At 32.6% G+C, this 288,358-nt stretch overlaps 6 protein-coding genes and 2 long non-coding RNA genes across 13 annotated transcripts; 3 read left to right on the forward strand and 5 right to left on the reverse strand.

The window, feature by feature from the left end:
• The first annotated feature begins 13,023 nt into the window (after positions 1-13,023).
• On the forward strand, positions 13,024-15,685 carry LOC143075221 (uncharacterized). 2 transcript variants are annotated; one of them, XR_012978263.1, is made up of 3 exons: positions 13,024-13,550; positions 14,302-14,391; positions 15,134-15,685. It is a non-coding gene; the product is annotated as an uncharacterized LOC143075221 (long non-coding RNA). The 2 variants fall into 2 exon arrangements; XR_012978262.1 differs by having other exon boundaries at positions 14,302-14,370.
• Positions 15,686-26,250: 10,565 nt separating this feature from the next.
• Positions 26,251-30,191, forward strand: LOC143075229 (uncharacterized). The gene is made up of 2 exons (XM_076250588.1): positions 26,251-26,612; positions 28,209-30,191. The coding sequence occupies exons 1-2, from the start codon at positions 26,414-26,416 to the stop codon at positions 29,375-29,377; spliced, it is 1,368 nt and encodes a 455-aa protein (XP_076106703.1). The 5' UTR covers positions 26,251-26,413; the 3' UTR covers positions 29,378-30,191.
• A 5-nt stretch (positions 30,192-30,196) lies between these two features.
• LOC143060943 (uncharacterized) lies at positions 30,197-33,298 on the reverse strand. The gene is made up of 6 exons (XM_076233654.1): positions 33,245-33,298; positions 32,753-32,898; positions 32,318-32,537; positions 31,409-31,602; positions 31,085-31,153; positions 30,197-30,847 (listed from the first exon to the last, which is right to left on the reverse strand). Exons 1-6 carry the CDS (start codon positions 33,249-33,251, stop codon positions 30,197-30,199), a joined length of 1,287 nt encoding a protein of 428 aa, XP_076089769.1. The 5' UTR covers positions 33,252-33,298.
• A 10,916-nt stretch (positions 33,299-44,214) lies between these two features.
• Positions 44,215-62,016, forward strand: LOC143075238 (uncharacterized). 3 transcript variants are annotated; one of them, XM_076250613.1, is made up of 2 exons: positions 44,215-44,358; positions 60,145-62,016. In XM_076250613.1, exon 2 carries the CDS (start codon positions 60,203-60,205, stop codon positions 61,349-61,351), a length of 1,149 nt encoding a protein of 382 aa, XP_076106728.1. In that variant the 5' UTR covers positions 44,215-44,358; positions 60,145-60,202; the 3' UTR covers positions 61,352-62,016. The 3 variants fall into 3 exon arrangements, with proteins under 3 accessions (XP_076106728.1, XP_076106722.1, XP_076106714.1); XM_076250607.1 differs by lacking the exon at positions 44,215-44,358 and adding an exon at positions 53,705-53,871; XM_076250599.1 differs by lacking the exon at positions 44,215-44,358 and adding an exon at positions 56,888-57,043.
• Positions 62,017-63,276: 1,260 nt separating this feature from the next.
• Positions 63,277-81,733, reverse strand: LOC143075256 (coadhesin-like). 2 transcript variants are annotated; one of them, XM_076250623.1, is made up of 13 exons: positions 81,314-81,733; positions 78,892-79,082; positions 71,971-72,303; positions 71,256-71,420; positions 70,629-70,796; positions 70,002-70,172; positions 68,971-69,141; positions 68,398-68,565; positions 67,582-67,752; positions 66,604-66,771; positions 65,732-65,911; positions 64,480-64,668; positions 63,277-63,542 (listed from the first exon to the last, which is right to left on the reverse strand). In XM_076250623.1, exons 1-13 carry the CDS (start codon positions 81,385-81,387, stop codon positions 63,346-63,348), a joined length of 2,346 nt encoding a protein of 781 aa, XP_076106738.1. In that variant the 5' UTR covers positions 81,388-81,733; the 3' UTR covers positions 63,277-63,345. The 2 variants fall into 2 exon arrangements, with proteins under 2 accessions (XP_076106738.1, XP_076106743.1); XM_076250628.1 differs by lacking the exon at positions 67,582-67,752.
• Positions 81,734-82,783: 1,050 nt separating this feature from the next.
• On the reverse strand, positions 82,784-94,161 carry LOC143075271 (E3 ubiquitin-protein ligase RNF217-like). 2 transcript variants are annotated; one of them, XM_076250641.1, is made up of 4 exons: positions 94,072-94,161; positions 92,956-93,037; positions 92,323-92,625; positions 82,784-84,308 (listed from the first exon to the last, which is right to left on the reverse strand). In XM_076250641.1, exons 1-4 carry the CDS (start codon positions 94,132-94,134, stop codon positions 83,677-83,679), a joined length of 1,080 nt encoding a protein of 359 aa, XP_076106756.1. In that variant the 5' UTR covers positions 94,135-94,161; the 3' UTR covers positions 82,784-83,676. The 2 variants fall into 2 exon arrangements, with proteins under 2 accessions (XP_076106756.1, XP_076106764.1); XM_076250649.1 differs by lacking the exon at positions 92,323-92,625.
• Positions 94,162-101,240: 7,079 nt separating this feature from the next.
• Positions 101,241-134,121, reverse strand: LOC143075283 (major facilitator superfamily domain-containing protein 4A-like). The gene is made up of 11 exons (XM_076250658.1): positions 133,226-134,121; positions 116,869-117,067; positions 115,090-115,275; positions 112,796-112,919; positions 108,083-108,168; positions 106,850-106,942; positions 106,368-106,448; positions 105,549-105,696; positions 105,178-105,248; positions 104,709-104,826; positions 101,241-104,055 (listed from the first exon to the last, which is right to left on the reverse strand). The coding sequence occupies exons 1-11, from the start codon at positions 133,555-133,557 to the stop codon at positions 103,898-103,900; spliced, it is 1,596 nt and encodes a 531-aa protein (XP_076106773.1). The 5' UTR covers positions 133,558-134,121; the 3' UTR covers positions 101,241-103,897.
• A 108,470-nt stretch (positions 134,122-242,591) lies between these two features.
• LOC143078894 (uncharacterized) lies at positions 242,592-247,637 on the reverse strand. Its single transcript, XR_012979302.1, has 3 exons — positions 247,563-247,637; positions 244,374-244,459; positions 242,592-243,287 (listed from the first exon to the last, which is right to left on the reverse strand). It is a non-coding gene; the product is annotated as an uncharacterized LOC143078894 (long non-coding RNA).
• Positions 247,638-288,358: the final 40,721 nt, after the last annotated feature.

Below are 288,358 nucleotides of genomic sequence, written 5' to 3' on the forward strand. Positions count from 1 at the left end.
TCTAAAAAATATGCTTCTATGACAATTCATCAGTGCTTTTTTTTGAAAGCCTTATTAACATGCCAATGGTAGGATTTGAATCATGTATACATGACTAATGTCGGAGGGGTCCTGATCCCGAAATCCCGGGCTTAAAACCATGAAATCCTGAGATCCAGAATTTAAAGAAATTCATATCCAGTACCAGGATTATAATTTAGTACGCCAGACGCGCGTTTCGTCTACATAAGACTCATCAGTGACGCTCATATCAAAATACTTATAAAGCCAAACAATACAAAGTTGAAGAGCATAATTGATCCAAAATTCCAAAAAGTTGTGCCAAATACGGCTAAGGTAATCTATTCCTGGGACAAGAAAATCCTTAGTTTTTCGAAAAATTCAAAGTTTTGTATCAGGGAATTTATACAAATGATCATATAATTTATATTCATGTCAACACCGAAGTGATGACTACTGGGCTGGTGATACCCTCGGGGACGAAACGTCCACCAGCAGTGGCATCGACTAAGTGGTGTAAATAGTTATCAAAAGTACCAGGATTATAATTTAGTACGCCAGACGCGTGTTTCGTCTACATAAGACTAATCAGTGACGTTCATATAAAAATAGTTATAAAGCCAAACAATACAAAGTTGAAGAGCATAATTGATCCAAAATTCCAAAAAGTTGTGCCAAATACGGCTAAGGTGATCTATTCCTGGGACAAGAAAATCCTTAGTTTTTGGAAAAATTCAAAGTTTTGTATCAGGGAATTTATAAAAATGATCACATAATTGATATTCATGTCAACACCGAAGTGATGACTACTTGGCTGGTGATACCCTCGGGGACGAAACGTCCAACAGCAGTGGCATCGACCCAGTGGTGTAAATAGTTATCAAAAGTACCAGGATTACAATTTAGTACGCCAGACGCGCGTTTCGTCTACATAAGACTCATCAGTGACGCTCATATAAAAATAGTTATAAAGCCAAACAATACAAAGTTGAAGAGCATAATTGATCCAAAATTCCAAAACGTTGTGCCAAATACGGCTAAGGTAATCTATTCCTGGGACAAGAAAATCCTTAGTTTTTCGAAAAATTCAAAGTTTTGTATCAGGGAATTTATACAAATGATCATATAATTGATATTCATGTCAACACCGAAGTGATGACTACTGGGCTGGTGATACCCTCGGGGACGAAACGTCCACCAGCAGTGGCATCGACCCAGTGGTGTAAATAGTTATCAAAAGTACAAGGATTATAATTTCGTGCGCCAAACGCTTTCTACATAAGACTCATAAGTGACGCTCATATAAAAATAGTTATAAAGCCAAACAATACAAAGTTGAAGAGCATAGAAGATCCAAAATTCCAAAAAGTTGTGCCAAATACGGCTAAGGTAATCTATTCCTGGGACAAGAAAATCCTTAGTTTTTCGAAAAATTCAAAGTTTTCTATCAGGGAATTTATAAAAATGATCACATAATTGATATTCATGTCAACACCGAAGTGATGACTACTGGGCTGGTGAGTAAAACTCAAAATCAGCTTTTTTAATTTTCTATGGAAATTGACATTGGAAAGGAAGATAACTCCGCAAGAATGAGTCTTTTTTTGTCAGTTTTTTCTTAATTTTTTCCTAAAATTTATGTAAAGTATGATACTTTGATGGGGTTTTTGAGTTCGTATTTGACTATTTGATATAGTCTTCTCGTCATGAAATGTAAAAAACAGAAGTGAAATTGGTATTTTTAAATTTGTTTTGTGCATTTCAATTACCGAAATTTGCAAATTTGTGGCTTTGTGACCAATTAAGAAAAATAATGTGAAAATTTGGTATTGTTTATATCTATATATTATATTTGTTCAGCATATTTTTTGTTTGAAGAAACTTTAAACCACAAAAAGAAGAATATTTGCTTTGATAATTAATTTTATTAAATTTGAGTTTCTTTACCTTGACATGTTGAAAAAACTCGACAAATAAATTATGAAATCTAAATTGAAGTAGCTTGATAAAAGATATGAAAACACCTTTACAGTTGTTTGTTTTACTCTTAAATATCACGAATCAATACATTCCGTTGAATAGACGTGGTAAATTTATAATTTTGTATCAATTTTGATTGATATTTCTGCCATTTTGGCAGAGTTATCTCTCCTTTTCAATGCAAATCTCAATAGGAATTTAAAGTCTTCCTCAAGTTAGATTTTATGGGACTTTTTTTTTCTGTTTATATTTGGGGTATCTTCTATACTATTAGACGAGAAGACCTCATTTTGTGCGACCCCCAAGGGTGACTGGGGGATAGAAATATGGTCACTTGGTCTTCTCCCGACCGGCAGTAAAACGCTTGCTGAAGTGGGGCGTCCGTTTGGCTGTGCGGGATGTATCAAGTTCGCAGTCACGTCCGTCAGAAGGGGACGTTAAATCCGATGCCTCGTGTAAAGAGAGTGCCACGCTCTTTGCACGTTAAGAACCCTTGCAACAACTCTTTGAGGGGTCCGTAGGTGGCCTGTTGCAAGGCAAAATTTCTGTCCCTATCCAATATACCCTCATTTTTCAGTGGCAGTCCAAATTTCCCCGACCATCATCCTAGATTGCCTCTCTTACAACAACCTACCTATTGTATTTATTGTGAACTTGTTCTCGTCCTGAATATGCATGAAATATTTGCCACTGGACGTTAAGCAACCACCAATATATCAATCAATCTCATTTTGTGCGTCGCTTCTCTTCCTTCCACAATAAATTAATCACCTGCGTCCTATAGGTACCATGCATAGTTGCATTTGTCATCCATTCTTATGATTATTCAGTTTGGGTTATTTTGGGAGAAAACGAGAAAAAAGGCGTCAGGATATTGTTTCCGTCATCAGACGGACTTTATGTCAGAAAGAAGACATCCGTTTAAAACTGTTTTAAAATAGCATACAATTTTCAAAAGTACTTGTGACAGAACAATTATTTACACAGTTTTCTGTATACTATCAACATAAATATACTATAGGAAAAATGTATTCGTTATATACAATCAATTCCAAGTTTACTATTCACGGCGGTCAATGATGTGGTCAGTGATATTTCATATAAAGTCACTATATATACTATATCAGTGACTGCCGTGGATAGAAGACTAGGAATTTGATAGTAAATACACTTTATTTTTAGTATATGTATGGTCATAGTATACAGAAAACAAGCAATAACGTATTTTGAAAAAGAGAGGAACTGGGAGGACTAAAACAAAATTGTCCTGTCAACACGGCACCCCGCAGGCTACGACTTTTGATACCTTTCCTAAAATAAGTCAGTCATAATATATTTTACGAAAATTAATCCTATAACGTTTACATATTTTCAACCGCGCACTAATTGCCCGCGATTTAATGCTAAAGATTAAAACTTAAAAATCTTCTGTTGTAATTACTTCAAGGTTAGGGTCACATTAATGCTAGATTGACTGGACTATAAAGTAACATTTGAGTTCATCAAACTTTCCATCAAGCAATTTATTCTTTTTTTTCGAATGTCGGAGCCCGCTTGACAGTCTCCCAATTGACCAAAACATTACAAAACCGTACAGTTTCGTTCCCACACTATGATAAACAAATTTTGAAATGTTCGTGATGTTTTTTATTTTGCACTTGCAAACACATCTTCAATAAAAGAGGGACGAAAGATACCAGAGGGACAGTCAAACTCATAAATCGAAAATAAACTGACACCGCCAAAAATGTGAATGTAATAATCCACTTTTTTAATACGTATTAGTATTGACATAAAACCACTATTCATTCAATGTGCTGTTCAAAGCATTTTAATATTACATAAGTTCAATATTTATGTGTCCTTGGCTCAAATATTAAGATTTCTCGGCGAGAGATTTTAGTCGACGTATTTTTAATCATAATAACCCGCGAATTTTATCAAACTATAAATTTTAGGTTGCAATATTTGCTCACCTGGCTCCAAACTTTGCTGTGGAAATAAAAATATATATAAAGTATGACTATTTAGGGGCGTGGTCAACTAAGGCAGCATGATATATTATTAGAAAATATTAAAATAATGAAAGTATTATGAATTAGAGGGTAGTTATAATTTTCTCTATCCTGAAGATTGATTTTGGTCGACATTTGACAGATTTGTTTTATAGGTTTATATTACATTATGATTTTCAACTTTAAAAATTCAAACAGCGGATGTGACCTAATCATACCTTTTCATGTCATCATTTGATATACACCCAAAAGTGAACGATGCAATAGAATGCTCTCTAAACGTAAAAGAACTCATTCAGTAACTTTTTGAAGGGTTCATAGGTGGTATGTTTCTAGGCAAATATTATATGAAACATACTCCCTTTCTAAGCGACAGGCGTAACCTCCCAACCTGTTCTCGGTCAATCCACTTTCAATTCGGAAATTTGTGTATTGGTGTAGTCTAGAATTTTTATTAAATACTTGCAACTAAACGTCAAGCTAACTGCAATTAATCAAGCAATTCATCTATTAATCGGCGGAGACCATATTATAATCAGATGTCCATCAGTCTGTCGTTTACTGTTCAAGGACATTAGCTGTCTAATTCATGTTTACCATTTCGACCCAAATTTTCATATTTGATTAAGGACTTCCTAAAACGTACATCCAAATTAGAAAAAAAGTCTTATTAAAAAAAATATAAACAATGCACATACTCGGTATTAGCATTTCATACGTATTTTATACTGGACGCCATATGATTATCCTACGATATTACCTCCAAGGACTACCGACGGTCATATAACCTGATTTAAACATACTAAATATAAACAGACAGAGAAGCACGTGTGATCGTATCTATACTATTAAACGAGAAGACCTCAGTTTGTGTGTCGCTTCTCTTCCTTTCACGATAAATTAATCATCACGCCTCTGTGTTCTATAGGTAACTTGCATAGTCGCATTTGTCATTTTGGAGAAAAACGACAAAAAGGGAGTCCGGATATTGATTCCGTCATCAGACTGACTTTTAGAAATAGATACGACTTCCGGTTTGAAACATGCACAAGTACAACCAATCGTATGATAGATAACAAAAATGAAAAATAAATAGGCCAATCAGAGCGTTCTCAATATCATGGTGTTTAGATCGCAAGAACCACAACTATTATACCTCCTTAGAGAGGACAATTATTTTTCGCGTTTATCTACATGTAAACTACGATTAAATTACTTTAATATATAGAGACTCTCTGTATTCTGTTTACTGTTTTCTTTGAAATATTTACTATTTAAGGGGTCATACCAGTTGCATAAAATAAGTAAAACATGTGGAATCAAGAATGTGTCCATAGTACACGGATACCACATCGGCATTATATTTACTAAGTTTCGAGTTGTTTTGACTTCATTTTCATCAAAAACTACCTCGACCAAAAACTTTAACCTGAAGCGGGACAGACGGACAGACGAACGAACGCACAGACTAGAAAACATAATGCCCATAAATGGGGCATAAAAATTTATTGTTGAAAGTGAAAGTAGTGATTTTGCAAAAATGAAAGTAGGGTAGAGATTAGAGGGAGGCAGGACCTTTTTCGGGACGTCGTGATCGGGTGTTTTTAAGCTCGGGATTTTGGGATTGATCCTTACGGGATCCGGGAATATATTTTTCGATTTCGGGATTTCGGGATATGAATTTCTTTAAATTCTGCATCTTGGGATTTCATGTTTTTAAGCCCGGGATTTCGGGATCAGGACCCCTCCGACCACCCCTCAAATTAGCCTTAGTCGGTCTTCGTCATTTATACAAGATTCATATCCTACCAATGGCATGTTAATAAGGCTCTCAAAAGAAAAAGCACTGATGAATTGTCCTAAAATAAAATTGAGAATGGAAATGGGGAATGTGTCAAAGAGACAACAACCCGACCATCGAAAAAAACAACAGCAGAAGGTCACCAACAGGTCTTCAATGTAGCGAGAAATTCCCGCACCCGGAGGCGTCCTTCGGCTGGCCCCTAAACAAATATATACTAGTTCAGTGTTAATGAACGCCATACTAATTTCCAAATTGTACACAAGAAACTAAAATTAAAATAATACAAGACTAACAAAGGCCAGAGGCTCATGACTTGGGACAGGCGCAAAAATGCGGCGGGGTTAAACATGTTTATGAGATCTCAACCCTCCCCCTATACCTCTAGCCAATGTAGAAAAGTAAACGCATAACAATACGCACATTTAAAATTCACTTCAAGAGAAGTCCGAGTCTAGTGTCAGAAGATGTAACCAAAGGAAATAAACAAAATGACAATAATACATAAATAACAACAGACTACTAGCAGTTAACTGACATGCCAGCTCCAGACTTCAATTAAACTGATTGAAAGATTATGATTTCATCATATGAATATCAGGCACAAACCTTCCCGTTAGGGGTTTAGTATCATACCATCATAACATATATGAGAAGAACATAACCCGTGTCATGCCAACAACTGTTTTTTTTAATAAATGTGTTTAGTTCCGATGCAAAGACCCTATAAGTGAATCAATATTAACGCCAAAATATGCAATCTTTAATGACCTGACAACAGTATCGTAACTATATCCCTTCTTAATAAGTCTATTTAAAGGTTTTGTTAGTTTCTGGGGTGAATACTGACATTTTTGTGCTTTATAAAGAATATTTCCATAAAAAATTGGATGTAAAATACCTGAACGTATAAGAAGTCTGCATGTTGAGCTATATTTACGAATGATATTCTTATACCGAAGATAAAATTTAGTAAATGTTTTGACTAGTTTGTGATATCGAAAACCCTGGTGTAATAATTTTTCAGTAATACATAACTTTCTCTCGTTAAAATCTAAAACATTGTTACATACACGAACGAATCGTACAAGTTGAGATATATAAACACCGTAAAAACATATTTTATTAGACTAATAATGGTCTATATATAAGCAGTTACATTTATGTCATGTTTGAAGCGGTGCAAATTTTTAATTTTATTTGACTTTTACCAAAAGATGCATTGTAGCAAAGGAGAAGAATAATTGTAACACGAAAATATCATGATATAGGTTAAAATTAAATGTAAATCATAATTAAATATGTATAAGAAGTGTAGTTTTTTGTTGATAGATCGGTTAATGATTATTCCGGGTGTTAACAGTCTTTTCTTTTAGATGAATGAGCATGCAGACCACGTGCTGAAAGGTTGCATGAATAAAGGCAACAGTAGTATACCGCTGGTCAAAAGTCATGAATCGATAGAGAGAAAACAAATCCGGGTTACAAACTAAAACCGAGGGAAAGACATCAACTATAAGAGGGAAACAACAGAAACACTGAAGTGCAACACAAAAAAAAACGACAATGCAACATACATAGAAACGAACTATAAGATAACAACTGCCATATTCCTGACTTGGTACAGGACATTTTAAGAAAAAATGGTTGGTTGAACCTGGTTTTGTGGCTAGCAAAACCTCGCGCTTTTATGGCAATGTTAAATATATCGCTAAAATGACATCATAACATGACAGGGATACAGTACAAATAAATGCAAGAACACTCGGGACAGAGAAAAACAAATAAATAATAAAGTTATAGTACATTTCGACATGTTAACCATAGAATAACAACGAATACCTTAAATAATTTAGGAGTTTAAAAAAACAGCATAATAGAATTACGAATTGTCCGTCACACGAATGTATCAACGCTACAAAAAAGGTAAAATTAATGTCTAAAAATTGAATATAAATCGAGATTATGTTTGCAACTATGTTATTTGATGTATTTTATAACAATTACAAGAATATTAATATAGAATTGTGTAATTAATTGTATTATCTAACTACGGATTTAAATGAGTTGAATTATTAATTTGCAAGACAATAATATATTTGGAATATTTTAGCACTTTTATCTGGCGACTATCTGAAATCATGTCCTTGGAGATGATCCAGGTGAGCAACAAAACTCGTTTACTCAAACAGGAAGTTTTTGGTATTTTTTCACTTTCCCTACTTGTCTAAACTAAGAAAATGGGCGAAGGCATTGCAACGTTGTGTTGTGGGCTCGTTTGCTTTCTACCTGGTAGTCTTTTACAATTTTTTGGATTTTTTTCCACGAAATGGGTCAAAATTGAAAGTTATGATCCGACCTTAGAGTGCTATCGAGGAATAGTTTCCAAGTCTGATGCTTGTCCTTATGGTTTAAAAGGTAGGATACCAAATTATCGTATAGCAAACTAATTTTGCACGTGCATCACTATCCTTTTTTCAAAATTGTTTATTTATATTGCCTAGTTTAAAAATACGTGTACGTGGTAATAACATCTACATGTATATTATTATTCAAATCTAAAGTATAATGGCAGGTTCCGAAAACAAGCTGTACAGACTTTCTCGAAATATCTACTCCAATTTACGTATACAAATTTTTTTAAATATCAAAGATTTAAACGATGTTCTAAAGCAGATATATCTGAATATTAAAGAAATGGAAAAACAGTAGAAAATATACACAAAAAAGAAGACGACAATACATAATACAAATGTTAGACGAAATGCATTTGCCAAAATAGTGAAAAAGAACTATTTTAACCTGTAAATCATAAGATATCTTGTACTTAAATAAAGTATCTTTGTTTCGGTCTGAAGTTAAGTTTCTGAGCCATATAAAATGTTTGTATACAGAATTTGTGGATAATTGAGAAACTGATTTCATAACACAATGCATCGTATTTTTTACAATGCAATATCAAATTAGCTGGAGACTCATGTATTATGAAATTAAATGAAAATGTTGTTATATCTTATATCTAATGTTGATTTATAATAACACACATTTTTTACAGGTTTAGATTCTGTTGTAGTTGGTCTTCAAGTTGCAGCCTTGGTAATCATTACAGTCACCTCAATCGATGCTTTGTGTTCCATATGTTGCTGCTCAAGTCGGGGAGATGATGATGATGATGATGATGAAAAGAGTTGTTTAAAGAAATTGGTAGGATGCATCGTTTTGATGTATCCATTTTCTGGTAAGTATACCCATCTATTTTTTTCTTGTAAAAGAATTTCTAATAAAATAAGATGAAATTGAAAAATAAAAAACTTTTAAGTAATAAACAAACAAAAAAATCAAAAAAGATACAAAGGGAGGAATGCTAGTAATCATTCTTTTTAGAACAAAAATTTCCCAAAATAAGAAAAAAATCAATAAAAACGACACATACAATTAAGATTTATTACAAAGTCATGTACGATATCATTCAACTTTTCTGATAAGTTTCAGCCGATTATTTTATATCACCATGAAAACACTTATTATGTCTAGGTTGTCGTTAGAAAACATGTGATAGATCAAGATAACGAGCTTTACATGTAAATTCGTTGATAGAAAATTATTTCTGCGTAAGATTAGTTATTATCTTGAGATAGTTCATATACTTAAGAGGGTGTCCATGGAAAAACCAGGCAGTGGATGGCGCATGACATATTTTGTTTTCAAAATTTTTTCATCTATTTCAATCTTTCTCAGTTAAATTTTATTTTTTTTTATTAACTGCAACAAATAAAGAGAAAAAAGATACATAGAAAGCACTGAAAATTCATTGAAAAGGGGAGATAACTCTTCATTTTGTACAAAATTTTGTTGCATTGTTAGTGAACTTTAAAATCATTTTCTGAGCCATCCACTGTTGATTCAAAAATATCTTTGACATATATATCCTTTGTATGATATAAACATTGCATTGGAACCAAAAATTCAGTGGGAAAAAAATTATGTTGTGCCACCCATATCATAGGATTTGCCTGATATTTACTTGGACAGCCTCTTTTTATGTTCTACTGCCCTTTGGCATTTTTCTCTACCTTTTCATTAGTTTAGATTAAATAAGCATGTCAGCCATTAAGTAAGTCGTTCTATTAAACTCTTTTAAAAATAAGAAACTTTGATTTGCCACTTCACTTAGGCAAGGTAACAAGGGTAAGTATAAGTGATAATGATATACACTCATTTAGTATTGGATATATCTAAATACAATTACCTGTCAAATATCTTCCAATATATTATTTATCTAATATGTTCAATACATAGTTAAAAAAGAGAACGATGTTAAAATGCGTCACACGATATCAGATGCTCAGATGAATAATGCTAATAGATTGCAGGGTGCTCCAATATGTAGGTCCTGAAAAAAAATTGCCGAAAATTTATATATTCATGGTCATTATATATCAAATATATATAGGTTTTCGGTCAATTGACACACATTTATGGAAGCTGTATTTTATAGTTGTTTGAAATAAAGCATCGAGAATTTCATATGCGAAATTCGACGAAACTTTCATGAACCGGGCTGACAGACAGACACTAAAAAAGTAAAAAATTCTGGAAAAGACCCTTTTTGGTCTGAATTTGCATAAATTTTTACTAGGCATTCTTTCTTATTTTTAAAAATTCTTAACAAAGTGTAATATGTACATGTCCTCGTAAGGCTTTATCTAGGGTTCTAAAAACAGACAACTTTTACATAGAATAGATGAGTTTGTCTGTCTTAAAGAACAAAGGTTATACGGTGGAGAACGTATGTCGTAAATTTGTCTCATATTAAGATGTACATAATAAAAACAATATTGATGTGACTGAAAGGTAGGTAAAAAATATTGTTATAATTTCATGCGTTCGAAGCGCTTTCAACAGACTGAAACCAAAAACACGGACTTTGAAAAAAAGGGAGAGGGCTTAAGAAATTGTCCTGTCTCCAAGAACCTAGGACATTTGATACTTTTTCTGAAATTCTGCAGACATAAAATCTTTTACAAAAAATCATCCTACAACAGTTTACATACTTTCAACCAAGCTCAATGTGACCAAACGAATTAGACTATTTACCGGGTTTGTAATAACGTGAGCAACACGACGTGGAGCAGGATATACTTGCCTTTCCGAAGCACCTCAGATCACCCCCAGTTTTTGGTGGGGTTCGCGTTGCTTAGTCTTTAGTTTTTGTTTTTTATGTTGTGTCTTATGTACTATTATTTGTCTATTTTTTGTCTTTTTATTTTTAGCCATGGCGTTGTCAGTTTATTTTCGATCTATGAGTTTGACTGTCACTCTGGTATCTTTCACCCTTCTTCTCTAAATGCCCGCGATTTTACGGGTGTGTTCTAGTATATATAAAGCCTACAAGGATTTACATAACTCGTCTAACAAAGACTATCTATACTACTAAGATAACGTGGTCCAGTTTGTTAGCTGGCAAGACGTAAAACGAGAAATTAAAGAATTCAGTTTATACATAACTAATATAAGACAATGGTGTTGTTTTAAAATTCTACCATTAAATCTCCTTTTGTTTCCCACATTAATAACATGTTCCGGGTCGAATCCGATACCGATACCAATAGTATATTTCACATGTAGTTTCCGGTTGTAGTTACAAGTAAAATTAAAATTGAGAACGGAAATGGGGAATGTGTCAAAAAGACAACAACCCGACCATTCTTCAATGCAGCGAGAAACTCCTGCAACGAAGTCCTTCAGCTGGCCCCTAAACAAATATGTATACAAGTTCAGTGATAATGGACGTCTTACTAAACTCAGAATTATACACAAGAAACTAAAATTAAAAATCATGCAAGACTGACAAGGCCAGGGACTTCACGGGGGTAAAGCTGATGACCGTAACTGCATTCACGGTCATCCCAAGATGTCGGATGAAAAATTAGGTCAGTATCTATATTGTATGTTAAAGGCTTTCTATACCATTTCTTTACAAAGCATACATTGGTTCGATGTAAATTTATAAAAGATTCACACGGAAATCACAATTACTACTGAGAAATGTGTATGAAACAGGAAATTGGATTTGAAAAAATCGCTAAGATGACCGTAAATCATAACCGAGATGACCGTAACAGGATCAGCGATTCATAACAAGAGTGACCATAATTGGTTAAAATATGACCTTAGTTGGTAAAGGATGACCATAATTTGTAAAGGATGACCATAACTTTTAAAGGATGACCGCCAATTCTAAGAAATATACATATTTGTATTCATAGCTTTTTGTTGAGTTTGTCAATAGGGCTTTTTAACTATTTGCCGTATTTTGAGTTAGACAATGATAGTAAATTGCATATTTCTCGTAAATAATTAAATATTTATTGATAACGATAAAATTTTAATACAAATTGACAGCGATACGACAAAAGGACAGAAAGTTGTAGAAAAAAACCCATTAATTAAACATATGAATATCCGGTAATCAAGCCAATGTGGAAGCAGATTAAAATCTTAATTTGTCTTGATATATGAATAACATTTATGTTTATACAATTTGACAAAGTTCCCCCTTGTAATATGCTATTCGTTCAAGACTATTTTAAGGATCTATTTTGCACTAGTTTGGTCGTGGTATTTTAAAAACATTTTCTGTTATTTTACTTACAAGACAAAATGGAAGACCAATCAACATTGGCATTTTTAAAAAGGTGTATTTATTATATGACATTAATAGAAATCCTAGAAATAAAAAAGTCTTTTGGCTTGTAGTAGGAGGCTACATATGGTGAACTATGTATTTGTACGGAAGCCTTTTAGGGCCATGTTAATTTACTTTTTACAATTTGATATAACAAATTATCAATTTGATATAACAAATTATTAATTTGATATAACAGATTATTAACTTGATATCATGATAACAGATTATTAATTTGACATAACAAATTATTTATTTGATATAACAGATTATCAATTTGATATAACAGATTATAATTATTTGATATAACAGATATATCAATTTGATATAACAGATTATAATTATGTGATGTAACAATTTATTGAATTGATATAACAAAAAAGGAAATTTGATATGCATGGATTGGGGTTGTCCACCTTCTCTGTACGACATAAAGGATATATAAGTGAAACGCTAAAACTGTTTAGAGATATATACCTCAATGTTTTTTGCTCATGATCTTAAATCCGTAACCTATATATACAACGTTATATAGCTGGGACAATACCCCTAATGCGCCTTGAAATGAGGAACACAAAAGTCACGTGTAAACAAAAAATCTCTGTGTAGTGATATTTGACACATTTCTATGATAAACAAATGACTGAGCTGAACCATTAGTGTTAATTTAGACAATAAGGGAACACAGAATAAATGTGTAAAAACCATGGAGCTATGAAATGTGTTCAAAGTATTAAAATTTCAAAGAACTTATTGTGTTAAAATTGGGATTTTTTTCCATGAGGAGCGACATCGCAAAAGGATACTCGGGGTTTGCTAAATTACGGAAAAATGAATCACACTTCGTACCCCGAAAATTTAACCACATATGTAAAATTGTCTCAGCTTCGAAACAAGCCATCATACATATACAAGTTTACGATATGGGCTGAGCAACAGAAGAAAACGTTACCATTACGGCCTATGGAGAAACAATTGCGCATATTGCCCCATCTTGTAAGAAAGGATCCAGAGATATCTTAAGCTAATTTCACATTGTACACCACAGAAAATTGTTAAAATGATGGTTAGTAGTTTTTTATTTTTACCTAGTTATCATAAATGATTTCAGATAAATATTATTGATAAAGAACAGCAAAAATTCAATAAAATTTTCACTTTTAAATGCATTACTGGCACGGGGCTGAACACTTTTTTTAGGCACAATCATAACTTTGTTTACCCCCGAGAGATCCGAAATGAATTGTTTATTCAATTGAAAAAGGCAAGAAAAAACTTACATGTAATATAAATAAATTGTAAGTAAACATGACACAATATAGTCTTTGTTATGCAATTATCACTCTGGTCTACAGGAATACTGATAATCAAGGGAGATAACACACTTCACACGAGTAAAGTGAGATACATCATACATGTGCTTTTATCCAATGATTTGACCCTGGTCAGTAGATATCATATGCAAATAAACAGAAAAAAAAACATGTACATGTATTAAGAAAATCACGAATTACTATTGTTAATGCACACGAGCAAAACACAAGATATTGTCATTTCTCAGTGAAAAAGGGGGAGGGTCAAACCTTCTTGAACAAAATATTGCTATTCAACTACATGTATTAAGCTAGTTAGCTACTACTCATTGCTTCTAATATAAACAGTTTAAATGAAGGTGGCTAAGCCACAAGGAATAAGCATTTTTCTTTCTTTGTGATAAAACTTTCAAGAATTAGATTTTTCTCTCTCAATAATACTTATGTAACTATTTAAATTAAATGATAACACAGTTTGAGTTAATTTTTTTTGTCTTATTTCAGTTCCAGACATATCATTACTTTTAAATATGAGATGACAAACTAAAGGTTTTAAAAAGTCCTGAATAACTGGTAAGCATTTTGATTTATTAGGTAAGCTCTAAATTATTTATTTATGGTATTTATGCAAATGAAATTACAGTCGGTATGTTAGAAATATGCTTATATGAAAACTGTTGCTATGGTCTTGCTATTAAATGAAAAGGCTTGGTTACTGATCTTTTCGACTCAACATTTCGAGTTAAATCTTGCGGCAACTGATTCTCATGTAACACTGCAAACTCTATTTAGCACTATTTTGATCTGTCATTATTTAATGACGCCATAATTCGTGTGATGTCACAATGTTTCCTTTAATACCTCATGTGGATTTCTCACTGATAAAGGGTTTTCACTGAAATACATGTAAAAAGCCTATTTTTCTCAAATAGAATTATGTGAATGGACAAGTTTTGAAAATTTGCACTTCATTGCATTCTAATTACATGATAAGAATGACTTTCCCAGTAGTTTTGAGGGGTTTCCACAGTATTATATACCAGATGTCCACTAGTAAGAATAGTTATTTTGGTGTGGGTTTTTTTATGAAATCTACATTTTTGCATAATTTCTCTGTCAAAATGCACTTTAAGACACAAGAAAATGTTATAGAATGCTTTAATAGGGTCTGTGTATTGTAATTTAAGGTTATCATCAGAAGATTTGTCCTTGTTTTGACTAGTAAAGGTATACTGGAAGAAATTAATTATAGATACACGTTGTATTAAAAATAAATGAATATAGCGATAAAAGTGTCATTGCCATATAGTGCTGAAACGACTTTATTTTTTTTCAGAAATGGACAAAAATACACAGATTTATTCAGAATGACATACCGATGAAGATCACCTAAAAATATTTGGAAAAATCAGAATTATGGATTTCAATATGGGACAATATCCCTAATGCGCCTTGAAATGAGGAACACAAAAGTCACGTGTAAACAAAAAATCTCTGTGTAGTGATATTTGACACATTTCTATGATAAACAAATGACTGAGCTGAACCATTAGTGTTAATTTAGACAATAAGGGAACACAGAATAAATGTGTAAAAACCATGGAGCTATGAAATGTGTTCAAAGTATTAAAATTTCAAAGAACTTATTGTGTTAAAATTGGGATTTTTTTCCATGAGGAGCGACATCGCAAAAGGATACTCGGGGTTTGCTAAATTACGGAAAAAGAATCACACTTCGTACCCCGAAAATTTAACCACATATGTAAAAATGTCTCAGCTTCGAAACAAGCCATCATACATATACAAGTTTACGATATGGGCTGAGCAACAGAAGAAAACGTTACCATTACGGCCTATGGAGAAACAATTGCGCATATTGCCCCAGCTGCTCAAATTGTACACGTGTGGTCTTTTAAATAGAAATTGAAAGTCCACAATCATTCAAAATCTCGCGCATGTTTCTTTATTTTTAATAAAAAAATCCAAATCAAAAATATATATTGAAACAAATTTATTTAAGACAAATGCAATGATGAATTTGAAGGATGTTTAATAAACCCTTTCAATTTCCTATTGAAATTAATAAAGCATCATGTCAGGCTTTTTTAAGATAGTGAAGGTTTTTTTTTATCCTTGCATGTTCCTATGTTCCTAGAAACACCAATATCTCAATAGAACTCTTCGTTTCGCTTTGAATTGAAAATATGCATTATGAATTGATCAAATTTCTCTCTTATATTTGTTCGTTCTAAGACACCAGTTCCCTTATACGGAATTGAGAAACCATTCCTGAAAACTGTCTCAAACAAAGGAAAATGGGGAGGAAGGTGGGTTATCGAAACAAACCTTTAAATTGAGTTTTAAATATGCATTAGATATTTGTAACTGGACGTCAGATTAACAATCAATTAATACATGAAATACAATTTGTTATTTTAAATTGACATTTTATTATATCAAATTGATAATTTGTTATATCAAATTGATAATTTGTTATATCAAATTTATAATTTGTTATATCAAATTTATAATTTGTTATATCAAATTATTAATTTGTTATATCAAATTAATAATTTGTTATATCAAATTAATAATTTGTTATATCAAATTAATAATTTGTTATATCAAACTAATAATTTGTTATATCAAAATTGAAAATCTGTTATATCAAATTGATAATCTGTTATATCAAATTGATAATCTGTTATATCAAACTAATAATTTGTTATATCGAATTAATTTGTTATATCAAATTGTAAAAAGTAAATTAACATGGCCCTAAAAGGCTTCCGTATATTTGAAGCACGTCTTATATTATTTATTTTCTTCTACCTATAGGATAATGCTATCTTATAAATACGTTTTATACCAACACGATTAACTATTTGATACAAAAAAAAAGTAATACAAATACGGATATTTCTTAGAATTGATGGTTACCCTTTAAAAGTTACTGTCATCCTTTTCAAATTACGGTCATCTTTTTACCAATCACGGTCATCCTTGTTATATGTTACGGTCATCTTGAAAATATTTTAATGATGATTTACGGTCATCTTAGCGATTTTTTTCAAATCCAATTTCCTGTTTCATACACATTTCTCGGTAGTAATTTGTGATTTCCGTGTGAATCTTTTATAAATTTACATCGTACCAATGTATGCTCTAAAGAAAATGATATAGAAACCCTTTAACAGACAATACAGATACTGACCTTTTTTCATCCGACATCTTGGGATGACCGTGAATGCAGTTACGGTCATCAGCTTTACCCCAGTGGAGACTTTAAAGCTTCTGCAAATCCTTCCTTTTTCAGGACAACCTTGTACTTTCAGCAGTTGTTTTATATCTTTTATAGTACATTATTAGATACATTTTGTAAGTCTGTTTTCTTCTACATTTGTAACTTATGCCACTATTAATTTTGGTTAATTAGTTAAAAACATAAATTCAGTTTATAGTAAGCTCATTGTAGTAATTAAACCAGGTTCAAACTGAAAGATTTTGAAAGCAGAGAAAACTGTGCACCCTACAATCAGCATGACAATACGAATACTAAAGATCCAGACTCATAATAAGGCATTATTGATAGGTACTTTAATTCATTCACGGACCCGCGGGTCTGTTACAGTTTTTTTTATATGTTATATCTTCTATATATATATATATATATAGTTGTTGCAATGCGATGTTGACAAGAAAATTTAAATGTGTATAAATGTTTGGGAAAGTATTTATCTAAAAATCCAGAGATAAGGAGATGTTCAAAGATAATAAATGCAAATTAGCTACAAATATACATATTTTGAGTGGTATGTGATTTTGAATGGTATATTTTAAAGATGTTAATTGTATTATCAGGTTCTGTCCTGGCCTTTTATTGCATTTTTTATAGTATTAAACGATGTTGTTTTCTTAGATCTCCAATTTATGTCTTATCTTATGAACTTGTATGTAATGTGATGACAGCTCTTTATAGGGCCCTTTAAATTAATTTAATTGTGTTATAACCCTCGATGAAGTAGTCGAGGACAGTCATCATTATTGTCACAAAATCACTATATAATTCATGTGCTTTATTCTGATCAAAATCAATGTTGCTACAAAGGTATACAAAAGATAGAAATAGAAAAAAAAGTTATTGTATAGATCTGAGGTAACACTATAATGGTAAAAGAGTTCAAGTAAAATACGAATTATAGAGTAAGGAAATTGTTCTGCATCATGCATCAATGATATAATGTTGATACAATGAATATGGTTCCTTAGAAAGACACCTTGAACCAGTTGGTACATATACCATTTGTCATTCATGACTGCTAATTTGATCGAATAGTATTATTTTGATCCAAGAATAATTACAAGTATTTGTCAGTAAAAAGTACAATTGTAACTAGAGGCTCTAAAGAGCCTGTGTCGCTCACCTTGGTTTTTGTGAATATTAAACAAAGGACGTAGATGGATTCATGACAAAATTGTGTTTTGGTGATGGTGATGTGTTTGTTCATCTTACTTTACTGAACATTCTAACTGCTTACAATTATCTCTATCTATAATTAACTTGGCTTAGTAGTTTCAGAGAAGATTTTTGTAAAACCCAACAACAGGTTGTCCGATTCACCTGAAAAATTCAGGGCAGATAGATCTGGACCTGATGAACATTTACCCCATGTCAGATTTGCTCTAAATGCTTTGGTTTTTGAGTTATAAGCCAAAAACTGAATTTTACCCCCTATGTTCTACTTTTAGCCATGGCGGCCATCATGGTAAGTTGACCGGGTCACGCCACACATTTTTAAAACTAAATACCCAAATGATGATTGTGGCCAAGTTTGGTTTAATTTGGCCACGTATTATCAGAGGAGAAGATTTTTGTAAAAGATAACTAAGATTTACAAAAAATTGTTAAAAATTGACTATATAGGGAAATAACTCCTAAAGGGGTCAACTGACCATTTCGGTCATGTTAACTTATTTGTAAATCTTACTTTGCTGAACATTATTGCTGTTTACAGTTTATCTCTATCTATAATAATATTCAAGATAATAACCAAAAACGGGAAAATTTCCTTACAATTACCAATTTAGGGGCATCAACCCAACAACAGGTTGTCCGATTCACCTGAAAAATTCAGGGCAGATAGATCTTGACCTGATGAACATTTTTACCCCTGTCAGATTTGCTCTAAATGCTTTGGTTTTTGAGTTATAAGCCAAAAACTGCATTTTACCCCTATGTTCTATTTTTAGCCGTGGCGGCCATCTTGGTTGGTTGGCGGGGTCACGCCACACAATTTCTAAACTAGATACCCCAATGATGATTATGGCCAAGTTTGGATTAATTTGGCCCAGCAGTTTCAGAGGAGAAGATTTTTGTAAAAGATAACTAAGATCTACAAAAAATGGTTAAAAATTGACTATAAAGGGCAATAACTCTTAAAGGGGTCATTTGACCATTTCCGTCATGTTAACTTATTTGTAAATCTTACTTTGCTGAACATTATTGCTGTTTACAGTTTATCTCTATCTATAATAATATTCAAGATAATAACCAAAAACAGCAAAATTTCCTTAAAATTACCAATTTAGGGGCAGCAACCCAACAACTGGTTGTCTGATTCATCTGAAAATTTCAGGGCAGATAGATCTTGACCTGATGAACATTTTTATCCCATGTCAGATTTGCTCTAAATGCTTTGGTTTTTGAGTTATAAGCCAAAAACTGCATTTTACCCCTATGTTCTATTTTTAGCCGTGGCGGCCATCTTGGTTGGTTGGCGGGGTCACGCCACACAATTTCTAAACTAGATACCCCAATGATGATTATGGCCAAGTTTGGATTAATTTGGCCCAACAGTTTCAGAGGAGAAGATTTTTGTAAAAGTTAACGACGACGGACGCAGGACGACGGACGACGACGGACGCCGGACGCCAAGTGATGAGAAAAGCTCACTTGGCCCTTCGGGCCAGGTGAGCTAAAAAATACCAAACTCCAAGGAAAATTTAAATAGAAAAGTCCCTTCATAAAATGGATAAACCAAAGGTCAAACGAATGGAAAACAACTGGTATATTCCTGACTTGTGTACACACTGTTGGATTAAACCTGGTTCTAAAGCTAGGTAAACCTCTCACCTGTATGGCAGTCGCATAAAACTTATGGAACATCGATAAACGAAAATGTACGGATGTGAAACGCATGTAGCAAATGTAAATAATCACATTACATGTATGTTTCAATATTATACGTTATTTTCATTGGCTAACAGCAATCTCGCGTCATTCTGAAATTAACCTTCATTTCAAAATGTAACATTTATGATGACACGATAAAGTGCACAGGTTGATTTTTAAAAAAAATGATAGAAGTCATGTTTGCCAAAAAAACGTAATTATAAGTTTACAATGCTTCTTTAAGTTGGTTGTCAAGAGTTGGCCGTCGGCACATTTTTAGAATAAAGCGTTTCATACCAAATGTATTTTGGTCAACGCTTTTACACCCCAATAAATTTATAAAATGAAGCAGTCAATTCTTAAATAAGTCCGTAAGAACACATTATAATTAATACATGTCTAATTGCAGATATTTTGCTGCTGTTACTTACTTTGTCGGCTAGCCAGAGGTGGTGATGACAACGAAGGAAGTAGTGGAGGTATTGGTGCGCATGTATACGAGGAGGAGCGAGTGACTGTGACCCATACTGGTGCTGTTCTTGTCCAGAAGCTACAGATGTCACAGATTTTTCATATCAGCTAACATTGAGGTCATATGTGCGACAATTTCGATGTATTGTTTACGCTTTAGGGAGCTACCATTTGATTTTTATGGGGGGGGGGGGGGGCTAGGATGAAAAATTTTGTCCTGCTTTTTTTTTTAGTTGTAATCTCTGTCCTACCTTTTTATTTTTTACTCTATTCGGTCCTGCCTTTTTTTTTACTAGTTATCCTGACTTTTTTTACACAAATTGTCATCCTGCCTTTTTTTTTTTACCAAGTTGCTCATCTTGCCTTTTTTTTTTTACTCAAAACTCCTGTCCTGCCTATTTTTTCAAATTTCATCCTAGCCCCCATAAAAATCAAATGGTAGCTCCCTTAGTACAAATTTTATCAATTTTGATGAATTACACTTTGAGTGTTTTCAATTCGCTTAATGTTTACTCTAGACGAATTTTTCAGTTATCTTTTACATGAATGACACTGTAATCAGTATAATTCGCTTGCTTTATAATGATTGGTCGTTTCAAATGAAATGCAACGACTTATTTTATTATAATAATAATTGAAGTGAAAATTAAGTTAAGGTTTATTACTATGTAATCAAAATGACGTGAGAATTAGACATTCATTCTGTTTATATAATTAATTAATAAACGATGGTTAAAAATATAATGCATACATATCGTCAAACCCGTAACAGCTTCGTTGTGCCCATCCAATGGCTAGGTAAAATCGGATAGCGTATGCCTGTCACGCCAACTTATTGCTTTGAAAAACAATCAACATTCGAAAGCATATGATCACCAAAGCCACTCAACGCTAAACAAAATACTTCGAACAAATACAAGAGTATATATCTTATGTTTTGATTATAATTAAATACTTGTGTTTTAAAAATACATCATACTATTAGAATTAATATACAAATCACTTAAAACAGAATTTGATTCCTACATACTGAATCGTAATGGTGAGTACACACAGAAAATTATAGTATTGTTCTGCATGAAGTGAAATAATAAAAGTTCAAAAAAAATTATCGCGACATTACTGAAAAAATAACAAAAAATTATCGTACATAAATATCATAAAAACTCAACTTGCTCTCTATATCTTGCAATATATTAATCTTGTCTCAATTTTAATTTTAAGAACGCAATATCTTTCAATCATGATAAAATTGAAACAAAATCAAAAAAACAAATACCTACTTTAAAGAGATTTGACAGTAGAACATTAGTTTAACATAGCATTAGTTTATTCACTTTTCATATCCTTTATAGAATAGGTAATATTCTATAATCTATTTTACAGAATAATGATATCTTCAAATTTTAAATCACATCCACGAATAATTAATGTACAAAGCAATTAAAAGTTAAAGCCATTATTTAGTATAACATGATCTTTAAAAAATGAGGATCTAACATTGTATAAAATATTGAAAAAACCCACCCGTGGAACTTTATTAGAACAGAAATTGACCGATAGGTGATTGCAAAAAAAAGATATCGCACTGAAACATAAATCTACTTTATAATCAGGTCATGGCGTATCTTCAATTGAGACAGTGAGGAAACTACCACATAAATGTTTGACTAACATAGAAATGAGGGGAATAAACCAAATCTACAAAGACCACTGTGAATATTCTAACCATTTATTTGTCTTCCCTTTTCACCAATTAAGATACAACTATCTTGTTTTAAGAAGTCAAAACAAATTAAGATTCGTCCGAAACAATAAGTTGACAACATACATTGTATTTGTAACGTTCAATAGATTTGTTTTTCATCCGACATTTGCCTTTCCTATGGGAACAAACTGTTCTCGCCGATTTGTTATTTGTTAATATGATGCTGAATTTAAACAGAGCTACTCAAGACTCAAGAAAAATTAAACAAGCAAGCATTATCTTTCAGCTGATGTTCTTGCAATTAATCATCGGTCTATCCCATTGTAATTTGAATAGGATATCACTTATACATTTAAATCTGCTTCATATCATTACTTGCATCTAGAAATTGTGAGCTATGGTCACATATGTAATCATAAACATGATTATTTTTATCATATGCGTCATTTTCGTTCAATATCTTTTTCCGAAAGTTCATGCAGTACTTGAATACGCTTATGGTTTCTACGTGGTACATGTACCTGCAGCAACAGGTTTTTTCTATCTTTCGGACGTACTTGATATATGAAATTATGGTTTACAATTTTCAAAAGTACGCTTGAATATTTTTATGCATGGATAGTCAGCAGTAAAATCAATGTATACCTCGGTTTGTGTTTTTTCAAGTAGATATACTTGGTGACTAGAGTACGTTTTGGGGCCAATCCTTTCATATCTGCCTTGTTGCATGTATGACGGGATGTGCCGGGATTCATCAAAACATTAGACCACAATCGTTGTGTTTCTTCAGATAAAGCGTCTTTGGGTGGCTTTCTGCATACATAGGCCGAGCAAAATTTTCTGAATTTAAAATCGTTGTCCTTAATCGGTTCCCCATTTCAATCGTCTTAATGGTAGTCCTACTTTTTTGCTAAACATGGTCTATGTAACCTTTTCACCACTGATGGATGCTACTAGACCGTTCATGACGGAATCATTTGATCTCTTTTTCTACCTCAGGAATATATTACCTTACCTTAGCTGTATTTGGCAAAACTTTTAGGAATTTTTCCTCAATGCTCTTCAACTTCGTACTTAATTTTGCCATTTTTAACATTTTTTGATTCGAGCGTCACTGATGAGTTTTTCGTAGACGAAACGCGCGTCTGGCGTTAATATAAAATTTCAATCCTGGTATCTATGATGAGTTTATTTATTTTGCAACTTTCAAATGGCTGTCTTTATATCTTCTAGAGCAGTCTTTTCTATTGACATATCCATCTAGTCTTCTGGTGAAGATACAACACTTCTGCCTCTCTAAGAATTTCAACTGCTGGAGATTTTGTTTGCTGGAGGTAGGTAGGCAGCGAGGTTAGCCGATCGCCTTTTCGGTGTTCTTGGTAATGCGTGTTTCAATCTCTAAATGCCTCTGTGTTTAGTAGTCCTGTTACTGAACACATTTTTAGAGCCGTCTTATGTTTTTTTAGTAAAGTGTTTGCTTTCTCTTTCTATTTTTTTCCTTTTTTCGGCCTTTTTTGCGCTGTATGCTCGCTTTTTTTTTTGTTGTTGTTGCTTCTTTGATATTTGTATACATAAACTCGGTGGATTTTATATTTCTGTTTTTATAGTATGGGGAAAGGTTTTGTTGCCGACGTTTCAAGAGTTTCTGTTTTCTGTTGAATTCCATGCTTTTTGTGTGTGACTGTTTAAAAGGGGAAAATGTAATGTCAACTATACCTACATCAATGTACCTGTAGTATAACTATAGTAATTAAAGTTTTAAATTTTCTGAAACTATTTTTACAATGCAATGTTGCATACATACACAAAGCATAAAATTTTCAACATGATAAAAACCGACAATTCATAAGGATAAAGAAGAGTGCATGGTGCATTCTTTAGAAAGTATCGGCCTTAGCAGAGTAAACTGTAACGTTATCAATCTTTTGCTATCGCATTTAGATATGAACTTATTTTAAAAAAATGTGTATTTCGAAGGCATATTAGGTCGTATTTTAACAATTTGATTTGAAAGAAAAAGAATTGTTTGAAGAATATTTGCTGATATATTAGTTTTCTCCAGATACATGTACCATGTACAGGCGGAAACCCGGTTGAAACAACAAAAGAATCGAAGCTCTTTGTTAGAGAAGGCGATAAATGCTTACTGTAATGTTTACTATAGTAACAAACAATTTAAAAGTTAATTGAAACAAATAAAATGACAATTTTCTTCTCAATTACGAAGTGTTCTATTTTAAAAACACCATTTGCATAAGGTTTCAATTTATCTATTACATAGTTGAGCATAACAATTAGATATCAAGTCAACGACATGGGTATCTATCACGTTGGATGTAGAAAATGCATAACCTCCGATTTTTTTGAAAAAATTACCACGGACGGAGAACATATTAATCTATTAGTTCTGTAATTTTCGTTTCTGCCCTTCCATTATGTGACTCAAGAAAAATTCTAAAAAATGGGTAACAATTGTATTGAAAAGAGAAAATCTAGTGCACCTTTTTATGTTATGGTGTGTTTGAGTTGAATATTTTGTCTTGAAAACGAACAAAGCAAGAATATTTGATACATCATCTCGCTTCAGATTCTAATATTTTTATATATTAAAGCTACAGGTTGACTTTATAACATAAAAAAATCACAGTACTAAAAGATGAAATATATGGGTCAAGTGAAATACCTATCCAATGAATCATAAAAACAGAGTAGGTGTGTTCGAATGTCTATTTTTTTTTACTAAAAGTACTTGACGACAGTCTTTCAAGTTGGATGATGAAAATGCATATCTTCGAAAAAAATCATTTTTTTTGTGTGGGATAACTAAGGTTTATAGTCTTCAACCACTAAAAAAATCTAGTCTGCCCTTCCACGAAATATTTAATTAGAATTTTTTTTAAATGTTTATGAAATTTTAAAAATTCCACCTGACAACCGATTAGACAATAGTTTTAAGTTGAATCAATGCAGACAAGATCATTAACTGATGCTCATTAGCAAGTAAATATATTTGTCTTTTATAATACAACTGACATATAAGGATCGTAATGGTGCTATGCGGATAAATTTATCGGTTTCCAAGAGCAAAATTGGCAGCGCGTCATCCCTACAATGGCTTCCATTTCTACGATTGTGAAAATTAACTGGCGTAATGGGGAGATAATTTTGACGAAGTACATTCCTGACTGTGTAAACGTTATCCGAACATGATTGTGCTTCGAATTGTTGTGTGCTAGTTCGTCTGTTAGTACGTTTGTTTTGTTCAGTAAACGTGTAGGGCATGGAAACAGAAACTCAAGAGAAGATATTGGACACACAATTTCAATAGTTGATTTCAAGTTTCTGGTGGTTTTTTTGTAGTATAAATAAAAGAAAATCCTAAACCAAACAACAAGGCGACATCATTTTTCTTTTATTTTCCGAAAATATTATGAACCAACCTTACAGGTGCTCTCGCTTGCTTAAATCGTACGTTGAATAAACTGAGAAATTCTAATGCAATTCGTTTGTAACGATAATTTTCATTGGACGTTGACAAATATTTTGAAGGGGTAAATTCCACGTTCTACCAGTCCGTAACTAAGAAAACCACCATTTTGAAAACTATTTTTTTTTTTGGTATGGAATTTCTCACAAAATAAACATGAAAGTCGCATTTTGAGCCTCAAAATCTTCTTTTTGTCAATATTGAAACCTTTCTGAAGCGTACCTCAAGTGTTTATGTTTGACATCGTTAGTATTCATATGACGTCACATTGTTAAGATGCTAAACACAATGCAGCAATTTCGCGGACTTTTTCATTTCTATCATTTTAAGCCAAAATATTTATTAAATGGTATTTATTTTAATATGCTGCATTAGAATCCTAATTCTTCTTTTATTAAAATAAATTATTATGACCTAAAAACAAATGAAAAACTTTCTTTTTCGTTTACTTTTTCGTTAGATTATTTCCTTTAATACTGATAAAAGTAGTTTTGATGAATACAATATAATACAAAGTCTTTTATTGTCAATTATGACGCCCAATAATTTGAGCAGTACAATTAAGTTAAAATTACAAGTGATTACGTATTGATTACATTGATTATTATAACAATAGGAATCACCCTCCATATTTTACGCAATAGGTGGCGTTGGTGTTCCATAGGTGGTTAATCGAGCGTTTGAATCACGTCAGACGCTTGTAACCAACGTAAACAAACAGTGCCACAACGACGTGAACATATATTTTAAAATCTTTCAAGCTTTGTAGAACTATAACATGCCCCAAAGATGTTGTGTGCCTGGGTGTAAGGCTTCAGGGGGACATCGGTTTCCGAATGATCCGACATTGAGGATGAAATGGAGGGTTGCAATCAGGAGAACTGATGTTAAAACAAAGAAGTTGTGGAATCCTGGTCAACATGACGTTGTTTGCTATGACCATTTTCTTGCCACTGATTACCGAAGAACATTGTCAGGTTAGTAATATCAGAGAAATGTTTGATGTGACTGTGTTGGTTTGAAATTTATAAATGTTTTTTTTTTCTTATAGTATTGACATTGGTTTGAAATTAAAATTTGATATTTTGTGCATTTTTTTTATGCGACTTGTATCCAATTTCAGTGTTTTAGGTACTTTCTTTTAATTGATTATGTGTGTGTGTGTGTGTGTGTATGTGCTATTGTGGCCTTTGTATTGATATATCTTATGTTATTACATGTACATGTTTTGTTTATTAATATCAGTCCTTTAAAGAGCTCATGTTCTTTGTTATTATGTATACATGTATATATGCAACTCAACTTAAAATAAGGTTACTTTAAATATCATAAATTAATATAATACCGTGAAAATGTTTCGGCACTGTAAATGACTGGTTTGATGTTTTCTGTAAACTTATAGACTCTATCATCTATTGTAGAAAATTTTATTTTCTTGGTTAAACTTGAAGAAAAGGAACTATGTAGTACATGTGAAATAAACTTTGACATGTATGATTAAAAAACTCTTGTTAGAAATACTCGCAAGTGGTAGTTTAATTTTTTGTCAAGCTGATAAAAAAAAATTCAAAGGCCTATCACAAAATAATAAAGCCATTAAGATGTTTATTTCTTTTGATATAGCTTCATACATGGTTTTCTTTTACACTTCACTCTAAGTCATTGCCTAATATGTAAAACACCATGATACATGTACATTTTGCACCTGAAATTGAATAACAAAATACAAATGAATACATGCATGTAAAATGTATAGATGTTTTAATTTTTCTTTTACTTTTTTCATATTAATAGGAAGTGTTGTTTTTATAAAAAAATTTTTTTATCTAGTATAAATATTGTTTGATAGTATAAAAAACACTGAAAATGGGTACATTTAATTTTTTTTTGTTTGCATGTTGCTTTGTGTTTTTTTGTTTTCTTTCCCTAGGAAAACCAGCAGACAATGAAATCAACAGATCAAGGCTTCTAAAGAAAAATCTTATGAGCTGTTGGGAAGTTTATTTTTTATTAGATTGGTTTACTTCTATTTAAATCCTTAAATTTGAAAATAAATGATATACATGTATACAGCAACTGTACATGTAAAAATGTACTATCCATCTTTGATACAGCAACTCAACAACACAAGTTACCCAACACATCTAGTTGTCAACATGCACAGACATGTATGTACATACTGCTGTTTAAGAATATTGACAAGGGCTATACAATATCTATAAAGAACAAGTATTTAAAGCCCAAAATTACCATGCAAAAAAAATGTAACTAAATATAAGAAGGCTAAAAAAAATCCATCTTAACATAATTCATCAAATATTTATAGTTTCCATGTCATTTGGTCACTGGTGCAGAGTTTTGTCATAGGCAATTATACCACATCTTCTTATTTTTATATGAACTAACATAAGGTCAAAGTATTTTAAAATGTGTTGTTTTACAACTGGCACTGCATTTACTTAAACTTGTAGCTTTAAAATGTTGATAAAGTGGATATGAAAGTTGTCTCATTGACACTCATACCACATCTTCCTATACTTATTTGATGTTAACAAATGCATTGTTTTTTGCAGGTGATCGCTGCAGACTTACTGAAAATGCTATTCCTTCTGTGTTTAAATTTATGAAGACGTGTTCTGAAGAGTCTCCAAGAGCAAAAAGGTTTAAAAGTAGATCTGATGCTTCACTAGCAATACCACTTTTAATTAATGATGATTCTATAGATGTCCAATATGAAACTGAAATTGAAACAACAAAAGAGGCTCAAGAGTCAATCATAATCAATGATATTGAATCCTCACAGAAAAGCAAAAATATCCAATGTGACATTCCATCATTTGGTAAATTTTCAATAGAATCGTTCAAAGAAGATAACAAAATTATCAACTATTATACCGGTTTCCAAGATTTTGACCATTACATGATGTTTTTTCATTGCCTTGGACCAAGTGCATTTGAACTTGAATTTAAGTGTACATTACTCAATCCTGTTGATCAACTTTTTATGACTTTAATCAAACTAAGACAAAACAAAGAGGATATAGAGTTGTCAATGCTGTTTCAAGTCTCACAATCAACAGTTTCTAGGATCATCATCACTTGGATTAATTACATGTATTTTCAGCTTAAAGAAATTAATATTTGGCCTTCTCAAGAAATAATAAAAGAAACCATGCCTAGTGATTTCTCTAAAAAATTTCCCAAAACCAGAGTGATAATGGATGCTACCGAAATACCTATAGAAAGACCATCAAATGTAGAGTCTCAGAGTGCTACCTGGTCTAATTATAAACACAAAAACACACTAAAGGCCATGATTGGATGCAGTCCACGAGGTGCTATAACTTTTATATCAGATTCGTATGGAGGTTCTGCATCAGACAGGCAAATTATTGAGAAGTCCAATCTACTTGACCCTGCATCTCAATCTTTTGAAAAAGGGGATTCCATTATGGCAGACAGGGGTATACTTGTGCAAGATCTATTTGCAAATCAAGGGGTTCAAGTTAACATACCAAATTTCTTGAAAGGTAAATCTCAGTTAGATCCAGCTGAAGTTCTTCATGATAGAAGGGTTGCTTCAAAGCGAATACACATAGAGAGAGTTATTGGTTTAACAAAAAGTTTTAAAATATTAAAACATGGAATTTGTAAGTCAAAGCTGCAATTGGGTTCCAGAATTGTTTTTATTTGTTTTGCAATTTCAAATTTCAGAAAAAATATTGTACACAGAAATGCTTGATGTTTTGAAAATACAATGTGACTTTATACATCTATTTCACTTGATAAAAGATCACATAAAGGCCTCCATCATCAAAAAACCACTTACCATATATTATTTAAAGCCCTAATGAAAAAAGTTAAAATTATTCCAACAACTCAATACCGGTATATTTATCACTAAATAAAAATTTATATATGATTTTTTTTTCATTTATAGCATTATTTTTTTATTTTTTTTAATAAAAGAAAATTGTAAAGTTACATTTTTCAGATTCTAGCATGTACGTCAAAAATTAGTATTTACTGGTTAATACAAATATTGAATGTTATAATAATTATCTTGCATTTCAAAATTGATTAATACATACTGAATAATTGGGATTAGCAAATTAAAGAATTAGCTCTTCCATTATATAAGGTAATAAATCATTTCTTCATTCAGTTTATATAAATATTTTGCTTGCTCCAGTAAGTCATTCTTAACCTTAAAAAGTATAATGGGATAACAGTTCAATCAATGGAATTAAAAGAGTTATCTGTCCCTGTGATTTTATAGGTAGAAAATAAAGATAAAGATTTAAACCAGCATAGTACAAACAACTTAAAGAGATTTGTTTAATAAGAAAAATTACAGATATGTTAAAGGGGCAATTATTTTTTTAAATCAAATCAGTCTTTTAGAGAAATAATCTTGTAATGTTTTTTTCATTCTCAATTTCATCAAATTACCAATTAAATACTGTAACCATAGAATTTGATTAACTAGATGTTACCAGTGAATATGTATTGAAAGTATTACTTTGTTTTAATTGAATTTCATATGATTTTTACTACAAATTTACAAAGTTGAAGCAACATATGGTCTGAAAACTCTTTGGTAAAATGACTCCAGTTTTGGAACAAGACAGTTATTACAATACTCCTCATTAAGGTTGATTTTTTGTACAAACAAGTCACATAATGTATAAACAACAAAGTAACACAGAGATCTTTTGGTGACAAAAAGCTGCCCTTGAATTTGATCATAATAATTACTGCTCTCTTTCAAAACAATATTGCCATTATTATCCATCTGTAAAAATTTGAAATTTGGACCAGGCTTAACATCCTCATTTCTTCCATTGTAGGGGCATTTAATTTCAACAATTGATTGACCATCCTCTAAAATGGCATCAGGTGAAGCACCTAGAAAAGATTTATCAATACTGACATAAAAACCACATCTTTTAGCATTCTTATCAAATTTTAAATTGAAAGCTTTCAATGCTTTAGCTTCATAGTTTTTGCCATGACTAAGTGCCTTGCTCTGAATATTTGAGCCATAAAAAAGTGAGTGACAAAATTTGTCAGTGTTCCGTCTTGAAGTAACTTTACAAATCTCTCCAAAGGTAGATGCTGTCAGTCTAAATCTTCTTTCTTCTAACCACTTGGGACTGCAACTTTGTAGGCGGGTAGACCTCTCAATCAAATCCACATCTGATTGTGTTACCTATATGAAAACAGAATATTATGCTGATTGATTGATTCTCATAATAAGAACTGGTAAATTAAGAAAAGAAAAACTTTTAATAATTTAACATATGAATAATTGATGAACTTCATGCATCCTTATGTAATTTTTCCTTGGTAACTTGAATTTACATTTTTAGCATATTTCTAGGACAAAGGGGAATAACTCAATTTTTGAACAAAACTGATCCAAATCTATTAAACCAGTTTTTAATACCTTATTTGCTCTATCAATCCAATGCTCAGTTAAAGGCATGGTACAATAATCATGATCTTTAGCTGCTGCCTGAAAATAATATAAGCAATGAAGTGATTTATGATATTATTAAATGGAACAAATGAAATTTATAAATATATATTTAATGTTGTTAATATATGAGGGTCAGTGTTTATTATATACATTTGTACATACAGAATAATGAATTTACCAATATAGATATATATATATAGTATATAATATGTTATATTTATTGTTTTATTTATTCTGTTAAACTGTTAATGTTGAAATATTCATACAATTATATTAAACAATTACACTTACCTGAATATCAGCTTTTTCATACAGGTATCTTATGGACAAGTCCATAGAGGATACACTGCAGTAGTTAGTAACCGTGTTTTTGATGTGGTCATTATAACCAGGGCAGTTTCTGTATTTCAACGGTCTGGGGTCAGCCAGATAAACTGGTGCAAGCGTTCTCTTGGTTGGTAACTTTTCTGCTTTCACTGGAGACCCTTAAAGAACAGATGTAAACTGCAAAAATGCATTTTACTATGCAACAAATTACTTGGAAGTTACTTTTTAGCTAGTTAATTGGTAGCATTAATCATACAATTTTTTGTACCCAAACCATGAATACAGATTCATGTTGTGGTCCATTTTGTATTAAATGATACTTATATGTCAATGCAATTTATACATTGTAGTCAGATGGTTGTCATTTGCTGGTGTGGTTCATAGGTGTTACTTTTTTATATAGATTATTGGACTGTTGGTTGTCAGGTTTAAATAGTTTTACAATAGAATTTTTTGTGGCCATTTATAGCTTGCTTTTCCATGTGAGCTTAGGATCCATGTTGAAAACTGTCTTTTATATTGTAACTTGGATTGTAACTTGGACACATTGACCATAATGACACTCATACCACATCTTCCATTTTATACTGCAGATCTTAATTGGTAATTGAAAATGCTAGACCAGGGGAAATATGTCAATTTAACATACATTTAACAATTTAATAACTGTCTTCAAGTTAAGGTGTATTACAAATGTGAAAAAAATTATATAAAGTAGGTGATTGCAATTTATAAAATTGGTAAGCTTTATCAAATTTCTGGTGATTAATGAGATTTTTGCCTAAACTGTTTCGTCCCTGCCAAGGGTACTCGTCAGGTGGCTTTAGGCTACCACTACAGTTTTGCTCAATGGAAATCATAAAAAATACATACCACTATATGATGATTTTGGCTTGGTAAACATCATCAAAGTGTCAGTACAAGACCTTCCTGTGTTTACATTGCCAGTTGTAATGAAATCACTAATCATTATTAGTACTGCTGCTACATGCTTGCAGGATCCATGTGGTCCCCTTCCAGCAGGACATTCACAGTGTGAGTTCATTGGATCACCAGAGCTCTTTTCAAGTTTCAACCTGTAGTTGTAAGTTACCTGAAAACAAAACAAATTTTAAATTTGAACAACAGAAACAGAAGCAAGGAAATATCATGTTTGATCTTTTGGAGTGAAGCTGACATTTAAAAAATAATGAACAACTCACATGTAGAAATAAATGTATCTTTCAAAATTAATAATAAGTGAAGATGCATGATTACTAAATATTTCTCCACTAAGATAAAGATAAGTAGCAGAAAGAGTAATGATACCTTTTTCTTCATAGCTGCTCCAACCACACCACTAAGAAATATTCCATTATCATTTTTCAAAATAGAACAAGCTAAAACTCTATGGCTCTCAAACATCAGTTGCCCCTTTGTCATAGATTGTAGGTCACCACTATACACATTGTCCTCTAAAAGATAAAAACTACATAATTTGATCAATTTTAAGTATGATTTTCTAGTCCCTAGTTTTCTATGTGAAGTTTTGTTATTGAGGTTTTTCCTTTTCTTTTTTATAATTTTTTTATGGTATATATTTTTTTTACTTAAAATTTTGTTGCTTCTGTTTCTTTATAACTTCAGTGTTCCCCCTTTGGTTCTTCCTTCTCATGCTTCTCTTTTAAATACTTAAATGTGAAGGTACATTTATACAGTTGTAATAATTTGATGCAAAAAGATTGTGTAGGTACAAAAAAACAGTTATTATAAATCATTCGTGAAGATTATAAATAAACAGGGTTAACAACATGTTCCTACCTGCCATCCTATACAAGAAATAAGCCTCTATTTGCTCTCGTGATAATGTCCGCATGATAACCTTGTGCTCCTTTTTCAACTGTTTAAATCCTGAAACAGGCCATTCTACTTCCAATGGTTCTGGAGCATGGATAACAGGATTTTTAAAATTCTGATTTCTATCATATGCTCTTAGTCTACAAAAGAAAGGCAAAAATGTGTTGTTTCAAATTTGAGTAAAAAAAAATGAATAAAGGTGAAGGTGTTCTCTGACAAGTGAAAATTACAAAATAATATTTCAGTACATTCTAAAATTGCATTTATTGAATTAAAATGTACAAGACATTGGATAGTTGTCTCAGTTCGCAATTCATATGAAATCTCCTTATTTTTTTAATGAACTTTTCATAAGGGGGGCCTGCTGATTGACCCAAAGGGGGGTGGGGCTTCAGTCCTAAAATAACATTCAAAAAGAGAAATGACTTTAAAATACATATTTACAAAAACGTAGTTTTATATGAAATATATTTACATGTGGCGATATGCATAAACATACGTAACGGGATAACTATATTATATTCTAAACAAATGGAAAGTGACAGACTTTCTCGCTGAATTTAGCAGGGTATTAGCCATGATAAGCTTCATTAAAAAGAAATATTATATTAAAAAACCTTTCAATAAGGTCTGCCTTTCTTCCTGTTCCAACTGCACCACGACTTGCCAGCTCATTCTTTAACCTTTTAAGAGGCCAATACAAGTACTGATCGTTGACGTCCATTTGTTTATCTACGCGTCAAGCGTTTCCGTGAAATCAAGCGTCCAACTAACCACCTATAGAACTGCAACGCCGCCTCGCGTGAAAAGTCGTGAATGATTCCTATTAAACAAAATCAAATCTTTCAAAACAATGTCTGCAGATATAATAGAAAGCTGTTATATAATATAATAGCAGAGAAAAGGTTAAATGCTACTTATGTCTTTTACTAAAAGAAAAAAATGTGTACAGGTTTTGATCATCTGAAGGGGACATTTTTTCTCTGATTTGTTTTAATCTTTCTGGCTATCTTCTTTCAACCATCTTGAAAAACTGTGATGACGTCATATTCTTTGTTACGTTCAAAGCTCTACGAAATTTTATGACGTTACGCGCGATGATCGTACATGTAAGCGTAACACAACGTCGCGACGTTTTTATTTAAAGGTTTTTTTACGTAATAAATGTGATTGACCATAAATACGTGTTCCTTTGTTTTTTGTTTAAAGTAAAAAAAAATTGAAACAGGGAATGTGTCAAAGAGACAACAACCCGACCAAAAATGTACAAAACAATCAACGGCCAACAAAGGGCCTTCAACACAGTGAAAAATCCCGCATCTAGAGGCGAACTTGAGAAAGACCCGAAACACTATAATTGATGTATTGATCGGGGAAAATGTTTGTTTGTATGTGAACAACACACCTTTTTTTTCTTTTTTCTTTCAATATGATCAGTATGTGTCAAACAATTATTTTAATTCATTCATTGTTGATTTATATTGTATGAAAAAAAAAACGAAAGCAAGAATCGGGAGCTTGCTTGTTTGGAACGTATCGCTTATCGCACATGTATTTACAATTTCTGTTTCACTTTAACATATATTAAGGACATTCCAAGGATATGTACTACTTAATCTATATTTATTTCTTTTGTGAATAAATCAAAGATTATAATTTGTCACAGTAAACTTTATTACATTATCTAAGCTCAACTTCCCATTTCATCTAGTACAGATAGTATGTCCAGATGCACGGTTTCGGGAAGAGTAAGTGCAAATCGAGAATTCACTCTTACCTGTGGTGAAATATAAATTACAGATGCCTCTGGTACAATTGGTTTTTTTTTTCGTCTAATTAATTTATATGACAGTTCTGATCTATTTAAGTCTGATTTAAAGTACTGTGCTCGAATGATTTTTGTGTTTTTTCTAGAAGAAACACCCCAATCGTCAACTTCACTTGTTCTTAGTTTTTTCAGGACAAGAAGATGCGCGCTATAAATAAAACTCGGCATTTTCTCATCAGTATAAAGTGCGAGTACTGTTCCCTCTACAATCAAGTCGGATATTGTACAGTATATTCATTGTCGTTTTCGTCGTCGTCTATAGTACCTTTGTCATCAGGTCTAATAGGCACGACCTCTTTGCGACCAATGGCGTTGTTTGTACACATGTTATAATTTCCATTCACACATTCTTCACACGAATAACATGACATATATAGTTTTTCTGGTTCTGAATTTAAAACTTGGTGTAAACTTCTTATAACCGGGATAGGTTTATATGCTTTAACCGAATCACGAGTAATTGTATCTACAAAGCGAAATATTCTCCTCCTACAATAATGTGACTTCGTATCCTTTAGGTTTTTTTCACAGTAGTTAAAAAAAATATGCGCATTTTGAACAACGGCGCTGCCTCGCAAAACTGCTAAATCGACGTGATTTTTAAAAAAAAAAACCTCCAGCAGCGTCCTGAGGCCCCTTTCCGTGACTTTTTTTCAAAATAGTTCCTTATAAATAGATAGTAGTTATTTTCAACACAAATATTTCGCAATGTACCGAAACAATTGCGAGATTTATATTGCACGGGACAGTCGTCCGTAAATTCGTGAAAAACATTCACATTGTAACTAATCAAATTAAGATATTCTTTAACCAAAGACTGAACTTTACTAGTAAAACACTGGTCATGTTTTTCATCAGAACTGATTTCGAAGAAATGTTCGGTTACGATACAGGGATCATCGGGAAAACTTTCAACACCATCAAGCTCTAAAACAGAATATCTATAAATGATCGAAACATGAATCGTGACTTCTGTTCTCTGAAAGTATGTCGTTTGCACCTCCACCCTTTCCTTACATGCATAGTTTTCAGAATAGTCATGAATCACAATACAATTATTTTGGGGTAAATTTTCCTTTAGAGATTTGAGTTGAGCATTTTGCCAGTATGCGCGAAATTGATGACCTGCAAAATGATCTAAAACATGTTTAAAGTGTGCAAACATTTCAGACGGCTTTGAGCATTTTCGTACTAATGTGAGTTTTCTTTTATTATGCACTGTTATATACATTTTTTACTCATATTTTCCCCCAACTTACAGTTGGAGCCTCTGGGTGGTCACTAAGTTCCTGATCGGATAAATCAAGTAAGCGCACACCAAATTCGGTGCATTTTCTATCAAGACAGGCTTTATTAAAACAGTCATTTGTTGTGTCTTTGCCACACAAAGTAGCAACCGCTATGTCGGTAAGATGCTCATATACGGGGAACTTATTTTTTTTCTTCTTCCGATAATTGCGGGTGAATATGTTTCTTTCTAGTAAGCTCCATACACTTCAGAAATAAGGACTTAGCCTCGACATGATAACGACAGCAACACGTGAGTCTGTCCTTTAGAGAAGCTGCTCTAACGAAAAATGGTTTCAAACGTTCAAAAGTTCTTTGGTTCATACTGATTTCAGGATATTTAATTTTGAATTCATGAAATATTTCTGTTTGGGTTTTATCCAAAATAGGTATATATATATATAGTATGTTTTGAAAATTATTTTGGTGCGATACGAACACGTTTAATATCTGTTTTATTTGGAGACGGCCGGGAATTGTCGGGGTGCAACCAAAAGTCATATGCAATTGTTTTTATTTCAGGGGAAATTGTCGTCTTTTCTGGTTTTCCTTTGAATATATTTCCAACAGGACTCTTCTGAACTTAAAATTTTGCCTCTTACATTTTTTCCGCCGGAAATTCGTTTTACAGAAAGTCCTTTTTTTTTTTTGCTAATAAAACTTTTTTCTTTTCATTTTGAACTTTTGATCCATTTGTAGACGCCGTTATGATGCTGATTGCAGTTCTTGCACCATCTGTTCTTAATAACTTGGTTTTGTCGACAATTTCACGTAAATCGTGGATAACCGCCTTTCCTATGTGTATGTCGTTTTTATCTTCTGGCGTTACAACAACATTCCTTTTTTCCAAATTGGAAACTGTCGGTGATTTTTTACTGCTGAAGTAAGAAGCCATTACTGCTGTTCTTCTGTTCGGCGTTAATGGTAAAGATTGTTTTAATTTTTTTAAGGCGCGACTTTTTTCCGTTCTATTTGCGAAAGTTTTCCGATAAAGGGGTATTTGCTCAATTACGGCAGTTTCCTTAGGATAGGATTGTTTTCTTTTTGTTTCCTTTTCTCTTTTCTCTTTTTGCTTTTTCTTACTTTTCTCCTTTTTATTGCAGAATTTGTCATTGAAAGTGTTTGTTTTGGCTGTTTTATTTCATTACTTAGTTTCTTTTTCAAATAATAATTCTTGTTTTTTTCTTTCTTTTTCTCAATTTTCTTAGCTTTCCAGAGTTTTATTCTATCTGCGGCAGATTTCTTTACTTCTGTAAATAAAAGTTTATAGGGTCTCGGTCAAAGTTACATCTATTAATACAAATATCAACTGAAAGTATTTAAATATGACAAATATTCATATCATAACCGTTTTCAGAATTTCTGGAATTATTAAAAAAATATTTCGTAACGTTCAAACCAAAACTTCGACTGAAACGTTGTTTTAAGCAAGTGCGACATTCTTGTAAGACTCCGCAAAACCGACGGTGCTTTTTAACTACTTATTGAAAGTTGATGTATTTTAGATTTTTGAAAAATTAAGAAAAATAACATTTTAAATAATCATAAAATTCTACCATTATAAGAGCACTGATAAGCAAACAATTGACGTAAATTTGAGTTGAGTTCGTTTTTACGTCAAAAAATGGCGGTGCGACAACCTTGTAAGCCTTTGAAAAATCGCTCATAAATTACCATATATCATTTTTCAGGATATTTGTCTTTAAATTCATAAAATTAAGCAAATTAACATTGATGTAGTAAATACTAGTGTTGTCAAATCGAAAACTTTTGCCTAACCGGTTACTCGAATAATCGTTCGACCGATTAACTAGTTAACCGGTAGTTTAAGTTAATGTTTTAATGCCTTATCAATAGTACCCTACACATCGATATAAGAAGATGTAGTATGAGTGTCAATGTGACTACCTTCCATCCAAGTCATACATTTTTATTATACGCTGAATTTATGTTTGTCCTTTGGTATTATCAGGCTTGTCTGTGAAGATTCCTGTCGAAGTTTGACTTTTAATAATCAAATACACGGTATCAACTATGGCGTTTGTACTAACTTCAGATTGAAAAAAAAAACGTCTTGATCTCGTAGAATTAAATATGTCTGATACCGAATACCAAAAACGCTAACCGGTTAACCGGACTTTTTTCAATTTTAATAGATTTGATATAAATTTGCATGGAAATCATTAAATAGTTGTGTTTTCTTTAAAAATTGTCGTCGTGATAATTAATTTGAAGGATCAATAATGTTCAGTATATTGATTGCTATTGTTAATCCAAAAATATAAAATTAATTAGAACTTGTCTCTCAGCTCGGGGCAAGATCTCAAGGAAATAAAATTAGTTACTTGGTTTTAACAGTTAACAGTAATTTTTAATCAGTAATACGATTAAATTTTACGATTTACTTCATTATTTCATTTTTGATCTTATATTGTGTAGACCCACATCTGAATGTACAATCTCCGTCGGACAAACATAAATTCATCGTATAATAAAAATGTATGACTTAGATGGAAGGTAGTCACATTGACACTCATACTACATCTTCTTATATCGATGTGTAGGGTACTATTGATAAGGCATTAAAACATTAACTTAAACTACCGGTTAACTAGTTAATCGGTCGAACGATTATTCGAGTAACCGGTTAGGCAAAAGTTTTCGATTTGACAACACTAATTTTTATCCAATTTCTAAAATATTTTAGGTTGTCATTTGTGTGCCCAATAGATGCATCTTCATATTTCCGTTTCTTATAAATAAGTATAAGATAATTATCAAAATTTTAATATAAGTATCGTGTTGCAAATAAAATGTGTCCATACACCTTAACATCAAATCAATACAAAATTTAAAATACCTTATCACGTTAATTGTTTAAACATCAACTATTAAATTACATATTACTTAGTATTCGCCAATATTAATGTTATTCTTTGACGCCATAATTGATTTTGTACAAACATTACTTGGTGGTGTAGAACCTTTTATTTTACTGAGATTTTTCTTTTCCAAAATAATGTCTCTTGATCCGGATTTCTACGTGGATTCAGCAACAGCTTGCTTTCTTGCATGTTTCGGGAACACTTGTGAGAATCATGAATTTGAAAACATCTTAGAAAACAGGGAAATATGTAAATATAGAATTTTACAGATAAGAATTATTCTTGGAATAGTTTTTAATATCATCGGATTTATAGCTGTGGTTGTGGTAAACAATGAAACTTACAAAGAAAGCAACGCTGCTTTAGGATTCTTTATCCTCATTGTGACATTTATACTAATTTATTATGGGGGCTTTTTAGGTCTTACTTGCCTGTTACGAGAAGTGTTTCAACACTTTGGCGACGAAACGGAGACAGGTTTGAGGGTTATGATAATCTATAGAGTACTTGAAATAGAATTTGATATATTTGTTTTGTTCTACAGCCTTATTCTGTCAGAATGGGAGATGACAAATTTCTCAATAGCAACAACCATACTTGCAAGTATAGATATCGGTGCGTCGATTAGTGCATTATTGAAAAACTGTTATGACACAAAACACCGAACTTTTTCCATAATATTAATTATTATTTTTGTATTTTCTCTTTTACTTTGTTGGTTTGGTTGTTTTTGGATTTGTTGTAATATAAGACAGGAATTACCGACTGATGTAGAAAGAACAGCACAAGAATCAGATCAGGCACACACACCAGCTCCGGCAAATGAAGCAGAAGGTCAGACACAATTACAAGAAAACAATCAAACAATAGAAAGCCATACAGGAATAGGAAGCCAGGAAGTTGCCAATCAAAGTTTGTGTGCAAATGCATGTAATATATCTACAAGCTTCTGGTCACGAAAAGTAATGGTACAGCCTACGTACGCATCACTGACTACCATTATAATAGGCCATTTGGATAGTGAACCACAAGCAGGCCAAGGTATAACCATTTTACACAAATGTAACGATAAAAAAAGTCCCAAAGAAATTTATAAAAAAATAAAAACAGAATTGGAGACTGTTAATGAAGCGCGATTTTCAAGAGTTGTCATCTCCTTTGGTCTAGATGTTGGGGACAATGACCTTGACATTGTTAAGTTGTATATGTCCAAGACAATTGAAAAAGTGAGAAATAAATTTTTGCGAGCTGAAATCGGTATTTGCAGAAGCAAACCTCCAGCTGAAAGAGGTCAAATGTATAATGATTTAAACACTTTTATACGAAAACTATGCAAAGAAGAGAAACATTGTGACATAGACACACCTACATTTGACATTAATGATGGTGGTAATGATGAAGTTTTGGACAGGTTAACCTTACGTATTCAAAACTTTATTCACCTAAACTCTGTCAGTTCGGACAACACATAAAACCTTGAATAAAATCAACGGCATGCATGATTTCTAATGTTCAAAAGGAGTTTTAATTTTATTTTTTTAGATGTTATTTGCTATTACCTCTAGGTTATTTTGTTTGAATTGTAGTCCATGATCTAATCAGGATATTAATTTCCGGTTGAAATTGTGTATAACGCCTCGAACATTTTCTGCATGAGATATTTATTCTTTTATATTTTGTGACTTTATCATCAATAAAAAAAAAATATTTTCTGTCTTTTATTGCGCATCGAAGCGGATATTTTCCACAGCTTTTCTGAATGTAATTTTCAATTATTGACATGACCGTTTCATTTTCGTAGATCGAAACCATTCAAAAGTAGAAATATAAGGATTAAAAACATTATTTCGCTGGAGTTGCGTTATTAAGTATTTGGTTGAGATATGAGAAATCTCATCAAAACTGACCAATCGTGTAATGGCTGACAAGTAATCAGTTCAAATGTGTTTCTAAACTGTAAGTTTCGTCGTTAAGCCGTTGAAAATTATTGTTTCTGTATTGGCCATGGTAAATATTCTTGATCAGCTGTATTGGCATTCACTCTTCGAGTTTCGGGTATAAAACAGCCACTTAATAAATTAACAAAATTAACAAAATGTGATGCGTTCTTTGTTTCCCCCTATGAAACCGATCGACTGAAAGAATCTAAAAGACATCTAAATAATAAACATTGAAACATATTTTTTTTTAAAGTAGTAAAATACTACAAATACTTGATACCATCTATAGAAAAGAAGTTTGTTATTCCAAAATTACAATATAGTTTTGTCGTAAAGTATAATAATTCAATTTTTGTCAGCATTAAAATTAACAGAGTTTTGTTTTCATTTCAAAATTTCTAATTTCCCTCTTTGAAATTTTCCATGAAGGAAGATTCTTAACAGCAAATAGATTAATTTTAAATTACTGGTGCGTATGAGTACCCATACGGTTTCTTTCTAATATAAAATAATGAATTATCTATCTATAAGATACTTGATACAGTGGATTTAAGCAACAATAGGTCACCTTACAAAGGAAGTTGGAAATTAATAGCTAATTCATTGTCTTACTGTGCAAACGAGAATATGATACATAAACACAATATGTAACAGGAAGGATTATACCTGATTGTTAAAGTAAACATTTTGGGTGTCCATAGTGTAGTAGACATTCTGCATTTATTTTGCAAATCTTGCGCTTATAATTTATACTCTCACGGGTTCTAATGGCAAATGTTCTTTTCTTATGCAATGTCCCAATATGAAAGAAAGAAAAAACATTCAATTGATTATTCATTGGATTATAATTGTCATGGATAAAGTAACTGAGTTGATAGTCCAAAATTTCAATCCGTAACCTTATTTCTGTTGCCCTGTCAACATCCATTGACAAAGACATAAACAGTGTGTGTATTAGACTCTATGCTTTTCTATGCGAAACAAGGTAAAACCCTGAATGTTACATATAAATATTAACAGGGAAGATATATATGTAGGATTCTAAATAAAAGCAAAATAGTCTATTTGCAAAGTACCGGTTCGATTTGTTAATATAACAATATCGGTATTTGCTACTAAGGCCATCGCTAATACTGTGTGTGTATACTGTAGCGTTAATTTACGGATTTAAACTGATGTCTTTTTTATCCAAAAAATATGTTCTATCCACATCTTAAACTGCAAGTTAAATCCGATTCCCGATGAAAGATCGAGCTACATGTTGGATCTTTGATTTTAAGACCTCTTCCCTGCACAAACATCTCATCACGATTGGAGTTGAAATGTGTTCTACTTTAAGTTAATGTACATTTGCCAAAGTGTTGAAATATTTGTTTTTAGTTTATTGATTGATTGATTGTTGCTTGCTTAATATCTAGTTGCACTTATTTCATGCATGTGCGGGACGAAAACATATTAATAATATATGCATGCATTAAGGTTGATCTTGTAAAAAGGATCGTCTGTGATTTAGGTCAGCAAATTTTGACAGCCACTAGCAAATAATGGTATATTGGATTTTACAGTGCAATAGATCTAGACATACTTCGAAATCATCAAATACCCTTGTTGGAAGGGTTCTTACCTTGCAAAGAGAGTAGCAATATCTCTACTTAGTTCATAGGATTTAACGGCTTGTTCTCATCGTACATGGCTGTGAATTCATACAATCTGCATAGCAAAACTTATTCTTCACTTGGACAAGGGATTTTCTGTCCGAAGGAAGGTTTTGTTTCATGTGTATTATGTTTTTCCAGGTACCTTATTTCTATTGTCACGCTGAGTTATACAAAATAAATACATCATTTCTACATGTACAGTGCTCAATTTCAACTTACACCAGCTGTTCTCAGGAAATGCGCAATGTTAGGAATCAGTCTACTTTATCTTTTAGGAGGAATTTTGTGCAAGCTATATGATTATTCTTTCTTGACCGTATTTATCCCCTGAAGTTCAAAAAAAGATGTCAATTCATTTAATAGACAACAAGTTGTGCTCTACATGTACCAGACAATATATCAATGTCATTACTTCATACAATATAAAAATAATACGATGTGATATGATTGTCAATGAAACAACTCTAACCAAATAACACAGAAATTAACAACTATAGGTCAGCGTACGGCATTCAGCAATTTAGCATACACTCGTTCTTTTTTCTGTGTTTTTGCCATATTAGACAAACCCTGGCATCTTGAATATTTTGTAACCATGGTCTTCCAATCTGCCATATGGAATCAATAAAATTCGATGAACTCTATGGGTTTTTTTTCTTTTATTAAAACTTTCTTTAGATTCAGAATTCCAGATAGTTTTTCTTTTTAAGTAAACATTAATTCATTGTTTTATTCTTTGTGTGTTATTTTTTTTATTTTTGCGGTGCATGTACTGATTTTGTGACATAAACCGCTACCCCATATTATTTGTTCCACTATTATATGTTGTTTGTCTTTAGAATCGTGACTGCCTTAGACTACATATATTTAAGTCTAATTTTAAGTTTAAACAAACTCATAAAAGAGGTCATGGCCTCTAAAAAGTTGCATTTCATAGCCCCTTTAACAGTAAAGTTAACAGAGCAAGTATCCTTGTCACTTGTGTACTAAAAAGAAATTCTTCAGAGAAAATCAACGTTTAATTTTTTATGAAATTCCTAAAACATTTAAGACTGTTGTGTACATTGTACATGCATCTTCAAGTTTCCGTTCATAATAATTAAGCAACATGAGATAAATTAAAATTTTATATATAAATATCATGTGATGCAAATGATATGTGTCCAAAACATCAAATCAATACAAAATTTAAAATATCTTATCAAGTTAGTTATTTTAACATCAAATATTTAATTACATACATGTATCACTTAGTAATCGACACTATACAATTTGTTATTCTCTGACAACATAATTGATTTTGTACCAACATTACTTGGTGGTGTAGAAGCTTTTATTCTACTGGGATTTTTCTTTTCCAAAATAATGTCTCTTGATCCGGATTTCTACGTGGATTCAGCAACAGCTTGCATTCTTGCATGTTTTGGGAACACTTGTGAGAATCATGAATTTGAAGACATCTTAGAAAACAGGGAATTACGTAAATATAGAATTTTACAGATAAGAATTATTCTTGGAATAGTTTTTAACATCATCGGATTTATAGCTGTGGTTGTGGTAAACAATGAAACTTACAAAGAAAGCTACGCTGCTTTAGGATTCTTTATCCTCATTGTGACATTTATACTGATTTATTATGGGGGATTTTTAGGTGTTACTTGCCTGTTACGAGAAGTATTTAAACACTTCGGTGACGAAAAGGAGACAGGTTTGAGTGTAATGATTATCTATAAAGTACTTGAAATAGAATTTGATATATTCGTATTGTTGTACAGTCTTATTCTGTCAGATTGGGAGATGACAGATTTCGCAATAGCCACAACCATACTTGCAAGTATAGATATCGGTGCGTCGATAAGCGCATTATTGAAAAACTGTTATGACACGAAACACCGAACTTTTTCTATAAAATTGATTATTATATTTGTGTTTTCTCTATTACTTTGTTTGTTTGTTTTTTTGTTTTTTGTTTTGTTGTAATATTAGACGGGAATTGCGTACTGATGTAGAAAGAACAGTAAAAGCAGAAGATCAGGTACCAGCACTAGAAGGACAGACACAACGAGAAGAAGACCAGACACAACCACAAAAAGACAGCCAGGAAGTTGCCAATCAAAGTTTGAGTGCGAATGCGTGTAATATATCTACAAGCTTCTGGTCAAGACATGTAATGGTGCAGCCTACGTACGCCCAACTAAATATCATGATAATAGGCCATTTAGATAGTCCATCACAAGAAGACGAAAAAATAAAAATTTCATACAAATGTAAGGATACAAAAAGTCCCAAAGAAATTTATTAAAAATTAACAACAGAATTGGACATGGTTAATGAAGCAGCATATTCAAAAGTTGTGATCTCTTTTGGTCTAGATGTTAGGGACAATGACCTTGACATTGTTAAGTTGTATATGTCCAAGACAATTGAAAAAGTGAGAAATAAATTCTTGCGAGCACAAATCGGTGTTTGCAGAAGCAAACCTCCAGCTGAAAAAGTCAAATGTATAACGATTTAACTACTTTCATACGAAATAATGCAAAGAACAGAAACATTGTGACATAGACACACCTACATTTGACAGTAGCGATGGTGACAATGATGAAGTTTTGGACAAGTTAACCTTACGTATTCAAAACTTCATTCAACAAAACTCTGCCAGGTCGGACAACACCTAAATCATGATTTCTATTATTCAAAAGGAGTATTAATTTTACTTCTCATAGATGTTATGTGCTATTGTTTATGTTTGTATTGTAGCGCATGGGCTAATCAGGATAATCATTTCCGGTAAAATTGTCTATAACGCCTTGAACTTTTTCTGCATGAGATATTTTTTTCATTTTTTTTTATTTTGTGGCTTTATAACATCAATAAAACATTATTATTTTCTGTCTGTTATTGCGCGTCGAAGCGGATATTTTCCACAGCCTTTCCGAATGTAATTTTCGATAACTTATATTATCGTTTCATTTCCGTTGATCGAAACCATTAATTACAACGTAGAAAATAAGAAGGATAAAAATTTCCGATACATTATTCCGCTCGAGTTACATATGAACTGATTAAAGGGGCACTAGTTGTCAAATTCATATTCACCGATTTAACTCAAAGTCTCATATTTGATTTATAACCATGTAAAATATTCATCCAAATAAAAAAAAATCTAAAATAAACAATTTGTACAGCATGGGCTCGATAATATGTAGCTTCGTTTTGTGTGTATTTTAGTCGTGACGCCAACTTATTAACTATCGATTTGATCTCCGAAAACCGCCGATGGTCATATAAGTGATATAAAATAAATATAGATATAAATAAAAGCAAACTCGTGCATTTGGATTTTTCTATGTCTGTTAAATTTTTTAAAGATTATGAGAATGACTTTTTTTTGGGGGGGTGGGGGGTCAATTCAGTCATTCAAATGATTTACCTTTGTTACACTTTCAGTGTTGACATTCATTTCCTTTAAAAGACTGATAACGCACAGTTCATTCGTTATTCATCTCCAGGTAAGGAGTTGAATTGAAGTTCACATGGATATGGATTCAATGAGGTCGAATTATTCACTTGTAAGTTAAGAAATTAGTTCAAATTTGTTTTTTAACTGAAAGTTTTGTTGTTTAATCATTCAAAAAGACTGTTACTGTATTTGCTGCCCTTGTATAAGAATTCTGGGTCAGCTACATTTTATGTTCGCCTTTGACTCTTCGAGTTTAGAGGATACATTTGTAGTACACCAATCTAATGACGCTATATATACAAGTATCGAAAATTCATATATAATAATTATAACCAAGTTTACAAAAAAGTTACTTTGTTCTTTTTTCTTTTAATGAAACCGATCTATTGACTATAAGAATATAAAAGAAATCTAATTGTTAAAAAAATGTAACAAATTTTAAAGAATAAAATGTAGTAAATTGTTACATGTATCTATAATAAAGAAGTTTGATATTTCAAAGTTAATATCGTCCTTTTTGCCTTTCATTTAATTAAAGTTCAATTATTGTGAGCAATAAAATAAAAAAAAGTTCTGTTTTCATTTAAAACATGAATTAATTTGTCAAAACTTTTAATTTCCCTCTCTGAAATTTTCCATGAATGTAGATTCTTAACAGAAAATAGATTAATTTGCTATTACAGGTTCGCAGTAAGTTGACATATGGTTCCTTTAAATGTAAGATAATGAGAACTGGTATAATGGCAATGAATCATCTATATAGAATGAACGTGATATACTTTATTTAGGCAACTAGTATAGGACACCTTACGGCATTCAACAATAAGAAAACCCGCTAATAAAAGGAACCCTGCATGACAAAACGTTAAAACAATCGACGGCCTGATTTATGAAAATACATTCAACGTTAACCAAATGTAACAAACAGGAACCAACAACAACAACTGAGTTACAGGCTACTTACTTGGGATAGGCCAATTTAGAATGGGCGGTGTTATATGTTTTTGTGAGCTCTTAACCTGTGAGAGAGATGTAACAGCAAGACAAAAGAAATATTGTATAACCTATCTCATCAAAAGCACAAACAAAACTATAACATGGATATAAAATAACACATGGAGTAAATTTATCTAAGAGTAGTCGTCGCAACTGAAATCGAGTGAAAAGCCAAAATCAATAAATCATAAATCGTGTTTCTCAAATATTTTTAACCAGCTGTACGAATTTAGTGGGAAGATGACACAATCATACTGAGCAAATCATGTACAATGCCTAAATAAAAGTATATAATATTGACATGATGAAAGACCATAAGTTTTTGTTAATGTATATAGTTAGAAAATTGAAAGATTGGAAACGGGGAATGTGTCAAAGAGACAACAACCTGACCGCAGGGCACAAATCTACAAATATGAGTCTTTAACACAGAGAACAATTCCTGCACAAGAAGGCGGGCTTCAACTGACCCCATAACAAAAATATGTATTGGTTCAGCGAAAATAAACGTCACATATAACTCTGAAACATAAATAACCCTAGTAAATAAGAAAAAAAAATACAAGACTAACGGCAAAGGTCATACGCTCCTGACTAGGGACAGGCGGGAATATGCCGTCCAGAACTCGACTAAACCGGTTGGAAGATTAATCTTATTTACCAAAACTGATTTAGTTGTGTTTTAATTTATCTCATTTATTTCATGTATATGGTTAATCAGTAGATATCATCTCATTACCGTGTTTATATTTTAATACGCATGTGGTATTATTTGACGTTTAAAAGGGTAAATAACACAACTGATAGCTTACTTGTTTTACTTTTTCCTGTATGATTTTTTTTTTACAGTGTTTTTTTTTTTTTTATGTTATTAGCTAAAACCCGTTTGAAGAAACGATCGATGTTGCATGTTTTTCATAAAAAAAATATTATACTTTGCATACTTCTAATATCATTTGCTTTATACTTGTCGGTGTGGATTATTAGAAATAATTACAATAAGACTAATGTTGTTTCAGGATTCATTTATTATTCTTGGATTGGGGTGAATTTTTTCTTTATAGATGAATTATTTCGTGGTTTTGACAATTTTTGCATAATCTTTTTTATGATTTGTGCTTCGTTGGACACTGAAGTTCATTGTTTGCCCATACCATCGAATCCACGACAGCTGTCATTAAAATGTATTATTATGTTGGTACAACTTTCCTTTCATATGAATGTCAGCGTCAGGTTCATTACTAAAGTCTCGTAACTATAAATTTTCAAAGTTGGGATTCCAGATTTATCAAAACCAAAAACAGTGTAATATAAGTTTGTAGTAAATTGACCATGGTGAACCAAACTAGATCAGGTGAATGAAATTTAGAATATTGTCTCTATAAATATGACCGTCAAAGTCCCATAATTGTGGTTGACATATCAAACAGTTTTAATATCATATGTAATCAAACTAAAAATTTGTAAAAATTGTTAAAAGTAAAATTTGGTTTTTGTAGGAAGTGTTCATGGACATATTTACCGAATACCATAATAACGTAAACGGACAGTAAGTCACAAATTTGAAAGGACAAAAAGTCACAAACATTTTGTTAATATCTGTTTAAATATATAAGATAAAATTGAGAATGGAAATGGGGAATGTGTCAAAGAGACAACAACCCGACCAAACAGCAGACAACAGCCGAAGTTCACCAATGGGTCTTCAATGCAGCGAGAAAGTCAAGCACCCAGAGGCGTGCTTCAGCTAGCCCTTTAACAAAAATGTATACTAGTTCAGTGATGATGGACGTCATACTAAACCTTCGAAATATGCACAAGAAACTAAAATTAAAAATCATACAAGACTAACAAAGCCCAGAGGCTCCTGACTTAGAACAGGCGCAATAATGAGGAATGTTTTTGAAATAATTTCTTTTTATAAAATATATTCATTTTACAGTTTAAGAAAATGTTCAAACACTCAGCAATACGCAAAAAACTCAAATTTTAAAGAAGTCCGAGTCCGATGTAAGAATAGGTAACAAAAGAAACTAAGCAAAATGACAATTATACATAAATCAACAAAGGTCTACTAGCATGTTACTGACATGCCATCTACAGAACTCAATGAAACTGATTGCAAGAATATGTCTTCATCATAAGAAAATCAAGCACAATCCATCCTGTTAGTGGTTAAGTATCATACCATCATAAAATATATAAGAAGAACATTAATTTATCCCTATTATGCCAACAACTGGTTTCAAAATAAATGTGTTTATTTCCAATGCAGAGACCTTTTGAGTGAATCAATAGTAATGCCAAAATATGCCATCTTTAATGACCTGACAACAGTATCGTAACTTCCCCTCCCCCCCCCCCCCCTTGAATAAGTTTGTTGTTCGGTTTATTTAGCTTTTTTCGTGCTTTGTAAAGATATTTCCATAAATGATTGGATGTGAAATACCTGAACATATTAGATGCTTGCATGTTGATTTATATTTACGACCGAAGGATGTCCTTGTACAGATGATAAAAGTAAGTAAATGTTTTGACTAGTTTGATATCGATATTTTGAAGAATTCTTTTTTTTTATGCAAGGTGAAAAAAAAAGTGTAAGTAAATGTTTTGACTAGTTTGATATCGATATTTTGAAGAATTCTTTTTTTTATGCACGGTGAAAAAAAAGTGTAAGTAAACGTTTTGACTCGTTTGATATCGATATTTTGAAGAATTCTTTTTTTTTATGCACGGTGAAAAAAAAGGGTAAGTAAATGTTTTGACTAATTTGATATCGATATTTTAAAGAATTCTTTTTTTTTTATGCACGGTGAAAAAAAAAGTGTAAGTAAATGTTTTGACTAGTTTGATATCGATATTTTGAAGAATTCTTTTTTTTTTATGCACGGTGAAAAAAAAAGTGTAAGTAAATGTTTTGACTAGTTTGATATCGATATTTTGAAGAATTCTTTTTTTTTATGCACGGTGAAAAAAAAAGTGTAAGTAAATGTTTTGACTAGTTTGATATCGATATTTTGAAGAATTCCTTTTTTTTTTATGAACGGTGAAAAAAAAAGTGAAAGTAAATGTTTTGACTAGTTTGATATCGATATATTTTGAAGAATTCTTTTTTTTTTATGCACGGTGAAAAAAAAAGTGTAAGTAAATGTTTTGACTAGTTTGATATCGATATTTTGAAGAATTCTTTTTTTTTTATGCACGGTGAAAAAAAAAGTGTAAGTAAATGTTTTGACTGGTTAGATATCGATATTTTGAAGAATTCTTTTTTTTATGCACGGTGAAAAAAAAGTGTAAGTAAATGTTTTGACTAGTTTGATATCGATATTTTGAAGAATTCTTTTTTTTTATGCACGGTGAAAAAAAAAGTGTAAGTAAATGTTTTGACTAGTTTGATATCGATATTTTGAAGAATTCTTTTTTTTTTTTATGCACGGTGAAAAAAAAAGTGTAAGTAAATGTTTTGACTCGTTTGATATCGATATTTTGAAGAATTCTTTTTTTTATGCACGGTGAAAAAAAAGGGTAAGTAAATGTTTTGACTAATTTGATATCGATATTTTGAAGAATTCTTTTTTTTTTTATGCACGGTGAAAAAAAAAGTGTAAGTAAATGTTTTGACTCGTTTGATATCGATATTTTGAAGAATTCTTTTTTTTTTATGCACGGTGAAAAAAAAAGTGTAAGTAAATGTTTTGACTAGTTTGATATCGATATTTTGAAGAATTCTTTTTTTTTATGCACGGTGAAAAAAAAAGTGTAAGTAAATGTTTTGACTAGTTTGATATCGATATTTTGAAGAATTCTTTTTTTTTTATGAACGGTGAAAAAAAAAGTGAAAGTAAATGTTTTGACTTGTTTGATATCGATATATTTTGAAGAATTCTTTTTTTTTATGCACGGTGAAAAAAAAAGTGTAAGTAAATGTTTTGACTAGTTTGATATCGATATTTTGAAGAATTCTTTTTTTTTTATGCACGGTGAAAAAAAAAGTGTAAGTAAATGTTTTGACTGGTTTGATATCGATATTTTGAAGAATTCTTTTTTTTATGCACGGTGAAAAAAAAAGTGTAAGTAAATGTTTTGACTAGTTTGATATCGATATTTTGAAGAATTCTTTTTTTTTATGCACGGTGGAAAAAAAAGTGTATTGTAAATGTTAATGATCAGGTTTTTTTTTTAATTATTCAGCATATCTACAGTAGAACTTTCCGACTAGAAAATGAATTAAATATTGGCCACTGGACGTTACATAAACACAATACAATTTATTCAACGTGACTAAATATTACCTCAAATTTTAAAGTTGCTTAAGCCCAACTATTTTCTTACACATTTTTATCATTGAACGCAATTAATTCATATCTTTGATATTTTACAGACATGCAGATCGACTTTTTCAACAGTCAAAGGGCTTTAACTCAAACTTAAATCCTGGTTAAGGTTGCATTTCCTGTAAATATTGACAATGCAATTTTCCATAGGAACTCCTTTTACGGCTAAAACTGTACCACTTTTATTATGAAGTTTTGAAAAAAATCTTATCCTAGAATTGAAAGTTCATATGCACCACAATTTTTTTCAAAGGTCAAAATATAGGGCTGTGCGGCATATTTTCAACGTTTATATGCCCTGAACTTCTCAGAGTTTAAACTAACACTAATTTTCTTAACTACCCCTACCTCGAATGAAAGGTTACCACAGATTTCAATGTAAACAATATGCACATGTTTATTTACTGGTAACATTCCCAAGTTATGTCTCTGTGAGATGGAACACAGAGAGCATAACTGGGAACTAGTATGTAAACAAACTTAATTTTCTATGAATATTCAAGATCTCCCCAAAAGAGGCGTGTTTTGACAAACAGCTGTATTTACTAAGTGCAACCTTAAGAGTCATTAGAATTAGCATTCATTTTTCGAATATGGGGCGGTTATTTATTTCATTATCATTTTTTGTATCCATCCTTTTTCAACCGTTTTGGTAATTTGGTGTACATCTTAAAAACATTGAGCATTCTGGGACTCTTCTTCTGCCTGAGTGACTGATCACAGACACGTCAGGTCCAAGTATACATGTCCTATATAGCTTGAAAGCAATCCATGCAGTCATGGTTTTTTAAAAATCTAGCGTAGTAGTACCCGTTAAACTGCACCTACCCAAATGGCATAGTGCATATATACAATATTCTCACGCGAACACAGACTAGTGCAGCTGTTCTAACTTTATTTAATTTAACGTGTCAAAGGTAAACATACCCGCATCTCAAAAATAAATTTTAAAAAATAATGGCGAAATCATATCTAAAAGTATGCCTAATATTACATGTACTGTGCTACTACTCTAGATTCGATGGTTGTCGTAGTTTGCTATCTGTCACATCTTTTTTTTATAAAGTATTTCGATTTTAGCAGGCATTTGGATTGTAGCTTACTGTTTGTGTGCGGATTTCTCTCATTGTTAAAGTCCCTTCCCTTACATTGTACCTTTAGTTGCTCACATACCAGGTGAGATTTTCAGGGGGTCTCTTGTCACGGAAATAATTTAGAATGAAAAGATTATTATTGGGTTAAGTATTTTTCTTCGACTGATTCTCATTAAATCTTTTTGATACTCACTTTACCAAGTATACAGACATGCGTACAAAATATTTCCATCACTAAATCGCCAAAATTTAAATAATGATAAAAATAAGAAAAACAGAGTCTATCAAAGGCAGGGGCGGATCCAGCCATTTTAAAAAGGGGGGTTCCCAACCCAGGACAAAGGGGGGGTTCCAACTATATGTCCCCATTCAAATGCATTGATCGGCCAACAAAAAGGGGGGGTTCCAACCCCCGGAACCCCCCCCCCCCTGGATCCGCCACTGATCAAAGGTCAGTAATCAACACCAAATCCCCATAATTTACAAAAAAACATTTAAATATACCAAAAGACATGCATGGTTCCAGATTGGAACAGGGACATAAACGTATCTGGATTCATATGTTCTATTTACCTTCCGATGCAACTGGTTTGATATTATCTATCTGCTTTAAATTACGTTACTGTAACTACCTTTTGTACATTGTATATTGAAAAATTTATTTATAATTACACATATTTTTGTTGAAACGGTTTAAAAAAAAAAGAAGCAATTGTATGAACAAAATTTGAAATCTAGATTTAAATTTGTGTATTTGATCAGCTTGAATGAGGCAAATTGTGAATGTTTAAAATAAACAAAGGAAAATTGCATAAACCTCTTGAGCTAACAATTTACCTGACCAAAAGTTTACCTGTCAATTATCAGATAATTATAACCGAAATAAGACACATATTTGGGTAAACATAGGACAAAGTGTTCTTCAAAGACTTCGATTGTTTGTAAACTAAATCGTCTTCGATTTACTTAGTAAATCACCCTTTATTGTTGAAAGTAAAAGATTGTATGAATATATAAGGCCGTGAGATGAACACGATCTGGATATATAAGATTATCAAAAAATGTCATAATGTAGATATAAAATCGATTGTTTCGAGAGGTAATTAAATGTAAGTACATATTATTAGATTTTTTTTTTAGGAAAAACGGTTAAGAGGTTAATATACTAATATTGTTATCTGTTTGATTTCCGAAAATTTTGTCATTGATTCTCATATTTAATAATGGATTGCACAAATTATGTCCATTCAAATCGTTATCAATCAAACATGATATAGTACTACATTTAACTGCATTTAACCTTTCATATATCACTGTAATATCCTAATATATTTTACTACGAAAACAATGATGGGTTAAGAGGAAAGCTTACAGTTTCAGGAGCGACATAATTTTACCTTAATTAGATACAGTCATGTATAAGAAGATGTGGTACAAATGTATGAGTGCCAATTGGACAACTCTCCATCCAAGTCACAATTTGTAAATTAAAGTAAACAGTTATAGGTCAACGTACGTTTATATAATCCGTTTGAATTATTTGTGAGATGTTCCTGTCCTGTTGTTTTCATCGTTTCCGAAAGGAATAGAAACATGTGGGGTATACATCATTGACAAAGTAATATGATATTCTCTGCAAGACAAACATTAAAAGATATAACTATAAGATAACCTACTGACCCAGATTCCCACAGTAAACAGGAAAATGAACATCTACTTATCTTGAGAACTCTGTCATTCCTTTTATTATCGGTCAATAATTTATATCGGAAGAACGTAACCGCATTATAATGTATATTTTAAGAAAGATTCGCATATAGCACATACATAAAAGAAATTAAGGTATGATTGCCTATACATATATGAGACATCATCATGTTTGGGCAAAGCGCATACAGCATGTTATTGGGTTTAAATATGCGTGTAAACGCTCGCTTTGGGTAGTGCTGTAACAGTCAAACACTAAAATAAAAACTGTAAAAGTCATTTGAAAAAGGCTTGACTTTCCAGAACGGGATTGGGCACCAAACACATTAACAAAACATACGAAGTGACGATGGATGCTAAACTAGAACAAAGTTTTCCTTACGCAATACCGGTGAGCATTACAAATTCATATTCTTTATTTCACAATCAGCAGTCAGGACCTTTGACGGTGACGTGTGCAAAAAATATAAGAAGAATTTTCAAAGTTTGAGATACCAAATTACATGAATTTCAGTGATTTTGACTAACTTAAAGTGAATAACGATATCTTTTGACTTTGTGTAAAGTTGTTCATTAGCCAGAACTAGACGTAACATGTAAGGGACAAATATTAAAATATGGTACAATATACGGATTGAAGTGACCAAAGACATTTCATCCATGTGTAATGGTTTGGTTTCTCTCTTTTGAAGCACTTAAAAGGAATTTTACACCGTGGTGTGAATATGTAATCATTGTCAAAATTGATATTTTAGACTGTGAATTTTGTCTCATTATTGATATAATGAACAAACACACAAAGTTCATTTTAATATATAGATGTGTTAACATCTTATCTCGTCGTCAAGGAACCGTCATAAAGGCGTTAATATTTGGTACTTTGTTGCAGTAATTATACGAAACAATGGCTGAAAGATTTTAAATGGTTTTATTATATTGTTATCAGAACAATGTCACATAATTTAGTTAGTAGTAAACAAATACAGTAGGTTCACATAAAGATTAGACAATTGCTAGTCAGGAGTTTTAAAAATATCACAATAACCTGTAATCATTAGTTTGCGATAAAAGAATTGTTCGTGACGAAAAATGTCAATAATGTTAACATTGCTTCAGCGAAATATGTAATTTCCTTGTTGCCTAATACATTATCCTTTTATTAATTTTATTGAACTTGAGATGAACATAACTAAGTAACAAGTTTCAAAATTTCTTTTTTAGTGTTCACAACTTTTTTTCCAGCAACACCAAAGCAGGAAATGTTTGCTTTTTAATCATACATGTATATGTATATCCTATTGAAACGTTATATTGACTAGTGAAGACTACTATCTTCACAGATGACCACGACTACATGTATGCCCAATTGTCGTAGCCACAATCTCGTCTACTTTTCTTTGATTTTGACATCAACGAATGAGACGGATGCTATTGGTGAAGCAGGATTTGCTTACCCTACAGTAGCATCTGAGTTCACAAAAGTGAAAAAAACTATTAGATCGGATTCCTGACACTCAGGCTTGGTTTTCCATGCATCTAGTGTCTTGTAAACTTTTTATATCGTCGTCCTTTGTTTTTTACCATGGCGTTTTCAGTTTTTCTCAACTTCAGTATTGTTCGCCCTTGTTTTATATTTACAATCCCTTCACATGCGAAGATTTTATACTAAATATATTTTCTTAACTCAACGTACAAAGAGATAAACAAAGCATTTTGTGTACTCAAGACGAAGTTGGTTAAACAAACAATTTCGCAACTTCTTGTAATATATTGTATGAACTTCAGTAATAAATACGGTTGTTTATTGTATATTGAAAATAATGTTGACACTTTTCAAATTCCTGTGTCACATAAATATAGCAACCTCTAGTTGTTGTACAGTAAAACATATAAAAATATAAAGTTCCGATAGATAATCTTCTTTTTTGACTTTTTGGAACGTTACCTTAATGAATCATAAAAAAGAAATTTGATAGTAAAAAATCTTTAAATTGCTTTGTAAAAATATACCACTTTTCGGTATTTGAGATTTTTTAAACGAATAAGATCAATTTAGTAATATATAATTTATATCCAGCACGGAATTGTCATGTTCCATATCAAATTGCACGGTATAAAAGGAGATCGGAAGAAAGAGTACGTACTAGTACGCTTATCCAGACAAACAGCGAAGGGAGAAATGTAACAAGTACATTCTATTTAGTCAGTCTAAAAATAATTGACAAGCAAAATTTAATAAAAATGTCAGAATAATTCATGATCACGATGTCTGTTGTCAGCCAAACTATTCAATACACAGACTTAACTATGTTAAATTTTAACTATGTATCATGATTTGTCGACTATTAATGTAGTATTTTATCAGATATACCCTTTAGTTATTCTCTTATCACTTACTTTAATAATGGGATCTTTTTGTCAAATTTAAATCTTCGCGACAAATCAATGTTCGTTTACTATAATAGGTTCCTATAATGCAACTTTAAAACTTTAAAGTTGACACAATGAGCATCATGCTTAACTTAATGTTTCAAAATGGAGTTTATATCTTCTGAGATTTTCTCATGTCAACATGTAAGTAGATTCTATTTTATTACACTTTGAAATTAAATTCTGTTATACATTCAATTAAAAATGCATATATATCAGATTAATACAAAGAGTGCTACTTTTATTAATGCAATATTTTTGTTATAATGGTTATAAAATCTTCGAAATGGCTTTCACCATGGTACATACATTTTTAACTCGTACGGACAATTGATTCTGTTTTCCTATTACTTTTAACTAGATTTCTTATAAAAAAAAACTATAGCGAGAAATTAAGTAAGACAATGATAATATGAAAATGAAATTATAAATAGAAATATAGATTTCCGAAATATAATAAACTAGTGAAAAATTAAACAATGATATGAAAATGTTTTCTAATGTGGACATTCTAAATCCATTAAGTTAAATGGGCTCAGCGTTCTATATTTATAGTCACTATTATATACATAGTGTATAATTCACTGTAGGAATTCGTGATTGTGGAGCATTTGCGAAGAGGTGTTATTAGACATTAAAACGAACTTATTTTGATTTAAAACAAACTCATGTTTTATCTGCAAAGTACATCAGACCAAAGTCAAATTCATCAAGTTAGGGTAAGGCTTCATATTAACATTTGGTTAAAAATACAAATGCGGGGTAAATACATTGGCACTTAAAGTAATCATTCATCTATCTAATTAATCGTTCGATACTATGCTAGAAATCAACGCAGAGTCTCATTGCAGTGTACTCGCATCGAGTGCTGGAGGTCGTGATCCCAATGCCCGTCTTCGTCAAAGTCAAGATTTAAACATTGTTATTTGATATATTAAACTAAGAGCATTGTGGAGTAGGAGCAATGACTTGTTGGCTTACATTCAGAATAATTTGTCTGGGTTTATATAACAAATATTCCTGCAGTCGGTTGAACAAGCGCTTTCATATTCTGGTTCAATTTATATCCTTAAAGTTGTTCAAGGCAGGACTTATTTAAACATTTTGACTGTGAGCTTTATATGTTAAACTGTTATGTGTTAATTTCATGCATACATGCATTTACACTCAATGTTATAAATGCTTTAGCCGAATTTGGCAAAAGTTCGAGGAATTTTTTTATCTTTAATGCTCTTAAACATCGTACTTTATTTGGCCTTTAAACATTTTTTGATTCGATCGTCATTGATGAGTCTTTTGTAGACAAAACTCGCGTCTGGAGCAAATATAAAATTTCAATCCTGGTATCTATGATAAGTTTATTAAGAAATATTTGTAGGCCAAACGGCTGATATCATAAGTTTACAAGTAGTTCTCACATCGCCATTGTGCATTGCTTTATCGTCATGATATCACAGGTGCTCAACTCACTTGTGTTCTTTCAAATAAAGATTTAAAACAAAAAGAGACGGAAGACAGTAAGACATTCAAAACTCATACACTGAAAAGAAATTGACAACACCATAAAAAAAACAAAAAAAAAACCCCAAACAAGTCCGTAAAACTACATAGAAGACTAAAGACTAAGCAACACCAATCCCACCAAAACCGGTATTGATCTCGAATTTCGGAAGGGTAAGCATATCCTGCTGTACATTTTTCGTCCGTCATGTTAACGTTGCGTATGGTACAATGTAAGTGCCAATTCTGTGATCTAATAGTTCTCATTCGTTGATGTAAATCAGACATTTTTTAAAGTTAGTAATTTATTTTATTTTGACTTGTATTACTGGTTGTAAGGTATGTGGCAAGTGGTCCATCCAGAGAAGGGATGTTTTGTTTTCCTTCGTAGTTGGTGCTTTTTCGTTTGCTTTCAATTTCCATGTGTGTTATATCTTGACAATTGAGACTACATGAAATGAATTAACTTTGTTCCCAACTCCTTTAGAGAAGTTTGATCTAGGGGGTTTTGTTAACATGCTGGTCTTAATTTGGCTTCTCAATGTTAAAAAAAACCAAAACAATCGATCAATCAATCACATGATTTAGGCAATTTTATATGAAAGTTCCCAAAGATACCATATGCTTTATACATTTATGATGACCTATAGATATATATTTCGAAATATACCTTTAAATAATCCAATATATATGGTGTAGCTTTTTTCTTATTTCATTGGTAATTACGATCAAGTATTTCAAAGAGCATTCTATGTACCTGTAGCCTTGTTTCTATTTTTAAGTATATTGACGCTATGTGAATAAATATTGACGGTTTAATATATTAAAAATCTTGAAAAATACAATGCAAAATACACAGAAAGAACATTGTAGTTTATTTCCATAAACACTATTTACATATCAATTATTTAAAGTAATGACTCACTCAGTAAATACGTAATGTATATTGACCTGCTAGATTAAATAGACACCCAGAGTTCGTCCTCAGTTCATATAACCTGATTTGGTCCATATATAACGAATTGTCTTCGTCAACAGTTATTAATTAATATTAAGTAATACCAAGGCTGTTTGTATTTATGCTTGAACAAGAATGTGTCCCAAGGATCCGCACTATCATTTTCTATGTTCAGTGGACTGTGAAAATTGGATAAAATCTCTAATTTGGCATTAAAATTAGAAATTTCATATCATAATTTTCAAGTTGATTGGACTTCAACTTCATCAAAAACAACATCGACCAAAAACTTCAACCTGAAGCGGGACGAACGGACGGACAGACGGACGAGGGGGGGGGGGGGATAGAGATATCTTTTTGTCAGGAAACACTGTCAAACATCCAAACATAATATCCACACTGATCTGTGTCCACACTTGTTATGCTTGAGAATTGTGAGTATTAAGTTTATTAAACATAAAGAATGTATGCGTAGAGAAGGCCATCTGTATCCAAAACCAAAATAATATGAAAAGTAGAACTATGTGTTGTCCTTTGAATATAAATACTAATCTTGTAATTTTTTAGGTTTTGTTTTTAATATAAAAAAACATAATTCTATTTACAATATTGTCTGCAACAGCAATATTCAGCACCGATTTGCTTTATGTTTAATTCAAATGTGCAAAATTGAAAAAAAGTCATAAATGAAACAGTCATAAAATCTATACAAAAGAAGTGGTGTATAATATACCAATGACATGTAGCAAACAAACGACACAGGTCACCAAATATATATCTATTTCAGGTACGTGGCAACTGTGAGGAAATCCAAACCCGAAAGATGTGAACCATTAAATAGACAGATGACAGTTCGGATACTAAGACACGAATATCTTCCGTCTCTTCATCGACAGAAAACGGAAAAACTTCCACAAACACGTCTTCGAGATGAAATTAATTTGACGCTTGAGACTGTCCTTAAAGAGGACATCAAACCTTTGGACTCTACAAAGAAACAATTTCTAATATGCATGAATTCGCTTCATGGGAATTTAAAAACAAACCCGTTCAAACTTGAAATGAAAGAAAGTCCAATTTATTGTGGAGATATTCCACCATGGAAACCGTTAGATCCAACAATACCTTCGTATTTAGTGCCCTTAAAAGTCGGCAAAATGGAAGGAAGACAACTTGAAGCGGGATATGCAGTGTTCCCGATGCCAAAGGAGAAAACAGAACTAAGTGTAAAGGTTTATAATTTAGAGCTCAGATCAGAAGATCGACTTCATCTTTGTCCTAGAAAAACTGTTTTGTCGGTTTATAAGGTATTCTCGTGGGCAATACAGAAATTAAATCGACACTACACATCAATGACATTTGAGACTTCCGGTACAGGACGACACAGTGCGATGATGGACCTCGATTTGAAACTTGAATTTAGAGACGATGTGCCGCATTTACTTCTGGTTTTACCGGAAGGTCAACTTGTCGAAATCATTCCTGCAATAGCTGTGACTAAACGCGGTCCATTTTATATCACACGTCCATTTGAAAATGATATTAATCCAAACTCGGATATGAGATGGCGGATAAATTACTCTATGAACGAAGAAGCAATAATGCGCGCCATTTCAACAGGCGATAAGCTTCAGAGATTAAATGCGGCTAAGCTGCTTGCTTACATTTGTCGGAAGGAATGGCAATTAAGATACATTACATCTTATCATATTAAAACAGTTCTTCTGCACGAGTCAGACTTTGAAATTGATTCCACTCCGCGTTGGCAGAGATTTTCAATGGATGATTGTTTAAAAACTTTAATCCGGCGTCTGCAAGATTACGTAAGACGAAAGGATCTTCCACATTTTTTCGATGAAGATATTAACTTATTTGAGCATATTCCTAATCGTGCATTCACATTTATGAGAAACGCTTTAGATAGATTACTTCGAGAGGACGAGGAACTAGCCAGAGTTGTTCAAAGAACACGACTCCCAAAAATTGTATATTGATAATCATTTTAAAATTATTTATTTATTTCATTGAACGTTTTAAAACACTTAAATCGATCATTACTTTTCAAGCAGAGCAGCGCTGTAGATAAAATTACATTATTAAGATATTCACATTACAAATGTATGTAGTACATAATTATGGCGGCTGACGAAAGTTTATATTAGGGAAGAACTTATTAAGGAGACACGTCTTGAAATGGTATTTGCGATTGTTTTCTCGGCAAACTTTTCATCTTTTTCTAAATATTTATTCATACTTTTACTTTTAATCAAAAGAGTACGATTGGCTTTCAGAGATGGTACGAGACCACGAGACAAAAGAAGTAATAATTTATATACATATAAAAAGAAAGAAATTCATGCATTTTTTTTTTAAAACGAATGATATAGTACATGTATTAAGAAAATACTGCTCCAAATTTTCTATAGATATCGAAGTTTATGTACTTTCTGAAAGACTCATATTGACTTCCAATTTGTTCTGTTTTCGGAACACTTTCCAAAATAAAAGTTTCCCCGTTACGTGTGAAAGTGGATGTAAACTTATGAATGTGTTCTGGGTTTGCTATTGTGTTGTATATGATTGGTATAAAGGTGAGTGATTGAGGATACAATGTTAATCATTTGTTTTTTACAAAAATAAAATAGTTTGTTTTAGAAAATACTGTATTTCATCATAACATGACCCCAGCAAGTCAAAATGGACGTGATGAAAACCAGTGTTTATTCATGTACCCAAAGTCCTAAAATTAGTAAAACAAAGCTTGGAACTTTTTACGGATTTGTTATAATATAAGTAACATGACGGGTTACGATGCACCTGAGATCACCCCCGGTTTTTGGTGGGTTTCGTGTTGCTTTGTCTTTAGTTTTCTATGTTGTGTCTTGTGTACTATATTATTCGTCTGTTTGTCTTTTTATTATTTAGCCATGGCGTTGTCAGCTTATGTTTCGATCTATGAGTTTGACTGTCCCGCTGGTATCTTTCACCCCTCTTTTACACAGTTAAATATTTGGTCTCCTTGTTTTGAACTGTAAAACTTTTAAACGCAGGCCAGTCTAGTCATTAGCCAATAATTAAAGCAATCGTTTGCAAATTCTACAAAATATAAGCTATTTATGACAAAAAGAGTCCAAATTGATGTATTTAAAAATATCAGTAAAGTTGTAGGGTACAGAACTTGCATAATAAGTGTTTCTTATTCATATTTCTCATATCAAACATTCCAGTGGCAGACACAATTATACACCCTTCATCTCGTAAGACCAAAGTACAGTACCCTTATTGTTAAATTTGCTCTAGCTCAGGAAATGCGTGAGATACTTGCTAGCGGACGTTTAACAAAAAAGTTAAAATATTCAAACCATACAAGTATTGAACATAGCAGATGCTATCATTATAGCGCTTTGACAATTTCCACCATAAATTTCAGATGTGACAAGCGAATAGAATTATTGAGATACAAAAACAAATAAGCATCTCCGGATAAGATTTCGATGACTATATTTTAAAAACCCAAACATGGACGTGAGAACAGATTTTATTGGAAACAACTTAATTTAAATGTGAATTGATAAATTAAGATTTGATTACTTCTGTTAGAGAGTAAAAATACTTAAACAATACCATTTTGAAATAGAACACAATTCATGCTACCATCCCGGTCAATAAAGTTTCTGGTCAGATTTCAAATGAACAGAAAATACGCGTCCAAATATTGCACCACACAAGTCTCTTTCGTTTCTTTACAGCTGGTTTCTATTTTAACGTATATCTGGAGAATGCGCAGGATGATACAAGTTTGTGTATGTTTGTGTCTTTGATATTAACCCCTTTTCCTTCAAATATTGTCATGAATTATTACTAGTATCATGAAACAACAAATTTAGCAAATTAGTTTTCTTCAAACATTAACCTACACTTTTGAGTATAATAGACAATTTTTATTATCAAAAAACATATTTATAAATATTGTAACAAGTAAAAAACATTAAGTGCATCCGGGTATATTACGTTTATGATCACATGCATTTAACAGTGGATTCCATCCTGTCGTTTGTGGACACTGCATTTCAAAGTTCTGTCCATTGGAACACTGTATGAACTTGGTACAGTCTGATGGATGTACTATATAAAGAGCGGTCCCTTGTTGACATGGATTAGAGCTTGTGGTTACATGTTGATGTTCTACAAGTACATATATAAAGCATGTATTGGTCTTTAAAATATGAAATACATTCCGTTGACGATTGTACTCATTATTTTGTCTAGTTTCCCTTCCAAAATAAAGGAATGACATTGGTTTTTTTCTGTAAATTGGTAAGTTATGTTTTATTTTCAATCTAGCTGTATATTTGCAAGGTACGGATTTAATTAATTCTGTACTTTTATTTTTTCTGGGAAACACAAGACATTCAAAATATTATCTGATTGACTCAGAATTCTCAAAACCTCTAGTCCTTTCTTTAGTCCTTTCTTATTTCATATTATATTGTACCTTTCTCTTTGTATTTTTCTAATGAATGCAATGTGCAGAACCTTACAGCAAGTATTTGAGATGAAAAATATAAAAAAAAAACAAGAATGTGTCCCTAGTACACAGATGCTCTATCCGCAATATCAATGTCTATGTTTAGTGGACCGTGAAAATGGGGTAAAAACTCTAATTTGGCATTTAAATTAGAAAGATCATATCGTAAGGAACATGTATACTAAGTTTCAAGTTGATTGGACTTCAACTTCATCAAAAACTACATCGACCAAACACTTTAACCTGAAGCGGGACAGACGGACAAACGGACGAAAGGACACACAAACAGACGGCCGGACGCACACACCAGAAAACAAAATGCCATAAATGGGGCATTAAACATACGTTTTAGATTTATGACAGATTAAACTGTGAACATCTGCTAGTTAAGTTTAGTTTAAACATATTTATTTTTCATATTAAGTTTTTCAACTTAGTAACGTCTTCTCCAATATATCTGCTGATTGCCTTTTTGTATTCAAAGGGTATACAATTGGCTTTATTGAATTTTCTCTATTCTCAAGAAAAGTGTTGAAAAAATTAAACTATTGTGCTCAACTCGATATAACCTTTAATATTTTCATCGTCAATTACCTTGGTCATCCTGTATGATATCACTGCATGACATTTTCTGACACGGGACCATAATAACATTTGATATCTTGCAATCACTCTCTGGACATTGTCTTGTTCTAACTCTATGTGTTGAGCCAATGTCACATGAAGCTGAGCATTCTTCATCGTACCAGTCAGACCATGAAGTACAAATTATATCACAAGTTTCTGTACAAAGAAAGATAACTCAATTGGACAAATTAAAAAAAGTAACCAAACATATCGTTTTACCCCATCCGTAATCTAAAGTATTGAAAAAGAGAGAAAAACAGTGTCTGCCTAGCTGTTGAAAGTCTGTCCTCCTGGTTAGAGGAACTGTAATAGTATTATAATGTTATTTATTTTCACACATGCGAAACAAAGATATGTATTATATATGAACTGTTATTATCTCTGTAGCTATGTACTAGTTTATGAGAATAAAATCATTCATTCATTCATTCATTCATTCAACAAATATGAAGTCATTCGGTTCCGTAGTAGGAATGTGTGACTAAGATTGTAAGTTCTTTCAACATATTGAAGAAAAATATCTAAAGTATCGCTAATTGAAATAAGAAAGTGTCGGTCAGATCCAAAGAATAATCACAATGTCATGATATATTTTATCACTGTTACAAATATAATTGCTTACCAAATATCAAGTTATTTGGTTCAGAAGTTGCTGTACCTGAGAAAAGTTGGACGGAATATATTTGTTCGTCGAATTGACGGGCCATAGTAAAAATGATAATTGCCAAATGCTAAGCATCAATTAACTTAAGGACCATATACATGTACATCAACGAAAAAGAGTTTGCTTAAACTTTTAATTAGTAATTTTTAAACTCCAACTAAAATTAAAAATTGCCGATATATATGATGACATTCGTTATTGTGTCACCTTTTTTTATTTGAATTCCAGGACCTTTATTTACGTAACATTACTTTTTTTTGCAAGTTATATTTTGTTAATTAAAGTTACTTTAGCGATACATGAATATTAAAAGAAAAAAAAACCCACAAAAAATTATATCATTGACTGTATAAAACATACTTAATCATGAACCATTCGACCAAAGTGAAGATTTGAACAAGTGAAGAGACTTAAATTCATATTGTTCATCAATATAGACTACGGTAAACACAAATTGGTGAAAGAATTTTTACATTATTTAATTAAACTATGCCTTGTAGCTAAAATACATGCATCAACATCAAGTACCAATTTGATTAACTAAATAAACAGTACCTGGACATGTTGTGTTCCGGCATCGTTCCGACATGATTTCAACACCAGGACACGTGTCCATGTAGGCGTTGCATGCTCTTGTTCTATTTTTTATCACAATTCCGTAATCACAAGACGTTGAACACAAACTCTCCAGCCAATTACTCCAGGTATCACAGGTGACATCACAATCAATGTGTTCTTTAAATAAGTAACAGAGATTACACATTGAATTTGTAGTTTATAAATGTATGAGAGTAACGTTGCTCGGGATGATTTGACTAACATCCCAGAGTTCAACTTTATTTTGTATCAGGTTTCGTGTTGCCTTAAATTTAGTTTAATTTGTTGCTTTCCTTTAGCTTTAATTTTCAAGGTATGTATTGGTTCGTTCATTTGTAGAGAAAAACTGTCGCATTCGGTCACATACCAGTTTTAGAATTTATCAGAACGAATGTTTAAAAAATATAAGTTCTAGAATTTTTGACGGACCTAGTACAAATAGTAATGTATTCAAATGTTTAATGATATATCAGCATCCAATATAACCACCAACATGTTTAACAGGAATAACCGTTATGATAGTGGATGTCAAGTGGCACACCACTTAATTCACTTCCGGAACACTTTATTTGTTTGTGTTGTTGTTTTATTTTATTTTTCGGTCATGGGGAAGACAGTTTAGTTAACGGATGCTTGTTTATTTGCCGTTTTTAATCATTATACTGCTTGATCAACTATCGCGTTCACCATTTGTTTTTTAATCGTGCCAGAGTCGGTTTTACCTCTAAAATGGCAGTACATGTAAGTAGAATTTATTTTAATAGTTAGTATATTTAATACAGTATCTTGATCTTAGAATGTAAAGGTGTTTATTTTAAATTCTTGTTTACCTGAGCATTGCAGTTCTGTGCAATTTTCAAATTTCGTTTCTTCAGTTGTACATATAGACAGATTACATGTCCGATTTCTAGTGGAGACTTTGGTACCATTACCACAGGTAACTGAACAGATTCCATCACCCCAGTCTGACCATGTTGAGCATTCACCTGTACACTGATCTAAATGGACAAAGAATGATAAAATAGGTAATTATTTAAGAAGCAAAAACTCTAGAGTTTCAAATACATTTAACACTTATGTATTTATGAAAATTCAAGTTAAAAGAATAGGGAATAAACTAAATATAATAATATTATTGACCTTTGAGTACTCAGCATTGTCCCGATTCATATCATATTATCAGCAGGGTAATGCTTGATTAACTTCCAGTGGCAAATATATCATACAAATTCGGGACGGAAACAATTTACCAATTGATACAAAAGATACAAAAGATAGGTTCTGAGAGGTAAGTCGACCGGGATTGGAGGAGTATATGTGGGTTACACTGAAAAATAATATAGAGTGTGTTGGAAAGGCAGAAATTTGGACTTCAATAGGCAAGGTACTGTAAGGACCCTATACAAATTTTTATCATGGTACTTATACGTGTAGATATTGAACCGCCCAGTCCAACTGAACGTACATGAAGCTGTTCGATTATTCATCTGGAAAAAACTCGCACCGGACAACTTACATGTATAGTAAAACTCTGGTCAGTTTCGGTTAGTTTTCACTGCATGTATCTTATCAATTGCACTATGGATGATACGCAGAGGCACTTATCCTGTCTACGCTTTATTTTTACTTCGTTTGGACGTTATATATATATACGTGTACTTGCCAGTGTCCTAAAATCAATATTTGTTATTGTCCCTTATAAACTTATACAATTTGAAATGGATTACGAAAACTAACCAGAGTATGAACGTATTATTAGAAAAGTTATATGTATAATACATGTAGTTTTGGTCTAAATGTTTACTAACCTGGACAGGTACTAAGCATACAACTGTCCAATTGCTGATCAGCAACAACACAATCATCCTGGGAACAAAGTCTCTTCCTTGATTTAGCCTGAGTACCCACACCACAAGAAGCTGAACATTCGCCCATCAATGACCATGCAGACCATTTCGAACATATTAAATCACATTTTTCTGTAAATGATGAAAACTGTTAAAACTATGCAAGCGTGAAGGTTGCTACCTATTAAAACGTTTCAACCCGTTGCCTTTGTTTGCACCTGTCCTAAGTCAGGATTTTGATGTTCAGTATTTGTCGTTTGTTGATGTGGTGCATAAGTGTTTTACGTTTATCGTTGTTTCTTCTATATATAGATTAGATCGTTGGTTTTCCCGTTTGAATGGGTTTACACTAGTCATTTTTGGTTCCCTTTATAGCTTGCTGTTCGGTAAGAGCCAAGACATTCTGCCGCTCTTGCACTTTATTTCCGGGTTCAATATACTATGATGAAATCGGTGTCACTTTTGTCATATGGTTTTTAAAATTTCACAATAAAATAAATAAATGAATTCGATTTCAAGTTGATGTGACTACACCCTCGTGGTAAACTATTTTTTTTTTAAATTTTGCCTGATACGGAACGGACGAAAGGACGGAAGGAAGCACTGTAAAAACAATATAATGCCCCCCCCCCCCCCCACACACACACACACATATATTAATGTAAAAGGGGTTTGAAACAAAAACCAAAAAAATGAAGATTGAGCAATATGAAACACTTCGAAAATGTGATTGAAATTCAATTTATAATTTAAGGAACTACAAGATATAAATTTTACCGTCACAGTTTTGTGTATTACACAGAGATGTTGTTGTTTCTGTCGGTTGACATTCAGAATGATCACATTGTCTAACTCTCGTCCAGATTAATGTTCCACCGCCACACATGACAGAACAGTCGAAACTCTTCCATCCAGTCCACAGAGAACAATACTTGTTGCAAGTTGCTGAAAAAAATCAAGTATTCAAGTAAAGATACCAGTACCATTTTTTTAAAGTGTGAACGACAGTCGCTTTCAAGCTATTTCAATCGTTCATTTGAAACACTTTCTGGTTATGCTAGTTTAATTGAACTTTGTAAATGTAGATCTTGTTGTTAATTTCCTTCTTCGTATTAATGTTATCTATACTACAAATAATATATATCTAGTCCACATCCTCATTTTTACATGTGAATTTTACATTCTCATTTCTATAAGAATAAAATTGAGAAAGGAAATGGTGAATATGTCAAAGCGACAACCACCCGACCATAGAGCAAACAACAGCCGAAGGCAACCAATGGGTCTTCAATGTAGCGAGAATTCCCGCACCCGTAGGTGTCCTTCAGCTGCACTTTTATTTAAACATACCTGGACAAGGTTTTTGGTTTAAACATGGCAAGGATTTTTTCTCTATGTTTTGACAATCATCATGGATGCATGTCCTATTTCTATGTTGTAATAATGATCCCTCGTCACATGTTTGGCTACATCGACCCTGATACCAGTCTGACCAGGCACTGCATGTTGAGTCACATGTTTCTATATATATATAAAATTTGATAAATTTATTCAATTTATTCAATTTAATCTCACAAAAACACATTCAATTACCCTAATCACATATCATATTGAAATCTCCAAACCTATTCTCCTACATTTTACAGTTATTATAGTTGTTACTAGTCTAAAATTATTCCATAAGCAGAGGAAAAAAATGGTTGAAAGTTTAATACATAATTCAAACAGCAAGCCATTTCTTTTGAATGATTGTACTGTATTGTTAACATGTATTTACAGTGACAGTTTAATTGAAATATGGGGCTGGTATTTATTTTTATTGATGAACATATTGTTATCATTGCACCAGTCCTCAGCACCATGTAAATCACAGAGTTATGTTTGATTATAATATTTTTAAAACTCATTATTATTTTCCACTTGTATCACACGTTATGGAAATAATTCAAGAACGAGATTTGAACGAGACCGAACGAGACTGAAAAGTCAGAAAAATACATCCCGTCGCATGTTTCTGCATGTCCCATGTCAGGAACTCTGACCTTTGTTAGTCTTGTATGATTTTTAATTTTAGTTCATTTACATATTTCGGAGTATAGTATGACGTGCTTTATCAATGAACTAGAACACATTTTTGTTTAAGGGCCAGCTGAAGCACGGCTGCGGGTGTGGAATTTTATTGATGTGTAAGTGGCCTTCGGCTGTTTTCTGCTCTTTGGTCAGTTTGTTGTCTCTTTGACACACTCCCAGGATTCATTCTCCCGTTTACAGTAGAAGAAGCTATACGATGATCTTTATAGCCAATTTTATGCTGTGATCTTTTCTTGATGATTGTAGATTTGTGTCATATACAAATAGCAAAAACAGTTCGAACATAGTACCTTCACATGTTTTACGTTTGCAGATTTCCTCATATGCATCTTCCGCCTTGCATTCTGGTATGATACATGTTCGATTTCTAGTTCGGATTTGTTTGCCCACATCACATGACTCTGAACAATCCCCGTCTATCCAGTTACTCCAAACAGAACACGCAAGAGTATCGTTGCATTCTACAATACAAGTTATGACTATATTTAGATACTATAAAAGTCAAATAAGAAATGTGTAGTAATTGCTTGAAGCAAATGCGGCCAGAAAACCCAAAAGAATGTCTGAAAGAATTTTACATTACTCTATCTCTATTTATCAAATAAATGAATGTTATATTGGTAATAGGAGAGGCTTTATTCATTAATCAGATTCGAGCATAATATTTGAAAACATTGCATTTTGATAACTTTTTTGGTCAACAAAAATATGAAAACTCGTATGGAGGAAAAAAACTTGACAGTAGCGAAACAAGTTACCATTTACTTTTAGTAAACTAAAAACATATTATAGTTGAGCTATTATTTCTGCAATTATCATATTTTATTTTCAAATTTGTTCTTGCCAAACACGCATGTTAATTTTTTACATAAACTAAATACGTTTGTTTTTCATCGTCATTTTATTTTTCCACTCACCAATACATTTGAAATTATTGCATGTTGCGCTATGTATATCTTCCCCGAGACAATCTGGAAAAGTACACGTTCTAATTCTTTGTCTAATCCTGGTTCCTCCATTACAAGACTGCGTACAAGGGAACCATGTCCATGTTCCCCATTGTGTACATGTTGAATCACAAGTTTCTATCATAACAGACTAAATTTTAAACATAATACTTCCAACAAAATGGAGAGAATGGAAAGTGGGAACGTGTCAAAGAGACAAAACACCGCCCAAAAAGCAGAAAACATCCCGACTATACTAATTCATTTTTTACTTATAAAAATTAAGCTTACGTCGTCGGACATAGTCTAGTATTGAATTTGAGCATTATATGTAGATTTGGTTTGGTAAACCTAAAAACTCGTACAATTATGTGCATGCAGTATTTCTTTAAATCGTAATATTTATTCAAGCATGCTTTGTCCATTGTCAAACAATCTCTACTGGGACTAGTACATTATCTAAAATTCCGAGACTCCAATAACGAATGGACGCAACAGTTCATGAATTCCAAAATAGTCTTTCTTTTTAATATTGCAGTACATTGAGTTGACCCTAAACAGGAAAACAAAACTAACTTTAAATTAATATGTATATACCTGTACATGTACGCGTTTTGCATTCTCCTATGCTGTCTTCTGTGTCATTACAAGACGGAAGAGCACATATCCGCGTTCGTCTTAGTTTTGCGGTACCGTAGTCGCATGTGGTGGAACAAGTCAATCCTCTCCAAGGCGACCATGGTGTACACGCATCATTACAACCTAAAGAAACATATAAATCCACAAAACGTATTCAAGTTCTTTGTGAGAGATGACAAAAACATAGGACCCACTCCGCATTTATAGTTTTATTTCAAAGTTACTACTAAAGGGCAAACCGAGAGATACATGTACACGTCTTATATAGCACTAAATCTTAGTTACGGTAGTTTTACTGTTTTTATGCCCTATGTGATGTTTATTGACAGTGCTGTCTTATTTACATATACCGTACACTTCAATTAAATCTTAGTTACATGACCTCACTGTAAAGTCGCAATTACTGGAGTGACAAATAATTCAGTCATTTTCAATTGCAATAAAATTACAACACATCTTAATTTGAGATGAAACGTCATGCCTTTGATCGTTTTGGGTTTTGGTTGCTTTTTTGTCTCATTATCGTACACTGCACGTCAGTTTTAATCATACTACTGTTAATTGATGTTCTTTTGCAAGATAATGACACAATTTAATTTCTACAAATAAACAATTTTCGATACGCTCTTTCCAGACAGTTTTACAATACGGATACGGATACGTATATACTTACAAACACCAAGATTACAATGAGATGATGCATACTCTGTTGAAGCTCCTAAACACTGAAGTTTTGGCGCACATTCTCTGGTCCTATTACGTGTCTGTTCACCATGACCACACATTGAAGAACATAGACCAAAATCTGACCATTGTGACCATAAATCACACGAGCATCCAACACATGGTTGTGTATTACATGGCTTACTCGCTTGGTCTCTTTCAATACAACCAATTGACCCATGACATTGCCTCGTTCTGGTTGCTGTAAGTGTACCTCCTCCACACATGAGTGAACATTTCCCTTCACTCCAACCACTCCAAGAAGAACAAATTTTCTCACATCCTGTTAATTATATATTTGTTTCGACTTTTCAGCACATTCAATATCAATTATTCTTAACTATTTATTGAAATGTTTTCATGACGACATGTATCAAATCACATTGCAGTGATAGAAGTCACCAAAAAATAGAAGTACAATATTTATCGAATGTATGTAAGGATTTTACGTTGTTGACTCAGTTCTTTTTAAACGTGTTTGTTTGAAATAGTCTTGATACGCTATTTACGAGTTAACATATTTAAACGACGAATCCACAGGAAGTATTGAGTTCCTTTAAGTATGTTAATGAGTAAGGCGTGGTGTAGATGTTTTGTAACATCATTCAAAAGTGGCCTGGTGATTTTTTATCCAATAAAAACAAGTGGGAGTGTCGTTCTAGCCCGCTGCTTAGCGCGCGCACGAGAAAACCGATCCAGTTGGGAATACGGCACATCAGATATGACAAAAAGTTTTTTTTTTAATTAAGCGACTCAGGTTCCTCTAAGGCACATACCATTTGACTTTATGGTGGCCTGTGCATTTTTAGAACACATTATTCCGGCTCTGATTTGTCATAAAAAAAATCTTTAATAAAAACAGTTTTTCCCAACCAAAATTGTATTGCAACAAAATTGTATTGCATTTATTAAATAAAAACATTCCGGCTCAGGTTTAAATAGACCCTCCCCCCCCCCCCCCCCCCCTTGTTGTTAGTGGTGTGTCTAAAAATTAAGTTTAAATTATTAAGTCAGTGACAGAAAGAAGAAATCCTATTTGTAAAAAAAAAACAAAATCCTTGTCCTCATGCATTTACTAAACTGTCAATCATGCACATGGAGACGTAACAACATGGCGGAGTTTAAATCGATGATGGTTTAACATAACAAATATCAGATTAAACCACAGTTCATGCTCCGCCTATCTAGACTACACGAAGTTGCAAGGACAAAGTACGTCAGGATTCTTTTTAATGGAATAACATTTTATATCAATCTTTATATTAAACCATTCAAAAACCAAACTATTAAGCAGATTATCAAGTAAAAACTTCAAAGGAAAAATGCCGTATTATGTTACAATTGATATTACAAAACGTTTACACTAATGAAAATAGTAATTTGTGCATGACTTCGTTGGATGTATTACACCACTGCAATGTGTCAAAACATAAAATTTAAAGGTATTAATGAATTAAACGTAGTCATATTTTTGCATGAACCCCCTGAGGGGTTCATGCTTATATATTGGCGAGTTTTGGATGCGTCTATGGGCCACTCGATATCTCTCGGCCGGAAGTCAACATAAAATTCTCGGAACGTCTCGAAATTTTTCGGTCATTTATACAGGTCTTAACAGGTTGTTATCTACGTCTTTGATATGGTCCCTTGATGTCCCTTGACGACGCAATTATATTTGTTTTAAAACAACCGCTGTACACTGTGTGTATCTAGGTTAATTATAACGTGGTATTGCCTGTTGACTCGATAACATGTAAACTAATTATGTTTGAAGATTTAACCACGGGATACTGTGTATTTCATCATAGACTTACGGGAGAGAACATTCTGGTTAAAATACTAATATTAGATCAGAAAACAGAAAGATAATATTCTTATCAAAAGTATTTAATTCAATCGGAATCAAAGAAATATATACGAAATATATACTGTATTTATGTTTCTGGAGAAAATAATAATAATGATTGAAATCAGAATATTTTCAGAGTTGCAATTAAGAAATAAGTATTGTATATGACAATATACTCTGCTTTGGTATTTTTAAATACTCATTTGTAAAGGAAACATAAAAATTAAATCTAAATAAATTCTTGCATCCTACAAAAAAAAAATGTTTATAAAAAACAATTATTATATTTCTACGTTAATTATTTCATACCATTTTAGTATTTAACTTTTATGAGTAATTATTGTTTATTTTTTTGTATTGTAATATATCCATAAAACGGAAAGTATAAAGGTAAATTTATTCAATATCTAAATTTTAAACGGTCGTGAATAAAAATACTTGTGTGTTTCCAAGCATAAAGCATGATTTTAAATCCTGGCACCTCACAACAACCGTAAAATGATTTACAATAATCACAGCAAAATTTAATTACAATTATATTAATGCTGATTGTTCTATACTGTTTTAGTATGGTTTTAGAAGTCTTTGCTTATAATTTGTATAGTATTAATATATTCACAAAGTGGAATGTTAGAATTTAAAAATAGATTCATTCGATAAATAAAATGTCCATCCGTAAATACTTGACGTTCTTGTTTATGGATATTATATATATTCAAAAGAATTTGAAAAAAAATACTAACAGGAACGTTAGTTTATTATAAAATTTTAATTCAATTTTTGTTTGTTTGTTTTAATAGTTTAACCTTATAGCATCTACATATTTGTACTATGGTACTGTTTTGAAAATTGTATTCACTGTGTTGACCAACTATCCTTCACGTCTTGATTCATTCACATTATAGATCACATTTCAAAAGCACACTATTTTTGCGTTCTAAAAAAATCCGGATAAAATGACAATAAATCCGGAGTCAAACCTTTAATGTAGCCCTTTGACATTGGAATTCAACTATAAGTTTAAGATATGTGATGACGCAAATGCGTATTCTTTTCCTGAGTATCAGTGAGATGCTTTCTATTTACTATTTCGTGCGCTAAAATACTACTTGCATGCAATCCTATTTTAAAACTCACTCGTGAAAGCTTATTTTCGTTTTTGTTATCTATAAATTCAGGACACGGCAGAAAGAGCTTTACATATGACTTTCAAGCACGATCATTACTAAAGGTATTCTAACCTCGAGTCTTTTCTCTTTTGTTTCTTTTTTGAGTCACTGTTCTATTATAAACTTTGACCTTTTCGAAAAGCTAAAGATTGTCTACCCAAGGAATAGATTCCTTAACTTGTAATGGTTTTGGCCACCTTTTAACTTTTTTTCATTCGAGCGTCACTGATGTTTTTTTTTGTAGACTTAACTCGTGTCTGGCGTACACCATTTTAATTCTGGTATCTTTTTTATATTTGCATACCTTTTTATATAAATTGGTTATTTTAAAAGTGTGTACAGGTATTCCTAAACTTCTGAATTAATAAATTCTTCAGCAAAACTAAGTTTCCCTGTAAAATCAGGAAACCTTAAAATTTGAGATGTTTTATGAGACCAAAATAAGTCTCTTCATAACAGTTCCAAATCAATTGCATGCCACAGGTTTCACCGCATACAACATCTACCATGAGTAAAGACAGCTTCAAATACGAGTTGAGAACATATAGGCATTCGTGTAGGAAACAAAATATAAAGATATGATAGTTAAAATAAATGCATCCAGAATTCCAGATTATAAAGCAAACTTAGTGCATAAATTTAAATTGCGATAGTTAAATTGTGCAATTTGCATAAGTCATCCGGTTAGTAGAAATCAGGATTTGCCAAAGGGTTATAATCGGAAAAATTATGTACATTCCTAAGTAATAAATAGAATAGTCGAGCTTTAAAATAACCATTCAAACAGAAGCTGTAAATATAAACTTTCATCTGGCTTCTTCTATTCACAGTCAATTATTTCAATTCAAAAGCAAACACAAATTCAGCAACAATCTTTTAGTGACCCGGCAGTCAGCAGTCATAGGTTCATGTATTGCTTTTCTTTTTTTTAAAGAAAGCAACTTGTTTACTCATAATTCAGAACGAGATTTTATATTAAGTTAGTTTGGTAGGATTGCCAACAAGACAAACAAAACAATTATCTACTGAAGAACATACATGAGTATATTGTACGGCCTTCATTAATTGTCAAAATGCACTTCGTACAGTAAGTCATAAAATCCCTGGGTAAAATAAACTAAAACAGAATTAAGCTAATAACATAAGACGAAAAAAGCCAGTACACCATACATCAACCAACGACAATCACTGGAAGCATGGCTTCGGACACGCACATACAAACGGAACTTAGAAGAGTTACAAGCTACATATGTCCTATGACAGTTTTGCAAAAGCATGTAGCATTAAAACATACAGTAAAGATCTGTTGACAAAGACTGTATTCATTGTATTAAGTGGTATTTTCAACAACTTGCTAATAACATTAAAAAAATTGCTCTATAAATTAATTTCAGACTGTTATAAAAATGATAAAGTAAAATGTACCTTTTTTACAAAAGTATAAAGTGCACAATCTTTATTTAGAAAACAAAATTTAATCTATAATTATTCATTCTGTATTATATATTCAATTCAAAATCTTTATAATAGGAAGTGACCTGTAATAACTGCAAAGGTGTAAATCATGACAGGCCCGGGGAATCCATCAAAGAAAGATATCAGATAGTATCAAGATATCTACAAGGCGATTTTATTTTGTAAGATTTTAAGTAAAAATCAATTAGTCGCTGCAATTGACGTCATTTCTGGTTGAAAAGATACATATCATATATGAACATCTGTTGTTACTGTTTTGATGCTTTTTTACGTTATATTTATTTGCAAAGTTTCTCATGATAGATACATATCAATTTCATACAGTTTACATAAACAGTAATACGATTTCTTGTATTTAGTCCTTTAATGTTTGAATTGCAAGGAAGGGGGGGGGGGTGACTGCTTCTATATGAAATATGATCTATAACTCAATCTGAAAGTGATACAATTTAGTTTTTTGTATCGTACATGCATGTATTTTTAGCAGTCCATATGAGTACGATGGTTTAAAATGTGCTACATTCTAAAAACTAATGTGCCTTTATGATGTGTATGTCAATACCCTATCATGTCCGGTATGCGTTTGTGCTTTGTATCGATCTGGTGAGCTGTGCGCTTTTCAACTCATATACATTGTAGTTTGTTCTTGTGTTGTAATGTTACACCACTATCAAAGGCTAGGTGAGGGTTGACGCATTTAATTAAACATGTGTAACCCTGCCACATTCTTTTTGAGCCTGCCCTACGTTATTAGCCTGTAGTTCAGTGATTGCCATTGGTTTATGTCTGTTGTATTGGTTTTTCGTAGACAGTTAGCGTTATCAATTGAATTGTTTCATATTTTCCATATCTGGGCTTTTTCTATACGACTATACAGAATAGGATTTTCTCATTGTTCAATCCCGTACGGTTGTCTATAATTGCTTACATTTAGTGTTTATTGTTGTCAAATACATTTTTTTAATGTTGTTTATGTTGAAAGATTAAACAGACATTTGTATGTTATTTTTACATTTGAAGTGCGCAGTATACCCTTCAAGAAGTCAATTGCAACTTAAGCACTAGTAATTACTGCGACTTAATTTGACACCTTACTAATGAAGTTATCAAATATAGAGATGATATCATGAAAGCAGAAAGCCTCACAGCCTTACAACATCTGCAATGATGATCTTTATATGCTCTCACCTCGTACAGCACCGGGGGCAAACGTGTTAAGTAATGTATATTTAATTACCGCAGAATTTCATTCATCTACCTTTTCAGATGTCTTATACAATGGTTGATGTAAGGAACAAAAAGATTATGAAACAAGATGCAACATTTGGCTTGTAAGAAAAAACACTAAAGGCGACACTATACTGTACTACATGATATACTTATAACAAGTCATAAGACATTTTCTTTCTATTTTTACTTATATGGCCTAGACAAGCGTCAGTAATGTTTATGCTTTGTTTACTATGTGTGTTTGTTTGATTCTTTTTTGTTTGCTTTTATTATGTTTGGTCAGAAAACTCGAATACCTTTGGAAAGACACACAATTGGCAATCGTCCAAAAATACATATAGACACTCAAACCATTTTCCTTCATACATTTGGGAAGTTTGTCACTTATCATACCCTAGAGTAAGTGCGTGATTTGTGAGAGAACTATAATTTTGAAGCGACAAAAGCTATCAAAGTAGTCAAAAAAATATGTATATATGCACTGAGTATTTAGAAGTTTAATCTGTGAGTTAGGCTCATTTATTTGAACAATTTAATTTACACATAAGGGCATAGAAAACACCGTACAAAAGAGAGGCGAAAGATACAAGGGATCAAACTCATAGATCGAAAATAAACTGACAGCCATGGCAAAAGAAAGAATAAAAAAAACCAACAAACAATCACAAGTACACTAAACACAACATTGAAAACTAAAGACTGGGCATCAAGAACCCAATCAAAAACTAGGTATGATCTCAAGTGTTTTGGAAGGGTATGCAGATCCTGCTCCAAATGTGACACCCGTCGTTTCACTCATGTTATTACAAACACTGTTATAAGTCTTATTCTGAAGTTACATTTGGGAAATGGGGAGGGGATTGTAGCTACGATATTAGGAACATATCTGGTATCATCAAACAAATTGTTTGGAATTTTTACAGGTTTGTTTAACTGAACCATGGTAAACCAAACGTCTTATTTTCTGGCGCATTGTGATATCTTTACTATATTTCAGTCTTTATGAAAACAATCTTAAGAGTGCAAATTTATTTAAGCACTCCAAACTATTATTAAAACCAGTAAGAGAACAATGTAGGTAGCAGTAACTCATACAATCACCGCTTTTCCCAATTTACCCATGTTACGCAAGGACAATTTGACTTACCACATTCTTGAGTGTTACAGACTTGATATTGTGTAGAATTGTTAATACAAATGGTGGCTTGTGTAGTGTCTATATTGTCATCGTCACATTTTCTGAGCCGATTCCTTGATTTTATACCACTCCCACAGTGAGCAGAGCATGATGTGTAGTCTGTCCACTCTGACCACTCGGAACACATACAGTTGTCTGATCTATATTGAAGAACAAAAAAGTAAAACTTTTGTGTCCTCCAAAGTTGGCACAATATTTTTATATATTTCGTAATTTATTGATGACGGTATCCAATTATTTTAACTCTAGAGGCATCTACGAAGACGAAATGCTCGTCTGACGCACTTATCTATAAGCCTAGAAGAATTGATCATCATGATTCTTCACTAAACCAATATAAACCATTTCAGAAAAAATGGAAACGGAATGATCGTTCTAGTATTATCCTGGACGTTGAATATCTTATAAAGTTCTATCACAATAAATTGTTACATTTATTCCTCACATCGATGTCTCCGACTTAAACATTAAAACTGTATGAAATAAGGCTTCATTTAGATTTAAAAACAAACAAGAGACATTATGCATTTAATTTAGTTCGTTAAATAAAATTCCTTATAGTAACTGTATGGTTTTCACAAAATAAAAAGCAAATGAGCATCGCTTTTGTTGCTTAGTGTTGTTATTTTCCCAATTGTTGAAGGTTTATTTCTTCAAACGAAACCTTTCTTTTTTTCAGAATTATATAGTTAATGAGGTTTGTTGTCGATTTTCTTTCTTCGAGATCACTGTTCGTATAAAGCGAGATATGCTAGATGTTTTATTATGTTTTCCCAAATATTCTTCAAACCAGTTTTGTTATAGAGCAAAAGATAGCCATTTTACACGTACAATGTACATGTAGATATTGTGAAAAGCTACCAGCGGTGAAAATCATCTTCAATTACCGCAATTAAAATTTTCTGCCCTTTGTCCATCTATTCTATTTTCAACAAGAGGATGACAGAGGGATAGCAAATCGGATTTTTTAATATATATTTGTGTCCTTGCATTTTTCAATATCACAAGAATATGCGACCACTTTCCACCAGAAATCAATGAGGTAGATGTTAACAACTATAATAGGTCATCGTTCTATCTTTAATACTGAGCCTAACCCTCACCGCATAGTTACAATGTAGCTATGAAAGGCTTCGACATGACAAATTTAAAACAATTCAAACGAGAAATCTGTCTCTTTTCTGTTCTTGGTTAAATTACACCTTTGGTATATTTCTTTCTTTTCATGTGTGTACATACTTATATTTTTTTTACCTTTCTGTAGAGTTTATATCTGTAAATGACTCAATACGCAATGCCGTATTCAATACCTGTTTACTGATAGATTTATATACAAATATATATTTATTTCTGCTTGCTTAATGCCCAGTTACAAAATAGACCATTTAACAAAGCATTTTGACAATTATGAAAAGAGAGAAATGACGCCTACCACAAGTAAAATCTGGAATATATGTTGTATGCTTATTCTTGCAATACAAGGACAGACAATCACAAAGAATACATGTCAATCACAATTAGCAAGTCGAGATACATTGCAGAACGATCTACTATAGTATTTATTAATTGTTAGTTTGTTCTCGTCGACTCATGAATATGCATGTAATAGTTGTCACTTGGTATTACAAATGTAAGTATAAGCAACAATTATACATCTATACAAATATTTTAGTAAATGGGTATTGAATAAAACATGGATGATTGCGTAATTTTCAGATATACTAGAACATACCCGTGATATCGCGGGTCCGTGACTGAATTAATATAACTATGCGTAAGCCTTATTTTAGAATTAATTATTTGGAAAACAAAAGGTTCTGGAATGGAGTATTTTTTAATCAACAGCATTGTCCTATATTAGTTATAAATAAAGTTGAATTCTTTGATTAACTGTTTTACGTCATGCCCGCTAACAAATTGAAAACTGTACATATACGCCTTATTTTAAGAGTCTCACTGATTAAAATTTGACAATGATTAAATTTAGTAGTGTCAACCTTGTGATTATGACCCGTGTATATAGCAAAATCATGAATACACCGTTTGGTGGTGCGCCTGTCAGATGCGGAACGTACAGATAAGGGAATAGGTAATAGGTGAATATACTATTGGTATCGGTATCGGATTCGACCCGGAACTTGTTAATTATTGGCAATATTAATTATGTTGAAAACAAAAAGGTCTGGAGTGGTGTAATTTTTAATATACACCATTTTCCTATATTAGCTATATATAAAGTTGAATTCTTTGATTTGTCGTTTATACCCCATTGCGGCTGACAAAATGGACATCATTTTTCTAGTATTATTAGAAGGTTTACAGAAAGTTTAAAATAAGTTGAATACATCTGGAATTTATTTATTATACTTACTCCTGCAAGGAAGTACAATCACTTGGTTTGAAGAATAAAATCACAATTAGCAAATTATTTCCAAAAATTAGCATCGTTCATTGGTGCCAATACATATTTAATTACTTTTCTAACACTGATTAATAGACCATCCGTATGCATTTTTGTTAGTTTGATAAGTGCATTTCTCAAAAAGTGTATAAAATTTTCCGTTTCACTCCTAATATAGACAAATCATGTGGCGTTTTTAATAGTTGAAGTAAAGTTTGCTTCATATGGTGGATTTATCTAAACTTAGAATCTAAATGTGTCATCTCTTATTCATTCATGATGGGTTTTGTCTCCGGGGGTATTGGATGAAAGTAACATTTTATTTGAAGTTAATTACACATTTAAAACTGTTAGGAGAGACATTATGTTTATTTTATATATAGTGTTCGGTCCAAATTGTACCGGTGTCTTACTTTGCTTGCTTAAGGGAATTTATTATTTTTGATCGGAAATTTTATTTTGTATGAAATATTTATAGGTTCGTTAAATATCAATTAACTTTCCCCAAAGTTTTCCAATAGGTAAAACAAAGTTCAGTACCAGGACAAAGGTGAATGCCTGCATTGGCAGATCCAGGGGGGGGGGGGGGTTCCGGGGGTGTTGGAACCCCCCTTTTTTTGGCCGATCAATGCATTTGAATAGGAACATATAGTTAGAACCCTCCTTTGTCCTGGGTTGGGAACCCCCCTTTTTTAAATGGCTGGATCCGCCACTGGCCTGGGATAAGCATTACGAGTGTAATGATTTGTATTGATAATGAACATAATGCCTAAAAAATGAGACGAACAGGCTTCTTCAGTTGTCAGTACTTTTATTATAAGTATAATAGCTAAAATACTGAACTCTTTTAAAGGAGAATTCAAAACGGAAAATCGTATGCACTTTTCAAATAATCATCGTTTTTCATTATAATAATTTAATAAATTATCTATGAAGAGTTTATTTAAATTAGTTTATCTGCATGTAATTGACTGAAGATTCAAATTATAACCTTTTTACTAGTAGAATGCCAAATTTATGGCTTGTAATCACGGTCGAGATACTTTGAAGAACTATCTGTTTTATTAATCGTCAAGAATATGCATGTAATATTTGTCACTGGACATTAAACAAGCACGCATCAATCTATTATATTCGATCAGTGAACAGGGAGTGAAAGGTTACCAAAAGTATGATAATCATCTCTTATAACGGAAATTGATGAGACTGTCATCAAAGTGAGAGGGTTAGCGCTATAAAACCAGGTTTAATCCACCATTTTCTACATTTGAAAATGCCTGTACCAAGTCAGGAATATGACAGTTCGGGTCCATTCGTTTTTGATGCGTTTTGTTATTTGATTTTGCCATGTGATTATGGACTTTCCGAATTGATTGTCCTCTAAGTTCAGTATTTTTGTGATTTTCCTTTTTTTTTTATATTTGGCAAACATTACACAAATTCAATGCGGCATCATTTTTATTGTCAAATATATTACATTAAATGGCAATCATGTAACTGGAAAACTCTTATGTGCTAAGGAAGAAAATGTTTCTTTCAATTATTAAAAAAAAAAAAATTTATCGTCATAAAAATCAACTGAGGAGATTTCGTAACAATAGCTTCACAACAAAACAAAAAACAATTAAAACTAACAATACAGACTATTCTATCATTTTTTAATGTAAATGAGAAAGCATAACAAAAACAGACAGAAAAAAAACCCACAATTAACTGAGTTTACACTGACAGTACTCGCAGTTATTAAAAGATAGTCCAAAGCCAATTTCAGATTATAAATTAAACCATGTTTTCCGAGACTTTAAAGTTAAACATAATTATTATTACAAGGTAAAACATATCGATTGGAAGTTTTGAAGGTCTTTTAAAATATAAAACATCGATTGGTGCACATATTTTTTTTAAGTGCAAAATCTAAAATAATGGTCGACGCATTTAAAAACAAAATGCAACTTAAAAACAGAAGCTTCAACTGTAATTTATTCGGTTACATAGCGGGGCGTCTATGGTGAAAACCCATTCTATAATATGCTAATAGATTGTTGATTTCTTTGATTTTTTTTACCTGTTTTAATGTAAAATGTAATAATATATAGTGCTAAAGATGTTTACGTTTGCTTAAAGTAACTTCAAACTTAAAGTTTACTTATATTTTCTAGTAGTTTTACAATACTTTTAAAAAATATTGCTTTGTCTTCATACTTCTTTAACGACTTTTTATATATCATGTACATTTGTAAGACTTAGTTATGTTTAAAGGAGATACTTGGGATACGTTTTTTAGAGTTTTAAAATATAAATATTAAAACATAAACGTTTTTTATTTTATTGAATCATGGAATTTCTACCTGAGCTGGAGCTCTTTCGCATTTGTTATAATTTGTCCCACATACATAAGAACCTTGATTATTTGCCATTTGCAAACAAAGAAAACAAAATTTCTGTTTACATGTACATTGCATTTGTTTACAACCGTCAGTGTGTTCGATCATAAGTCCACATTTCGGACAAGCTCTAATTGATGGACACTTTACTCCACTAATATCCTTTTCATTGCATTCACGCAATATCTTTTTCTTGGGATCTTCACTGGGACAATTTAAATTACCACAGTCAGTAGTTTTTGATGTCTGCCATGTCCGACGACAAGACCAACAGAATTCGACGGCAGAATTACTCTTCATCGTACAAACTGGACAAAGAGTGCGTACAGTTTTTTCATTGACACGTGCACAATAAGACTGACAATTCGAGCACTGTTGCATTCCAATAAAGTTAGATAGATAGTTTATAGAAAGTTTCGTTTCAAATTCTCTTTGTTCTTCTGTTGTTAGTGCTGCGCATGTTTTGATGATGCTAAATTCCCACAGTTCGTCGCATGGTTTCGGATTCATATGGGGACATCTGAACTCTAATTTTCCACTCAATAAAACACTTCTGCAATATTCAGTAAGGGATTCAGCACCTGTTAAGGACATAACATAATGATAGAGTATTCTTTGTATCTTTTTATTATTATTTTTGAATACTATAATCGTTGCGCATGCTGAACCTAAAAGTAATACATTTGTACCATGATCATATAGAAAACAAACCAACCAAAGTGTGGTGTCGGTCATTCATGTGTAACCGGAGAGCACGAATTTCATTACAAAATTGCTTGTCTCCACCGGGACTCGAACCCGATACCTCTGTGTTACAAGGCAGCGCGCTAACCGACTGAGCTAAAGAAGTACTTCCTTAGCTCAACCGCTTACGGCTGACTAAGTATCTACTAAGTTTTTCTAAGGGAAGCAATCCCGTCACACATGATTATTAAGTTCGTCATCTTAGAAAATGTTCCTTATTATCGAGCCGTTTCACAATTGGTATTATAATAGATAATTGACTTTCTTCTGTCAGATTCATTTTCTCTTATTCTGAGAATAAGAGAAAATGAAATGATATTGGTTTGATCTTAAAACAAAGATACATACATTCAGCTCTCATACAATATCAAATAGATATTTAAAAAAAAAATGAAAGTATTGCAATACTGATTTAAATAGACGATACAATACAGTAACGGCATTGGAGAGTATTAAGGTAAAGTAACAGTTTAATGAACGCCGTCTACCGGATTCCGCGAAATATTGCGACGTTTTGTACGAATTACGTCCTTTTGACTAGATTTTTCATTATTGCAACCGGCGACTTTCCGACGGGACAACGGTAAATTTGTTGAAAAGTATGCAACTTCTAGGATAATGGACTTATTTGCTAAAATTGAAGATGAAGAAATACTACAGGATTTTAAAAATAAATATGAAAAAAGTCATGAAGAACTTATTCAAAAAGAAAATCGCGAACTTGACTGGTATAAAGTGGTAGAACTTTGATATCTCGCTAAGCAGTTAAAACAACGAGTAATTCTTCCTAAGTTGTGATGAGGAAAAGCAGTGTGGTCTCGTTTGGATTCTATATGTAGTATATCAAAACTATCCATACAAAAACCCTATATTCACTGGAAAAAGACATCGTTCAGCAGAAAATAAGCAGAAGGGGGTGCAAGTTTTTTTTTCATAATCTTTGTATTGTACGGTTAGACTAGATATTCCCTATTTTGAAAATTATCACACCAATCGGAACAAGTAAAAACCTTTTCAAAATTAAGAAAAGGAAATGACATAAATATATACTGGTCATACATTCTCCGCTGCGTCAGTCAAAACGATTTTACTTTTAAATTAATTAACCTTCTCCGCGGTCGCAACAATCATTTAGTATTTTTACTTCATAAGTTTTTTTTAGACTAGAACAAATAAATTATTAACAAAAGTAATATTTCACGATCATTAACTACATTTTGGATTTTGCATTCCATGTTTTTGTTTTTGTAATGGTGTTTTTTTTTCACGTCCGCAATTTTGTGGAAAGTTTCGAAGTTAAAAATAGAACACAAATCTTTTAAATAGATACATGTATCAATAGTATAGTGTTTGAAGAGTAAAACATTGAATATCTATACTATTAAACGAGAAGACCTCATCTTGTGTGTCGCTTCTCTTCCTTCCACAATAAATTAATCATCATGCCTCTGTGTTCTTTAGGTAACATGCATAGTCGCATTTGTCATCCATTCTTATGATTATTCAAACTGAGTTAGTTTGGGAGAAAAACGACAAAATAGATGTCCGGATATTGTTTCCGTTATCAGACTGACTTTTAGCATAGATAAGACTTCCTGTTTTAAACATGCACAAGAACAACCAATCGTATGATAGATTACAAAAATGAAAAATAAATAAGCCAATCAGAGCGTTCTCCATATCATGGTTTTTAGATCGCAAGAACCACAACTATTATACCTCCTTAGAAACAGTTATGTTTTCGCTTTTATCCACCTGTAAACTACGATTATACTACTATAATATACAGAGACTCTCTGTATTCTGTCTACTTTTTTCTTAAATATTTACCACCTAAGGGGTCATACCAGTTGCATATAAATTGAAATAAGTAAAACATGTGGAAACCGCAAGAATGTGCCATAGTATACGGATGCCACATCGGCACTATCATTTACTATGTTTAGTGGACCGTGAAATGGGATAATATCTCTAATTTGGCATTAAAATTAGAAAGATCATATCATAGGGAAAATATTTACTACTAAAGTCAGTGGCGTAGCCAGGGTTTAAATGATGTGGATGCGAAACTGTCGCCGAGCGGAGCGAGACGAACTATTTTTTTGACCATTTTATGCAGAAAATGATACTTTTTTGACATTTTCCCTGTATGCATGTGTACGCCCCTACAATCCGACACTGGGCAGAATACCCACCAATATATATGTTTCTGACAGAATTTTAGTGTTTTCTCGAAACTGCCATCATACAATACAGAAATAATTGATGTAAATGTTTCACGTCCAATCTTATATTTGAAATCTAAAAAACGGACCCATTACAGCGGCCCTTATGTATATAAAACTTCGGAATATAGGATCCGAAGTGACTCCCTTTTCTTGGAATTTGATCCTCCCAATGGGGTTTTTGATTACTTTTCTAAACGCGTTACAGGTCCTGGGACATGGAAATACCGGGCGTCCGTCCGTCTGGACTTGTTAGCACTGTCATGTGTACAATTCTTGACATATTTTTGTGATACTTAAATAACTTGTCTTTGACACTTGCGATAATAAGTCCTGATCGAATATTTTTTGTAACCAATTAATACCTTTGAAATATACATTATAACGAAAATCCCAATGCATTTGGCCTAAAACTTTTATTTCTCTTAAGATATTAAGAAAGAAAAAAATAAGAAAAAAGTGCTTTTTTTTAGTTATTACACTTGTATCTTGGATAAATAAAATATGAACAATGCGGGGAATGCGGGGAGATTTATCGTTCTTTTATTGAAAAAAAATTATTATTTGTACCTAGATGGAAAAGGGAATTTATAAGCCCAGGAATGATCACACTCCGTTATGAATACCAGTCGTATTTCATGTCACAGGAAACGATATCAGGATATGATTGATTTTTTGTTAACTAGTAACGCTGTTATGTCATCGCCCTGCTTTGCTAAACTCAGTCCAAACGTGTCCGCAGGTCTGCGTAACTATATATATCATCATCTTCTGCACTTGTCGTAGACGACGTAGACTTTTAACAAAAAAGTCGAGAGCACTTTTCAGTGATTTATCATAAACTAAATGAGTCTAAAGGAAAGACAACGTATATATATACAGCTTCGGAAAAAAATGAACGCTATTCTCATATCCTCACTCTTGTTACGTTCAGATACTGGTTCACCTGTGTGTTTGCGAACACATGCAATTATATATTTATCTTTTCTTTTTTTTTTATTGTCAAAATGATGTGGATGCTTGAGCATCTGAGCATACATGCAAGCTACGCCACTGAAAGTTATGAGTTGGTTGGACTTCAACTTCATCAAAAACTACCTCAACAAAAACTTTAACCTGAAGCGGGACAGACGGACGGACGAACAGACTAGAAAACATAAATCCCATAAATGGGACATACAAATTTGTTGGTGAAAGTGAAAGTAGTGATTTGGTCAAAATGAAAGTCGGGTAGAGATTAGAGGGAGGCAGGACTTATTCGGGACGTCGGGATCGGGTGTTTTTAAGCTCGGGATTACGGGATTGATCTTTACGGGATGCGGAAATATTTTTTTTTTAATTTCGGAATGTCGGGATATGAATTTCGTTAAAATACGCACCTCGGGATTTCATGTTTATAAGCCCGGGATTTCGGGATCAGGGCCCCTCAGACCACCCCTCAAATGGGCCTTAGTCATTAATACGAGATTCAAATCCTACCAATGGTATGTTAATAGGGCTCTCAAAAGGAAAAACACTGATGGATTGTCCTAGAAGCACATTTTAATAGAATAATAATGGTAAATAAGCAGTTTCATTTATCAGTTCATGTTTGAAGCGCTGCAAATTTTTAATTTAATTTGACTTTTACCAAAAAATGCATTGTAGCAAAGGGAAAGAATAATTGTGGTATAAGGCCAGAAACACGAAAAATAATTGAATTTAACAGAAAGGAAACACATAACGGACTTTTGAAAAAAGGGAGAGGGCTTTTGATACCTTATATGAAATTCTCGAGTCGTAATATCTTTTACAAAAATTCATCCTACAACAGTTTACAAGCTGTATATATGCCCGCGATTTCGCGGGTGTGTTCTAGTTCTTCTAATAAAAGAACATTCAATGGATCCTTAAGGCAGATAGGATGCCTTCCTCCATTTGGAAATACCAGAAAACAAGGTCTATTTCTTTAATAGAATGTGCAAATTTTCAGAGAAGGTAATTCATGTGTAAGATCTGAACTTCCACTTCGATATAGAAAACGACATGTTTTATCATATTTATGGTTGTATTTTACAAAAAACAGAAAACTTTTGTATGAACAATTGTTTTCCAACTTTGCGAAATAAGGGAAGGCAACTCAAATGCAAGGGCAGATAATTCAGATTAAGGTACTTTTACAATAGAATGTGTTAGGAATTTATCTATTTTGTAATGTAGCAAGAAAACAGGTCCGGTGACCCCATTGTTTCGTTTTCTTAACTGAAAGCATACTATTAAAGCCATCTTCTCGTATTCTATGGTGTAGATTACGCTTTATTGCAGAAAATTGGGTTTTCCATGCATGATCTATACAAAATTTGTCAATTTTGAACACCATGTAACGTGAAAATAAGCCTGGTGACCCATTCTTTTTATTATTATTTTTTAAAAAGCATGATTTAAACTAAATTTTGGCAAATTATAAAAAAAATCTATGGATTATAATTTAGACACCCCATCTACCTTAAAAGAACTTTCTTAGTATTGATTCGTATGGTTGTCTCCTCAAAGGAAATTGTGATATAGACTATATTGGTAAACAATTAACCGAATAAAAACTAAACATGTACCCTGAAAGTAGCATCTCAACTAGAATATAGAACAGAACAGTTTTCAATTCTATTTCACTCATAACTTGAAGGTCAAGTAACAGAAGGATGCGTTGATGTTTTAAACATTTTAAAGATATCAAAATCACCACAATCAATTTGCGCTCCGTTTTACAAATCGTCAAAAAGATTATTTGGAACCTGAAGCTTGAAATATGAAATTAAATAGCTACTTTAAAACTTGTCCGGTCAATAAACCGTTGTACAGATTCTAGAAATGATACCATTTTATGTTAAATAAGGTCAGTGACCACGAAATGACCAAAATGAATACATAAATTATTGTAGATGCAATTAAGTCATTCGGTTTAGTATTTATTTTGTATTTTTGAATACTATAATCGTTAAGCAAAATTAAAGTGCAGATAATACTTTAATTATCGCAAATGAAGCATGCTTAATGCCCGCGTCACACTGTCCCGATTTTTACGCCGATGGAAACACGATAATGGAAATTTTCAAAATCGGGACTGATCGTATCCAGATCGGGTTATTCGTAGTGCCATCTTTAACCATCGTAGAACCATCGGTCACTTTTTCTAGCCTTCGGGGACAACTTCGGGAAGGGTTCTAAATTTTTTAACATGTTAAAAAATCCCCGAAGGTGCGTCCGATGTTGAGGGTTCGTATTGAGTTCGTATCACCATCCTCACTATCGTAATGTCACCGGGAATGCATCTTTGCACATCGTATTGCATTCGTGTTTCCATCGTTTCCATCGGGCAGTTTTGACATTACGATGTCTACACGAATGAATCACGAAGATACCCGAAGGTCTTACGATGGCAACACGACTTCGTGAAGACCTCGTAATCCCGTCGTGTTGCCATCGAATAAAAGTACGAAGGCGACAAGATGGAACTACGACGGCAATAAATCCAGCTAAATGTAAGTTAATTTTCGCGTTAAAATACATTTAAAGTGCCATGCGCGATATGCACTGGTCAGTCTTATATGACAGTTAAGAAAGACGTTCACAAAACATGGAGCTCATATCATATGATTCTATGAGAACAAGAAAGGCGACAGCGTTGTTTCTATTAATTCAAATGGAACAAGAAGATCAGGTATTACAGGCTCAGGATTTACTTTTACAAATAAAATATTATTTTTTGTCAATTTTCCATATCAAGTAACATAATGAAAATCATAAACGCGCCTCGTACACCAACACTGCAGGTACACGTATATAAGGAAACCAACTTTTTCTTCATTATTCTGATTTTTTTATGTATCGTCTGAGTTGTTGCCACACGAATGTTTACTCCATAACCATTTTGTTTTCTATATGTCATATTTTGCCGCATTTGTTGCTTTCCCCACATCCTTCCTTTTGTCTATATTATTATGATATTCTACTGGAAAGAGCTCTTTTTGAATAAAAGGGATCAACGAACCCATTACCTTACCTTTAAGATAGATCAGTAAACATGGGCATAATTATGGGTGATTATTCAGACTAGTGCACACATTTTACAGTTCAAACAAGGCAATGCCGAGCGTGGCATCCCCTCGTATGTAACATATTGGGGACAAGTATGGACACTATATTTGTATATACACATGCAGAAAATGGTAAATTGAATATGCATATTTGATACATAAACTATTTTTCTAGAAATCAACCAAAACATTCAGTAACTGGAAATACCTTTAATATTGTCTTTAGAACCAGCAGGTAAAAAAATGAGCAACCAATTCCTGTGTATTATGCTATTTCAAGGAGAAAAAAACAAGTCCATCTGCGTGACCTTGACCTTTGGCCTTGAACGTAAAAAATGTCAGATCATTACAAGGAGGAATAATATACCAAATGTGGTTAAAATCTTTTGAAGCATATTGGTTTTAGAGTGTCCACAAGGGTAATATTGCCTTGTATTACAACTGCCACTGTGACCTCGACCTTTGAACTTTAAAGTCAATAGCGCTTAAGATACTCTTAACGAGTAACACCATACCAAGTTTTGAGCATTTTGGGTCTAGAATGTCAATAACAATTTTATATACACGCAACTTACATGTAGTAGGCGAGGGGATAATGAACTAAGTTTTATAAGAATTAGACAAAAAGATCGATTTCCCGCCGTACATGGCAGACTTGTACAGAAACGATATGTTGTCGAAATTCTGTTCGTATCTTTTAGACATCGTATGGCCATCGCGCCATCATCGTAATCCATCGTGTAGCCTTCGTAATCCATCGTGTAGCCTTCGTGATCCAGCGTGTAGGCTTCGGCTGAGATAAGAAGCTTAAATACCCGTCTTCGGTTAACCTTCGTATGTCCATCTTTTGCTATCGTATATAATTTCGGCACCATCGTATAGACTTCGTTATTCATCGTACTTTCTTCGGTCACTTTTTGGTATTTTAACGAGATCGGGACCAACTTCGTACGAACTTACAATTTTCGCATTCGGGTGTCCATCGTATATAAAAATCGGGACAGTGTGACGCGGGCATAAAAAAAAACAGTTGGGAGTAAAGACAGGGTCCAATCATAGCCCACCCAGATCGCCAAGTATTGATTTTCAACCGCTAACTTTAAAAATCATTAAACAATAAGAGAACAAAGAAAAAAGTTTAGAAATTAGAACTAAATTAAATGAGACTATCAAAATTCATATCTAGAGCATTTTAATGATTTAAGGTCGTGTCAAATGCAGTTAAAGATGTCTTTCGTACTTTTTTGTGTCGTTGGAGTGCTGTCTCAGTGACATTTTCATTTGATATCTGTTCCTTTTTAGAACGATATTATAACAGGCTTATATCTTATTTATATTGTCTGTAATAATCACTCAAAATTTTCTTACAACTATTATTTCTACATCTCAAATTTTGAAGCTATAATATATTGACTAAAAATAAGTTCAAATATCGATTTTATTTTTTTTATTTTAACTTTTTTTTTTGCATTTTCTTTATGTGTGATTGTTATGAATAACGGACCAAAAGAATTGCTATTTTCTGTGGCATTATACTGCCTATATAATATTACCTATTGCATGACCGCACGGCATTCTTGCTCTTTGCGCATCTGGGTCGTCTTCAAACGTAATCATATCAGGCTCTGAGGAAAGCTCAACGTCAAGGTCTAACAACTTTTTTAATGGAATGATTTCTAATTTCTCTGGAGTGACGACATCCTTATCTTTCACCGACCAGGACTCTCTCGTAAGATCAGTTTTGTATGGTCCTGGCTGAAGACGTAATACCACCACTAAATTTCCTTTATTCGGGATGTTATAGTCTGACAACCTTAGCTCTCTCTCATTGCCTTCAATATTGGTGAGTTCCTTACCTAAAACACGTTATTAACAGTTATACAATATTTTGATAAATCTAAGATAATAAAGGTTCCAGTTCCTAACGGTATAAACAAGCAATTATTAGGAAAAGCAATTGTTCGGAAAAGCAATGGGTATTCGTTACAACTTTGTACGTTTAAAAGTCAAGTAGTTTTCCCAACCTTAAAAACTTGTTTTCGTTTTTCTTTAATTCAGACATGATATATTATATGGACACTTGAAAATATGAAGGGGTTATACTAGTTTCCTTGAATTGCAATTTTTCCTGTTCATTTACACAATTCCTAATAACTGAGTTAGAGTCGAACGAAGGCAAAACTTACTGAGATAAAACACTCGCAGGTCCTCGGAACTTATGGAAGTTTTTTCGTGAATTAGAGACTTCAATTCTGTTAGACATGCATCCTGAAATGAAAACATACTTTTTTACCCATTCAAATATACAGTATATATAACATCACATTCATATTGAAACATGTATTAAATATGACATCTTAAAAGTGCTTTTTTCACAGAGACATCCTTTAAAATAATCGTTTTCCAGTTGTTGCTACACTCGAGCCATGTTTATTTGTTGCAAGTATTTTGGCTTGGTAACCTCGGAACATGGAAAGTACGGAAACATAATCAGAAGTGATTGTCTTTAAAGTTAACTTTTGTTGGAGGAATAAGTGGGGATGTTATGTTGACTTGTAACTTCTTTGGATCCATTTTACTGGTATCAAGCAGTGTTTTGCTTTAATGTTGAAGAAATCAAATTCGTTAACAAGGTTCTGTCGTTTAAACTGACAATGCAGTGAAAGGTTGACTACATCTCTGTTAATCATTCACAGAGAATGTTGTTTCGCTCACATCAAGTTGTTGTATAATATTGACGAAAGTATTTCGAAGGGAGCCCGATGTGTTTGATTGTTAAAATTCAAATATAAACAAGATTTTTTTATTAACGATGGTCTTGGTGTAGGGTGTTTAACAAAATATGTAAGAATATTGAGTGAAATAAAAAAAAAAATGATGCACCCATTTAAATCCAAAATTAAAATGAAATTTCCTTTTGTAATATCATGTTAGACAAAAAACGAGCAGGGGTTACATGTTATATATTACAGGTCTTCGGTGCGAGGCAAAACTTGAGTAAACTGTGTGCCTGTCCAAAGCCTTGAATCTGTAAATTAGGGATTGTCTGTCATATTTGTTATTCGTTTATAATTTTTATATAAATCAGGCCGTCATATTTCTCGTTTGAATTGATTGTATATTTTGTATTTAGTAATGTATGGGCCTTTCATATCTTACTTAAAGCTACATGTATCAGTTCTGTACATGGGTATAAAGGCATTTCTACTTGATTGTGTCATTTGGTCTTCAGTGGATATTTGTCGCAATGGCAATCATAACACATCTCCTTACTTATTTATTTTTTTAAATTAAATATTTACCTCCTCAATTGCTAAAGCAATGATTTTACTATCAATTCCATGTAAATACAAGTTTAACATCATGTCCTTTGCCTAAATTCTGAAAGTATTTCAAAACAACGTAGTACTACATTTATAAAGTTATAACAGTTTGATTATTTATCTGAAAATTGACTCCTACCAGAAAAAAACCACAAGGGACCTAAAGATTCAGTCGATACAATGTAGGTTTTTTTTTTTTGGCTTGTGCAAGCTTATTCTTCTCCTAAACTGTTGTGTATGGCGTCGGTCTTTACACAGGTTCAATTATGTGTATTGATTGATATTTTAGTCTAGCAGAACATAGTTAATTTTAGTTTTTTGCTTTTATCGCCAGTTTAGTTACTCTTAGATTGTTATTTTGTGTCTTTTATTTCGGTTTTGGTTTGGTTTATGGATCATATTTTGCGCTTCATGCCAATCATGTAAGTTCGACCATTTTCAAATTGATAGTTTATTCATATGTTGTGCTGTCACACCTTTTCAAGGTTATGGAATTATTGAGTCCTAACTAACATGTTAACATGTACGCCAACTCCACTCTTTATGAGACTGTTCAAAGGCAGAGGCTGCTGTTGGTTGTTGTTTGTCATTTTTTTTTCTCGTTTATTGTTTTCTTCTCATAGTTGTTCCATTGTAGTGACGACGTAGTTTTTGTGTTTTTTTTTTTTTTGTTTTTTTTAGATATGGACAAAATGAAAATCAATGTTGACCTACTTTGAAAATAAATTATCTGTAATTAACCAATTTAATATTTGTCGTCTTTTCGTGTTGTTTTTTTCAAAGGAGACACTTTATTGTTGGTTGACACAAGTCAACTTCAGAACTGTACAGAAAATCTACATCATCTCTATTAAATGAAATCGACATTTACTTGAAAAGGGAAGTGTGAATAATTCTTATTAAATTAAAATTAAACCAGCTTACCGTTTTCCAACACGAAGAAGGATTTTCTTTATACAACAGTAATCTAATTTCTCTATCACGTAAACGTATAATGATTTTCAGAAAATAAAACAATTGTGTTTCCCGCTTATCGTTATATGCTTTCATAATGCTATTTTTAGATATTAACTGGGAAGTTACGTAATTTTGTAAATTTTTGGGCGACAGCAAATTTCCAGAAACCCTTATTATAACCTCATTAAAAACAACATAAAATTAATAAAGACGTGTCGAAATCATTCGTTAAATTGATAAATGTATGGTGTCAAACAAAATTATGTATTATTTAATAAATGTAAACATGGTATCGTGTTGAATGTTGATAAATGTTGGGCAATGACACTTTACTGTATAAATTTAACATTGGCTCTGAGAGGCAATTACAGATGTGATTCCTCTGTATATTAAATAAATATCGCTGTAGATTTGTATGTGACCGATTCTAATACTACCTGATATAATTAATAAATAGTATGCTGAAATAACATGAAATTTAAATTCTCAATATAAATTAGAAGATGTGGTATGAATGCCAATGAGACAACTCTCCACAAAAAACCAAAATGACACAGAAACTCATAACTATTGGTCACCGTACGGCCTTCAACAATGAGCAAAGCCCATAACACATAGCTATAAAAGCCCCGAAATATGTAATAAAATTGAGAATGGAAAAGGGGAATGTGACAAAGAGACAACAACCCAACCTATTAATTCTTAACATACTAGATTTTTCCTACTTAGAGTGATATAGATATAAAAATAAGAAGATGTGGTCTATAAACTATCCAATATAGCATATTTACAACTTACTCCTGTAATTAGTCTATTGATATGTTTTGGCTGACTAGGTGTAGCTCATTTACGTAGTTTTGTAAATCTACTCGCTATTTATATCATTGTAAAATATGCGATTTCAAAAGGCCATTGACTCCAGAATGAAAAGATTGTAGTTGCTGGTGTAAGTATATTTATTGATATAAAGCTGTGTTTTACTATAATACATATACTTCTTTACATGTCAAGATGACAAAATAAACTGACCCAAAATATGGAATTATTAAATTGCAGTGGAAGCTTTACATTTTTAATACAAACATTTTTCAATTTTATATAAAAACTAAAACTATGATAAATTTTAAAACATATAAATAGTTTGCAGCGGTAGATCAAAAAGGGGGTGGTGGAAACGCCCTTTTTGTGATGATCAATGCGTTTGAACGAGGACATACAGTTGGACCCCCTCCCCCTTTATCTTGGGTTGGAACTCCTTTTAAAAATGGATGGATCTGCCCTTGGTATGTACCCATAGGTAGTCTAGGGGATAGTTTACATGCATAACATATCTGTCACTGGACATTAAGCAACCAATAATCAATCAATTTATGACGAAATAGATCAAATAGCTTTAATTTCAATTCACAAGGTTCCATGGTTCACTCTAATTTTGGATAAAAAGTAATTGCATGGAAGATAAATGATAACAATTTTAGATGCATGGCATTGTTCTCTAATCAAGGTATACAGAACCATATTTGTTACTCTTTATTTAAATAAAAGAAACTTTTAATCGTCAAAAACATTTTTAGATCCAAAGATTAAATAGTAGGATTTAATAGTTATCCCACGATGACGCGGTGTGTCAGTGTAAGATCATCCCGATGGCCGGATGACTGGGGTGATCTGGTAGGTACGATCCGGCTCAGATCACCCCTGTTAGAACAAAGGAGCTGGGATGTAAGTTCAAACATTAATTTGAAAACTAATTACAAACTATTTAGTTTAATTTGGAACACAACATATTTTTCCAAATAGCCAGTAGCAATTTTTATGTCAATATCTTGATTACGATACAATGAAATCTTATCCTTGTGGTTATTCATGCATAGTTACTTAGTACACAAAAAAGTATGTACTATGAAAATTAGAAGGCAAATTCAAGCAATTTGATTGGACGAGAAGTTGTAAGTATGTGCTAAACGAGGTTATCTTCTTTAAATGAAAATTAATTTGTAAACATTTTCGGTTTTTACATAATGTCTCTCTCAGTATACATATATGTGGTTTATTCATATATTAAGTGTGTCCTATGTTGATACTCTTTACTATGTTTTTAATATTTTCAATGGGATTTTGTTTCAAATGAAGATTATGTTATACTTTTAACTTGCCATGTTGAGTAAAAGCTTCCATTGAAAGATATGTGAATTCTACTTGAAGAAGACAGAATCCTCAAGACAACACACATCATTTGAACACTTGATAGCAATAAAAGGGTTGGGATGCAATTCAACAAAACAAACGATAAAAAAACATGTTTAAATCAACATATAGTGTTGAACACTTGAGGTTTGTGATTTTGAATGTCGAAGTTCTTTTTTCCTCTCATTTAATCAGGCACAAACGGCAAGTGTGATTTCCATTCATTTTGGCGTCCGTCGTCTGTCGTCGTCCGTCAACTTTTACCAAAATCTTCTCCTCTGCAACTTGTTAGTATTAGAGGAATATCCGTAAATATATTATTAATTGATTGATTTACAAACAAGAATGTGTTCATAGTACACGGATGCCCACCTCGTACTATCATTTGCCATGTTCAGTGGACCGTGAAATTGGGGTCAAAACTTTAATTTGGAATTAAAATTAGAAAGATCATATCATAGGGAACATATGTACTAAGTTTCAAGTTAATGTAACTTTAACTTCATCAAAAACTACCTTGACCAAAAACTTTAACCTGAACTTCGCACTATCATTTTCTATGTTCAAAGGACCATGAAATTGGGGTCAAAACTATAATTTGGCATTAAAATTAGAAAGATCATATCATCGGGAACATGTGTACTAAGTTTCTAGTTGATTGGACTTAAACTGATTCAAAAACTACCTTGACCAAAAACTTTAACCTGAAGCGAACGTACGCACGGACGGACAAACGGACGAACGAACGGAGGCACAGACCAGAAAACATAATGCCCCTCTACTACCGTAGGTGGGGCATTAAAAATATATTGTTTTAGATCTCCGTCATTTCTGATGTCAATTAAAGATATGAGAAAACATTGTTATACTTATACTCATTAAAGTAATTAATTTAACCAAACTTTGCTGCAATCATTGTTGGGGTGTCTAGTTAAAAAACATATTGTCCGATGACCCAGCCTGCCAACCGAAATGTTAAAAAAAGAGGGGCGAAAGATACCAGAGGAACGTTAAAACTCATAAATCGAAAATAACTTGACAACGCCATGGCTAATAAGAAAAAAATAAACTTTAGTACACAAAGTAGAATTTAGAAATAATTGTTGCCATGTGTGGAGTATGATTTGCTTACCCTTCCGATACATATGATATCACCCAAGGGTTTTTGTTCGGTTTCATTTTGTCCAGTCTTTAGGATGGGTCTCCTTGGGGTCTAAGCGTGACGCGGGATTGCCGTTTTTTTGTAAGCGTGACACGTGGAAGTCAAATTATTGTGCCGTGAAAACGGTAAATGAGGTCTTGCGGAACCCAGGAAATGACAAAAAAAAATGAGAATTGCTAACATACATAGTAAGCGGGATCCGGGATCGGGACCCCCCAATGAGACCCCCTTTAGGTATTTATGTTGTGATTTGGCTACTGTTGTCTGGGTGCAAACACTTTCAATGAAGGATAAATGCGTTAAATGTCTGATGAATGAGTCTGATGAATGGGTGACCAGGTAGAGTTCCTTCTTAAATTTTAATTGAAGATAACGTCATTGGTGGCACAGAACTCCTATCGATGCCTTTGAATGTACCATTTTAAACGTATTCTTTAAAATTACTTTTTACAAAAATCTTAAATATGGAAGGTGAGTTCCCTTAATGAAACATTCTGATTTCTTTCCGAACGAAAGAATTTGTGGTGGTCACCTGAGGTAATCTTTGATTCTGATTTTCCAACATTTAGCTTATTTGAATCTACATGATGAAATGTTAAGAAAGGCATTCGAAGCTACATTTGTTAAATGTTTTTTTTTTATTACCAAACTTTTAAATCTGACAAGAACGTTTGTCAATTTATTATAGTCATTAGACATACACAGGTCTCTTGAAGCTTTGTAATCGATTTGTGTATTGTCTTTTAATCTATTTTACATTTTCGGCATGCTTTGCTGTATGGTAAATGTCTGTTGACTCTACAATGAATTATTCCTTTTCAAGTCAGAATTTTATGTCTGATTTCCTTAAAGTTCTTTTTAATGTGCATTCAAATGTAAGTTCGGTTTATATATACCGGTATTTGTTTAGTCGTTTCAAAACAGGAAAGAGTTACATCGACTGTCTATGGCGATAAACAAAGCCTCTTGTTTTTTTATTCTATTGTATCTATTCTGCTCTTTCTATCTGGTATTTCACAGCGTTACTTTTGTCAAGACATAAATGTATAAGGTTTAAAGTTCAAAGCACCTAATGAAAGGTAGACGACAAACTTCAGGTACACAACTAATCTGAATCTCTGAAACTATCGAAATGTATTGGTTTTATATAATTACAAGCAGATAAAAAACCAGTCTTGTATTATTTTTAATTAAGTTTCTTGTGTACAATTTGGAGTTTAGTATGGCGTTCATAATCACTGATTTATTTAGGGGCCAGCTGAAGGACGCCTCCGGGTACGGGAATTTCTCGCTGCATTGAAGACCTGTTGGTGACCTTCTGCTGTTGTCTGTTTTATGGTCGGGTTGATGTCTCTTTGACACATTCCCTTATTTCCATTCTCAATTTTATTATTCAGGTATCTTAAACAACCATTTCCTTTTGGTATTGTGATAGAGGAATCGACCATAAAAAAAATATTTCATGTGTTTACTTCAAAAGTTGGGTCTAAAGCTTCATGTATTGTATAGACAAATGTCTGTTGTTGAAGAATGTATGTTGATCAAGATAATTTTACTAAAACCCCTCATAATTCCTTAATTCAAAATACATATCCTACCGTACTAGTCTAAAATCGGTCATCTTGTTAGTTCGTTCGGTATTTGTGTGTAAACTTAACACACGGGGAAACTATGCATTGACGTCACTACGTTACTTCCAGCGTAGAAAATCAGTGCAGAAAACGTTTTTTCTACTCTGTTGAATAAAAAAAACATGTCTAAAGGTACTTTTTTATTGTTATTATCAAGTATTGCTCAAACATGCTAATTTTCTAATGGCCGTTTCAATCCCGACTTCCGAATGTCTAAAACATTCTAGAACTTCACAAAATCCCACTTCCGGCCTCCATTGCTTTGTGTACATTCCATTCAGCGTCATCAATCTTGTGGCAGGCAGTACAGGTCAAGCAAATCGTATGTTTATGAATTTATATGCTTACGTCTTTCGCGATTTTCCCGCGAAAAAAGTGAAAGGAAAACTATATGAAAAAACGATGTCCATGTCCTTATTTTATTCAGGAGTAGGTTAATAAAAAAAACAATTTACATTACTTTTTCATAAAAAAAAATGATTCATTATAAAAAGATCGATATTCTGATTATCATGACTGTAGGTAAATATTCATACAAAATTCCATTGATGTCGAAAGGAATGGCAAAAAGTGAGGTTTCATGTTGAATAAAACTCCAAATTTTTGCAAACTATTTTAAAGCAATATCCAACAAACAAATAGTGTAATTGCCGTAGACTGAAAAATCACCTAATTGACAATAGAGCAATTTGATTGGGTAGAACGATTTAACATCACGTAATTTTCACGCCATTGGAATTTGAATGTAAACAAACAAGGTCACTATAGTAGGTTTAGTATGGGACAGCATCGTTCACTGAGTTACTGAGAAACAATTATGAGTTACCAAGCTTAACAATACATGGTAATAAAAAATCAAAGCTAAGTCTACAGAAAAAAATATGAAAAAAAGGTGAACGACTTATCAACATAGCTGGATAAAGAGATCGACATTTAACTTGAAGAAAACATCTGACATTTAAACAAGAGTTACAACATCAAACGTATCAGAGAACCAGCGTTCTATGTATTCTTCTCAAAAGGATAATTAAAGCAAATAAACTATTTCTTATGAGAAAAAGTAAAATCACAAAAAATACTGAACTCCGAGGAAAATTCATAACGGAAAGTACTAGAGTGTGCATTTTCAAAATAATATCAGAAACAAGTTTCATGCCCACTTCAACTGGTATGATATATTCAGAGATGATATAACAAGAAATAAACAAAACTCAAAATGTAAGACATTTTAATGAATTTTTAACAGAAATAGACAACAATAACAATACATATTAACATATTAACAAATTATAAAGAATAAAATAAAATCACGAAATAGAATTTTAATGAAGATAAACAGTATTTAAGTATCTGATATTAGTAGATTAGTATTGAACTACAGCTCTACATAACTATCTCAATTAAAATAATTTGCACTATTTACAATAATAAACATAAATTTCACTAGCTGATTTTTTTTCAGTATATAATTGTGCCAGCTCATACAAGGAAATATCAAACACTATTCCTTTATGAATTTGTAAATTCCTTTCTTTCTAAAAAAAATCCTGGTATTTTATATTTAACTTCTAATTCTACCATGTAATTTTAAAACATAAGGCGCAAACGTAGCATTGGAGAACAAAAAGTTGTGGCATTTTTGGCGCAAACGGATCTCTTCCCTTATTCCCGTCATCAGATTGACTGTCCTGTCACTGTTTAGTGTGCGCTTGTAAAAATAAGTCACAATAATTTCTACAGAAATGAAAAATACTTGAAATACATGTACCAGTAACAAATACCTTTTCTGATTTAAATGCAGGGTTAGGGTTAAAATGACAGGAACAAAAAAAATCTAAATTTTGAAAATAAATGACAATTCATAAATGAAATAAAATGAATATATCAGACAGTGTCAGTATTAGAGGGAACGTGCAATATTTAATCACTGTGCAAAATAAAGAATGATTTTAGAAAGTATTGTAATATAAAATTAACATTTTTTAACTTATTTCACTAATCAATTTCATTTGTAAAATTAGTTAACGTCTCTATCTTTGGCGTCATCAGGTTTGAATTGTCTTTTTTTGTGTTTCTTTATAATTCTATAGTTAACATTCAAGATGTATGATATGTATGCTGAAAGGGGACATTACAAAAGCAAACTACTTTCAGATAAGGTCTTGAAGAAGCCGAGTAATATATGCATGAATATTTTAAATGGAACGTAGAGACATCCAACCGCGTTTACTTTGACCTCTAAGCCCCAATATCATTTTAACATGTTTCTATAATACATTAATTTAAATTAATATACACATAAGTTTAACAGTTAATTCATTTTGCATTTACAACGTGTTTATTTTTACACCGCTGTTCCCCCGTGACAAGTATATTAGACAAATGAATTATATATATGTACAATTCAGAAACATTACCTAACCGTACTTGATCTTAATAATTACATCAACTTAAAGTTGTATGTTATTGTACACATACAGAAGATATGGAGCTTTAATAACCAATCATAGCAAAACTAGTTTTCGTTTCGCATTAAGACATTTAACAAGTTATACATGTGAGACATGTATAAACAGTTGGGTTCCTCGTGTCTGTTTTTAATAACAGATAATTTCCTGATTTAAAAAAAGTTTGAAAGATTCAAAGTTTAGTACTAAAGCATTATAGAAAAATCACAATCACGTTTCTTTTAAAGAAAATCTATTCACTATAAAACCATACATACATAAACAAATTTAAGAATCACTGAAAAATTAACGATAACTACGTAGTCCCTTCATTTTATAGATGTATAAGCGATGTTAATCTATTCAGTTCAATTTATGACAAACTTTTAAAGATAAGCCTTTATACGGAACAGAAAAGTTTACAGGCTGACAGTGTTAAAGATATTTGTTAACACGGGATCTACTTTTCAATTGCCAAGATTTAGGAGACGACTTTTTGATTTTCAGGGAGGGATATGACATATTCATATACAGCTGTTGCGAGGCAGGATTTTTATATTCACACGACCAAGACGTTTATTTCTATATTTTGTTGGACTGAATATTCAATTTCATTCCTTTTAGAGCGAGGTTTTTTATTTTTTATTTTGAGTTCTTCTAAGGTCCGTATGATTAATTCAAATTCCCAAACCCCTGATATTAAATGTTTGTCTAATACAATGTATAATTAACTTTTATCTTATTAACCTACCAAAAACACAAACTAGTAATTGTACTAACAAATCGTACACAGAAATAAATATCACAGACACGATAAAAACCACACATTTAAGTTACTACCCTTTGTTAAGTAACTGAGTCGAATTCTTGAGCAAAATTTATGGGAGATACTTGTGACATTGATCAGGAAATAAATGAACTTCACAGCAAGGAAGATCCTATTCAACAAAAAACAATATGACATTCTATAGACAACATCTTTGCGACATTAGCTTATAAGTAGTTAGTTTTTTCAATCGTCAAGTATGAACCAATTGTATTGCTACTATATAAATGTGTATGTTACAGTTAAAGCCCTTTTACATTATTAACTTTTGGTCTCTTGACGACAATGTTTTATTTCAACAAGAGTATAAAGTTCTCTCCCTTGCACCATAACAAATTTGAAACTCTTCGATACTACAAAACTTTGATAGTATTGTTAAAATGCTATCAAAATTAGACTACTAAAAATAACTATTTCTTACAATAATGTGAAAGGTTAGATTTATAAGCCAATCTTTCAAACTATTTTCAAAATAGTTTGTTCTTTGCATCAAACTTTGTATCATATCTTGACAATGGTGGGTATGAAGGATTTTAAAAGCATTTACATTATGTATAACATAAATTTATAAGCAGTCAAAACTCATATTTAAAATCTACTCAGTAGACGTTGATTTGATTGGACCTAGCTGTAAATTTTCTTCCGGTTCTTCCTGCATCTTAGAGTAATACTTTAGAGATGATGGCATGATCAAAGAACTTTCACCAGCTTTTTTCCTTTCATACAAAAAGATAAACGACGTTCTTGGTTTTTCTGAAAAAAACAAAGGAAATATGTTTAAATTTATAAAAAGAAATAAAGTATTGGTAAAATCAACAAAAAACGATTACTTAAAAATTCATCACAAATGCCAGCCGTTCAAAATTTGCTACACAAGAAGCGCGTTTGGTTTTCATCATGGATTAATCAACGGCCCTCGAATGAACACAGTTTAAGGGTAAACTTTAATACGAATCTGAAGAGCATTGAAACCCGAATACTTCCATAAGCTGTGCCAAATAGGGCTAATGTCATCTACTATGCCTCTTGGAAGAAAATCCTAAGTACGATTTTGCGTGTTAATGATACGTCATCACCAACGCACATGTATATGTGGTAAGCCGGTAATGGTTTTTCGGCGTGTTCACCTACAAAATTTTTTCTTCAAATTTACTTGCTTTTGGCCCAAGACCAAGAAACTGTAACAGCACTAAATACATACCGTGCTTTGGGAGAGTAAGTTGTTCCTCTCAGCTAAAGTGACACTATTTACTATGAAAGAATTTCAGAAAACTACCTAAATCGACCGAGAGAAAATAACTCGGGGTTAAAAACTAAAACCGAGAAAAAAACATCAACTACAAGAGTAAAACACTAAAGTGCAGCAAAAACAAACGTTGATTCTTAGATATCTGAAATAAGTTTACCTTTGTATTTAATAGTCCTCCTTCCTATAAGAACTAACAGTACATAAAAGATAACAGCTAGGATTGTAGCAGACAAACAAAATGTCAAAAAAGTTGGTGGCCCAATCAACGCAAATAACTGAAAATATAAAAAAATGTACTATTTAGATATTAGTTATTGTGAAATCATATAAGCTGAAGCACAAGAAATTAAGTCCCTTTTTGAGGATTCAAAGATGATTTTTCCAAATAATACCGGTCAATTTATTATAAAAGAAAAAAAAAGAATTATTGATATCTTCTACCTATCATCAAGAGTATGCATGACATAAAATGTAGCATACATAGTTTTAAGCATATACACCCATGCAAGTGCAAACTTGAAACGTATGTAATCTACAAGCATCAGGTAAAAGATATTCAATAAATGTAAACTGACTAATAATGGAATCTTTAACATTTAAAGAAACACAAACATTAATGTACTTACGTTTCCAACGATAATTGGACATAGTGATTCCCCCAAGGCAGCACACACTACCAGACACGACGTGATGGATGCTGAAAGAAAGAATTTTCTTAATTGTCAAGTGTTGTTTTATAACTGATATATAATGACGTTTCATGGAAACAACCAATAAATCGCTTTGAAAATATATATTTATTGATTAATGTTTACTTAACACTAAGTTTTAAAAGTGGTAGATTGGATAGAAACAAAAACAGAGTTTGGTATTTCTGTTATTTTACTTTTTGCAATGTTCAGTATATTACTTACAGTGATGTATTGTGAACTTTAACTCTTATTCTCTTTACTTTACTATTCAGACATTGGTGTACGTATTCAAATCTCATACTTACGATTAATATTTATAAACTGCTCTGCAAGTGATATAGCTGTTGGTGTCATACTACTTAAAAATAATCCTAAAGAGCAAACTCCTATATATATAACTGTCTTATCAGTGTGAAATATTAACATTAGCGTTGATGCACCTAGAACTCCTCCCTAAAATGTAAGAAATACAATCATACAACAATTTGTTCTTTGAGTTTCAAGAATGTGAAAACGCTGTGTATTGATGAAAATTTTAATTTTTAACCTCTTTGCTTTAAATTAATTACTATAAATCGCGCGAATACATGCAAGATTTGTAGCTCTCAACCCTCCCCTGACCTCGGACAGTGGAGTAAAATATGTTTCTCTATGTCTCTGGACTTGTGATACTTGTATTAGTTACTATTTGATATCCAGTTTGGTAAACTATTTTGTTTAATCCGTATTCATTGAATTCCTCTTGGTAACTTTCGTCTCCATTCTACTGAAATCAATATCCTACGCATTTGTATCTCTTTAATATTGAGTAATCTTCGTTGCTAAAATTTGTACGATTTATCAGTAAGTAACAGTAATGATACAAAATGCATGTTATATCGTAAACTGCATCCATATAAACTAGAAAATGTCCAATACTATGCATTGAAAGATATGCCGAAAGTCCTAACTTTGGAACAAATCACTGTCTTCTTGAAGTGTGTCCAGAAGATATAGCTCGATTACATTAAACATTTCTTGTCTGTTTTCCTCTGCAAATATTGAAAGAATGAAAATATGAGGCATCCATACTTATCTTTCTTTGCAATGCTGTTATTTTTTCTTCAGCATATACATGTACTTACCAAATTTATAGACAACATAAACAAAGATGTTAGTCTCGTGGCAAGTGGAATGGCTAATAAACGACCAAAGGCAAAACATCCCTGTAAAATGAATATTGTATGCATAAAAAGCAAAGGATTGTTATAACACGTACATTATCTATTTCCATCCATCTTTTTTCTCAAAATAAATTTTTTATGTTTTCCGCTTTTGTGGACTCATGCCAATCGATAAAGTGTACATTGTGTTTGGTGAATGTCGTTTGGTAAACTCGTAAATAGTACACCGCTCTTTAGAATAATGTCGTTTTACTGAAGGATTATGAGTCTAATTGGAACGACATGGGTTGATGCAGACATTTACATAATGATCATTCGAAAAAGTCATACAGTTCTAGATAGAATTGGTTAATACTGATATCGCGATCATTCATCCTGTAAAGTCCAGTGGAGGATTTTAGTTTGCCAAGAAATTATATCCCTTTCTATAAATAAGTACATACCCAGAAGCATGCATTCAAAAATGCCCCTTCTTCTTTTCGTAAATTGCTTATACTTTTTTCAGCATAAGAATAGATATAATCTCCAAATGATGACTGCAATTTAAAACAAATGATACAGACTTTTATAATACAAAATAAGTTAAGAAAATATAATTGTGAATACTGTACAGTCATTTTGTTTTTGGTCTTTCGATACATTATTTTACAAAGGAGAAAACATGTTCAATGTTTTTTTTTACGAAATGTGTTGATCGATACGATGATTGTATCTTAACTCACTAGCGAAATGTTTTCGCATTTTTTCAACATTAGATACCAAAAAAAGTCGTCTGATCTGTAAATGAACCGATTATATCCCTTTCCTGATTGCGGCATTTTGACTGATTGTGGATTCGCATAACGGTTGATGCGCATGTTTAGCAGGAAGTGCTCTTTATATACTTCATTCAAGTTCCTCATTTTACTTTTACATTGTATCTTCTTAATACAAAAAGTAAAATATCAAAATTACCCAACACCGAGGAAAATTCAAAACGGAATAACCCTAATCTAACGTCAAAATCAAAAGCTCGAATACATCAAACGTATGGACAACAAATGTCATATTTCTAACTCAGTACAGGCAATTTCTATTTAAAAGATGGTGGATTAAACCTGGGTTTATAGCTAGTAATGGACTATACTACTACTGCCTATCAGTTACGTAATAAGCTAGGTTTTTGTTTTTTTCTCTGTCTATCATTTTTCTACATAAGGGAATTAACTATTTGCTCACGTAGTGCAAAACAAGACTGGGTAGATATTCAGTTGTCTCCTTGCTAGTGCACTTTATTATAGTGCGAGTGTCTGCACATTGTTCAAATTGATTTTAACTATATCAAATTTGTATCATTTATATCTTTATTCGACACTAATGACAATGATGGACATAGTTCCAAATGGAAATCGCGATGAAAACACTCTACATGAAGTAGAAAAAATACCCAAGGAATAAGGTTTTTTTTCTATCCTTTTCGACCAAGTCTCTTGCTACAATACAAAGCTGAATACAATAAATAGTGCTGTGCACAAATTTGCTTTAATTGTTTGTTCAGCTATATCAAATAAAAAAATGTATTATTAAGGCAAATAATTTGACTCTCAAGCTAGTTTCGGATCATTAAGTTTGTTAAACTCAAACATTGTATTACATTAATATTTTAATTAAATTTCATTAATGCAAAAGATATGTACCTGTATCCCATCGTAGATAAACAGTGATATTGACGCCATAATGGTTACAATTATTATATGCTTCAAACTAACGCCTCCTCTTTCATCTAAAATGTACATATAAATAACCACTAATTAAGATTTTATTTTAAATTAGCTACATCTATAACAACTGAATCGGAGGAAAAATTGAAAAGAACCTTGACAAAGCAAACAGGTCTTGCTTTGAAGAAGTTTATGTATATTATAGACATTTTATAAAACAAATTTTCTAAGGAGTTGCGAACTGTATTGTATTGTCTAGGGCATATGTTTCTGTTGTGTCGTAGTTCTCCTCTTTGTAACCCGGATTTGTTTGGTTTTTTTTTTCTCCATGGATTTATGAATTTCGAACACCAGTATACTACTGTTGCCTTTATATGGTCTTCTTAATTACTATTTTTTTCTCTCTTTTTCCTTTCGTGATTAAAAGAAGAAAAAACACCAAGTAAACAGCTAGGAAATAAATATAATTGTTTTAATGTCGGCACTCACGAAAAATGAAAAGGAAACTTAACAAACAAGTATCAATGATTTTCAAAAATTGTAATTCACAGCTTCCGCTTAATTGGTATTTTCTTAAAAACGCATTCTATTGAAAATTCTAATCACACTCGGCATCATCTTCTACAATGTACTCAATTATCTTTTTATATATAATTTAATAAAATAACTTTATTTACAAAAATAGACATCCGTAATAATCGATAACGAACCGCCAAACATATTTAAAAAAAAAGCTTTGATCGGCAAATGGAGATTTCGATTTTCTGTAAAATTGTAAATTACATAATAATTTATAACAATATGAGAAATCTGTCCCAAAAGATATCAAATATTAAATACCAAACAGTTTGATTGCACAAAAGGGACTAATAGTCCACATTCACTCCTATTAATTAATTCTATGTGAATGTATTTCTGCGAACAGCGTTTCCCCAACTTTTCGGCTCAACAGTGAAAAAATGATAACATGGGTAAACTAATCTATTTATGATAGGCTGCATGCATACAATGAACTAAGGATGTTTGTATTTCGTGACTCCTTCGTACTTATTTCAGAAGGTCTACTATTAGGATTTGGTATTCATTCCGGTTTTGTTTTTTTGGATATTCAATGTTTTAATCAGATAACCTTTTCTATACTTGAAGCAGTTATAATTAAAAGGGGCATATTCTTAATGCCCGCGTCACACTGTCCCGATTTTTACGCCAATGGCAACACGATTATGGAAATTTTCAAAATCGGGACTGATCGTATCCAGATCGGGCTATTCGTAGTGCCATCTTTAACCATCGTAGAACCATCGGCCACCTTTTCTAGCCTTCGGGGACAACTTCGGGAAGGGTTCTAAATTTTTAACATGTTAAAAAATCCCCGAAGGTGCGTCTGATGTTTAGGGTTCGTATTGAGTTCGTATCACCATCCTCACCATCGTAATGTCACCGGGAATGCATCTTTGAACATCGTATTGCATTCGTATTTCCATCGTTTCCATCGGGCAGTTTTGACATTACGATGTCTACACGAATGAATCACGAAGCTAACCGAAGGTCTTACGATGGCAATACGACTTCGTGAAGACCTCGTAATCCCGTCGTGATGCCATCGAATAAAAGTACGAAGGTGACAAGATGGGACTACGACGGCAATAAATCCAGCTAAATGTAAGTTACTTTTCGCGCTTAAATACATTTAAAGTGCCATGCGCGATATGCACTGGTCAGTCTAATACGACAGTTAAGAAAGACGTTCACAAAACATGGACCTCATAACATATGATTCTATGAGAACAAGAAAGGCGACAGCGTTGTTTCTATTAATTCAAATGGAACACGAAGAGCAGGTATTACAGGCTCAGGATTTATTTTTACAAATAAAATATTATTTTTTGTCAATTTTTCATATCAAATAACATAATAAAAATCATAAACGCGCCTCGTATACCAACACTGCAGGTACACGTATATAGGGAAACCAACTTTTTCTTCATTATTCTGATTTTTTATGTATCGTCTGAGTTGTTGTCACATGAATGTTTACTCCATAAACATTTTGTTTTCTATATGTCATATTTTGCCGCATTAGTTGCTTTCCCCACATCCTTCCTTTAGTCTATATTATTATGATATTCTCCTGGAAAGAGCTCTTTTTGAAAAAAAGGAATCAACGAACCCATTACCTTACCTTTAAGATAGATCAGTAAACATGGGCATAATTATGGGTGATTATTCAGACTAGTGCACACATTTTACAGTTCAAACAAGGCAATGCCGAGCGTGGCATCCCCTCGTCTGTAACATATTGGGGACAAATATGGACACTATATTTGTATATGACACATGCAGAAAATGGTAAATTGAATACGCATATGTGATACATAAACTATTTTTTAGAAATCAACCAAATTATTCAGTAACTGGAAATACCGACGGTCTTCCGTCTCATGATTAAACCAAAAATTAAATGTACAATATAATATATATTCAATATTGATCAAACAATTTAAAACGCGTGATGCCTTCGGCATATAATTTAAATGCATCGTAAGCTGTACACGGACGTCTTTTAGACATCGTATGGCCATCGCGCCATCATCGTAATCCATCGTGTAGCCTTCGTGATCCATCTTGTAGGCTTTGGCTGAGATATGAAGCTTAAATACCGTCTTCGGTTAACCTTCGTATGTCCATCTTTTGCTATCGTATATACTTTCGGCACCCTCGTATAGACTTCGTTATTCATCGTACTAGCTTCGGTCACTTTTGGGTATTTTAACGAGATCGGGACCAACTTCGTACGAACTTACAATTTTCGCATTCGGGTGTCCATCGTATATAAAAATCGGGACAGTGTGACGCGGGCATAAAGCACTTTTATACCGTATATTGACCTTTTATGTTTTTGTGTGCCGCTATACTGATGTTTCAATTGGCATATATCCAACACATTGTTTATATTTATTCACATTGCATATGACCTATGTTAACAATAGCGAATGGAAATTTTACTTTCTAAATACATCTTCCCTAATTGATACCCCTGAATGTTTTGGTAATGCGTGGAAGTATTTGTCAGAAGGCCTCACAACAGTGCTGTTTGTTTAATTAAATGCCCCCCTCCCCTTTTCCCACATAAACAATCCAACTGTATAATTCTGGGATTTATACATATATATTATTATGTTGATGACAACACAAGACGATAGAATTGATCCACATATGTCAAGGCGACACAATGACGAACAAGCTCAAGTATAAATGAACTTTGTAAACAATCTATGCCGACAGGATTCAGAATAACAGTTATTCGAAATGCACGAAAATTGGTGATCTTCAAAAACATGATCGATTTGATATATTCTAAAGATAGTAAAAATCTATAATTTATTTCCGTACAAATCACTATCTTGATAATAAATATGATTTATTTATTGAATCAAAACATGCCTTTCATAACTAATACCTTGAATACCTTTTAAATAAAGTTATAAGAAAACATCAAGGATACGAAGCCATCTGTTACCGTTACATCAATACAATTACATAGTAGCACACAAACCATATGATGAGTAGTTAGATTTTAACTTGTGGTTTCTTTATATTGAAAAAAAACATCTTCAAATAAGCCTTTTTCTTAGCTAATTGCAATATTTTAAAATACGTAACAACGAGGAGGATGAATACAGTGTCCTTCGTTTGATTGTCATCTTGTTAAAAAAAAATCTTCAATGCGTCAAAAAACGTAAATTTTCATTTGATTGTGTGTTATTTTAATATTTGTGCATGTACTTTACTGAAATTGTTTTCCAATTTGAAAGAATATTTTTTTTCATTATAATATTCAGATTGATTAGTAACTTTAGAGTCTGCATTGGCAAGATTAATTGTACAAAAATAATGGTTTTCTAGTAAATTATTCAGTTTTTAGTGTTCCTTGTCTTGTTTTCCCGGTAAACACCAGTATTCATCATATCAAAATTGATTCATGGGGTATTTCAAGTTATATAATAACACAAAAAATCTCTAGAATTATTTAGTGTGTTTGAATAAGTTATAAGACGTTGCTTAATTACACCGACAAAACTTTGAAATACTAGCATAATATCAGTGCATCATGTATGTCTATCTGAAACTGTCAAAAGAACATGTAGTTGCATTGTATATCATTTTATACGAGTGTCTTTATTGAATCAAAAGTCGAATTGTGAGTATAGTAACGTCTAAACCTTTACGGGGATAAAAGTTTAGACTCTGCCTATACATATTGGGGTTACTTGGCCACATTAATAAGTGCAGGTCAATTAGGACTGATTATGAAAACCCTTCTCCTTCTGTTTTAAAAAAAAAAACACGTTTCAAAGACATACGTTACTTGTTAGTTAGATCGCCTTAATTCATAGGAGAAAGTAAAACTTGTAACAAATATTTACAAATGAACTCAATCGTAGCAGTTCACAACAAAAGAAGTCTTGGTGGCATTCAGCTACAACAAGGTTTGTTTGATTTCAGAAGATGATTTTACATTTTCTGCATTCGAAAATGCCTGTACCAAGTCAGGAATATGACAGTTGTCGTCCATTCGTTTGATGTGTTTTGTTATTTGCTTTTGCCATGTGATTAGGGACTTTCCGATTGAATTTTCCTCGGAGTTCAGTATTTTTGTGATTTTACTTTTTAATGATGTATATATACCTTTTTCTAAGGCTGCAGTTTTAAGAGAATGTTGGCTGGTAGATTGTGATACGTAAGCACCTGTCTTGATTATATTCATCTTTTCTAGTGTTACCACGGTAACGACAATAAATGTGATCAAAAGCTGAAAGAAAAGTTTGAATAATTATAATTCTTAAAAAAAGAAACTTCATCTACAAGTTTAAAGGATTTATAAATGATAAAGAAAAATTTTAAGAAAACCTTAAGTTTTAAAGGTACATAATATATTATTGTGAAAGTATCATACATTTAATAATGTTTAAATATGCTTCACATGATACCAGTCCTTATCGAAAACGATTTGAAAAAGTGTTTCTTCTTAGTGCATGTTGCTATGGGAATAGAACAGGAACCAATGTCTTGATTCGTACGTATTGTCTCCTAGTCCTTACTAAGAGCAAATCAAGACATTACTGAGTCTTGATGATCCGCGATTAAAATGGAAAGAATAAAGATTCAATATTTTTCAGTTTGAATTGGCAGTATCACAAAACAGTTATACATGTAGACTGAATTGTTGATCTACAGCTGCTGTTTGATCCGACTAAACTATTGCTCTCATCCTTTGGCTTCGAGCAACATATCAATCTTCATGTCAAACAACACAGCCGTTGACAATAAACCAAGCTCAAAACCATAGTCAAATAACTGTAAACTGTCACACAGTAAATTGTAAATAAGCTGCATTACGTTTTGAAAAAAAAACTTACTGATAAAATAAATACATCTTGTATATATGTAGTTGCAAACCCTATATTAGAAATCGTAAGTATAGTCACCTTTCAAATTCGAATATAGTGAAAATTGTCGAAAAAAATCTTAAATTCTTGTAGTCAATATTCGCTGGAGACACTTATATTTTATTTATATCATAGCGTCTCTTCGATTCCATCAGATTCAGATGTAAACAGAATTTATAATAAATTCTATAAACAATTCTCTTCATTTCAATTTACTAAAATGAATAACAAGATCTTCTGGGAATTGCAAATTGTATAGCACAACACATTTAAAACTAAAAATAACTATTGGAGTGATATGGAACGGCTAATGAGAAATAATGGTGTTATGTATTCTTCATAAAACTCACTGCAAAAAAGTTACGTTTCTATCTTGCTATGTTTGATGGGTTTTGCTCATTATTGAAAACCGTATGATGACCTATAGTTTCCAACTTCTACGTTATTTGGGTTCTAGGTGAGAGTTGTCTCATTTGGAATAATACCATACTTTTTTTTATATGCATGATATAAAAAGTGGAGTAAAAAATCAAAAAAACAAATCGATACATTTTTCCAAGAAGTAACGTTCATACGAGTGCCATCAAATCGTCTTATTCATTGTTCTTTTTTCCATTTTTCGAGCTTTTCGTTTTTTGTTCTGAACACATATATATCATTTTTTTATTTTCTTATTCTTTTAAATACATTAGAAAAATATATTTTCCAAGCCCCTGATTCCCCCTCAAGAACCGCAAGTAAAAAGTGTTAATTGCATTTACTAGTAGTTTATAGAATGTACAGACACTTAAAATAAAAAAAAAGTCACGTAAATATGTGTCCTTACATATATTATTTATGAAGTCTGAATGCGTACAGTTTTGCTAAACTCTCACGTCCTTCGCTTCTGTCAAAAAAGAATCAAGCTTCGATTTTCTATAAATTTTAATACCTCGTAGAAACATTTTTCTGTTCTTTGACAATGTGTGGTTGTTATTACATGCGATATTTTGCGTTTTCTCTATGAGCTCGTCTAAGTCAAGGCATAGTTCATTTTATTGAAGTTACGCACAATTAATATGGACATTTTTTCTTTTAACGATAAACACCTGATTTACGTGTGAACTTTTAATGTAAAGTCGACTTTCATGGATAATAAGCGTTTAATCTTGAAGAAATTTATTGCAAGATTAATGGAAACATCAAGCGTAGTTCGTTCATCTTGATTCATGACACAAGCAACCTAATTTACTGTTTAGTAACACGCTTTTTATTTTCCAGAAGAACGTGTACTTCTCCCAAAGGCCGTGATAATGTTACAAAACGCGTGATGAAATGTATTTTCATTTTATTATAACTTATTTACGCTAAACTATTGGAGATATAATCAATGCCATGAATTATGCACATAACCATAAGAGAATTGTTGAAAATCATTTACCACTTCGTATATATGATATATATTGGACATACATTAACAACCATTGATGGCCTTTATTTACTTACTCCAGAGGGAATCAATTTCTTCTACAATATCACGTGGGAGTTACTTACCTGTATACTTCCTAGAATAACAAAGGCTGTTCTGGATTTACTCAGGTGTTGTGCTCTGGTTATTCTTAAACTATTTGACGATGATGTCACGCCATCAACCAATGGAGTGCAATCAATGTTTACCAGGAATGGTGCAGCTATCATTGGGCTTATAAAAGCACCAAGACCATAGAAAAAGTGCATGGCCTGAAAAATTAAAAAAAAAGTTTTCTTCAAATGTACTCAATATCATCAAATATGGTGCTTACGCATGCTTATTTGCCTAGATATATTGTGTTTTATTTTCGCTTGTTTGTATTTTGTATATATTTTATTTGTTCCTGCTTTTGTAGGTATTTTTTGTGTTGGTGCAGCACTGATCATTGATGCACCGAAACTTCGAAATTTCAAAAAATGGTACTCTTACCTTATTATCAATTGATTTACGCCCTTTTTTTATTATTATAATAAGACCCTTTCCATAAGAAAACTATAGTTTTAGTCAAATGCCGAAACCTACTATGTGTGTGGAATTGTTCCAACAGTTGCAGACCGCCAAGATGTCGAAGCAAATTGAATGGTCACTTTCAATTAAAAATGTAGTGAAAATAAAACAATCTTTTGATTATAGTTTTTTTTATATAAAATTCATAATGGAATTTTATCTTTTTTAAACGATTAAAGCTACGCTAAAATGCTATTTCCTACTCCTATACTTCTGAAATCTGATCAAGAGTTAAGTTTTCCAGAACACCTTTCTGCAATAGGTGAATTTACAGGCAAAAAAAATCCTCACACATTTACTGACTACATTGTTATATTGTATTATTTGTGCTTGTATGAAATTAAGGAGTAGCAAACCCCATTCCCAATTTTTGTTGATGCCAGTGTTCCTTTTGTGAGTTCTTAAGTAGATGTAGACGTGTGTCTGCATCATTTTAAGACTACCACACTGTATTATTGGGAATTGATAAAGCTTTAGTCTTTTTTATACCCTGTCTGTATGTTTATCATCACAGATGAAATGGAAGTTAAGTGAGCTATCAAGGGAAATATATCATCAGAAATAGTAACTTCTTAATGTTGTGTTTACGTTTGTTATTCCTACTTATATTATAGCTATCTTTTGCTGAGTATAGCGAAAGGAAATTGAAGTGATAATTGGCCTTAACTTGAGAATCGTCCTGGGATATAAGTAGTCTACAGAATTGACACAAAGGCGATTTGCCTAGCATAGAATTCCACTTAAAGTCATAACATCTATCCATCCGCTGTCAAATCAATGCTTTTCAAAGTCGATCAGATCTAGTGTATAGCATCCCATGATTATCAAATATACATGCGCAAAGGGCATGACAATGAAAAATTTGATCTTAATATCAGCTTGTCTTAATTTGATCGATAATGAGTGTATTTTGTTTTTATGTTTGTTGCTTTTGTGCCAGTCTGCTGAGTTAAACCAATACTCGACTGATATGTACAGTTTGTTCTGATTTTGTGCTGCACCAGTTCTGTCTTAGGCCAGGGAATGTTGAGCACCACAAATATGTCTAATCTCGCCACAGACCTTATGTGCCTTAACCTAGTTAGAAGCCTGAAATTCAGTGGTGGCCGATGGTTGCGTGTCTTCATGATATTTGTTCTTCTTTAAGAATTATATAGTTGAAATTTAGTTGGCTAAAATACTTTTGTCTGATACAAAAGTCGTCTTGACTTTATTGTTATAAAAAAATATTTATCTAAAAAGTGTATGTCTCAACCAGATTTAAAAAATATCCAAAATTGAACAGTAAACTTTACCTGCAAGAATGGAGTAACATTGGTTCCAAATCTCATGATCATTCTCAAATTAGCCACACAATCAATGCAGCCCATGCACCATCCCATCAGCAACAAGTCGACCAATAACCAGGCGAACACTGTACAAGATGGAACAAGATACATAAATAACGGCAATCCAACCATACCAATAAGTAGCAATACATACACAGGGACGGCTCTGAAAAAAGAAAAGAAGTTGGTATTTAAAACTCTGAAAAATTGAATGTTCATTTTTACCATGGCGTTGTCAGTTTGTTTTAGATTTATGAGTTTGACTGTCCCTTTGGTATCATTCGTCCCTCTTTTAAACAAATCAAAATGCGTCTAAAAAGGAAGATTCAAAATGAGCATGCGCGTGAAGCATTTATACATAAATAACAACAATCCAACCATTCTATTAAGTAGCAAGTATACACAGGATGTCTCCGAAGAGAGAGCACCGATATATAAACAATGGCAATGTAACCATTCAAATCTCTAAAATTCTAAATGTACATGTATAGGGTCGGAGATAGAAAGTACAAAGACATAGATAATGATATAAAACAAACGGGAAAAAATAAATTTTAGGTTTTTTTAGTTACCTTCACAAACTTTAAGAAAAGAAAATACTAAGAACAACATATTTTTTACAAAACATTAACAATTTACTAGTCAAATATAAACTGAGAGCCGGTAAAGGAGATGTAATGCCACTAGAAAAGCTGTCGGAAATAGATAAACAGACTTGGTTTAAGAACAATACAATGTATGCTGGAATTTGTGTGAATTTTTCGAAAGACTAGTGGAGACATTTCACTTGCAAAGTTTGCAATTTCCATTTTGGCATTTTTTGCACCCAACTTGACATTTCTTACTTTCAACTAACTTTCTCGGTTCCAAATTGACAAGGATTTTGAACTGAGAAATGTTATTAATAAGTAGGATCTAAGAAGAATTGTCAACTTGGAACTGGTTAATGTCAACTTGGAATTTAAAAATGTCGAGTTTTAAATAGGGAATTTCCACAAGAATTTTTCTACTGTCTTTCGTAATACAGATTTACATAATTATAGCATCATAGTTATTTAAAAAGTTTTAAAATCAATTCAGTTTTTCTTTCTCTTTCACCTGAAAGTCATTCTAAAGACGTCGATTATGAGCCAGACACTCATACTAAAGTATAGCATCGATATGTTGGTATTTTTTTTGTTCCATTTATTTATCAAGAACTAAGTGTTTCATAATGAAAAATGCATTAGTTGGTCTAAACGATCGGGATTATTTTCTGAACAATATTTACCCAAGCCCATAGGATAAACGAAATTTAATGCAAAATTGGCATACACTCTTATACCTGCATGATAGGTATAAAAATGAAGAGATGTGATTGTCAATTAGACAACTATCCTCCAGAGTAATAGATAGCAAGCGATTTTTAAAGAACATTAAACCCCACCTTGATCGATTCTCAAGTTTAATATCCTATCAGGTTTTATAATACATTTATCGTTTTCTTTCATTTCAACTTTTTATTATCGTTCTTAAATCTTAAGATACAAAATAACATCATGCATTATCAAGATACCAGTACCATTTTGCAAAAGCTGCTAATGGAATAACACCTCTTATTCCTAAGGACTCTTGCTTTTTCTCAATGATAAACATGAGAATCACACTTGTACAAGTGCAGAAGACATGATATACATTAGCAAGCTTATGGCACACTCTATATATCACAAAAATTTCATCCTCAGAAATTCGTAACGTACAAATCGGACAAAAAGGATGCATGTAGCCATGGCCTGCTTTACGTCATGCTATTACCATTTGATAAAATCTTGTAGACATGGCCTGCTTTTCGTTTTGCTAGTACCAATTTTTATGAAATTAGGAAAAATGCACTGAAGAAACTCAAACCGAAAATAAATTTCAGGATTAATTAAAGTTTACAAAAAATACTGTATGTTATAATATAGTCATATACTGATGAATTATTTTTCAAATTGATTCGATAGATTCATACTGGCAGATATGATCTATAATAATGGATTGTTAATGATATAGGATAAACAGTTTTCTATACAAAGATAAATAATTTAATATGTCAACACATGCAACAGGAAATCCGTGAATATGTCTTGGTAATAAGACAGGGAACGACACAAGATACCAGCATATTACTTCAGTTCATCATCTGAATTAACGACGGAAATATTCCAGACATAGATTATTTTTATTGAAAATATATCATGTTCAAATGTCTAGTGTTAGTTGTTGCACTTTAACAATTACTTTGGGCAACGTGTTTATTTTTGTTCCATATCATTACTTGCACGATTGTCTATTTATGTATATATATATATATCTTTTTATCATTTCAATATTACATTTTTTAATCAAGCAAAAAGCAAGCAGATAGATTTGCAATTATTTATACCACGATGTTTTTTGTGTAATTCCCTCTGCTAATGTCAAATCAATAGCTTGCAAAATACAATATATTTTACTTATTCGTTGTATATCTTCATAATATCAAGCAATAGCACTGGCACTCTTAGATGGCATACAAGCCTCGAGTGACGGCGGTCAAGCGTTTGATCTTAACTCCGGTCCTGCCAAAGTAGTTATTGTTTAGAATGGTTAACAAGGAATCAAAATATATATAACATACAGGGAAGGGTCAAACGTCTAAGGTACGACTGTTTCCACAAGAGCGTCGTTCTAGAACATAAGGTTTAATAAGCTTATCATAATATCAATATCTTATCAGTCGAGGGTTCATTTATTCGTTGTTGTTGGCTTTGCGTCCAGTGGCAAATATTTCATATTCAGGACGATCAAACACTTGAATTTTAATATGATCTTTCCAAAGTGCAAACGTGTGAATTAGTCACTATAATGATTATTTATGATATATGCATATCGGCATTGTAAGGACCGCATAAGAACACGTCAGAATTTAATTTATGGTGTGTGTTATAACCGTATTAAATGGTGAACGTCCGATCAGTTGTTATATTAAAGAATTCTAATCCCAACTGATGCTTTTTCTCAATCAAAAGAATAATATTATTTACCTTGAAACATTATTTTTATTTTGTTAAACTGTCAAGGCACGATTTATCAATTTACAATGAAGGGTTGAACAACAGTGTATATACAGTAAGAAAAAGTACTAGTAAGGAATAGATAAAATTATCGATAATTTCAGGGTCCTTTTTATTGCAACTGTGACGAAAAATGTTAATCTTAAAAAAGCTATAAATTATTTTGTCGTGCACCTTTGCAAGTAAAATATGATCGAAGTCCTTATGCAACTGTGACAAAAAAATGTTAATCTTAATAAATTATTTTGTTGTGCACCTTTGTAAGTAAAATATAACTTTGCAATACTTTTTTTTATTTTGTCTGTGCACGATTTATCAAATTACATTGAAGTGTTGAATAACAGTGTATACAGTAAAACAAATACTATGGAAAAAATAAAATGTTTGATAATTTCAAAGTCTTTCTTATTGCAACTGTAGCTAAATTATTTTAATCTATATAAATTACATTATCGTGCATTTTTGCAAGTGAAAGATAAGCTGATTTAAACAAAATCAGTGCAAAGAAATCAATTGCTAACAGATGGTTTACATACATTAAATGAACATATATATATGTTAAAGTTTGTTTCAACGTTTTATTATTTTAAAACACCGATTGACTTGCTGATAGATTTAGATTTTTTGTGTCTTACCGCCGCTTTTGGGCTATTTCGTGGCGACCAGTTTTTATTGGTGGTGGAAGCCGGAATGCCCTGAGAAAACCATCGACCTTCGATAAGAAAACTGACAGTCCTAATCAATTAAAGTCGAGTGCACCCGAAAGAGCTGGGTTCAAACTCACAACCTCGGTGTTGACTGGCTAGTGATTTCAGTAGTAACTGCTTAAATCACTCGGCCACCAAGGCCCCAATAGCTGATAGAAAGTCCAAATAAAAGAGGCGGTCTGAAAACAATACTTGAGGCACAGGCACTTGTTTCTGTCAATGTGGGGGTTACTATCCATACCAGTACAAAAAACACAAGGTAGCTAACGGAAATTTTCAATGTGTTCGCTCAACCAATATTTTTTTAATTTCCCTTGATTTTTTCACAAATAAAAGTACACCAGTCTGTCGGTAATTGATTTATCTTTACAATGAAACAACTTTCACGTACCTTGAGAATACCCCTCAAACAGAATAACATACTTCAGATGGGAATAAGTTATTTGTTAAAATTAACTTCTGCGTCATTTGGTCTTCGTTGGACAATTGTATCATTCGCAATCATATCACCTTTTTTATATCTTCTTTGTCAAGCCTTAGATTTTTGTTGAAATAGATTTTGCTGCACAGACAGTTCTTTTATTTAGCATATTCAATCTGTATGCTGATATAATAAATGGTTGTTTATAAAACACAAACGGTATATTACCATGGAATGATTGATATACTGGTATACGATTCAGGAAAAAACAATTCTTAGTATTAATTCTATTAATTCGTTTCTTTTATTGATGTTCATTTCAGCAATAAGAGAAAGCAACAAGAAATTTGATTTGAAACCATCGTATAAAGGAAACTTGATTAGCTAAAACACTGTGACGATCGCAAGTCATGATTAGTAGCGAGAGTTCTTAAAGCTTGTTGACGTATTATTGGAGAAATAAATCTTCATCAAATCAAATTTCGAGAATTATATAACAAAGTTACAAAACGAAGGAAGCTTGAAGTAAAAACACATTAAATGCTACATTTGGTTCTTGATTTCAATTATTGATATCAGACAAATCAGTGCGTCTGCTGTCTAATTGTTTACCACTCCATTTTGTTTTATCGAGATACTGAAGCTGAAAAACGTAAACTATTGTAACATCATACGTACAGATAAGCAATATAAAAGAATTAACGATTAGTATTTTTGGCACCCAAATATCATTCGCTATTGTTATAAATTATTATAATTGAAATTATACCAAAATTTTTCACCTAATACCCTTATACATCTTGCTTTACTCGAGCTCTCCGATTCTTTTTTTCAATCGGAGAAAATGTGTGCGAAAAATAATCGTTTCATTTTGGTTGTGATACGTGTACATGTATGCTGTGCAAAAACTACGACTAATAGTCCGACCGATCGGTGAAAAATATACTCAAATAATGAGGAAAGCACCAAATTTTGCATGATGGTACATTTTGGTGTACTGAGCAATTATATTGGCTATGGACCCATCCCCAAAATTCAATATGGCGGCTAATTTTAAGATGACCGCCATACTTCTAAAATATTTTCCAGTATTGCACAAACCACAGTGGATTTGGTGCTGGAAGCACAAAATTCAACATATTTGAATTATTTGGTGTACTTAGCAAAAATTATTTTATTTTGATCTATCTCTGAAATTGAAAATGACGGCTGTTTTCAAAATGGCCGCCTAAGAAAAAATGTAAATATTCATTATTGAGAATTGACTTGAATTTTAACATTTTTTTAAAGAATAGTGTCATTCAATCTCTGTTCCAGTCCTGTCTTTTGATGTCCATGGCTTTTCATTTCATATACAAAATAGTAACTTTCATAAAAAGCTGCAGTAGTAGCTTTCATTAAAAAACTGCAATATTTTTTGTCTAAAGTCACACATTAAAGCTGTAATTTGAGATTTATCTGCCGTATGATATTACTTAGTATTCATTGCCTATCTTATTTCTTTGTTGGCAATATATTGCAATTTGAGATATTATACTGTGATTTGAGAATTGTATTACCACAAATCAGTGAAAAGGGCAAGAATTGAGGGCAAAAAGGACAAACATATTGAAATGGGAGAAACTGAATCACTTTGGGATATGGAGAAACCCAAAGCTGAAGACATTTTAAAAGTGGACATCTCAGAAATGACTATTCAACAATTGTACCATGAATTTTTAGCAGATAGGAAAACTAATGCTCAAAGAACAGCTGAGATTGACCGCAATATAAAACAAAGCGAAACGCGAATTGATAAAATATGTTTTGGTCTCATAGCGATGCAAGCTGAAAAGAAAGAGGCAAGGAATATTAATAATGAACAGATGGGAGCAATATATCAGCAACTTTAGCAGTCTGAACACAAGATAGACCACAAGGCTAGTGGTAAGCGCTCTTGGTAGAATTGACGGTCAGACCATGCGAAATTCAATGCTGTGGTAAGACGGATGGACGACCTGACAGCAACTGAGAAAGACACAGTTCAATCTAAAAGTGCATTTGAACAACATTTTCCAAAAAATGACATATGTTGTAAGTGAATTAGTGGAAAAGTGAAATAAAGAATTAAAAATTCCTGCAATGGACACATCATCTAAGCCAAAATTTGACCTTAGCCAGTACAACGTAAGTACACCAAAAGTTCATACCAAACTCTCTTCCTTGGGTCTTTCTCCAATTAGTTCGCATGAACCATCAAGCGCACCAACTCAAATGCAAATTTGGTGTCTTCACCTAAAGTCGGAAGTCCTATGTAAGGGCATTTTGTCAAGTTTCTCCAATACTGACTACCAGTATCATCCCTTTCGAGTCAATGTCAAATCTTCCTCCTCTCAAATTAATAACTCCAATTATGACAAGATCATCAGCTCCTGGAGCCCAGACAGGCTTGCCACAACAGCAAGCTGACTCCACTGACCGATCCAGGAAAGGGCAAAGGAAAACAAAAGAGAGTGGCATCAGCTCTTCTACAGACTTCTCTGTAAAGAGAGAATATACACGATGGCAGTAGGCCAACGCTCGACTCCCAAGTCTATTTGCCATGAAACATAACCTCATGACGAAACCTTACAGAGTTCCACGTTCTCGTCAGATATTGTCATCAAGTCTAACGATTAGAAACGTTTAGCAGTACGAGGTTTTATATCTAACCAGAATGTGGACACTGTTGCAACGATAACATTAGTGAATGAGAAATCATTTCCAGTAGATATTGAAGATTCGGAGACCGTAACGATACGTGGTTTGTGTGAACAGCTAAATACTGGTAATATTATAAAGAACACCTCTATCGACATTGATAGAGTAAACATACAATGGGATATATCCAAAGCGCCCTTAATAGACAATGTTATACTTGGGCTAGATATTTTGTTATAAATCTGAGTACTCCCACACTTACCATCAACAACAAAGTGATAAATGCGGCATCTGTTAACAGTGGAGGTAACCTTTCAACTTAACAAGTTTGCATTAAACAAACAATCACAGTTCCGCCAAACTCTGAAATGACTATTACCATTAAAACTAAAAAAAAGTGCTGACCAGGAGTTCATTTAAGAACCGCTAACTAGTTGGAAAAGGAAAGGATTGTCCCTTAACCCTTAACAATTTTAAACGATGACAATCGTCACATCCACCTGAAGAAAGCTACATCTATACTAGAACATAGAATAATTAGACGGTATAGTGGGTATGACAGATGAAATCCTGATGAGTGACGTAAGACGTGGCATTGACGAGACATCAGACAAGGTGCCTTCGGCACTGCCTCAAAGTTCAGATAGTTTACTAATATGCCTTAACATTTAACTGTCCTATATCAATGTTAAATCGACTCACTTCAACCTATTTCATTCCAACCATTAAAACTGAAAGGTATTACATAACAATTACAATAACATCCTACATATTGATTAACATTTTGATTTTAAGTATTTGTTTTTTTTATATTTAGCAATATTTGCAAATTCTAAAAATTGCCTTCTAGAAATAACCAAACTATTTTATTTATATTTAAAAATAATTGATTACAAATTCATGAAGACCTATTTTAAGGATCTTTTTTTTTTTACTTTAACTTCCGAACTTATTTAAAATACGTTGCGGACAATCTTGATATTTTAAACGTTTTTTCCGCCATCTTGAAAATGGCAGCCATATTGGATTTTTTTTTATTGGGTCCATAGCTAGAATCAAAGGGTATACTACCAAGAACTACTGTGCAAAGTTTTATGCTTTCCTCATCAAGTGATCAATTCTGCTCTATATCTGCACCAATCGGCCGGACTATAATGCCATATATAATTGATTAAATATTTTCATAATCCACAGAGTTACACTACCCTCAGTTATGCTCTTACTTCGATAACATGTAATGCTCTGCTGCCCGTCGACTAGTAGTCGTGCAGTCGCTTTAAACTTGAACTTTAAGAGGTAGAAGACACCAATATGGGGATACAAAATTCGCATTGTTGAACAAAAACCAGACATGCAGGACAACGACCAAAAAGATAAGTAACATTCCACAAAACATTACACAGAAAACTAAAATTTGAGCAACACGAATCCAACAGAGAACTCAGATGAACGCAGGTGCTTTAGGAGGGTAAGTATGTGTTTACTCCATTTGTGTACCTAATACACTTAAGCTACCATTGCTGTGAAAAATAAATATTATGTACATTTTTATCATCATCTTTAATTTCTTTGATACCATGTAACTAAATCACTGAATTGCTGTTTTACATGTTTGTGTACCTGATGTCGCATAATTTCAATTATAGATTACATGCGGTTTTACTTGTAAAACACATGCTTTCATTATTTCATAATCCTTTAAAATTAGTTCTTTTATTATTCCACAGTTTTGTTTTTACATTAAAAAGCTGGTGTAGCAATAATACTAATATAAATAATTGTGAACCATCTGTAAAAATGTTAAAAAAAATATGATTACACCAAATCCTTTAGACTTCAATTTTCATTTCATTTTAAGCCGATGCTGACATCTGTTGTTAAGGAAATCTTTAATTATAGTTCAACATTCATTTTTAATAACACTGTGAAAGACTTATTGTTTTATAGTATCACATGGAGCAGAAATCTTACATATATTGATTCTCCGCCCACTGTTGGTTTGTGTCTTTGAAGCTACTGCTTTTTGTTATTAGTTCACAAGTATCCATATGCCCTTTTCCAAGTTAGACGTATATGTTTGTGCAACTGTTCAACTTGCTACATGTATATTCAACAAATATTGTTGTGACATTTTACTGAGTGTAAATTCGCTTGGAAGCTGATGCATGCACATCAGGGGGAACTTATCCTATCTGTGTTGCAACTTTTAAAACAGGTTCTGTGTGTTACCTTGATTTGTCCCTATCTAATCGGTTTCCGAGATTTAAACATCATTGTCGCCTTAAGAATGCAAATGTTAGACTAGTATCAAATGTCAGAGAATGTAGAAAATAAACGATCTTTCTTCAATGGTAATAAAATAAATAATAAAAACATCACGTTTGGATGGTAATTGTTTGCTTGGAGTACAGCAGCAACTGTTCCATGTATGTCATAGAAATTACTAAGCTTAGGTGAAAGCATAATCCGAAAAGTCGGTTGTAATCGGGAATATTATAACAGTAAAATCGTATAAAACATGCAAGCATTTAAAGATATAGAAAACAAAATTAGCATTTAAGTGTAATCCTTTTTAACTCGTTTTTAGTATAATTTCCCAGTTTCTTTTACTTTCATAAAGTGTGACACGCCCGAGATACGATTCTGGATTTTAAAGATACTGTAAATCAAAAAAGAATGTGTTTTCGATATCTGGCAAAATCCAAATAAAATTGCCATGAACGGATCTTGCTGTCTTGCAATCTTATTTGACAAATATTGTCAACAAAAACAGTGTACCTGTATACTGGACCATTAGACAAATATTGGCAACAAAAACAGTGTACCTGCATACTGGACCATTAGACAAATATTGGCAACAAAAACAGTGTACCTGTATACTGGACCATTAGACAAACATTGGCAACAAAAACAGTGTACCTGCATACTGGACCATTTGACAAATATTGGCAACAAAAACAGTGTACCTGCATACTGGACCATTAGACAAATATTGGCAACAAAAACAGTGTACCTGTATACTGGACCATTAGACAAATATTGGCAACAAAAACAGTGTACCTGAATACTGGACCTTTAGACAAATATTGGCAACAAAATTAGTGTACCTGCATACTGGACCATTAGACAAATATTGGCCACAATAACAGTGTACCTGCATACTGGACCATTAGACAAATATTGGCAAAAAAAAACAGTGTACCTGCATTTTGGACCATTAGACAAATATTGGCAACAAAACAGTGTACCTGCATACTGGACCATTAGACAAATATTGGCAACAAAAACAGTGTACCTGTATACTGGACCATTAGACAAATATTGGCAACAAAAACAGTATACCTACATACTGGACCATTAGACAAATATTGGCAAAAAAAAACAGTGTACCTGTATACTGGACCATTAGACAAATATTGGCAACAAAAACAGTGTACCTGAATACTGGACCATTAAACAAATATTGGCAAGAAAAACAGTGTACCTGCATACTGGACCATTACACAAATATTGGCAAGAAAAACAGTGTACCTGCATACTGCACCATTAGACAAATATTGGCAACAAAAACAGTGTACCTGCATACTGGACCATTAGACAAATATTGGCAACAATAACAGTGTACCTGCATACTGGACCATTAGACAAATATTGGCAAGAAAAACAGTGTACCTGCATTTTGAACCATTAGACAAATATTGGCAACAAAACAGTGTACCTGCATACTGGACCATTATACAAATATTGGCAACAAAAACAGTGTACCTGTATACTGGACCATTAGACAAATATTGGCAACAAAAACAGTATACCTACATACTGGACCATTAGACAAATATTGGCAAAAAAAAACAGGGTACCTGCATACTGGACCATTAGAAAAATATTGGCAACAAAAACAGTGTACTTGCATACTGGACCATTAGACAATGCTAAATTAGCTTCAAATAATAAAATTTTTACTGCTAATATAATATGATACTTGAATGGTCCGTATGTCACACATTTCAGGATAAATATATAATTATGTCCTTACACATACATTAAGTAACATATATATATATATATGTAGGTCTTTTATTTCGTTCTGTCAACTCTGCATGGTCGCACTGGTTTTTTTTGGGGGGTTTTCGTACGGATTATACTCACGATATTTGCGTTAGACGTAAAGCAAACAACAGTCAATCAATCCAGTTAATTATGAAATCACAAGTAAAATGTATGTACATGTAGGTCAAGGACAACAAATTTGTTCAAATATAAGGGATAATGGAATTTTATTTCAAACCACACAATCTAGGTTAGAACCCTTATTTGCTTCTTTAACAGTTCACATCATAATAAGCATGTGTACGAAGTTCCAAGTTGATTTGATCACAACTTCATGGTATATGACCCTAAACCAAAAATGAACATATATTAAAGCAGCATTGTATCCTAATAAAGGACGGACGGATGCACAGACCGTTAAACTTTAAGGTTTATACTTTCGTAGGCGGGTCATTCAATAAAGTGCTGTGTACGGTAGAATTAAATTCTGAGTAGAATCGACAATACTATAGGCTATAGGTGGCACGGTAGTATTTGCATTCCAGAATTTAGGTTGCTCTTTTGTGTACCCTACTTAGGTAAATGTATCTAAACAATGTGATTGGACAAAAAATACAGTATCAACTGAACATACTTTCCCAAACTGAGGGATGAATCAGGTGTAGAAAAATATGAAATAATTTTACATACAGATGAAAATGAATTTTTGAGAATTTTTTTTAATTTTGTATTCACTGCACCATAAAAGACCTAAAAGTACTAGTGGCCTTAGGTTTTTGAAAATAGCAAAAAAAGTAAACGGTCATGATACATATTTAAATTCATTTCTGAATAGTAAAATGAAAGTACTTCAGTTAACTGTGAATGTAGAATTTTTTGCAGTGTTAGAAAGTGGTGAAAATTCTAAAAAGGCTATCATTATCCCTTATGGGCCAGGAAATACTACTGTGCCACCTATAACTATATCTACTCTTTTTAAAAAGCTGTACGCGTCACGCAGTGAGATAGTCGCATTTATATTCGTATGAAACTAAATTTGAATGGATGTAGTATCGGAAAATCTTTTTTTTTTTTTATTAAACTGGAGATGTATATATGTTTATTTACTTTTGCAATGATTATAACATATATAAGTCCGGTTTTATGTTCGATTGTATAATAAAAGTAATCGTTTTTTCAATCCCCATTTAATGGTATTTGCACAATATGTGCATAAGTACGTTACTGTCGACGGATATTCTTACCAGTTCAAAGAAGGTATTTATTATTTGACTTGTTAAGCTTAAGGTTAGTTGGAGGTCGATATAATATACTGGAGTATACATTCATGCATTTAACACATTTTAATATAAGTCAACATCGGTCTAAAGTTTGTATGGTTAATTCAGTCTGTATACTTTCCCCTGTAATCAACCATATCTAAACGAATAAAAATTCGGATTCTTTTAATTACATCGGAGCTAACAATAAGTGTTTTTGAGTTTCTCGTCTTCCGTCGTTTAACTAGACAACACAAGGGGAGGGAGGGGTTGTTAAATGTTGTTTTTTTTTAAAGTGGGTGTAATTCAATAAACGTGAAGGGGACAAAATAGCCGTTTTCATGCTAAAAGTCAGAAGAGGGCGTATAACCTCCGCCCCTGAATCCGCCAATGGACCACACGAATAAAGCATTAGACTAAGTGTAGTGTAAACCTTGAGTCAAGAATAATTTAAGCATATAAATGAGTATACACTCATAAGTTGTCAGATCAAAATCTGCGTGGATCGGAGACAGAGTGAAGTGTTAGGGCTGGTTGGCATGTCATTCTGAGGACTTTCCCCTTATATGCAAGCATATGACAATCCAGGTGGGCGTGCAGTTTTAGAAGATAGAAAATTTTATATCCAGACTGCATTTATATAGTTACGCCATGGCTATTGTCAGTACATCCATCTACTACATAAACCGCTCAACACTGCCTTACTATACCCAGTGCAACCATACCAGTTAAAAGTTTCTTTTAATAGACAATTGAAACTCCCCGCGCATCTAATACATATGAATATTTCATTGGATCGTTTGATCATTATCTATAGTTTTCAATCAATGAAGCGATTGCTGTCCTTATTAACTCTTATCACTTATCGGAAACATTACCATGCTAAAATTATTTCACGCAACATAGTGAATTATTTATCAACGTCACTAAATGCATCCTACTTTCACTAAGTTTTAACTTGCAAAATGACAAAACCGTTACGTCAATGCCATCATTTCATGTTATGAATTATAAATTATTAATTTCAACATTTTGTTGGATATCACATTAATTCAATATTTGTCATCATTGTAATAGTATCTTCTCTGTAACTATGTCTATGGTTTACGAGAACAAAGATCAATCATTCATTCATTCATTCAATTTAGATCCGATCGTCTTTGCTAAGTTGCTAAAATATTTATAAATAATATTTATAATGATGGCTGACGAATTATGAATTATTCCTCTTAAAAAATGAGTGATGGCGCCAATAAATAATTCATGTCATTTCACCATGTTTCATTAGATAACCGGAAAAGAATAATATTGACAATTTTATTAATCCGATGTAATTATTCCAACTCATATCACCAGTGTGAAATACATTGTTATTAAAATGTAGAATCGCCATTATTTCCTGTTCTTTCTAATTATAGTATGTTTACAATTTTTGAAATGAATATCGATAGAAAGATTGCTCAAAAGAGACAACCAAGCCTTACAATATCCAGTAGAGGGTTTATTTAATTAAATTAGAAGCCGCTTTGTTGTGTTTATCCTATAAATTTCATCCGATATAATTTTAACAAAAATTAATCTACTGATAATTTTTAAGACGATTTACTGGTGAATGAGGTTAATTCAAATTGATAATGACTTCTCCTCCAGTGTCTATATCCATCTTCAATGGTTAATTAAGCTCCGTTTTACAACTGCAATTTTCACTTACAATGTAGCTTTTCCGACATAATTTCCAATCACAGCTTTGTCGATCGTTTTTAAATTAATTGAACACGAGAATTAATTTATAGAGAATATTGTACTTTAGATGAGGTTCATAGTAATTTGTTAAACTAATCATTGCAAAGTTTTCATCTTTCTGTCCATCATGGCTTTTCCTTACTTGTGATTCCTATTTAAAGATTGATTGATTGAATATTTTGTGTTTAACGCCACCCTCAGCTCTTTTAATGTGTTTGGGCTATTAATTTTGTGATTTGCTTTGGGACCTTTCGTTTAGAATTTTCCTTGTAGTTCGGTATCTTCGCTATATATTACTTTCTGGTTTTTTGTAGCGGCAAGTTTTTATTGGCGGAAGAAGCCGGATTGCCACCGAGAACCACCGATTCGGTTGGAAAGCTGGCAATCCTTGTCAATTGAGATTGGAATCGAACGCACCTGACACGTGCACGGTTCGAATTCACAGCCTCTGCTTCGGAAGGAGAGTGACACAGTAGATATCCCTGTCGAAAGATACACTAAAATTTACAAATTACGAGCCCTGCCAATTAGATATGTTTATTTTCAATTTGCGCAATGAATCAAGCATAAAATGTACAGGTATCATGGGAATTTGTCTTTATTGTAACCATAATAATAAAATGTTGTATGGACATTAGCTTATTGTTACCCTAAACATGTAGGATGAAAATAATAGTTAATAATGGATGTCCAACATTCGGAAATTTAATTAAAAATGATACCGTTATTGTACAGTTATTTAATATTAATGGCAAATGACTTATAATTCTTTCCCTTTATTGAGACATTACTGTTCACATTTACCCGGGTCTGATTTAGACATTCTAGTCCTGGTCGTCTGCTTATAATGAGTATGTCAATGAAAATGAATACATGTCATGTGTTGACAACGTGAGAGTTGCATACGGCAAAGCAGCTAATTTAGTTTAAAATGAATGTAGGACACAGCTGAAATACGTTCTTTAAAACACTAGATGTGTTTGTGAAATTTCAACTGCATTCGAATTAATCTGACAATCTCAATTTCCTTTTTAACTCAAAGCAATTTGTTAACATCCTTTTAGTGTTGGCTTGTCAATTACATGATAAAAAAAAAGATGTGAACACGTTTTTCTTTCTTTATACTTGTTATGTAATAGATGCATATTGAAGTCTTAATTGGTAAAGTTAGTTTTTTTTTTTTTTTTTTTTTTTTTTATAAATTTACACACTTTGGATCTTAGTGTGCCATATGAAGGTGAATCTAGGAGCACTAATGGAACGCAGCGAAATGTTGTGCTTTGCTTAATTGTGTTCCTTCTTTTTTGTTTGGGTTTATTAAGAAATAGGGTAAATAAAGTTTTATATGAATTGTTTATAAATATTTGGATTTTCTGGCTAAGAGAAAGCAATGCATGAATTTTAAAGAGCGGCGACATCTGTATAAATGATATACACACGATATACTGTTAATTCAAGTATAACTGTTGTCTGATTAATTAATGTCCAGTGACAAATATGTCATCTATAGTCAGAATTTATTTAGATACAAGTATATTTAATTTTAGGTACAAATACACTTTGCATGCATCATTTAATTCTACTAGGTTGAAGTCATTGTTGTATAACACACATTCAAAAAGCTTGTGTGCAAGCTCAATGGCAAATGCAAATTCGAAAGGTGAAAGGTGAAAGGCAGGAGGAAATTATCCTAGAATATACATTGCGATATGTTGACCAGCAACAAGAATATTTGTCAACATGGATAATTTTTGTTCTAATAAATATTTTATATATTTTTTTCCATACATTCCATATATTAAAAAAATCCCAAAGCAAGAGACAATTTTCCTCACCTAAATGACTATTTTTTCTAAAGATTGTATCCCAAAAACAAGCACGAGCCATCTATATTTTTGTATAATGTTGTAAACTTTTGATGTTTTATGAATTATCTATTGAAAAGACCGATTTATGTAGACATCAGTTTCTATGATGTGCCAAAATCCGACATATTTATTTGTCGAAGAGAACTTTTTTAATTTAGGTACTAATATACCGAACATTCTGTAAGATTTTGTTCATAAATAAGTAACGGAGAATGGGGTATATATTCAAGGTATTTCAGTTACTAGTATTAGTTTAACTGCAACATTTTAACATATGACATTATACTATTGTAATGCATGAAGAAATTACACCATCACAGTTTTCCCGACCTTCTGGTGGGTAATACTGTAAAAAAAAAAAAAAAAAAAAAAAAAAACTCAGACATATGCTTAAAGCGGTTCAACGACTGTGGCATTACATCCGAAAAAAAATGTCTTGTTTGAAGAGCTTGTTACATCGTGGCTTCATCAAGTGCCACTGCTGTGGTGTAAAACATGCAATTTAAAAATAGGTTCCTACCTCTTTGCCAAACATCCTGCTGAAATTGATCCTACCAAAGTCATCACAAGTTGAGCAAATATAACCCAGTTCATATCTTTAAGGTCGGAGCTTGTTTGACATCCTAAATCAAACAGTGTTGGTCCTAGGAAAGCAACACCCATTCCAAAGCTTCCAAAAGTCAGACAGTCTGTAAGAATTGACAACCAGTTCTCCTTAAATAGTTTCCAAAAATTTACTCTTTCCTCTGGTAATACATCTGATGGATGAACTGGATACTCTAGTTGTTTATTCTCACTTTCCTCTTCTGTCTTTTCAGATATTGGGTCTTTGTTTACATGTGTTTCTTCCATTTTGATTATTATAGCATGTACGAATTTAATTGAAATGTTTTAGGCAAACGGTTCTTGACAGGCACAGTTTAATATTTAAAACACTTTTTATCCAACGTGTCAGTAAAACTTTCCTATATTAGGATTGCCATGCTAAAATTAGTTTTCTTGACCCCCTACCATCACACAATAGGATGTACCCCTTGTTTTAAAAACTTTTGTACATAAAAAAATATCCACTTCTTTCCGCTCAACGATCTTCTCCACTGAAACATGTGTTACGCTCAATGTGACAACGGATTAGACAGATAGCTGTTTATAACACAAACCCACTGTCGATCGATGGAACGAATTGAAACGTTAGCTTTACCAATATAAATCAGGCAGGTAAGAAGGCATAGACAGAATAATACAAGCTGAAAACAATACGACCACTGTAAGAATTAATTACAAATCCTCATGAATATCCGTTTCCCTTCGTACGAATTGATTCGTATTTTATTCATTTAAAAATCCGTGTTCTTGTGTAAAATATATGTACATAAACAAACGTAAAGTATTTATTTCTCTATATGTAACTGTTTGTTTGAAATAGAGCGTAAACTAGAAATCTAAATATATGAGTAACTTAAACATTAGGTTGAATACACATTTGAATGTTTGATTTTAAAAGTGATCCTCTATCTAAAGTATTTAAAATGTATAATACAATAAATTGTCATATATTTGATATGATAAGTAATTAAGTGAAAGTTGCTTTATAAATGTTACGGTTGAAAGAGCTGGTCTATTATAAAACTACAGGATATTGACAAATTTAAAGTCTCGTCTTTCATGGTTGACTTAATATCAAACATTTCAGACTTTTCGGTATAAAAAGAGAACATATTCCGTCGTCATTGTCTATTGTGTCGTCAATCACCATTGCAACATGCTTAAATCATAAAAAAACATATAAAAAATAAAAGTTTATGTTTTTATTGCATGGTTTTGTATACCTAATAATTTTAATTAAACTTTATATACATGTATAGTAGGGGTACGTATTATTTACATTGCAATAATTTCTGTCTTGTCCCTTTTCTTATACGTACTGGCCAAAAATGTGTTAGAATTAAATAAAAAAACTAAAATCAAATCAAATAACTAATAAATTGAAGGTGGCAAAAAGACAGCTACTTGAAATATTCAGCCCAAAAAAACAATTTTATCGTTTTGTTCTATATAGTTGCCGTCCCTTCAATAATCTGCCATTGACCAGTTCTTTATCAAATGTTTACATCGAATACAGTTTAAGCTGTCTTTGACTGAAAGGGACCTGTTTGACACTCCAGAAATGATGGAAAAAACAACACTGCAGAGAAAAGCGAAAAATAAATTCTGCATGGAGTCTTCACAACATTTGAAACTCTTTCACCGCTCTTCTGAAAACAAAAACAACACTATAAAACAGAAGTCTCGTTCATAATTGTTTGGCATTTTGGTATTTTTATTAGCTTATAAAATACACGCATTTAGCATTTGAATAATGTTGTTTTGCTAAAACATTTAAAAAAAACGTACCCTTTAAGCATTTAAAGCAGTAACTAATGAGTAATCAAATTCACCAAAAAGTTATATAATCCGAACACAACGATATATATTACACAAACTAAAACATTTTGACATGAAATCAACAAAGCTCCTTTACTTAATTTGCATCTGATCAATAATAATTAAAGTTTTACAATATATATATATAGCCGTATAAGGTAACATTTGAACTTTATTCGCTCTAAAAAGAAAACTTCTAATTAATATATATATATATTAGAGACTCATTTAATTGGAAAGTGCATACATTTTTTGTATTTAGATTTTGATACTTTACTTTTAGCATGGTGAAAAACTTCTAATTTAAACTAACAGAAGAAGTTAATATTATAACTCGAAAAGTACCGTACCGTAATAAAACTTCATGAAAGGTACATGGCTTATAATTGTGTTCACCAAACGCACATGTCCGCTCATGAAACTCGTCAGTGGTGCTCGATTCAAATCAGTTGCAGAGCCAATTTAAATATTACGAAGCTGTTATGCATTACTAACCGAATAATTCCGATAATTTGTCCCAAATACGTTAAGTTTCTCCAGCAATAGATAATAAAAACCTCTGTTTGCTGCTTTTTACAGTTTGCTCGTTTTAATGACCTTTTAGTAATTACGTGGTTGTGGTTGGTTGCTGTCTTTCAGAACGTACGGTGACTTGCATTTCCTTAAACAGTTAATCTTCTTTATATTTAGATTTTACTGATATTTGTCTCTATGTCAATCATACCGTATCTCCTTATTTTATGTTTAATTATTCATTGAATAATCATAGTCCAAATATTCAGTTATTTTGAAAAAAATTATAAAAAGAGGGGGATTTTCCAGATTTCTCATAGTTAATGAATTTCTTATTGATCATTTAGATTCATTCTTAGCATGCAGACGAGCTATTAAGGTAACGGACGTAGCATGAGCTCATGGCGCAGCTCTTTATAAAGATAAGATTTCTTAATAACATCAGAAATGTAATTTGTACACACTAACATATAAACGTATACTATTAAGAAGCTAAGGTTCTATAACCTAAGTTAATCTTGTGTAATAGGCTATTCCTTCACGGTACCTTTAGGTCATTTAGCTCTGTATTACGAAGTTCACGAACCATGAAAAGTTAAAGTGAACTTGTCATTAATGAATTATTTATCTATATGTCAACAGCAGTATCATCTGCTTACTTATAACCGTAATTAAGTACTAGGCCGTATATATAACAACTTGTTCATTGATGTTTTGCAAACATAATTATGCTGCATCAATTTCACAGTGGTGGCAGTGGGGCATTGAATTCCTAAGAGGGGTGCCCGTTCCAGTCATGGTTCAATCATTCCATATACATTAAACTAGTTCTTTGCACGAAAGGGGGGGGGGGGCACCCTTAATCCGCCTCTGTTTCTCTAACAGGTATTTTTGTTGTACTTCATTCTTCTGATATTCTTAACACGGAAGAATATAACTGACATATTGATGTGATCCTATATCCATAGTACAGTCGACTTAATTTGATTGCTCGTATTTTCTTTTATTTATATCCTTGTGCTCGGCTCTTCCTAAAATCTTCAATAACGACTTTGTTAAACCGTTTTTTTTTTTTTTTTTTTGGTAGGGTTCGTGTTGCTAAAGTCTTTATTTTTGCTGTGATGTGTTTTGTGTACTTTGGTTTGTCTTTTTTGTCTATTTTTATTGCCGTGGTGTTGTCAATTCATTTTCAACATATACATATAAGATTGAATGTCCTTTTGGTATCTTTCTTTCGCCTTTCTTTTATATCGAAAGATTTGCCAATACCATACAAAGCACGATACTAAGTTATTAATACCACACTAAACGAATATGACCAACATGGGCAAAAGAAACCATTAGCTTGAAATGCTATCAGAATGATTTTGTTAAAAACAGAATAGTGGCATTGTGGCCTTGTAAATATAATATTTTGTCTAACAAAATATTTACGTTTTAGAATAATGTTTCAAGTATTTATACTTAAGGTATCTCAAGAAAAGTCCTAGTTTTGTATTAAGGAATGTATCTACCTCGTGGAATAGCTCTAATTGTTTGGAGTTGGCTTTAGCCAATGTCTGGTTTTATCATATCTTTCAACGTTTGTATTAGGGTTTGGCTTCGAACATTACGGAAATGACATTTATGTAAAAATACGCATCTGGTGCAGTATAATTGATACCGGTAATGTTATTTGATCTGTCCGTAAAAAGTGCACTCCATTAATAATTTAAAAAGTCGAGTACTTAGTCTAGTACTAAGCTGGATTATAAATTAATATTATTACCACGTTTTTCTACTTATGGACTGCACTATCTTCTATATAGACACTTCAAATAGGGGAGTAAGACGATACAATTCCAGTTCAAATATGGCAATTGTACTACCTAATGTAAAACTGATATTGAACGAGATTGACTTTCTGTTCGCATCCTCTTTTGTTATGAAATTCTCTTAAATATTGCACTAATTATGGTTCTGTCAAGCGTACCTGCATGGTGACAGTTTAATGGTGTGTCTATTTATTGTACAGAATATAAGACCTAAGGCTTACATTTACAAAAATGGAAAAAAAAGCTAGCATTATCATGTACCCTAACGTTCAGCTATGTATTTCCTTTCATTGAGTAATTCAAAGTGCTGGCAAATATCTGATGGCTAGTGTCAGAATAAAGTGTCGGAGTAAGATGACTTGTCTTCCTGAGGACTGTTACCTTGTGAACTTAAGCACGTTACAAATGCTCAACGCGTCGATCTTGCACAACGCAAGGTTAATATTCATATTACATTTAACATGTTTTTGTTCTAAATATGCATTATATTTGCCGCGGGACGTTTAACAACCATTCATCATCACTATTAACATCAAAGTGTTGTGACTATGTTAAACATTTTGGTTTCTTTAACGTATTTGACTTTCAAATATTAGGCTTTTAGCTTTCCCGATGAAGACAAATCCAGAATAGCAACATTTCAATAAAAGATTGAAACTTGTTCACAAAGTTTGCTCCAAAATACACACCAATTCTGCCAAATTCAAGACCATGTTCAACATGAATTCCAGGGAGAATATTCTTGTCTTTTTTTAATTTTGAATTATGCTAAAAATGATTTTAAAAAGAAGAATCTTCTCATATATGTAGTAGACCCGCATATTTCCCTATTTATAAATGTTAAAGGAATAAAATATCAAATAAGTCAATAATGTGGGTCCAAAAGATTTTAGGCATATGTGCACTTCGATTGACTTATCTTTCTTCACATCAATTACCTTACTACAATTAAACAAAATAAAATAAATTTCGATATTTTTATCGGTTTATCGGTTAGATTTTATTGGCTTAAAGACATTCAAATGGTACTAAACAGCAGACCTATATTACAAAGGCTATGGATTATTTTCGATCGACTGAGACATAGTAGTTTGTAGTGTTGCTAAATATATTATAGTCGGATCTGCTTACCCTTCCGGAGCACCTAAGATCACCCTCAGTTTTAGTGGGGTTCGTGTTGCTCTGTCTTTAGTTATCTATGTTGTGTTTTATGAACGTAGAAAATATACATTCCAGATAGTGACACGTATTTTTTTTTTTTTTTTTTTTTTGTATTACTTGATATCTTAACATACATGTACAGTATAGAAAATGCATTTCCATAAGTTAAAATTTTCTCTTTTGTTAAATGAATTATAAGACTTCAAACCAAACTACGATCTTCATTAAATCAGAACATGTATAATAAGATGAAAATCTTTTTGTTTACTTCCTGAATTAACTTAATGACTTGTCACCTGACAATAAGCAATGTACTTTAACATGATTTGCAGATAGTAAAATCAGATGATGAAATTTATAGAACCATTATAACACAAGTCAAAATAGTACATTGTGTATAAACATTTCTCGGAGGCAGAATCGCAGACTAACTGCTATTTGCAATGGAAATTTAGGTCATATTTGAATATAATCAACTAAATAATCATTATACCTTGTCGTGACATGCAAGCTCAATTGCAAGAGTTGAGGCTCGTAAAAAACGTAACTTAGATAATTTTGATAAGTTTGAAAATGAGTACGACAATAACTGTTTCGTGTCTTTCAATATCAGCTGTATTAATTAATTAATATCAATTATACGTGCTGGCAAAAAAATATGTTGAAATGAAATAAAAAAAAATATATAAGAAAATGAAATAACTCTGGAAAGCGAAAAAAAAAAGACGATAACATTCCTTCAAAATATTCCGTTCCCAAGAAAACAGTTTCTGTTCGTTCTACAGTAAAAACAAATAATACAAAAGAATGACGAAAACAATTTCTACATGGAGTTTCAGAACATCTGTAACCCAATTTGGCGCTCTTCGAAAAACAAAACGTAAACTATAAAACAGAAGTCCCGTTCATAATTGATTTGCAATTGGTATTTTGATTAGCTTATAAACACATGCATTCAGCATTTTGATTAATTTTGTTAATGCTAAATCAAGTACATTAAACGTACTTTTTACCCTCAAAGCGGTATCTAACGAGTAATCAAATACACCAAAAATGTATACCAGTGTGTGATTGACGCTAATAAAATATTTCTTATTTGAACCTGAAAAAATAAAGATGCCGAGAAGACCCCAAACACAACGATATATATTACACAAACTGAAACATTTTTATATGAAATTAACCAAGCTGGTATACTTAATTTGCATCTGATAAATTGATAATTAAAGTTTTACAATATATATATCTGTATAACTGTATAATGTTACTTTTGAACTTCATTAGCTCTAATAAGTATACTAGTAAATTAATATATATTTCTATTAGAGACTCATTTAATTGGAAAGTGCATACATTTTTTGTATTTAGATTTTGAGACTTTACTTTTAACATGGTGAAAAACTTCTAATTTAAACTAACAGAAGAAGTTAATATTACAAAATGTATAACACGAAAAGTACCGTACCGTAACAAAACTTCATGAAAGGTACATGGCTTATAATTGTGTTCACCAAACGCGCATGTCCGCTCATGAAACTCGTCAGTGGTGCTCGATTCAAATCAGTTGTGGAACCGATTTAAATATTACGAAGTTTTAACGTATTAATAACGACGAAACCTCTGGGCTACCAATCGGTTACCATTTAAATGTCTATCTTATATATAATAGATAGTAAAATCAGATGATGAAATTTAAAGAACCATTATAACACAAGTCAAAATAGTACATTGTGTATAAACATTTCTCGGAGGCAGAATCGCAGACTAACTGCTATTTGCAAATCAAAGAGCAGAATGCTCTGTGGGATACGATGCCATAGTTTTCATTGACACATGTAGAGCAGTTCTGCCAACTTTTCATTAAGCAAATGTGTGAGATTTGGCCAAAATTGAAAAGATCAAAGAGGAAAAAAATAGATCCAAGGATACTGCCGCAAAAAAGCATGAACATGCGTGAATTTCACATGCAAAATGTAATAATCTGAATAGTCACTCAACTTTAAAAATAGCCAATCCCGGATACATGTGTATGAGCAATGTACTTATTGTGTTTTATTTTTGTGCTATCAATTCCAAGTTTACTTTCCACAGCAGTCACTGAGAGTGAGAGAAGGTATTTCACTTCGTATCTTATCACCGTTAATTCTAGGAGGAACCCCATTTCTAACTCTCTAAATATTAATTTCCTTTGGGTCAGTGGGCATGACTCCTTTCCGTACACACTCCTCTGTTTAAATTGAGATCGTTCTGAATATAATACGACGTTTATCGACATCTAACGAGTTAATTTTTATTGACGAGTCGTATTGTATTTCGATTTGACGGAAAATACTTCCAGAAGGGAGACAACTCGAAACGATAATATGGAAGACTCCATTTCGGCTGAAGGGGTGTTATGTAAACTGTGGACTTTATTTATTTTAATTTAAATGATGCATATGATTTACAATTATGCAATAACAATAACCCTCAATAGCAGACAGACATAGAAAGAATCCCATGAGTTTCAAATTAATCAATGGAGCGGGGAATCCAGAGCAACCACTCAATTTGATACCCCTTGAAATCAAGAAAACTATACGCATGCGCATTAATACATAAACAAACGACTTGCGATTTAGAACAAGAACGTTTATTAAATGATATGATGAATGGTTCTCCATTTCTTTATCGCAATGTACAGTATCAAATATCAGTTTCATAACAGTAAAATCTGGAAAAACTCCACTTTAGTTCTTATATGACAGAAATAGAATTATCGGAATTCAGAAAACTCTCGCATTTATCAAAACTGGGGAATTCCCTCTGACGTGTTTCTAAATTTATAAAACACTAAATATAAATACTGCTAAATTCTGATTTTCCGTGTTGCTAAAAACACGCATATAGGTCAAGGGAAATATCAAACATGAAGATTATGAGAAGAACATTACAGGAAAGTTGTTTATGTTCAATCCTTTTGCCTGTTTTTACCTTTTAAAGCAAGACAATCATAAGAATCTGAGATGTTGCTGAATGTTTAGAATAAAACGGTTGACGTGAGGGAATGCAGCCCTGAGTCAGCGGTAAAAGTCTACAGATTGCTTGAAAGCAATCGTATCCCAAAAATGAATGTATGATATACATCGGTACAACAGACACACAGGGCTTGTACCTTTATATATACATAATAGGCAAACGTACAGTATGAATTGGCAGTCACGAGGTTTCATGGTTAAGATACATGAGTTTAAGGTACGAACTTGTCTGTTCGAATGCCTGAATTATCTTTGTTGTCCTTATTCTCTAGTTTCCAAATTGGTACCGTTATTGTTATTTGTATGTTATAGTGGGTATTTTTTGTAATAAAAGCGAGTTTTGTCGTTTATTATCGGATTATTGTTGGCTATTCAACATGTTTGAAACAAAAATGATTGCATTCTTTTTGTCCATTTTTGTTTTATAAATTAATATAATATGATTTTATCTGTTATACTACATAATTTTACAACTGTTAATTCACAAATTCCTATGCTAGAAAATCGTGATGGGCATAGAATAAGGAATTTCGGAAACATACTTATTATATGCACTATATGTATGTTCTTTGCCGTGTTGTTTTCCCTTAGACACATTTTACATTTTCAATTTTAATAGAAACTAGAACACACCCGCGAAATCGCGGGGAATTAGAGCGTATGTAAACTGTAAAAAAAACTATACTGACTGGAGAATTTCAGGAGAGGTATCAAAAGTCAAAGGTACTTATAGGGACTGGGCACATTTTTTGCCCTCCCCCTATTTTCCAAATACCGATTTTTATACCTTCTGTTTTTCTGTAATCTATGAACATGCATATATACTTTAATTACTATACAGAGAATTTCAGGAGAGGTATCAAAAGTCAAAGGTACTTAGGGACAGGGCACATTTGTTTGTCCTCCCCCTATTTTCCAAATACCGATTTGTATACCTTCTGTTTATCTGTACTCTATGAACATGCATATATACTTTAATTACTATACAGAGAATATCAGGAGAGGTATCAAAAGTCAAAGGTACTTACATATATATATATATATATATATACATCAGTGAACGCCATGAATAGTAAAGAGCCCCCCCCCCCTCTCCAAGATAACCATTGGAATTTATAGTAAATTATAACAAATACAGTTATTCATAGTAAATGTATGTATACAGAAATATATCCGCAGTAACCGCCGTTGATAGTAAACCATAGGCGGATCCCGGGGGGGGGGGGGGGGGGCGTTGAAAAAATTTTGTTGATTATATGGGGAATCACTGAAGCATGAGAGGAACGCCCACCCCCCTTTTAGGTCAGTCAGTGCCCCCTCCCTTATGAAAAGTTCTGGATCCGCCACTGTAAACTTGTTGATAGTAAATAGCAAATATTATTCATTTTCGTTTTCCTCCCAAAATAACCCAAACTGAAACATGTTAAGCAAGTATGATACAGGCTAGAACTCAAAATGATAGCAGAAAGCAAATTTATATACTTTATTCATAGTCTTTGTATGTTCAAGGTACAGAAAAGGAATTTTATATAGTAAATTATAACAAATACAGTTATTCATAGTAAATGTAAGTATGTACAGAAATATATCCGCAGTGACCGCCGTTGATTATAAACCATAGGCGGATCCCATGGGGGCCTGGAGGCCCTGCCCCCGTTTTCGTTGAAAAAGAAATTGTTGATTATATGGGGAATCACTGAAGCATGAGAGGAACGCGCCCCCCTTTTTAGGTCAGTCAGTGCCCCCTCCCTTATGAAAAGTTCTGGATCCGCCACTGTAAACTAATTGATAGTAAATAGCAAATATTATTCATTTTCGTTTTCCACCCAAAATAACCCAAACTGAAACACGGTAAGCAAGGATGATACATGCTAGAACTCAAAAGGACAGCAGAAAGCAAATTTATATACTTTATTCATAGTCTTTGTATGTTCAAAGTACAGAAAAACACAAACCGGAAGTCTTATCTGACTTAAAGTTTTGTCCAATGACGGGAAAATATCCGGACGTATTCTTTTTCGTTTTTATCCCAAAATAACCCCAACTGAATGATTATAAGAATGGATGATAAATGCGACTATACATGTTACCTATAGGACACAGAGGCATGATGATTAATTTATTGTGGAAGGAGGAGAAGCGACACCCAAAATGAGGTCTTCTCGTTTAATAGTATAGATAAGTTCGGATATATCTTATTTTGTAAAAACAGACAATATTCAGATGCCTTATAGTATGAAGATCTTTAAGCGCAGACATGTTGTGTTATAATATTTTGGTACTTTTTTTAACCATTTAATTGTGATATTTAATTTATTGTAATGGATCGTTTGACACGATAACATGGTTATTTAAACTCACTTACAATACCTTCTAATTAAGAATATGCGTTAATTTTTAAAATACATTAACACAATAGTTAAGTTATAATAGATACAATGGGCTCATGGTTTCTTTTTCAAGAATCAACGCTTATCCTTTGTATCTATATCACAATCCAAATATTTTTCAGTTATTTTGAAAACTGTTATTCATCATTGGGAAGCTGAAGTCATCACTTCGTAAATTTTACGGATGATATCGAATACGTTTTTTGTGTCGTAACTGCAGTCCCATTCCCTTTTCACGAATGTGACCTACCGAATTAGACTTTTCACCTTTATTTGTGACATTTTTACCCATTGTGTCTGTTCGTTTTGTTCACGCATCATTATGAATATGATTAAATTTGATGCGACTGTCGTACAAGTGAGAGGTTTAGCGCTATAAAACTAGGTTCAATCCACCATTTTCTACATTTGAAAATGCCTGTACCAAGTCAGGAATATGACAGTTCTTGTCCATTCGTTTTTGATGTGTGTTGTCATTTGATTTTGCCATGTGAATATGGACTTAATTCCGATTGGATTTTCCTCTGAGTTCAGTATTTTTGTGATTTTACTCTTTATTCAAAGAATTATACATCTTCCACGTGCAAATGTCGTATTACTAATACGGACTTCAGGACATTTCTTCACACCTGTATTGAACGTAACTATCGTACACGGTTGTCCGTCCGTCCGTTGTCAACACGTCGAACAATAACTCAAAAACGCACCAATTGTCATGATATTTTAGTAAACTTTATATTTATTGACGAAAATTCCCTTTCGATTTTTATAAATTCTATAGATTTTACGTTTATGGGATTTTATCCAATAATAAATTGAGGATTTCCAGTTTTCTGACTTTACCTGAAAGAAAATTTGTTGAATTGTTTATATATATAATGACATAAGTTCCCTTTTGATATTAAGATATTTCTCATTATACGTTTATAAGTATTTGTACTTTATTCATAAAAAGGTTGTTTTTTTTCAGTTTTCTTATTGTATTTCTACTTGGTCATTTAGATTTATTTAAAGCATGGACACGAGCTATTAACGTGAAAAGCGTAGCATTCGCTCATAAGATTTCTTAATAACACAAGAAATGCAATTTGTACACACTATAACATATAAACATTTAAGTAGTTAATATGTTATTAAGAAGGTAAGGTTTTAACTTAATAGTTAACCTTGTGTACATTCGACTATTCCTTTAAGGTACCTTTTGGTCATATATCTCCTAGCAGTTTTTACATATTTATATACATCTCTGGTTCTCAAAGGTTCTGATGCAGGGGTTTCTATCATCTAATTGTTTTTAAATACCGACAATTAACACACCCTATGATGCTACATATTGTGTTACGAACCATGAAATGTTAAAGTGAACTTGTCATTTATGAATTATTTATCTATATGTCAACATCAGTAACATCTGCTTACTTATACAGTAATTTATCACTAGGCCATAACAGCTTGTTCACTTATGTCTAGAAAACATATGCTGTATCAATTTCACGGTGGCAAATCCAGAAATTTTCATAAGAAAAGGGGGGGCAATGCATGTCTGCCTAAGAGGGGGACCGCTCCAGTTATGCTTAAGTGATCCTATATATAAACAATTAATCTTTCCCAACAAAAAAGAGGCGGGCTTCCTGTCCCTCTAAATCCACCTCTGTTTCACTAACATGTATTACTGCTGTACTAAATTCTTTTGGCATTATTTCGACAGAAGAATTAGAGTTAAAATGACATATTAATGTGATCCTATTTCTATACTACAGTCCCTAATTTGATTGATCACATTTTCATTTGTTTATATAGTTCTGCTCGGCTGTTCCATAAAATTTTTCATATCGACTTTGTAAAACCTATTTATTGGCCGGGTACGTGTTACTCAGTCTATATGTTTTCTATGTTGTGTTTCGTGTACTGTTGTTTGTCTTTGTTTTCATTTCCGTGGCGTTGTCAATTTATTTTCGACATATTAATGAAAGATTGTACAAATGAATCTTTCTTTCGCCTCTCTATTAAATCGAAAGATGTGTCAATACAATACATAGTACGATACTAAGTTATTAATTATACTTCAATGAACGAAAAAGAAACCATTAGCTTGAAATGTTCTCGGTATGATTTTGGTAAGAAGAAAATATTCTCACCTGGCATTGTGACCTTGTTAATATAATTACTAAATTAGTTTAACAAAATACTTAAGTTTCAGGATGATTATGATAATTGAGCATTCAAATTTTAGGTATCTCACGAAAAGTCATAGTTGTATCTACCTCGTGTAATAGCCTTGTTTACTTTTAGTCAATGTTTAGTTTAATCAGCTGTCCGTAAAGAGTGCACTCTATTAATGTTTAAGAAGTCGAATACTAGTACTTATTTGGATTATTTATAATATTATTACCCCTAAGATAGTGTTGATACTCATTGACTGTATTATCTTCTATATAGATACTTTTCATCATACTCGTGCACTCGACTCCTCTCTTAATTGACTAGAATTGTCGGTTTTAATATCGAAGGTCGGTGGTTTTCTTTAGGCACTCCGACTACCTCCACCAATAAAACTGGCCGCCATGAAATAGCCTAAATGTGGTGCTTAAAAGTGACGTTAAAAAAAAATCAAAAATCAAAATCAAATTGTTGAGTTGCATATATTTCATTGATTTTAAAACTAACTTCATACGGAAAAGATGAATGGACAATGGCTAAGAGAATTGTAAGTATTAAAAAAAAATCCCTTTAAATAGTGACTTTTATTGCATTAATTCTTTCATCTTCCTTCCATCCATATAGAATAATACATGGCAAAATCCGTATCGCATGCTGTATCACCACGAGAAACCAATATCAGTCCCGAGGGCTGAAATTGGTCGAGTGATGATACAGCATGCGGTACGGATTTAGCCATGTATTATTCTGTTTATAATATATTTTAAAAGAATAAGATTTATGGGATATACATTTTCTGTTTTAAATCGTCTGAAATTATAAGGTACAAAGACCCATTGGTGGACATCAGCTGTTGTCTGCTCTATGGTAGGGCTGTTGTCTCTTTGACACATTCCCCATTACCATTTTCAATTCTATTATGATTTTCCTGTATTTTTCCAGCTGACTTGTTTTTTCTTATATACATCCTGATTTGCTTAATATCCGCATCGTAATGCCCCTTATAATCTTATTACAGACCATGTATTAAAATGCATTCACTAACGATACTGTCTTATTATTTCAACTAAAATTAACATTTATCAAATAATTATAAGATGTAGAAATGTTTAAAGTTTTATTGTTTATTTGGCAATAATTTAATTTTGGATGTAACGCGTCTTCTGATTGGCCGACGTTATTTTGAATTGTTATCAGACCATAGACATAATTTAGTCATGTGACCGTGACGTCATCAACGTTTTTTCAAGGTTTTCTACGGTTTAAAATGAAATTTAGAATTAAATTATAAGAAATGACTGTAATACTTTTTCTGTCTATTCGAAATAACATAAAAATTGTCGTGCACACTGTTAAATAACCCGCTACGCGCGTTATTCAGTGTGTACCACATTTTTAATGTTATTTCTTCATAGACAGAAAAAATATTACAGTCATTCCTTAAATGATATCATTCGTGATCATTTTTATTTGCTGAAGAGGTGAACATGGTGAATAGCAAGACAAATATTTTTTGAAAAAAATGCTATCTACATGTATTCTAACCAAACTTTAAACCGTAAAAATTTGCATTTGTGTTTAATCCATCAGGTAATGAAAAGAAACTTCACGAAAATTACGACCAAATAAACAATAAAACTTCATATATTTCTACATCTTATTGTGTTTTGTTTTTTATATTTATAAATCGCTCGTAAGATTTTTTGAAAAAATATCGATTTTAGTTGAAATGATCTGACATTTCTTTTTAGTGGAACTCATTTTTTCCCTATGCCAGGAAATACAGCAACTGAACGTCATAGGTCAAACGTTGACGTCATTCGAATTATGACGTCATGTCAGGTATGCGATACGGGGTATGCGATACAGGGTAGGAGATGCAGACTGGAAAAAAGAGCTTCATTAGATATACAAAATTGTTGTATTTTGTACTAAGTATATGATAAAATTGTATAAAACTATTTTTGTTAATATATGCGTGTTTTAATGTTCTCTTCAGGTTCACAAAAGCCTATTATTTTTGGCAGTAAAAAACATAATTGTTATGGTAATGAAGGAAAAAAAGGGATACAGTTGTGGTCAGACTTCCAGATAAAAACCGCTATTGGTTTGGAGAAGAAAAGTAGGGAATTCTTCAATATGAAGGCAGAAGAACTGTGTTCAATTACGCACATTAAGCGTAATTGGATAAAGACAGAAATAGCAGATGCTGCCGACACAGCTTGGACCAGCCAAATTGAAAGTAGAGAATAGTTATATTAGTACACTGCTAGAAGGGAAGAAGGCCTCCAAACAAAAGGAGTCCACCATCAGAAAAAACCTGGAAGAATTAATGGTGAATCATATGACGCTTGTAAGGCTTAGACCAGGAATTGAATGTATTTACAGAAGAAGGAAATTCAGATGGAGAAAAGAAAGTTGCTGAGGAGATGAAGCACATTATGAGGAAGCTGAAAATGTCAAAGAAGCACTAAGAAAAGCTCTACAGGAGAGATTGCCAGTTAGGGGAAGACAAATAAAAAATCAACAAAGACTTTGAACAGATGCCTTTATCTGTTGTAATTCAAGACTTTCTCAAAGACCTTCCAGAAAAAGACAATGATTCAGATTAAGATTTTGAGCCATTGAGTATAATAATGATGCATGGTGCTTATGACGAATTTTTTTGAACAAACTATAAATACACACTATATTGAAAAAAATAATATAAAATACGGAGGTGTGGTATAATTTTATGATTGTCAGTGAGAAAATCAACACTATATGGAAACCAACAATATAAAAAAGGAGATTTTGTATGATCAACAGTGGCAAATATTTCATAAATTTTCAGGACGATCACATGAAAACACAACTATGAATAATACTACTATGTGCAAAGAACAACCACTGAATACAGACTCCTGAGATGCAAATAAACATTGTAGTGATGTTTTAAAAACATATTTGTGAGTGCTTAAAAAAGATTAAAAAGAATCTTTGTTTCAGCTATTCCGTACAACCACATCTTTTTCTTGAATGGATTTTAAGTGAATTAAACATCCAAGAAATCAAGAAATTTCCTTCCTTTTTTATAGGGTTCAAAAAATTTTATGAATATGTTCATTTTAATCGACTTTCTTTCGTTACATCAATTAACTTGCTAACACTTAAACAAAACGAAATAACTCAAGGTTCGATATTTTTTATGGTGAGATTTGATCGATTTAAAGGGAATTAAACAACAAGCCTCCATATCAAATATTGTGAAATTTTTTCGATTGTCTGAGACAAAATAGTTTGTATTGTTGCCCCAAGCTTTTAGTGGTGTTCGCGTTGCTCTCTGTAGTTGTGTATGTTGTGTTTTGTGTACTATTGTTTGTTTGTATTGTTGCCCCAAGCTTTTAATGGTGTTCGCGTTGCTCTCTGTAGTTGTGTATGTTGTGTTTTGTGTACTATTGTTTGTCTATAATTGGTCTTTTTCATTTTAGCCATGACGTTGTATGTTTATTTTCGACATATGAGTCTGAATGTTCCTGTTGTATCTTTCGCCCCTCTCTTATGGTATTCAGTTTGTATTGTTTTTGAATATCTTTTAGTTTTCTATTTTGCAGACTTGTTGTTATTCATATAGTTAACTGTTTTCTATTTTATAGTTTGTTTTTTTTTTTTTGGTTCTTCATTGACTTTTTTCACACTAATTGTCAAGTCAAGCTGACCTAAAATTCACACAACTAGAAAATATACATTCCAGATGGCGGCGACACTCGTTTTTTTTCCGTTTTGCTTGTAAATCTTTACATATGTACTTATTATAGAATATGCTTTAGTCGTTAGTTAAAATCTTCTTTTGTTAAATGAATTATAATACTTCAAACCCAAAATACAAACTCCATTAAATCAGAAAATGTATAATAAGATGTAAATCTTTCTGTTTACTTCCTGAATTAACGTAATGACTTGTCGCCTGACAATAAGCGATGTACTTTAACATGATTTGCAGATTGTAAAATCAGATGATCAAATATAGAGCCATTATAACACAAGTCAAAATAGTACATTGTGTATAAAAATGTCTCTCAGGCAGAATCGCAGACTTACTGCTATTTGCACTGGAAAATTAGGTCATATTTGCATTAATCAACTAAATAATTATTAAACCTTGTCGTGACATGCAAGCTCAATTTCCAGAGTTGAAGTTCGTAAAAAAACTTAACTTAGATATTTTTGCAAGTTTGAAAATGAGTTATGTGATATATTTGTACAGTGAAATGCAATTAAAAATTCAGATGTTTAACGTTAAGTTTCATTTTTGTCTCGACTGAGACTTCTGTCGCAGAAAGAAAGTCCTAAAAACAGTGATCCAGCGTTGGCGTTAACCAATAATTACTGGAAATCTTAATATTCCCTAAGGTAGAAGACATGGATTCTTCATACTTTGTATATCAATAGATGCGTTATGGTTTGAAGTTTCCGTCTGTCATATGACAATTGTCCTTGACCTCATATGCATGGATCAGTGGCTACTTAAATAAAATATTGTTAATTTCTTTCTTATTATGAGTAATAAGATAACTGTATTTCGTGTGTCCTCGTGATTGTCAGACACTTTTCAGTTGATCTAGATCGCTACCTCATGCCATGGATTAATGAACAAGGTTTTCATAGTCATGACAATCAAGTTGATGACATAATAATAAGTTTTCCTTATTTAGTCATTATCAGATACTATAAGCAGAAGGTAAACTATTTTGGTGTATATGGTACGGTTGTCGTATGACATATTTTAATCTATTAAGATTAATGTTTCTGTTCAAATTTATTCAAAGTTTTATGGATGGTTGATTTTATAGCAATATATTAAATATATATAGTCGACATGCTTGTCAAATGCAATTTGTTTAAATAGACTTATCAACTTTTTGGTCTTTTGGAAAATGTTGTTTGTGCTGTATTTAGGCCTTTCTATCAAGCAATTTGTTTTGCATGCACACGTATAAAAATTGCAGTTTTTATCCAACGCAATTATAGGTTTGAACGTTGTTTCCAATTTAAACTTGTCTATTTTTGAAGATTGTGTTGTCCTCCAGATGTTCTTTGATTATTTTCTTAGCTTGTTCACGTACAGCATACACAACCATTTATAAATATATGAAAAAAAAATTCCTTATAGTTTTCCTGATAAACAATACAAACTTCATGTTTTTTTTCTTTAGATAATAGAAAAAGATAGCCGAATCAATAATGAAGGGTGAATCTTCTCTTTCAGACAATGACACATCAAAACGGTTACTATTAACAACGTTCTTTAACATTAATTAAACAGATGGTACCAGATGATACAAATGTATGTAGACACTGATATGAGATAAGACATAAATGATGGTAAACGAGATTTAAGTATGTTTTGCTGACATAACGTGAGCATGCATTATATAATATAAACAACATAAATATTACTAAACTATACTGGAAAAGGGAGAAAGAATGAAGATACCAAGGAAACAGGGATTGCGATAAATATATCCTTTTCTGAAGCGTCTGTTGATTTTAAATGTAAACAAAAATGCAGACGTACAATTATTTGAACATTTATTCAATAACAACTTAACAAATTAAATTTTTTATTTGCATTTAATGCGAATTCTTCATTTTTGTCATGATGAATTTAAATACTTATAGTAAGAAGTATACGTAAAAGAATCCTGGATCATAGACATTCGGATGAAAATTATTCTAAAATAAGACAAATCTGGATGTGTACCGAATGATGACTAAGTTTTAGATGTATGATTTTTGTTAGTGTATTTAAAGGCTTTGAACTATCTGTCAGTAACTGGGAGTAATTGCAGATCTGTACATAGTGTCTTTTTGTTGTTTGGATGTACAAGTACCCGGCCACGTCCACTCTGTGTTCGATGTATTTTCTCAATTTGTGATCATCTAATGAGTTGAGCCTCTTTCACTAATTTTTAAAGTTCGTTTTATGATTTACTGTTACATCACTGTCCCATGTTATGGTTGGGTTCCCGTTTACATGTTTAATCCTGCCACATTCTGTATGTACGAGTCTGTCGTAAGTCAGGAGCATGTAAATCAGTGGTTGTCGTTTGTTGCTGTGTAACAAACTTTTTTCGATTTTGTTTTGTACATTTATTAGGTTATTAGTTTTCTTGTTTGAATTGTTTTACATTTCTAAATTTGGGCCTTTTATAGCTCACTTTGCGGTTGAAGGGCGTACGGTGACACATAGGTGTTAACTGCTGTGTCATTTGGTCTTTTGTGAAGAGTTGTCTCACTATAGCTAGCAATCATAATCATCTTTTTATATAAATACATTGATTCAGAATACCTGTAATTATAAGGCGATAACCACAACTGACTTCTTACACAGAAAATCGTTAAAATATAATGTGTTCAGGCGTGCATAGTTTAAGAGAACGTCGAAATTCTTATAACACAGTTTTGTGAATGATTTATTCATTTAGACAGTAGAAACAAGTGAAACTGCGAGCTACTGCTCACTGATGATACCCCCGCCGCAAGTGGATAATATTAATAGTGTAAAAATATGCAAGTGTTTGGTAAACAGGAAGTTGTCGAGTGATGAATCTGAAAACGCATCACACGGTATAGCTGACTTATAAAAATCCTGAAACCAAATTTCAGAAATCCTTGTATTGTAGTTCCTGAGAAAAATGTGACGAAAATTTTTAACTTGGTTATCATGTGTAAAATTATACAAGTGTTCGGTAAACAGGAAGTTGTCGAGTGATGAATCTGAAAACGCATCACACGGTATAGCTGACTTATATAAATCCTGAAACCAAATTTCAGAAATCCTTGTATTGTAGTTCCTGAGAAAAATGTGACGAAAATTTTCAACTTGGCTATCATGTGAAAAATCATACAAGTGTTCGGTAAACAGGAAGTTGTCGAGTGATGAATCTGAAAACGCATCACACGGTATAGCTGACTTATATAAATCCTGAAACCAAATTTCAGAAATCCTTGTATTGTAGTTCCTGAGAAAAATGTGACGAAAATTTTCAACTTGGCTATCATGTGTAAAATCAGACAAGTGTTCGGTAAACAGGAAGTTGTCAAGTGATAAATCTGAAAACGCATCACACGGTATGGCTGACATATATAAATGTTGATACCAAATTACAGAAAGGGTGGATGTGTAGTTCCTGAGAAAAATGTGACGAAAGTTTCATGGGACGGACTGACTGACGGACGGACTGACGGACTGATGGACGGACTGACGGACGGACTGACGGACTGATGGACGGACTGACGGACAGACAGAGGTAAAACAGTATACCCCCCCTTTTTTAAAGCGGGGGTATAATTAGATATTTATCATCGAACATATAGTAATCGCAATTCTAGCTTTTATCCATGACACTGAAAATGACTTATTTATTATTAAAAGCAAGTCGGCAAGCAGACGAATACATATCGTACCCATAGCAAATGTCATATGTCAACACGTCCTGCAATTATAGCAAAACTTTAGTTGTAAATAAGAAATGCATAACACAAAAAAGAACCTTACATTATCAGGTCCAGATAATTTTACTAAATTCAGAGCGTTTTTGAGTGTCTTTTTTTCCACGTTATTTGTTCCTTCCTAAATTAGCATTTGTATTTTATTTGGAAACTTGTTTCTTATACAAAAATTGGACTTATTCAATACACTTGATTTTAATAGTACTTGTTTAAAGTACCTTTTTACCCTATTACTATGGATTTTAACCTTATGTTTGTTCTTTGGCACTCTTCATGGTTCTTAAATTACACAAGTTATATAGATTGCATAGTAAAATATATTCTCATTGTTATAACATTACGAAAGAAGATTCGTCTCTTTGTTAGAATATTGATTTGCTTGTAAACATTTTTATCTTTACTTCCTAATGTCAGGATGACTTAATTTTGATACAGTGTAAGCATCAATAAAACGTAACTTTTTACTTAAAAGTACATTATCTGGTCTTTCTGTCATAAAAATTTCCAAGTACTCGGCGTACATAATTTGTGCTCGAAACAGTACACTCATTATTTTGATTGGTTGATAAATAGGTCGATAATCTTACATAAAAGTTTGTATGACTGTGACACTGGTCAGTCTGATGCACCGAGAGTAGTGCCACACTATCCTTGCAATAATTCTTCAGTCTAAAGGTGACCTTTGCAAGGCAAAATAAGGGGCTCTACTAAGCATGCTCTCATAGGCCATTGTCAGTCCACGCTTCTGACTTTTTATCTAGACTGACCCACCTTAAATAGTCCGATACACGTAGGTGACAGCGCAAAACTCTGCTTTTCAGAAAAAGCAATATTTTGGTACTGAAGTGCTTTTTTTTCAGTGTGAAGAAAACTTGCATGAAAGCACTTATTTGAACATTTGAAAATATTTTGCAGATAGTGCTCTTTTTCTAACAAATGTATTTATAATTTCCAAGTTAAAAAAAAAAACAATGCTTTATTTTTTGTTATCAGTAGAGGTGTGATAAAGACCGTAAGCCTTGGGGCAATTTTTGCTGCCCCGCCTCATCATATAGTTGGACCGATTTCTGTGTATCTCATTTAAAGATATGTAGATGCACATCATTATTTGTAAAAAGTAAAATCCCCAAAATACTAAACTCCGAGGAAAATTCAAAAAGGAAGGTCCCAAATCAAATGGCAAAATCAAATGATAAAACACATCAAACGATTGGAATTCTATAAAATAAAAAAATAGTTGTAGACGAGGTATGTCGACATATTAATAATCTTTGAATTTCTATAAATTTAGGTACGCAGATTATGGTTTGAGGTGTCGCATCTGCTGACACAGGTTAATTCCTTAGGCTTTTAAAGAGAACATGTTCTGGAAGACTGACATGACTGATTTAGAGAAGAGAAATGCATCATCGATTAAATACTTTGGTCTTCTTTTGAAATATCTACTATTAACAACCTTTTGTCAATCTTGACATCTGAATACATGTTTTGATGATTCAGATAATCTCTAAGACTCCTATTGTATGTATATTCACCGTATATCGATAATTTTAAAATTTTCTATTCTATCTGGTAGTAATAGTTAAAAAAAAAAAGAAATGTGAACGTTCTATTAAAGAAACTATTGTTCTACATGTTCTATCTTAAGGAACGTATTACAAGTATTACGCCCATTTACATAAACAGAGAGATCGATATATTAAAACTAACGTTAATCGATATTTTATTTCATTTTTAACATAAAAAGAATTAAGTTTCAAGCTTCAAGTACAGTGGCCAATTTCGTATATCATAAAGACGTACAAAGTATCTATGAAATGACTTGAGATGCAAATATTGAATTATTCACGAACTATCAGCATCATCAAAGATATTCCTTAATGTCCGTCCGATAAGAAACACAGAGATAATTCATGAATAAATGAATAGAACAAATACTTACAGGTTTATCTTTCGATTAATCAGCATTCCATATTTCATTTAGATAACATTAAAAACATGAATATCTGTAATTTGTTTATTTAATTTAAACATATTTTATTTATTTAAAATAAAACGGAATAGACAAAAGTATACCACAGTAACAATGAATGCCGTGCTACCCGAATAATAAATTACAATAATGTTAATATGAGCATTTAATATTTCGAATCTAGCTATTAAAAAATAGTGACAATTCAGTACGACATCTAAATACGGGTTGACATACACGAATGTCTTAAAATGCACAGAAAAAAAGCAATAAATATAACACCTTGTCTCCTTATTTTGGCTAGATAGTGAGGCGATGCATAAAGTTCACAACTTATTTCTATAATTGCTTCTTAAGTGTTATAGACTTAGAATAAAGAACCTATTCCATAAACATTCAATGATGTGTTGCATAGCGTTCTGGTTGGTAACTCAGATAATTGATTATGGCGTCACATTGCCACCAAATACATCTAGTGATCCAGAAAATTCAAAATTAAATTTGTACTTGTAGTAGGATAAAAACATTATACATTATATATATATTATTTATGTCGAAAAATATTAATTTTACTTGTGCTCGACGCGAAACAAGCGGGAGGGAAACTGTTCGGTAAGCCTTTCATTTCTACCTGTTTCGAAGGCTTGTCAAATTTTATTATATTATGGAAATTCAATATTATTTTATAAAACATAAAATGGACTCATCAAGATATTTGGAATCACACATTACATGATACCAGTAAACAACTACAATTAAATTAATAATTAATATAAATTGCTTATGTTGTATAACTATTATTTTAAAATGTACGCATCCAAAGGGAATGACTTGCATGGCATAGTAGTTAAAGACAAATTGGACAGTAGAATTTCTGCATAGATGAGAATGGATGCAGAGAATGTTGTGGAAGAATTTACCACTCTCTCTGAGGAGGAATGGACCAATACAACTGTTGGAGTGTATCAACTTAGACTAACAAGAAGCTATACATGTGAACATTCAGATGAGGATGGGGAATCTCTCTGAGGAGGAATTGGCCAATACAACTGTTGGAGTGTATCAACTTAGACTAAAAAGAAGCTATACATGTGAACATTCAGATGAGGATGGGGACTCTCTCTGAGGAGGAATTGACCAATACAACTGTTGGAGTGCATCAACTTAGACTAACAAGAAGCTATACATGTGAACATTCAGATAAGGATGGGGACTCTCTCTGAGGAGGAATTGACCAATACAACTGTTGGAGTGCATCAACTTAGACTAACAAGAAGCTATACATGTGAACATTCAGATAAGGATGGGGACTCTTTCTGAGGAGGAATTGACCAATACAACTGTTGGAGTGTATCAACTTAGACTAACAAGAACCAATTGCCAATGGAAGGCGGATGCTGAGTGTCAGGGACTTGTGTTCATGTTTCCTCAGTATTTTAGATATGTCAGGTATGCCGATTCTGTACGTAATGTCACAAACTTGTCAATCTATTTAGAGGATGCATCCAATTTACCAGAATAGATTGACGACTCTGATAGTGAAGCAAGTTGACCTGAAGAGTAACAGCTTTAACATGTATTTTATCTCAGTCACTGAATATGCATTATCCAGTTGTGATCCATTCGCTTGATGTGTTTAAGCTTTTGACACTTGATTAGGGACTTTTCGTTTTGAATTTTCCTCGGTGTTGCAGTATTTTGTGATTGTAATTTTTATATCTTTGTTCATGAATACAATGTTTTTTGCATTTGCTTTAATGAAAGTATGATGAACCTTCGTCATTGTTTTGCAGCTGTCATCATCTATTTGTTGTTGCTGACCTTAAACATCAATTGTCTCCTTCATATCCATTGCATACTGCGATGCATCTTAAGTAGTAGGTCATTACGCAATGAAAGTGCGACACTGTCTTGTACATTTGTGTACAAGTTTAATGTCCATCTCAGTATCTATAGTTATCAAAAGTACCAGGATTATAATTTAGTACGCCAGACGCGCGTTTCGTCTACATTAGACTCATCAGTGACGCTCAGATCAAAATAGTTGTAAAGCCAAACAAGTACAAAGTTGAAGAGCATTGAGGATCCGAAATTCTAAAAATTGTGCCAAATACGGCTAAGGTAATCTATTCCTGGGATAGGAAAGTCCTTAGTTTTCGAAAAAAAAATCAAAGTTTTGTAACAGGAAACTTATAAAAATGGCCATATTGTTATGCCTAAGGGTAGGAGTTAAGATTGATAGGTTTATATGTATCATGTTTCTTTCTTTTCTTGTGTTGCTCAGAGAGTTCATTTCTACTTTCACTTTCATTTTCGTGTTCCGTTACTCTCGAGCTGCACTGTTATATTATGAACGGAAGGACTATGCCTATGAACACTTTATATTTCAGGTATCGCGGCCGTAATGTTTTGTATTGTATTGTATGTATTATATTATTGTTTATGGGAAATATTGATAGGACAGGGTTCGTTCTCACTGTTTGACCAGGGGGGTACTTTGACATGATCCCAGCTTTAGTTTGACCTGTATATCGCTTGTCCTTTTTGCTCACCTGTTTTATTCAATCACGTTAAGGGTCTATATTGTAACCAGGGTACGTTCCCACTAAGGGTTATTCTTGATAAGCCCATATCTCCCCTTTTTCCTCGACAGTTGTGTATTTCTATTTGTTTTTGCGCCATGTTCTATATTATTGCCGTGGGAACTTCCGGTTTTAAGGACCAATCGGAATGGGCAGAGATAACCTAGTTTCCAGAACCCGGTGTCATGTATATTTAGAATTACAACCAATCGCTACGTTAATTTTACGGACACACTTATCGTTATAGTAACGGACACACTTTCTGTGTCCGCGGACTTCCGGACTATATAAACGGTTGTAGCAGACGATTCTGGACAGCTCAGCTCACATTACCTTGACCATTTGAATAGATATACCATTATTACCAGAGCCTATACCACTTGTGAACCATTACCAGTTTTAAGTAGTCAAAGCTCCCAAATGACATCTCTTGAAATATTATCACCATCTGCGGTGCAAGCACCAGATTTTCATACTATTGAAACCAAATTTGATGTGTTAACTGGTATTGTTAGCCATTTACACAAGGGGTTAAGTGACCAAGCTGAAGAGAACCAAAATTTCAAAAACCAATTTGATACTTATAGTGAATATACCAATAGAAAAATTGAAAACATGTCATCACAATTTAATACCAGATTAAGTGACATGTCAAAAGATTTTGACACAAAATTAGAAAACCAGTCTGTTGAAATTAACTCAAAATTACAAAATAATTTTGTGAACCTGCATGGTGAAATGGGAAAAATCACTACAGCAATGGAAAAGCAAGCTGATTATATTTTAGAAAAGCTTTTTCCTTTAAAAGCCAGTTTTAATGATAAACCATCCTCAAATTGAAATAGTGATACCACACATCTTGTTAGTTCTGGTCCTAGTGTGCATGAAATAAATAACCAAAATAAATCAAACAACCAAAACCTACAAAACCCTGAGAACCATATGTCAGGTCATATACCTAGTGCTTTTGTACCTATTGAAAATACCAAGAACACACCTAGTTCAGATGTGTTTATAAAACCAGTACCAGTTACCTGTCCACAGATTGACAAACCAATAAATGTTGTATCTAACCCTAGTATTAGTTTTAGTAACCATAATTCAGGAAATGTTGGCTATACCAAACCCAACAGTTATGACGGAAAATCAAATTGGTCAGATTATAAAGTGCATTTTGAGATTGTTGCACAATTAAATGGATGGTCTAGTGAAATTAAAGCTTTAAAATTAATTTCTTGTATGCAAAAAGAGGAATTGCAGCAATTGGTGATATAAATACAAATTGTCCACCATCTTATAGTGAGCTTATCAATACTTTAACTAGAAGGTTTGCACCAGAAAACCAGACTGAGCTGTACAAAACTCAAATTGACACAAGAATAAGGAAAAGGGGGGAAAGTTTGCCTGAACTTGCACAGGATATTAAAAGACTTGTACGTTTGGCTTACCCAAAAGCACACCAAGAGGTTTTGGATAGTCTTGCTTACCGAAGCTTTAGAGAAGCATTGACTATGACCTTGCTTGGGCTCTTACCCAATCAAATATTGACGCTGTTGACGATGCCCTTAATGTGGCTCTGAAATATGAAGCTTTTCATTCAAGTCATAGGAAACCTAATTTAAGGAAACTTGCAGAGGTCAGCGAAGTAAACACAAATTATAATGCACCGAAAACCCATTTTAAAGGGGGAAATTCAGGAAAAGGGGCATGTTATTATTGTGGGGAACCCGGACATTTTAAGAGGGATTGTGAAAAACGCATGACTGATAATAATCAATTCATTCAGCAAATGAAAAGTGGTCAATACAATAATAACCAAGGTCTTAACAGACAAAATAACCAATCAAGAAGTGAAGTGTCCACAACAAATTCCTCAAACCAGGGAAACTGTTAGTTGCTGGAAGAGAGGGTCACCTCCCAGCTGAACCTTGTATTTTGAAACGACCCGATCTTTTGAAAGTGAAAACTCATGATCATAATGGGTTATTCATGAAAGTTGAGATTTTTAGTAGAACAATTCATTGTTTACTTGATACTGGGGCATCTATGAGTGTTATAAACCCCAAAATTTTTGATAGTTTACCTGAGCATTGTAAAACCAAGTTACAACCGTATGAAAATAACTTGAAAATGGCAGATGGGCATAATGTTAGACCATTAGGCACTGTTAAGTTACCATTATTGATTAACAATCAGTACATATACCAAATTTTTGTGATTGCTGATATAGATATACCTATTGTTCTAGGATATGATTTCATGTATAACAATCAATGTGTGATTGATGTACCAAATAAAAATATTTTATTGAATAGTCAAACTGTGGACTGTCATTTAGAGAGTCAAATACCTAGTTTGTTCAAAATATCAATTGATGAGCAAGTGACTATACCCCCCAATAGTGAAACCATTATTCATGCACTACCAAATGAGAAATTACCTTATGGTACAACCATGATTCTTGACAATACCAGTCAGTCTTTTAAGAATAAGGGTGTTCTTGTTGCAAAATCTATTTGTACGTTTAAGGGAGATAATTTACCCTTACGTGTCATGAATTTGACTGATTTGCCCCAGACCTTATATAAAAATACTTGTGCTGGTACAGCTGAAACTATATGTTCAGAAAACATTCTGGGAAATATAAATGCAGAACCTGAATTAGTATTACCTGAACATATGCAAGTTGTAATGGAAAAGTGTAAAAGTAACCTTAAAACGGATCAATGCAAAATTGTAGTTGACCTTTTAACCAAATATTCTGGAGCTTTTGCAATGTCCAAAAATGACCTAGGTAGGACAGATATAATCCAACATAAAATAAATACAGGGAATGTTCATCCTATAAAACAAAATCCACGACGAGTACCTTTGGCTCAAAGGAAGGAAGTTGACGAAGAAATACAACGCATGCTTGACGGGGGTATTATACGGCATTCCCAGTCACCATGGAGCTCTCCTATTGTAGTTGTTCGTAAGAAAGACCAGTCTATTCGCCTATGCATAGATTTTCGCTTAGTCAACGATACTTCTATCAAGGATAATTTTCCGTTGCCAAGAATAGAGGACTGCCTTGATGCTTTAAGGGGAAATCAATGGTTTAGTACTCTTGATTTGGCCAGTGGCTACCATCAAGTGGGCATGGACCCTCAAGACGGTGCTAAAACAGCTTTTGTAACTAGTAAGGGCCTTTTTGAATTCAATCGCATGCCTTTTGGTCTCTGTAATGCTGGTGCCACTTTTTCCAGACTTATGCAGTATATCTTATCTGGGTTGCAATGGGAAATTTGTGTAGTATACCTAGTTGACATTATTGTGTATTCGAAGTCATTTGAGGAGCACATTACCAGGCTCCAAGAAGTTTTTGATAGAATTCAGTTGGCTGGATTGAAAATTGCCCCTAAAAAGTGTTTTATTTTTCAAAAGAAAGTTTCATTTCTGGGACATGTTGTGAATTCAGATGGTATTTCACCAGATCCAATTAAAATTGAAGCTGTACAGTCATGGCCTATACCAGCCAATGTTAAGGATGTAAGAAGCTTTCTTGGCACCTGTTCCTATTATAGAAAATTCATTAAAGATTTTTCAAAAATAGCCCGACCCTTACATAGACTTACAGAAAAGAATGTGATTTTTAAAAGGAATGCTGAATGTGAAACTGCATTTAATATTTTGAAAGAGGCCCTTATAACTAGTCCGATTTTAACCTATCCTTGTATTGATAAGGAATTTATTTTAGACACCAATGCCAGTGGCACAGGGGTGGGGGCAGTTTTATCCCAAATCAATGATGAGGGCAAAGAGTGTGTTATCGCATATTTTAGTCGTACTTTATCTAAAACTGAACGACAATATTGTGTAACTAGAAGGGAATTATTGGCTATTGTTTTAGCGGTGAAACATTTTCACCATTATTTGTATGGGGTCAAATTAACTGTGAGAACTGACCACGGAGCTCTTAACTGGCTCAAAAATTTCAAGAACCCTGAAGGTCAACTAGCCCGCTGGCTAGAAATTTTAGGAACCTATACTTTTATTATAAAGCACCGTGCTGGTTTAAAACATGGAAATGCTAATGGTCTTTCTAGGAGACCATGTGTTAATTGTAAACACTGTGATACCAGAGATGTGACTGAAGTTAGTTTTCAAATTGAGAATCCAACAATAAGGGCCATTAATATGTTGGATGAGAATGAAATTGAAGAAACCCCTATTGTTACTAATTGGTTTAATAATAAGACCCCTGATGAATTCAAACAAGCCCAATTAGATGACTCTATTATTAGTCAAATTTTGACTTGGAAAAAGTCACCAGAAAAACCAAAGTGGCCGGAAATTTCCCATCTTAGTCAACACCATAAAACCTATTGGAGTCAATGGGAAAGACTAACTGTGGTTGAGGGAATTTTATATAGAAAGTGGGAAAATACCACCACTAATGATATAAATTTACAGTATGTATTACCATGTGCAGATAGAAACCGTGTGCTTTTATTGTTGCATAATGATCAGTTAGGGGGGCATTTAGGATTTAAACGAACTATAGCCAGAATTAGGCATAGGTTTTATTGGGCTGGGTATACCAGTTTTGTAGAAAGGTGGTGTAAGCGTTGCACTGAATGTCAGAAAAGGAACCAACCTTCCCATCATACCAGGGGACAGATGAAATCATATATTGTTGGGGAACCTATGGAAAGGGTATCGCTTGATATTTTAGGTCCAGTGACCCGAACCTATAAGGGTAATACATATGTCATTGTCGTGACGGATTATTTTACAAGATATGCTGAAGCATATGGGGTACCAGATATAGAAGCTCAAACTGTAGCAGATAAGCTTCTAGAAGAATTTATATGCCGTTATGGTCTCCCCGTACAAATACACACTGATCAGGGCTCTCAGTTTACTTCCGATTTGTTTATACAAATGTGTAAAAAGTTAAATATTGACAAGACCAGGAATAGTCCATTTCACCCCCAAAGTTCAGGATTGGTGGAAAGATTGAATCGTACAATAGAGGATATGATTAGTAAATTTGTGCCTAAACACCAAAAGGACTGGGATCAATATTTACCGTACCTTATGATGGCCTATAAATCATCAGTGCATGAAACATTGGGAGAGACACCATGTTTCATGATGATGGGCAGGGAAGTTAGGCTGCCAGTAGATTTAATTTAGGGGGGGGGGGCTTGTGGTATTAACCTTAATAAATATAGTGTGACCAACTATGTTGATAAGTTGTCATATAAATTAGAAAAGGTCCATGAAGAAGTAAGGGACCGACTTGTCAGTGCAAGTGAGAGACAAAAGAGGCGTTATGACCTCTCTTGTACTTTCCCCACATTTAAAGTAGGAGATGGAGTACTCCTACATGACCCCAGGAAATATAAAGGACGTTCACCCAAATTTCAAATGCGGTGGTCCGGCCCCTTTACTGTTATTAAAGTGCTTTCTGATGTCTTGTATAAAATTCAGGAAGGCCCAAAAGTGAAATTTAAAGTTGTTCATGTGAACAGACTTAAACCGTTTCAAGGAAATATGAAAAGATGGTATCAACCAGTGGGGGAACCAGCCCAAAATACCAGATTTCAAGTCAGGAATAAACTAGACAGAGAACAGACAGACCATGACTGATATTGTTATATTATAGATATGTTTATTGTTACCAGTGTTTTGAGTGATATTCTATGTGTTATAAATTATTATATTTATTGTTGGTAATAGTTCAATTACCTGATTATTAATGAAGTGAGAACCTTTAATTTTGATTGAAACATGTATTCATGAATACCAAAAGTTATATGTATGCTATATATATACAAAGTGTGCGTTTAGTCATGCAACCAGTGACTAGAGGAAACTTAATACCATATAAAGTTGGTGCATTTAAGTTAATTAAAAAACAAAAAGATTTATTATTCATGCATATGTATTGTACATGTGCATAGTATAAAGGATTATACCTTGTTATTATTAATTCACATTACCAGTGATTTCTTAGAACCTTTATACATGTAGTATACATGAACGTGGAATGCAACATGTTAAACAATTAATGTTGTATTTAAAAAAAAAAAAGTTACAGTAACCAGACATTGATTTTCTTGTGTGCATTTATAAAATATATGCAAAAGCCTGTGAATATATTTATACCAAAATCTGAGTGGGCCATTGTGTTTAAAATGGATTTTTTTTAATATATTGTAGTATGAGTGATTTAGTGAGATCCGGGTTTGTTTACCCTTTCCAGTGTGACGACTGTGGAAAGAGATTCCCAGTTAGGGACAGCCTCCAAAGGCACAGAAGGAGGTCACATGGTAATGAATTTATAAAGTGTCGCTGGTGCCCGTATTCACAACCCAAATGTGATGGCTACCGGGTAAGGCAGCACGAGAAATCCCATGACAAATACACCAACCTGATAACAACCAGTAACAATGTGTGTGAGACAAGGAGGGAGGATGTATACATACCAGAAGACAACTCCACTTACACTGACACAACCAGGCAACTGACTGACTTTCTTGAGGCTAGTATGCCTGATTTTTCAGACTTGCTAGGTGTGGAGCCCCGTACTCCATCACCTATGAGGCAACTCCTCAATGAAGAGCCACCATCAGAAGTAGTCATCCCTTCCGATCAGTTATTCTCAAAATATTTACAAGATCTGTCACCTGTAAACTCTCCAGACAACTTCTCTATAGATATTGATTTGGAACCACAGGAACCTTCCATCATTTTACCTCATCCTGAACCATCACCTTTATTTACTACAACCACCACTACTGATCCTAAATCATCACTTTTAGTTTCTACAGCCACCATGATAGACAAACAACCGTCACCAACAGAACAAGTTTTAGATTTGACCATGACCAGGGCAATTACCACTACACCAGAAGAACCAATTACCACTACATCAGAAGAACCAATTACCACTACACCAGAAGACCCAATTACCATTACATCAGAAGAACCAATTACCACTACACCAGAAGAACCAAATACCAACCATCAAGATGAACCTCTAGATCTCTCCATGAAATTGAAACCAGCAAATAAGTTAAATTTAAGACCAAAAGAGATTCCAACCAGCTCTTTGACACCCGAAATTGACTGTTCTGTACCCACCAACCTTTGGAATGTCAAACCTATCAACATAGAATTAGACAACCATGAACACCTCTGTCTAGATCCAAGGTTATTTTTTGCTGGTGCTCCATCTCAATACAAAACACACCTTTTGGCTACTACATTACAGGAAAAAGTAAATTTATGTAGAAAATCTCAGAAGGCAAGTTATAAGAGGCAACATGTGCCAATTGGAGTAAGAACCATAATGAAGGAGGAGCGATGTTACTTACCGGATGGCACCATATTGGAAATGAAGGAAGTTTGGACATCTGACCAGCCAACAACACCATCGACAGAAGAATAAGGGTTTATTTAAGGATTTATTAGTAAGTACTGGATAAGTAGGTCCCTTATTTATAGTTCGAGGACGAACCCTTTTTAACCCTGGGTGGGGGGTAGTGTTATGCCTAAGGGTAGGAGTTAAGATTGATAGGTTTATATGTATCATGTTTCTTTCTTTTCTTGTGTTGCTCAGAGAGTTCATTTCTACTTTCACTTTCATTTTCGTGTTCCGTTTCTCTGAGCTGCACTGTTATATTATGAACGGAAGGACTATGCCTATGAACACTTTATATTTCAGGTATCGCGGCCGTAATGTTTTGTATTGTATTGTATGTATTATATTATTGTTTATGGGAAATATTGATAGGACAGGGTTCGTTCTCACTGTTTGACCAGGGGGGTACTTTGACATGATCCCAGCTTTAGTTTGACCTGTATATCGCTTGTCCCTTTTGCTCACCTGTTTTATTCAATCACGTTAAGGGTCTATATTGTAACCAGGGTACGTTCCCACTAAGGGTTATTCTTGATAAGCCCATATCTCCCCTTTTTCCTCGACAGTTGTGTATTTCTATTTGTTTTTGCGCCATGTTCTATATTATTGCCGTGGGAACTTCCGGTTTTAAGGACCAATCGGAATGGGCAGAGATAACCTAGTTTCCAGAACCCGGTGTCATGTATATTTAGAATTACAACCAATCGCTACGTTAATTTTACGGACACACTTATCGTTATAGTAACGGACACACTTTCTGTGTCCGCGGACTTCCGGACTATATAAACGGTTGTAGCAGACGATTCTGGACAGCTCAGCTCACATTACCTTGACCATTTGAATAGATATACCATTATTACCAGAGCCTATACCACTTGTGAACCATTACCAGGTTAATGTTAACCCCGATTTTTAGGATATTTACGACCTGACAAGTGACCTATATTATTTACTATAATACTATAAATAGTAAAACCACTTTCCCATGTTTACGCACGACGATTAACATCCAAGGGGGGCTCTGAACCGTTTTTGCTTTGGGATATTTATTTATAACATATATATATTGAATTATTGACTGATTAAATAGTCATTGCTAAACTTATAACTGTTTTTGTTATATTTTGTCTTGAAATGAATAAGAAACCAGTGTCTTAGATTACTCAGTCCAGCTAACAAGGTTTGCAAGTTACCATTGCATGTTTCACGATTACCAGTGAAAGTTCATAAAAGGCCTGCTACCAAAGTTCTAGTGTTAAGCAAGTAAACACACACACACATTTAAATATTACTTCGTAATGCTATACCAGAGGCGTTACAATATAATTGATGTTCATGTCAACGTCGAAGTGCTGACTACTAGACTGGTGATACCCTCGGGGATGAAACATCTACCAGCAGTGGCATCGACCCAGTGGTGTAATTAGTTATAAAATGTACCAGGATTATAATTTAGTACGCCAGACACGCGTTTCCTCTACATAAGATATTTACTCGGTTGTTAATCAACCAAACCAAATTATGCCGGCATATATTTTATGTTTCACTTACTTAAAGTCTATTCTGATATCAAAGGATATCATTTGAAGTTTATAATGGGTAGTATAAGTCAGGAAAGATGTTATACAGAGTGAAATTAGATCATGCACTGTATGTTATCAATATTGCATTCTCCTATGTGATTTGATAAATTTTTCACAAGTTTAATGTATTATCATCTCTAGGACCATAACAAGTGTGATGAATTAATCCAAGAAATTATCATTCTTGGAAAACCTTAATAGTTTTAGTCCAAAAACGATTTTAAAATGCATTTAATGTCTTTTTATAACCTTGATATTGTTAATGTACCGATTCAAAACATATGCACCATAATTGTAATTATAACTATTTGTCTGGTGTTTGTTATTAGATAAATAAATCCCAAAAACCCTCATTTTATAAAGATTTTTAAAGTTTTTTGCCCAAAAATGACTTATAAATGCAGTGAAATGTATTTTTGTAACGGTATATTCAAATTTTAAGTTAGATTCTGTACTTTCTCATGAACAATTAGAGCAGCACAAACAATTGTCAAATGAAAGTCATTTTTGCAGGACCAGTATAGGTTTCAGTCCACTGGTCCGGCTGGCCAGCACACAAAAAAGCTTAAATTCGACCCCTGAAGTCATGTCTTTTTTTTCATTTTTATATTGGTAACTGTATCAATTGAAAACATGTGCACCATAACTGTTATTCTAACTATTTGTTCTGTGTTTGTTTTTAAATAATCTCAAAAATGCTCATTTTAAAAAGATTTTTTAGTGTTTGCCTAAAAATGACTTTACAATGCATTCTTATGCCTTTTTATAACTTAGATATTGTAAACTGTACAAATTCAAAACATATGCACCACACTTGTTGTTCTTACTATTTTTTTTTAGTGTTTGTTATTAAAAATCCCAGAAATCTCATTTTATGAAGATTTTTACAGTATTTTGCATAAAAATGACTTTAAAATGCTTTCTTATAACCTTGATTTTGTTCCCTGTATGAATTCAAAACTTATGCACCATAATTGTTATTCTAACTATAAAAGGCAATAAAAGTAATAAAGGTTAACTGAAATGATACTAGTCCGTATTAGCCTTAAATTTATATCTTGGAGAACGTACGTAAGTAGCTCTTGATATAGTCCTTGTGTAATGCTGTTCATAAAATTTGCAGTAAAGAAACTGTCCCTTCTATTTGTCTTGTCTAGATGGAAGAACACATTCATCTTTATTTCTTATTGTTATATACACTGTATGGTGTTTGTAATTTGATGATAATATTCAGGAAAACGTAAATGGCTGTATATAGCAACAATAAAATTGCTCATTATAATGAACATAGAACGACTCTGAAATATTTATTGATTTTGAATGAAATGGAACTTTTGCCCAAAGCTAAGGCGGAAACATAGAATCTCCAGTTACATATTATTCAATAGTCTTTCATTATTCTGTCTTTCTTTAAATGGTAGACATCACGTATTGTACTTGTCTTCCCTCACACGACTTCGTGAACTACATGTACTCTGGCATGAGGGTTTGTTTGCCCTATGTCGACATGTTCGAAAAATCTTTATTATGCAAGTAAGATTAAGCATTCATTTCTTTATGAATTCGATAGAGACGGGGTTTTTTTACAATATACATTCTCCTTTTATATTAAACATCTTTGTTTATTCCCGATCTGCTTACATTAACGGTTGTTTTTCTCATGTCTTCCTGATTCTTGAATTATTACCAGAAATAGCAAACTCTAAATGTCTCTGTACTTCTAGTCTAATATAGCTGTTAAAATAGACATATTGATTATCTTACGGATGATGAATGACATGTTTTATTATCTTCTTAATGTAAAGCGGAACTAACATTATATGTTTAAGCTAGTTTATTAAATCTTGCATTAATGACTTGAAAAACATAGAAATAACTACATTGAAATGTAATATTTTAATCCCAAGTATTGTCATTTGCTTTGCTCAGTCTTTCGACTAAAAATACATAAATAAAACATAAAAGTAAGTAATCATAGGATATAAGATGGCATGAATGAGGTTAACAAGAAAGAGAATAATGCACCTACAATAAGACAGAATTAAAACAATTCACTAAATGAACAGATAATAAAAAATAAGATGTTATTCACACACAAATAGAACGAACAGAAAACTTGATAATTGAAACACAAATTTAAAATACAGGAAAAATGGCTTAAACATAAAAGAACACAACAATAAAAACCTTCATATAGCAACGAAAAACATTTTGCGAAACTATATAACATGAATGTACACCATCATAGGTTTTATTCGTACATTAATTAAACTTGGTATACAATAGTTTATTTCAAAGAAAAAGTAATGCAGCTTATATATTGTACTCAAATAAAGTTTTGAAATACTTCAATTGAGATTAATGGTGGTCAAACGTGCGGGCAAATATCTATGGAGGAAATGCAAACGACGATCCGAATTTAACTAAAGAAAATATATGATTTAATTTAAAACATTTTGTGTAAAAATGTACCCCTCTCAAATTTACCTATTGTGCTAGTTTCTGTTCATGCGTGATTAATTATTCCATTAATTGTGTGTGTTTTATTTATATTTATTACTAGATCATGGTCATTACAATGTTGAAATTTTGAAATTCGATATTTATCCCTTTCTTATTTGAAATTGCCATGTGATTATGGACTTTCCAAATTGAGCTTCCTCTAAGTTCAGTATTTTTGTGATTTTACTTTTTTCCATCAAAGTTTGCAGACAGTGTAATTTAGACGATTGAAATTTGACATTCATAACAATCAACTTTTAAATGCAGAAATAATTGTAGATTAGAAACACAATCTCTAAAGATAAATCAATATTTTGTTATATTTTATATACAGTCAGAAGTTATGTCACTAATTGTTTTTTGAGAGTACATGTTTAGTAAGGTATTTGCAATAGAGCCGAATGAAATTGTACCTAATTGACATAGTGAAATATTTAGAGGATCGTTAATGAAATTTTCTATCGGTGGCAGGACATATTATGCAGACAACTGCCTGTTGTTTACATTTTAAGAAGTGTACATTTGATTACAGTTTTAAATGAAAATATAGGTGAAGTTTTTTTATCCTGGTTTCTATGACGAGTTTTTCTTACAACCAATGGGTCGATGCTAGTGCTTGTGCATGTTTTTACCACAAGGTACCACAAGCTCAGTTGCCAGCACTTCTGTGTTGAATTATTATTGATATGGTCATATTTATTAATCAACAGTTTTCACAACTTAGAATTGTTCAAAATACACAAGATGTTCTACCCTAGGAATATAATAACTGATCTGGATTGGCTCATTTGACAAACTCTTCAACTTCATACTCTAGTCAGCCGTTTATTTCTTATCCCAGCGTTTTTGATGAAGTCTTTTGTCAAGGAAACGCGAGACTGGCGTAAAAAATTCAATCCTGAAATCGTAAAGTATGAGTTAATTTACAACCACTGAGATGATGCCACACTGTCGGTTGCAGGTTACATCGATAGGTTATCACTAGCCTAGTTGTCAACACTTTTGTGAATAAAAACTGAAATGGTCGAAATCATAAAATTGTAGTTTACAAAACTTGGAATTGTTCCAAATTATAAGGATTTACTCAGCTATATTATTCATTCGAGATTTTGGTTCTTCAACTTCATACATTCTTTGGCATTTTCTTTTTTTTTCTTTTACTCTAATGTGACTGATAAGGCTTTTGTAGACCATACGCACGTCTGTGTTGACATGAATTATCATTGACATGGTCATAATTATAAATTGACTGTTTACAACTCTAAGGCGTTTGTACCTCAGGAGTAGATTACCCTAGCTGTATTAGGCAAAACTTTTAGGAATTTTTTGGTCCTCAATGCTCTTCAACTTCGTACTTTATTTGGCCTTTTTAAATTAGTTTGATGCGAGCGTCATTGATGAGTCTTTTGTAGTCGTGTGTTTCTTTGTGAATTATGTTCTCCTATTTATTTATATTGTAGTCCTGTAATGCTGTGTTGTCATTTTAATGTTATATTTCACATGGCCATAAAATAGGGAGGTTTGGCATGCCACAAAACCAGGTTCAACCCACCATTGTTTCCTTTAAAAATGTCCTGTATCAAGTCAGGGCCATGGTTATATAATAGTTCGTTTCTGTGTGTGTAACATTTTAACGTTGAGTCGTTTGTTTTCTCTTATTTTTGAGTGTGAATTCACATTACTATTAGACGTGTCACGGTACTTATCTATCCCAAATTCATGTATTTGGTTTTGATGTTATACTTGTTATTCTCATAGGATTTTATCTAATGCTTAGTCCGTTTCTGTGTGTATGTGTTTCATTTTAATGTTGTGTCGTTGTTCTCTTATATTTAATGCGCTTCTCTCAGTTTTAGTTCCTTACCCCGATTTTGTTTTTTGTCCATGGATTTATGAGTTTTGAACAGCGGTATACTCCTGTTGCCTATATTTTGTAGACGAAACGCGCGTCTGGCGTTAATATAAAATTTCAATATTGGTATCTATGAGTTTATTAAAAAGCTTAATATTCACCGTCACATATTATTACGTACAACGTACACGTGGTCGTTAGACGTTACTGGTCAACTTACTTAGTTACAATAGTGATAGACTCGGCGTATCTATATATTTATCATTATACTTTATTATCTTATTAAAAACAACAAAGTACGAAATACCATCAATATTCAACAAACTGTAACATTCTATAAACGTCTCATTCATACTGTCCTCGATCAAACATGAGGTTACAAAAATGTTCGCAATAGAACCGTAACTCTTGTATGATTTTTTTTCTTCTTCGAAGATGCCAGCAAAATATTATCACTTCATGCACTTGTGAAAACAATAAAATGTTGGTATACTTTATTACTTATTATTTCAAAACATTTTGGATTATAAATAAATGTATTAAGACTTAATAAATAATTATTGGCTAATAATAACACACAACATTTTTTCAATTAAGCGAATTGAAATATATTATTCTCCTTTACTAAATATTATCAGAAACATTTTTCTATGATAGACCAAATTAGTAAGTTTACAAAAAGTAATGACAGAGCTGTCTGGAGAGTTATTAAACGATGACATGACCATTGAGTGGAGTTGCATTCTAGGGTATTACATGTGCCTGTCTGATACGAAATTGCTAGTCAACACACTTTTAGTTAGTTTTAATAGAAATATATTACCAGGCATACTATTTATAAATTCGACTTTTGCAAACATTTTTCTGTTTGAAAAGTGTATCGTGATTCTAAACCAAACACTATCAGCTAAAATTGATATCGGTAAATATTGAAATATGATACAATGCAAACTCTTTGGTCTTCTTGGTCAAAGCCTCTGCATAGCCTCAAAGTATTGTCTATTTCGACGGAAATGAACAAAAGATTATAAAAAAATGAAATGCACTTAATAGAAAAGAATAACAGTACAGGAATTACATGTGTGCTGACAGCCCATGATGAATTAAGCTTACTTCCGATTACAGTACGCTAAAATAGATGCATTAGGGATCAATGGTTAGATTGTAGATTTTCGATATTGAACTAAATTTACAGGTATTGAGTAGTAATTACATAATGGCTAAAGGGTGGAATGCTTTTAACTTTATCTGGCTTGAATGTCTATCTATGCTAGTCTATACATAAATAGTCATCAAATGTCAACACAACTTTTAGTTCAGTTGTTGTGGTTTGTTAATGTCTGTCATATTTGTTTTTCGTAAATTGTTTTGTAATAAATTAAAGAGGTGTTTTTGTTTAATTTTTCAATTGAATTGTTCATAATTACATGTCGAGGCAATTGTTGAAGACCTTTCGGTTGCCTATAATTGCTTTCATCCATTTCATTTTGACATTGATGGCTAGTTGTCTCATTGGCATTAGTTACACTAGTTATAAGGGACATTACCTGGGATTAAGACAAAAAAATGAAAGTACGATATTGCTGTGTTTCAAACATTAATAAAAGCGGAGTTATGATTTTTTTCTAGATATAAACAATCAAATCGCTCCTTTTTTTCACAATAACATAAATAAAAAAACATCGCAATTGTAGTTTTGGCTTTCAAAACAATAATTCAACCTCATTCTTTAGATTCATGGAAACCGGCGACTTCTTGAGTTTAGTTGGAGACAGTTTAGGGAAATCGGAGTCAACAACTGGAAGGAGATGCAAAGGTGTTTGTCAGGCGATTATTACTGTTTTCCGGAAAGTAATTTTCTTCCCGGTCGATGAGAAGACCATTCAAAAAATGGAGGGTTTTAGAACACGGAGCCTTGGCTCACACCGAACAACAAGCTATAAAGGGCCCCAAAATTACTAGTGTAAAACCATTCAAACGTGAAAACCAAAACCGTATAAATTACATAAACAAACGACAACTACTGTACATCAGATTCCTGACTTAGGACAGGTGCGAACATTTGCAGCGGAATTAAACGTTTTAATGGATTCAACCTTCTCCCTTTTTCTGAAACAATAGTATAACATCACAACATAGAAAAACACACGATAACATATCAATTGGCAGACTTAACTCAATAAAAAAACGTACATTAGTACAGCATACTTTTATTTGTCTTAATGAAATATTACTTCTACTGTTTCGCCTATAAATTATGGTGAAATTTATTTTTTATGGCTCTGTACTTCTGCATTCCGTCATTGCGTTAATTTGACAGGTTAAATTTTTATATTCTTGTCTTTCATTTTTGATACTGTGGTTTGTCTTGATGACTTGTAGTACTTCTATGTTACATATTTGTTTGTTATTTAGTGATTATAAAAATTTAAACATAAAACTGCTAAACCCGTACTTTAACTTTTATACCTATTATGTCTTGTTTTTATGCATTATTGGAAATATTATGGAGTTTTATACGACTGTAATCGAAGTGAGAGCTTTAGCTTGCTATAAAAGCACTTTTAATCTCGACATAAAAAAATGTCTGCACTAAGTTAAGAATATCACAGTTGTTATCCTTTCGTTTAATGTGTTGGAGTTTTTGATTTTACTATTTGATTAAGGACTTTTCGTTTTGAACATCCGTGAGCAAATCAATGTTAATTAATTTAGGCGAACTTTAAAATTTCTGAGAGTCCAGACAAGGGAAAAAAGTAACTAAACAGAGGTAACCAAACGTTTTGTTCATATTTCTGCACTCGATCACACATTTGACTATTACGTGTCGTTGCGTGCGTGGTATGTACGGATAAAAGCATGGAAATAATTATCAGGTAATATTACGTAACATTTGGTGAAGAGAAAAATAAATTGTATTAAGGGATTAATTTCATTTTGCGAATTATTATCGTATATATATTTCTTAATAAAACTATGTACATGTTTTTCAGTTTTTAGAATAATTGTGTAGGAGCTGAAATCTTACTTTGAAGCCGTCAACTGTTGTTCAAATGACTGCTGTCGATTGAACGAAAGTGCCATTAGCTTAATGAGTCCATTTAAATGTGTTGCATGAAGCAAAATTGTGTTGCTCATTAACGAATGGACAACTAATGAAGGATGTGTCATCATTAAATATTGGTTCCCCCTAAATATATCCCATATTTCACCATTCTATAAGTTGTAAACATCCGTCGTCTGCAAGTTTACCATCAACAACTATAGTCATGGATGCTACTGCTTGTAAAACGACCAGAAATCGAACAAAAATTTTCTTCTGAAGTTACCTTGATCAAGGAACTGTTTTTGGTGAGGTTCGTGTTGCCAAGTCTTTAGTTTTCTATGTTGTGTCTTCTGTATCATTATTTGTGTTTGTCTTTTTAGTTTGAACCATGGCGTTGTCACGTTATTTTCTATCTATCTATCTTTCTCCCTCTGGTAGCTTTCGTCGCTCTTTTACAGCAAAACATTATTAAATGGCAAATTAAAGTTTAGTCACGGGACCAGTGAAAAGAAGCGTTTTGTATGGAAACACATTTCCGAAACGGTCATCTTATTATGTGTGTGCCAAAGAACAAAACAAATCAAGACAAAATCGTCAAACTTACACCAGGAGGCTTAAAATTCATTTACAGAAAAGTCCCGTGACAACTATAGAACTGGCGGTGGTCCACCACTCAAACCCTTGTCGGAGACACTGGGAAAATATGATGACATCTACAAGGATTTGCCTAGTTTTACTGGGTTGCAGTCATCACTGTAAGCCACGGATTACAGTCTTGCTACAACATATATAATATTTTTTTGTCTGCTTGCATTTCATGTACTGTATGTCATCAATAGATATTACAATACAAGACACGGTTATTTAACATAAATACAGGCAACAGTAGTATACCACTGTTCGAAAGTTATAAATAGATTGAGAGAAATCCGGGTAACAAACTTAAACCGAGGGAAACACATCACATATAAGAGGAAAACAACGAAACACTAAAGTGCAACAAGACAAACGACAATGTAACACACACATACACGAACTTTAAGATATCAACTGCCATTTTTCTGAATGAAAAATGGTGGGTTGAACATGGTTTAATGGCTAGCCAAACCTTGCGCTTTTATGGCAATGTTCGATATAAGACTAAAATTGTTTTTTTTTTCTTTATGAGATTACAATAAGTCAGCATTTTTTTGTATTGTGTACATACTTTTCGCCAGGTTCATATTTGGATTATTCTTATTGACCCCAATTTTTCAGTACACTGAACCCCAGGATTATAATTAGGCTTGGTAATAACTAACGACTTTTATCATTAAAAAGAAAACGATGTGATATACATGCAAAGGGACAACTCTTTACCATATATAAAATGACATTAACAACTGTATTTCACCGTACGGCCTTCGACAAGAGCAAACCCCAATCCACAAATTTAAGTCAATGCTCTTCCGTATATTTGTCTTGAAGATATTTTAAAGTTAAGTCTTCAATGATTAAGCTGTCGACCTGCATTTGCTGTTATTTAAATATTCATATTCTTTTGTCCTTTACAAATTCGTGTCATTGTTTCTCTCCCAATCCTGTCATGATCTCTTAAAATGCAAAACGACAACATGAATTTTAAATGTTGCCAAAGTAAAATTAAACCCAGAGATTACATTCCACACAAATTAATTTTAATTCTATTGTTCAATGTATTATGTATTCCGGATTTTTGTTTTCTGTAATTAGTTAAGACGTCAGTTTTTTCATGTAAATCTTTTATATTCATTTGATAAAATTTACTGTTTGCAATAGCATAAATTGTTCTAAATAATAAGGATGTTATTATCACAAGCAGAAAACCTTAGCCGTATTTGGCACAACCTTTATCAACTTTTGATCCTCAGAGCTGTACAATTTTGTACCCTTTTTTTGACTTTCGAACTTTTATATCTGGGCGTCACTGGTAAGTTTTGTTTGGACGAGGCGCGGTTTTGATGTATAAGATTTTAAACCTGATGCCTTCTGTTATCTATTATTCATGTTTTTCTTTGCCTAATGCGTTCTCCTATTTATTTGTAAAGAAGACCTGTATTATTATGTTGTCATTTTAATGTTATATTTAACAATGCCATTTAAGTGCGAGGTTTGGCATGCCACAAAACCAGGTTTAACCCACCATTTTTTTCTTTAAAAAATGTCCTGTACCAAGTCAGAAAAATGGCCATTGCTATATCATAGTTCGTTTCTGTGTGTGTAACATTTTTACGTTGTAGTTCCGTTGTGTCGTTTGTTTTCTCCTATAGTTGAGTGTGAATTCACATTACTATAAGACGTGCCACGGTACTTTTCTATCCCAAATTCATGTATTTGGTTTTGATGATATATTGGTTATTCTCATCGGATTTTGTCTAATGATTGGTCCGTTGCTATGTGTGTTACATTCGAATGTTGTGTCGTTGTTCTCCTCTTATATTTAATGCGTTTCCCTCAGTTTTAGTTTGTTTCCCCGATTTTGTTTTTTGTACATAGATTTAGGATTTTTGAACAGCGGTATACTACTGTTGCCTTTATTTATTTAGTGTATGTGTATCTGATTATAGCTTCATTGTTATCCCATTGACTGTACTTATATAAATCCTTTGCATTAAAGTGCATATGAAATTTGCTAATGACCTTTGCATTAAAGTGCATATGAAATTTGGTAATGAAGCATATATGATAAAGTGGAAGTATTGATTACGAGACGGATGTTGAAAATCATGTATCATTTTCACTATATTTAAGAAACTGGCATATGTTATTATTTCTTGGAGATAATGTACTGAAAAAAGCAATTAAGATATAAAATAATTACAGACGATTGGCAGATGGTCCTTATAAGTGAAACAAAACAACTGATAATGTTATGAGATAACCGATATTATATCTAACAATTTAACAAATAAATAACCTTCAATAAAAAAAAACATTATAGTTCTAAATTATTGCACATGCAGTGAATTAAAACAAGAAAGTATAAAATTACTGGACCAAAATACTGGTATAATTGATTGTCAGTGTAAGAAGTAGTCTACTTGTAGGTAATATTCATTAAGGTCAGACGGAAAAGGTTTCAGATCTGCTATTTATTTCCCATCATTCGAAAATAAAAAAAAAATAACAAATAAATATAAACCCAACGTTTCTTAAAATGTCCTGTACCAAATCAGGAATGTGTTAGTTGCTTTCTAAAAATTCCTTTCTATGTATGTTGGCGTTTGTTTTTGTTGCACTTCAGTGTTTCTGTTTTCCGGGATTTTCTTCATATAGTTGATGTTGCATTTCCGTAATATAGACAACACAATTTTCCTTTACGGCTAAAACTGAAATTTTTAATTTGAAGTATCGTACAAAAATATATTAAAGTTAATATGAACTTTTTTTTTCATTCAAGGGTCAAGACAGTGCTGTTCGGCATATTTTCAACATGTATCTGCCCCGAACTTTAAGAGTTATATCATGCATCTCCCCAAAAGAGACGTGGTTTGTGATAAAAAAAACTTGACCAAAAAAAAAAAAACATCTGTATTAGCAGAATGCAACCTTGATATGTTTCCCCCGGTTAAAATTCTCGGTAATTCGGATGTTTTCTCTCAATCCATTTATGGCTTTTAAACAGCGGTATACTTCTGTTACCTTCATTTACACTAAACAAAGGTAAAACGTGAAAATGTCAAAAGTAGGGGTTCAGCATTCAACATCTTAATAATCTTCATCACTAAAAACAAACCAATATGTCAACAATGAAAAACAATAATAAATCAAGAATGTGTCCAAAGAACACGGATGCGCAACTCGCAGTATCAATTTCCATGTTCAATAGACCGTGAAATTGAGTAAAAAATCTAATTTGGTTTTAAAATTAAAAGTTTCAAGTTGATTGAACTTCAGCTTCATCAAAAACTACCTTGACCAAAAACTTTAATCTGAAGCGGGACAGACGGACGGATGAACAAACGGACGGACGCACAGACCAGAAAACATAATGCCCCATCATATCGTAGGTGGGGCATAAAAAAGGGCGTAGTCAAATAACATTAACAAAAAACGAAAGACAAGTCTTCGAATACAATGACGGGACGTAAAAGTACTGAGCCACGTCAAATAGATATTACAAAAAAAGTAATAATACCTAAACAACGAAAAGAACACAACATCACGTTATAAAAATAATCAACAACGTCAGTGCCTACAATCTTTTCGAACGATTAAAAAGGAGGTGTATAAATATAATCGGAGATCTGCAGCGATCAACAAATAACTCCCGATATTCCACAACAACAATTTCAAATGTTCTGGTATAGTTTCTGATCTTAAACCTTTAAATATCGATACGTTGGATGAAAAATGGTACAATATATACAATACAATGAATATTATTACAGGATATGCAACTAAGATGTGAATAAAACTTATATGTTATTCATGCACCGATCTTCCTTCTTATAGTCTGGTATTAGAATATTAATGACAAAATCAAATTAAAATGGGCTATATAAAGATCTTCATTCAATGAAAAAATTCAAACCCGCAGACAAAATAACTCATATCTTACAGTCCTTTTTTCAAAGATAAAAATATGCAATTTGATATCTATGAATATTCTTAAACTTTTGGAATCAATGGAACCAAAAAGCGACACTACCATACTTTCTTAACATAGAATGATTTGGCTAATATATCAGGTCATTTTTTTATTATGTAGCTTAACTGTGTTTCAACTTTTTTCTGTTGTAAAAATCCTCGCCTACCGGCTTTGAGCGTTCATGAAGAAGGTAAATACATTGAGTTTATTACGTGATGTTTTCTTTTTTTAAGAGATCATTCGTTTAACCATAAATAAGTGTTGTTGGTTATTATTTTTTTTTTAATTCGTAATCTCATTAGTCTATATAAAAAAAGTAAAATCACAAAAATACTGAACTTAGAAGAAAATCAAATCTGAAAGTCCCTAATCCAATAGCAAAATCAAATGACAAAAGACATCAAACACGAATGGACAAGAACTGTCATATTCCTGACTTGGTACAGGCATTTTCAAATGTAGAAAATGGTGGATTAAACCTGGTTTTGTAGCGCTATACCTCTCACTTTGTTGACAGTCTCATTAAATTCCGTTATATTTACAATGATGTGTGAACCAAACAGACATAATAAATAAAAGTCAAAATATGGGTACAGCAGTCATCATCGTGTAACATTTTTTAAAAAACAATTCATCAGTACACAAAAACATCTATCTACAAACACATACAAGTACATGGTAATCTACAGTGGAAGTATATGACATGTAGCATATTAATGCAAATAAATAGCTCTTTTAGAAATTTACTCATGGAGTCAAATCTTTGGCACATACAAGATTTATAATATTTTAATAAATTTATCCATATTTAATTTAAGAAATTATTAAGAATCTTAAGATTCCAACTCCCTCTGGCAAAATTATTATAACGTGTTCGAAAACCAATGGGAACCTTTCTTCCCAACTGAATTAATCACAAGACCAGACAGACACCAACAACGAACCAAATAATTAACAGGAAATTTAACACTTGCATATTACATAAACCTTCACTTCATCAAACAGCCCAGTATAGTTTCTTGGTTTGACGCCAAAGGTCCTTTTAGTGTGTGTGTAGGACGGAATGTAGTTTTATAGGCAAATCAATTGAGTATCACATTTGAATCCACGTTTACTTAATGTTCTTAGTTTAGACACAAAACCGCATCAAGTATAACAATTTTTATTCACGACACTGGCATAATTTTCATAACAACAAACTTTCTTGCCGTCTTGATTACTCATTTTCCTAAGAGTCCTACAAAAGAGACAGCAGAGGAACTTGTACCCGTAGAGCTTATACCTGTCGCTAGACCCGTGGATAGGACGACTTGTACTTTGAAATGCAGGATCCCAGACTGTTCTTTGCGGGAGTGCGGTCATCCTACATAAACTCCTGTTCCCCGCTCCGGGATATCAGAAACCTTGCTAGGATTACCACAAATATGATTCGTCGTTTTGTACCGGTAGGGTTTGCCTGTATGCAGAAATTAGAGAGGGCGACTCTTCCGGATCGAACTGTTTATGAGCTGACGTCCACTTTGTCTCAGGTCCGACTTAAAAACAAAATTCATTCTACCGATACATAGACATCTAGGGGAAGACTAAGTATATTAAGACATTTTGTTTACTAAAGAAATAAAAAAAACCAACATATATTCGTCCAATCAAAAGAAGTTTAATCTTTTGTAGCAGCTAATCATACGTCTTTTCCTTTCTACTTGCTGTTACCCAAAATACATGTAACAGTACAGAAAAAATTTTTGGCTAAAATAGCTTTAATGCAAAATCCTGTGACAAGGCGCCATGTTTCAAAAACTGTTTTGTAATTTTTGAATAACATTCGAGTAGTATAAACCTGAAATATATCCTTTTGCATTGCTAAATATTACAGTTTTCAATGTCTTATCTGTTTAAAACTATTGTTATTATTATCAGCGGAATTAAATACCTTTCACTCTGTACGAATGTACCCTTTCTAAAAAAATAAAATTTACTTGGTAAATACGGTCACTTTGATTTGTTATTTTAAATTCAATCTGTACCATTATAATAATAAACCTGCCAAAATTGTTGTGCCCTGTTTTAGTTTCATTTTCCAATCACTTCTACAAGATGGTATAATTTTAGATCATATTGACAATGTGCTCCAGGTCAGAATAAAATTAGAATGTCAGAAATGTAATGTGAAAGAAGTCAAAAGTACTGTAATGACATTATGCATTGTGATGTCATAATTAGTATGGCATGTTTCTACTGTGAATATGATAGAGTGACCGGATCCGGAAGAAACGTATACAGGGAAAAAGGTTGGTGTGTGTGTTTGGGGGTTGGGATTTTGTACCTTATTGTTGGGAAATTTTGTGAATTTGGTTTCAAGCAAAATAAAGGCCAAATTAGACAGGTGGAACAGATATTACAAATTCCAAGGAAACCAATACTAGAACGGTTATAAGAAATCAACGACCCTCGAGCAACGACCAATGCCAGACCACGAAAAAAAAAAACAAAAAAAAAAAAACACTACAAAACGGGAAATTTATAACGTAAAGAAAATACTATGAAAATAAAGATAAATGAGTAACGAAAAAAGGCCAACCATCCCCTCATTGCCCACCGATTTTTAAAATGTCTACATTGGCCCCGTTATGTATAATTTGCTTGACATATAAACGTGCGTGACATACAAAAATCAACATACTGTATTTTCTTAACAAAATATTACAGATGTCAAACAATATAGTCATGATAGTGGTTGGTATAATATGGAGAGAAGTTAGAATTTCAAACTAGAAAGTGAAATAAAAAATCTCTATCTGTGTATATGTTATTTAGAGATCGACTTTCTCTTCGACTTAAAAGTTTTTCTTCGTCGTGTTGTAAGAAAATATACATTAATACGACCATAAGTGTGGCATTATTTAGATGAAGGAAATGATGAGGACAATCAGTTTCAAAGTTTGGTAATCCTTGCTAAAAGAATTATTTCTTCAGTGCAAGATCCAGAACAAGAATATCTTAATGACATTTTTGAAGAAATCGTACAGTGTTCTTACTGATCTTATTGAAATAAACATTTGTCTCTACTATAATCCCTTTCATCAGCTATAAAACCAGGTTTAATTCACCATTTTCTGCAGAAGAAAACGCCTGTACGAGTCGGGAATATGACAGTTATAATTATACAGTCGTTTGATGTGTTTGAGCTTTTGATTTTGTCATTTGATTAGGAACTTTCCGTTTTGAACTTTTCTCTAATTACTACATAAACACGACGGGTGCCGTAAACGGTGCAGAAAATGCTTACCCTTTCGGAACAGCTGATTTCACTTCCGGTTTTTTGTGGAGTTCGTGTTGTTTCTTATTTATTATTAATAACTGTTGATGTACATGTCCTTTGGTTTTGTGAGTCTTTTTTTACTCCTTGGTTTTGATTGTTATTGTCTGTTAACACCGACATATGGCTTTCCTTTTTGCCATTTTGATAATGCAAATGTTGAAATTAAACAACAAAACTTTAAAATGCAAGTTATGCAAATATTCGAAGTTAACCATGACTGACGGTACATGGCTTAACAATCTCCATGGAAATGAGATGTGCTAATCTTTATACAACTGCATATCAACTAACATTGTTCTACCACTAATGTTTCCCCTTATACTGACATGATCACAAACTAATACATGCAATTTAAACTAAGCAAAATATCACAGTTAATAGACCATGACTGGGCCGGAAAGAAATATTTCTATTGAAATGAGATGTTCCAGTGCTTATACAACTGCATACCATATTTCACTGAACTACCACAAGTGGTTCACAGTAAACTAGAACTTATCACAAACTTATACAATTGTTGACGCCGCCGACGCTAGAAACAGTATACTCCTATGTCTCGCTTATCATGTAGTAGGCATGTACCGCTGTAATAGGTCCCCTTTTTCACAATTCCTGATATATGAATAGCGGGTATGAAATTCAGATAAAAATATGTGATAACGTCAGGAATTTCAACCTGTCCGTGTATTTAAAGGCGACTAAACCTTTAGTGAAATAATTAGGCATCAAAACTTTCCTAGCTTGGTAGTTTATATAGTTATAGATGGAGTTTAGCATATAGCAAGACATTATTGCTATTTTAAATACATGTATATTAAATGGGTGTTTTTTTGCGATTTTTAACATATATTATATTAGGGCGTTTCTTTTTTATTTTTTTATAAATTTTTAGGGTGGTGGTGCTTGAGGGTTCAGCGGCTCACCCCTACCAGAAAAAAATATTAAGTTACAAGCTCCACTTTTTCCTCTCCGATAATACGCGGAGACAAACCCCATGATCACTATACAACTGCTGCTTTTAAAATCAAAATTTTATTAAAAAACAAAACAAATGAAACCCCTTGTATAACCAATGTACATGTATTGTCCTTAACTGAATATATAAATATGTATAGCCAATATGGTCCTGAAATGATGGTTAATGCCCTTCAAGCCGTTAGATCTGGCGACATGTCCATCAGGGAAGCCAGCGTGCAGTTTGATAAACACTTGCTGACCAAGTATCCGGGAAACACTCCGTGGACACCAAGCCTGGCAAGAAACCAGTCATTCCTGGTGGTGTAGAGACACAAATGGTAAAGAAAGTTATGGGTCTTGCTAAACAAGGCTTTGGATGCAGTCGTCGGCAGATGTTGGGCAGAGCTGCTACTGTATGTAGTCAGTTGAAATTGAAGAACAACTTCAAAGTTGGGGTTCCTAAATGGATTGGTTGCGGGTCTGCGTCGTAGACATCCTGTTCTTATTCTACGTAAACCAGAGAAACTAGCTACCGTCCGCTCGAGAATACTGAATCCCATCAAGGTACTTTGTAGATTTGTATAAATAGTCAAGATCTGTCTCGAACAGAATTTTGGAACATGCACGAAATTGGTGTTGGTTGCAAGCAAAGGTTTTGATATAGGTGAATTGTTTTATAAATTATATTTTAAAATAGATGTTTAAAATTTGAAATACTTTGCTGATATTCAAATGGTTTTTTTTTGCTGATATTCAAATGTTTTTTTTCTTTAAAGTGTTCGCAAACCGGTGAGAACCTTTCTTCCTAAACGAATTATTCACAAGACAACTTGACGACAGACACGAACAGGAACCAACAACGACCCAAAATAATTAACAGGAAATCTTAAACGCTTAAAATAATTACTGCTGCAAATTAAATAACACTTTTGAACCGATAAAGCTTGTACCTGCCGCTAGATCCTTGGATAGAACGACTTGTTATTGTTTCATTTAATGTTTTGTATACTGGTCGTTCATATTTGCAAAGGCTTCTACCTGTATTTGACAAAACTTTTAGGAACTTTGGTCCTCAATGCTCTTCAACTTCGTACTTTATTTGGCCTTTTTAACTTTTTTGGATTCGAGCGTCACTGATGAGGTTTTTTTTAGGACGAAACGCGCGTCTGGCCTATAAACAACATGTGATCCTGGTATCTATGATGAGTTTAATTGCCTATGCTCTTTTAGGTTTCTTTTAAGCATAATGACCTGGCTCTTTTATTAAAGAAATACACAATTGAACTAAAGACTAGCAGCAAAATTGAAATGTTAACTTCTACAGAGGTTATGCCTAAAGAACAATAGACTTTATTTTTAGGGTGGGGTGCTAACCCCATGATCACTATACAACTGCTGCTTTTAAAATCAAAATTTTATTAAAAAACAAAACAAATGAAACCCCTTTTTTTAACCAATGTATATGTTTTGTCCTTAACTAAATATATAGATGCCTAGGATTGGTAAACATTTTAGCCAATATGGTCCTGAAATGATGGTTAATGCCCTTCAAGCCGTTAGATCTGGTGACATGTCCATCAGGGAAACCAGCGTGCAGTTTGATACCAAAGTCAACACTTGCTGACCAAGCATCCGGGAAATACTCCGTGGACACCAAGCCTGGCAAGAAACCAGTCATTCCTGGTGATCTAGAGACACAAATGGTAAAGAACGTTATGGGTCTTGCTAAACAAGGCTTTGGAAGCAGTCGTCGGCAGATGTATGGCAAAGCTGCTACTGTATGTAGTCAGTTGAAATGGAAGAACAACTTCAAAGTTGGGGTTCCTGGAATGGATTGGCTTGCGGGTCTGCGTCGTAGACATCCTGTTCTTATTCTACGTAAACCAGAGAAACTAGCTACCGTTCGCTCGAGAATACTGAACCCCATCAAGGTTGGGAGGTACTTTGCAGATTTGTATAAATACAGTAAAGATCAGTCTCGAACAGAAATTTGGAACATGGACGAAATTGGTGTTGGTTGCAAGCAAAGGTTTTGATATAGGTGAATTGTTTTATAAATTACATTTTAAAATAGATGTTTAAAATTTGAAATACTTTGCTGATATTCAAATGTTTTTTTTTCTTTAAAGTGTTCGCAAACCGGCGAGAACCTTTCTTCCTAAACAAATTATTCACAAGACAAGACCACGTGGACAAGACAGACACGAACAGGAATCAACAACGAACCAAAAAATTAACAGGAAATCTAAACGCTTAAAATAATTACTGCTGCAAATTAAATAACCCTTTTGAACCCATAAAGCTTGTACCTGCCGCTAGATCCTTGGATAGAACGACTTGTTATTGTTTCATTAAATGTTTTGTATACTAGTCGTTCATGTTTGCAAAGGCTTACCTGTATTTGGCAAAACTTTTAGGAACTTTGGTCCTCAATGCTCTTCAACTTCGTATTTTTATTAGCGTCACTGATGAGTCTTTTTTTTAGGACGAAACGTGCGTCTGGCGTATAAACAAAATGTGATCCTGGTATCTATGATGAGTTTAATTGCCTATGCTCTTTTGAGTTTCTTTTAAGCATAATGACCTGGTTCTTTTATTGAAGAAATACACAATTGAACTAAAGACTAGCAGCAAGAATGAAATGTTTACTTCTACAGAAGTTATGCCTAAAGAACAATAGACTATAATTTTACATACTTGGAACGATAAAATTATTTTATATCTTTAACATCACGGTACCCAAATTGCACTTATTTAGCAAAAGTAGCAACGGAAATCTTATATGTTTTCTAAGAGACTAAAAAAAGGCAACAGTAGTATACCGCTCTTCGAAATTCACAAATCGCTTGAGAAAAAAACAAACCCGGGCTACAAACTAAAACTGAGGGAAACGCATCAAACATAAGAGGAGAACTACGACACAACCTTAAAATGTAATACTGAACAATTTGTATTTTTTATTATTTGACATTGAGCACGTTTTTTAACATAAGTAAATATGTCTAAATATGCTAAAAACGTCACCTGTGGGACGGTTTCATTCTGATTTTGACGTTTAAAAAAAGGTAATATCACAAAAAGACAGAACTCCTTGGAAAATTCAATTAATAAACAGTCCCTAACCAAATGGCAAAATCAAAAAACACATCAAACTAATGTAAAGCAACTGTCATATGACAACTTCATCTACAATTTCAGCGCTATTCTACGTTAGAGTCATGTTGATCTGGCCATTCGGTCCCAGTGCTTTAGTTAAAATCCTTCAATCGTATATGGGTGGATTTAACATATTTAACAAAAAAATTCAACAATAAGAAAGCAATGAATGAGGTTGTTAAATTTGATATATGTTTTTTTTTTTTTGTGCCTCTTTGTTAAATATTTGTTTGTTTTTATTGTTACTTAGATACTTGTGGAACTTGTACATCCTGCCATTACTTGTTTATGATATTCTCGTAGTCTTGTCCTTCATTGTTATTAATGTGCTTTGTCTTTAATATGCTTTTAGGTGTTACTTGTCTTTCATTTTTGCTATAAGCTTTGTCTATACGCCTTTTTATGTTATTTGTTACATATATGACGTGACTCTGTACTTATACATCCTGTCAGTGTTATAGCCAATGGTAAATTTGTGTATTTTTGTCTCGAATATTTGCTAATATGCTCGGTCTATATGCCATTTGGTGCTTCTTTGTTACCTAATTGTATGTTTTCTAGTGATTAATATTATAACTCAATGTCGAATGCTGTATTTATGACAATTTTACCTATAATGTCTACTTGTTTTGTTCACGCATCGTTGTCAATACAATGGAATTTGATACGATTTTTATACAAGTGAGAGGTTTAGCTAGATATGAAACCAGTTTCAATCAACCGTTTTCTACATAAGAAAATGCCTGTACCAAGTCATGCGTTTGAGCTTTTGATTTTGCAATTAGATTACTGAAATCCGTATTAAGTTTTCCTCAGAGTTCAGTATTTTTGTAATTTTACTTTTTTCTTCATCACATCAAATAGCCCAGTGTAGATTCTTTATTGATTCCAAAGCTCTTTTTGTGTGTGTGTGTGTAAGACGAATTGTAGTTTTAGTCCAGTAGTCAGCACTTTTTGTGCTGACATGAATTGTCATTGATATGGTTATATTTATAAATTTTCTGTTTACAAATTTTTGAATTATTTGAAATACTAAGGCTTTTTTACCTCAGGCATAGTTACCTTAGCTGTATGTTGCAAAACTTTTAGGAATTTTGGTTCTCAATGCTCTTCAATTTCGTACTTTATTTGGCCTTTTTAACTTTTTTGAATTCGTGCGTCACTGATGAGTCTTTTGTAGACGAAACGCGCGTCTGGCGTATATACTAAATTTAGTCCTGGTATCTATGATGAGTTTATTTATAGGTAATTCAATTGAGTATCACCTTAGAATTTACGTTGATGTTCTGAATTTTAAACAAACCGTATCAAGTGTGACAACTTTTACTCACGATACTGGCCTAATAGTAACATCAACTGTAACATGAGTTCACAGGCATAAATTTCTTTAAGCAGCATTCAAAAATACTACGTGTAGATCAGACGAACAGATAATTCTTTAAAACAGATACATGTGCATGCATCAAAAAGCGACATTTAAGAAACACACAGGTTCTTTCGGCAACTCTCCTGATATATCCATGTACAGTAATACAAGAATAGATAAATCACATTTTCGTAACCCTCTTTCTATGTTATTGAATAGATGAACAGACACCCAACTATTTGAAACAGACGAACACTTTTTCGTTTGTACTTATTCGTCGTGTCATTTTTGTTTGTGCTATTCTCGTATGTATGTGGCGTGGCTCTGTGCTTTAACGTCCAGTTATTGTGCTATTGTAAAACTTGTTTGTTGCTTGTCTTTCAATTTTTGCTTTGTGCTTAGTCTATATATCTATATGCCTTATGTTTCTTAGTTACATATATGACGTGGCTCTGTATTCATACATCCTGTCATTGTGTAAATGTACTATGGCAATACATTTTTTAGTGATTAAGATTATGAAACAATGTTGACTGCTGTATATTTGACATTTTTACCTATTATTTGTTTTAGTTCACACACCGTTGTCAATATAATTGAATTTGATTCGACTGTCATACAAGTGAGAGGTGTATATAGCAATTTAAAAAAATTCCCGACTTCACGCACCTTTCTCCTAATTAAAGATAAAATAGATATAAAAAGATATGAGTGCTAATGAGACAACTCTCCATCCAAGGTATGAGTGCTAATGAGACAACTCTCCATCCAAGGTATGAGTGCTAATGAGACAACTCTCCATCCAAGTTACAACTTATAAAAGTAAGATATTAAAAGATGTGGTATGAGTGCTAATGAGACACCTCTCCATCCAAGGTATGAGTGCTAACGAGACAAATCTCCATCCAAGTTACAATTTATAAAAGTAAACCATTATAGGTCAAATTACAGGCTTTAACACAGAGCCTATGCTCACACCGAACAGAAAGCGATAAAGGGCCTAAAAATGACTAGTTTAAAACACTTATGAACCACATCATCAAACTACAACTATTAAACATTAGATTCTCGACTTAGAACAAATACAAACAATTGCAGCGGGTTTAAACGTTTTAATAGGAACCAACCTTCACCCCCTTCTGAAACAATAGTGTAACATCATAACGACACACTATAAAATATCAATTGAAATGGCTTAACTCAATCAATAGACAAATTGACAAAAGTGAACATACACTGAACGAGTAAATTGGATCTATGATGCAATGTAAAAATAAAATCAATAAAATAAGAGGTGAATAATTAAAGTAACAATTTTATACCGCTGTAACAATACGTAATTACGAAATATAATACACATTACAGATGGCAGAAATATAGACAAAACAATGTAAACATATTTTATGTAAAACACAAAGTCTTCATTATACATAAATTAAGGTTAGGTAAATAATGGTTTCCACAATAATAGACAATATGAACAAAATTTTGGCACTTCTACCTTTCAAATTCACCACATTAAACATTAGACGAATTGTCTATTATTTTCATGTTCTGTTTGTGATTAGTTTATCTGTCAGACAGCTACGACGATGGAAGTTTTTAACAACATTATCTGCAAATAGGGAAAACGGTACTATTACATTTTCCCAGCATTAGGTTGGCCTTTTGTGTACCCAAGACAGGTGAAGGAAGTCAAATTATTAGCGCTGTGATTGGATGTAAGGGTACAATATATATTTTTTATTTATCTATGAATAGCTGCAGTGTGTATATTTACAATATAAATTTTGAAACCTATTGAAAATTTTTCAGAGAATTATTCAAAAAGACTTCCAAAATTTGATAAATTTGGTGCAAAATGACGGTGGGCATGAATAACAAACAAGCTCCGTCGGAAGTTGGTCATGATACTATTTGGCTCTAATTTTTAAATCAAAATAGTAAAGTACTAACACCACATATAACTGTTTTATCCAGGTTTTTTTTTATCATAAAAAGTGGTAAATTCAGAAAACGTTAATATTGTCGCTTATGGCAGAATAAATGGTACCGTTTTCCTTATACAGTCCTTGCACGGTCGGTGTTGGACAGCTTATCATGTGTCTACGTATTTCTTCATCCTGACTACGTTCCTGGTGAAGTTCAATCAAGAACAGCGCTTCAGATACACGAAAATCATAAAGTGCTTTTTTAATTGATCGCAAACCATACAAGTTAAAACTGATATGAGCAAACACTGAAATATAATAGAAAACATACTCTTCCAATGTGAATTGAGACTATATCTATTCATTGAAGAACAAATATTTAGTCTTTTACATAGATGTGAATTGTGGCGAATTTATTTTCAATCCTAACGTGTATATTGATATGAGTATAAATTATAATTTTCTATCTCGATCTATCAAAAGATTGACAAAAACAACATTTGCACTCAACTCAATCCAATACGATTAATATACAGAAATTACACGTGTTTAAATCTAACGACAAATTAGACTAAACCTTGTTTCCGATTAAATTACGCAAAAATAGTTAAATGTTATACGATGGTTTTATTTAGGATTATATTCTACTTCACTTCGTTCATTAGAATATAAAATATTTCTAATTTCTATATAATAAATAATAAACTAAAATATATAAAATTGAGATGGCACACAACCAGTTTTAATTAATTAATATATGACATAAATTTCGATAGAGTCTAAAACGACTTTCTTAATGAACAGTAACATGCATCTACAAAATAAAAGACAAAATATTAGAAAAATTGGTATCATGTTGCTTCATGCTAATTGTTTCAATAATTATATACCTGTTGAACTGGTTATTCAGTGTGTATTTTTCTCGATAAATGAAAAAGGTGGGAGAACAACCTATTATAGTCGAGTAGACCGAACTACTTACCAAAAAAAAAAAAAAGCGTAAGCAAATACATACGGTAAAGTTCTAAAATGAAAACAAATCTATATTAGAATAAAACTAGAAAATACCCCCCCCCCTAATATACTGTGGTACATAATTTGAAGATAAATAGTTTAGGTGTAAGGCGATATTATTATAGATCTTAAATCTTTTTGAAGCATGTCACAGATGAAAAAAGTAAAATCACTAAAATACTGAACTCAAGAGGAAAATCCAATAGTAAAGTCCATAATCACATACCACCACTCAATATAACACTCAAAACAATAGTCCTCCCGACAGGAACTGTTGTCGTTTGTGATATAATCATAGGATTTGTCATTGTTATAACCTGGATGCATTGCACTGATCAAAATAACATCGTGTTTATAAATACCTTTAATTGCTGACATATATTAACTGACTGGGATTTTTTACAAATTACAAAAATATATCCTGACCCTGATATGGTAAAAACGAAATAGCGAATCCCCGAAAAATATTGCAAATAAATTCTGTGTGTACTGAACACCTAGGGAAAACCAAGGATTTGTATCGATGGAAGTATTGGAATCTCGTGGTTTATCGTTTTCTCTTACGCCACGAGACTATGCTAATCGCCAGTTCTACTTGTCACTTGTGATATTGGAACAATCATTCGGTAATTTTGTTCACATGTATCGAGTTATTTTCTTATTTTTGATACGTTCTAGACATTGTTAAGATGGTAATGAACTTTAATCATTCTTAAATGTAAATATATTGATAACTACTCAAGTTTCTATTGATGACAAAGAGAATTCTTACTATACAAATCCTTGGGGAAACATTGAATGATAAAATATCCAGGTGCAAATGACAATCCTGGATCCGCACCTGATTTCTGGTGTTTCTGTGCTTCTCGTGTTTTTTTATTTTATATAGATTAGACCGTTGGTTTTCCCGTTTGAATGGTTTTACACTAGTAATTTTGGGGCCCTTTATAGCTTGTTGTTCGGTGTGAGCCAAGCCTCCGTGTTGTAGGCCGTACATTGACCTATAAAGGTTTACTTTTTTAAAATTGTTATTTGGATGGAGAGTTGTCATTGGCACTCACAACACATCTTCCTATATCTACTCATAACCACCCCCGTATATGAGTGGGCCGAAAATTTTATGTATTAATATATGATTGGGGTCGGGGCACATTTCAGCCGCACTTCGGTACCCATTTTAACCCAAACCTGAAGTAATCCCCCAACATTTTTCATGATGAATTGATGCGGTTCCCCTGGCTCTTGACGTGTAAAAATCTATTGTTCAATTTGTGAGAACGTCAAGGGAATGTGTTTCACAAACTGTTTCAGTGTAAGGTCAATATTAACCGTATCTACTTCGAAATAAAATTTAATTATACCGGACAGACATGCAATGACGGATATGATGACTGCACGTACATTTCATAGCTGAACGTCGTGAAGAACGGTCGATCCAAACTGGCTTTTTTTCCGATTTTAATACCCAAATATCCCCGAAAAGATCTTGAAATGAACACGAAAAAAAAACTACGTTGGTCATTGCGGCTGAAATGTGGTATAAATCAATATTCGTGGATTTTATGTGAAAGAAGTAAATAGTTATCAAAGGTACCAGTATTAAGATTTAATACGCCAGATTATGTGAAAGAAGTGAACGCGACACCCAATATCAACGATTCATTTAGTAATATAGATATAACGGTATTGGGTATTGAATAATTAAAAAAAAAATTAAGACATGATAATGAAAAATAGGTATAATGGATTTTTCAAAAACATACAAAAACTCGTGACGTGCACATTTATACCCCGTTCTCACTACGCCATTTTCAACAAGGTTCGATCCGAATTAATCAATTCATTCAAAGTATGGTTTTGTGACCGGACCGTCTTAAACCGGAGCAAACCCGAATTCAAATAATTCGTTATTGTAAGTGGAGTTTAAGTGAGGCGAAACCCGATTAAGTGCCTTTCATTCTATGTGTGAATACAAAAGTAGTTAATGCGGGGCTTTGGCTATCGTATTGCGTAACGTTTTTGCGCCTGTCTGATTCAGAGTAAAAAGCGTTCAACACGGATTGCGCTGCACAAGAATAAGTTACCGCCAGAAAATTTAAACGTGGATTTTAAACAGTTCTTAGGAGATTTAGGCCGTGTTAATGTGAAGAGATACAAAAATACAAGAGGAGCTTGACTTGTCTATTAGAAACAGTCAGGTCTTTTCCAACGTGTGTTTCATGCAAGACTCTGATATTGTTGAAAATATATTATTGAGATAATTCCTACGGGAAAGTTTATAAAAAGTAAATGATTACATAATTTTATAATTTGAGATGTACATCTTTAATTGGTCGTCAACGCATATTTTATTTTATATACTTTATTCAGAACAAATGTGTGCAGAAAGGCTTTTATTGAAATTTATTTAAGAAAAAGAAACTGGTACTATTATTAATCATGCTACATAAACTACTTTCATCCTACATAAAAAGTTCTATACTGGAGGGGCGTCCATTTTCGGTCATAGTTGTATAAATTATATTTCAGGTTAAAGTGAGGATGATAAATATAGATATCGCCACGCTCTCTATATGTTTTCACTCATTCAACCTTTTAAATATAGCCCTGGAGGCATGCATATTCACGACGAAAAAACACATTTACGTAATTCAAATACTGAAACACTGCAGCGAAGTGGGGCGTTTTAGGCCTACAATTGAGAAAGAACACATAGATAATATAGACTGCAAGCAGTTATGCTTTGCATAATATGACTTGTATTGACTTCTAACAGTTCTTTTAACGGTCGTTTACGTCTTGAGAGCCTGCATGATAGTCACCCGTTACAAGGCAAGCGCTTAAGGGTTCACTTTAAACAGAATGCATATCCAGACTCCTTTTCCATCAAAAATACATTCTCTCACTTTGTTTCAAATCATTTAAAATTGAAAAGAAAACAAGAACTTATATAAGTCCGTCTATGAGACTTGTGTATCCCTGTCTTTGTGTTGTGTTTCTGTTGTATCGTAGTTCTCTTATATTTGATGTGTTTCTCTTAGTTTAAGTTTGACCCGGATTAGTTTTTTTCTCAATCGGTTTATGAATTTCGAACAGCGGTATACTACTGTTGCCTTTATTTGTATATAATGTTTAGATCAGTAATATGGGGAAAAACACATGAACAACAAAAGGAGCCAATCAGGATACAAGATAAGCATTTCCTCCAATGCATAAAGCATCCGACTTGCAAATCTACACACGATTAAAATGTCACAATCGGAAAATTTACAGATCACACGACTGTTCTAATATCTATAGATCTAAGAAATGAAAACATGTTATAAAATTTAAAATTGTTTTTATCTAGTTCTTTTCAAGCCTTTTCTCTCATATAGACCTTACACTCTTCCCATCTAAGGACTCTGACTGTCAGTCTCTGTGTCTTCCTCCTCAGCGGATTTAACCTTGGTATGTTAATTTTGATGCATAAAGGAGAAAGTGAAATATTGAATATAAGAGGGAGTCAAACTCATAAATCGAAAATAAACTGCCAACGCCATGGCTAAAAATGAAAAGGACAAACAGACAAATAATAGTACACATGATATAACATAGAAAACTTAAGAATAAACAACACGAACCCCACCAAAAACTAGGGATGATCTCAGGTGCTACGGAAGGGTAAGCAGATCCTGTTCCACATGTGGCACCCGTCGTGCTGCTTATGAGATATCCAATCCGGTAAATAGTCTAATTCGGTAGCTCACATTTATGAAATGGAAGGGATTGTAGTTATGACGTAAAAAACATATCCGATATTATTTGTGAAACGGTTATTCCATAATGGTCAACCAACTCGTGATGGCGTCCGTAAAATTTACGAAGAGATGATTTCAATTTCACCCTTTGGAACTCTTGATTTAATAGTTTCCTTGTGAGCAACAACCCTCCTTTATCAAGATAATCATGTTAGGAAATGCAAGCACAGGAATATCGTTTTAATTGGGAGATATATACACCGTATGCAGGTGCTGATGGAATGTTGCTACTTAGGAATGGAAAGTTCACAATTGGAGCTCTGAAATCATCTCTTTTGTCGTAAAGTTTTGTTTTCAATCGACCCTCATTGTTAATTTCTAGATGTAAGTCAAAATATGAGGTGTCCGTGCATTTACGCATGAACTGTTCAACCAAAGCTTCCCTAATTTTAATATGTTGTTACTGATGACTAAAATGGAGGTCATGTTCAATAATGACGATTTTTACTTTTACCGTTCAGGAGTTATGGTTCTTGAAAGTTTGACAAATGACGTTTCCAGTCGTGTCCGTGCATTTACTTACGAACTGTTCAACCAAAGGTTTTCAAATTTTAATATGTTGTTACTGATGACAAAATGGAGGTCAAGTTCAATAACGTCGATTTTGACTTTTACCGTTCAGGAGTTATGGTTCTTGAAAGATAAAAAATGGCGTTTCCTGTCATGTTGTTGCATTTACTCGTGAACCATTCAACCTAAGCTTTTCAAATTTTAATATGTTGATACTGATGAAAAAATGGAGGTCAAATTTGATATTGACGATTTTCACTTTCACCGTTCATCAGTTTTTGACAAAAATAAATGTTAATAAATCCGGTTTTCTGTCGTTGTGACAGCCTCTTGTTATGTCCTGGATTAGATTGTTTTATGTTACGTATTCGTTTTTATTCTGTTGTTGGTCACCACTTCGGTTTTATCATGTATATCTATTATATAGTCATTTTATAAAATGTACTGTTTGCAAAAGTATATATTTTATATATATTGTCATTCCCCGGTCTTCATTTGGAACTTGTAGTTATGAATTGAAGTTAATTTTTTTATAATTATGAGAAAATTTTATATCAGTTATTTTACAACACCTACAGCAATTTAGTTAATTTGAAGTACCATCTGCGAATACTATATTATTATTTTATAAAATAATTATTCAACGCTTTGTCTGGAAGAAATAATAAGCAAAGAAGAACAGTTGGCAGTTTCTACAATATAGTACTTAGGGAAATGATAAAATGACATTTAACATCCGTCTCCTAAGTTATTGTGTAACTGCCTATTCTCGAAGTGGCGTGAATCAGATGTGGAAACTTAAAAATTCCAAAGATCTTTTAGAGTACATACAATCTAACTCTCTTACGTCTTGTAATAGTAATAACAAAATTTGACTTTTCTACACTGTATACAAGTATTCCACTATCCAAACTAATTGAAAGATTTGGTATTGCTTTGTTTCATAAAAAGAATGGCCAACAAAGATACAAGTATCTTGTATTGGGAAGGGATAAATCCGAAACTGTAAAGGATCACTCTAATTGAAACAAAAAAATCTCTGAAACTGACATTATCAGGAATTTTTTGATTGAAAACATATTTGTTACATTTGAAGGACGTGTTTTTCAACAGACTATCGGCATTCCAATGGGAACGAATTGTGCCCCTCTTCTTGCCGACTTTGTTTCCTTATTATTATGAGGCTGACTTCATACAGGAACTTCTTAGGAAGAAAGATAAGAAGTTAGCACTATCCTTTAACTCTACTTTCCGCTATATAGATGCTGTTCTTTCACTAAATATTTCAAAATTTGTTGACTATGTCGAATGCATCTATCCCATTGAACTAGAGATAAAGGATACAACAGATACTTTTGAAATATTTAGTGAAAGAACAGCATCTATATAGCGGAAAGTAGAGTTAAAGGATAGTGCTAACTTCTTATCTTTCTTCCTAAGAAGTTCCTGTATGAAGTCAGCCTCATAATAATAAGGAAACAAAGTCGGCAAGAAGAGGGGCACAATTCGTTCCCATTGGAATGCCGATAGTCTGTTGAAAAACACGTCCTTCAAATGTAACAAATATGTTTTCAATCAAAAAATTCCTGATAATGTCAGTTTCAGAGATTTTTTTGTTTCAATCAGAGTGATCCTTTACAGTTTCGGATTTATCCCTTCCCAATACAAGATACTTGTATCTTTGTTGGCCATTCTTTTTATGAAACAAAGCAATACCAAATCTTTCAATTAGTTTGGATTGTGGAATACTTGTATACAGTGTAGAAAAGTCAAATTTTGTTATTACTATTACAAGACGTAAGAGAGTTAGATTGTATGTACTCTAAAAGATCTTTGGAATTTTTAAGTTTCCACATCTGATTCACGCCACTTCGAGAATAGGCAGTTACACAATAACTTAGGAGACGGATGTTAAATGTCATTTTATCATTTCCCTAAGTACTATATTGTAGAAACTGCCAACTGTTCTTCTTGGCTTATTATTTCTTCCAGACAAAGCGTTGAATAATTATTTTATAAAATAATAATATAGTATTCGCAGATGGTACTTCAAATTAACTAAATTGCTGTAGGTGTTGTAAAATAACTGATATAAAATTTTCTCATAATTATAAAAAAATTAACTTCAATTCATAACTACAAGTTCCAAATGAAGACAGGGGAATGACAATATATATAAAATATATACTTTTGCAAACAGTACATTTTATAAAATGACTATATAATAGATATACATGATAAAACCGAAGTGGTGACCAACTACAGAATAAAAACGAATACGTAACACAAAACAATCTAATCCAGGACATAACAAGAGGCTGTCACAACGACAGAAAACCGGATTTATTAACATTTATTTTTGTCCTGGCAATATCACAAAAACTGATGAACGGTGAAAGTGAAAATCGTCAATATCAAATTTGACCTCCATTTTTTCATCAGTATCAACATATTAAAATTTGAAAAGCTTAGGTTGAATGGTTCACGAGTAAATGCAACAACATGACAGGAAACGCCATTTTTTTATCTTTCAAGAACCATAACTCCTGAACGGTAAAAGTCAAAATCGACGTTATTGAACTTGACCTCCATTTTGTCATCAGTAACAACATATTAAAATTTGAAAACCTTTGGTTGAACAGTTCGTAAGTAAATGCACGGACACGACTGGAAACGTCATTTGTCAATCTTTCAAGAACCATAACTCCTGAACGGTAAAAGTCAAAATCGTCATTATTGAACATGACCTCCATTTTAGTCATCAGTAACAACATATTAAAATTAGGGAAGCTTTGGTTGAACAGTTCATGCGTAAATGCACGGACACGACTGGAAACGCCATTTTTAAATCTTCCAAGAACCTGAAGGCCAAAAGTTCCAAAAAGTTGTGCACAATTCGGCTAGGGTTTTCTGCCCGGGATAAGAACATCCTTATTACATAGAATAATACATACTTTTGCAAACAGTACATTTTAAGAGGCTGTCACAACGACAGCAAACCGGATTTATTAACATTTATTTTTGTCCTGGCAATATCACAAAAACCTTAACTGATGAATGGTGAAAGTGAAAATCGTCAATATCAAATTTGACCTCCATTTTTTCATCAGTATCAACATATTAAAATTTGAAAAGCTTAGGTTGAATGGTTCACGCGTAAATGCAACAACATGACAGGAAACGCCATTTTTTTTTATCTTTTAAGAACCATAACTCCTTAACGGTAAAAGTTAAAATCTTCATTATTGAACTTGACCTTCATTTTGTTGTCAGTAACAACATATTAAAATTTTAAAAGCTTTGGTTGAACGGTTCATGAGTAATTGCACGGACAACATTTGGTTGCCGCCCGACCGCCGTACATCCCGAAATCAATAATCGACATTTTTGTCACAAAAATCCGGCTAAAAATACACAGCCGAGTTAGCCAAATCCTCAACGCACAAAATGACGTCACATTTGAAATTCTAAAATAACACACAAAGTGACGTCACATTTGAAGTTCTAAAATTATTTCCCATAAATTAAGATAGAATTAGGATAAAATTTAAGATTAAATTAGTAATACTGATATTACATTTATTAATAACAATGCAAAGTACAATACTTATTAATATATCAAATTGTGGTAGTAATTAGAATAAGATAATTAATTGTATTATCTAGCTATGTCGGTGGTTCTTCTGAATCAAACTGTAAACCAAATATATCGTATAAATTTGGTAGTTTTTTGGCATAAACACTTCTATTGACAGACCAGTCCCTTAACTTTAAACATTTGGACATAAGAAGGTGGAAAACCCATTAAAATAGCAATATTTTGAATATCTTCACGTTTGTCATCTATATTTTCATGTTTTACAAAAATGTCTCTGGACATGCATTCCTTATCTTCTATGGTACGCTTGAGATAATTTTCCAGTTCCAATAGACTGACATCAATATATGTAATGTTTGGGTAGACGAATCAACAAGCAATTTCATCATCTCTAGATCTGTGACAACTGTTATGATCTTACTAAGCTTTTGTTTTAATTTGATACATATCTTAGACCTAAAATTATGATTATATAAATCAGCAGCACCAAGTGTTTTGAGCATTTTAAAATTTCATAAAATAGAATAACTCATGGGGTTCGTGTTGTTTATTCTTTAGTTTTCTATGTTGTGTCATGTGTACTATTGTTTTTCTGTTTGTCTTTTTCATTTTTAGCCATGGCGTTGTCAGTTTGTTTTAGATTTATGAGTTTGACTGTCCCTTTGGTATCTTTCGTCCCTCTTTCATTAAGTTAGTGTATGACATTATGAAGACGAAACGGCGGTCTGGCGTACTAAATTATAATTCTGGTACCTTTGATAACTATTGAGATAAATGATGAGTGTGTCAATGTGACATGTATGCATCAGCTAGTACTTAATACCCATTCTCTGTAACCACTTAAACTTTTTTGGCACGCATGGTCACCAATCTTCCTGAAAATTGTCTGACATGTAGACCTTAATAGCCTAGTCAGGAAAATAATGCCAACCGATATATATTGATTGGTTACCATACAATATTTGATGTTGTGTTTTGAATTTATGCGGCTACATCTATTAAAAAGAAACACAAAAACAATTAATTTCAGTCTTGTTTTTACCAATGAACAAAAAAGTTATGGGTAATCTACCTAGAAATGTGTGAAATTAAATTCTAAAAAGTATGCCTGTACATTTTTTTTTTTCTAAAAAAATGAGTTATCTCCCTATACCTTATTTAGAACTCTTCAGAACAAAGGAGAAAAAAAAATTTTCAGTAAAATATGACAGAAAGCTGTCTGCTACCAAAATATTTTCCTCAATTTCATTTAAAAAACTCCTTGCAGCTTTAAATGTTTTAGTCTAAAAGAAATTCCTAGAAACAAGTTGACACTGCTATTCTCCGATTAGGATTGTTCGCTGAGTGAAATTGTTGAATCCTGCCATAGTATTTATAACATTGTAATTTGTGAAAATCATTTACTCGAACTTAACAATCGTGAATATTATAGAAGTCAAGTGTATGCTACCATCATGCTTTGCAGTGAACAGTAATTTCAGAAAACAAGAACACCGTTTGACTGAGCAACATGCCCAACAGATTTTACTAGCAACAGGCATTGTACTTCAAATTGATTCAAAAGATTATAATGAACGGTATAACAGAGAGACCCAACCACATTTCGAACTTGATCTGTTTTCTGATAAAAATCATTGTGTATAATTATATAATATCAGGTTGTTACAAAGTAAGCGAACAGGGAACAAATCCTTCAGCAATTAGTAGTTAAAATTTCAATCTATCCCCTTAAATAAAATTGATAACATGTTACAATTCAACATGGCCAAACTCTGAAATAAATATTAAACCATTCCCTTTGATAGAAGCCAAGAACACTTTGAAGAATATTTTCTTGTACATTGAGAAATTTAATTTCAGACTATCGGCAAACAAAGTGAATGCATCAAAGATATAAAAAAAAAATGCGTACAGGTTACAACTCAACATAGTCAAGCTCTGGACCACACTCGTTCCAATGATTGCAACCTTTGGGATAGGTCACGAAAATTGATTCGGTCCACTTAAGCTATTTGCATTTCAGACCCAAATAACCAGTAAAATTTTAAATCATGTGAACCTGTCCTTTAAACAAACGTCTAGCCCAGTTACTTGTTAACAAGAATGGTTTGATGGACCAAATGTCCAGTAGATTTATGTAAGACTTGGAAACACTGTGTAAGAAGTCAATCGTTGGATGTAAATAAGTGCCAGAGTAGTATACCGATGTTCAAAACTCATAAATCGATAGAAAAAAACAAATCGGGGTCACAAACCAACACCGAGGGAAACGCATTAGATATAAGAGGAGAATGACGACACAACATTAAAATGTAACATAAAATGTAACACACACAGAAACGAACTAAGCATTAGACAAAATCCGATGACAATATCAAATATAACATCAAAACTAAATACATGAATTTGGGATAGAAAAGTACCGTGACACGTCTTATAATAATTTTAATTCACACTCAAATATAAGAGGAAACAAACGACACAAAAGAAACACAACGTTGAAATGTAACACACACAGAAACGAACTATAATATAACAATGACCATATTCCTGACTTGGTACAGGAAATGTTTTTAAAAAAATATTGGTGGGTTGAACCTGGTTTTGTGGCATGCCAAACCTCCCTCATTTATGGCCATGTTAAATATAACATTAAAATGTCAACACAACATTACAGGACTACACTACAAATAAATAGAATCAATTTGACAAAGAAACAAGTAATAGCTAACAAAAGGCACCAGGTTTAAAATCTTATACGCCAGAAGTGCGTTTTGTCCATACAAGACTCACCAGCGACGTAAACCAACATTTGAGGAAATATTAAAAATTGTGTCCTAAATTTATGTGGCCCTTTATAGTTTGATGTTCGGTGTGAGCCAAGGCTCCATGTTGAAAACCGCACCTCGACCTATAATGGTTTACTTTTTATAAAATTAGATTACCTTAGCTGGATTTGGCAAAACTTTTCGGAATTTTGGTCCTCAATGCTCTTCAACTTCGTACTTTATTTGGCCTTTAAAACTTTTTTGGATTCGAGCGTTACTGATAAGTCTTTTGTAGACGAAACGCGCGTCTGGCGTACATACAAAATTTAGTCCTGGTATCTATGATGAGTTTATTTGCAATCAAAATAGTGTTTAAAATCAGCATAAAGATGGATTTATTAGCTTCAACATGATTTTTAAGCGAAAAATGTTTTTATGTGAAATACATAACAAAAATTGATCGGTGTTACCGATATGCCACAAATAATGCAACTAAAGACAAAGAAAGTTGTAATAAACAGACATGCCAGAAAATATTCATTTTAAATACATGTTATCTTACCAATACATATTTCTCGGTGGGAAGTCTTGAGGTAGTATTGCTATGGCAGAAGATGAATTTTAGAGGACATTGGGGGTTTGACTTCGGCAGTGGAGTCCATTTCTCCTCTGCCAGCTGATTCCTGTATGACCATCACTGATCCTGACATCCCTGCTATTGACATCACTTCAACAAAGCAACCCCTCAGCTTTACCAGTTTAGGCCTTCCGTAATCTACACAACCTTGCCTGACCTATTCGCCGACCCAGCAACTCCTCATCCCATCTGATTTAAGACAAGCTGCTTTTTTTCTCTTCTTTTCTTTCTTCCTTTCTTTTTTTATAGCACTCAGATTGTTGTTTACTTTATAGAAAAATAACGATCATATGTATAACAATAGCACGCAATTGAACAAAACAAAATATAAAAAGAAGCAGGTTATAAAAGACAAGCTGCTTCAAACTTCACCCCTACCCCAATGAAAAAACTAAAATTGGAACAGATACCAAAGAGCCAACAGTCCCGATTTTTTTTTCAATTCTGATGGTACCAGGTTTGAGACCTCCGCCACAATTCTACAGACATATCCGTAAACAATATTATCCGCCATGATCGAGATTGACACTTATGTTAAGCCATATATTTTTGATGGACGCCAAACGCTTTCTCTTTATACTGAGAGTTGAGACATCTGACTGGAACTCACTGTTCAAAAGAAGATCTTGTATCTGCAACAACTCAGCTTAATTTAGGAATAAACATTAGGGGAAGGACTCTATTAGGTATATCTTTGTGTATATCTCTTTCATATTCATTTGATAAAATTTACTGTTTGCAATAGCATGAATTGTTCTATATAATAAGAATGTTCTTATCCCGGGCATAAAAACAATGCCGTATTTTGCGAAACCTTTTCAACTTTTGATCTTCAGTGCTGTACAACTTTGTACTTTTTTCACTTTCGATCTTTTATATCTGGGCGTCACTGGTGAGTCTTGTGTGGGCAAGGCGCGTTTTTGGCGTATTGAATTTTAAACCTGATGCTTTTTGTTATCTATTAATCATGTTTTTCTGTGTCTTATATGTTCTCCTATTTATTTGTATTGTAGTCCTGTAATATTATGTTGTCATTTCAATGTTATATTTAACTTTGCCATTAAAGTGCGAGGTTTGGCATGCCTTAAAACCAGGTTCAACCCACCACTTTTATTCCCCTTTAAAAGTGTCCTGTACCAAGTCAGGAAGATGGTCATTGTTATATATTGTTCGTTTCTCTTTGTGTTGCATTTTAACGTTGAGTCGTTTGTGTTTTCTCTTATTTTTGAGATATTGAGATAAGACGTGGCACGGTACTTGTCTATCCCAAATTCATGTATTTGGTTTTCATGTTACATTTGTTATTCTCGTGGTGTTTTGTCTGATGATTGGTCTGTTTCTGTGTGTGTTGCGTTTCGATGTTGTGTCGTTGTTCTCCTCTTATATTTAATGCGTTTCGCTCGGTTTTGGTTTGTTACCCCGATTTTGTTTTTTGTCCATGGATTTATGAGTTTTGAACAGCGGTATACTACTGTTGCCTTTATTTAGGACCATTTGTTTTACAGGATCATGTGATGAATATTGTGTTTCATGCATAATGATGATAGTTTTTCTTAATGCGGTACAGTATTACCTTAGAAAAGCCACATGATGTCTCTATGACTGAGAAGTAGTTTATCCGGTCTTTTTCTCAGGTTTTATTGTCCAGTATTGGCTTATTTATTCACATATAGTAGGTGGTCTTGTTTATTATGGATTAATATCCGATGATAGTGTTACTTGATATGTCATTTTTTGACATAATTTGTTGTTCAATTTTCATAACCCATTTACTATAACTGTTATGAGAATAGACGAGTTTTATTTGGAATTGAAAGACATTTTATCTTATGGGGTTTGTTTTAAAATTTTCAGTCAACCAACCAATAAATTGATTAATATAATAAATGTATATATAGTTTTTGTGCATTTGAAGACAAACGCCTAGTGTTCAGGGCGCAGTGTTAATATTTAGAAATCGTATGATTAAATAAATGGATTTTATGTTGTCCATAATTCTGGATTAGTAACTTTCACGAGTCAGATGTTTTGTTTACGTTTTTTACGATGGTATTTTTACCTCGTACATAATAGTTACGGTTGATTGGCAGGTATCTTCATTATTAATGATGTGGGAATGTGTTTGACTTTTTAGCTTACTTATTTTCTTAATGTAATAACTTGTTTTCTAAATCCCAGCAGAGCCATAGTTTATTTAGTCGAGCAGCCATATTAGTTTTGTATTTGCAGTTTTTTTTACACGAGATTGCTCGTTGACATAACAAACGATTTGATTGGTTGATCTACGGAACCAAAAATTATAAATACAAGGTTGACAAAACGAATTTTAAATTTATTTCCATCGTCTGCAAGAGCAGTCATAAATAATCCTAGTCTTTCTATTTAGTCAACCTGTTATATTGTAAAAATGTCTGAGCCACAGTTAATCTCAAGTCTGGTACGCAGGTTTTAAATGTTTTAAGAAAACACTCAACCTTCTAACACATGGCTATTGTTTGTTTTGCACAAGTCAACCTTCCTGACCTTTAAATTGGATGAGTGGCCTGGCATATTGGTTTTTATGATGAATTTTAAATATCCTGATTATATCGATGCTAGATAAAGTGCATATGAAATCTACACCTGACTTAGTTTAAGAAATAATTGATGCCAGCTATACTTTATTGTAGTTTTAACATGGGTAGGCATTATATTCGTGATGATTTTTGCCAGTGCGATAGCGAGGGCTAAAATAACACTAATATAATGCCTAACCATGTTAAAACTAAAATAAAGTATAGCTGGCATCAATTATGTCGATTCTGATTAGGACAAATACGGTAATTTCTATGTTCGCTGTATATAAGTGTACAGTATTTGTGTACGCTCTTCCATCAACCTCCCTGTCGATTTTTATCCAACTAGTTCAAACCAGTTTAATTTCGCAAAGTTGTATTTCTAAAATTCAAAATTGAAACAGAAATTAACAAATTTATTAATATAAACAATATTTGTGTCACAATATAACAGAAACGTTATAATTCAACGTCTTTTTCTTTGAGGTCAATTTCTGACACACACATTTCAAGTCAGTTGTCAATGGCGGTGGACGCACAAGGAGTATCGGGTAGGTCGATCTTTATTTACTAAATTAATTGTAAATGTTCCGCAGGTTATTGTAGCATTGGTAAATATGTTCATATCCGATAAAGGATTCCTTGATAAAGTTGTGCTGACATTCGAGACTTGGCAGGCGGGGCCCTTTGACAGAGATTCATTTATACTTGCGGTAGTCCAAATAATTACGACGTCTGGCAAGGCTATTTTATTTTTTTCTGGGACGCCTATAAATAAAATAAAATAAAATAGCCTTGCCAGACGTCATAATTATTTGGACTATACTCAATCCTCAATCTTAAGGCCTGTTGGCACGAATTGTCCCAATGTGCGGTTTTCCTCGACGTATTTTCTTTATGTGCGGTAGCTACACCCTGTAAAGTTGATGAAAGGGCAAGCCTTTGTGCATCTGACGATTTCAAATGCTGTACTACATGATGATCACTGAGTGACGATCTTGTTGCATTAGTAAAATGGATTGGAAACCTTGGTGGTATATAAGTAATTACGCCTATTTTTTATAGGAGAATGTGGTTCGATTCCCTGCTAGGGTCAATCCATTTTATGATAAATATGAAACAATTTAATTTTGTCATTTCAGAACAACAGTTATAATTAACCTCTACTTTATTTTATATTTTATCGTCAGATCATATGTTTCAATGAAATTATTATATACATGCCTTTTAACAGGATAGATGAAACGTGTTTTTCAGCGGGAGGGGTTTTGAAATTAGAACAGCCAACATGAACGTTGCGGTATTTAGGTCAAATATGTCAATTTCGAATTGTAACACATTTGTTGTCATTGTGAAAGTATTAGTAACAAAATGTGTATCATTTTAGTGTTTGAAAGTGTCCTAAGTTAACGAATTACATTAAATGCATATACCAATTTGATAAAATTCATTTTTCTGCCGTAGTCAATATACGCATGTGTAAACTAATTTTATTGGATAATAAAGTATGGTTTCTTAACAAAGCTAATGAAGCACGTCATATTAGAATATCATTTTAACCTTATACCAACTCGAAGGATCCATGCGAAGTATGTTCGATCAAGCTTCTTATTCCGTGTAACCTTCCACTCGGTTTAAGAGGCGAAATCGTTACAATATCATGGCATTTATGTCAACAAAACCATTGCTTATCATGCATTACCATATTATACATATGTACATAACAGTTTCAAGTACATGCATGTTATTCGTTTTCCAGTTCATTTGGTGAAATTGTCTTTACCCCGAGTACAAGAACTTTAGAAGATAAGAGGGGAAAATACAGCACCTACAGAAAAGATTAAAAATAGAAAGATTTGAAATTGGCAGATTTTCAAAATCTGACTGTAATTCTATTTCAAACTGGATTTGTAAAATTGAGAATGGAAATGGGGAATGTGCCAAAGAGACAACAACCCGACCATAGAAAAAAAAAAAAAAAAAAACAGGTCACCAACAGGTCTTCAATGTAGCGAGAAATTCCCGCACCCGGAGGCGTCCTTCAGCTGGCCCCTAAACAAATATATACTAGTTCAGTGATAATGAACGCCATACTAATTTCCAAATTGTACACAAGAAACTAAAATTAAAATAATACAAGATTAACAAAGACCAGAGGCTCCTGACTTGGGACATGCGCAAAAATGCGGCGGGGTTAAACATGTTTGTGAGATCTCAACCCTCCCCCTATACCTCTAGCCAATGTAGAAAAGTGTATCTACTTATATGTGCACTACCTTCTATAATTTCATATAACCTGCAGACAATTCAAAAACGATTTGTTACTCCAAATCAAAAGATACTGTTAATGTTACTGTAGGACGACAAAGAAACGGGTTATTGATTGATGTACTTATTAATTTCTTATGTAGACTTTATTGTAGGTTCATAAGACAGGATTTGGCTTTAAGATTCAACTGCAATGGTTCAGTTTGTTGCACTATTATTTTTTGGGCTTATATTCCATATTTTGTTTTTAATATATGTCCAAGTATTAGAGTTGTAATTGACTGTACTGAGATTAAAACAGAGACCTCCATCCCTTTTAAGACACCATGAGAATATTGGCAAAGGATGACTTTTTGTCAGAAGTTGCAGATTTGCATGGTATTTCCATAGCGTCTGCATCTAGAGTAGTTCATTCTGTTTGCTCTGTTATTTGTGAGAGGATTCAGAAAATCGAGTTCAAAAGAGAAGAAGTCGAACACAGGAGGATAAAAGAAAATTCTACGATATCAGAAGCTTTCTAAATGTGATGGGAGCCATTGATGGGACGCTGATTCCCATCCATGGGATGTCAGGAGAAGATCAGCCAAACTATGTGTGTAGAAAACAGTACCACGCAATAAATATGTAGGCCATCTGTTTTGCAGAATTGAAGTAAACTATTTTTATATGTTCTTCATCAGTAATTAAAATAAAATGAACAACAACGTTGTATAAATTCACTAAAAAATGGTTTTTAAGCTAAAGAAAATCAATAGGTGAATATAAGAGTGTGTACTTAATTACATGTACATAGAATCTTTGACATACCCTCAGTTTCCAAAGATTCTTATTCTATACAAAAAAAAGATGTGATTCAAAAATGCCGCACATCAACAAACATGAACCACTCAATTTGTCACCCGACTTTGGCTAGTCAAGGTACGGCCTTCAACACGGAGCCTTGGCTCACACCGAGCAGAAAGCTATAAACCACGATTTAAATGTAAAAAGTGCCCAAAAACATTTGCAGTATATCAACCCTCAGAAGACACCACAAAGAAATCCACGGACCCGTCTCCAAAATTGTGTCGCGACTTTAACCAGAAAATCTAATGCTGTTACAAATATGAAACTGAGCCTTATTTTCTTAAACAGAATAACTTTGAAATAAGGAAAAAAATTACTAAATTAAGGGTAAGTCACCATATTTTGGAAATTGAAAGGGGTAGATACAAAAATATAAAAAGGGAAGAATGTTTATGTCAACATTGTTGTCTAAATAAAATAGATGACGAAAAATATTTTTTTATTTACATAAAGATTTGAGATTTGAATTTTTGCAGAAAGTTAGAAATATTTATTCCGATATAGATACAGATAATATGGATAATTTGGTTTTATGTCTTTCGTGTCCGTCAATTATGCAGTATGCTGCTCCATTTATTAAAAAGTCATGGTCACTGAGGAGGGTGGACTCAACAACTGCATGATAGATACATATATGTATATAATGTTTTGTTCTTTTTTTTTTGTAAGATATACTGTAACATTATTATGTTGATTTATGTATGCCTTCAACCCATATGGGTAAAAATTTGCATTTATTCAATAAACTATGAACTATTACACGCCTGAAATCGAAAAGAAGACCATACCAGTATTAAATGCATTCAACGGGAAATGGCTAAAGCTGTGGAAAAATGGATACCCCTTTTGAAGCCGTTCGAAAGAAAGAATGGAATTGGAATTTAGAATAGTAGCAGGTAAATCACTCTATGAGGACCAACAACCTTCCAATTCAAGACCACACAGACCATCGACTAGCACCTTTGAACAAGACCTATACCTGTCAGACTTAGATACTTCTCTTTCAAACAATATTCTGCAACACACAACCAGTTAAAGAATATGGTTACGATATGGACCTAACAAAGGAAGATTATATTGACCTCATAACAAGCAGCAACGATGTAACAATTTGTCTAGATGAACTACCAGAACAATTATGGGACAGACACGTTTTTGTACATTCAATTTATAACATTTCAGCTAAGGCATTAATAACATAGACTCAATGCATGAACAATTGTATTTTGCTTTCATTTTCATGTCGACAATCTATTTGAATATGCTTTATTACAGTTTGTAATGTTGTAATATGGATATTTTGAATGGCAGCACTAAGAATGTGTACTATATAAACTTAAGGAGAACGCTTATATCTTATTTTTTCTATTGAGAAGAATTGATTCCATCAGCAAGGTATTGAAAGTTTTTGAAGCTTATGATGTTCTAAAAACATGTTTTCTAAGAGTGTTTCAACTTCTTTGCTATGCATGATAATATAAAGTCCAAAAACAGTTTCAGCAGTTCAAAGGTCCTCCAGCTTCATGAATGACATCTGTACAAATGACTACAACATGCTAACTCAAAAACACTAAGAAAATATAAACTATTAGATACAAACATAGACAAGCTAGTGGATATGTTGAAAAATCAAACATGAAAGAAAAACTTGAATTTTAAATAGATTAAAATAAATGCATAAGAATTCACAAACGAGTTTTTATTTTAGAATTTCTGTAGATCTCGTCATTATATAGATAGAATCAGGAGGAATTGGTTGGCGTTCAGTTTACCTGAAGAATTGAGTATCCTCTTTTATTATTATTCCGTTTCCTTAATATCAAATATATTTTTGTAGGCCATTCCTCCAGTGATTATTTCTCAGAATGCAGGATTTTGCACCTCATTTAAAACAATTTCTGGGAAAAAGGGGGGTATGGCCCCTTACTCCCTAGTGAAGCGCACATGGCTGATGGCGTGTCTTCGCCGTATGGACAACTTCACAAAGCTAAAATTTGGTTTTTGGTCAATTGTATGAGCCCTTGGTCACTTCCCCTACACACTAGGACATTTACTGTGGACAACCACAAAGTAGTCAAAAATAGGATGACACTGACATGGTGAGAAGTTATAGTTTTGGAAAGCAAAAATCGCAATAAGCAGCATTTGATTTAAAACGGAGAGCAATAGAAGCATAAACCAGATGGTAGTGACTGTAAACTCGAAAATTGACAGTTTACCAGATTAACATGCCATTCTTGATAGTTATCAAAGGTACCAGGATTATAATTTAGTACGCCAGAACGTTACATTTCATTACATATCGACAATGCAATTTCACTTGTTTGGCTTTATAAATAATTTGATATGAGCGTCACTGATGAGACTTAAGTAGACGAAACGCGCGTCTGGCGTACTAAATTATACTCCTGGTACCTTTGATAACTGTTCCCAGAGAAACACCTTTTACGGTTTAAACTGTTTTTTACTATGAAGTTTTGAAAAAAAAAGATATTTTAGAATGGAAAGTTCATATGCACTACTTATTTTTTCAAAGGTAAAAAAATAGGGCTGTGCGGCAAATTTTCAACGTTTACATGACCCGAACTTCTAAGAGTTTAAACTAACACTAAATTACTCAACTACCTCTACGTACAACTTGGGATTACCACAGATTTAAGTATGACCAATATACATAAGTATAGTTACTGGTAACTTTCCCAAGTTATGTTTAAGAGATGAAACAGAGATCATAACTGCGAACCAGTGCGTAAACAGAATTAATTATCTATGAATATTATATATCTCTCCAAAAGAGATGTGGTTTCAGCAACAGCTTAAAATTACCATAGCACAATGACTGGATGTAAAAGTACAGATCCACGTCACATGGATATTACTAAAAGTAGACTCAACAGATTAAATAATAACTTTCAAAGACAAATTAAGCAATACGTAATTAAGATCTCTACTTCATGACATCATGTATTGTTATGAAATTGATAAGGAATATTTATCGAACAGGTCTTGGTGATTTTTTTTATTATTAAGGACGTCTATGGCATACCCACAACTTTCTGCTCAGACACTGGTTTAAAAGGTTCAATCCTCCATTTTCTACATTTGAAAATGCCTGTACCAAGTCAGGAATATTAACAGTTGGTGTCCATTTGTTTGATGTGTTATATCATTTGATTTTGCCATTTGATTAGGGACTTTCCGTTTAGAATTCTCTTTTGAGTTCAGTATTTTTATGATTTCACTTTTAGAGTGAAGGCTTCGACAAACTATAAAGGCTAATGTTAGTCAGATAAAATGTTATACCTTTGATAACTATTTACACCACTGGGTCGATGCCACTGCTGGTGGACGTTTGGTCTCCGAGAGTATCACCATCCCAGTTGTTGACATGAAAATCAAAAATGTGGTCGTTTTTATAAATTTCCTGTTTACAAAACTTTGAATTTTACGAAAAACGTAAAACGAAGGATTTTCTTATACCAGATAATAGATTACCTTATTCGTATTTGGCACAACTTTTTGGAATTTTGGATCCTATAAATTGCTCTTCAATTTTGTACTTGTTTGGTTTCATAAATATTTTGATATGAGCGTCACTGATGAGTCTTATGTAGACGAAACGCGCGTCTTGCGTACTAAATTATAATCTTGGTACCTATTGTAATATGAGAGATATTGTTGAAATGTGATTTTTTTTCTACCGACGATTTCTTGTTCAAACTGAAATCCTGACGAGTTAAAATGCAAACATATTACATATAACATACACAAGTGACAAGAAACATGGAATGTATGTTGGGGCACATCGAATTGTGACGTCATGAACAAAGAGGGATCTGGATTTGAATATCATTATTTTAAAATCCAAATTGAACTTTTGTTAACTTATAACATAAAAGCTTCCTTCTTTCGTGTCAAAATTAAAATTATGTATTAGAATTAAACTGTTTTTTTTTTTTTTTTTAAATTGAAAGCTTTTTGCATGTCTATGTTATCATTGTGTTATTTGAATGTGATCGTCCTAACCAAATGCATTCGAGCGTCATGAGTCGTTTATACACTAGACGCGCGCCTGACGTTAATACGTATTGGCCTGTTATTTTTTAGGATGTTTGAGGCACAATGAGTTAACCATTTCAACAGCACAACAAAATATGCCAGGCTGGCAATGTTTAGTTTATTAGGTTCCCCTTTTAATCCCTCTCCTGTTTATAGTTCTCTCTATAAAAATATTGAAAACACTAAATTGAACTGTTCTGGAAATTCAAGTATGCAAGGAATATTTCATTATATTGCTACATCGAACTAATTTTTAACAAAGGTTTCATAAATTCCTGCAGCATATACCAAGTCCAGAATATGACAATTGTTTTTCATTCATTTAATGTGTTTGATTTTTTTATTACGAACTCTCCGTTTTGAATTTTCCGAGGAGTTAGGTATATTTGTTTTTTGCTTTTTAATAGCGTTCAGTCGCTAGGTTTATCCGTTACACTTGCAAAACAAGACCAATATAAAACCACAATCACCGTGAAGACCAGCTGACAGTCGAATTTAAGCAATTAAGAATACTAGTATCAGATTGACGGATTGATTGTTGGTTTCTTAACGTCCGGAAACATGAACTGCCACTGGAAAATGAAGGTATATCGTTGGGGACAAATATTTTCTCTTGCAACATGCCACATGGACTGTTAAAAGAGGAATTGCATTGCTTCGTTAAGTACAGAGCTCTTCAAAAGAGGCATCACATTTAACGTCTTCATTTTTGACCGGACGTGGCTACATACTTGTACATCCTATATATTTGACTGTCGGAAGAAGACCTTTGTGACCATGTTTATATTCCTTCATACACCGTCTGATAGGTTAAGAATCAGAGTTGGAAAAAGATCTATATCCGGGAAACTACTGACATTAGAGATGATACTGCAATGATACAGTTGTTCGCATTCTCACTCAATGGTTTCTGTTGGGAAGTTCTTGGAAATATAATCATATGTCCTGTATTGCTTGAATTATCAAAATTAATTTTAAATGTTAAAAACTAGTAAAACACGATTTTCAATGATTCTCTTATCAACGTTCTTGATTTTGTTCCCTGTCAAAAGGCAGTTAGCTAGTCAATACCATTAGATTTCAGTTTAGAATTCTTTTCACATTACTAAGATGACTATTCATCATCAGAATATTTTGAATCAAGAACAATTCTTTTAACATCTGATGGACTTATATCTTTAGTAAAATAATTGAAAAGTAGCAATAAGAATTAATACATACTTCAAAGTTGTAAAGTTCCTATACATCCGTGGCCTTCAATTTTCGGCTTTGAGCGTTCCTGATGAAGGTAAATTTAGAGCAGCGCCTCGGATGCATTGAGATACTATCGTGTTGTTTTCATTTTGTACAACCTTACCAAAAATTATATCACACTTTTATTTAACTCTTGTACCTTCTAACCACGCTCACTGCTGTATCCTCATTTATGACATTTTTACCTATTGTGTTTGTTTGTTACGTTCACACGTCTTTGTCACTATAATGGAATTTTAGGCGACTACCATACAAATGAACGGTTTAATACGCCATTTTCTACATAAGAAAATACTTTTTTCAAAGTCGGGAATATGACAGATGGCATCCATTCATTTGAACTTCTTATGCATTTGCTTACGGATTTTCTTAAAGCCATTTTATTGTTATACTTAACATTGCCATAAAAGCGAGAGGTTTATCTAGCCACAAAACCAGGTTCAACCTACCACTTTTTTTCTTAAAATGTTCTGTACCAAGTCAGGAAAAGGACCATTGTTATATTATAGTTCGTTTTTCTGTGTGTGTTACATTTTAGTGTTGTATCGTAGTTTTCTTATATTTGATGAGTTTCCCTCAGTTTAAGTTTGTAACCCGGATTTGTTTCTTTTCTCAATCGATTTATGAATTTCGAACTGCGGTTTACTACTGTTGCCTTTATTTATATAGAACAGGAATAGTAAATATTATGAAGTCTTCGTTTAAGGTCAAGGATCAGTAAATGGGCTATTTTCATCCTCAATTTTATGTCGCAGATTTTGCAGAAATTTTGCATACAACCTTGGCTTGTTGAAATACAACTGAAAATCGATAAAATAATGCATTTATCTCTTATTATCTGAAATATTGCAGATCGATTTTTTTAAATATGAATGAACATAAAATCGGCGAAAAAACTCTTAAATTTGTCTTAAAATAAATAAAAATTTTGGCATCTTGCTGTAATTATAGGAGCAAATGCAGTGACTGATGCTATTGCAATTTACGATTTGTCAGCTCCTAGGCCCCTATCAAATTTGTTTGATTTCGAACTGACTGCTCTTTAACTAAGTCAGCTTCTATGTTGTTATCTGGTTTACCTCTTAAAATTTACAAAACTGCCCTCTAAAATCCAACCTTTCTAAAGAAACATGTAGTCATTGAATTTCAATAAAAAGTCAATCAATCCACGCATGTACTTGGATAGATAGTATAACGTGTTCGCTAACCGGTGAGAACCTTTCTAACTAGTCCAAATAATTGTAGGCCGTCACAATCATTTGGACTGCTTTCTGCTTACCCTTCCGGAGCACCTGAGATCACCCCTGGTTTTTTGGTGGGGTTCGTGTTGTTTATTCTTTAGTTTTCTATGTTGTGTCGTGTGTGCTGTTGTTTGTCTTTTTCATTTTTTAGCCATGGCGTTGTCAGTTTGTTTTAGATTTATGAGTTTGACTGTCCCTTTGGTATTTTTCGACCCTCTTTTCTAACCAACCAAACCAACCATCAGATCAGACAGACACCAACAACGAACCAAAAGAATTTAACAGGAAATATGAACGCTCAAAATAATCACTACTACTGCTACTGCATAGAAAATAAACATAGTTTGTAAAATGGATTGGTTGCATTTTTATATGTTATGCAATAAAGTTTCCAATTAGAATTTACTTTGATGATCTGAATTTTAAACACAAAATCGCTTTAAGTGTATAACAATTTTTATTCACCAGGCATAATATTAATAACAACTGGAACACGAATTAACAGATATAAATCTCTTAAAGCGGATATCAACAATTAACAATATTCCGTATAGATAAGACGAACAGATAATACTATAAAACAGGTACACCAAAAATCAACGTTTAGGAAAACACAGATTCTATCGGCAGCTCTCCATACAAATACATGTAAAATACTACACAAATTAATAGGTCACAATTTTCGTAACCTTCTTTTCTATATTATAAAAATATATTAACAGCAACCCCGGTATTTGAAACAAACAGACACGTTTTGCCGACTTTACGCATCTTTCTCCAATTCTAAGTTAGAATTCATTATTAAACTGTATTATCAAAACATAGTTATATTAAAGAAAGCAGGAAAACTATAAAATGTCTGCCTCAGTTCAAAACTAGAAACTGGAACAATTAGATGAACTGCATAGATAAATATATTGCATGTATAATGCAATATTCAGGAACTTAAAACTTCTATTTTAGAAAAACTACCTTAAAAGTTAATCAGACACGTAAATTAAGCTGCTAACAGGCGGTAGGAACAAGCTGGAACTCACGTAAAATACTATAAATCTTTCGGTAATGTTTTTGTCTCACGTGCTTGGAATTCCAAATATGGGGAAATATATGACCAAATAAGGAAAATTACGTCATTACAGCTCTATTAATGTAAAAAGGTGCGCAACCGTCGGTGCAAAAATAGTTCATAACGAGTTATTACTTTAATCTAAATAAAACTACCTTCTACATAAACTGAACATAAAACAATATACAATTTATCCTTATTTCGATAAACATACCAAAATATAACTACAACATGTTAAATACAGTATATATAAATGATTTCTATCGACATTATATTAATAACAAAACCCGTTACTTCCGGTAAAAGTAACGTACAATTGTGCTGTTGGTCACGTTTTATGTCATACTGGAACATACAATATAAAAACAATTAACAATACATAGGTAAATATGAAATAAAATACATACATATACTGCTATAATACAATAATACTTAGTACAGCTGGCAAAAATATAGACAAAACAATGTCACCCTAATTAAGTTAAAACATGAAGTCTCCATTATAAGTTTTCAGCAGGTTTGGTAAACAATAGTTCCCGCAAAAGTGAACAATATCAATAAAAAATTTAGGCACAACTATTTTCTAAAATCGTCACAGTAGGAATGAGCATAGAAAACAGGTATGCATATCTTTACATTGGTTAATACCATTGATAAATTGCCTTCCCTGGCAGTATCCTCTTATTGCAGATAGTTCAAGCCTCTGATGCAAAGATTGCAGCAATAATTAAATTTGTCATCATCTGTGTCAATCGTTCCCTCTTACAGGAAACCAAGTATAGAGTTGCCAATATTTCGCATGGCAAGATCCTTTGTTGACCAGCATGCCTTGTATATTCCTGTATGAAACATTTTTGTTGTTTCTGTAATGTCAAAAAGTTCTATAGCCTGTTCTCTTATTAGTGTGTCCCTCAATATCTTTTTAAAAAAAAGGCACTATGTGTATTAAAATGTTTTTTGACCTTGCCATTTACATCATTTTTTTTTCAATACATTTCGATTGTACGATATTGTCCCTTCCTCTGTCATGCTTTCTTTCTTGTATAAGGCTTTAAAGCATTTCTATTTTCAAAAAAAGGGAAAATAAGAAATGTATTATGTATCATAGTCTTCATTTATATTTCGATGGAAAAAATAACTACACAAAAAATTAGCATAAGTTGAAAAGCAAATACATTATTTTCCTTTCTAGCTCGCCTGGACTGAAAGGCCAAGTGAGCTTTTCTCATCACTTAGTATCAATCTTCAACCTTTCTTAACTTAAAACATCTTCTCTGAAACTACTTTTAACCAAATTTTTCCATAATCATGATTGTATACTAGTAATCTAGTAGAATTAGTTTATATTCTCTCAAAGCACCAAGGACATTTTTTAAATAAGTTTGATGCTCTGCTTGACGGACTAGTTTTTTTTTATATAAAACTGCATCATTAAATTCCTTCCAAACGAGTGCACCATGCATACCTGCTGGGTTTTTTTAATTCCCTTTATATACAGGAGTATCTAGAACTGGGGCAATATAACATCGTCACCAAGAAAAATGACAAGGAGACCTTTTCATGAATAAGAAGCATTAATAACTCTTTATACTGCACATCTACACATGAACTCCATCCAACCAAAAATTGCACATCCAATTAATGAAGGTTCGTCAACTATAAAAAAATTATACCTTCACATCTTATCGTTAGATTTCACAAGAAGAACCATCAGCTTTCAATTCTCTTGACTTGTATGCTGTAGGAATTTTCAAAAGACTATGAATGGTTACACCATTTATTACGTTAGCACTGTTATCTGCATGACAAAGAACTTGTACACATTTTCTCGATTTAATAAAAAAAAACAAAAAAAAACAACATTTCACTGCTTTCTTCAAGCACTTAATTAAATATTACACATAATATTCACAACATATACCTTGTGAAAGACGTACCAGTTTAAATCTGGTCCCCATCATCAAACTAAATTTTAAATTGTCGGTGAAATCTACATAAGGTTTTACAACTTGCGGATACATGTTTTCAAAATTACAATAATCAACGTCTAAATCGTCTTCCAAAAATCCGTTTTGTTCCTGCATGTCTTGCTCGACTTAACAAAAATATTTAATATCTGAAAATTTTCTCCCGTCATGCAAATGAAGAATATTGGTAGTTTTACAATAGTCATCTGTTATGTGAAGTTGTTGCTCTGAGTCTTACACCGGATATACCAGGGACTTTGCCACTTTTGCAAATAAAACTATACAATGAACAGGGATTACTAATTAAACAGAATTAATATTTATCTATAGGTGTCTGTTTTGTAGTATTGGGTCCATTTTTTCCCCTAATATCCATGCACCAGTTTTATTCAGAAACGCATGACTTGATCTATATAGAGGTAAAGTAGAAAGTTCACAAGATGTTTTAAACAGCTGAACTATATCTTCAACAGTTCCCATTAATAATTTTGTACATAGTGATTTGATAGTAGAACCAGAGGTTTCACCAGAAATACTTAAATACCATATCATTGAATAAATCTGCCACAGCTGCTGTATGTTGCCTTTTCATGCATAACCACTGAAATATTTCTCTTCTAGTACTGCAATTATTTCATTAAACGAGGGATTACCGGTCCACTGTTTGAGAGAATCGGATATATCTCCAATTGCTCTACATTCATCTGTACGTATTTGAGAATGCTGTACCAGATTTAAGTGGTCCTTTTCCATCTCTAAACGTAAGTATCCATATCTGTCTACCACAATTACTGAACAATCTCTTAGGTGTTTACCAGCTTGGTTGAATGATGTACATACCATGGATACCACAATCTTATCGAAATCATCCAGCTTCTTAGGAACAACATTCTTCATATCACTCTCATGAAGATACTGGATAATCTCCTGTGCTGGTGTGTCGCTGGATAATTTTCTCACTGAAACCATCCAGTACTGGTGTGACGCTGGATAGTTTTCTCACTAAAACCTGCAATTAATAAGACTGCTTTACATTGATATAAACACATGAAATTGTATAAGAAATGATTTCAAATTCATCATATTGTTGTTAAAACAATTATGCCTGTTTTGATAATATCATCAATAAATGAGTGAGAACTCTAGTTCATTTTGACAGCTATTTTTTAATCTAGTCTGAGGAGAGTGGATATATTGCTCTTTTGTAAAAACTGTTCCATTTGCCACGTTTGTCTCTTGTATCCAGATATTAATGTTACTTTGGGTGATGTTTGGTGTGATTGATATCTAACACGAGATTGCCCCTCCTTTTCCATTGACCATTGTCTGCAAATGAATATCCCAAATGATATTGTCATACAATATAATCTATTGTGGGGCATATTTTCTGGGTTTTTTATAACATAAGCAACACGACGGGTGTCTCAGATCACCTCCAGTTTCTGGTGGGGTTTGTGTTGCTTAGTCTTTAGTTTTCCATGTTGTGACAGGTGTACTATTATTTGTGTTGTCTTTTTTTTATTTTGAGCTATGGCGTTGTCACTTTATTTTCGATCTATGAGTTTGACTGTTCCTCTGGTACCTTTCGCTCCTCTTTTAAAGGAGATTGTATCTGCAAATGATTTTTTATTGCGCAGAATTTTGTGTGCCTGTTTTGTTTTGGAATTCTGTAAAATACTCTTCAGCTTCGGATTAAATAGCACTAACTAATTGAGAAGAAATGTCATAAGGTTTTCTTTTTTCGGACTTTTTTGACAGAAACTTCTTATGTTTGTTCACTTTTTTGTAGAGACCTTGAAGTATGTGTAGGGGTTGGAGTTAAATTGGAGACTGTTATAATTTCATTCTTGTTAGTGGTTTTCCTTGTGATAGACTTAACAACATCAGCAAAAGAATGAGGAACTAAATATGAAATATATATGTAACCACAGTCAAGGTATGTTGATTCTCTTGAAACATCTTCAGTTTTGCAATAATAATGATCTGAATGTATTCTATCATAAGGATATGAATGATCACTGAAACTGATGATTTTCGGCATTTTAATCCTGTTTTCCCTTAATGAAATAGAAGATGTGTATGATGTCATCTATTGAATCAATTCACACTCACAAGATGTATATTGTGTATAAGGTTTGTTTTTGTCTTGAAATTTTAAGTGGGATCAGCAATCCGACAGTCGTCTGATAATGAACATGCGGACGCTTGTTTGTGAATATGAGAAAAGATTTATGGCAATCCTTGTTGCTAAGCGATCATGTGCTAGTATAACCTGTATTATAAAACATTGTGCATTTTAATAGTAAATAAATAAATACAGATAACTCTGTTATTCTAATGCAGACCAGGAGACTTGTTGATGTGCCATCGGCAATTTTTTTTAGTTGCTAAGGAGCAGATCGGAATCATAATCGACAAGTGTTAAAAGTATTCTTGTATCCATAAATTAATATTCTTTTGGTAATGTTTTTGGTGTTATTGATATCTATCAAGAAATTGTCCCTCCTTTTCCATTAACCATTGTCTACAAATAAATATCACAAGTGATATTGTCATACAATATTATATGACATTCTGAACGTATCCTCGTATCTTCTTTTTATTTTTAGCCATGGTGTTGTTACATGTAGTTTATTTTCTATCTATGAGGTGGACTCTCCCTCTAGTATCTTTCGTCCTTCTCTCATAGATATTAAAACTATTGTAAATTTCTGAGCATGATAATGAACAATAAATCTGTTGGGGGGGGGGGGGGGGAATCCCCATTTATTTCTAAACTAAATGATGAGAAAAAACAGTTCCCATCTCCACGAACATCATAAAAAGTGATTTTCAATAGCTATCAATCCATTGTAGGGCATATTTTCCGGGATTTTAATAACATGAGCAAAACGACGGGTGTCTGAGATCACCCCAGTTTCTTGTGGGGTTTGAATTGCTTAGTCTTTATTTTTTATGTTTGTCTTTTTGATTTTTGGCCATGGCGTTGTCAGTTTATTTTCGATCTAATAATCAAACTGCCTTGAATTTGTTCAATTACAAAATACTAAGATGTCAGTTTAGATTATTTCTTTTGATATCATTACGATGAATCCATTCAGAACAATCTTTTTCATCAATATCTAACTATCATTTTAATTATAGTGACCTTCACCCACAAAATGATAGTGTACTTTCATCGGGACATTTGATCAACAATCTCATTCCGAACTGATTCAATTTCGGCCTGCAGCAACGAAATATAATATTTCTTTTGAATTAATCTCTAGGGATGTATGAAATGTTATGAAAACATGTCTTGTAAATTGAAACAAAAGAATTCATCATGAAATGAGTAATACAAGAAGGTTAATTGGTTTTTTAAGATGTAAAACTTGAGCTGACATACCGTTAATGAACTTTTAAAAAACTTTACATATAAATTCAGATTGCATTTTATATTGTGTTATAACTCGTCGTATTAATCAATGAATTTGAACAGATATCTATCATTTTAATATTTCAAGAAAGATTTTTGAACACCTGCAAGTTTGACGGATGCCACATAAGGAGCAGGATCTACTTACCTTTCCGGAGCACCTGAGATCACCCCTAGTTTTTGGTGGGGTGCAACTATCTTAATATCTCAAGATACAAGATCGCGAAAATATTGCAGAAATGCAGACTTGTAATCAGTCAAAATGTTGACTATGTTCATTTAGAATCGTTTTCAGTACGCTTGATGCATGTTACTGAAATAATCTTCATGTGAAAATGGAAAAAGCAAAAAACAATTAAATAGAGTCGTTTTGATTTAATGAGATATTAATAGTTTACTTAGTTCTGAAACAATACCATAAGTTAAAATCATATCCATCAATGATTCTAACGATTCCCGAAAATGACAGTTTGACGCCTGACGTGAATGTCATTCATACCCTCATAATAATATAGACTATATTATTAGATAGTATGCTTTATGTGTTTCATTTTGTTGAAACTTAAGAATAATTATAAATGGGATTACCAAAACCACGGTATGAAATTACCTTAAAATTTATAGCTTTGTTTAATTGAAAAGTTGATAAATCCCTTGAAAAAATAATTTTGTTAATTGAGAATAATTTAATTTTGGTTGTTGCACGTCTTCTAATTGGTTGACAGTGTTTTGTATATCAGCTCATAGACATAATGTTGTCATGTGACTGTGGTGTCATCAACGTTTTTCATGATTAACATGATTCAGGCTTAAAATGGAATTTAGAAGTATATATAGGTGTCACTCTTCAACTTCGTACTTTATTTGGCCTTTTAAACTTTTTTTGGATTCGGGCGTCACTCATGAGTCTTTTGTAGACGAATCGCGCGTCTGGCGTATATACAAAATTTAGTCCTGGTATCTATGATGAGTTTAATTATACACCACCAATTACTCCCTCCAAATTAGAACGTAGAAAGTAGGCCTTCTCGGATTAAAAATAGTGCAATTGATGTCATTGTTTACTTAACAAATTTGCAGAAACTTTTGGTGAAAGAGAAATATATTAAGACCATTTTGAGCTAAAATTTACACGTTTATGAGTTTGCATTCAAAATTGAGGATTAATGCACTCGATAGTATACTTATTTCAGATTTCAAGAAAACCAGGGGTTATTTTTAGTCGTACGTCTATTCGAAAGACCTCTTCTTTCTTATATGATTTTAAACATCTGTTGAAAAGTGGCATGTAAAAAGCTGATGCATGCAAGATTCAGGATATACCTGGTTTCTATGAAGTTCAAGTTAAGGTAAAATATTTAGAAAGCTGTGAAAATTGCAAAATTTGGTTGAACAGATAGAGACTTTTAATTGGTGGTATGACACCTATAAGGAATGACTATTGTAGAAGAGGGACGAAAGATACCAAAGGGACAGTCAAACTCATAAATCTAAAACAAACTGACAACGCCATGGCTAAAAATGAAAAATACAAACAAACACCAGCACACATGACACAACATAGAAAACTAAAGAATAAACAACACAAACCCCACCAAAAAAACTAGGGGTGATCTCAGGTGCTCCGGAAGGGTAAGCAGATTCTGCTCCACATGTGGCACCCGTCGTGTTGTAGGGTTACATTTATTCGGTATGAACCACCTTTTTTGTTATTTCTTCATAGACGGAACAAAAAATTACCGTTATTCCTCAGATATTTTTCATACCTAAAGAATTGTTGGCTGCATCTAATCCACAAATTGAGGTATTTGATGTGACACTTAAAATCTGAAGATAAACATTAGGATATACAATGAGCTTTCCATGCCAAAAAGGAAACAAACAATAATTTTAACACACAGGCATTATTAATAGCAGCAGACTTGATATCTATAAGGCACAATTTCTTTGCCAAACCTGTTTATTGTGCAAGACACACAATTTTAATTCGAAAAAAAAAATTTAAAAAATTCTTAGTAAGTCATCTAGTCAACTTTTCACTGTTGTATTAAATTCTTTATAAGTAGAAATGTGGGAAATGGTGGACATTTTTCTCTTGGATTTTGTCATAGCTATTTTTTAAGAGACGAACATTTTCTCATACAATAACAATTGAACCCTTGGTTTTTGTGTTATTTAAAGTTATAGGTGAAAAATTCAGCACAAATAAAGGCAACAGTAGTATACCGTTGTTCAAAACTCATAAATCGTTAGAAAAAAAACAAATCCGGGTTACAAACTAAAACTAAGGGAAATGCATTAAATATAAGAGAAGAAGAACGACACAAAATTAAAATGTAACACACACAGAAACGAACTAAGCTTTAGACAAAATCCAATGAGAATAGCAAATAAAACATCGAAACTAAATAAAATTATATGAATTTGGGATAGAAAAGTACCGTGACACGTCTTATAATAATGTGAATTAACATTCAAATATAAGAGGAAAGAAACACAACGTTAAAATGTAACACACACAGAAACGAACTATAATATAATAATGGTCATATTCCTGACTTGATATAGGACATTTTTAAAGACAAAATGGTGGGTTTGAACCTGGTTCACAACATTGATTATTTAAAAAATGGAATACAATTTTTTAATGGCTAAATTGTACAAAATTTGACCATTATAATTCATCAAAAATTATTTTCATGGATTGAAATATTATATATTTTGTCTTTTATACATAAAACTGATATTTGTTAGTTAAAATGCACTGTTATTTGTTATATATTGTCACTGACGGTCTGAACTTTATGACATTGATAATGGTGATTGTGTGTTTCTAAACAACTTATCATATGATGCCGTAAAGGTATCATGGTTAACAAAATTTGGGTATCAATCTCTGGAGGAGTCTTACCATCTCCAGTCTTTCAGCTTTCTCTTCTTTTTGCTTCTTTTTTCCTGACATCACCAACCATTTTTTTTCTCTCACTTAAGTCATATTTCGACATTCTATGTTGCAGACATTTAGGGACGACATCAAAATTTCAATGTAGGATAAAAAAACTTAATTCACATAGTTTTTTCACTGACCCCCCCTTAACTTAATTTGTGAAATTTACCAATAGGGATATATGTAAAAATCGATTTTAGATATACAACTTACATAATTTTAACCCCCCACTCCCAAACTATTTGATTTAAGTTTTTTATCCTACATCGATCTTTTGATGTCGTCCCTTACACTGGAACAAAAGTGTAACTTTTAAAAACATCTTCATATACTTCTGATAATACCTAATATTTCTTTTAAATTTTAATTTTAATAAACAGTGGTAAAGAAAATAAATGATACAGCTCATTATTTTGCATATAGAAAGTGTTGTGAGAATAAATTGGACAGTTAAGAAGCTTTCAAATCAGAAGTCAGCAGAATTTTCTTTTGGTAAATAAACTCATCATAGATACCATGAAAAATATATACTTATATACCTGATCTATAAAGTCATTGTCGATGTCTTTGATGCGTATTTTTCTGGAGATTACTTTCTTGTGTCAGTTCAATTTGAAATATTCCTAAAACTACATACGAAAAAATCAATAAAAAATATTCAAACAGGAACAATGAATGTTTTAAGATCTTTTTCGAGTATATAATACTTCTTGATAACAGAAGCGAAAACTACGCTTACCTATGTTGTACTAGAAGAAAGGCGTATACTCTCTATTTCTCTGAGAATTAGTCTACCGTCCTAAAGATTTAGACATTTGACTATAATTTCTGATTGGTTTTATCCTACTCGGCATAATGCTTTTATACTACACCTGGAAAATATTTAAACTTATATTTGAAGTTGCGCTTTATATATTTTGTGTGATGTTGAAATGATATACGTAAACTTTTGTCTTAGCTGTAAGAGGTTACGAGTTATAAAAGGTACCAGGATTAAAATTTAATACGCCAGACACGCGTTTCGTCTAAATAAGACTCGTCAGTGACGCTCAGATTTAAAAAGTTATAAAGCCAAACAAATACAAAGTGGAAGAGCACTGGGGACCCGAAATTTCAAAAAGTTGTGCCAAGTACTGCTAATGTAATATATTCCTGGGATAAGAAAATCCTTAGTTTTTCGAAAAATTAAAAGTTTTGTAAACAGGACATTTTTAAAAGTTATCACATAATTGATATTCATGCCAACACCGAAGTGCTGACTACTGGGCTGGTGATACCCACAAGACAGCTGCAACATGGGCAAATGTGCCTACAACTCTCGAACCAGTTTTACAATGGCAATAAAAGGCCTTGACCTCAATCTCATTATATTCAATCCATATCACATATTTTCTAGCTGAAGTGTCTTGTTGTGAAGTCCTTGTCACACAAGCAATTTTAAAATTGGATGTTTTGGTAGTATAAAAAAACTCAAATTACTTTCTTGATTATTTATTCCATCAGTAACATCGATACATATACAATAACATTATTTTTTTTGAAATAACCTCTTCTGGTTTTATATAGCAATATGAAACAATGAAAAGAGCACATTTAACAATGACAGGATCATATTAAACAAAGGAAGGAGTTTTAAACAAAGAACGGAGTCAAGTTAAGCAATTAACGGATCTTAAAATACATAACAACAAAAGGAGTAATAAACAGAGTGCAATTTTAAATACATGTTCTCGCTTCGCGACATAAGTCTGCTCTGAATTTGTACCCGTAATATATTTGTAAGATCTGAATTAATCTTTAATATTAAATCTCTGTCATCATTGACGTGTTCGTGATTGTAAGATAGCTAGTTTGATTGGTAACCAATGATATTTCTCAAGTCTTCTGACAGTATAGGAAAACAAGGCATGTGATCATCTGCATCAATCTTTATCCAAGAACATATTCTTCTATGTAACCCTTCAGTCTACCCTCTCTTATGCATCATTTTTTTTTCCTGGACAGTACATGAAATATTTAGTTAAAATAATGATTTTCAATATGCATATGTGTACAAGTAACGTGGATTTTTGTGAAATGAGACACTATTTTATCAATTCACAGTTATGTGTAAATTGGCAACCTCATTCCCAAAGGTATATATATCTAGTGGACTTTCTTGTTTAGTTTGGAAGACAATTTTTCCAGGATACAATAAAACAGATGAAAATGCTCCCCTGTTGTAACTGTTAGTTGTGAAAGTAGCCGGAAAAATAAAGTCTAACCTTTCCGTGTAATTTTGTCATCAGAATTAATACCACATTTCGTACTTCGGTGCTGACATGATTTAACAAGCTTTTCTAAAATTCTCAGTTTATAAATTTTGAAATTATTAAGAAACTAAGGGTTCAACTCCATCAGACAAAAGTGACTTTAGATGAATTTGGCTATTTATTTTAGGTATTTTCGACATATAGCTCTTCAACGGTTTCGGTGCTTATACATCCTCGTATTTCAAATGTTTGGCTTTGAGCGTTCCTGATGAAGGTAAATCTAGAAAAGCGCTTCGGACGCATGAAATTATTAAACGTGTTGTTTTCAATTTTTTATACTGTTATAATAAAATAAAAATAAAATTTATATTTTTTTTTAAGATCCTGGTACTTTTGATAACTAATTACCCTCATTTTTGCAGCCAAGATTTGATCATAATGTTGTCCTTTTCGTCAGTATATAATGACGGCTTGTATTTGTTGCATAGCTCCAATCAGTTTGATATTGACACCGATTTAGGGTATTTGTGTATTTGGAATTACATTTTGAAGGTACTTCCATTCCTTTAAGTCGCCTTTTACGGGTTCAACCAACCATCTTATTTTTGTAACCAAGCGACAAACATTGGCTTCTTAAGTTGTGAATTGTGTTTGCATTCATATTTTCCATATTGGTTTAAAAACTATGGTGTAAAAAAACGGCATCATTATTTTATGATCTGCCAAATAAGGACCAAGAATAGAAAGTATGTAGACAGTTCTTGCTACAATTATCATTGGTTTACCAGTGGTCTATTTTTAATTCTAATTTGAGTCTCCTGTTTTTTTTTGTTTTTTTTTTCTTTTTAATGTAATGTTCCTTCTGTAATGATTTTTTTCAAAAAATATTATATCCAAACATTTATCTTGCAAAATATCAAAATTTTGTTTTTACTTAAATATTTATTCAGCTCATTATGACTAGTATCCAGTCCTAAGTAAATTAATGCCGTGAAGTTTTCAAAAGTAAAGGTACGTATCTAAAAAAATAAACATCAGTTATGCAATAATTTCTTTACTTATAATAATAATTTGAAGAGTAAAAATAATCTCGTAAAATTCTTGGATTTCATTTTCTATCAAAATTCAACTATATAAATCGACAACTATTGTAACATATTTCTTTCACTTTAAATACATACAATGATTAAATGTATAATAACGAATGACCACCCCTTTAACCTTCTATATGGAACACATAGCTAAATCTGAAATTATTTTTCTAGATAAATGACCTAAAATGCTATTGATCTGATGAATCTAGAAGAAAATGGCTGAACCAAAAGGTATGTTTAATTTAAGTGAAAACAATTATGAAAAATTTCAAATACTTATTTTTTTTTTTTTTAATAAAACCACTTTTTAACTGACCAACATTTAAAAATTTCCTTATGTGATTTTGAATAAGTTTCATGATATGCCCTTTAACAACTCAAAAATTTAATAATACAATAAATAAAGTTCATCTTCTCATTGCAGGTGGTAGAGGGTGTCCAAAGGTTTGTCTACTGAGCGTAGGTGTCCGGTGCCTTTGCTGGATTCTTGATCGGCTAACGATATTGGTTCTGTTAGGTCTTTCATTCTTAAACCTCATTATCTCATCTCTCTGTTCACGTACAACTGACCGTAGTCCCTGTACTTGTGATACAAGACTAATGATTACCGTATGTAACTGGCTAATACTTTCCCTTGTCTTGGCGTGCTCAGCAGCTGTGTTTTCAAGTAAGGTGGATATTGACCGCTTCACTTCTCCCAAAGACGAACATCCGATGGGAATGTTTTTCATTCTTAAGCCTCCTTATCTCATCTCCCTGTTCACGTACAACTGACCGTAATCCCTGTACTTGTGATACAAGTCTAGTGATTACCGTATGTAACTGGCTAATACTTTCCTTTGTCTTGGCGTGCTCAGCAGCTGTATTTTCAAGTAAGGTGGATATTGACATCCCGATGAGGATGAATAATTTGGTGGAGGACCCTGACTCAATGGTAAACCATTCCACTCATTTGCAGGATGGTTAGCTGATGGTGTAGCAGGCGGGTTACTGGCACCTAATAACTGCGGTAGTAAATTTTCTTTATCAATCTCCCGGTCTCGCATCATTGTTTCTTACTGGTGATGCCAGTTCTGGAGTAAATACTATAGAAGATTCCGGAAGGTCAAAACAATCAATGGTATTAGTGAACTGTAAATCAACTCCGAGTGCAGCCTGTTTTTTCAGAATAATTTTATCCACAATGTTTCTTTCTGTTACTGGCAGTGGTGGTGGTGATGCTTGTAAAGATGGTGATGACCAATGTCCTGGTGTAAAATCAAAAGATGGTGACGGTAATGAAGATGAAGTGTCTGAAGGTGGCCACTCATACCACATCTTTTAATTTATATGTAATTGTATTAATCACGCATTTGTTAATTCCAGCACTTCAAAATGACAGCCTGAGCTATATAGTTATCAAAGGTACCAGGATTATGTCAGTTGATACTCCACCAGTGCTGCTGCCTGAAATTACTTGAACAGGATCTACCGTGGTGCCCAAACCTGGCCTCTGCCTTGGCAACAATCAGGAATCCCTTCCTGCCTCTGGGAAGTACGGTGACTCTGAAATAAGGAAGTAGTCCTTGTCAGGTAATGCTTTTTGAAGGCTAGCCCTTAAAGTTTGGTGAGGCTTATGGAAATTAACATGCTGCTGCAGGGTGTTCAGATTGATGCACCTGAACTGACAGAGGGTACAATAGTCGGGTGTTCACTAATATATGGTTAACGACTATGTTTCTGGCCCATATATACCGGTACATCTGTGCAAAGGAGCCAAATGGTGTCTCTTCTTATGGCTTTGGCGGCATCATACTGGAAACTCACCTACAAAGAGTATTGGACGTTTTAGAACTCTTGTCCAGTTTAATTGGTTTGGTCGCAGAAATAACCCGACAGTGTATCTGACGTTTGTTTCAGCTTAATGAAGGAGAGATAACTATACCCTTTAGCCAAAAGAAGGTAAGTTATTATTACCTATTTAAAAGGTATATAAATTAAATACACCAAGTTTATATAATTTAAAATTAACTACAATTATTTAAATTAAATACACCAAGTTTATCTAACTTAAAATTAACTTCTGTACTTAACAATTTTTATATTGCTAAGCAAAAAGTAAATTTAATCCCTAACTTGTCAAGTTAGATTTCTTTTTGAAGAAGTAATTAATCATGAATTCAAATCTTTCCAAATTTGATATCTGTACTGATATTTCCAAAATTTTATTTTTATATTTTCAGTTCATCACTCAAGTATGGTACAGTTAAAAGAGGGACGAAAGATACTCGAGGGACAGCCAAACTCATTAATCGAAAATAAACTGACAACGCCATCGCTAAAAATGAAAAGGACAAACAGACAAACAATAGTACACACGACACATCATAGAAAACTAAAGAATAAACAACACGAACCCCACCAAGAGTAATAAGAAATAATGGAGTTCATCCACTTGGGTATGTTTTCACCAATGTGAGGTTTCAGTTTATTATGATTAATTCTGGTTCTCTTAGCATCTAGTTGTCTTTGAAAATTAATTTCATTTATTGTTTTGGTAATAAGGTAAGGTCCCAGGTATAAGGGTTGCAGTTGGACTTATGCCTTCCTTCTTTGTCTCATTTAAGTACCAAACTTTATCAAAAGTATTGTAATTGACCAAGTTTACTTTCTGGTCATAGTAATCGTTCCGCCTTTTGGCATTTGCTGATAAATGCTTTCTGGCTAGACTATGAGCCTTTTGCAACCTCTCTCTTAATTCACAGATTAACTTGGACTTCGCCTTGAACCAAAATCTTTTGCTTGTGTCCCCTCAACTGGAAACCTGATTTCCCTTCCTAACTTCAACAACAAAAAGGAAAACAACACGTCATTAATTCCTTGCGTCCGAAGCGCTTTTCTGGATTTACCTTCATCGGGAACGCTGAAATCCGAAGATTTATAAGTACCGAAACCGTTGAAGAGCTGTATGTCAAAAATACCTAAAAAAAAATAGCCAAATTCATCTCAAGCCAACTTTGCCTGAGGGAGTTGAAACCTTAGTTTCTTTATGATTTACAAACGGACAATTTTAGTAAAGTTTGTTAAATCATGTACCGAAGTACTGATTATTGAGGTGATGAACCCTCGGGGACTGATAGTCCACTAGCAGAGGTATCGACCCAGTGATGTAAAAAAATGAAAACAACACGTTATTAATTTCTTGCATCCTAAGCGCTTTTCTGGATTTACCTTAACCAGGAACGCTCAAAGCCAAACATTTGCAATCCGAAGATGTATAAGTACCAAAACTGTTAAAGAGCTGTATGTCAAAAATACCTAAAAAATTAGGAGTAAGACTTGTGGATTCATTTGGAGTGGACTGGTAATCACTTGAAAGTCAAGCGAGATTTAAATCCCAGTCTGTGTTGACCTTGTAAATAAGATTTTATCATTGATAGTAAACTGCGATTAAATCTCTCTGTTTGACCATTACACTTTGGATTTCTTACACTTGTTCTTGTTTTACTAGTATTTATTTTTTGCTCTTGCAAAATATCGCTTTCATAATTGCGACCTTGATCAGAGTGCAAGGCGAGTGGACAACCAAAACGGCATATATAACGTCATTTAAAATCAAGTAGGCACAGGTAACAACAGTTGAGTCTAGTACAGGAAAATCTCCGACCCAATTTGTAAAATGGTCTGTTGCCGTTAAAACATTATGTATTGGTGTAACAGAAAAGAACCTACAATGTCAGTAGCCAATCTATCCCATGGTCCACCAGTAGGCATACTTCCTAAAGGGGCCATGTATTCTTTTACTGGAGGTTTATTTGCCTGGCAAAAATCACACTTTGCTAACCATATGGTGATGTCCTCTCATCTCAAACCAATAAAATCTCTGGGAAAGCTTTGACTTTGTCTTTTTCCTCCCTAAATGTCCAGACGTAATTGAATTATGCATTTGAGTAAAAATTTTCATTTTTTTCAATTTCTGTGGGGTTAAATATCGTATTTGATCAGTAGTTTCATCTCGCTGAGAGAATTCTTTAAAGAGAAAATTGTCTTTAAAAAATAATGATTTCCAATGGTGCCAATAATGTCGGGTAGCTGGACTTAAATTGACCTCTTTCCATCTGTTTTCAATTTAATAATAAGGCCAATGACTTCATGTTCCTCTTGGAATTTCTTAAGCTCTGTTTAGTGTGACCTGCTTTCCAATTGGTCCAAGTATTTGCGTCCTCCTTTCCTTGTCTTAACTACATTAAGACTTATTTTTTTTTTATTTTCTTCTATAAAATGGTAAAATTCATGGAAGTCTCCGTGTCAAGAGGTCTTCTTGTGCATTTAACACAAGGACCACATTTCAAATATGCCATATGGTCAGTTTTGGGACAATCACATTCACGGGGTTTATGCATCGTGACATAGCATCTGCATTCCATGTTTGGGGCCTGGTCTGTATTCCGAATTAAAGTCAAAAGCGGATAATATTTCAATCCATCGGGTAACCCTGTCCTTAGGCTCTTTAGGGCTAAATAACTATATCAAGGCCTGGTGGTCAGTCCTGACAATAAAAGTTCTACCCAATAAGTACTGCCTATAATATTCAATAAAATAACGGACTGCCAACAATTCTTTGTCTGTAATGCAATAATTGCACTCCGCTTCTAAAGTACGACTGCCATAGGCGATCACTCTGGGTCTACCATCTTTGATTTGACTCAAAACTGTACCAATTGCAACATTACTGACATCTATATCTAAGATAAAATCTCCCTTGTCTAAAGGATGTTCCATAATTTCTGGACTCATAAATGATTCTTTTAGTTTTTCAAATGAATTTTGGCACTCATTTGACCAAATAAATTAATTTGACTTTTTAGTAAGCTCTGAAAAATCTTTTATAAAACGGCGATAATAGCTAACCATCCCTACAAGTCGACGGACTTTTGTTACGTTTGTTGGAACTGACCATGATAACATTTTTAGCTCACCTGGCCCGAAGGACCAAGTGAGCTTTTCTCATCACTTGGCGTCCGTCGTCGTCGTTAACTTTTTACATTTTGAACTTCTGAAAACCACTGAATAGAATGAAACCAAACATGGCATGAGTGTTCCTTATGAGGTGCTGACCAAGTGTTGTTACTTTGTAGCCGATCCATCATCCAAGATGGCCGCCACCGAGGGACTTAGTTTAACATAGGACCCTATGGGAAATGCATACAAATGACTTCTTTTAGAGAACCACTTAATGGAATGAAACCAAAAATGGCATAAATGTTCCTTATTAGGTGTTGACCAAGTGTTGTTACTTTGTAGCCGATCCATCATCCAAGATGGCCGCCAGCGGGGGACTTAGTTTAACATAGAACCCATGGGAAATGCATACAAATGACTTCTTTAGAAAACCACTGAATGGAATGAAACCAAACATGGCATGAATGTTCTTATGAGGTTTTGACCAAGTGTTGTTACTTTGTAGCCGATCCATCATCCAAGATGGCCGTAAGCGGGGGACTTAGTTTAACATAGGACCCTATGGGAAATATATACAAATGTCTTCTTTTAGAGAACCACTGAATGGAATGAAACCAAACATGGCATGAATGTTCCTTATGAGGTGCTGACCAAGTGTTGTTACTTTGTAGCCGATCCATCATCCAAGATGGCCGCAAGCGGGGGACTTAGTTTAACATAGGACCCTATGGCAAGGCCGTAGCTAGGCATCTTATTTTAGTGAGGCAAAATAATTGTGCCGAGCGAAGCGAGGCGAAATTTTTTTTTGTAGAGTATGAAATGAATGGTACAAAATCCTGCATTCTAGGCATTTTTAGAGAGTTTGATAATGTTTTGAATTTGGACACTTTTTATATATATTTTTTTTATATTTTAAGACTTTTACTAACACCAAATTTTTAACAACTTTACTTAAATTTATATGTAAGATAATCATCCAAATATCACTGATTTGAGTCTGCTGCCAGAACATAGAACAAACATCGATTCAGTAGAGTTTGCCAAATTTTTCTATGGCCGGTTCAGTCAACTCGTTTCAGAATCATAATTTGGTCTGCTGATATCCTTATCGCGATGAACATGGCAAGCCCGCACAATCTCTCGCCACTCATGCATGCTCTTTTCCAAGTTTTCAGTCGTTTCAGGGCAGTCTGTGTTTCTAAAGGAAGCACATTATCATCAACACAATGATCAATGTCTTCTTCCAATTCCTTCTCCATCAGCAATTTGGTAGCAGCATCGGTAGTAACAGTTTTGTTTGCAAAAGGGAATTAAGCTTTCCATGCTTTCCTGTAAGCACCATCATACAGTTGCAGTTACAAAAGATTAAACTCGCTTTTATGCTGACAAAGAGTAGACAAACTAGGGATAGAATGAGATAAGATAAATGTATATGATTCTATCTATAGAGTATATATGATATGGATACAGGGGAATTGGAATGGACTTTTTGACGTTTACATGTAGGTCCATAATTTCAAATTATTTCTGGAAATAGTTGGTGGTATTTTAGTTCCAGAATCTATAAATTTAGGGGTTAGGGGTATGGGGTGTCCGATTCCGAAACCCCGAATATAAAGAAACGAAATTCCGTAGTCCCGAATAGAATGAGATTCAAAACAGTGTGGCTGTGGCCATTGATTGACACATTAAATTCATCCATTGACTGGGACAATTTACGTGAACGTTTGTCTGTAACGACCACTGTTCACGACTTACCTACGATAGACATTTAAACTGTGGTGTCACCAAAGGTTTCTTAACGCCTTTAATTATAAAATAATTCGAAAAATTAATCAGGAATAACCTTTATGTTTTGATTTATATAATTGATATAAATCAAAACGTCGTGTTATTTCTGATTAATTTTTCGAATTACTTTATTAAGGTGTTGAGAATCTTTGGTGACCCCATAGTTTAAGTGTCTTTAAAAAGTACACAGTGAGCAGTGGTCGTTACATACAAACGTTCACCTAAATTGTCCCGGTCAATGGATGAATTTAATGTGTCAATCAATGGCCACAGCCACACTGTTTTGAATTTCATTCTAAGTAAAGACAAAATCCTGTGTTAAAGGTTCTACCATTCCTCAATAATATCAAATTGGAATATGGGATATTCTTTCAATTTTTAATGTTAAAGAAACATGGATAGAAACTTATCTGTAAAGAGAAAGATTAAAGTTCGTGAAATGAATACGCAGACAGGACTGCCCCCTTGCGATGACTTGATTTGTCAAAAGTTGGTTAAACGGAGAAATGAATACGCAGACAGAACTGCCCCCTTCCGAATACCAGTACTTGATTTGTCAGTCTACTTATCGTTTTTGGATTGTTCTAATGAAGTTATATACAATACCCAGACTCTGTTCACAAAGAAACTAGTTTACTAGAATTATTCCTTCTTTACCTTCAGTGTCGCTTTTCCTTTTCTGCAAGAGCCTGTTTTTAACTAGAGATCCATGATGATTATCATTACTAGGTTAATGTTATCGAGAAACATCACCCGTTGAGATGCTGAGTTATATCCAGGAAGAATAGTTTAAAAGGAATGATGACAAGTTATATAGAAATTAAGGTTGAGACAGAACAACAAATGACTATTATATTGATATATATGTATAAAAAAAATAATCAGTGTCGAAATTATAGTGAGGCAATTGCCTCACTTGCCTCAAGGGTAGCTACGGCCTTGTATGGGAAATATATACAAATGTCTTCTTTTAGAGAACCACTGAATGGAATGAAACCAAACATGGCATGCATGTTCCTTATGAGGTTCTGAACAAGTGTTGTTACTTTGTAGCCGATCCAACATCCAAGATGGCCCCAGCAGGGGGACTTAGTTTAACATAGTAGCCGATCCATCATCCAAGATGGCCGCCAGCGGGGGGCTTAGTTTAACATAGGACCCTATGGGAAATGCATACAAATGACTTCTTTAGAGAACCACTGAATGGAATGAAACCAAACATGGCATGAATGTTCCTTATGAGGTTCTGACCAAGTGTTGTTACTTTGTAGCCGATCCATCATCCAAGATGGCCGCCAGCGGGGGACTTAGTTTAACATAGGACCCTATGGGAAATACATACAAATGTCTTCTTTTAGTAAACCACTGAATGGAATGAAATCAAACATGGCATGAATGTTTCTAATGATATACTGACCAAGTGTTGTTACTTTGTCGCCATTCCAACGTCCAAGATGGCCGCCAGTGGGGGACTTAGTTTAACATAGGACCCTATGGGAAATACATACAAGTTTCTTCTTATAGAGAACCCCTGAATGAAATGAAACCAAACATAGCATAAGCGTTCCTTATGAGATGCCGACCAAGTGTTGTTACTTTGGTCATTACAAAGACTAAAGGGGAGAGTTGAGTATTCAAATAGACCATACTTCGTCACGCAGTCTTGGGGATATCTTCTTTCTTCACAGGGTTCTGATTAAAACCACTGATCAAGTCGAACGTACTAAAAATGGTGGAAACACCCAAAGTATCCAAGCAATTTTGTATGCGGGGAATCGGAAAACTATCAAATACGTCTAAACAATATCAAAGGTTCCTTAAGTTTGGTCATCTTCATATCTATCTATAAAAACATCTATAAGCATTTCAGTTCTGGGCGGTATAGAAAAATTATTAGCCACTCTGATTTTCTTTACTCTTTCAGGCAAGCCAATTTTTTGACAGGGAAATGAAGTATCACCTATAAGCATAATCCCAATGCTTATTCTTAAATTAGCTGGTCCAGAATCTGCCTTCATAAGTACATCAAGACCCAGCAAGGCTTCGCCTTCAATATCTGCAACTACAACTTCAATCTCAAAAGGTAAATCTCCTAATCTGATGTCAAAAATGGCTTTCCCTAACTCATGTAGTGGTTTGTCATCGGTACTAGCCAGCATATTTGAATTCTTTAGGAAAGATATTTTAGAAAGTGGTATTTGTTGAAACGCCCTTCTCGATAACACTGTTCAAGAAGCCCCTGAATCAACTGTAAAATTCACTTCTGTGCCTTGAAAATGACCCTCAATATAAACTCCTTTGCTGCGGAGTACTTGACGCCCAATAAATTGTGGACTAATCAAGTTTTTTTCACTGCTGTCGTCACAGCTTGAGCATAAATTTTCATTCTCACCCTGTGAGAAATAAATAACCGCATTAAAACTACTATTATCTTTTCTCAAAATCTCTACCGAACTAGTGCTATGTGACACTTCTTTATTCGCCTTTCTCCTATAAACCTTGGGTCAGCTCCTGGTCATTGAAGTTGACCCTCTCTAGTTAATAGCTATTTCGGGGAAAGACTCAGTTTTCCCTGACCTAAAATCTAGAGTTGGTGGAGTAACCTCCCTTCATTCCATGGTTGGTTTCTAGTCTTTTAAAGTCAGGTTGTCTTTCGGGATTACTAAAACAGGTCCTGACAAAATGTTCTCGCTGGCCACAATAATAACTTAACTACCATACCCCTGTTGACCTGGTGGATTTACAGTATTTATACTTTCTCTTCTGTTGTAACTGTGGGAATCTGGTACATAATTGGATGTAGAGCTAAAATTTGGGTTCCCCTGGTACCCATTTGGTTTCTGTATGTTTTTATCTCTCCTTTGCTCCTTGTTGGTTTACTCGCTTTATGATATCTTTAATTTGTTCAATACATGTATCTACAGTGGTGAATCCTGGTTTAGGAGGGTTAGTTTGGTTAATGTCTTCGCTATGAATTTGATCATCTTGTTTCTTTGCTTTATTTTTACCCTTTTTACTGTTAGTTTTCTGTTTTCCCTTGACCTGTCTAGCTTGTTTCTTAAATTTGCTGACTGTATGTTCTTCTTGTGGGCTTATAGCTTCAGTAAAAGTAATAACTTCCTGCACTGCTTCTTCAATGGTGTTAAGTTCTTTATATAGCTCCACATGGACCCTACTGTCATGGTCTGAGAGTCCCATCAGGAATTTTTGTAACAGGTCCTCTAGCCTAATTTTCATATCTCTGTTTTATAGACTTTGTCATAGATCTGTTTCAGCTCCGCTGCATATGCCTCTGGTTTCTCGTCAGATATCTGGTTTCGTCTATTAAACAATGTTTTATTGTTATTCTTGGTTTCGAAAGTTCCAAATCTATTGTGTATCTCTGGTTAATCTAGTATAGCTTGATAATGTTTTTTGGGGACCAAGTTGGTCAAAGGCAAAGTCACCAGCTTCTACTTGGAGACGAGGAAGTAGCTCTGCTAACTTGGTGTTGTTGTCACAATGACTCAGTTTAGAAACGGCTTCAAATCTATCGTAGTACACCTCCCTCTTTTCTTTGCCTGCATAGGTAGGTCATTTAACATTACTAGACATAGCAGGTTTTCTTTTGTTATGTTATGTTATGTTACATGTGTCTATACTGCCTTCTTTAGAATCTTGATAGCTACTTTCACAGGATGTAATCTGCCTGAGTAACTTTTTAAGTTTGTTGGTCTTTTCTTGACTTTTCTAGTCTCCACCTTTTCAGTTAACTTGGTATCACTATGGTACCCCTTAAATGATGATTGGATTGCTTCACTTGTTGACCTGTCATTTCTATAAACGCTCCTTTAATCATACCATAAACACCAGTTGTGTCACCATAACTTTGCATTTGATGTTCTTCTCTTTCACTCTGTGTGGACTTCTCTCTTTCTGGACAGTCTTAAACTTCTTCTTGGTCTGATATCTAACTATTTGGTATAGACCTAGTGCTAGGCAAGTTTAGAAAGCTTACTTTTGGCACTATTGTAACATCTCTGTCGTCCGTTTCTGGCTCTGAAAAGTCTGTGTACATATTACCATCTGTGTCAGTCTCGAGGGCATCTGTCTATGTGTATATTTCGCTTCTATCGCCTGGTCTAGGTAGTGCTTGAGTCTTCCTTTTTACCATAATTAAAAGATATTCGTATCACTGGATCCCCAAAAGAAAAATCCCACCGTGGATGCCAAAAATGTAGCGCGAGCTATATGGTAAATAAGGTAGTCAGCAAACTCCAAAACAATAAACAGATAAACGTACTCAATACCTTGACCCAAGACTGAATCTCAAAATCAAAACTAACTGAGGTGACACAATATACCAGAATAATTGACAGGAAAAGTAATGTCTATGTCTCGCTAGATTTGTTAAAATCTAAAGCATATAAGGAAAGGGAAATATGAATTCAAGTTCAATACTTTATTATTGGCATGATGTTATGGTCACTTTCAATATACATAATGAACTATTAAGAACTACAGTTTACCAAAAAAATCTGAATAACAATACTTTTATTTTATTATTTGACGAGGATTTTCTTCAGATACACTGACTGGTATATAACAATGAGAACAGTAGCAAATATTACATATTACAAATTGACAAGTGTACTAGAGACTTAACTAGTAGCGTATGTCTAATATTAAACAAGGTATATCTGAGGTATATATTATATATACATTTGTATATATATATATATATATATATATATATATATATATATATATATATATATATATATATATATATATATATATATATATATATATATATATATATTATATATAACGGTTTAACTGAGTACTTAACTTCTGGGTTTAAATTGTGTTACTTACATAAACAATAAAAAATACTTAACACTTTGGTACACAAGAAAGTGTGCTAGCTGACCCCGTGCTAGAGCGTTATCAAGTGTACAAAATTTAGATAGGCAAGTGTGCTAGATGACCCTGTTCTAGAGTGTATGCCTAAGATCTAACGGTTTTTAATATATTAAATTCTCCATCAAAACAGGTGTATTAGAAACTTTACCAGTAGCGTATGACTTGTGTCCCGTTTGCTTCTTTATTATTTATTATATAGAGACTTTACTAGCAGTGTCTGTCATTTAATTTATCAAAGCTTACTCGAAATAGTGTTTATCAGTAATTTGGTTTTCTTGTTTACTTCAAGACAATTGCTAGAGACTTTACTAGCAGTGTAGTCCTGAAGCCCTTATCCTTATCTCAGTTACTTAAATCAAGAGAAAAATACTAGAAACTTTACTAGTAGCGTATGTCTAATATCCTTACATCCTTATTTATTTAGTAATTTAAACAAAACAGGTGTATTAGAAACTTTACTAGTAGCGTATGTCTTGTGTCCCGTTTGCTTCTTTATTATTTATTTAAATTATTTAAATAACGTAAAGCAAGACAAGTGTATTAGAGACTTCACTAGTAGCGTATATCTTGTAAAATAGAGAACAATAAAAGTATAACAAAGAACTCTCAGATATACCTTTAAAACCCTATAATATATTATATAACTTAAATTCAGATTTTGGCAGCGATTCGTCCCTTAAAGAAGTGGCTAGAAAGTGACGTCAATGCAGCGTTTTGGAAAGGTTTTATAATACCCGCTCTGCACGACAGTACATAAGCATTGCACAGGGGCATTCACGATACCCTTAAAATGCACCATCTTGCACTGTGCAAGTAACCTATAGCCAATCAAATAGCTCCATTCTTTATCAAGTTGAAGCAACAAAGAATACAAAATTTTAAAATATTAACTTTTACATTTTCTAACATTTATCGTAAAATAAAACATTTCTATAGCAATTTCCACAAAAACTAAGGTAAAATACTTTATTCTTTTACTCAACCAATGAAATCGCTAGCCTTTCATCTGAAGTTTTGGCGGATAACGGTACATGCTGTATGTAACAGAAACGAAGATCGACAAGTTTAGACAAAATGCATAACCTTCAGTGGGGAAAAGTAAATTCTAGAACTCAATTCAACTTTCGAAAAGAGTGTGTATAAGTAAGTTTGACTGTTATTGTCCAAAACTGACAAAGTATTTCTAAAGTGAGGTCGATCCCGAAAAAGTTACAGATGAATAAGGGAGCTACCATTTAATTTTTAAGGGGGTGGGGGCTAGGATGAAATTTGAAAAAATAGGCAGGACAGGAGTTTTGAGTAAGAAAAAGGCAGGGTGACAGTTTGTGTAAAAAAAGTCAGGATAAACTAGTAAAAAAAGATAGAGTAAAAAATAAAAATGCAGGACAGAGATTACAACTAAAAAAAAGGCCGGACAATATTTTAATATTTTTCATCCTAGCCCCCCCCCCCCCTAAAAATTAAATGGTAGCTCCCTAAGTACCGGTACTTTTCTCAAAATAACAACAAGTCTCAAAAATCTAAAAATCACAATATTCCTCATTTTCTACTCATTCGTCGGTACAAGTTAATAAACACACAATTATTCAAGCATATCCAATGACTAGATAAACATAAAACATGGAAAGTCATTTTAACAAACAATCTTGAAGTTTACAATTCTTCAAAAACAATTTTAAACATATATCTTATCTATAACAAGGAGGAAATAACATATTTACAGCCATAATAAAAATATATAAAAATATATGCCCTGGGGGTTACTTGTCACAATATGTATAAAAAAATAATTAAATAAATATGTTTAATATTACAGGTACTTAAAGGTTAATAAAAGATATTCGATATATGTATATATATATATATATATATAGATTATTATATAATACTGTATTTTGAGCCCTCTGTTTATTATTTTAAGATCTATAATGATGATTATGTTGCTAGACGAACATTTATCGTCTGGACCGTATGCTACATATCAAAATGAAAGAAAGGTAACACCTAGGGAAGTAGCAATGTTGTTATTAAATGTCACTAGACATTATTAAGTATTACATATAGATAAATTTTATAATCGTCTTTTGAAATGTTCATACTAATTATTATCAATCTTCGTAGCTAAAAAGCGTTTGGAACAGGAATTTATTTCGTCTATCACCCAAGATGAGCTTTTATTTGTTCATTTCTTATTTTGACCTTCTAAGGAATCATTATTTGAGATTGAAAAGTAATAAAGTAGCGCCATGAGAATTGTATTACATGAAAACGTTATTAGTGTCGCTACTTTTTGTGTAAGGAAGAGAGTAAAGTTCACTTAAAATGTAGTTCAAATGGTGGTAACTTTGATCTTCAACTTCGTGATTAGATATTGTCTAAAAATAAACGTTATCCTGCATGTTAAGCTTACTTTCGCAATGATGTGACGTAAAGTTAAAACAGTAATCGAAAAACTTATATTTATTTGACTATCATTTATATATGAATTGCTGCTTTTACCCTTATTTTTTTACCAATTACCATTTGTTTTTAATTTTCTTCCTAACTTATGTGCAAACAGTTTTGATATCCCCAACAAAACATCTCACCGCATGAACGGGATTGCTCGTTGAGTTAAAAGTCTCAAAGAGTGTCTGTTAGTTTAAATTCATTCGAAACAGTAAAGAATTAAAGTCAAATCCGACATTTATAACAATGGTACCTTTGATAACTAATTATACTGCAAGAACAAAATAGATTATATGTAAAAAAAAAATAATGGTATTTCACAACTGCCCATATTGTTTTAAAGAAAAATAACTCTATGACCTTTTTTCAAAAACATATAAAACCTAAATATTTATCGGTCATACTTTAATCTGAAAAGTTTTAGGTTTTACATGTTTTGTGACAAGCGCAAGTTTCAGCTATAATGCTTCAAATAAAAAGGATGCAGCTCTCATTATGAACGAACCTGAACACCAAGGCATTTCAGCAGCCAAACATAACAATGAAATTAAAAAGGCAAAAGCTAAAGCTAAAAAAAAGTCTGGCAAAAAAACCGGTACACAACAACTTAATAAAGACAACGAGGACAATCCTAATCAATCAACATTGTTCTTTCACTTCCAAGGAAACAACAATGTTGGAACGCCTGATGGACGCAAAGACAAACGCGCAGCAACAACACCAACTGACCAAATTCACGAACGAACATCAAATATCCAGAAACCAAAGGGACCCTAACTATCATCCAGCTCAACTAAATGTATATAAATTTTATAAGCATTAAATAGTAAAATTATATACCTATTTCCATGAACATTTGTATATATTTACTTTTTTTCTGTGTTTTTATTTATAGTGTAAAATACAAACAAAAAAAAGAACTCTTTGTAATAATAGATTGTATGTGTCCAACTGATGTTATGGTAAACATAAACAATGTTCTCATTTTATGTTTTTTCATGACTTTTATTTATTATGTTAAAAAAAAAAAAAAAAAGAATACGATATAATTTAGATTATATGTGTTTGAATAATGATATCGAAAATGAAAACTACTTATCCTCTATACATATTGTATATTGTATTTGTGTTGATAAGAGTAGTACATGTATATTAACCAATCAAAAAGAGAAATATGACACAAAACTAGATCATATGTTCTCAATTGATGATCATGATGATGTAGAAATAGAAAACAGTGTAATATGTAATTTATCTTATATGTATGTTTATTCACAAAATACCAACAAAAACATATGTCTGAAAGAAACAGATAATTTTAAAACAAGCATTAAACCAACAAAAAGAAAAAACTTTTATTCACTAGTTAACAAAATGAAACGATCACTAGTTCTACTATCCACGTCATTAGGCTGCATTTGTTTAATTCGGTTCATCACCAAAATGCTTTTATTACAGGTAAGCACTGATTGTACAAACAAATCTTCTATTTTCTGCAATTCAAACAAGGATAATCGGAAAATATACCAACCACTTCATATTCCTACGAAATTGCAAATATGGTACGCAACTACATGTAGTATATCACCATATACCGCATCACACACAGGAAGTACGAAACGAATTGCACTCATATATTTTTGCACCATACTATCAAGACACACATATTCCACAACCAGCTATGCTAATCCTTTTGACGCAGTATATTCACTTGAAGTACAGATCCATATCTTATTAAAACACATGATACACACATGTACAGCAGCGTTAAGTGAACATTTAAAAATCGCCAAAGAATACTACACAAAAAGATATCATTTCCAGGTTCAAATGTATGGAAAATTTAAGACGTCATCAAAAACTGTTGAGAATATATTTCATTTGATCACAGTTATAATGTTGTTGAGCACTCGAACACTCCTTATTGAACAATTCAAATATCTGAAAATAGAAAAAGTAATTTCTGAAAATCAAGCTCCTATATACATACAGGCACAAGTACAAAACTGTATTATTGTAAAAAACACATATTATAATGATACATATATATTATATATACTCATGCATTACTACTATTATACGTTTAGTCATAGTTGTATTGTATACAACAACTTAAAACAGTTTGTTATGATGTATATCTCTGTAGTAATCTTTGCTAATACATGTATAATTCATTATTTAGATGAGTAATAATTTAAATATCTGCTCCTTGAACTGCCAAGGGCTAGGAAAAAAAGAAAAGCGAGACAGACTATATATTTGGTGTGAAAATCAAAAATGTGACATCTTGTTTATTCAAGAGTCCCATTTCACCGATAAAAACATAAATGTAATAAATAGTGAAACTAAATGTAAGATATACCATAGCTTTGGCAATTCCCTATCCAGAGGTGTTTCAATTTTAATTAAAGAAAACATAAATCACAAAATAATAAATGAAATTAAAGATGAGGAGGGCAGGTTTATTCTAATTAATGTAGAACTTGATAATAACATCTTCACTTTAGTTAATGTTTAAGCACCAAATATACAAAGAAATAGAAATTCTTTCTTCAAAAAAATAAACAACTTAATTGAAAATAATAGATTAGGCATTTTAATACTTGGAGGGGATATAAATGAAAGTCTGACTGAAAACGACAGAAAAAGTACAAGTACACCAAAATTTAATAAACCTGTAAATAGTTTGAAACAATTAATAAAAAAACATAAGTTAGTTGATATATGGAGAGAAATTAACCCAAACAAAAGACAGTTCACCTGGAGAAGGAAAAATAACTTTAACATAGCAAGCAGAATAGATTATTTTCTTATTAGCTCTGATATAAGACCACATATTACAGCAGCAGATATTAGACCCGCTGCTATTTCTTACACTGATCATCAGGCAATTTCATTAAAGCTAAGACACAAAGCACACAGTAGAGGCCGAGGTTTCTTTAAAATTAATAACAGTATATTGAATGACACAAAATATCAAAATCTCATTAATAACTTAATTCAAACTTATAAACAAAAAATACTTACTACGGCTGTAGATCCTCGAGTTAAGTGGGACGTTTTTAAAGCTGAAGTAAGAGACATAACCATTAAATACTGTAGGCAAAAACAAGCTGAAAATAAAAATGAAATAATTAAATTAGAACTGTCATTAAAAAAATTGAACGAAAATGTAGAAAACTTACAGGATAATAATGTTCAAAATAGAATAAACAATGCTGAGAAAAAACTAGAGAACCTTTACATAAATGAAGCAAAGGGAGCTCAGGTTAGATCACGTGTAAAATGGACAGAAGAAGGAGAAAAAAACACAAAATTTTTTATAGGCCTTGAAAAATCCAGACAAACTCATAAAAATATTTCTGCACTTACGAATGAAAAAGGAGAAATTATAACAGATTCATCTGAAATTTTAAAGTTAGAAAAAAACTTCTATGAAAATTTATATAAAAGTACAAATCCTAATGAAAATGAAATAAAAAAATATATAACAGAAACAAAAGTAGATAAAACTCTTTCTCATGAGGAAACTCAAAATCTAGAAGGGGAGCTTACCATAAAAGAATGTACAGAAGCTATTAAATCTATGAAATTAAATAAATCACCGGGCATCGACGGGATCAGTGTAGAATTTTATCGAACCTTCTGGACAAATTTAAAAGAAATTGTTGTTAAAGTTTTTAACACATGCTATCAAAAGGAAGAAATGACCACACTACAAAAAATAGGAGTAGTCTCTTCATTATATAAAAAAGGGAAACCCACTTCTTTTAGACAACTATAGACCAATTACTTTACTCAATGTTGATACAAAGCTTATGGCATATTCTTTAGCACAACGTCTTAAACCAATACTAACTAAAATCATCCATAGTGACCAAAATGGTTACATAAAAAATAGATATATAGGTTTCAACATTCGTCAAATTCAAGACATAATAGACCATGCAGAATACTTTAATATTGAAGGAGCATTGCTCTTCATAGATTTTTCCAAGGCCTTTGACTCATTGGAATGGCCATTTATGTATGAAGCACTCAAGAAATTCGGCCTTCCAAATCCTTTTATCAAATGGGTTAAAACTCTGTACAAAGACATAACGGGTTGTATGTTAAACAATGGGTGGGTCTCATCACCATATAACATTAAACGCGGTATTAGACAAGGCTGCCCGTTAAGTTCCCTGATTTTTGTTATTGCTGTAGAAATTTTGTCCTGCAGAATAAGACAAGACAACAACATCAAAGGTTTTCAAATTAAGCTAGATACTAAAACACACAGTTTAAAGATTTCTCAATTAGCTGACGACACAACACTTTTTCTAAAATCAAAAGATGAAGTACGTCACACTCTTAATATTATTGAAATCTTTGGAACGCTATCAGGTTTAAAATTAAATAGATCAAAAACTGAGGGCATTTGGTTAGGAAAATTAAAACATTGTAAAGATAAGTTTGAAAATATAACATGGAATAAAGGACCAATAAAAAGTCTAGGAGTTTATTTTGGAACAGATCGAGCTGAATGTGATAAGCTGAATACTGAAAAAATAATACAGAAATGTGACAAATTAATAAGTAATTGGAAAAAAAGAAATCTTACAATGATAGGTAAAATAACAGTTGTAAAATCTCTTCTTATACCTAACCTTACATATTTAGCTTCAGTCACAAACCTACCACATGAATTTATTCAACAGTTTAAAACTATTATCTACAATTTTATATGGGATGGTAAACGAGAAAAGGTCAAACGAACCACCCTTAGCAAAAATACTACTGAGGGAGGGCTTAAAATGACAGATATAGACAATTATATAACTGCACTACAAATAGCATGGATAAAAAGACTTACTGCAGATGATTTTGCTAACTGGAAAGTAATTCCGACATTTTACTTTAATAAATTTGGTGCTAATTTCATGCTACTTTACATGAATCTAGACAACATTTACTCAATACAAAACCTACATAAAACTTTACCAAAATTCTACTTAGAAATTGTAAAGTCTTGGTTCAAAGTACAAAATTTAAATAATACCAAACTCAATATGAATTTTAAAAACATTAGACAACAAATCTTATGGGGAAACAAACTGATAAAATTTCAAGGAAAGTGTTTAGTTTTTATAAATTGGATAAAAGACGGTATTATATACGTTAACGATATAATAGACCAAAATGGTAATATCTCTCAAGAAATAATATCTAATAAAATATCCTCAAAATCCAATTTAATGTTTGAAATTTCAAAACTTAATTATGCCTTACCAAATGAATGGCTCAAGGTACTTAAATCAGAAAAATCAATAAAATCAAAAGTAAAAAATAAACTTAACCTTTGCATCAATACAAAAGAAAAAAATAAGATAATAATTTTACAAGTAATGGAAACAAAGCAGATATACACACACATTAATAGTGGAAATGAAGACACGCCTCCAGGTTTCTTTAAATGGAAACGTGTCCTAAATTTAGATTCGTTAATTCCAATTAAATCAATGCTTAACTTTATATTTACTTATTTAAAAGATAACAGATTAAAAATATTTAAATGGAAATTGCTGCATCATATCCTTCCTTGCAAACAATTGCTTTTTCAATGGAAGATAAAAGAAGACAGTAAATGCGACTTATGTAATGTAACAGAAGATTATAAACATTTTTTCCTAGAATGTCGTTACTTTAACACTTTTAGGGAAAAGATCAAAATACTATTAAATAAAGTTAAAATAGGTCATCATATCCTAAACTACAGAAATCTCATTATAGGATATAAAATCGGTGATATCAATTATTATGATATAAATCTGTTGATGACACTCATTACATTTTCTATCCACAAGTGCACTCACAGTTCAAATTATAAAACTACAAATTTTGATGTGTATGCCCTGTTCAAAAAAGATTTTTTGAACTACTTAAATATTTCGACACTTTCAGGTGGTAAACATGGTAAAATTTTGAAAGAAATAAGCTTATACATATAATTATTATTCTCGCATATATGCTATATGCTAATTTATTCAGCAATACATGTGTCTCTATATTAGTTAATCTTAAAACCACGTGTTGTAGACTTCGTCATGATCATGATCAGTGATAAAGATTAAACCCCTACTATTCTGACGCATCCTTCATTTAATATATCACATACTCATAAATAAATATACTTATATAATGTACTTCAATTCGTAACCAAGTATGTTCACCTACATAATTAATATACAACAAACTGCTTCGACTGTTAATTTGCCTCCATCGTGTAATCCGTGATCAATAGGTCATGACCAGGTCAACTAGCATATATACAGAGTCAAAGCGGCTCACGAATGTATTTTTTTCCGGAAAATAATTTCTGTGGTAATCTGTATAATCTGTATACACAATATTGTAACATGTAAATCTAACCATTTATTATTATTATTAATAATTTACTGAACAATCTCCCTGTTTGTTCAGTAAAACTAACGCTTCAGGGATGCCCTGTCAAATGCTGTAGACATGGTATTAATTATAACAGCAATAGTGCAATAAATCAGATTTTAGATAAAAAAAAAAAAAAAAGAAAGTGTTCTCGTGTTCATGGCATTATATCCGGAAAGCTGTTTTGTAAAAAGAAAATGTTACCAAAAAGTGACAGAATGAAGCCTTATGCGGATCAGTTATGTCTTCAACTGATTAAATACGACACCTAAAACATATTGAAGTAGAAACCGTCAGGAAATTACTATTGAATCCATTCTGTAAATAGGAGTTCTGGATAAAAGAGTAAATATATGATGTGACGAGACGTCATTTAGTAAACTGTTTGTATGTTTTTGATTTTAGTATTTTTGACCTCACTGAAAGCGACTAATTCGTATCACTGCAACTTATCTAGCTATTTCTGTGTGTTGATTTGGTAACCTAACAAAAGAAGATGTGGTATGATTGCCAATGAGACAACTCTCCACAAGAGACAAAATGACACAGAAATTAACCACTATAGGTCACCGTACGGCCTTCAACAATGAGTAAAGCCCATATGGCATAGTCAGCTATAAAGGCAATAATAATGTAAAACAATTCAAACAAGAAAACGAACGGCATTATTTATATAAATAAAAAATTGTCTGCTTTTTAGACCTAGGTGTTGTTTTTCTCGTTTTGATCTACAATATAAATAGCTTAATTGGTATCTTTGCGAGGCGCTGTTGCAATTTGTGTAAAGGTTATTTAAACTGCGGTAGCTTTTTTGTTGATTTTTTTATGAATTGTTTCATTTAAAGGGTTACCCATCACAATTGTTAATTCTTAACGATAGAAATTTCTAACGGAAACTTCGGACAGCTTGTGTCCAGCTTTAACTACTATGAACTTATATTACCGCTTCAACTTTATCATAATATAAATGATCATAATGTATTTATATTCTAGACAGTTTATAATTCTCTAATCCTTGTTTCATGTCACTTCACATTCGTTCTTTTGAGTATCTACACGAAGGCGTATTATTTAATCTTAACAATGATCAAATATGGTACTTAGCACTTGAATATCCTAGAAATACATATTCTGCATATCATACATGAAAGGATTTGTTTCTACTTTTGTGTATTAGATTTTTACCTTGGAAAAGAAATATTGATTCTTTAAGATAGTAAGTGTAAATGCACAACGATAATGAAAGGAAATGAGAGGTATGTATCAATTAGACAGCGACTCAACACAACAGGACAATATACGTTTAAGACCATACAATAAATCAGTTCAAAAAAGGCACAATCTTATCAAATAGAGATGACACAAAGCAGGTACAAGTAAAACTGCACTAATGATATATCGAAAGATGGTGGCAGTTAAACAAAACAATGATAAAGGACTCAAGCTGATGAGTACCGAAGTAACCCATTTACACTCTCCTTTCTCGGCAGATGAACTTTTGAATTCATTACATACTGCGATGTTATGACTTCTGAATAGAACAATGCCTAGCGATTTACGTTCAGAATTTTTTTTTTTTTTAATTAAACAACAAATAAAAGGAGCTGGTCATGTTTAAATGGACATGGAAGTAAAATCATATTAATCACCAAAACACAAGACGCAATGATCAATAAAAACTGAAAGTATTTATAACAAACATTGAAACCTAGTAATCAATTACTGTATTTGTGATGACATGTAGTATTACTGTAAACTACTTCACTAATATAAGATATATAAATAGTCATTATAAACGACTAACAACACGAAATACAGCTTATAAAAAATATTCAGTAATGAAATTAGAAATGTATTTGTTTTATTTGACACGCCAACGCACACACGTGCATTGAACTTATAAATTTAAAGACGCATATTCCATTAGAAGATAACGGAACGTCACAACTTAAAAAAGGCACATTCAAATTTAAGCATAAAAATAAAATTGAGAATGGAAATGGGGAATGTCTCTACCCGACCAAAGAACAGAAAACAGGGACTTCACGCTAAATTCCGAAACCTATAAATAAACCAAAATAAAAAAAAACTACAAGAATAACAAACGCCAGAGAGTTGGGTTTGTCATACATTTTTTAGCGATATCATATTACAAATAAACTCATCATAGATACCAGGACTAAACTTAGTATATACGCCAGACGCGCGTTTCGTCTACAAAAGACTCATCAGTGACGCTCGAATCCAAAAAAGTTGAAAAGGCCAAAAAAAGTACGAAGTTGAAGAGCATTGAAGACCAAAATTCCTAAAAGTGTTGCCATGTACAGCTAAGGTAATCTATGCCTGAGGTAGAGAAGCCTTAGTATTTCAAAAAAATCAAACATTTGTAAACAACAAATTTATAAATATAACCATATCAATAACAATTCATGTCAGCACAAAAAGTACTGACTACTGGGCTTGTGATACGCTTGTGATAAATCTCCACCAGCAGTGGCATCGACCCAGTGGTTGTAAATAAACTCATCATAGATACCAGGACTAAATTTAGTATATACGCCAGACGCGCGTTTCGTCTGCAAAAGACTCATCAGTGACGCTAAGTTAAGTTAAGTTTTTCAAAAATAGAGTGGTGATGTTAAACAGTATAATCACCAAAATTTTAACTATAAATGCAGAACGAATATTTGATTTTGATATTTGTAAAATCAAATGTGCAATTTTAAAAGATTACACCTGGGACTATTATAATATAGTATGTCATAGATAACACACAGGAATTTAGACAAACAATACTTTTTAGTCTTTTTATTATCAATAGGCACATGGTTAAACGGGCACAGGGTGCAATTATTTCTCGATAATGCAAATTTAGAACTATGCCTGTTAAAACAGACCAGCTTAAGCTACATTTTAGCGGCTGTCTCAAGGCTAAAAACAATTGATTCCAGAAGATAAAAAAAGCAGCTTTATAAAATGATACAGTAAAGCATCTTATCAATGAATAATAAGGAGTATACAGAAAGAACGCTTAAAGTACTTTATCTGAAACTTTTCATGGAATCATATACATGTGTACTAGTTTTATGCAAGGAGTGACAAGTTTTAAAATGTTTTCATTGCAAAATTGTTATGTTTTGGGTAATTTGGTTCAGTTAAACCAAACGAAAACATACACATTTATTGAAAAGTGGAACGAATACAGGATGTCACAATCAGGTCACTTTTTTGACATCAGTTAGAACTATAGTCATACACAGTATTTAACACAGAAAGAAATGGAGCAATGCATTAGTGATTTTTTTAATTTGAATTATTTTTTGATCAGCAAGTCAATAAATCACAAGTTTTTTTATTTATGAAAAATCTGTTTTTTGTCACTATCTAAAAACCAACTAAAATTAGTAGTGATTACCATCTCTATGAAAAAATACATTGTTTTTTCTTGAATTCTCATACATATTCCAAAAGATTGATTAAATGTGCAATACGTGCGCATTTTATATATTTCATAATAGTGGGGTGTTTTTTTTTTTTTCTCGAAATATTCAGTTTATATCAATATATATATTTCTTTTCGGAGTCGGAATAATTTGTTCAGGTATGCTGCGATGAGGTCCTTGTAAACTAGAACTGAAACATCTAGTGCAGATAAAGCTTCTTATTCTCATTTTCTTTTCAGCATCATATATTATCATCCTCATATACATTCGATATTTGATTCTGTCAGTGACTTAAAAAAAAATAATTCAACCATCTATCCGTGTTTGTCCATTTCGAAAAACCTGTTATCTTGAAAAACATGGTTATGTGTGGATGGAGATAACTGTATTCATAGCTTCTTTCTAAAAGTTCAGAAGAAAAATTCACAATAATCAAACTACTATGGCATAAAGATGTATGTTTGCCAGCATGCAGGTTTTTTTTTAATACGACAAGATATATCATTACAAGTCTTTATAATAATTTTACAAAATTATCGAGATTTGCGACGACAAGGACTTATTTATTACAGTTCAAAATGGCGACTCCAAATTTGGATAAGTTCTTTTTGTATATTTGGATCTGAAAATAAACTTATCATATTCGATTTGGTAATTGGACACTGAATCAAATGTCAGTCAAGGTATAAACATAAACATTGTCAATCATTCCTACTCTTGTTTGTATCCTTTAACTCTACTTTTCGCTATATAGATGATGTTCTTTCACTAAATAATTCAAAATTTTGTGACTATGTGGAACGCATCTATCCAATCGAGCTAGAGATAAAGGATACTACAGATACAGTTAAGTCGGCCTCATATCTTGACTTACATCTAGAAATTGACAATGAGGGTCGGTTGAAAACAAAACTTTACGACAAAAGAGATGATTTCAGCTTTCCAATTGTGAACTTTCTATTTCTAAGTAGCAACATTCCAGCAGCACCTGCATACGGGGTATATATCTCCCAATTGATACGATATTCCCGTGCTTGCATTTCCTATCATGATTTTCTTGATAGAGGGTTGCTGCTCACAAGAAAGCTATTAAACCAAGAGTTCCAAATGGTGAAGTTGAAATCATCCCTTCGTAAATTTTACGGACGCCATCACGAGTTGGTTGACCGTTATGGAATAACCGTATCACAAATGATATCGGATATGTTCCTTACGTCGTAACTACAATCCCCTTCCCTTTCCTGAATGTGACCTACCGAATCAGACTATTTACCGGATTTGTAATCACATAAGCAACACGACGGGTGCCGCATGTGGAGCAGGATCTGCTTACCCTTCCGGAGCACCTGAGATCACCCCTAGTTTTATGGTGGGGTTCGTGTTGTTTATTCTTCAGTTTTCTATGTTGTGTCGTGTGTGCTGTTGTTTGTTTGTCTTTTTCATTTTTAGCCATGGCGTTGTCAGTTTGTTTTAGATTTATGAGTTTGACTGTCCCTTTGGTATCTTTCGTCCCTCTTTTGTTTGTATATGGTGGTCAAACAGTCAAAATTGTATGAAGTTCGACAATATTGAAATAAAGTATATGTCGACAGAATGATTATAATTAAATTCGACCGTCTTATGATTCAAAGATCATAGTTAAATGGATAGAATGATTGTTTCTTGCTTACCCGACGACAATAATTTCATGCATAGCAATGGTCTACAACAAATTACAAAATAAATCAAAAAGGTTAGCTCTGCAAAGTGGGTCGTGTGGGGTTAAAGGCTGCTAATTGCGACTGCATCTGAAAAAAGATGGCATGATGTTAGAGGCAATCTAACTCCTCCAAAGTGATGTTGCAAGAAATAATCAACGTACAAATAGCTTTATACTCTTCCCTTCATAGCTATAGAGATATTTTATTACTTTCAATCATAGTGTACTAAATAGAGCACGAGGCATAGAATTTAACGTCTTTACTCTTGTATGAATTTGCTTGGTATTTATACATCGAACACAGACATCAAGACGACAGTCTTTAATTTAGCTTGGAATCTATTGCTGGTTGGAATAATTTCATAAATTGAAGTAAACCCCTCATTGTATTCAGTAACGATTATAAATGCTAGAAAAGATGGTAAAATGATATAGTTATATAGCATTGTTTCAAAGAAATATATCTTGATAAAAACACAAATCTGCCTACTTTGAAGACAATTAATTTACAACCTATTAATGGTTATATAATCAAAGCTTTAATTGACCATAAAATCCTGTAAACAAACGATAACATTTCTGAAAAAGTTTAAAACCCAATTTCTTAATGCTGCTTGTCACAATTTAAAACAATCAAATTATCATTATATGTGTATTTAATTATAAAAACATTGAGTAGAATAATGCGTTGGAGGCAACAATAGTTTAATACCAATGATTACGTTTTGATTTAAACAATTCAAATGACATTGATAAAATTGGATTTTCCTCCTACATGTTTCCTTGATCCTCAGGCTTGATCATCCAAATAGTTCTTTTGGTTGGTTATTTAAACAGATAGTGTTAACTCGAGCTACATTGTCACATTTTACTTTCATATGCCTTTTATTTATTCATTGCTAAAAGTTTTGTCAACTGAAACAGACTATTTAAAAAGAATCAATAATCCATCTGTAAATTGTGACCAAATTGATTCATTCTTTAAAACCATACATATTGGTCCGTAATGGAACAAATAAAGGTCATCACTCTCAGCCAGGTCAGATGAAACTTTGACATAAGAAAAGTCATATACTACAACGTACAGTATACTTTACAGTGAGTGAGTAAGCCGGATACCCAAAATAAGTTCTGGGTCAATGTTGTAGAATTAGAAAATGTTCACTCGTACTTGTAAAACTTGTACCTTTTTAAATACGAAAAACTATTTCATGGAAGTTTAGTTTACTTTTATTTAAATAGTTTTAGACTTTGCGAAAACTTTCTGTTGTATGAATATACACATGCCTTATATTGATTTTAACACCGTAAAGTTGGTTTTAAATTTTGTGGTATTGATTTAATGAATTTGTCTTAAAGTAACAGTGGTATGATTGCCAATGAGACAACTTTCCACCAAAAACCAAATACCTCAAACGTTAACAACTATACCGGTAGTTAACTGTACGTTCTTCTGCAATGAGAAAATCTCATACCGCATTGTAAAGTTTAAACGGCCTTGAAATGGCAATTCTAAAACAATACAAAGAATAATCAAAATATGCCATGGTAACCAGTTGAAAAATTCTTCAAGAAATGAAACTTAAATTGAACAATCACGTGAGAAAAATGCACGTTATGAGCAAACATAAGAGCGGATGCACTACCCGTGAGACAACTATCTACTAAAACAAGGAAAAGGAATTTAATGACTTCAAAAATACATTTCAAAGTTGTATTCATCATGTTCATTAGAACGAATTTTAAAATATATTTTAATTTTTTGAATTTTTATTACATGGATATATTTGAATATTAAACGAATATGATATAACCAAACGTTTTCACTATATTCAACTTTCAGATATTTTCTATCACGGTACTCTACCTCGTATTGACAATTGAAGGTTTACATACTATTGATATCAAACTTTGCGTGTACTGTAGTTTCATTTTACTTTTATAACTGTTAAACATGAAAAGCCGTATTGGATACGATACGAATTAGGTGTCCTTATATACAATTCATCGTTTCTTTGTACAACGACTGCTGCTGTTATTACGCTTGTTGAGTAACTAGTCTGGCCTGGCCAAGTTGTTGTTGCAGATTTAGATATAAGTACGTCATTCTTCATTAGATAATACTCAAATCCGTTTTCACTTGTTCTAATATAGGATGATATGTAATACAAGCCTGGAACATCACAAACAAACTTTCCAGTGGTTTGAAATGCGGTTTGGTTGGTGATGCCTACACTTGTGTAAATGTTTGGAAATGTTATAGCTCCTTTGATATTCTTATCGGCCACTGTACATGTTGTTAAAACCACTAAAATAGATTTAAAAAATATAACGTCAAAAGCAAATTATCATCTAAAAAAGGATTTATCAAAATTTTTTTCTAAAAGACTTTTTAAAAAGACTCAACTATTTTTGTACCTGGCACATGTGCTTATTTGATAGGTCGCTCTTTTGTGTCATGTATTATCTTTTTAACATCATCACAAACATAATAATAAAAACATGCTTGCAGATCTAGATAATTTCATTAATTGATAAGAAATTTGTAAAGATTTATGTTATATTTTTTGTGTCATAATTACCTTTTTTACTGTTTTCTCCAATTTGACTACTCAGCATCTTCATCTTTGAAAATACATTTGTTAGAGATGCATTGAGTTCATGAGTCAACATGTCGAGTTGGTTTTCCATCAATTTAAAATTATTTGTTATTATCGAAAACACTTTTTCATTCGTTAGATTTTGATTATTCTCAAATTGTTCTTGTAATTTCTTGTCCGACATGACAGTCAAATTATACAGAGCAAGAAAGTCTTGGTTCCTGGCATTCTGATTTCTTTTGAGTAGGCTAGTTAGTTGCTGGAGTTGTTGCATCTCGTTTTGTATCTGATGTAAATCCATTGATTGATTTATAGTTTTCAGTTGTTCGATGACTAATATTTTCTTTTCTAATTCCACTGATTTTTTTCTTAAGGTTGTAATTTCCGACTTCTGTAGACTTAATTTCTGTTGTAGTACTTCATGAGATTGTTTTAACAATGTATAATTTTGTTCCATTCCGCGGAATTTAATTTCAAATATATCTAACTTTCCCTGTGTCTCATTTTGTTTTACCGTATTTTTAATCTGATTTTCAAGAACAGAAAATTTATCTTTTAGTTGTTTTGTTAATATTTCAAGAGTTTGTTCATTGTCGTGTTCCACTTGCTCAATTCGATGTTTTAATTCTTTCTTTTCAGCTATAAATTCCTGTACGGAAAGAAAATTCTGTCTGCTCGCATTTGAACTAGATGAATGGTCTGGTTGCAGAAGAAACGCTGTTACATTCGGTTGGCATAACACACAAAGTAGGCACATAAGAAAAATCATTGTTTTACAGGTATGGATCAAAACAGAATTCCAAAATGACATAAATGGAACTTGCAAACACTTTTTATACACTCTCTGTATTTAATTGACAAAGCCATTTGTGTTTATGATCGAACAGTTCAGGCGTTTGTATGGACACAAATGAGCAGGAAAATTAATACACTTAATTTTAGATAACATTTCTCTGCTGTCAAATTTATCATCTAAGCTGTATACTATAGTTCATGATTATGTTAGAACGTAAGTAATTTATATACATTAAAGGCAAATTTGGTAAGAAATTGACAGAAGTTGGTTTTATAAATTCAAAAATAAGCGTTTCTTTTGTCGAAAACAGAGTTATCAGTTGTTTATTGTAATTAATTGGGCTATAGCTTTCTATGTAGCGATTTTAAAACTGTTTATCATTTTATGAAAATGCAAGACATTTTTTTAAAAAGAACAAAGAAATGAACAAAAGGAATATTCACACTCAAGTCGAAAACATAGTTAAAATAGTCGAAACATACAGGAATTCAACAAATCACAAGACTTCCTAAAAAAAGAATTTAAAAAAAATCCATTCGGGTCATTAAAACAAATAACGTGTGGCATTTTTTACCAAAGCTTCAGCATTAACAAGATTGATTATGTTCTATACTTGTATTTATTTACCAGTTTTGGGTGGGGTTTGTGTTTCTTAGTCTTTGGTTATCTATATTGTGTCTTGCGCACTATTGTTTGTTTATCTTTTAATTTTTTAGCCATGGCGTTGTCAGTTTATTTTCTATCTATGAGTTTGACTCTGGTATCTTTCGCCCCTCTTATTCAAATGTAGATATTTTTCAAAAGAACTTCACATTTTTTATCTTTTCTATTAAGCATGGTTTGTTTAGAGTAGACATGAATATATGGCTACAATTTAAAAAAAAACCACACAAATGCTTTATTCCACAACTCATTGGCAACACACACTAACTGAACAGATATTGACAATTTCACTATCAAGAATTTGATTCAACATCATTGAAAAAAACTGATAAAGATAAAAATGTTACAAATGATTAACCTAAATTTCAATGATGTACATTGGTATCCAATCAAATTTATATGAATAAGAAATATAATAGTGTTCAATTTTCACAACAATAAACAAGCTGGTCGACTTGAAATTTAAATATAATCGCTTAAAATACATTTTCTTATATGAAAAAAAAAGAGTACAGAGATCATTCGTATATCCAGGTTCTCATAAAAGATTTCTCATAATCACTGCATCTCAATTATTTTTTTCATTCCTGACTATGTAAACTGTATCTATGATTTACTATTTCTTCTATCTATGTGAATGATTAATTTAAATCGGGTATCTTAAGTAGGTTGACCGTTATGGAATAACCGTTTCACAAATGATATCGGATATGTTCCTTACGTCGTAACTATAATCCCCTTTCATGAATGTGACCTACCGAATAAGACTATTTACCGGATTTGTAATCACATAAGCAACACGACGGGTGCCACATATGGAGCAGGATCTGCTTACCCTTCCGGAGCACCTGAGATCACCCCTAGTTTTTGGTGGGGTTCGTGTTGCTTATTCTTTAGTTTTCTATGTTGTTTCATGTGTACTATTGTTTGTCTGTTTGTCCTTTTTTCATTTTTAGCCATGGCGTTGTCAGTTTATTTTCGATTTATGAGTTTGACTTTCCCTCTGGTATCTTTCGTCCCTCTTTTAAGAAGTTATAGTACTATTTTGCTGAAATTTAACCTTTAATGCTTTATTTCGAAAATGATATCATTATACTAATTAATACTGTTATAAACAACGGATTTGTCTGTTTGAATAGTTTTCCTCCATATTAAATCACATTTAGGGAAAACGTGCTATCGTTGTGGCTTACCAACGTGTCTTGACGACATTGGTATATACACTTAGTCGTGTCCAGTGGAAATAAAAAAAACATAACGCAAGGAGATGCTTGTGTTCTCATTACGCTATGAACCTTCCAAAATCGCTCTAGGGAACGTGTGTGAACTGATTAATGGCAATACTCATGTTCTCATTACTTCATTATCAGGTTAGTCCAACATTCTGTATTTCTTTCGGAGCTTCATTTTGTACAAACCTACTTATTAGAGTCATTGTAGGTTTATTCTCCATCTGAATGAAGCATATCATATGTATTGCTATAGATTGGGTTAAGAGCAATCACAACAATTAGTATCAAGTAATGCAAACATGTAACATGGAGAGTTGTCTTATTGACAATCACACCACATCTTCTTTTTTTTATATGTACACAAAGTTATACTGTTGGATATCGATGTTTCTTACTTATCCTTTATAACAATGTTTAGTCGGTCCCTTCAAATTAAATTAACAAGAACGGCTGTCGATGCCACTGTAAACATTTAGCGATCTAAACAACTAAATACATCGTAAATTCTAGATTGTATATGGAAAACAGAAAATTATAAATCACAATAACAATCGTAAAGTTATACACAATGTTTCCTGTGTTCATTCGTGCTACCAGTCCGTTTACCTGGTATAATCATATTATTTCAGTCAAAACGTTTCCATAAACATCCATTATCTTATATCAATACCTTTGTTCAAATGTTATGTAATATGAAAGAAATGGTGAACTTTTAAACTGTGTATGCTTTATCTATAATGTACTGCAACTTGATAGAGACACAGTTGATGTTCATAACTTATCTTGGATATATACGCAATACCTACTAAATACAGAATGGTAAACATCCATGTGTGTTTTCTTCTACTGTGTATCTTCCCTGGAACATATTGCGATGAAAATGAATATCAGGAGATGTTAAGCATTGTACAAAACAAAATGCGCGTTGAATTTGAGGAAATATGGAAACACCAAGCAACGCAAGATAAAAAGATTCATGAACTAGAACTTACGATTGAGAATCAAAACAAACAAATTCAGAATTTGAAAAGATGCATCGATAAAGAGGAGAATTACTTAAACAGACTTTTTAAAGATGATTTACAGATTATTAACCCAAACTTCGAAAGCGAACAATTGGTAGGACCAAAAAATAACCAAAGTGATGTTTCTAAAACCCAAACAACGGAGATGAAGACTAGTTTAACCTATAGAAGAAAAGTGGTGAACAATGAAATCCTGGTTAGAGATAACTATAGAAAAAGGCGTCAAATGAGTACATATTTATTATACACTTTAATAACTTATCTATCATGATTTGATAATATTAACGTTCGTTCATAATATAATCCTTGTATTGCGTTCTTAGATACAAATGTGTTCTTGAGCAGCTCTAGAGGAAAACTGTTATAATCTGGTTTAATATATAAATATCCGAACCGATTCAAGGGTAAAACTAATTCGAACAGAATTTAGATAGATCAGAAATTGTCAGGAGAACAAATTCAAACATAACTGTGTTGTATTTGAAGCTTTGCGGACGTCCATCAATAGTTTTGCTATTGCAAATTTATTTTACCTGCGTTCAGAGTTGAATTTTCAGATTTAAATTTTCATAAAAGAAAAAAAAAATAACCCGTAAAATATGTGACGTCAAAAAGACAACAAGATACAGATTTTTACCCTTACTGTCATCCAAACCATTGATACACAATAGTTGCATTAAAATATATATTATACATCTTTCCTATTGGGGAAAAAACATAATAAAACATCTTTACCATTATTAAGACAATGACAATAATTCGGTAGACACACTGAAATCAAAAGAGCAAACTTGTATGTGTTGATTTTTGTAATGTCTTAAAGTTGATCAAGATTTGCAACGTTTTGTATCAAGTGCTTCGAGAATTTTGAATCGCTGCTTGGTCCTTTTTTTTTTTTTTTTTTGGTTCATATAATACTTGCTTATGATAGAAAATTAAAGTCCGAAAATAAGGGAGCACGAGATGTTGTCAATGTAAACATCAACGTCAACCTTAGCAACAAAGCAATAAACAAATTATCGATGGTAATGGAAATCAAGAGGGAGTTTCTCGGCCAAATCTCATATCAGGGCTGTCGGCTTTCAATGGTGTACTTTATTTGGCCTTTTTAACTTTTTTGGATTCGAGCGTCACTGGTGAGTCTTTTGTAGACGAAATGCGCGTCTGGCGTATATACAAAATTTAGTCCTTGTATCTATGATGAGTTTACTTTGATATTATAGCTTAGAAACACCCTTTCATTTGAAAAAAAAACATAGAAAATCAATAATTACCTTTGTTCGGTCTTTTTAATCTGTATTCATATATATGTTACAGTGAATTTGTATAATTTGTATAATCAGTGATTATGTAGAATCTCTGAAATTTTCCGGGATTATGAAGAATCACTGGCCAGTTTAGGGATTATATATAATCACTAAAATTTTCAGGGATTATGCATAATCACTAGAAAAAACGTCAGGGATGATACATAATAACTGAAATGAACAAATAGCTTTATTTATAAAGAAAATGAATAAAAGTCAAATAATTTATGCTATAAAATCATATTAAAACAGCATTACCCTGTATAAACATAATTTGTAAAATATTAAGCACAAAATATCAAAATGATAACTCTAATTTTTTTAAATGTTAGGCACAATATATTGAAATGTTAAACACAAAATATAGAGAATAATACATGGCAAAATCCGTATCATATGTCGTATCATGTCGAGAAACCAATATCAGCCCAAGGGCCTTTAGGCCCGAGGGATGATATTGGTCGAGGATGATACGGCATGTGATACGGATTTTGCCATGTTTTATACGTTTTATCATATATTTCAACAGGAGAGTTATATTATATGAACTGTTCACTGGGTTACCTTCAGTTCTACTTTTGCCTTGTTTTAAAAGCCTTAAAAGAACTGCTCAATTACTTATCCAAAGCACCTGGGTTACTATACAATTTATGTGCTGTTGTTTTAAAAATATTTTGTTTATTGTTGTATTTTTTTGTGTGTTTTGTATTTTTACAGTTGCATTTAGTGTGCCAAAAATTATGAAAACTTGACGTTCGTGACGTCACATGAACAACCAAACCATGACGTCATTCAATAAATGCGTCACGCCCGAATGACCGTACCTGTTTTCAGGAAAAATATTTCTTAAGCTTACATAAATAAAAACTGACTATGTAAAAAAAAAGTAGGGGTGTGATAAAGGGTATGCGATAAAGGGTGCGCATCAAAGTTTCGCGATATGGATTAAACAGCAGGCTATTTATCACATATTCAAAACTACTGTATTTACTACTAAACATATGATAAACTGAAATAACATGCTTCACATCTGCTTTTACCACAATATCTACATTTTAGAAAACATTTTCCTTCACATATCGAATCAAATCTGTTTGATTTCTTGTTCATTTGAACAAAAACAAAAAAACAAAAAAAAAGATTTTCCATAATCTTCTTCACCATTTGTTTTACATGTACCACAAATAACATGCTCTGTGGATTTGATGCTGGCTTTTAAAAACAATACATGTAAAGTTATCGCTATAAAGGGAATCTTGATATTACTAATTTTGAAGTCTTCAACTTTATCTCGAAAGTGAATCGAAACCCTGTCTTGGCTATATCTTTAAGATCATAATCTGTGTTTAAAAGCAAAATTATTTCATCTGGCAAGGAATATGAAAGTAAAAAATGATAATTTGTCTATGCTTTTTTTTATATCAAACAAAGGATCCTTAAATTATTCATAATCCCTGAAATTATATTAGGGAATTTGTAGAATAATTATTAAAATGTTCAGTGATTATGTAAAATCACTGGTCATTTTCAGGGATTATATATAAATACCAATGATTTAAGTGATTCTACATATTCCCTGAAAAATCAGGGATTCTACATAATCCCTGATTATACAAATTCACTGTAAAATATATTTGTCATGCTCAAAAGCTTCTTTCTGGGAGAAAAAAATACATTTTGCATATCTATGTTACTCTTTGAAAGAAAATTAATTGTGTTCAAAACATATTTTATAGATACAGACCCTGTCAACACAGTAGCTTTCTATGCGTACATGAGTACACATGAAGCAAATCCAGGGCGGCATCAGACTCTGATTTTCGACATGGTAAAGACAAATCTTGGGTCATCTTATAGCAAACACACTGGAGTGTTCAACACTCAAGAACAAGCAACATACGTATTCACATGGACAATAACATCAGATGCCCATAGTTATATTTTTTCTGAAATAATTATAAACTCTGTGCCATTTGACAGCATTGGTACTGATAGTGAGGAAATCCACGATTATCATTCAGCTACTGGCATCATTGTAGTACAATTAAACCATGGAGATGTGGTCTATATCCGAACTAATCCAAATGCATCAATTAAAGGGCGAATTTTGAGTGACTCCCTTCATCGATCTTCTTTCAGTGGCTGGAAAATAATGTAAACCCATGAAAAATAAATCAAGTATTCTTGTCAATGTAAAACAAGTATAAACAAAGAGGGACGAAAGATACCAAAGGGACAGTCAAACTCATAAATCTAAAACAAACTGACAACGCCATGGCTAAAAATGAAAAAGACAAACAGAAAAACGATAGTACACATGACACAACATAGAAAACTAAAGAATAAACAACACGAACCCCACCAAAAACTAGGAGTGATCTCAGGTGCTCCGGAAGGGTAAGCAGATCCTGCTCCACATGTGGCACCCGTCGTGTTGCTTATGTGATTACAAATCCGGTAAATAGTCTAATTCGGTAGGTCACATTCAGGAAAGGGAAGGGGATTGTAGTTACGACGTAAGGAACATATCCGATATCATTTGTGAAACGGTTATTCCATAACGGTCAACCAACTTGTGATGGCGTCCGTAAAATTTACGAAGGGATGATTTCAACTTCACCATTTGGAACTCTTGGTTTAATAGCTTCCTTGTGAGCAGTAACCCTCTATCAAGAAAATCATGATAGGAAATGCAAGCACGGGAATATCGTATCAATTGGGAGATATATACCCCGTATGCAGGTGCTGCTGGAATGTTGCTACTTAGAAATGAAAAGTTCACAATTGGAAAGCTGAAATCATCTCTTTTGTCGTAAAGTTTTGTTTTCAGCCGACCCTCATTGTCAATTTCTAGATGTGAGTCAAGATATGAAGCCGACTTAACTGTATCTGTAGTATCCTTTATCTTCAATTCGATGGGATAGATGCGTTCCACATAGTCACCAAATTTTGAATTGTTTAGTGAAAGAACGTCATCTATATAGCGGAAAGTAGAGTTAAAGGATATTGCTAACTTCTTATCTTTCTTGCTAAGAAGTTCCTGCATGAAGTCAGCCTCATAATAATAAAGAAAAAGTCGGCAAGTAGAGGGGCACAGATTGTTCCCATTGGGATGCCGACAGTCTGTTGAAAAACACGTCCTCCGAACGTTACAAATATGTTGTCAATCAAGAAATCAAGCATCTTGATAATATCGGTTTCAGAGAATTTTTTGTTTGAATCAGAGTGATTCTTTACAAAGTACGATTTATCCCTCCCTAAGACAAGATACTTGTATCTACGTTGGCCATTCTTTTTTATGAAGCAAAGTAATACCAACTCTTTCAATTTGTCTTTTAGTTTGGAATGTGGAATACTTGTGTAAAGAGTAGAAAAGTTAAATGTTTTAATACTGTTACAAGATGAAAGAGATTTAGATTGTATGTACTCTAAAAGATCTTTGTAATTTTTAAGTATCCAATAATATGCGCATGCACAAATTCAAACAAAATTGTAGTTAATCGACAATTTTTTATCAATAAGGTCATGTACAATTATCTTTTATTATTACCAAGTAGTAGACTGAATTCAGTTTACCTTCATTCAATGGCAAGGAAATATTGTCAGATAATATGACAAAATAGGTATTGAATCTATTGCAAACATTTTGGATTGAAATGCTTACTCATCACAATATGAAATTCATTCCACAATGTGTGCAATATTCAATGGTGAACAAAATTGTGTCTTTTATCCGTCGAACAGTGTTCACATGTCTCAATTGATACGTTATGCTTGTGTATGTTCTCGATATACAGACTTCATATACAGCAATGTGCTCCATTTGCAGGCTCTTCGTCAAATGAGTCATGACGATGGAAGATGAAATTTGCCAATCCGTAAATTTTATGGCCACCATCACAAATTGGTTGATTTTTACGAGGTGTCTGTGTCTAAAACGACTTACGACAACTTTTTAAATTGCGGATTAACATTTATGTCGTCTGTCTGCTAAGTACCGAACGTGACGAAATCCCGAATATGACTGTTTTACGAGTGTGAATTTGCATTGCTATACGACGTGTCTCGGCACATTTATGTTTCTAGTTGTAATGTTTCTTTTGTGTGTTCGGTTGGATATTGTGTTATGTTTTATAGTTTGTGGTTTAGATTCTGTATTTTCGGTACGTTTCACATATGTCTTATTTGTCATTCTAATATGACGTTCTTCTTTAGCTTTGGGTACAAAGCCATGTTCTAATTCGAATAGAACATAGGCTGCACGTGATTGACGTCACAATTGAAATTGTAACTTCAGATGAATTTTGAACAACGCCAGAGATCAAAATGGATATTTTTGTTGGTGTTGCTCATTAGGAAATTAAATAAAAACATTCTAAAAGAAAGTTTAAATGTTTCTGTTCTTTCTTTTTTGAGGAAATTAAATAAAAACATTCTAAAAGAAAGTTTAAATGTTTCTGTTCTTTTTTTATTGATAAACTGTTGATTTTTCTATAACGTTTTTGTTCATCAAATCAAAATGGCGACATTTCAAGCGTCTACTATAGGTCCGCTTCAAAGTACAAAAGTTCAAAATATTCCTATTAGAATCGAAATAATTCTATCATGCCATGCTCTATGCTCATTTTAACATGAGTAGGCATTATATTTGTAAAAATTTAATACCTCGCTAACGCTCGGTATTAAGATATTAACAAATATAATGCCTACCCATGTTAAAATGAGAATAGAGCATGGCATGAAAGAATTAATTCTTAAGGCGTGTGAAGTTCCATTTTCAATGGATTAAATATTGTGTTAATCCAAATAATAATGACGTCGTTATCATGGTAACTATTGTGAAAATAATTTTATTATTTTGTTTTTGCTTTTATTCCATATAATTGTAGGAATTTCATTCAACTGTATACGACACAAAAATAAGTCAATGTTTGTAGTGCCTTGTTGTCGTTATTCTACATGGTTTAATGATCTATTATATCATTTATTTGTTTTCTCTGTGCTGTATGATCTTGCGTCTGTTAGTACTTTATGCCTGTCACGTATTGTTGTTATTTAAGAGAACTTTTATATCATTGCCATATACGCGGGAGATTAAGGTACCCAGAAAACAAGGTTCAACCCACCATTTTTTTCTTGAAATGTCCTGTACCGTTTCAGGAATAATACAGTTGTTTTTATTAAATAGTCCGTTTCTATGTATTTTGACGTTTATTTTTGTTGCACCCAGTGATTCTGTTGTTCTGTTGTTTCCTCTCATAGTTGATGTGTCCCACTCGGTTTTAGTTTGTAACCCGGATTTTTTTTCTCTCAAGAGTAATTAACCGAACTGAAGACTTCTGGCGAACCAAATGTCTAAATCTAAATCAACTACATGAATGTCTACGGAAAGGATTAGTTCTTTGGTGATACTTTGTTCTTTTTTTAATAAATTGTATAACTTTAAAAAATGCATACGTTGAAATGTCTAGCCTGCTTTGATTGAATTTGTGTTAAAAGTCTTAAATATCTACAAGTATCACGTTCATTCATCTTTATAAATAGTCCTTCAAACAGATATGCACCTTATAACCATTCCATACACCAAATATAATTGACATGTTGTCAATATTACCTAAGATGCGCAATTAACCACGACAATCTAATGTGATTACTGATACATAAGATGAAATCGATTCCAGGTGAAACATGTCTGACGTACTGATTTTTTTAAAGCCGTCACTGAACCATGAAAATGAAGTCAACAACGATAGACAAATATCAAAATTTCGTCTCATAAGTTATCTGCATAAAAGATATGAAGCAATCAGATGTGATTTAAGGACATTGGGATTAAAATAACACCTCAAAACCACCAAATGAATGTAACGTTTTCAATAGCTGCTGCGTCTTCGACATATTGACCCTTAAAATCTATAGAAATCTACAAACAGTCAGAGGAACGACTTTGGCACTATTTGCTTATTTGAATGTATTGAAAGTTCTGTTTAGTATTGTTATATCAACATGATCAAGGTTGTTGATATTATACTGTTATTGTTGACATTAATTTGTATGTGCAGACCAATGGAAATAGGTTATTAACAATGAACACTTGAAAACTTTAATATAAACATAAGAAGATGTGTTAAAATTGCAAAGAGACAGCTCTTTTCTAATTTCAACAAATAAAGATAGTCGATAATATAAATTTGTTATAGTGTGTTAGTGACCTAACATGATATATATGGAATTACTGACTACGTATATATTGTATTAGGTCACTAACACACTATGTAACTAATAACATATTTGTCGCCAACTTAAAAATAACCAATATTTAGGATTTTTACATAAGACAGTCTTTACAAGATGTTTTTTTAATAATTTAACAACATTATCGATATTTTAGAAGAATGTCTGAGGGAATAATTAAGCACTGTCAGAATTTGGAAAACCGACTTTCATACTGTAGCACTTTAAAAAAAACTTTTAAACTTCTTAAATTAGCATATTTATCGACTTGGTAATCGAACAATACAATGTCAGTCAAGGTATAAACACATTGACAATCATACCTGCATGTTCTTGTTTTTATATGGTACACCAAAAACTCGAAATTATATGAACTTCGAAATGATTCGAAATGCATGAAATGGTTTATGTCGCATGAGCAAATGACAAATATTGCATCCATATCGAGGACTACATCAAATTACAAAATAAACCAGTTCAGTTGGCTTTGCAAAAAGGTTTGTGTAGAAAAAAGGCCATAATAAGTTCAGCTGCATCAAGAAAAGTTACGAAAATGTTGTTAAAGGCAAACCAACTTCTTAAAGTGTTGTTGCAAGGAATAGTCAATGTAGCGTTATAGACCTTTATTCGTTTACTTTACTTCCAATTAGTGTTCCTTAAATTGAACACGAGGCATAGAATTCAAAGCGTCTCTACTACTCTAAGAATTTAGTTGGTATTTTTACACAAACAGAAGTACGCATTTCTTTAGCTTGGAATTTTGTTGTCGGTTTGAAGAATTCTATAAAACTTAAGTAAACCCTCAATATATGCAGTAGCAACAGTCATTGCTAGAAAAGATGGTAAAATGAAGAAAAATAATAGTTATCAAAGATTATAGGCTTATAATTCAACACGCCAGACGCGCGTTTCGTCTGAATAAGACTCATAAGTGACGCTCAGATCAAAACTGTAGATAGCATTGATGTAGAGAAATACATCTAGAAAAAAAAAGAATTCTTTGCGGACAATTTATTTTCAACCTTCATTTTCCCCAAGATACTTTTTTTCTATTTAGGGTTATGTAATCAAGGCTATTGATCGAAAGTTTAATTGACCATAAAATCCTATAACCACACGATAACATTTTGGAAAAAGTTTAAAACTCATTTTCTTTTAGCTGCTTGTCACAATTTAAAACAATCAAATTATCATTATTTGTGTATCTAATTATAAAAACATTGAGATGAATAATGCGTTGGAGGCAGCAAAAGTTTAATACCAATAATTAAGATTTGAATTTAACAGTTTAAATGACATTGACAAGCTTGGATTTTCCTCCTACATGTTTGCTTGATCATCAAAATAGTACTTTTGGTTGGTAATTTAATTTTTAGCAACATTGTCACTCTACTTTCATATGCCTTTTACATGTTTGTTGTGATACTATTTGTCACCTGAAAACAGATTATTTAGAAGAATGTTAGATCCATCTGATATTGTGACCAACTTGGCTCAGTTTGATTTAATAAAGTTTTAAGTGAGTCTAATAAGTGTCAACACATCCAAGTCAGCTGTCTCTTTGGCGAAAAATAGTCAAACATCACAACTGTTTGCGGATTTTAATATTTATGATATATGTTCGGGTCATTTTTTAATGTAAACCTGACAATAATGGTCTTCGTATTTAGTTTAAAGTAACGAACAAGTAAGAAGTATACCAACAATATTTTCTGGTTGCAGTATATTTAGAATTAGTATATTTTCACTAATAAAAGCAGAACGTGTAAATCTAAGTAAACTATTAAACGTGTTTGAACTTCAAGTTATACATATTATTTTTTTTAAATTATCGTCGTCTTCACGAAATCTTTTAGAGGGAAAATATACAGATAACTATTTTGGTTTCAGGGCGTTGTATTCTAAAATCTAAATTTCAGTTTGATTTTGAATCAACAACCATATTGTTGGTTTAAATTTCGGGGTACTGAATTCATGTTTTTTCATGGTTTTCAGATAAAATTATTCACAAAATTACAGATGAAGAAAATTACTTTTCACATTGAAAACAACGAAAACTCATGAAATTAGAACCACAGAACAAGCAGTAACAAGCAATTTGAAGAATAAAGAATATTTATTTGTAAAAAAAAAAAAAAAAGAACCACAGAACAATGAATGTTTCTATCGTAAATGGGTATTTTATTTTTCACGATTCAAAAATATGTCATTTCGTTATGTCGTTGAGTTGCTGTCATTGCAATATATCCCTAAAGTCTTTTTTTTGATATGGAAGATATATATAAAAAAAAAGAAAAAAGATGTGATATTACTAATATGATTGCAGAGACCAAATGACACATAAATAAACACTTACAGGTCACTGTGCGGTCTTCAAGAGTTTATTGCACATTGATTGCTTATTCCATGTTGGTGTTCCAATTCTATTAATTTATTTCAAAGATGGCCAGTTTAACACGCTTTTACCGTAAATTCATTGTAATAAAGTAAAATGATACAAACATTTTGGAATGTACTCTAGCAAATAAATAAACTCATCAATACCGAGATTGCAAATTTATAATAACCACTAACAACGGATTTGGGCCGAGAAAAAAAGAAATTCGACGAAAAAAAGAACAGGAAACACAAGGTCCACATAGCATGAAATAGTTTTACATGCGCACAAACCTAACTCGTTGCCTATATAGACATTGACATCCCTTCAGAGTATAAGTCTCACATGATTGTGATTTATTTTCAAAAATTAGCCTTGCATATAATACTGTCATATCGATAAAAGGGGCATTAAAATCGAGATAAAACAAAAATTAAAATGTGATATTGTTGTGTGTACAATCATTGATGAAAGTGAAATAGTGAAAGAATTATTCGCTTTAAGCAAACAGTTTGTATCAATTTTGTCAAAATAAGGTAAAAAAAACAACAGAAGAATTATTTATTTGCAAGTGCATAATTCGGCCACATTAAATCCGTATTCATGTGATCTTCATTTTAACCCTTACGCATAAACTAGGCGTTTTCAGCTATTTAAAGGAAGAGAATATCGAGATTGAAAGTGCAACAAATGTTAAGCATTTGTCTGATTCGTTCCACAAAAATAAACAGTCATATTCTAGTAAAAACGATAATTAAAAAATGTTTCAATTTGTTATTTGGAATCCAACAGACCTATAATAATCAAATTGCACGTGTTCTCAAAGTATTTATATTCACATTAGTGTTTATATCGGGTTAAATGAGTGTCGGCAGTCTGTCACCCTGATAGTTTACTGGATGAGGTCTAGACTGAAATACACACAAAATGCTGCTATGTATTATCCAGTCAATGCATCTTAAATTGTTAATTTTATTATGTTTTTTTATCTGAATAAATGTTAATGAATGCTTTTAATCTAATATGAGCATTTAAGTCAAATAGAAAAACATAAATTTGACAGCTAATGTCCCTTTAAGGAGCCGCTGACTTTTTTTTCAGAATAAACTTGATCAAGTTTTGCATTTGTTGTGTGCCTTAGAAATTATAAATGATATCTTGAAAAAAAATGAATGTTAATAAATTATGAGTACATGAACATGATTATTTTATTACACAACTGCATCTTCTTTAAATTAACATAATGTCGATTGTATGCTTAATATATAGTTTCAATTTACTTTTATAACTGTTATACATGAAAAGCTGTTTTGGATGCGATATGATTCGGTTGTCTTTAAATACAATTCATCGTTTCTCTGTACGTTAACTGCTGCTGTTATAGCACTTGTTGAGCAGCCAAGATTTCCTGGCCAAACCGTTGTTGCGGGTTTAGATACTGGTACATTATTCTTCATTAGATAATATCGAAATCCGTTTTCATTGGTTCTTAAATAGGAGGATATGTAATACAATCCTCGAACATTACAGACGAACTTTCCAGTGGATTGAAATGCTGCTTGGTTTGTGATTCCTACACGTGTGAAAATCTGGGGAAATGATACAACTCGGTTGATATCATTATCTGATACTGTACACGCTGTTTTAAAGGCAACTAAAAAATATAGAGAAAAAAATAACTTGCATCAAATGCAAATCAACATTTCAAATAAGAATCATTGATTGTTGGTTGCTTTACGCCGCATTAGCACAACAAGCCTAAATCGCGGCGAGATTGATTGATTGATTGTTAAATATAAGAATCATAAAAATGTTTTATAAAATATGTTAAATGTCCGACTTGATGGTATATAAATGAAGGCAACAGTAGTATACCGCTGTTCGAAAGTCATACATCGATTAAGAGAAAACAAATCCGGGTTATAAAATAAAACTGAGAGAGAGAAACACATCATCTGTAAGAGGAAAACAACGAAACATCAGAAATACTGAAGTGCAACAAATAACAAATAACTTTTAATTTTAGTTTCTTGTGTACAATTTGGAAATTAGTATGGCGTTCATTATCACTGAACTAGTATATATTTGTTTAGGGGCCAGTTGAAGGACGCCTCCGGGTGCGGGAATTTCTCGCTACATTGAAGACCTGTTGGTGACCTTCTGGTGTTGTTTTTTTTTCTATGGTCGGGTTGTTGTCTCTTTGGCACATTCCCCATTTCAATTCTCAATTTTATTTAAAACTGAGGTAAACACATTAACTATAAGAGGAAAATAACGAAACAACAGAAACACTGAATTGCAACAATACCGCTGTTGGAAAGTCATACATCGATTGAGAGAAAACAAATCCGGGTTACAAAATAAAGCTGAGAGAGAGAAACACATCATCTATAAGAGGAAAACAACGAAACATCAGAAATACTGAAGTGCAACAAAAAACAAACGACAATGCAACACACACAGCACACACACAAACATGTTTGTTAGAATGCAATATCAATGTTTCTCTCGTTTGACAATTTCATCTATATCCTTTCAAAAGGCTTGGTAACTTTTTTCAATTGAACGATTTTTCTGCTTATTCAAAACGTCGTTTTTATAATTGACCTGTATCATATTTTTAACATAATCGCAAAAATAAATAAATAGAATTTTGGAAGATAACTTCAATAATCATCATGTGCTTTGAAAGGTTGATGTTATATCTTTATTGTGTCATAATTACCTTTCTTACTGTTTTCTTTAATTTGACTACTCAACGTGTTCATCTTTGAAAATGCTGTTGTCAGAGATGCATTAAGTTTAAGAGTCAGCATTTCCAGTTGCTTGTCTATTTGTTTAGAATTATTTCTTATTTGCAGAAACACGTTTTCAAAGGTCACATTCTGATGACTCTTATGAATTGCATAAACTGTTCTTGAACGTTCTTGTCCGACGTGAGAGTCATATTATACAAAGCAAGAAAGTCTTGGTTTCTAGCATTCTGGTTGTTTGTCAAAAGGCTTGTCTTTTGCTTGAGTTCTTGTACTTCATTTTGCACATTATGCAAATTTGATGATTGATTAATAGCTTTCAAATGTTCAATGACTGATAACTTTTTTTCTAAAGCGACGGAAATGTTTCTTAGTGATGTAATTTCTGACTCCTGTAAATTGAATCGTTGTTGTAGTACCTCATGTGTCCGTATAGTTTTCGTTCATACTACGGAATTCATTTTCCAATATCGTAGTCTTTTCTAGTGTCTCATTTTGTTTTGACGTTTGTTTAATTTTATTTTCAAGAATGGAAAATTTGTCATAAAGTTGTTTTGTTAATATGTCAAGATTTTTTTCATTTTCGAGTTCTATTTGGTCAATTCGATGTTTTACTTCTTTCTTTTCCGCCATAAACTCCTGTAAAGATATGCATTGCTGTTTGTTGGCATTTGAACTAGAATTATGGTCGGGTTGCAAAAGAAAAGCAGTTACACTAAGTTGACTAAAAACACAAAGTACGTACAAATAAGAAATCATTGCTTAAATTTCATACAGCATTCGTAAATGATATGAATGGGACTTGCAAATACCTTTTATACGTAAATTCTGAATTTCAATAAAGGATCAATCGTATTTTCACGTATAAAATGTTTTTAATATTGTACACTGTGTAAAACAAATTAAAGAAAACATGGGAAAACATGTGTTTGTTAAGTCTCTAATTTCAATATAGCTGTCAAATTTATCATCTTAATTGCAGAAAGGTCTAGAAAATATTGCACAATACGTAAATATCAGTTAGGCTAATTTATACATATCTTGACGTGGATTTTATTTAACAAATAAGCCTTGCTTTGGTCGGAAATAACAAGATTAGAGTATATAATGTCAACCGACATGGTAAATTGGAATGACCATAAATATAGATTCGTTGCGTGCAATATATTTTAGTGACATTAATATTTGTGTTAATCGGTCTGCAACTGTTGAATATTGGGACGAATATTTTCACCACATAACAATATCTTATATTGATATCTTATATAATCTGTTTTTATGATATCTTATTATTTTTTGAAATACTAAGGCTTTTCTACCTCAGGCATAGATTATCTTAGCTGTATTTGGCAAAACTTTTAGGAATTTTGGTCCTTAATGCTCTTTAACTTCGTACTTTATTTGGCCTTTTTAACTTTTTTTGGATTCGAGCGTCACTGATGAGTCTTTTGTAGACGAAACGCGCGTCTGGCGTATATACTAAATTTAGTCCTGGTATCTATGGTGAGTGTATTTATATATCATACATGTATGAGATATCTTCTATATTATATAACACATCTTCTATATTATATAACACATCTTCTATATTATAAAACATATCTTCTATATTATAAACGATATCTAAGATATCTAAGATATCTTATATAGTTTATAAGATATCTTAAAAAATATCATATATAGTTTATGAGATATATTATATATAAAGAAAATTACATAACAATATCTTATATTGATATCTTATATAATCTGTTTTTATAAGATATCTTATATATCATATGAGATATATTCTATATTTTATAACATATCTTCTCTATTATATTCGATATCGTAGATATAGAAGATATCTTATATAGTTTATAAGATATATTATACAGTTTATAAGATATCTTATATAGTTTATAAGATATCTTATATAGTTTATAAGATATCTCATAAACTAAATAAGATATCTCATGAACTATATAAGATACCTCATAAACTATATAAGATATCTTATAAAGTTGATTAGATATCCTGAATTAGAATAAATAGCAAAACAGCTTGCCATAGAAATCACTCATGTACTGTAAAATGAACTTTAGCAGGCAGCTAGAAACACTGGTGTAAAATTCATCACAGAATTTATGTATGGGTGCTGATTTTCATGAAATGGTAAAATAAAAGGGGATAGGGTAAATTTTGCCCAAAATCTCATGGTGAGAAAACCATCTCTTCCAACTACTAACCCGGGCTGTGAAATTACATAAAGCAATGTAAATCGTTTTGTGTACACTCTACTCTATGTTTCCTCATGTTGCGGGGAAAAAATTGTATTCATTTATCTCTTTGATAACAAACCATCAAAACTTATATCGATAACAACGTTCAAAAACTTATACTACATTATAAATGACTGAACTTAGTAAACTTTGAAAGCTTTATCAGTAAAGTATTGTAACTTGAGACATAGAATATGTCAATGACTTATCTTGGATATACACTTATACTTAGACAACTGCAGGATGGTCAAATACTTTGTATATTGCCTTTTACTTTTCGTCATCCCAGTAATATCTTGCTATGTAAATGAGTACCAAGAGATTCTCAGCATTGTACAAAACAAAATGCACGTTGAATTTGAGAAAATACGGAGACATCAAACAACACAAGATAAAAGGATTCATGAACTTGAACTTACGATTCAGAATCAAAACAAACAAATTTTAAACTTAGAAAGAAGATGCAATTATGAAGAGAAGGATGAAGTATATAAATTTATTGAAGAAGACTCACAGACTATAAAGCCAAACTTCGAAAGCGAACAATTGGTAGAACAAAAAAATAACCATAGTTATGTTTCGGAAACCCCAACAACGAATTTCAATATAATTAAGGAGGTGATTCACAGAGATGGACAGATGAGTTTAACTGGAAGAAGAAACACAGTGCATAATGAACCCCCAGACAGAAATAACTATAGAAAAAGACGTCGTTTAAGTACAATAAAATTGAGACTTGAAATGGGGAATGTGCCAAAGAGACAACAACCCGACCATAGAAAAAAAACAACAGCAGAAGGTCACCAACAGGTCTTCAATGTAGCGAGAAATTCCCGCACCCGGAGGCGTCACTCAACTGGCCCCTAAACAAATGTATACTAGTTCAGTGATAATGAAAGCCATACTAATTTCAAAATTGTACACAAGAAACTAAAATTAAAATAATACAAGACTAACAAAGGCCAGAGGCTCCTGACTTGGGACAGGCGCAAAAATGCGGCGGGGCTATAACTCTAGCCAATGTAGAAAAGTAAACGCATAACAATACGCACATTAAAATTCAGTTCAAGAGAAGTCCGAGTCTGATGTCAGAAGATGTAACCAAAGAAAATAAACAAAATGACAATAATACATAAATAACAACAGACTACTAGCAGTTAACTGACATGCCAGCTTTTTTTTTTTTTTTTTCACTTATTATAATAAACACTTTATTAATGTATCTATCTTGATGTACAAACAAACTTAATTGGCACTTATAAAAGAATACTTGTATTACATTTGTTGATACACCTGACACCATTGTTCTAGAACTTTTCAATCGTAGAACTTATCTTGATGAGAACTGTCATAAGTTGTTTTAGGGTATAACTACTTCGTATTTAGACTTATTGGAAAGTGTAAGGAGAACACTTTCATAAAGGGTTAAAATATATAAAAACTGATGCCAACTGCACTTCTGTTTTTTTCGGCTGATTTTTTTTCTTGCACATGAAATGTGTTCCTATTTTTATGTACGATTAGATGGCATGGTGTGTAAAAGAATGTTCCTGATAAGTAATTATGGGTGATTATGCAAAACGTCATGTGTTGATTCTTTTGTTATGTCGAAAAAATTATGAAAATTTGAAAACGTTCCAGCGCTGTTCAAATTTTTTACAAACTATGTGTTTTTGGCAGTTCAATTTGTATTCATATGTGTATATATTGAAAACTTTCATTCTATGTTACCAATCATTTTTGTCATGCTGATATGAAAAGGTAATTAAATGGTCAGCAAAAACTATGATACTCTTTAAAAAACTGATTTGTGTTAATAACATATTTTGTAGATACAGACCCTGTCAACACAGTAGCTTTCTATGCTTACAGGAGTACACATGAAGCAAATCAAGGGCGGCATCAGACTCTGATTTTTGACGTGGTAAGGACACATCTTGGGTCATCTTATAGCAAACACACAGGGGTGTTCAATACGCCAGAACATGGAACATACGTATTCACATGGACAATAACATCAGACATCAATAGCTATATTTTTTTAGAAATAGTTATAAACTCTGTGCCATTTGGCAGCATTGTTACCGAAAGTGAGGAAGTACGCGATGATCATTCAGCTACTGGCATTGTTGTAGTACAACTAAACCATGGAGATGTGGTCTACATCCGAACTAATCCAAATACACCAATAAAGGGGCGAATTATGAGTGACTCCCTTCGTCGATCTTCTTTCAGTGGCTGGAAAATCATGTAAACCCAAGAAAAATAAATCAAGTATTAATCTTTTTATTCTTTTCAATGTAAAACAAATATGATATGCGCAAGCCAAAATTCAAACAAAATTGTAATTAGTCGACAATTTTTATCAGTACCACCCATTGTAGAAGCGCATGTACAATTATCTATAATTATGACCAAGTAGTAGACTGAATTCATTTTACCTCCATTAAAAGGCAAGGAAATATTGTCAGATGAAATGACAAAATAGGTACTGCATCTTTAAAACGGTTACACATCACAATATGAAATTCATTCCACATTGTATGCAATAGTCAACGGTGAACAAAATTGTGTCTTTTATCCGTCGTATAGAGTTCACATGTCTCAATTGTTACGTTATGCTCGTGTATGTTCTCAATATACAGACTTCATATACAGACGTGTGCTCCATATGCAGAATATGCGCCAAAAGCGTTAAATTAGACATTCCGTAAATTTTATGGACATCATCACAAATAAGTTGATTTTTACGATGTGTTTGTGTCTAAACTGACTAACAACAACGTCTTAGATTGCGGTTTAACATTTATGTCGTCTGTCTGCTAAGTACCGAACGTGATCTAATCCCGAATATGACTGTTTTGTCGAGTGTGAATTTGCATTGCTATACGACGTGTCTCGGGGCATTGAAGTTTCAAGTTATAATGTTTCTTTTGTTGGTTCGGTTGGATATTGCGTTATGATTCATCGTTTAAGGTTTAAATTCTGTATATTCTGTACATTTCACATATGTCTTATTTGTCAGTATAGTCGAGTGAATTTTCTTTTCCATGGGTTAACCCTTTCAGCGCCGAGACGTTGTTTTTTCACATGATTACGTTGCCATACATATTTCAATGACGTTACTAAAATGATACGTAACGTAACGTCAACACATTACGGTACAAGCACATGCACGCTATCCTCCGTAATCGATTAATTGGACATCTCATATATTCGGGGAAATTTCCCATATCTCCGACCACCTTTAAATTAACTTGAGTTCACGTAGCGAATGCGTATTTCCAGTGATTTTTGTTTAATTTTCAGGCTAGAATTCGATTTTTATTATTTATCCTTTTCTAGAATACTATTTAAAACAACCGACAATCATGATGGAAATAAATGAAGATTCTTACAGCATGATGAATATCATTATCAATGAAGACATATTGATGTAACTATAGCTCAATTTCTGTATTTTGATATAAAGAAGGTGGTACATGTAAAGGGTTATTTTCGTGCAACATGTTTTGACATTTTTTTTTCCACGTGCAGTCGTGAAAAAGGTTGTCGTTATTCATCGTAATTTGTGAAATCGGTAAAAAGATCAACGTGCAAGAGAGTTTTAATTGTTCGTTCATCGTTAAATGGCAATTTTATTTCGCCTTCTTTCGTGTAGTTAGGGAACATGGTGTAACTCGCACCATAAGAACTATTCAAGCTGATGCATTTTCCCCTCACAACTTTCGTGAAACTTTTTCATGCGATACTTAAGTGTATACAGTGTTCTACAAATACCAAATTCAATTGTATGTTTATACTCTATGATAAGAGCCTATCCCCTCTCTTTACGTCTCTCTATAAAGCATCATCAAATTTAAGATTTGATATCATCGAATGATTAAAAAAAAACGAGCAGTGTTCTCAATTTCTACATACTTGGCGCGGGTCTGTTTTTTTTTTCTTAAACACCATCGATGAAGAGTTCGACTGAACACTGCAGATCTTTGCATATCACCACAAAATTAGGGATACCAGTATATAGCATTGTTATAATTCAACCATCATATAAGTCTCAACTTATTGAGTAATAAATAGTTCAGCGGCAAATATTTCACGAATACACAACACTAACTTATCTTTTTTCTGATGTATAATCTGAAATAAGTTTGCTTTAACATTACAATTGTGTGACTTATCTTTCATTTGATTTGCCGGTTTGGTTTTGAAGAATGTCACTTTTCTGACTAGACCAGTACGTGTAGTTGTGAATATTTAGCATTCATTTTGCTTCTTTTTTTATATAGCCTAAAATTATTTTATTTTTTGATATTCTATAATTCAAGTCAATTAATGTTTTACATGTCAACGGCATGCACATTTTCATAATTTCACTAAATATTTATTTATGAAGCACTTGGTGTCTAAATTTAATGTATTAATACCTGTGGTTTAAACTGTCTTGACCTTTTTATAGAGTAAGCCGATTTTTTCCAGATACTATTTCTAAAAAGTGTACAATTAAACATGTACAGTTTTAAGAAATACTTTGCTGTGCTAAATATATGTCTGACCTAAACTCAGTTTTGTCATTAAATGTGGCCTGTCGCTCAAATAATTTTATGTTTCTTGTTGCGATCATTGACATCGAAAATCAGATATGAACCCCTTTTTCTTGGGTGTGATTTCGGTAGAAAATGAGGAGAAACTATCTCATCGTAAATACACATTCTTTTTGCAAGAGTTTATTTAGGGATTTCGTTAAAATCGATATAGCCCTAAATGCTTGAACTATTTTCCTTCATTGATTCCTATATTAGGATGTATAGTGTCTAATTACTAGTACATGTACACAGTTAGTTTGAAGTTTGAAATAAAAGAGGTAAATGTTGGTACCAATAGTTTACTCCAATCATAATAACGGACAACGTACTTTCCTTTTTACTGAGATTAATTCTTCAAGTAAATGAATTTGATTTTAATAAATGCACAAATATAATCACAAACTGGTCGACTTACATTAAAAGCCCTTATCTATACTTTAAAAAGAGATCCATGCATGCCAGACTCAGTGAAAATGAGACTTTAACTCCAGTACACAAACTTTACAAAGATATATATAGGTCAACTTACAGTAAAAAAAAAGATAGTCTGAAATATGCATTATACGATACTTCAAACACTAAAAGCAAAAGTATAAATTGGCTGCGAATAAATTATTGGAGGCTAGTATAAATATACATAATTTTATACATGTACCTGTAATGGTGTGAGGGCAATGTATTTTAAAATGAAAAATTAAGTTTATTTTGGGATCGAGCAAACCACATGGTTGGCTTGAACTTCATGGTAATCAGATAAAATTATTCACGAAATTAAAGCTCCAACGATTCAGACATATAAAAGGACAAAAATTTCAGAACTGAAAACCACAAAAAATCCATGAAATCAAAACCACAAAATTTAAACCACAGAAAAATAAAATGGTTCTTTCGTAATGGGGTATTTCATTTTTTCACGTGCCAAAAAACTCTCGTTTTGTTATATTGCTGGTTTGCTGACATTGACGTATAGTTTTATTAGAAAATGGAAAGAGATTATTTTGGTTGCTTTTTCTATTTAGGGTCTCATACTAAACGATATTCACGCGCCTGTATTTCCTATCATGATTTCCTTGATAGAGGATTGCTGCTCACAAGGAAGCTATTAAACCAAGAGTTCCAAATTGTTAAGTTGAAATCATCACTTCGTAAATTTTACGGACGGCATAACGATTTGGTTTGCCGTTATGGAATAACCGTCTCACAGATGATATCGGATATGTTTCTTACGTCGTAACTACAATTCCCTTCCCTTTTCACGAATGTGACCTACCGAATTAGACTATTTACCGGGTTTGTAATAACAGGAGCAACACGACGGGTGCCACATGGGGAGCAGGATCTGCTTACCCTTCCGGAGCAACTGCAATCACCCCCAGTTGAGTAGGGTTCATGTTGTTTAATATTATTAGTCTGTTTGTCTTTTTCATTTTTAGCCATGGCGTTGTCAGATTATTTTCGACTGTTCCTCTTGTATCTTTTGTCCCTCTTTTTTAATATATATGACATTGCCTTAAACGCAAATGCTACTTTCATTGTTTTAAACTTTATTTATAGTTTTGATCTTATCTAAATTGGTGGTTTTCAGAGGTACTTAATCGGTTTCTGCTAAAATTTGTATGAATGTTTTCCGTTCAAATGTCACGATACAGTTTCATGGTAACAACAGGGTTAACGTTTGCAAGTTAAACGTCATCGTGTAGGAGTTGGACTGTGAATGTTTTCAATGCCTATCTAGGCCATGGGTTAGGTTTGCGTGCATTAAAATCTATTACTTGCTATCTGGTCCGTGTGTTTTCTGTTGTTGCTTTTCTATCTTGGTGCGTCTTTGTTATTGGCGCAGTCTGCTAGTGGTAATTAGTATGGTCTGGCGTACTGCCAGGGGTCGAAATTGGCGCTGGTCCGGTGGTCTGAGACCAGTAGAATTTGTGTGGGACCAGTAGATTTTGTCAGCTGGTGGTCCGGCGGACCAGTAGAATTTGTCGTTAAAATCAATGATTGCATCTCTATCTCGGTTTGTTTACAAAAAAATAAACTTAAGAAATAATTTTTAGGGTATTGGAGGTGCTATTTTGGGAATAAAGAAGAGAAAGGCAGCTGAGGAAAATAAAACTAAACATCTGTCATATCTTATAGTGGTTATCAAATGAATGTCATTTTTGTAGGACCAGTAAATTTTTAGCCGGACCAGAATATCTTATTATAAGTCCACTGGTCCGGCTGGCCAGTACACTAAAAAGCTTAAATTCGACCCCTGCGTACTGCCCAATATATTTATTATAATTTTTGTATCCTTTTATTTCTTTAGACTGAAGTTACGGAAATCCATTTTCAACCTGAAATCTTTGAATTAAAAGTGAGAAAAGTTGAAAGTTTTTGAGATTGTTTCTACACATGCAGCAGAGGTAAGAGTTTAAGCAATGCTATACTTTCTACTTTTTTCAGCACCACCATTTCCTAAATTTTGATGTTCTTAGTTCTATCAAAAGAGTTTGACAGTCGCTCCTTTTTACAGTCATGTCTTTAAATTTTTCGGATACTCACACAGCTCAATTTTTTCAAATTCTGTCGAAAATTCTAAGTCTGCTTCTGTTAATGTTTAACACAAAGTAAAAGTTGAGTTATATTGAAAAGAGTAAGTTCACGAAGAGTTGAAAATAGTACAAATATTTTGCAATTAGGCCAACATACTACAAATTTCACATAAAATAGTTGCGATATTGCTATTTAAACAAAATAACATCTTGTTGTACATCACATAAATTACGATGTCATGACCTATTATTTATGATATTATTTTTCTGTTGTAAAATCAGTATTGCTCCATTTTTTTGAAATTTTGTACTTTAAGGATGTTCACCTCTGAGGAGCCAAAGATTTCTAGAATTAAACTTTTTTTCTTAACTTGAATTTTGGGTTTCTATGACTATAAAAAGATAATTAGTGAAGAAAAAAACATCTGGTGGTGCACTTCTTTTTTTGCCACTCCCTTTGAAAGTACCCAATTTTGATGAATTTTTTTTTCATCAATTTTTACCCATTTTGGGGCTGTTATCGTGAAAAAAATCACAGTTCCACAATTAAACTTTTGTTCATACTTTCAATAAAGATAAAGTGGACAAATCTGAATAAAGTTAACTTAAAAAAACCTAAAGGTAGTTGTTAATATAAGAAAGTTTTAAAATATTATGATGATTTTTCGTGTCAAATTAACCATGCTTTCAATTTTGTCAATTTGTAATTTGTTTCTGTTTTCCACTTGTATCACATGTTTTGGAAATAATTCCAGAACGAGATTTCAACGAGACTGAAACGTCAGAAGAATACATCCTTAACAACAACCCCTGGTACAGATTTTGGTTGTTTCTAACGATTCAATGTCAACATCCATATTTTGGTTGCTTCTAGAGATTCAATATAAACATTGGCAGCTTTTGGGTTCAGGACATTTTTGAGACCAAGGTTTACCTTAAGCTTTAAGTTCCAAAAATCTTCGTAAAATATGAAAATAACACTTGGTAAATTGTATTCACCCGATTTCATTTTCTGGATTTACGTTCATCATGACCGAGCAAAGCTAAATACTAATATTTAAAAGCCATGGAAGTATAAGAACCAAAAATAATCTGAGAGAAATTCCCTGAAAATGATATATATATATATAGTCAAATCCATCGATGGTAAATTTGGAAGTTGAAATCTTAATTTCAAAATAATTTTTAAATTGCAAAACGAACATGTAATTATTATGAAGACATCTAAACAATGTGCTGAATTTGTTCTACCTAACATTAAGGCTTTTGAATAGACCTATTTAAGGACCAACATGTGACCTCTTTAATTTTCTATGATTGAGTTGAAAATCAAGGCCTTCTTTGATGATAAATTGATACGCCAGACGCATGTTAAGTATACATAGACTGGCCATTGACACTCCTCGAATTAACAAAGTTGGAAAGCCAAATAAAGTTCGAAGACGTTAAGTGTGATAAAACCATAAAATTCCAAAAAGATGTATCAAATACGACTAAAGCAGTTTATTCGTGGGGATAGAAAAAAGCTGTAAAGTTCAACATTTTTTATACAGTAACTTTTAAGAACATGTATCTTTGACATAATTTGATACACCAGAACAGTTTCGTTTACGTACTTAAATTGAAAATTGGCCCTAGATTTAAAAAGTGTAGATGACCAAATTTGATACAAATTGAAAAACATGCAAATTTGAAAAATTCCGAAAAGTACTAATTACGACTAAGGCAATCTCATATATGTAGTGTACAAGTGGCGATTTTGTACAGGTTATAACATGTACATTTTTTTTGTACATGTTATAATTTGTACAATACAGAAATACAAGTTATAACATGTACAAAAGTACCTCATACATGTTATAACATGTACAAAAGTACCTCATACATGTTATAACATGCACAAAAAATTGCTTAAAACTGGTTTTAACTTGTACAAAATTTAAAAATTAAAATATGTTTCCATTATTACAACACATGCCATTTACCTCAATAATTATTTCATCATTTCTTCGTTATTGTCCATTTTGTTAGTGTGACACGTTTTGGGATACAGTTGATGAACAGTTTAAATATAAGTTTTTATAATTACTTAATTCCTTAATGACTTACAAGCTTTTATTTGAAGCAAGTTTTGTATCCAATAATGCTGATAGTGAAGACCCTTCCTGACATGTTTTATCATTGATATGGTCGTATTTTTGAATAAGCTGTTCAAAAAACTGATTTTTTTTAAATGCTATGGATTTTTCTACCTCAGGAATGTATTTCCTTAGATGTGTTTGGCAAAACGTCTAAGAGTTTTGGTCCTTAAAGCCCTTTAATAGTTATCAAAAGTACCAGGATTATAATTTTATACGCCAGACGCGCGTTTCGTCTACATAAGACTCATCAGTGACGCTCAGATCAAAATAGTTAAAAAAGCCAAATAAATACAAAGTTGAAGAGCATTGAGGACCCAAAATTCCAAAAAGTTGTGCCAAATACGGCTAAGGTAATCTACTCCTGGGGTAAGAAAATCCTTAGTTTTTCGAAAAATTCAAAGTTTTGTAAACAGAAAATTTATAAAAATGACCATATAATTGATATTCATGTCAACACCGAAGTGCTGACTACTGGGCTGGTGATACCCTCGGGGACGAAACGTCCATCAGCAGTGGCATTTAACTTTGTACTTTATTTGTCCATTTCTATTTTTTATTCGACCGTCACTGATCAGTCTTTTGTAGACGAAACACGCGTCTGGCGTAAATACAAAATTTAAATCCTGATATCTGTGATGAGTTTATTTATCGAGACAGAACATAATACAGACACTGACAAACAATGTCAGAGACTGACATCATTACTGACACAAACACTAGAAATGATGATCAATTGAATAGTAATGATTTAGCAGACACCAAGGAACAAACTATTGAGTTAGAAACAGCAACAATGGTAATTGAATGAAGTGATTTGAACATGGTTTGTGATGAAGTTTGAACATAACTGTACACTTCTTCGTAAGAGGACGATTTGCTGGTGGTGATAATCCTGCTGTCAATATTAGTGAGAGATAACTGAAATTTTAAATATTGATATCAAGCGTTTTCAAAAGAGGGCCTTTTCTGGCCAGCAAGTGCAAGCTGATGCCTTGACAGAAACTAAATTAACTGTTCTCTTTAAAGGAGATAGTTACACTATCATTCAAATTCCTGCCATCGATATTGTCCTTGCCAATGAGAAAATTGCTTCGCTGAGCACAGCATGATTCAGCAGAGGTTGAACCCTGAACAGCTGAGGCAAATTTGGACTCCATATTCAGGATTGATACTGTCTGAATTTGGATTGTGATCAAATTTTTCACATGGTATAGGTTTTTGCCTTTCCTTTGTAGTATGGAACCTATTAGGACAATTTCAAAAGATCCATACTCTTAAAAACAATTTATTGTCTGGAAACTAGCAAAAAGCATTTGGGCCCTTTTTGGGACCCGAATTGCTGCATGAATTGGACAATTACCCCAAACTCAATCCCAGCCGCCTTCCTTTTGTGATATGGAAACTTGTAGTACCATGTCAGAGAGATCCATACGCATTCACACATAATATTGGCCCGAAACTACAAAATTGCTTGTTTTTGGCCCCTTTTTGGCCCTTAATTCCTAAACGGTAGGCACCATAACCCCTAAAATGAATCCAAACCTTCTATTTGTGTCTTTAAAATTGTTGTATATTTTCAGAGCAAATAAAATACTGATACAAAAGTTTGTATCCTGAAAGTAGAAAAAAATGCTTGTTTTGGGACCCTTCATGTCCCCTTATTCCTAAACGGTTGGAACCATCATTCCTTAAATCAATCCAAATCTTCTTTTTGTAGTATTGAACCATCGTAATAAATTCATAGAGATCCATTCACTAAAACTAAAGCTATTGTCTGGAAAAAAAATTTTCTTTCGGACGACGCCGACGATGACAATATACCATTATATGATGCCAAAAAATATTTTATGGTCATATAAAAAAACATCACAGGCGTGGTGATGAATGTAAATGAACATGGCGGCTTTAAGATTGAAACTAAAGACTTTGTTGGACAAACAAAGGGATACTTGAGTAGACACTAGGTTCAATTTTTTGCAAAAAAATGCATCTTTATAAATGTATCTGAAGTCCCAATGAGTGATATGAGAGTGAGATAGATAGTGCGTAAGATATTATTAAGGTAGCACAATACAAAGATTTTTCATCCCCAATCAGACATCTTTAAACTGATGTAAGTCCACTCATCCTTCTTTAAATTTTATAAATGTGTTACCAAAAGAAAGAAGAATGATTAATCTTTCAAATTGTGATAATTTCATTATAACATAATTTTTACATAATCAATTTTTATGTAATTAGTTGCTATATTGTGATGGCCATACTGGAATGAATTTAGCTTCTTTGTTATTCATAGCATCCCAAAATATTTTATAAATTCTTGCACAACACAGTTTGACCTCCGAAACTGTGTCTCAGATTTTTCCTATTGTATTTCATTCTCTCCTAAATCTCCAATGAAGTTTGCAACATCAATTCATAAGAGATCACTAAATTCAGTTGGGTATAAAATTTGTTCTATCGATGTTTTTGGAAATCTGAGACACGGTTTTAGAGGTCAAGCTGTGTTGTACAAGAATCTATAAAATATTTTGGGATGCTACGAAGAACAAAGACGCTAAATTCATTCAAGTGTGGACATCATAATATAGAAACTAATTACCTAACAATTGATTATGTAATAATTATGTCATAATGAAATTATCACAATTTGAAAGATTAATCTTTCTTCTTCCTTTTGGTACCTCATTTATAAAATACTTGAACACACCTGCGAAATTGCGGGCATTCAGAGCGTAGTTTAAAGTATGTAAAGTGTTGTTGGAAGAATTTTGTGAAATATTGAATGACTGGAGAATTTCAGCAAAAGTATCATAAGTCATAGGTTATTTGGGACAGGAAAAATGTTTTTTTTTATCCCTCTTTCTTTATTTCCAAAATTCCCAATTTTTGGTTTTCTATCAATTTCAATACATTTAGTATGTTATGAACATTTAAGTAAGGAGCCTGTAATTCAGTAGTTGTCGTTTGTTTATGTGTTACATATTTGTTTTTCGTTCATTTTTTGTACATAAATAAGGCCACTAGTTTTCTGGTTTGAATTGATTTACATTGTCAGTTCGGAGCCTTTTACAGCTGAGTATGCGATATTGGCTTTGCTCGTTGTTGAAGGTCGTACGGTGACCTATAGTTGTTAATTTCTGTGTCATTTAGGTCTCTTGTGGAGAGTTGTCTCAACCTGGCAATCATTCCACATCTTCATTTTTTTTGTAATCAATGAATTTTGTAAAAGATTTAATGACTGGAGAATTTCAGAAAAGGTATCAAGAGTTCAAATGAAAATTCATTACTATATAAATATAGTGTATTTACTTTCAATTCTAAGTTTACTAATCGATCCATGGTGGTCATAAGACATTGATATAGTATACAGACCCTCTCTATTTAATAAACTTTGTGACAGCCGTGGATAGTAAACTTGAAAATGATAGCAGATAGAATTCTGAAAATACAATTTATTCTTAGTTTATGTATGTTCAAAGTATACAGAAAAACGCAAACCGGAAGTCTAATCAGACTTAAAATTTCGTCTAATGACGGGACAATATCCGGATGCCTTTTTTCTCGTTTTTCTCTCAAAAGAACTCAATCTGAATAATCATATGAAAGGATGACAAATGCGACTATGCACTGTACCTATAGGACACAGAGGCGTATTGATTAATTTATTGTGGAAAGAAGAGAAGCGACACACAAAATGAGGTGAACATTAATTACTATATAAATATAGTGTATTTACTTTCAATTCTAAGTTTACTAATCGATCCATGGTGGTCATAAGACATTGATATAGTATACAGACCCTCTCTATTTAATAACCTTTGTGACAGCCGTGGATAGTAAACTTGAAAATGATAGCAGATAGAATCAATTCTGAAAATACACTTTATTCTTAGTTTATGTATGTTCAAAGTATACAGAAAAACGCAAACCGGAAGTCTAATCAGACTTAAAATTTCGTCCAATGACGGGACAATATCCGGATGCCTTTTTCTCTTTTTTCTCTCAAAATAACTCAATCTGAATAATCATATGAAAGGATGACAAATGCGACTATGCACTGTACCTATAGGTCACAGAGGCGTGTTGATTAATTTATTGTGGAAAGAAGAGAAGCGACACACAAAATGAGGTCTTCTCGTTTAATAGTATAGAATAGATAAAGAAGAATGAAATGAATTACATCAGTTTAAAGTTGTCTGATTGGAAGTGAAAAAATCTTTGTATTGTGCTACCTTAAGTGGAGGGCAAAGATTTATGCATTGTCAGTGAAGGAAAGGCAGTTGTAAGTCTGGTATGTTTTAATGTAGAAGAATGAAAGTTTTGTGCAGCTCAAAGATGTCATATGTCATGTAGCAACTAGTAAACAAAAAACTTGTTTCTTAAATGTATGAAATTGAAGTATCTATGCATGCTATAAATAATGCACCTTCTTTTGCATTCAATCGTGAATTTTTATTTTGCTTTATTATTATTTTTAAAATTTTGTACAGGTTAAAACTATTTTAAGCAATATTTTGTAAATATTATAACATGTACGAGGTACAATTGTACATGTTATAACTTTTATTTTGGCATTGTACAAATTATAACATGTACAATATTTTTGTACGTGTTACAACCTATACAAAATTGCAACTTGTACACGACATATATATGTAAAACATGTATTAAAAGAAACCGGTATGGATTGGGACATTTTAAAGAACTATTGATCACAAAAGATAACAAAAAACCATAAGAAAACAAATAAAGTTAAATTGAAAGTTTTTTTCATGAAAAACTACATAAGTGAACGATAAAATATCAGATATATTAGGATGACAGCAAACTCACTATTTATATAAATGTAAAACTTTTTTTAAAAAAAACGGAAGAAAAATATTAAAATTGCTCAAAATTTGAAATTACAAAAATAATCAATAAATTTCGAATAAG

This window comes from Mytilus galloprovincialis, chromosome 1, assembly GCF_965363235.1.
Source record: "Mytilus galloprovincialis chromosome 1, xbMytGall1.hap1.1, whole genome shotgun sequence".
Classification (NCBI taxonomy): Eukaryota; Metazoa; Mollusca; class Bivalvia; order Mytilida; family Mytilidae; genus Mytilus; species Mytilus galloprovincialis.

Bases quoted from the DNA above. Each gene is read 5' to 3' on its own strand.
- LOC143075271 (XM_076250641.1), bottom strand. From the start codon at position 94,134: ATGATGTTAAACTTGTATTTACATGGAATTGATAGTAAAATCATTGCT. The intron at 93,038-94,071 runs GTAAATATTTAA...TTTTCATTTCAG, and splicing joins TTGCTTTAGCAATTGAGGAG to GATGCATGTCTAACAGAATT. The intron at 84,309-92,322 runs GTAATATTATAT...TGTCCTTAACAG, and splicing joins GCCGTGCGGTCATGCAATAG to GTGCTGAATCCCTTACTGAA.
- LOC143075229 (XM_076250588.1), top strand. From the start codon at position 26,414: ATGCCCCAAAGATGTTGTGTGCCTGGGTGTAAGGCTTCAGGGGGACAT. The intron at 26,613-28,208 runs GTTAGTAATATC...TGTTTTTTGCAG, and splicing joins TTACCGAAGAACATTGTCAG to GTGATCGCTGCAGACTTACT.
- LOC143075256 (XM_076250623.1), bottom strand. From the start codon at position 81,387: ATGCTAATTTTTGGAAATAATTTGCTAATTGTGATTTTATTCTTCAAA. The intron at 67,753-68,397 runs GTAAAATTTATA...CATCATTTACAG, and splicing joins TAATACACAAAACTGTGACG to AAAAATGTGATTTAATATGT. The intron at 63,543-64,479 runs GTAATTGACGAT...ATGTACTTGTAG, and splicing joins TATCATACAGGATGACCAAG to AACATCAACATGTAACCACA.
- LOC143060943 (XM_076233654.1), bottom strand. The intron at 31,154-31,408 runs GTAAGTGTAATT...TATTATTTTCAG, and splicing joins ATGAAAAAGCTGATATTCAG to GCAGCAGCTAAAGATCATGA. The intron at 30,848-31,084 runs GTATTAAAAACT...GTTTTCATATAG, and splicing joins GGATTGATAGAGCAAATAAG to GTAACACAATCAGATGTGGA.
- LOC143075283 (XM_076250658.1), bottom strand. From the start codon at position 133,557: ATGGAAGAAACACATGTAAACAAAGACCCAATATCTGAAAAGACAGAA. The intron at 112,920-115,089 runs GTAAGTAACTCC...CTTTTCTTTCAG, and splicing joins TTATTCTAGGAAGTATACAG to CTTTTGATCACATTTATTGT. The intron at 106,449-106,849 runs GTATGTACTTAT...TTCATTTTACAG, and splicing joins TTTTGAATGCATGCTTCTGG to GGATGTTTTGCCTTTGGTCG.